Source organism: Myotis daubentonii, chromosome 11 (genome assembly GCF_963259705.1).
Source record: "Myotis daubentonii chromosome 11, mMyoDau2.1, whole genome shotgun sequence".
Classification (NCBI taxonomy): domain Eukaryota; kingdom Metazoa; phylum Chordata; class Mammalia; order Chiroptera; family Vespertilionidae; genus Myotis; species Myotis daubentonii.
The window spans coordinates 22,543,049-22,831,406 of record NC_081850.1 but is presented as its reverse complement, the minus strand read 5'-3'; the positions used below and the strand labels follow the sequence as shown (position 1 = coordinate 22,831,406).

Genomic DNA, 288,358 nt, shown 5'->3' with positions numbered 1-288,358 from the left:
ACTATCTAAAAAATAATCCTAACATGTCAAAGCTTAAAACAACAGCAATTTATTATTTCTTATAATATGCCCACATTCTTTCTAAATAAGGATTTACCAGGCTTGGGAGTTCCTCACTTATGGGCCTGACAATTGGTCAGTTGATTATAAGCTGGGGTAACTCAGTACTCCTTCAAATGGCCTTTCCTATTATGATTTCACTCATCCTATCTAATAAAGAGGTAATATGCAAATTGACCATCACTCCAAAACACAATATGGCTGCCCCCATGTGGTCAAAGATGGCCACCACAAGATGGCCAGCAGGGGAGGGCAGTTGGGGGTGACCAGGCTGGCAGGGGAGGGCAGTTGGGGGCGACCAGGGCTGCAAGGGAGGGCAGTTTGGGGCAACCAGGCCAGCAGGGGAGGGGAGTTGGGGGCGACCAGGGCTGCAGGGGAGGACAGTTAGGGGTGACCAGGCCAGAAGGGAAGGGCAGTTAGGAGTGACCAGGCTGGCAGGGGAGGGCAGTTAGGGGTGACCAGGCTGGCAAGGGAGTGGTTAGGGGGTAATCAGGCTGGTAGGCCGCAGCGGTTAGGGGCAAACAGGCAGGCAGGCAGACGAGCAATTGGGAGCCAGTAGTCCTGGATTCTGAGAGGGATCCCAGATTGGAGAGGGTGCAGGCTGGGCTGAGGGACACACACCCCTGCCCCCCATGCACGAATTTCATGCACGAATTTCATGCACTGGGCCTCTAGTGTGGAATATAAAACTGAAACTTGTGAACATAAAACAGCAGTGTAGTGGTTGCCAGAGAGAAGAGGGTAGGGGAAGAAATGGGTTCTAATATATGGTGACAGAAGATTTAACTTTGGTTGGTGGGCACACGGTACAATATATAGATCTTGTAACATAGGAACCCACACCTGAAACATATATGTTCATGTTGACCAATGTCACCTCAATAAATTTAATTTTAAAAATAATAATAAAATTTAATCAAATTTTTTAAATGGCCTTTCCTCCCTATTTTTTGGAAGGTGATTCCAGGGCAGCATTCCAAGAGGGCATAGGTACATGCTACAAGGATTTAGGCCCAGGACTGATATTTCTACAGTTTTATTTCTGCCACATTCTTTTGGTCAAAGCAAATCATAGGCCAGCCGAGATGCAAAGGGTTGGAGATAGATTCGACCTCTCAATGGGAAGAGCAGCGAAGCATTTGTGACCATATTGAGGCTGTTACAAGTTACTAGTAAAATCCAGCATTAGTTTTAAGTAATCTCATTAAACCATTACAATACTTAATCACACATTTACATTTTACAAAGATAATCCATATCGCCCATAAATGTATTTTGGGAGTGTACTCTTTGCAGTTGTTTCATGATGTGTACCTCTATGGTTTGGACGTATCGCCTAAAAACTTTAGTATACTATAGTATTTTTATTATAAAATAAAGCATTTTAAATATTTAAATGTTCATTTTAATTTATAACTATAATCGAAAATTGCTCTTCATGAGAATGGCATTTTTTTATGTTGCTTTTGTTAGAACAAGATTGAAAGGAGTATTTAAATTTATTTGTATTTTAAATCTAGAATGCAACTAATGAACTCACTAAGCAATCATCAAGCATGAAGTCTCTGAAATTTGAACTCCTAGCAAAAGAAGAACACATAAAGGAAATGCATGAAAAGTATGTTTTTCATATTTGTATCTATTGTATTTGGTGCCACCTAGTGGCAGTTAACTCTATTAAATGCAATCCAAGAAACAGCGACATGTCAAAAATTGTTTTCCTTTCTTAGTTCATGTTTAAGCCTACTTAAAATGAAAATGTAAGGAGTATTACATATAGTGTGGCTGATGGCAATATGGTTACTATTTTTTAATTAGAGTAAGAATATCTAAAGTTAGGTTTTCCTTCTTAGAATAAACATTTAGTTTGGAATAAATATCAATTAAAAGCCTAAAGACTGAACAAAAAAGTTTAGAATGTGCTGATTATTCAACCAAAGATATAGGTGTAGATTGATCCTCATATTGGATATAATGCCTAAACTTACAAAACTAAGTTGGGAAAAAAGGTAAGCTTTGTTTGTATTTAAAATTACTGGAGGATTATGAAAGTTTGTACTTTCCGTGTTTATTAACAAAGGTTTAAAATGTTCTATCTCACGCCCTAGCCGGTTTGGCTCAGTGGATGGAGTGTCGGCCTGTGGACCAAAGGGTCCTGGGTTTGATTCCAGTCAGGGGCACATACCTTGGTTGCAGGCTCCTCCCTGACCCAGGCCCTGGTCAGGTCTCATGCATGAGGCAACCAATTGATGTGTCTCTCTCACATCAGTGTTTCTCTCTGTCTTTCCCTCTCTCTTCCACCCTCTCTAAAAATCAATGGAAAAATGCCCTAGCCGGTTTTGCTCAGTGGGTAGAGCGTCGGCCTGCGAACTGAAGAGTCTCAGGTTCGATTCCAGTCAAGGGCATGTACCTTAGTTGTGGGCACATCCCCGTGGGGGGGTGTGCAGGAGGCAGCTGATTGATGTTTCTCTCTCATCGATGTTTCTGGCTCTCTGTCCCTCTCCCTTCCTCTCTATAAAAAATCAATAAAATATTTAAAAATAAAATAAAATGTTCTATCTCACAATGATTTTATTTCTATATCTTTTATAGATATACTAGAGCTTAGAAGTGATAACCTGTTTAGGTAGAATTCCAATCTGTCATTAATAATTTAATACATATATTTTACATGCATTCATGTATAAATCTACATTATATGTGAGGATCGCTTAAAAGTGATATCAGTAGATAAAACTATTAGACACAAAAGGTTGGTTAATTTTTAAACAGACTCTTGAAATTTATCTATTAAGAAACAGTTTTGCTTATTTAACAGTTATAAAATTTAATATTTGTTTATTATAGTATAGAATTACTTCTTATCAGTGTTATGCTTTTGGATGATCTCTGAGTATCGCTTTGACTTTTTTACCAATGAAACAGTGTAATTTAAATATAACAATTTTGACTTTTCATAAATTTTATTTATCTTTCTCAGTCACTTTTTTAATGTATGTGCAATATTATCTTTAACAAGTGACAACTGGATTATAGATTTTACAAGTACTCATTAATAGAGCAATATTTATTACTTGCAATTATTTTATTAATTTGCAATTTCATTGATATCAAACAGTATTTAACAATAGTAGCTATAAAATTGGATAAGGTATTATCACTGTTAAAGTATTTTTTATCACTTTTGATAAAATGCCCTTTTTTTTCCTTTTAAGGTTGTCTCGAATGGAAAGGGATATAACCATGAAAAGACATTTGATAGAGGACTTGAAATTTCGACAGAAAGTAAATTTGGAAAGTAATGAGAGCATTAATGAAATGTTAGAAAATCTTGAAAAAAAGGTACGAACTTCTATATGTTCCCTGAAACTAAAAAAATCATTACCCATTTTATTTATCTGCTTAACTCAAATATTCACTCTTAATAAAATTTATAGGAAATATCCATAGAATATATGGGCACTATTACATAATTTCATTATTTGCTCTGTAAGTACACTATTAGTTTTAAAATTCATGACTCTAAAATCTCATATGTAATATAGCACGATATTTTTATATGAGAACATAATCAAGTTTAATTTATAAAGGTTTGAATATTTCTAGGATACATAATTACATTTTTCTCAGCATTTTGTTTTATTTAAACTATAATTTTTAATGATAAAACCAAGCATATATTTTTAAATGAAAAAAGTGGTAACCAAAAACTATCAAAGTTTTTTAAAGTATATTACCACAATTTTTAAAAATATACTTTTCTGCCCGGCTGGCCTGGCTCAGTGGTTGAGCTTTGACCTGTGAACCAGGAGATCATGGTTCGATTCCCAGTCAGGGCACATGCCCAGGTTGCAGGCTTGATCCCCAGTATGGGGTGTGCAGGAAGCAGCTGGTCAGTGATTCTCTCTCATTGATGTTTCTTTCTCTCTCTCTCTCACCCTTCCTCTGTGAAATCAATAAAAATATATATTTTAAATACACACACACACACACACACACACACACACACACACACACACTGAGTGGTCAAATTATTACGACCACCTGACGTTTGTAGGCAAATTAGCCATACACTGCATCATATGGGATATAGAAGCCGAAGGCCTGTTCGAACGAACACCTTTGCTGTCTGTAGTTACCAAGATAAAACGTCTCCAATTCGCACAGGAACACAAGGATTGGACAGTCGAGCATTGGAAAAAAGTCATGTGGCCCGATGAATCACGTTTCCAGTTGCATCATGCAGATGGCAGAGTGAGAATTTGGCGGAAACAGCATGAAAGCATGCACTCCACATGCATGAGTACAACCCTTCAATCTGGCGGGGGCAGTGTTATGGTTTGGGGCATGTTTTCCTGGCATGATTTGGGCCCTTTAATTCGTGTGGAACAATGTCTGAATAGCACAACATACCTAAGTATTGCTGCTCAAGTTCATCCTATCATGTTGTTGGTGTATCCGAATGGAGATGGCTTCTTCCAACAAGACAATGTGCCACACCACAGTGCTCATATTGTGCAGGAGTGGTTTCAAGAACATGAGAGAGATTTTACCTTGCTTAGGTAGCCCCACAATCACCAGATCTCAATCCAATTGAGCATTTGTGGGACGAAGTTAAAAGAGCCATCAGGCAGCTGGTTTCACAACCATCAAATCTCATAGAACTGGACAGTGCTATTCATCAGGCATGGTGTCAGATTCCTCGCATCACCTTTCAGCATCTCGTGGAGTCAATGCCAAGAAGAATCGCCACAGTATTGAAGGCAAAAGGTGGCCCAACAAAGTACTGGTGGGGTGGTCATAATAACCTGGCCACTCAATGTATATACACATATATACTTACCTCCTCTCTCTAAGCATGTCCTCGGGTGAGGATTATTTTTTAAAGTATACTTTTATTTGTATACACTTTAAGTGTACTTAGGAAGAGAGTTATATTTAAAATAGTTGTATAATATTTAACCCCAAAGTAGAAATCAGCAATTTTCTGACTAAGAGGTATATACTAGTATATGTATATATATATTAAAGGTGCTATTTGCATAACTCATAAATTAGCTTCTGCTTTGGCAATCACTCAGTGTTAGCAACTACAGAGAAAGTGTCTCCCTTATTTTACTTGGAGATAAAAATATAAGTATCTATTAGCTCAAATGGATTTAAGGGAGAAAATTTTATACCAACAAGACAAGTGAATATGGATTTCTTTCTTTTTCCTCCACACACCACATAAATTATAATTACTTCCTTATAGTTTTTCAATGTTATCCTTTAAATGTTATCCCTTAAATCTTCTTATTTTTTAACTTTAATAATTATTTTAAATATGGTAATGATATATCTTTAGTGGCATTCAATGGAAAAAGAAAAATTATTTCCTCTATTTCATATGTATAATAAATATCTTGCATCACTTATTTACTTTTATTCTTAAAAGTACATGTAATATTGGAGAATACAATAATTAATTATCCATAACCTTGCTTATTTAAGAATCAAAAACAACCATTCCTGCTTAAGGAGGTTTACATTAGTAATTAAAGGAAATGTAGTTTAAATTTGTACTGTATTTTTAGGTGAAAGACTACACATGCCAGCATTTATACTTTGGTGCAATATTTAGTTTTGCTATTGATTTAAGGACTATTAGTCTCATTTATAATATTAGTTCTACAAATCTTATACTTGAAATTGATATTATTTATGAGAAACCAGATGAAATTAGACTTACTCATGTGTTCATTTGGTTTCTGTTGAAACAAAAAGTATACTATTAGAATGCCTTTACCAATAATGATTACCTTTATGCTTTTACTTCTAGGTAAAGACATTGACTGAAGAGTGTTCCAACAAGAAGGTATCAATTGATTCACTAAAGCAAAGACTTAGTGTCGCCGTTAAAGAGAAGTCACAGTATGAAGAGCTGTATCAGAAAACTAAAGAGGAATTAGAAAAAAAGGTATGCTTTTAGGACACTTTAGCATAGAAATGGAATATAACAATGTCTTTTTTATTTTTTAAATTGTCATTTTTTTGTCCCCCAAACTATTATGAGCTACTTAAATGTTTCAGATAAATGCAAAGAACACTTTTATCTCTACGTGAAACACTGAGAATCTGTTTTCATTAAAGGTACTGCTACATTAGAGAAACAGATTTTGTGTCTTGATAATCTACATATATATATAAGAAACTAGAGAAATATGCTAATTAACCAGGATGCTGTAACGGGTCAACAGACAGGAGGAGGTTGCGCGTGCAGTGTCGGGGGCGGAGCAGCAGGGGCCTGGGGAGGGAGGCAGGGCCAGACTGGAGGGTGGGTGGTGCCGTACGATTTTGAATCGCACTCTGGGCTCCTAGTTTCTCATAAATGAAAACTATTATTAATAACTGGCACAAGTAGATATAAATTAAGTCCACCTTCACTTACAAACTCATTTAATATTTCCATTTGCTATATGAGATTTATTATTTTTAGAAAGCATAAGTTAATTTTTATGATGAATATATAAGGATATGTACTCACATCCTAGCTGGTTTGGCTCAGTGGATAGATCGTTGGCCTGTGGACCAAAGGGTCCTGGGTTCAATTATGGTCAAGGGTGCCTACCTTGGTTGCAGGCTCCTCCCCAGCCCAGGCCCTGGTTGGGGTGCATGCAGGAGGCAACCAGTCGATGTATTTCTCTCACATCAATGTTTCTCTTTGTCTTTTTCTCTCTCTTCCACTCTCCCTAAAAATATAATGGAAAAATAACCTCAGGTGAGGATTAACAATAAAAAAGAATGTGTGCTCAGGCTATTTTGTTGAAAATAAATAAATACAACCATCAATTTTACCCAAATAAAATAAATACACATATAGAGAGCCATGAAATCCTTTATCTGACATGGGTAACTACCTCTTCCAAATCTGCTTATGAAATATCTTTATTCCATGACTACTGTATTTTGCAGGATCTCAAGCTTTCTCTCCTAGTATCAAAAATAAATGAGACTGAATCTGCAATGGCAGAAATTGAAACAGCAGCTTCTAAGCAGCTTCAAGGATTAGCATTGCAAAGTGAGCAAGCCCTAGAAGGTGCACAGAAGAAACTGCAGATAGCCAGTGAGAAAGTGGAAGAGTTCACCTTATTTGTGAAGGTTTGGATTACTTGTGCATTACTAACTTGTTCTTTTCTTCTGACAGAGTGGGCAGTGGCCTGCTTCAGATGATTTGGGCAATACTTTGAAGTTTCTTTCTGCTTTCCTAAACCACAGAGCATCTTCTCCTACCTTACTTGCCACATTGTTGAAAAATTTCTCTATAAAATATTTATTTTTATAGCTTGAGTTTAAAATTTTCTCTTCTATTATCAGTACTCTTAACGTCAATTTAGCTGTGAAATTGCAGTAATCTCATAATCAAGGCAGGTAGTAAGATGAAAGAATTAAGTAATTTCCATTGTACTGCCTTTTTGAAAAATCACCCAAGCAAAAAGACACCTGAACCCCAATCCACATGGAATCCATAGAGGATTGGCAAATGACTTAGCAGAACAAAAGGAGGACAAGCCCAAGTGCCTGCAAAGGATGCCAGTCCAGAAGTTCTCTGACAGCTGAAGAACCCAGAATCGCTCAGGAATGGACTCCATAAGGAACCGCCAGAGCAGAGGGCGATGGGGGAAGGGCAGATACAGAGCTAAACAGGTGGTTTGTTTGAAAGTGTTTATAAGGAGCGTTCAGACCCCTGGTCTGTGCTTATAGCCCATATAGTCAGGCAGTCTTCTTCCCCTCACCCCTCTGGAAAAACCGAGCAGGAGCAGCTCTGTGTTCAGAGAAACAAGGCACTGAGAGCCAGGAATCTGTGATTGCTGTGCCCCTTTTAATCTCACTGTGAGTTGTTTACACCCCTGTTTAGTACCATTTATTCTGACTTAAATTATATTTAGCAAATGGATCTATTGCCACTAGATAGATTCAGAGTTTCTTAAAGTGAAGGACATATTTTACTAATCTCTGCTTCCACAAAGTGTAACATGGCACCTTTCAGAATCGCATGCAATAATAATCACTAGCTAATGAAATTAAATTTCCATTAGGAATGTGAAAATGTAATAATTGTCCTTTTGGCATTTAAAAAGAAGTTTGACTATAGTGGGAGAGTGACTCTTTCCATCTGAAATTACAATGTTCTTTTTTTTGAGCAATCTTGGATAAGATTAAGTTTCTCATACCACTTTTTTCTTCAAATGGCTTGAGTATTAAAAACTAGCATATCATATCAGTAGGAATTTACTTAAATATATAAAATATTTAATTTTTGTAATCTTTATAAAATGAAGTTAAACCGTGTCCTCCGATAGAATAAAATGACATCACCGCTGTCTCTTTCCCAGATAACCCTGTCATTACTGGATGTGCATAATTATACTTGTTGCATTTGTAACATATACTAAAGTATATTATTTTATATATATTGGTATTTTACTTTTCTCCTTTTTTGGTTTCTCTCTCTAGATAGGTCAGTAGTTTGGCATATCTTATGCTCCTAGTTGAAAAGGTCCTCTGGTCAACATATAGTACAATATTTATAATATTTCTCTTATCTGCTTAGGTATTGATTGTATTTATAGGAAATGATATTCCTGGACTCATAGATTGAATATAAGATTGCAAATAACTGGATTTTATATATAATGCTATATTCTACATTCCTCTAAAAATAGGAGTTTAAACATTTTATGTGAGTATTAATAGTGCTCCATTTAGAAAAAATCCTTTTGTTTCTTTGGAATAGATACTGTGGGAGTTTTCTCATTTTAAAAATAACTACAAAATGAATGAATGATCTCTTTTATTTCTATAATGAAAGTTTCAACTGCTGTAAAGTCAAACCAATAATGCTTGACTCAGAGGAACCTAAATGATTGCAGAGTATTAATTTGGTAAACCTAATTTCCCTTTTCCAGATTTAAAGTATCATTTCTTCCAAATGCTGTTGAATACTCTTGCTATTTAACTTATGACAAGTGCTCTCATTGAATATTGTCAGTAATTCATGATGTAAAACTATATTCATAATGACTTTTAGCTTCAGAAACCTTTGTTTTCTTGTTTTATATTCATCTGAGGGTCTTGTTTGTTGTATTTTTAGCCAAGATACAAAACATGAAGTACATAATTACAAGATTTATTCAAAATGTTAATCATTTTTTTTCTGAAATATTCTTTTAATTGGTCCTTTTTAAAAAGAATTGATAACCAGAAATTTTTTAAATAGAAAAATGAATTTTATGACTAGAAGTTTTTTGACCTTCATGATAATGTAATGGGTGTACCTCTTCACATAAAATAGTTTAGCAAAAATTATTTTCTAAAATCAAATTTTGTATTTATGTCCAAGGATATGAATGATATTTAATGATAAAATGCATATCTAATCTCTAGTTGCTCAAGAGTAACATTATTGGTCCTTTATATTTTTCAGCAACAAATAATATAGAGTGTATAGATGTCTTAGTAGGTAAATTCAAGATTGCTGTAGTTTCATGGCTTTTTGAGTAATGTATCCTATATAATAAAAGCCTAATATGCTAAGTATCCAGTCATCTGGTCGGCTGTTCAACCAATCAAAGCATAATATGCTAATGATATGCTAAGGCTGCTCAACTGCTCACTATGACATGCACTGACCACCAGGGTGCGGACACTCCGACCGGTAGGTTAGCTTGCTGCTGGGGTCCAGCCAATCTGAACTGAGCAAGATGGGCCGGACACACCCTGGAACCCTCCAGCAATGTTGGTCCCTCCCGGCTGGTCAACCTCCCATGTCCCTTCCGCCCCTGGGGGGAGGGGAGGGTCCCTTGGCCTGGCCTGCACCCTCTCACAATCCGTGACCCCTCGGGGGATGTCAGAGAGCTGGTTTCGGCCTGACAGTGGAATGACCGGTTGCTATGATGTGCACTGACCACCAGAGAGCAGACGCTCAATGCAGGAGTTGCCCCCTGGTGGTCAGTGTGCTCCCACAGGGGGAGCACCGCTCAGCCAGAACCGGGCTCACAGCTGGCGCGGCTGCAGCAGCGCTAAGGATGTCCCACTGACAGCTTAAGCCCGCTTCCCGCCTAAGCCGTCAGTGGGACATCCCCCCAAGGGCTCCCAGACTGTGAGAGGGCGCAGGCCGGGTTGAGGGCTCCCCCCCCCCCGAAGTGTATGAATTTTGTGCACCAGGCCTCTAGTTTTTGTCATAAAGAGCCACCAGCAAATTAATGCTGAAACCAGAAACATTGGCAAAGGCTGGATCATTGGTTCAGAGGAATGAGATGACATCATTCTTCTCTTCCTTGCACTTATGCCCCTAGGACCATAGACATGCTCAGGAGTTGTCATCTGAGGCAGCATACCATCAGTGGCTTTCTAAATCCTACTGCGTTACATCTAAGCTTAAACCTTTTTTTAATTTTAAGACTTTTCATAATTTGACTCTATCTTGCTCAGAATTGAATCTTCCTTCCCACTGCTCTCCATCTTCCATTCATATTGTTCTCATTACTGCCTTTGCTCAAGTTCTGCTTTTCTCTTGACATACCTTTTCCTCTTTGTTCTTTGCTAAATCCTGCACGTTTAGTTCAGTGCCTCCCTCTTTCATGAGTCCTTTCTTTAACTTTGTGGTTAAGAGGTAAGAGCCCTACTCTGCCAGTTATTGCAGGCAAGTGGCTTAATCCTCTGCACCTCAATCTCCCCATTTATGGAATGAGTGTAATAATGGAATATACCTGAAATGAGTGTTTAAATAAGTTAACACAGATAAAGCATTGCCCATTATACCAGAAGTGCTATCTAAGTGTCAGCTAGTAGTAGTGGTAGTAGTAGGACTCTCATTTATCTCCTGAATATTTATTGTACGTACCACATAAATTAACATGTAACTATGAACTCTTGTATTTTTCTTTTTGTGTCAAGTAGATTGTAGCCAACGTGAGAAGAGGGGTGTTATAATTCATTATCCCCAAGGAACTGACCCAAAGTAGGGCTCACTAAATTCTTGAGGAATTGATTTTTTATATCTGCTAGAATGGTACTAGACACTAAATCCCTGCTCAGATGGAAAACTCTGTGAAGGCCAGAGCTGCATTCTTTATGAGCATAAAGAATGTACATAGCTTCTACATGGAACACTATGATCACCAGGACCCATTCTGTGCAGAGCTAGTAGGGTATCATGTACACAAAAGTACTTAATAAATGTTATTAGTAGTATTAATGGTAATAATGTTTATTCTGGCCCTGTTGTGGAATCTCTGTTCCCCTTATTCCTTTCATTTATTCATAGGGCACAGCAAGATTATGGAGGTGAAGTGGCCATCTGTTCTAGATCTAGTCTTGAATATGGAATTTTGCCCTGGGGTAAAATCAAGTGCTTTGAGCATCTGGGCTGGATATATGTGGCAGAGTTGAGGCTTTGAATTCTCCTACTAACTGAATAAAACACACAAGGGAAATTTCTAGAAGTATTTGCTCAGTTTGATTGAGCCTTGATATAGGCTTGTTAATGGGCTTGTTTTTGAGAGTCATATGCCAGATTTCATCTTCTCAATGGTTTGTGTTAGCTGTGAAATAAATATCAGCTAAAGAACAACATTTAGCCTGAAGCTTAAGTCATTTAATTATCAATATGTACTTGCTTTAGTGAGATTTAGTAAGATGTTTTGGGCATATAAATTTCCTGCTTCTTTAGTGAGAACATTTGTGGAGCATTATAATTTTATTTTGCATGTATAATTGTTAATACTTTGGTGTATTGATCTAGTCTCTTACAATTTTTTTCTGTTCTTTTTTTCCAGCTTTATTGAGATATAATTGACATGTAACATTGTTTAAGTGTAAGGCGGTGATGGCGAGCCTATGACATGCGTGTCAGAGGTGACACGCAAACTCATTTTTTTGGTTGATTTTTTCTTTGTTAAATGGCATTTAAATATACAAAATAAATATCAAAAATATACATCTTTGTTTTACTATGGTTGCAAATGTCAAAAAAATTCTATATGTGACACGGCACCAGAGTTAAGTTAGGGTTTTTCAAAATGCTGACACGCTGAGCTCAAAAGGTTCGCCATCACTGGTGTAAGGTATACAATGTGATGATTTGATATAAGTATGTATTATGAAATATTTACCACAATGAGGTTAGTTAACACATCCTTCACCTGATGTAATTACCACTTTATTGTTGTAATTATGGTAAGGATATTTAAATATACCCTCATAGCAGTTTGCAAATATACAATATAGTATTTTTAGCTATAGTCACCGTACTATATATTGGACCCCTGGAACATACTCGCCTCATGACTGGAAGTTTATACCCTTTGACCACCATCTCATTTCCCCCACTCCACCCCAGCCCCTGGCAAATAACCATTCTACTCTCTACTAGTACTTCTATGAGTTCAGCTTTTAAAGATTTCACACATAAGGGAGATCATATGGTATTTGTCTTTCTGTCTGACTTATTTCAATTAGCATAATGCTTTCAAAGTCCATCTGTGTTGTTGCAAATGGCAGGATTTCTTTAGTTTTTATGAATGATTACTATTTCACTGTACTTATATATGTATGTACCACATTTTTGTTATCTATTCATCTATTGATGGACACTTAAGTTGTTTCCATGTCTAGGCTATCCTATATAATAAAAGGGTAATAAGCAAATCGATCAAACGGCGGAACAACTGGTCACTCTGACGCGCACTGATCACCAGGGGGCAGACGCTCAATGCAGGAGATGCCCCTGGTGGTCAGTGCACTCCCGCAGGGGGAGCACCACTCAGTCACAAGCCGGGCTGACGGCTGGCAAGCGCAGTGGCCCGCCTCCTTGGCAGCACTAAGGATAGCTGACTGGTGGCTTAGGCCCACTCCCCTAGGGCCTAATAAACCACCAGTCAGACATCACCCGAGGGCTCTGAGACTGTGAAAGGGCACAGGACTGGCTGAGGGACCCTCACCCCCACCCCCAGTGCACAAATGTCCTACACAGGGCCTCTAGTTGTGAATAATGCTGCAGTGAACATGGGAGTGCAGATACCTTTTTGGAGTCTTGATTTAATTTCCTTTGGATATAACCAGAAGTTGGATTGCTGGATCATGGTAGTTCTATTTTTAATTTTTGAGGATCCTCTGTACCAGTGGTTCTCAACCTTCCTAATGCTGCAACCCTTTAATACAGTTCCTCATGTTGTGGTGATCCCCCAACCACAAAATTATTTTCGTTGCTACTTCATAACTAATTTTGCTACTGTTATGAATCGTAATGCAAATATCTGATATACAGGATGTATTTTCATTGTTACAAATTCAACATAATTAAAGCATAGTGATTAATCACAAAAACAATATGTAATTATATAAGTGTTTCCCGATGGTCTTAGGCGACCCCTGTGAAAGGGTCATTCAACCCCCAAAGGGGTCGCGACCCACAGGTTGAGAACCGCTGCTCTATACTGTTCTCCATAGCGGTTGCATCTATTTGCATCCCCACCAAATAGGGTTCCCTTTTCTCTATATCCTCGCCACCATTTGTTATCTCTTGTCTATTTGGTAATAGCCATCCTGACAGGTATGAGGTGATATCTCATTGTGGTTTGGATTTGCATTTCCCTGATGATTAATGAGGTTGAGGACCTTTTTATGTACTTTTTGGCCATTTGTATGTTCTTTTTTTTAAAAAAATAATTATCGTTGAAAGTATTACATATGTCCCCTCTTTTCCCCCAGTGACCCGCTCCAGCCTGCTTCCCCCCACCCCCGCCCCAGGCCCTCACCACCCCATTGTCTGTGGCCATGACCCAAGCATATATGCATACAGGGTTCTAGGTTGATTACTTCCCACCCACACACCCTCCCCCACCTTCCCTCTGAGATTCCCCACTCTGTTCCATGTCTCTGGATTCACTCTGTTCATCAGTTTATTTTGTTACTTAGATTCCACAAATGAGGGAGATCATGTGATACTTGTCTTTCTCTGACTGACTTATTTCACTTAGCGTGATACTCTCCAGATCCCTCCATGATGTCTCAACAGGTAAGAGATTATTCTTTTTTACTGCTGCATAGTATTCCAGGGCATAAATGTACCACAGCTTTTTTTATCCACTCATCTACTAATGGGCACTTGGGCTGTTTCCAAATCTTAGCTACTGTAAATTGTGCTGCTATGAACATAGGGGTGCATATATTCTTTCTGATTGGTGTTTTGGGTTTCTTAGAATATATTCCTAGAAGTGGGATCACTGGGTCAAATGGCAGTTCCATATTTAATTTTTTGAGGAAACTCCATACTGTTTTCCATAATGGCTGCACCAGTCTGCATTCCCACCAGCAGTTGTATGTGTTCTTTGAAAAAAAATCTATTTAGATCCTTTGCCCACTTTTAAATTGGATTATTTGGGGTTTTGTTAGTGAGTTGTATGAGTTGTATGTAGTTTGAAATCAGAATGTGCAATGTCTCTAGCTTTGTTCTTTTTCAAGATTATATTGGCTATTCATGTTCTTTTGTGGCTCCATATAAATTTTAGGATTGTTTGTTCTGTTTCTGTGAAAAATGATATTGGATTTTTGATGGGGATTATATTGAATCTATAGGTGGCTTTGAGAAGTGTGGACATTTTAACAATGCTAATTCTTCTGCTCCACAAGCATGGGATATCTTTACATGCATTCGTGTTTTCTTCAGTTTCTTTCATCAATTTCTTATAGAACTTTTACTTCCTTGGTTAAATTTAGTCCTAATATTTTATTGTTTGGGGTACTATTATAAATGGAATTGTTTTCTCTTTCAGATGTTTTGTTGTTAGTGGTTAGAAACACAACTCAGTTTTGTATGTTGATTTTGTATTCTGCAACTTTACTGAATTTGTTAACTGTATCTAACAGGGTTTTTTATGAAGTCTTTAGGATTTTTCTATATATCATATCATGTCAGGGGCAAAGAAATATAATTTTACTTCTTCTTTTCTGATTTAGATGCCTTTTATTGTTTTCTTCCCTAATTGCTCTAAGATTTCCAATTTCATGTTGAATAAGAGTGGTGAGAGGGGCACCCTTATCTTATTCTTGATCATGGAGGGCAAGTTTTCAACTTTTCACCATTGAGTATAATGTCAGCATTAGGTTTGTCATATGTGGACTTTATTATATTGAGGTGTGTTCCTTCTATACCCATTTTGTTGAGAATTTTTTATCATGAAATGATGTTAGATTTTGTCCATTACTTTTTCTGTATCTATTGAGATGATCATAGGATTGTTATCATTTATTTTGTTAATGTAGTATGTCATATTTGTTTATTTGCATTTGTTGATTCATCCTTATACTTCAGGGATAAATACTTGTTCTACAGGTTTAGGAAATGCAAATAAACAAGAAAAATATATAGTTATAAGAATGGATACAGTCAAACTGATTGTCAATGGCATATTTGTGTACTTAGAAAATCTAAGAGAATAAAATCATAAACTGTTAAAACTAACCAGAGAATTCACCAACGAATTCAAAAAAGATCAACATACAAAATAAATTCATTTTTACAAATAATAATATTTTAAAATGCTATTTTAAATTTCTATTTACAATAATACAAAATAACTATTAAATACCTAGTAGTAAACCTTTTAAGAAATGAAGAAACCTGCAAAGCAGATGGTAAGACATAAAACAGAACTAAATAATTGGGGGAAGTGCTGTTTTTCCGAATGGGAATAATCAATATTGCAAATGCTAGAATTCATTCCAAAATTAATCTAAATGTCATTGTTATCCAAATATTGCCAAACGGATTGCAAAAAAAATAAGTAAAAGAATGAAAATGACCGAAGAACTAGAAGCATAGCAGAGAGAGAAGGATTTTCCTTAACAAGCATCATTGAATGCTATAATGCTGTAGTAAATACAATAGTGTAATTAGTGCACAAACAGGTGCATACAGTTTTGAGACAATACAGTTCCAACATTTTACAATCCTACCAATAGTGCAAAAGTGTTCCAATATCTCTATGTTCTTGCCAACACTTATTGTATTCAGTTTTTTAAATAGTAGCCATCCTAATGTGTGTAAGATGATATTGCATTGTTTTGAGTTACATTTCTCTGATAAGACATGCTTTTTTACATAGGAAATCCTAAAGATTTATGAGACAACTAGAAGCCCGGTGCACAAAAATTTGTGCACTCGGTGGAGGGGGGGGTTCCTCAGCCCGGCCTGTGCCCTCTCACAGTCTGGGACCCCTCGGGGGATGACCACCTGCTGGTTTAGGCCTGCTCCCCGGGGGTTTGGGCCTAAGATGGCAATCAGACATCCCTCTGGCAACCCGGCAGCCCTTGGGGGATGTCCACTTGCCAACGGGGAGCAGATCTAAGCTGCAGTTGGACATCTTTAGCTCTGCTGAGGAGGCAGGAGAGGCTCCCACCATCACCACTGTACTGGCAGCCATCAGCCTGGCTTGTGGCTGAGCAGAGCTCCCCCATGTGGGAGCTCACTGACCACCAGAGGGCAGCTCCTGCATTGAGCGTCTGCCCCCTGGTGGTCAGTGTGTGTCATAGTGACCAGTCATTCCCAGTCTTTCTGCTGTTAGGATCAGTTTGCATATTACCGTTTTACTATATAGGATAGAGGCCTGGTGCACTGGTGGGAGCCGGCTGGTTTGCCCTGAAGGGTGTCCTGGATCAGGGTGGGGGTTCCACTTGGGTACCTGGCCAGCCTGGGTGAGGGGCTGATGGCTGTTTTCAGCTGGTCACACCCCCTTCAGGGTAGGGGTCCCCACTGGGGTGCCTGGCCAGCCTGGGTGAGGGGCTGATGACTGTTTTCAGGCTGGCCACACCCCATTTAGGGTGAGGGTCCCCACTGGGGTGCCTGACCAGTCTGGGTGAGGGACTGAGGGCCGTTTTCAGGCTGGCCGGCGACTGAAGCTCCCAGCCTCTCCTTTTTTTCTTTTTTTTTTTTTTAATTCTGGGATTTATTTACCTTCTATAATTGAAACTTTGTTGCCGTCACTGGAGCTGAGAGCTGGCTCTTGCTCGCTCCAGCTCTGAGGCCACGGCCTGCTGAAAGCAGGTATCTGGGGTTTGTTTAGCTTCTATAATTGAAACTTCGTTGCTTTCGGAGCTCAGAGCTGGGCCGTGGCAGGCAGGGAACCTTGGATTCCTCCACCACTGCAGCAAGCAAGCCTTCTGCTCACTTCAGCTGCATGGCTGCTGGCCGCCATCTTTGTTGGCAGTTAATTTGCATATCGCCCTGATTAGCCAATGGGAAGCGTAGCGAAGGTATGGTCAATTACCCTTTTTGTCTTTTATTAGATAGGACTAGTATTAACAAGAGAGTTTAGCCCTTTCGTGGGATACAAAGTCAAAGTACAAAAATCAAATGTATTTTTATATCATAGCAGTAAACTATTGGAAAATGAAAAAAATCTTCAATTTACAATAGCATAAAAAATTCTTAGAACTAAATTCAAGAAAACATATGCAAAACACCAATGTTGGAAAGAATTTGGAGAATGGGGATTTTCATCCATTGTTGGTGATGCAAGATTTTGGGGAAAACTGTAGAAATTTCTGAAAAATGAAACATTCACTTACCATATGACTCAGCAATTTTACTTCTAGGTACTTACCCAAAGGGATATGAAAACGTATGTACACACAGACACACAAAATGTGTATTCAGGAATATTTAGTGCCATTTTATTCATAAGCATCAAGAACTGGAAACAGCCCAGGTGTCCATCTATAAGAAAATGGAGTAGCAGTGTTATCATTACATAATGAAATACAACTTGGCAATAAAAAGAAATGAACTACTTATGCATATAATAATATGGATGAATTTCAAAAGTATTGAAAATGAAAGAATTAAACACAAAATAATACATACTGTGTGATTATGCTTATATGAGTTTATAGAACAGGCCTAACTAAACTATATGGAGAAAAAAATACCCCAGAGTGGTTGCCTCTAGGGCCTAGGTTTGGGGATTGACTAGGAAGGGACATGGTGAACTTTCTGGAGTAATGGAAATGTACTTTGATCTGGGTATGGGAACCCAGTGTTTTCATTTGTCAAAAGCTCAAAAAACTATACAATAAGACTTATGCATGTCACTGCATATAATTATTGTATCAAAAAGTAGTAAAGAGAATTATATATAAATATTGATCTTTAATTAATAATGTGTTTGGGGGAACTATGCATTTCTTTAAACTTTTCTGCACATTTGAAATTTTTCACAATAATTCAAGAAAAATGCACTTTGGAGAATTTTGACTTGATTACAAAGGGGTAAAATAATCTCTCCCATTCTCTCCCTTGGAATCATACAAAAGATAAGGAGAATTAGAAACAAAAATTCAACTTCTTTTTACAGAAAACCTAGGTCAACTAAAACTCTGTATTTTGAAATACATGGAAGAGTAGCCAAAACCAAGTAAGATTGACGATAGGCAAAAGGAAGTAGAAATAAGACACCAGGGGAAGAATACTTAGGTGCTGCAGGCCTTTGAAAGACCAAGCAAAAATAGTTTTCTAAGATGCTCACATGAGGTACAGACCTTAAATCCTGTGCTTGCAACAGTAGAATGATCTGCTATGGTTTGTGCTAGGATGTTCCTAGAAGCGGTTTGTTTTCAAGGAGACGAAAGGCAGGGCTTAAGGAAGAATTACACAGACAAGGCAAATCTGTAGGAGGCTTCTTTTTTCATAGCAGCCAAGAAAAAAGAGTCCTAATATTATAAAATAAACCATAACAAAAATGACCTCGCTAATAGAATTTATCAGAGAACAATTAAATTCAGGTGTAAAATTTCATCAGCCTGGAACATAGCACAGACCCCTATGCCACATAACTTTGCTCAAATAGTTGATCTAGGAAAAACTTTTCTCCTTCAAAACTGAATCCTGGAAAATGTAGCTACATAGTTTCTATAAAAATATATTAGAGCAGGGGTGGGCAACCCCTGGCACGCGTGCCAAACATGGCACACCAGTAACTTTTACTGGCACGCGAAACCCTCTCTTAGAATCTTCCATTTACAATTTTTTTCTTAATATCGACTTTTTTATTTTTCAGATAAATTCAGTGTAGGTGCATCTTAGCTAAATAAATAATTTTACATAACAAGTTATCTTAAAGACCATAGACATGGATTGACAAAAGAGGAGAAGAGCAATTTCTATGCCTCTGCCTTAACTCTCCCTGCCTTCCTAGATCCGACCAGTGTTTTGGTTTCATCCACGTACGCTTGTGAATCTTTGTTCTCAGTGATGAATTTTGTTAAGTCTCGTAATAGGAGTAGCCTGACGGATGAAAGTAGTAGCTCGTGCATATCTCTGAAGGTCACGAAATATAAGCCTGATGTAAAATCTCTGTCATCAGTGATGCAGCAGCAAAAGTCCCACTGATAATATCAAACGGAATCCTAAAGTTTTCTGTCGGACTATCAGTGTACATGTATACATTAAAAAAATTAATGTATTTTTCATCATCTTATACTCTGTTTTTGTTGCTCGAATGAATTTTATTATTTCTTCAAGGTTCTTCACATACGTACACCTTAAGAGATATCAAGTAGGCGTAACATGTCCTCAAAAAATTAGGGTTGGCACCCAGAAGAATTTTGAGTCAGAGATTTTGCTGGTTTTGGCACACACTCACAAAAAGGTTGCCCACCCCTGTATTAGAGTATGAATGGAGAAAATAAACAGGAAAAATGAATGGCAGGAAAAGAAGTTTCACCACTGATAAGGTGCCATAAAGCATATTCATACTTAGTATAAGTTACAAATATTAATGAAATAATTTCCTCTTAAAAGTACATGTTGCCCTACCCGTAGTCGGCAAACCATGGCTCACGAGCCACATGCGGCTCTTTGGCCCCTTGAGCGTGGCTTTTCCACAAAATACCACATGCAGGCGCTCACGTACAGTGCGATTGAAACTTTATGGCCCATGCGCAGAAGTCGGTATTTTGTGGAAGAGCCAGTATTTTGTGGAAGAGCCACACTCAAGGGGCCAAAGAGCCACATGTGGCTCGTGAGCCATGGTTTGCCAAGCCGCAGTTTGCCAACCACTGCAACTGGTTTGGCTCAGTGGATAGAGTGTTGGCCTGCGGACTGAAGGGTCCCAGATTCAATTCCGGTCAAGGGCATGTAACTTGGTTGCAGGCACATCCCCTGTAGGGGGTGTGCAGGAGGCAGCTGATTGATGTTTCTCTCTCATTGATGTTTCTAACTCTCTATCTCTTTCCCTTCCTCTCTGTAAAAAATCAATAAAATATATATTTTTTAAATGTACATGTTTAAGGTGGAAATAAATTCAGAATTTAGGTTAAAGATGGTGAGACACAGGAACAGATGAAAGCAATTTAGCAGACAAAGAACTAAGAGAAAATAAAATTATCTCAGAAAAAAATATATATTACTGGCTTCATATACCTTCTATATATATAAAAGCATAATATGCAAATTGACCAGATGGCAGAATGACCGGTTGACCATGACGTGCACTGACCACCAGGGAGCAGACGCTCAATGCAGGAGCTGCCCCCAGCCTGCAGGCTCCAATCACCCAATGGGGAATAGGGAACCGGGGATGGGTGGTGGTAGACGCAGGCTGCACCAGGGCCTGATCACCCAGGTGGATAGGCAGCAGCATGGCAGGGGCCAGGCTGGCTGCTGGCAGCTGGGGAAGATTGGCTCTGATTGCAGGCCAGGCCTAGGGACCCTCCCCATGCATGAATTTCCTGTGCCAGGCCTCTAGTATGTATATAAATATGTTGAAATTATTGTATTTAATTAAAAGAAAAACAAATTACAGATCCACAAAACAATATGAATGAATCTCTAAAACACCAGAAAAAAAGAAGTCAGACATAAAAGAGTATGTAGTATATCATTCCATTTATATGTTATCTAGAACAAGCACAATTAATATAAGATGATGTAAATCAGAACAGTTGCTGTCTGTGGGGAAGGAATTGCCTGGGAAAGGGTACCAGGGAAATTTCTGGAGTGTGAAGATGTTCTGTATCTTGCCTAGGGTGGTGGCTACGTAGATGCAGACAATTGTCAAAGCTTGTAAAACTAAATACTTAAATGTACTATAGATACTGAGCCAAATTCAGATAATTGCACCCCATCAATAAAGAGCAGATAAATTTAGTCTCATGAAAAGTACTACAGAGGATGGAAAGAGAAAGATCCTTCCAAATTTTTTGAAGATTACACAAAATTAAAACCAATAAATCTCATGTTAGTGTAGAAATACTAGATAAAATATTATCAAATAAAATTCAGCAGCAAAATAAAAGATAACATATTACATCAAGTGGAGTTTATTCCAGAAATGCAAGGATAATTCAGTACTAAGATAATTATTAATAATCATGTTAATAGATTTATGATGAAAAACACTTGTTTATATGGATTTAAGACAATTTGATATTCAATTTTTATAAGAAATAAAAGTAAAATGAGTAGGTAACTACATTAAGCTATATAGTATATATTAATATATTAAAATACATTTCTTCATTTATTACAATAAGGCTCTCATCTCAAAAACATTTCCTAGAAAATAGACAGACTCAATTAAAATCAGAAACAAGTCAAGTATGGCCAATAATATTACTATTTAATATTATTCAGGAAGAACTTAATAAGGGATACAATAAGAAAAGTAAGGAATACAAGGTATAAACTTTGGAATTGAGATAATATTATCAATGTTTGCTGATATTACTCAGCTTCTAGAAATTTCAGTTCAGTAAGCTAAATATATTTTAACAGTCTTTATATGTACAACAATAATCATGATTAGAAGCACCTCCCCAAAAAGTAAAACGCCTAGAAATAAATTAGAACTAGAAAGAGAAAAACTAAAAATGATCCTCAGAAACAAAAACAAACAACTAGAAGAGAATACCATGGTCTTTCATTAGGAAGAATGAACATCCTAAAATGTTAACAGGATCCAAATAAAATTTAACATGATTCAAATAAAATTACAATAATTTTTAGGAGGATATAATTTAGACAAGCTGAACCAAATTTTGTGTGGAAAACCAAACATGCAAAAATTACCAAGAAAATAATCTTTAAAAGGAGGGTAATATGAGGGTGACAGCCCCACCAGATGTTAACATTTATTATAAAGCCTCACTAGTTGAAATATATTATAAAGCTTCACTAATAAAAAGAGAGATGGAATGGAATAGAAAGTCCAGAAACTGGCCTAGCCATACATGAGATCATTTAGGGAAGGATGGACCTTTTACCAGCTGATGGTGGGACTACTGAGTTTAAGTTTATGTAATAATTTCCTAAATGATTATTAATAGATAAAAGTATTAAAACTGAAAAATAAAATCTTAAAGGTAGCAGAAAAAAGCATGGCTAGAAAATGTGTTTATATCTTGTTATGGATAATGCTTTTTAAAGTATAACACTAATTTCAAAGATAAGAAAGGGATAAGGTTCATTGAGTCCATAAAAAATTAAAAATATTCTTTATTTGCCTAGCCAGCATGTCTCAGTGATTGAGTTTCGATCTGTGAACCAGAAGGTCATGGTTGGATTCCCAGTCAGGGCACATGCCCAGGTTGCAAGCTCAATCCCCAGTGTGGGGAGTGCAGGAGACAGCCTATCAAGGATTCTCTCTCATCATTGATGTTTCTATCTCTCCCTCTCCCTTCCTTTCTGAAATCAATAAAATAAAAATATTTCCTTTGGCACAAAACATTATAATTACTGTCAAAAGAAAAATACAAAATATAAAAAATGTAGATAGATACAACAGATATATGTATAATATGTATAATTTTCCTAATATATAAATAATTCTTATAAATCACTAAAAAATAGAAAAAGTGATGAAGAAAGATAATTATCTGTTAAGGCTGATGCTCAACTTTGTTTTTAATAAGAGAAATGAAACAAAAATACAGTGAAAAAAACAAACTACACTGAAATACCAGATTGGTGTTTTGCTACTGGTATAGAGAAAGAAATACTTTCATATAGTCTTTTTGGAGGTATTAACATAGAGAATTAAATAATGGCTTTCAAAATTACAGTTATACACACCCTTTGATCGAATAATTTAATTTCTAGGGAAATATACTAGGATTGCAAAATGTATATATGAGCACCATTATTTATTGCAATATTGCTTGAACTTGCAAAAAAATTGAAAACATCCCAAACTTCTAGCTAGTCTGCTCTCAACTCACAAAGCTAGGCGGGTCTCTGTTCACTCAGGTTAAGGGCTGTCATTTTCTTATGCACACATAGGCATGGCATGAGCTAGCATTTATTTCTTAAAGGGGGAACTTAAAGACTCTTGTGAAATAATCCCACAATTTTTATGATTTTTTAAATCCTGTATTGTTTTGCCCATACGTAACTTAATTGCACTTTTACCCAACTTGTCTTTATCAAGTTCTTCCAAAGCATTTTTAATCCAGTTTTAATAAAATAGAAACAACTCTTTCTGCAGGCATAATTCATCAGTTTGTATAATAATTAAATGAATTATGTAGCTAAAGTGTTACAGCTAATATACCCATGTTCAGAAATAAATAGAACTGACTCTTGGCATCGGCTCATTTGGGAGCAGTGGTGCTCTGGCATCATGGAGAGTAGCCTGTCTGCTGCCAGTGCTCACCAGCCGGGAGAGCAGTTGGTGAATCTGAAAGAGGGGTTGGGGAGCTTGAGTTAACCCAGCAAGTTGGTTAAATGGTCATTAAAGAGAGCTTTTACTGCATACTGACAATAAATAAAGAACAATCCATTATGTTCCAAAATAAATAAAATCAGAGTGATCCTAATAAAAAAAAGATTTGCTAGTATCTTCACATTTTTATGTTATGAGAGCTCTATCTTCATTTATTACTTCCATATGAGCCTGCATTCTTTCCAATATGTTACAGGCTTTGGTCAAAGAGTTACAAGTTGATGTCCATACAATAAGGCGACAAATCAGAGAGCTTAAAAGAATGCAGAGAAAGAAGGATGCTCATAAAACCTCAACTCATAAAGCCCAGACCTTGGCAGCTTCTATCCTCAACATTTCACGATCAGATCTAGAGGAAATATTGGACACAGAAGATGAAGTGGTAAGATCACTTAAACATTTATTAATAAAGGGCCTTTGCACATTGAATTTAAGTACATATCTTTATTTTCAAATTCTTAGAATTTATCTTTAAGATAATATTTATGAAGGTAAGATTATTAATGCACCAATGAAAGATACATCAAGAGTATTAACCAACTCAAAGACCTTTAGAGAAATTTAACTGTAATATGGGAAAAAGCAAGTACATATAACCTCTAGAACTGCTTGTTTGTTATTCAATCAGTTATCCTTTCCTATCTGTTTTCTTTAACGTAATTAATCATATATCCTGTAAGCTAATATTTTTAGTTAAGCCAATTTGAATGGATTTAGTGTAGCAGGGTCACCATAGATTTGGGGATTCCTTCCTCCTGTGTGAGATTGGAAAAAGTAATAAATCTAGTGGCTTTCTTAGCTAAATTTAGTTTTTGTTGACAAAGTTAAAAATATGTTTATTCCTTTAAATCAGGTAAAATATTCCTGTCCAAGTGAATTTATGTGCATGTAATAGGTCTTCAGTGGCATCTCTGTACCTCCTGGGAAAGGCACTGCACTTTTGACATAGTTGTTATCTCATAAAGAGCAGAATCCCATCCTGTACACAAAGGGTGGGGAGCGTCCAGCCCTGTGGGCCCCATAAGGCCTGAGAAATCCTTTGGCCTGGTGCTGCCAAAGCATTAGGGGTGAGTTCATTAAATGTTTGACCAAATATAGCAGGCTAATTTTTAAGTTGATAATTTTGTATGGCCCACGAATGATCCTATAAATACCCACAAGGCCCTTGCAGGAAAAAGGTTCCCACCCCTGCCGTATACGATCTGTGAAACCTGTGGAGGATACTCAACCCCATTCCACTGTTAAGTCTCTGAAATTTAATACCTTACTATTCAATTTTTCATTGTTTGGAAAGATTAAAGAGATGACAGCACCAGCAGCTTCCCAATAAATATTTGCTCAGTGAATAAAGAAAATATTAGATTGACATGTTTGTGTAATAACATCCTCCAGTCCTCCATCAGCTTCTCAAAGGGCTTCTAGAGTAGAGAAGAGCTACAACTTGCAAAGGATATTTTGTTTGTTTGGTGTTTTGTTTTGTTTTGCTTACTAAATATTCAAAAATGTTTATTTTAAATTTTGAGATAATTTAAATAAAACATGAACACATTTCTGTGGCATTCCACCCATTATAATAGAGGGAATGGCTCCTCAGTTTAGTTCAGCTAATATTTAGTGAATAGCCATCTGTGCCAAGTATTCTGCTAATTTTTTTTTTTTTTGCTGGCCAGTTATTTATTTATTTGCTTTACATATTATCTTTTTAAAAATTTATCTTTATTGTTAAAGGTAATAGAGATGTCCTCCTTTTTCCCCCCATTGATCCCCTCCACCCAGCTCCCGCCCCCTCCTGAATCATTATCTTTCCATAGTTATGCATATATGCATATAAGTTCTTTGTTTACTCTCCTCTTGTCCCTGCCCCTGCCCCCTTCCCTCTGAAATTTATCTGCCAAGAATTCTTAGAAAAGTGGTCAGAGGAATCCTGCAGAGATTATTTTCATCCTGTGGGTAAGTAGGAAAGTGAATTATCAGTTTCCTCTTTTCATCACTTATCCACACTGTCCATAGCTTTCTACTGAATATTGAACTTTGAAGTATAGAGCATTATAAGAGACTAGTAGCCCTGCTTACGAATCCGTGCACCAGTAGCTTGCGAGTAGCTCACTGTCACCCTTTAGTAGCTCTCCGCCTGCTACCCCGCCCTCCTGTAGCTCCCCCACCCCTCCCCCCCAACCCCCTCATAGCCTGTTGCCCTGCCCCCTCCTGTAGCTCTCTGCTGCCTGCTTGTAGCTCTCTGCCCCACCCTCCTGCTGATCCGTGATCTGGTCATTATGCGGTCAGTCGTTACACTTCACAGTGTAATGACCATTTGCATATTACATCTTTATTATATAGGATAGTATCAAATATAAGACATGCAGGAAATAATGCTATCTGTAGCAAGGATATGAAATATATCTTATTATAGACTTAATTAAAAATTTGTTGATTCATAATGAGAAAGCTAACAAAAATTAAGTTTAAGGCCTCCACTCTTGCCTAAGGGTTTTAAAACAAGCAGATTTAGCAAAATCCCTAGTGTGTGTATGTGTGTTTGTGTGTGCATGTGTGAACACAGATACATAATTTTGAAGACGGGACCCCCCTGCCCCTGCCTTTGTGTGGTCTCAAAAGATGCCCTCTCTGAGCTTACAAGATAGAAAAAAGCATCCCTTCTGATTGGACAAATGAAAAAGGATCACTTTATGGTCCCAAAGAATAAATGACACCCTCCTGTGAAGAGGTGGCTCCCCTGCCTCTGGGCAGATGCAGTCTGGAGCCAGAGGGCACAGCACTGCAGTGTGCATCTCACACAAGCTTGGGTGGAAGTCCTGCAGAAAGCAAAAGGACTAGTAAAAACACACTGTTCTGAGAAGGATCGGTACATCTCAATGTATTTACTAGACATAACTATAGATCAGAGCCTGTTTAGACTGGTCCCTGAATCTTTCAGAGGTCTGAAGGGTTGACTGACTTACCCAACCAAGCAGAGTTCAAACCACCTAACATTCCTTAAGCTATACATCAAACCCTAGTAAATTCATGTAAAAAATTGAGATAACCTATGTGAAGTATCTAGCCTGATACCTGGCATACAGTAAATTTTAACAAATGCTAGCTTCCAAATCCCTTCCCTTTTTGAAAAGTCCATTTTTTGGGGGAAAAAAAAGGAATTACGAGTTTAGTAAATAATCAACTGCACATGTGAATATATTATACTTTTAGGAATATTTAACTTGATAATTGATGAGTTAAAAATACTTAGTGACTTGCAGTACAAAGTTGGAGTGTCTGTTCCTGGCCTATCAGTGAGTTATTGGATATTTTAAATAAACAAGCCTACACCAGAGCCATGCCATATTATATTTTGATTGTAATTGTAACAATTACTCTTTAGTTATCTATTGACAAGTCAGATTATTTAATGTTATCTTATGAGGGTCACTTGTAAATAAATGATTCTTTTATACAGCTGCATCTTATTTTTCATTTTATTTTAATTGCTTTCACTTCCACCTCTGTTCCTACCTTGAGCTCCACTGTGAAAACAGAAAAAAAAATCCCTGACTTATATTGTCAATATAGAATTACAGCTTTATCTCCCATATGTATGTAAATATTTAAAAATTAAATATTAAAGAGCACGGATTTGAATATTCTCTACTTTTGAAAGACCAGGCTACTCTTTGTTGAATCCAGTTTTACTGATATCTCTCTAGATTTATTCAATATTTAATAGTATGAGCAACTTCATTTATATACAGTTAACACCAGTGTTTTTATTTTCCTCCTTTAGGAACTCAAAAGGACAAAGATAGATGCTGAAAATGACAGGGAGTGGCTGTTGTATATTCAGAAACTTCTTGAAGGACAGGTATTTCATTTTCTACTTCATAGATGAAAACTAGATAAGAATTCCAAGCCATATATTTTTACCAGGTGCCTAAATTTTGCTTATGCATTATTTGCTTCTGTTAGGTATAGAAGTATTCCAATAGGTAGACCAGAAGTTAACTCTATTTGTACTCCTGGACTTAACAAATGAAGTAGATGCCTTGGGAAACAGCCAACATGTATCTTAGCAAATGCATTAATTAAATTATTGAGTCAACCTCTATGCTTCCTAGACTGAAAAGGATCCATTCTCTCAGCCCTCTTAGGAAAAGAGATTTTTTATTATGTGTCTTTAAAGTTAGTGGTTATATGGACACCTGAGGAGTTCATGGGTTTCGGTGACCTTTTACTATGGACCTGTTTCCAGTCAATTCATGTTTTCCTCACAGCCAGACAGCTGTTTATTACTGTGTCTTCCTGCATTCCCTACAATATTTTCTACTGAGACCTCGAGCAGCTTGTTAGTGGGAAGTAAATATTGATTTGGCATCCTGTCAATGCAGAAAGAATGAAAAAATTTCCACCAGAGGCCCCTCAAACATTTTCCTATCGACATTTTCTGGGCCGCGTGGAAAGCTGCATAGAGGATGACAAGGCCAAGGCGAGTGGAAGTCCCGGAGGGGTCTATTGAGACTGCTGCTGTGACCTGTGTGATACTTTTTCCTCCCTTTCAAGTATTTTTTAATACACATATAGTCTGCTGGGAGGCGCCCCTCTTGTAAGTGATCAAGGGCAGTTTATTGGCAGGTGAGAGCCTTGCTTTTCTAGTCAGAGCCAGCTTTTGTTTCCACATCACTGACAGCATGTAATGTATTCTAAAACTTTTTCATTATAGTTTTTTTGTTGTTGCTCAACCTAATTGTTTATTTTAAAAATAAACTGGAATAAAAAGCAGCTAAAACATATTTCTCAAAATAGAAAAAAAAATATTGTCCTGTGACTTTTGGAAAGTCGTAAATGTTTCTGTATGAAGATTAAAAATAAAGGCTGATATTAAATGAAACTTATTTTACATTTATATTAACAAATGGAGTTGTCTATGCTTTAGAACAGCCGTGGGCAAACTACGGCCCGCGGGCCGGATTCGGCCCGTTTGAAATGAATAAAACTAAAAAAAAAAAAAAAAGACCATACCCTTTTATGTAACGATTTTACTTTGAATTTATATTAGTTCACACAAACACTCCATCCATGCTTTTGTTCCGGCTCTCCGGTCCAGTTTAAGAACCCATTGTGGCCCTCGAGTCAAAAAGTTTGCCCACCCCTGCTTTAGAAAAAGCCAAGAAAAGTAAAGAATATCTGAACTATTCATATTTTTAGTATCAGTTTTATATATTTTGAAACTGTATTCAATAGTAAAAGAAGGTGATTGGCAATCTTTTTCTTAAAGTTATTTAAGTGCAGGCGTGCAAGTACTAAACATAGCTTTGTACTGTGACACTTGATTTTGAGAAGAAATACCATTTGTTAATCATATCACATGCCCAGCACCAGCACCCAGCCCAGTGCCTGGCAGATCAAAGGAGTTCAGTAATGATTCTTATGGCCTGATGTGGGGTTTTTTTTCAGTGAAAATAATAAAAATAAACTTTTTAATGATTTTTAATGCTCAACTTGTAAAAATGACCCTTCAGTATGGAAATTTTTATCATCATTTTTGAACATAAAAATAAAAAATCCATATGTATAAATCTTTATTACATTTTACAAAAGCTATATTGACACCAGGCCTGGGTTTTTTTGACTCACACATGGAGATGTACACACACACACATTCTATGTATCTGGATGTACGCTTAGTCTGGCCAGTTAGTGTAAAAAAATCCCTTTTAAAATGGCATTGGACTGCTTAATACTGTAGTTTGATATAGTGCCTTTTTGTGCCACTGAGCCTGGACTCTGGAATGTAATTGCCTGGCAGTATTGATTTAATTGCCCAGGTTTATTTGTGGACTCCTAATTATTGACTGAGGTAAATTTAATTGAGCAGCCTTTATGAACACTGGGAAACCGCTGCTGTTGCTACTACACGTAATGAACTGCAGCGTGTGCCTTTAGATCATTTTTCAAGCTAATTTTATTCCACTGTGACAGCATGATAACATTTAAAAAGTCAAAGACTTTTTATTTTTATTACTGACATAGGTGGTTTTGCTGATGTCTTTGAATTTTGTAAGAAAAAAATAGAAACTTCATTGGTTGCACTTGAATGTCACTTTATTCTAATTATGCCCAAGAGAAAAATCTATAAAATCAAAAACATCTTTTTTTTCTAGCCTACTTTTCTTCTCTCTCAATTCCAGCAATTACATTTGTCCTGAATTTTAGAAAAGGTTTTCTTTATTCACGAGTTTTTTAGAGTCTCAGTGATACTCACGGGATTGTGTGAGCAAAACGTAGATATGTTCATTCATACAATTTATTTTATGATATACAGCTTCGTGTATCTGAGGTTACATGATCTTTAAGCTATAGGACAATTGTGTACATTCCCTAAAATAAATACTAAATAATTCAGTGTTGGTATTTGATTATTAAAATATTTTGAAAATAAAATTATAGAAAAACTTTTCTTTTATGACCTTCCTCTGGGTTGGCCGCTTTATGTCAGCGATTTTCAACAGGTTTGCCACAAGATTTTATAAAACATGCATTACTTTACTATTTATTGAGGGGCACTAAGCTCTTTTCCCTTAGATTATCAAATGGAAAAATGACCACAGCCAACACAATAGCCCTTTGGTATAAATGCCCTGCTTTGAACCATAAATATATAGGTCATATAATAGAGTTGCATCTTATTGGTCATGTTGCATAATAAGGTTGCATCTGATTGGTTAATTTTTCGTACCAGAAATCCTTATATAAAAGTATAGGCACATGATTTTTTTTAAAAGTCACTTTGGAGCAAAAAAGATAATTACTTTCTTTTTTTTTGGTAAATCAATGAAAATTATACCTATTTTGGTGCAATTGGCAAAAAATATATTTTTTTGGTGTGCCCCAGAATTTTAGTAATTAGTTCATGTGTCCCATGAGATGAAAAAGGTTGAAAATTGCTGGATTATGTAATAGAATTCTGAGATCATAGGAGTTGATCTGGTCTGTGGTTTTCTCTTTTGTGTAAGGGTTAAGCCACAGAATTATTTCCTGTTAAATAAGCTTCTCTGCATTCATTTGTTGAACATTTATATTGATAAAATATTAACCACAAAATAAAAAGCTGTTCTGCCATGTGGCAGTATGGGACTACACAATAATAATACCTACTGCTACTGTTAGCCAAAAGTACATGAGAACTAAAAGGTCTAAAACCTTAACATGCCTATATTTAATACAGAATGCAAATATATGTCCTCATTACTTCAAGTGCTTCTGATGCAGTTGGTACTTTTAGATATTTGATCTTTATCAGCACCTACCCTTTATTCCCACAGATTTCTAATAAGAATCACACTGAAAAAATATTTGTAATACCTACTTGTACTTTTTTATGGCATAACTGCCTTATAATTTCTTTTTTTTCTTTGTAACTCTTTTGGGTTCTTTTTTAAAAAATAAATCTTTATTGTTCAGATTATTACAGATGTTCCTCTTTTCCCCCCCATTGCTCCCCTCCACCTGGTTCCCACCCAACCCCATGCCCATACTCCCCCCCACCCCCCCACTGTCCTCGTCCATAGGTGTAAGATTTTTGTCCAGTCTCTTCCTACACTCCTCATACCCTTCCCCCTGAGAATTGTCAGTCTACTCCCTTCCTATGCCCCTGATTCTATTATATTCACCAGTTTATTTGGTTCATCAGATTTTTTATTCACTTGATTTTTAGATTCACTTGTTGATAGATACGTATTTGTTGTCACTTTGTTGTTCATATTTCTTATCTTTACCTTTTTCTTCTTCTTCCTCTTCTTAAAGAACACCTTTTAACATTTCATATAATACTGGTTTGGTGGTGAAGAACTCCTTTAGCTTTTTCTTGCCTGTGAAGCTCTTTATCTGACCTTCAATTCTAAATGATAGCTTTGCTGGATAAAGTAATCTTGATTGTAGGTTCTTGCTATTCATCACTTTGAATATTTCTTGCCACTCCCTTCTGGCCTGCATCGTTTCTGTTAAGAAATCAGCTGACAGTCGTATGGGTACTCCCTTGTAGGTAACTAACTATTTTTCTCTTCCTGCTTTTAAGATTCTCTCTTTGTCTTTTGCCCTTGGTATTTTACTTATGATGTGTCTTGGTGTGGTCCTCTTTGGATTCCTTTTGCTTGGGGTTCTCTTTGCTTCCTGGACTTGTAAGTCAATTTCTTTCACCAGGTAGGGAAGGTTTCTGTCATTATTTCTTCAAATAGGTTTTTAATATCTTGCTCTCTCTCTTCTTCTGGCACCCCCATAATTCAGATGTTGGTCCGCTTGAAGTTGTCCCAGAGGCTCCTTACACTATCTTCATATTTTTGGATTCTTTTTTCTTTTCCAGTTGGCTGTTTTTTCTTCTTTGTATTTCAAATCTTTGCCTTGATTCTTGGGATCCTCTAGTCTGCTGTTGGATCTCTGTATATTATTCTTTATTTCAGTCAGTGTATGCTTAATTTCTGATTGGTCCTTTTTCATATCCTTGAGGGTCTCACTAAATTTCTCGGAGGTTTCTAGAAGATTCTTGAGTAACCTTATAACCGTGTTTTTGAACTCTATATCCAATATTTTGCTTTCATCTATTTTTTTTTCATTTGTGACATGTTTCTTTGTCTCTGCATTTTGGCTGCTTCCCTGTGTTGATAGAGTGGCCTTATGTGGTAGGTGTCCTATAGGGCCCAGTGGCTCAGCCTCCCCAATCACCTGAGGTGGACACTCTTGGTGCACCCCTTTGTGGGCTGCGTGCACAGTCCTGTTGTAGTTAAGCCTTGATTGCTGTTGGTATCACTGGGAGGAATTGACCTCCAGGCCAGTTGGCTATGAGGACCAGCTGTGTCTACAATGGGAGAACTTCTGTTCTGAAGTCACCCTTATGGGGAAAGACTTGTTTCAGTGGGGCTTTGGTGCTCACTGAGCCTGCCCCTTGAGTGTGTCTCTTATGAAAAGTTGTAATCTGGTATGGTCTCACATTGATCACTGGGTACACTGGCTCTTGGATCTCCAAGGAGGTGCTAAGTTAGCCACTGCCCGAGGCCACCCAGCAGGAGCTACAGAGAGATCTGCAGATTCCTCCTCTTTATTTGGGGTTTGGAAGTGCCCAGATGAGGCCCAGGTGTGAAGCAAGGCCAGTTGCTGTTGCTGAGCCTTGGGCCTTCTTTTGGAAGCTTTGGCGCTCTCTGACCCAGCTGCAGTTTGGTAGGATTTATGCTGCAAAAGGACAGGCCATTCATATGCAAAAGCCACTGCACACAGCTTGGGTGGGGTTGTAAACTGGGTGGGGTGGGGTGTCTGGGAATCACCAGGGTAGAACAAACAGCAATGGCTACCAGTCAGCCCTGCATTGGAGAGTTCCCTGCATCTCTGTGATCCGCGCCTCCACTCAGGAACAATGATCGCTGTGAGCACCTCTGAGAGAAAGCCGCCCTTGTGTTCTGGCCCGATGCCAGACAGTCCAGTTTCTCCCTGTATGACTTTGGGTCCCCAGAGTCTCACCCAGAACTGGGTTTCAGAGCAATCGGGAGCCTCTATCTCCCTCCCGATTGAAAGAAACAGCAACAGCACACCCATTTGCCAGCCCAATTCACACGTGCCTCTGCACCTCCACAACTCCACACCTCATACCAGTCTCAATGCACTTTTTTCTTTCCTTCTAGTTGTGGAACTTCCCCTCAGCCAGCTTTCCCATGGTTTTGGATGATCAATGTTTTGTCTTTTAGTTGTAGTTTTGATGTGGTTGTGAGAGGCAGCAAGTACATGTTTTTACCTATGCTGCCATCTTGGTTCTCCAGCCTTATAATTTCTTTAAACATGTTTTCTTGTATTAATTTCTTTTTTACATTAATATGCCTTTTAAAACTTACAATTTATGGCCAGGCTCCGTGGTTGTGCATCGATCTATGAACCAGGAGGTCACGGTTCAATTCCAGGTCAGGGCACATGCCCGGGTTGTGGGCTTGATCCCCGTGTGGGGAATGCAGGAGGCAGCCGATCAATGAGTCTCTCTCATCATTGATGTTTCTATCTCTCTCTTCCTCTCCCTTCCTCTCTGGAATCAATAAAAATATATATTTCTTTTAAAAACACCAAAAAACGTCCCAAAAACTTACAATTTATGGCAGAGGACAAAAAGCAAATTAATGACTATTATAGGATGGGCTACCAACCAAATTAGTTTTTTGTTTTGTTTTTGTAATTTAGTGAATTGGAAAAGAAACAAAGAGAGAAAAACATTGGTCAGGGCAAAACTAGAAAAGCTTTTGGGTAAGAAAAGATGTAATCAAAGTTGTGCTTTAGAAAAATACATGAAATCAGTGTGTAGGATTATTTTGAGGGAGAGGAGACTTGTTTTGTCATTTCCTTGTCTCTGTTATTAGCTAATCCTCTTCTGGATTTCATTCAGCCCATTTTATTTTATTTTTTATTTTTTTTTATTGATTAAGTTATTACATATGTGTCCTTATCCCCACATTACCCCCCATCCCCCCCACTCATGCCCTCACCCTCCTGTCATTCAGTCCATTTTAGTTCATCTTGTCCAGCTACATTTTCTTGTGCTGGGATGATATCAAAAATTCTGTCTTTCTGCCTTAAATCAAGAATGTAGAATATAGACTTTTGATTTTTCATTACACATCCTTGTTCCTTTTCAGAGCTTATAAAAGCTGAAGTTTAAAATGGCTGCTTCCCCAGTGCCTTCTCTGAAGAATATGCTTACCTTCTATAGAATGCCTTGCAATGTTGCAGTGAGAGGGCTTATAAATCTCCTTGGCTTTTGTAAAAAAAAAAAAAAAAAAAAAAAAGTAACTTCTAGCCTAAAGGTTTACTGAAAGTTTCTTATTTCAACTCTGAACACATTTACTCTGTTGCTTTCTGTGTTACACTTATAACACATGCACACTCACATTGTACCACTCTGTCTTACACACATAAGCCTACATGCTCAGTCAGCCACACAAATTTCTCATATTGATCTGAAATAGCAAAAATTTAAAATTCTCCATTCAGAGTGTTGCTGGGATTTTTAAATTTAACGATTTCACGCCTATTTTTCATGTTTCCTGAAAATAGACAGATGTGGTGGTGTAAAGTTCAAAGGTAAGTTTTGTAATATGTGTATTTTACCACTATAAAAAAGTTGGGGACAAAAATCAAAGTGAAAACAAATTATAGACTTTACCAAAGTTTGAGAATAGCACATGCTGACTTCTCTATGAGTCTATTTTAGGATACTTAGCTCAAAATTCCATGCCAGATTTAAACTATAAGTTAATTGTTCCTTCTGATAGAATTATTGGTTATTTTCACAAGTTAAAATTTTTAATTATAAGATAATAGAGTATACCCTAGCCATTTAAATGTGTTTAAAATATCTATAATAATAAAAGTGTAATATGCTAATTAGACCAGATGACCTTCTGGATGGAGCCGGGGCTGCAAGGGAAGCCCGGATCCCAGGTGTCAGAGGGAAGCCGGTGCCAGCAGCTGGGGGAAGAAAGGCATACTGTTGCATGAATTTCGTGCATCGGGCCTCTAGTACATATATAAATACATAATGTATATGTGTGTTTATATATACACTGTGTGTATAGCTCTATATATTTATTTATACTAAATTTTTGCACCATTCATTTTACAATACTCAAACTGCATTGGCCTTTCTTAAGTCTCAGAGTCTCACTGAATCATATCTTTTGTAAAAGCAGGTATAATACATAAAATTTAATATATTCACTTTCAATATGACTCTAACTTGATTAAAGTCAATTTGTATTTTTTAAGCAATATCTTTACAATAATAGTTTTCAAACCAAAAACAAGAATGAAAATGGTGAAAATGTTAATCTTGTCCCTTAGATTTATGTTACCTTTACTTTAATTCTTTTCTTTCAGCACAAAAAAATTTAATTTTACATTATTAAGGACTACATTCCAATTAGTGCTGATGCTCTAAGTTATATGACTGTGTTCCAGTCATGGTCTTTAGGCTTTGTTATATTTTCCAGGTGGCTCTCAACATATGCAACCATCATTCGTATCTTACCTTTATCCAGAAATACCTCTAAATGAAGCCACTATTTGTAAGTGTAAGTGATAAATTTGAGATTGTCAGTGGCTTAGCAGTTGCTAAAGGCAAACATCTGTAGGTGTTTCCATGTAAGAGAAACTGAAAATCTGTGTGAAGTCAGGAGAAATCCCTCCAGTAATAGAAATCACCTTTTACAACAGGGACAGGCAGACCAACTAGGAAGACCCACAGTGTAGACAAGACTACAGTGTAGACAAGTAAAATTATCACATGTCCTTAGCTGAATTTTCAAACTAAGAAATCTCACATAGTATCAACTCTTTACCTTTTCATTTTTCTTCTGATGCTGAGGAGTTTAAGCTTGTGTAACTCTGCATTGTCATTGCCGGGAGTATTGCTTCTCCTTTTTGATTCAAAAGAAAGAAATCAGGCAGGCTTTCTGGGCTTTGTGCTCCCTGGCATGTGTCATTGGAAATGGAACTTGAGGCAGCATAATTGTTGGGAATGGAATGTTAGAGGGAAGGAGGGGTGCAGAGATTAACCAAGAACCAATGGGGGGAGGCATCTGTAATACTTTCAACAATAAAGATATTTTATATATATATATGATAGGGCACGTGAGAAAAAAACCTATGCTGTTGTCCCATCATGTTGCCACTTCAATCCAACTCCAAAATCTCACCAGTACAAGAACGGTTGTGCTTTCTGTATTTGAGGGGGTTCTGAAAAGCCTTAGCCCCTCCAGAGTCATAGGGAGAAAATTCAATGGACTCTGACTGTATGAACTAAACTCCAAAGTAATAGAAAGTTCAGATCTTTTGTTTCCAAAACATTTTTCACTTTAAAAAAATATGGCAAACAAACAGACCATGTGAGTTTTTAAAGACTATACAAGGCATGTCATATTTTAAGTATAGTTTCAGTTGTTAATGTACCCAATCTATATTATTTTCATTGATTCTAAGATGACATTTCCCCACATTTTTACATTTCTGAAATTGGAATGCATATGCAGTGTGGGTATATTCAAGTGGTAGAGTTTTTCACAGGAAAGGCTGTTTCTTAAAATCAATGTGTGCCTTTTATATTCAACAGTATCTTAGAACTGAATATACATGATATTTTGGTATCTTATGCTTTCTGTAATGGTAAGTGTCCAGTAAGACCAATGTGTAAAGCTCTGATATAAACTATAGATATAGTCTGTCCTGTAGAGACACAGACTTTCTTACGGATAAGGCAGATTATTATAAAGCTAAGAAGGAAGTTAAACTAGAAAGTTATTTAGGATCTGACACAATTCTGTGGCGCAGCTTCAGTCTCTATTTCTCCTTCAGGACCTATGTAAGGTGGTTTTTGTGCATGCATGTGTGTGTGTGTGTGTGTGTGTGTGTTCACACGTGCAAGCATGCGCATGCGGGCACCTGTGTGTGTCCCTGTCTGGACTATTTTCACTGCTACTGGCCAATCTGTTCTTTTTACCCAGTTCAAATTTGGACAAGAACCATTCTGGTTGGTTGAGCAGTGGTCGGCAAACTGTGGCTCGCGAGCCACATGCGGCTCTTTGGCCCCTTGAGTGTGGCCACGAAGTTTCAATCGCACTGTACGTGTGCGCCTGCATGTGGTATTTTGTGGAAAAGCCACACTCAAGGGGCCGCAGTTTGCCGACCACTGGTTTAGCTAATTGTGATCACCTTAGCTGGGCATAGCTGAGCTGAGCACAGCTAAGCAGCTCACACAGAGGGCGTCTTTGCTCACTGTTGACCAGTGATACTGTCGGTGATCGTCCTAGCACAAAGAAGGGCCTGTTACAACTCTGTAAGGAAGGGATCCAGCATGACAAGCATTCTCATCAGTATATTCAGGAAAAAAACACGTACCTTTCACTGGTTAATCAAGAGGACAACTCCCAGAAATGACTGAATGAACTTATTATTATAAATCTTTTATATGAGACTAGATAGGGAAGAAGGATAAAGGGAAGTGGGTAGGGCTATCAGGGAGGCACTTGGGGAGCATTTTAAATTGTCTGAGTTGGAGTTGTACAGGCAACCCAGTGAAGCAGGGGGGACAATAAAACTTTACTAGGAAAGTTCTATAAATTATGAAATTTAAAAATATACTCTACATTTCATAAACTCAGCAGTTTGCAACATGTGTATTACACTTTGATATGCCAAACTTTTCTATAACAACTTAATCAATGGGTATACTTTTGCCATTTTTATTCCCTCTGAAATTTTATCCTACAACTTAAGATGTTCAGCTCTAACACAGACGAGTGTATTGATAATTCTCTCTCATTCTTTTATGAGTGATGGACATACAGTACCATTTCTGTGGGCTCTGGGCCCTAGAGATGACTGTAACCTGCTATTGATCAGCTGATTGAAGATAAATGGCTTAGCTGCTTGTATTGCAGATTACATCATTAACATGGTCAGTAAACCATGAATTGTTCAATAAGGCGTTTATCTTTTTTCATTTTACTTCAGCTCTTTTATCATTTTTATTGTAAAAGACAGAATTACCCACACTAACCAGCAAGATCAGTTGAAAAGAGACCCAGTAGGGTACCATCTGGATGCAAAGTTGCAGACAGCCAAGTTCTAATGGTTTAATGATATTTAGTATATTTTTTGAACTGAAGAAAATATAGAGTTTTGATAATCCTTTTTTTTTCCTGTGTTTCTCTTACAGCTTCCCTTTGCCTCATATTTACTAGAAGCAATACTGGAGAAAATAAATGAAAAAAAGAAACTGGTTGAAGTGTATTTCACAATTATGAAAGATATTAGATGATATTACAATGAAGAACTTTTTTTTCAAATGTGAAAACTTTTTATGTGCTGTGATTGGAAAACATGCATTGCAATCCTGATACAGTATCTACTCTGACTGTCAATATTCAGGTTCAATACCAAAATAGAAGTCTCCAAAACTAATTAATTGCTGAACACACGAGTGAAACTAATTAAGTGCATAGCCATTTAAAAGGAAATGGTGTAGCATTTGATTGTTGAATACAAATATTGCCACAAATCAATGCAGACTTAAAAATGATTTTCCCTTCGGTGTATTAGAAGAAATCAGAACCAGCTTGGCACACTCACATTGGGCTGAACATAAAAACAAAAAGATGTAAACAGAGGATTTAATATGTTAAGGTTTACAAAGAAACTAGACTTTTTACATAAAACTGCTATAAATGGCCTTAAATCATCCAGTGAGCAAAACATTTGTATTGTAAGCAAATATAAAATGAAGCAGCGTAACTTAAGGATGAGCATTTAGTGAAATAACTTGTGTGGTCCAACTATATTTGTTCTCAATATTCTGGATCATATAGGAAATACTGTATTTCTTAGAACTATTTGGCAAAAATAAAAGTATTTTCTCCTTTTCTCTCTCTCTTTTTAAATATCATATTCTTGGTGTGGTCATATAAATTAGCAAGGGGCCACAAACCCAGTGTATAAAATTAGGCTAGATCCTACTGTAGTCAACTAGAGTTAAATTCTTAACAATGGTGCCATCCATGTTTGATTCCTTTAATCCACCAAACTTGTACCTGCCTTCAGTTTCTACCCTTGCTATTCTCTTTCTAGAAGACTCTGTACTCAACTTTTCTCATGACTGCCTCCTTCTCATCCTTCAGGTGCAGGTTCATCTTATGTATTCCTTCAGAGACACATTCCCTGACCATCTTACACTTTAATTTCATTTATAACACAAAACTGTCTACTTTATGTGCTCACTTATTTCGTTATGGTTTCCCCCCACCTTTAGAATATGGCCCATGAGGTTAGGCTGAGGTTGGCAAATCTGGCTTGCCACCTGTTTTTGTGTGGCCTCCCAGCTAAAATGATTTTTACATTATCAAATGTTTTTTTAAAGGAGAATAATGTTTTGTAGCATGTGAAAGTTATATGAAATTCAGATTTTGGTGTCCATCAATAAAGTTTTTTTGGAATACAGCGATGCTCATTTGTTTACGCATTGTTTATGGCTGCTTTCACACTGCAGTAGTGAGGGTGAATCGTGGCAGAGACTGTGTACGGTGCACTCATCACCTTGCCCTGCTGCTTGGCACACTGAAGATCACAGTGAGACAGTTAGAACTTGACAACACTTCAAGGGCCACAAATACCACAATTCTGTGACTTTTTAAAATACCAGTGTATATCCATCATGTCAAAACAAGAAAGAGAAAAATGTCAGATGTCACACTTTTTAAAAAACATGTTTTTATTAATTTCAGAGAGGAAGGGAGAGGGAGAGAGGAATAGAAACATCAAAGATGAGAGAATCATCAATTGGCTGCCTCCTGCAAGCCCCATACTGGGGATTGAGCCTATGACCTAGGCCTGTGGTCGGCAAACTGCGGCTCGCGAGCCACATGCAGCTATTTGGCCCCTTGAGTGTGGCTCTTCCTAAGCCTTAGGAGTACCCTAATTAAGTTAATAACAATGTACCTACCTATGTAGTTTAAGTTTTAAAAATGTGGCTCTCAAAAGAAATTTCAATCGTACTGTTGATATTTGGCTCTGTTGACTAATGAATTTGCCGACCACTGTCCTAGGCATGTGCCCTATGAACCATGACCTCCTGGTCCATACGTTGATGCTCAATCACTGAGCCACACAGGCCAGACCAGATGTCACACTTTTAAGGCATAGTGGAGTGTGGATTATTTTGCTTTTGAGTTAGATGGCAAAGCATTGTATTTATTATACAGTGCCACTATACCTATTTTAAAAAGAACTCAATGCATGTCAACCTTACATAACCATAGTACATTGTTAAAATCAGGAAACTGACATAGACCATATATGATTTCCACAAGTTTTTACATTCACTTTTTTGGAGGGATGGTTTTAGGAAATTTTATCACATGTATAGCTAATATAACCATCACAGAGTTTTTCCATCAACACAACGACTAACACACACACACACACACACACACACACACACACATCCTATTGGTTATTTCTCTGAAGAACCCTGGCTAATACACCAGGTTTTGGCTATCACTTATAAAATTACTCTGAATATTTGTGTATAGATTTTTGTATGAACAAAAGTTTTCCTTTTTCTAGAATAAATACCCATGAGTGTGACTGCTGGACATGTAGTAAGTGTGTTTTTAATTTGGTAAGAAACTGCAAAACTGTTTTTCTAAAATGGCTATCCATTTTACAACCCCACTAACAAAGTCTGAGAGGCCAAGTTGGTCTTCATCTTCCAGACTTGGTATTGGTGCTTTTTATTTTAGCCATTCTAATGGGCATATAATGATAATGTTTTTATTTTTAAGTTTTGTTCTCTCCTTGATCAGATTTGTAATTTTTTGCTTTTCTATCTTCAAAACCTGCATTTGTATGGGCCAATGGGAACAGGTGATTGGAGTTGGGTGACGCACATAATTCTTCCCCAGACCAATTATCTGGAAAAAAACAAGCTCCCATAATCACAGGTTTTACAAAGAACTTCTAAAACACAGGCCTATTCATTATCTATTACTCCATAACAAATTACCCTAAAACTTAGCAGATTAAAACATTTATTCAGAACAGTTTCTTTGGGACAGAAATATGAGCAAAGCTTAAAGGGATTCTCTGACACTGGGTCTCTCAGAAGGCTGCAGTCATAGCCAGGCTTAACTCAAAGGGACCCACATTCTAGCTCCCTCTGGTAATTGGTGGGACTCAGGCCTTGCAGGCTGTTTAACTATGGGCTGCAGTTTCTTGCAAGCTATTGGCTAGAGCAGTGGTTCTCAACTTTGGCTGCACATTAGAATCACCTGGGAATCTTTCTAAAATCCTGATTTCTGGGCCTCATCCTCCGGAAATTCTGTTTCTTTGTTATGGGGTGGGCCCACAACATTAGTAACAAAGAAATAAAATTTCTGGAGGATGAGGCCCAGGAATCAGGATTTTAAAAAGATTCCCAGGTGATTCTAATGTGCAGCCGAGGTTGAGAACCACTGGGCTAGAGGCTGCCCTCAGCTTCAGTATGGCAATCTGCTTCATCTCACACACACGGAGGAGATTTCACAAGAATGTGAAAAACAGAGTGGAGACCATTAGGAATCATTTCAGGAGTGGCAAGTGTCTAGATATGACAATGGAGACGAGGCGGAGCTGCTGGAGAATCCTTGAACCCATCTTTACAAGGTAAGCATTGATTTTACTTAGAATGGTTATTTATTTGTGTTGTTTGGGGAAGAAAGACAGCGTTCATGGGTCGCAAAATTGCAAACACCTCTTGGCACCATCATCATAGGATTTAAACAAAAGGAACCCTCCCTGCCAAAAGTGGGATCCATCCCTTAAAGATGCTCCACAGATTAAGGAGATCATGCCTGGCCAGTGTGGCTCAGTGGATGAGCATTAACCCATGACCAGGAGATCAGAGTTTGATTCCTGGTTGGGGCACATGCCCAGGTTGCGGGCTCGATCCCCAGTATGAGGCATGCAGGAGGCAAGCGATCAATGATTCTCTCTCATCATTGATGTTTCTCTCTCCCCCTCTACCTTCCCCCCCTTACCCTTTCTGAAATCAATAAAAACATATTTAAAAAAAATAAGGTCATAAATTCTCATCTCTGGACTTCCACAGCAAACAAAATAAAACCAGTATCAGAAATCTACAAATTTAGACCATCAGAGTTCATTCTGTGACCCTTTCCCAAATTTGAACTGTAGAAGGGTTAGAGACTCAAGACCAGAGTAGAACAAGTCTTTGGCTCCTCAAACCCACCATACCATACCAATGACCTTGGGCAGCCTTCTAACAAAATAAAATAGAAGTTAAGGAATGCCTTTCACGACATAGTTGTACAGTGTATTCATATTACTGGAGAAACACCAGAATCTCATCAAGATTAGTTTTCTCTGGAGAGAGGACTGGGAGGTCTCTGTTGGAGACTATCTTGCTTGTTACAGTACATCTTTTCATACTGTTCCAGTATGTTCCCATGGACATGTATTTCTCTTACAATGTAAAGACAGTTTTTATAAACTCTTAAATCATCTCTGAAGTGAAGATAAAGAACATGCAAATGGAAAATTATCTAAAAAGTAATGAACATGAAATCTTTTTTTTTAATAAAAAAATCTGTGGGACACAGCTAAAGCTGTATTTAAAAGAAAACTCAAATAATGTTTATTTTTAAAAATGGACTTGAAATAAGCTAAACATGCAACTTAACAAATAGGGGAAAAAATAAACCTAAAAACAGGAGGAAGGAATTCATGAAAGTTAATTTTAAAAGAAAAACAACTTAGAAGACATAAAAACAAACCTGATACTTATAATTCACTTAACCCTGGAAAACCTAAGGATACAAAAGAGGAAGATGAAAACATGCAATGTTAGGAACTGTGAAAGCTATGAAGACATTTTTAAAATTAAAATTATAAAAGTATATGTACTCTATCAATATTGGGGAAATGTATGATTTTCCGGCAAAAAATAAGCCAGGTTCACTTAGGAAGTGATGGAAACTCCAAAAGACCATTGCTTGTAACAAATTAGGAACACGGCTAGAGCCTGCCTTTTTAAAGGGTCCAGGACCTGATGATTTTATCATCGAAACCTGTCCATCCTCAAAGAACAGATGATTCCTGTTATTTAACTAGTCACAGAAAAAAGAGATCCCATAAGTCATATTTATGAAGCAAACAGTCTAAATGACAAAACCAGATAAATATAACTAAAAAGAGAACGATAGATCAATATTACTAGTAGAAATAGTCTAAGTAAAAATAGAAATTCTAGTTATTCAAATAACAGCCTATCTGGCCAAATAGATTTCAATCCAAATACAATGAATAAGTAATATATCAAAATAATTCGTTATGCCAACAGAATAAAGGGGAAACATGCTTGTTGTGGCATATGATAAAATTTAACAGCTTTTATAAAGTAAATTGTATAGGCAAATGACAATAAAAGGAGAAACTGAAAAAGGCCAATAGACATAAAAAGATACTAAATCTCAAATGGAGATAAAAATAATTTTTACCTCTGAGTGAAAAAAATATCAGTGCCGGTGAGAGCATATGTAAGTCAGCTATCTCATTTATTGCTGGTGAGTTGTGAGTTGTTAAATTTTTGCAAGATAATTTAATGTATCTGCTAAAAATTGACCAGGAATGGCCCGTTTGGGTATCTGCTCTATGGAGTAAAAGCATAAACAAATAGGAATAAATATAAACAAATAGTTTGTAGAGACAAAAGGCAATAAACAATTTCACTGCCCATCAGTAAATGGTTGAATAAGTTGTGGAACAATCATATCTACGGCTAATTATTAAATACAATGCATAAAATGGTCCATCTGGTGGAGTGACAATTTGCATATCCTATATAATAAAAGCTTAATATGCAAATTGTCCCCTCGACCAGAAGTTGATCAGGGGACGGGGTCAGCCAGCCAACACCCCATAGCCCCTTCTCCCAGCCATCCCAGCCTTGATCAGCCCCGGTCCGGGCAGTCCAGCTGTGCACGACTTCATGTGCCTGGCCTCTAGTATTATATGAAATCCAGTTCACCTATAAGAAAACTAACCCTTTTAAAGTATAAAATTCAGTGGGTTTTGGTATATTCACAAGTACAATCACCACCATCATCCACTTGCAGAATATTTCATCACTTCCCAAAGAAACCCTGCAATCGTTAGCAGTCAAAAATCTCGGAAACACCCTCAGGAACAACCCTCAACTAACCCTGGCAGAAGTTGGTATATAAATACTCCTTTCCTTTGCCCCTTCTGTGACAAAGTCTAAGGCACACCTTTACACAATTCCCCCTTTAGGATTAAACTCGAGTTTTTCACAGTGCTGCTTTTTGTGGGAAGGCACACTTTATTGCTTGTCTTTGACTTTTTCTACCTTTTCCCTACTGCTGTTTCCTGAAGTCATTTCTCCAATAACCTCCTTGCATGCAAATCTTTGTCTTGAGGTCTGCTTCTGCAAGAACCCAACCAAGAAGACGTATCAGAAATGGTCCTAGGAAGCAGATTTTCAGGACTGAGTTCTGGAATTGTATCATTCACTGTCCAGATGACAGCAAAGACCTCATTTTTGGTGGTAATTTGCCGGCGTCCAACCCCAGCAGGTCCAGGGGTTCCCAAAGGCGTAGACAGAGTCGGCGAAGAAGGAATGATACGGAGACAGTGTTCAGTTGATCAGCAACCTAGCCAGGATCTCCAGCCAGGATCTCCAGCTAAGTTCTGGTCTGGATCTCCAGCAAAGTTCTGTTTCAGATCTCCAGCCAGGTTCTGTATCCATGTTCTCTTGCTAGGTTCTCCAGGTTCTCCAGCCAGGTTCTGTAGCCATGTTCCCTCGCTAGGTTCTCCAGCCAGGTTCTGTCCAGGTTCTCCAGCCAGGTTCAGTCACCAGGTTCTAGTCAGGTTCTCTTGCCAATTTCTGTAGTCAGGTTCAGTCCAGGATCTTTTGCCATGTTCTCTTGCTAGGTTCTGTCTCTAGGTTCTAAGGCCAGTTTCTGTCCAGGATCTTTTGCCATGTTCTGTCTCTAGGTTCTGTGTAGGTTCTGGTCTAGGTTCTGTGCCTCTTGGTTCTGTCTTCTAAGTTCTGTCTCTTGCTGTCTTGTTACATCTGTATTTATACCAGTTGATTCAATCCTATCAATCTCTATTACAAAGGTTAGGGCATTTCTTATCTCCATTCCAGGGAGTAAAGATTATGTAGCTTAAGCATGATTGTTCGTAGTTAAAGGGATTAATTACCCGCCTGGCACTTAGTTGAGGGGTTTTATTCCCTCCCTAACTTCAGGGGAAAATCCCTACCTGGGGAAACAACCTTTCTCAGAGAGGAGACCTTGGTTAAAACACATAGTGCCAAGAAGGTGAGCAAACATTTTAAGAACAGTATGCCATATATGCCAGGTCCCTTGAAACAGCAAGGATGGACCGGCTCCTGGCAAATTCCCCCTTTTTTTATTTTTTAAAAGCAGGCATTAAAAAGAAAAACCCCAAATGCTCTCTTGTATCCATTTTAAGAGTAGGATTGGCGCTTTCCGCTATTACCTGAGTCCTGATCTATCACCCCAGGGAGAGCTTGCCAATCCTGCACTTTCCCGGGGTGGAAAGGCTGCAGTGGGGTTAAGGATAAGGCTCCTTGGGCCTACCTCCTCCCATGCCTTTACATTTACCTTTCCTTCCTCAGAAAAGCATGGACATACTTCTTGTATAAAACGTTCTGTCTGACTGGGAGTAACCTTAATTCCTCTGCTAGCAAGCATATGTGTTAAAAGATCAATACAGAGTCTTATTTCTTTAGACTCAGTATGGCACATCTTCTTAATCTAAAGATCAATACAGAGTCTTCTTTCTTTGGACTCAGTATGGCACATCTTCTCAATCTAAGAATCAATACAGAGTCTTCTTTCTTTGGACTCAGTATGGCACATCTTCTCAATCTAAGAATCAATACAGAGTCTTCTTTCTTTGGACTCAGTAAGGCACATCTTCTCAATCTAAGTTCTGTACTATCCACCTTCTTACCCTACTTATCCTCTATAGGGGGGTCTGTAGCACCCTGGTGGAGTCCTAACCGTCCCGAGTGTGGGGGTTCTCAATGGGGGGGGGGCTTACCTAGGGGACTCCTTTTCCAGGTGTTCCCAAAGGTGTGGACGGAGTCGGCGAAGACTATCCACCCTCTTCCTATGGTGGAGTCCTATCCGTCCCGAGTGCAGGGCGCTTACCTAGGGGTCCCTGTTCGGGTGCCAGATGCCGGGGTCCAACCCCAGCAGGTCCAGGGGTTCCCAAAGGCGTAGACGGAGTCGGCGAAGAAGGAATGATACGGAGACAGTGTTCAGTTGATCAGCAGCCTAGCCAGGATCTCCAGCCAGGATCTCCAGCCAAGTTCTGGTCTTGATCTCCAGAGAGGTTCTGCTTAGGATCTCCAGAGAGGTTCTGCTTAGGATCTCCAGCTGGGTTCTGTGTCCATGTTCTCTTGCTCGGTTCTCCAGCCAGGTTCTCCAGGTTCTCCAGCCAGGTCTGTAGCCATGTTCCCTCGCTAGGTTCTCCAGCCAGGTTCTGTCCAGGTTCTCCAGCCAGGTTCAGTCACCAGGTTCTAGTCAGGTTCTCTTGCCAATTTCTGTAGTCAGGTTCAGTCCAGGATCTTTTGCCATGTTCTGTCTCTAGGTTCTGTGTAGGTTCTGGTCTAGGTTCTGTGCCTCTTGGTTCTGTCTTCTAAGTTCTGTCTTTTTACATCTGTATTTATACCAGTTGATTCCAATCCTATCAATCTCTATTACAAAGGTTAGGGCGTTTCTTATCTCCATTCCAGGGAGTAAAGATTATGTAGCTTAAGCATGATTGTTCGTAATTAAAGTGATTAATTACCTGCCTGGCACTTAGTTGAGGGGTTTTATTCCCTCCCTAAGTTCAGGGGAAAATCCCTACCTGGGGAAAAAACCTTTCTCAGGGACCTTGGTTAAAACACATAGTGCCAAGAAGGTGAGCAAACATATTAAGAACAGTATGCCATATATGCCAGGTCCCTTGAAACAGCAAGCATGGACCGGCTCCCGGCAGTAATTTTGGAGGATAACCCCACATGCTATACTATAGCAGCTACAGTATCCCAATTACTAAAACTGCTCTGAGTTCGAGGGGATGTGCCTGGTAAAGGATGCATTTCTGTAATATGTCTAATATTTGAAAGATATGGGGGAACAATAACTAAAAAGAAACCAAAATTGGGTGGCCACTATTAAGTACTACTGATGCGTTGAAGGAAGGAAATGCCAGTCTTAGGTCAGTCAACTAACAACAAGCCAAAAAAAACGTATTTGACAGCATTTAAAGAGACTTCATCTTCTGCAACAACAGGACAGAGTGGGACTGAATTTAGGTAAAGGATCTGTTTGTAATAAGAGTAAGTGTCAAAGAAGAGGTCTGTGTGTGTGCGCGTATGTGTGTGTGCATGCGTGTGCGTGTGTGTGTGCGCATGTGTGTGTGTGCGTGCATGTGCGTGTGTGTGTGTGTGTGTGTGTGTGTAAATTAATAGCCCAAGCAACTCTCATTGCATTTAGTCTGATGTTCCCAGCAAGGCTCCTACACATAGTCCTCAGCACATGGTGAAAGGGAAGGGTGGGGTGCTGAGAACCAGGCAGGAGAGATCAGAGAAAATGCAGGTGTGAATTTTGAGCCCTTCGATTCCTCTGAACCCTCTAGCCTGACACAAGAGGCCCACTCCTCCTCTGCTAGAGGAGAGCAGCCCTCCTTTGCCTAGAGACCAGGCAAAGACTTCACTTGAGACAAATGCCTCTCAAACTGATGCTCACCTTCTTCAAGGTCATCCCCCATCTCCCATTGCTTTGAGATCAATAATTACTGTCCAGTTGTGGCATGGCTCAACTGTGGAAGTGATGCCCAAACTTGAAAAGTAAAGATATATTTCACAGAAGAGCTACGGAGTCTAGCTAAAATAATAGCAGCAAGAACCGGGAGAACATATCTGAAATCTTGAGGGTACTGAACAGAATATAAATCTGGACATGGAAGAGTTTGTTGATACGGGACACTCTCCTGTGAGTCATAATTTAACATCTGGCCAAGAACACCTGAGACTGGTCTTCATATGCTGCTAACATGACTCCTTGAAACTTTGAAAAAAGTGATAGCCTATGGCAAACTGAGTAGAGGTTCCATAATTATACCAGCAATGTTTTGATGAAGAGGTCAAATGGTCTAAAGAGTGGTCTTGCTAGATTAGATTTATTATAGAAACTATACAGCTCACCAGCTGACTTTGCTGCCCAGGAGAGCCCAGAGGCCGCTCCCTTCATTAGAACAGTAAGGATTCTCTGGTGAGGAGGGTGCTAGCAGCATAGAAGCTCCGTGGTGACTGTGAGGGTTTTCTGAGGAACCCCAATAGGAGAGTCACAGAGCAGCATCTGTTTCTGGAGAAAGATGTACAAAATGCAGCTCCAGACTGGCTCCTGAGTGCCTGACCATATGACAGTGTGAGGCTATGTGAGCAGGCACAGCTGTCCATCATGAGCCGGGGACTGCCGACCCACCGAGTCACATGTTAGGGTTGCATCATGTCTTACAACAGAATCACCTGTCTATGAAGGCAAATTCATTAGTTTACCTGGGCAAGTTGATTGTTTTCCAGGTGTCATAAAATAGCAAAGTAACTCCCAATGGAGTTTTACAAACTGTGGTCCTATCACAAAGTGTTCATTAAATTAATTCCTTAAAAATAATTTGTCTACTTTCTGTTAATTTTTTGCCTTTCTCCAAAATCTCTTCCCTACCTTAAAATTATATATATTTTAAAACCCTCCTATATTCCATCGAGGACCAGCTGTATAGCTTTGTTCTTTATACATTAATTTTAATCCATCTTGAATTTATTTTGTTTGTAGTATGACATAAGGACCTATTTTCTCCAAATTAATAATAAACTTTTCTATTACTTAACCTTTCCTTTCCCCAATGACATAAAGTATTGTCTTCATAACATACATCCTCAAATATACATGGTTCTGTTTGTGGATTCTCTATCATGTGCGATTGACCCCCTGTACTAATAACACTCTGTTTAATTATTGTGGCTTTATATTATTTCTTGATATCTAGTTAGATATATCTCCTTCAATGGTGTTTTGTTTGTGTGTCTTTTATTTTTGGAAGCCTCTTACTGTGCAGTTCCTTTTCCAGATAAAATTTTAATTAAGATTTTTATTGAGATAATTGTAGATTCACACACAGTTGTAAGAAACAACATAGAGAAGAACTCATGTGCACTTTCCCCAGTTTCTCCCAAATAACATTGTAACAGTATAATGTGTATGATACTGAAGCCAGGACATTGGGAGTGAGTCAATTACACCAATCTTATTCAGTTTCCCCGGTTTTATTCTGTGTGTCTATGTGTTTAGCACTCTATCATTTTAGCACATGCCTAGATTCATGTATCCGCAACCACACTCAAGCTAGTGGATCCCTCCATCATGACAGGGATCCCTCATGCTGCCCTTTTACAGCCACACTACCTTCCCTTCGACCCTCCTCCCAAACCCTGGCAACTGTTAACTGTCCTCTGTTCTAAAATTTATCATTTCAAAAGTGTTTGATAAGAGGAATCACAGTATGTAACCTTTGGAGTTGGAATTTATAACTTTTTTCATTCAGCATAATCCCCATAAGTGCATCCAACTTGTATATGTCAATAATTTGTTGTTTTTATTGTCAAGTAATATTCCATGATATGGATGTGCCACAATTTGTTCAACTGTTCACCTGTATTTTGTTTGTTTTATTGTACGCCTGCAACCCTAGTGCCTAGGACAATGCCTGGCACACAGTAGGGACTAAAGAAATATGCTTTGAGTAAAGGACTCTTTTCTATCTCAAACACAGAGCCTGGATGTAGTGGGCACTGAAAGGAAATTACACAAAGAAACTCATATACATAAAACTATGGAGTCAGAGTATTGATAGTCTAATTGTGTCCCCAAAAATGATATGTTCAAGTCCTAACCCCCAGTACCTGTGAATGTGGCCTTATTTGGAAATAGGGTCTTTGCAGATGTCATCAAGTTCTGGGAAGATCATACTGGATGAGGGCTGGCTACAATCCAGTGAACAGTGAGTGTCCTTATCAGCAGAGCGAGTTGGAAATGCAGACACCCCGAGAGAAGCAGACCCTGTGGTGTCAGAGGCAGAGACTGCAGGTTTGCCGCCAGTGCCCGAGGAGTGACAAGGACAGCCGCGTGGGATGGCTGCTCCCCAGGGCCTTCAGAGCATGATTCAGGGATGCCTTGATTTTGGACCTCGAGCCCTTGGAGCTGAGAGAATGAATTTCTGTCCTTTTACAACGCCTCCTTTGTATAATTTGTTACCACAATCCTAGGAAACTAATACAAAGGATGAGAAGAGCTAAGCTTTTCAAGTTAATCGAGTGACCAATTAATTAATCTATTTAAATGCCAGAATTAGAACTCATGCTTCCTGATTCTCCAGTTTAGTGAGCTTTTTCCTACACCAGTGCTTCTCAGCGTTATTTTCAATATTACCTCATAAGGAGCCTTTTTAGACATTTTTCCCAATCACTCCCCCAATAAACTTTTAATAAAAAGTGTATCTGTTTATATAATTGGTCCTTTGATCAGCCACAGACCATTGTAAATCTCGGTTATGCCCCTCCTCCCAAGGAGAATGTTCCCCATTGATAAGGCAGACATTCACTGGATTGTGATGTAATCTCATAATGCCATTAATGAAATACTTATGTGTCTGGAATCTGAAAAAGAACTTTAGTTTTGGCTCATGAGTACATATTCCAGTCCTCCCTCTGGCCTATACTAGGATTATAATTATGATTATAATTATCCACCCACTCTGAAGTTAATCAAGGCCGTATGACTTTCTTCGGGTGCTGACGGAAGTTCCATGTTTCACCTCCAAGTAGAAGCTTTGAGAGCAAGCACATGAGCCGGGCAGGTGTTTCTCAGTGGTTGAGCATTGCCCTACGAACCAGGAGGTCATGGTTCGACTCCTGGTCAGGGCATGTGCCTGGGTTGTGGGCTCAATCACCAGAAGGGGCATGCATCAATGATGCTTCTCTCTCTCTCTCTCCCCCTCTCCCCTCCTCTCTGAAATCAATAATACACACACACACACACACACAAGTACATGAGTATCCACCTCTTTCCTCCTGCTACTGCACTTCTGGAAATAGAAGGTATGGTTGAGTGTCCAGTCATCAGGATGCCTGCATGAGTGTGATAGGCAGAGCATCCCTCCTGGCTCACAGGGCACCATGTTGTGAGTGAGCAACAAACTTTTGCAATGAAAAGCCACTGAGATTTGGGGGTTGTTTGTTACTATGGAAAAACTTATCCCATCCTGACTAATACAGTATTGCATGAAGGAAAAGTCAGATGCATAAAATTAACTCTCCTCATTTTGATTTTAATGTAACCTAGTCCTCACAAGGAAAAACTTCAATTAGGATCTAAAACATAATTATAACTTTCTGAGCTTGTTGTTTAATAATTAACTTCTTCCTGGTGCTATTACACATCAAAATTGGAAACATACATACAACAAAGATTCACTGCTCCAGAGCTCTAAGTTGGAAATTTAATGCAAACATAGCTTGATAGGAGGGGAATGTATGGGATTTACGGAGAGCTGTCAGCACTCTCTGAGGGCCGAATGCTTTTCTACACTTTCTTTGCACGGCGTATGGTGCTGGATCATGGACTTCCTCACCAGTGAAAAATAAAAGTACGTGTTTATTGGATTTCTGTGACCTTTTCCTCCAACAATTTCAGGGCACCGAAGTTTTAGCACATCCATTCCTTAAGCAGTTTTAACATGCAGAGAGGATGAGAAGGTCAGACAATTACAAGTCTGCTAGCCAATGTCAGTGGAATGCATTCAGTGTCAGTAGAGTTTCTATTTCAGGTATTAACAAACAGGAAATCAAGCTACGCTATAGCTGAGGTGAGGCAGGAGGCATGCCGGGAACCTGCTAAACAAGCCTTGGGAATCGGGCGGTGCAGCCATCCTTCTGAGAGGGCAGGAGAGCAAGCAGTGAAAAGCAATGTTTTCCAAAGTAAAAATCTGTGATTTTTTTTTTATCAGTAAAGGCACCTAACACAGGATCCTCACTTGCATTCAAATATTTCTTTTTTTCTTGTGTGAATTCAGCCATCTGTAAAAATAGAAAACTATTTCCCCCATTTGCTCCATTAATTAGTATTGTTTGCCTTTTTCACTAGACAAACTTTTGCAGGATGTTGTGAAATTTTTTCTTCGATCTCCTGTAATAACCACTAGTATAATTTTTAATGATGAAAATGGGTTCAATCCAGAAAATAGAGCCACAGCATGTATTACAGGAGTGAAGGGGTGCAGTATAGGACCTCGGGCTTACACATGATTAAGCTGTAGGATGATGGAGGGAGGCTCAGAACATAGGGAAACCACCAGAGAAACAGTCCCTGGAGGTTTCAGCTGGAATAGCTGGACCCTGGAGGGAATCTGGAGTTAGCAAAAAGCTAAGAAGTCATCGCCCTAGCCACAGTGGCCTGCCCAGAAGATTGGCCTAGCTATGCGTGTTCCTCTTAATGCAAAAAACAAACCTCGAACCACATAGAAGGGAGTTCCTGGGAAACACGGTGTTTGCTTTGGAAGTGAGAGGTGGTCCTGGCTATATGTCCAGACAGCCCCACATGGTGAAAAGAGGACTGTCTTTATTGACAACAGGGTTGGTGTATTTTTGTTGTTGTTAATCATCACCGGAGGATATTTTTTAATTGATTTCCAGAGAAAGTGGAAGGGGGGGAGAGAGGGGTGAGATAAGATAGAGAGAAAGATCTATGCGAGAGAGACACATGGATTGGCTGCCTTCCACACTTGCCCCGACCATGACTAGAGATCGAACCTGCAACCCAGGTACTTGCCCTTGACCGGAAATGCCAGCCAACACTCTAACCACTGAGCAACACCCGCCAGAGCATTGTATTTTAACTGATAACTGGGGTGCAGGCTAGTAGGAGGATAAAATCAGGAATTTAATTTAGTACATTTCGCTTTTGTTAAGAGCAAAATATCAGCTGTTTCATTTTAAATTTTTTCTGTAGTTATTTCCAATAGAGGTTCAGCATGTGTTGGCAACAAAGAAAAGCCCTAATTTCAATGGTCAGGGCAGCCCCCTGGCCTTAAGCTTTGGTGATGGAGTTCAGACAGTGTTAATCTTTCAAGTGATCTATTGTGTAATAAAGAAATTAAAGTGGCCCTCTTCTTATTATTCTAAAACATAACTCAAGACTGAAGCATGGAACATTCCATGGACTTTGTTATTTACACTAGAACTGAATACTGACTTGCAATGAAAATTTGTAAAATGAATACATGAGCTTTCAAACTGTTTATCTGCAAATAATCTAGCTAGAGAGAGCATGAGACAATTGTCAAAATAAGTTTTTTAAAAAGAATAAAAACTGCAAGCTTTGATGAAAGATTCTGCAATTATTTGGGATTTGAGAGTTTCCAGAAGACAGAAAAGAGGACCCTTTTAGAAAAGCCACGGGGGTGGGGGGGGTGGATAAAGGGAGGGAAATGGATGTGAGGAACAGTAGGCGAGGTGGGGGGAGGCTGCAAGAGCGCTGCTGGGACCAGCTAAGCCGTAAGGGAGCCAGGAGAGCAACCCTCCGACCAGGGTCTGTAATAGAGCAGAACAGGAATATGATTAGCTGGCTCTAGCGATGAGGACTAGCAGGAGACTTGCTCAACTGCATAATTTCCCCCCAAATTCACTCGAGTATGTCTGGGTGGATAAGACTGGTTTAATTAATAACCTAACTTTTAGCTATTTTCTAAAAAATAGAGAAAGCTATTCCTCAAACAAAAACCAATCAGCACGTTTGTGGCTGATTTCATAGCAAGAACGCCCTTTCCTCTCGGATGCGTGGAGCTCTGCTATCACCAGGTGGCAGCTCGCCAGGCTGCAGGTGCGAGGAAGGGAGAAGGCACTTCGCTCCTCTCCAGCCCCCAATAGCCCTGTCAATTTGACTGTCTTTGACATTATCAGCCACAACCTCCAGGACAGTAGATTTGGGGCTGCTTAGACAAGTTGTGAAACAAGAATTACTGACAGTTTCTTCCAAGTATTGCTCTAAAATACTGCAAATGTTGATTCATTGTCACTATAGCTCCTCCAAGGTATTATTTTTCCCCTTTAAAATTCCTGTCAGCACTGTGAAACCTGACTATAACTCCATACACAGTAGCTTCATCATGTGGGGCCTTGGGCTCATGACCCGTGAACTGAAGGAGGAATTGGCGCCCCTCTGCTAGGACACCCTCCCCGCTCAGTGCACTTTCCGCTGCACTTTGCTGTGTTGCAGTCTCTGCTTCCGTCTCCGAGGACACAGAAGCGTACCTCCCGGGACGCTGTGAAGATTAGAGGAGGTCATGCATGAAAATGACTGGTACCCTGCCTGCCTCATCCTAGATGCCATTTAAATGTCAACCGGTTTCCCTCCGTACATTCCATTCAGGTGATGGCGATAGGCATGGACTGGCCGTTGTTGAGCTATGGACTGGGCACGGTGCTAACTGGTCTCATCCCTGAAACAGTCCTGTGAGGAAAATGAGGCTCAGGAAACTAACTGTCCCAAGATCTCACAGCCATTACGTGGGGGAGCTGGATCTTCAGCCTCTGCACTTGCAAACCTTTGACCAGTATGTCATCCTGATTTTGATACTTCGATCCAAATAGGAAATCCTGTCATCACTCGCGCAGACTTTGAGTGACTTTGGGGGTTGGAGTCCCATGGGAGAAGAATTCTTGTGGTTTTGCCACACTTAGTTTGTAAACTACAATACAGCACGGCCAAGCCCTGCAGATTCAGACGGATTCAGAAAGGCAGCCGTGGCTGGCACACGCTCAAGCGAGCCTGACCTTCTCCTGAGGCACAGGGACTGAGGCCATCTAGCCTTTTGTACAACACACATGAGGGTAAACAAATACAAAGAGTTATATTGGTAAATGCTTATTCTAAGACGTGGTGCACAAACCACAGGTAACTGGCTCTTTTCCACCTTGTTTTCCTTTCATCTGCATGGCCTGCTGACAGATCCTCTTGATTCCTGTCCATTCCTCTAAGTCCAAGTAAATTCTGGCCCCATCTTCCAGGTCTTATCTCTTTCCAACAGGTCTTACCTCTGTCTAAATTGCTGTGTGTGTTTTGGTAGCTCAGTTTCCAAAATCATTGCGTGAAAGGCACTAACACACAACTGGTTGTGTAGATGAGTTGGAAGTCTTAGGATGCAGATGTCTAGAATCTCTTAAGAGGCTCCAACGTGGTCACCCCAAGAATACCCTTGTGCCCAATCTGGAAACTCCAGTATGTATAGCCTGCTGCATCTAATAAGCTTTACAACCATGCGATTATTCCTAAAACTTGAAGAGGGGTTTTAGGTGACTTCTGAGGGACTTATACACACGTACATGCATTTCTTTAAAGAATCTTAGTACGTAAAAACAAACTTGAGTGTAATTCTGCCATGATTTTTAACAATGGAAAAATGAATTTGAAGACTATGTTATGGATTGTTTACTTTGTTTTCTGTATTCAACATAGAGTTGCTGTCTGAATCTTTGGCCTCTTACAATCTCTTTTACTTATCTTTTGGCATTTGCTCAGTGCCTATGAGACTTCCAGAACTTTTATGTCTCAGGAATTGGAATATCTGATGTCACTTTTATCCCTTAAGAGGGATCCCATACAGAATCCTGGGTCTGTGACAGGCAGAAAAATCAGTTAAAATGTGAATTAAAGGAGCGCTCGTCAACTGAACACATTCCTCCATTACAGTGACCCCTGTGGGTCTGTAGAAACTTCTTTGGTCGAAGAACAGTAAGAACAGTTTTCACTAACAATCCTTTGCTTTTCCCATTTACTCTTATTTAAAGTATGTGAAATGTTTCTTACCATGGAGAAGGTTCAAGAAGTGGTTATTTGTAAAAAGACTGTCTGTATATGACTCATACCAGTTATTATCAACTTGATATTTGTATTAGTCAATATTCTCCAGAGAAACAGAACCAGTAGGCTTTGTGTGTGTATATGGCTATATATACACACATATGTATATATACACACACACATATGTATGATTTACACATAATCATAAATAATATTTCTATGATGTACTGTAAGTAACTGGCTCACCTGATTATGGAGGATGAGAAGTCCCAAGGTCTGCAGCCAGCAAGCTGGAGACCCAGGAAAGCTGACGAGTCTGAAGGCAGGAGCAGACTGTTGTTCCAGGTCTGAGCAACCAGGTGAGAGCAGTTTCCTCTGACTCAGGATTTGTTCTATGCAGGTCTTCCACTGGTTGGGTGAGGCCCACCCACATGAGGGAAAGTAATCTGCTTGACTCAGTTGACTGGTTCAGATGTTAATCTTACCCAGAAACATCCTCACAGACTCACCCAGAGTAACGTGGGACCAGATATCTGGGCACCTGTGGCCCATCAGGTTGACAAAATTAACCATCCCAACATTCCATCACTGATTTTAATCAGATTAAACCTCCACCCTCAGTTTCCAGTGAGCTTCTTAAGAACATAGCTATTGTTATACATTTTCAAACCTTGCTCTTTGTTGATTATGACTCAGTAGCTCTATCAAAACATTCTTGGCTTTGTGCTTTTAAGAATAATACCCTGGTGTGTACACATGTGTGTGCACATGTCCGTGTGTGTGTGTGTGTGTGTGTGTGTGTGTGTGTGTGTGTGTTTTCAAAGTTTCAGTCCTAGACATTTAAGAGAGAGAGAAATGCAGCTCCGGACATCTGAGAGCTAGCTTGATCCTGTTCTCTGGGCCTTGTTGCTAGGATCTGAGCTGGCCTCGATATTTTCCTGTTGAATGTAAGAAAATCAAAATGTTAGAATCAAATAAAACCACTCTTTGGTTATGTTCGGACATAGATAAAACCATGAATATAGTCTAAACCATAAACATGACCAAAATGTCTCCCATCTTGGTTAATATGAGTGACTGCCATTTTCCTTACCAATATAGATTAAGCCTCATTCTAGTCTTCCCATCCTATATATAATAAAAGGGTAATATGCAGATTGACCCTAATGGTGGAACTACTGGGAACAACTGTTTGCTATGACCCGCACTGACCACCAGGGGGAAGATGCTCAATGCAGGAGCTGCCCCCTGGTGGTCAGTGCACTCCCACAGGGGAGCTCCGCTCAGCTACAAGCCGGGCTGACGGCTACGAGCGCAGCAGTGGTGGCGGGAGCCTCTCTCACCTCCTTGGCAGCACTAAGGATGTCCTTGGGGAGGGGGCCTAAATCGGCAGGTGGATATCCCCCAAGGGGCCCTGGACTGCAAGAGGCTCCCACAGGGACACCCCTCCCCCCGCCAAGTGCACGAATGTTCATGCACCAGGCCTCTAGTTTTCTATATAAGACTTGTTAAGATACTCAGCCATGGAATTACTCCCAATTCCTGACAGCATTCAATCCAAAGCAAGTCCTACTTCCTTAAACCTTCCCCAAACTCTCAAGTTCTTTCTGATGCTTCTTACTCAGTTGCCCTGTGGTTCCCAGGCTGTGCATTCTCCCTCCTTGCAATGAGTAGTAATACAACAAGTTATTTAACTGCAGATGTACGCCTGCCGGTCCTCGACTGAAAGGCATTAACAAACAACTGCTGAGATTCACCGGAAGCCAGCCCTGCTTTGCACCAGGACCCTGAACTCAGTCCTAGTGAGCACACTGTGACCCCTCTTCTCTACCTGCCCTTTCCTGAGAGAGAAATCCACACTGGATGCAGCTCTGATACTTCAGAAAGCCTTTCAGCATTGGGCTGCTTTTTATATTCCTAGGAATGAAGTTCTTGGGGATATTTTTTGTGGTTGTGATTGAATTTTTATTGTTCCTTGATGAAATTATTTTCCAACTTTGTAACATACGGCCCTATGACCTGTCGGCATGTCTTGAGTGACCATCTAGAGCAGCCGTGGGCAAACTACGGCCCGCGGGCTGGATCCGGCCCGTTTGAAATGAATAAAACTAAAAAAAAAAAAGAGACCGTACCCTTTTATGTAATGATGTTTACTTTGAATTTATATTAGTTCACACAAACACTCCATCCATGCTTTTGTTCCGGCCCTCCGGTCCAGTTTAAGAACCCATTGTGGCCCTCGAGCCAAAAAGTTTGCCCACCCCTGGTCTAGAGTGTTGTCTACAAGAGGAAGTCTAAGTACAGGATGGACAGAGGTCTCTGATGTCTCAACTCTCTCCTCGAGCCAACCCTGGTTGCTGGGGAGTTCAGAAGGGACCCCGAGTCCTATATTTTATGGACAAACTTTGGCTTGAGTTACCAAATCAAAGCCTAGTAAGGGCTTCTTTGTAGGTCTTGCGTTCTTGAGAAGGGCTTTGTTTAGTTCATCTGCCTGTTATCAGGACTCTTGGTTAAGTCCTGAGTAGTAAAGGCTGGCCTTTGGCTGGGTTCCAGGGACACAGGTACACAAGCATCATCTTTACAGACCAACCCACTCAGTTCTCATGAAATCTTCTCAGTCTAAAGTGGCACTTCTTCCCGAGCCTACACATTCCCTTGGAGAACCTGGATTGAATTGTTTGTTGACGATTCATACTTAAAAAGAAAAGCTAACATTTTTCAAGCAGGCTATGCTATCCAGGACTTAAATTTATCCTTAAAATAGAAGCTCTATTGTACTCTACTTGATAAAGTTGTTTCCTGTAGGGGTACAGGTTAACAATTCTGTGTATGTATACTGGTGGAACTGAAGAATTAAGTACATGGATAGCAGATGGTGGAAGCCTGTTGGAGTGGAAATGTACAGGTAACCAGTGGGAGGAGGTTAGAATGATCCATGTGGAAATAAATCAGAGTTGGAGACATCAGTATGAAGTATGTTCAGCTTGATATAGACACAGATGACTACATATAGAAATACTTACAGATACATATATATGTGGTTAGTATGCACACGTATATTTCCTTGCTGTTAGCTGAGAGAGCCTAGAAACCATGTCATCTTGGTAGCAATAAGCACACGCAGCACTCAGATCTCAGTTTCTAAGGGGAAAAAAAAAGGTGTGGGCTCCAAGGAGAAATGCTGATCCTAGACCTGGGGCAGGAAATTCACAAGGAGAGTGTAGAGCATCTTCTAGTGCCAGCAAGGAGAAAGTGCTCAGAGAAAAAAAATCCCTACATAGATGGGTTTGTAAAAGAGACTCAGGAGCCAAATGGAAGAATCTCCAAAGACCAAGCTAGAGCAATCTGATCAACAAAATAAATAGAGCAGTATTGGACTATAACCCAAAGTATAAACTAAATATCTGTGAGTCAAGACTGACACAAATAAGTAATCAAATAAGTAAATGGGGGGGGGGAGGATGGACAAATCTCATGTGCAGAGAAGTCTAAATACTTTATGTAGATGATCTGCCAGGGAATGGGGGAGGGGGGGAGGGGGAGGGGGAGGGGGCCAATCCCTGACCCTGTGCATGGGTCACGCATAGTAACTTCTTTCCAAGAGGACCATATGAAAGTGGGGCGGGAAGAGTAATTGCACCTGACAAATACCACACAGGGATCAAGGTCAATAGCCACCATGATGAACCCTTGATATGATGTGATGAAAGTGGCACTTTCTCTCCGTGGCTTTCCTTCCCCAAACTCATCCTAGTTTAGTCATGAGTTAAACATTAGACAAATGCCAATGGCACCCTATAAAACACTTGGCCAGTACTCAAAACTGTCAAGGTCATAAAAAACCAGGGCAGTCTGAGAAACTGTCCAACCCAGAGTAGCCTGAGGAGACATGACTTCCAAGTGTAATGGAATCCTGGATGGGGTCTTGGAAACAGGTAAAAACTAAGGAAATGTGAACACGTGGACCTAATAAAAATTCGCCAATGCTGCTTTATTTACAAATGCATTTACACATGAAAACATCCAACCTAGAGCAAAGCCCGTTTTCTTAAACCTGAAATTCTACCCTAAGTCCTTTCTGACGCCCCAAGTGTCCTGTCACCTGTGCTCTCCCCTGATGCCAAAGTGAGGACCACCTTGTCCAACTCCACCTGTTTCAGGGTGGCCCCTGCCTGAGGGCACTGGCAAAACCATGATCCAAACAAGCAATATTGACTGTTAACATGCCCTAGTGGCAAGCTTGGGGTTCGTGTTTTCTGAGAGTAATTCATGTTTTGTTTTGTTTTTTTACTTATTCTTACAGTTAAAAAAAAAAAATCTCATTCCAAACAACTATGCTTTTTTATATGGTATGGATTCCCTCAAAGCCAAAGTATTTCTCTAATTGACCTCAAGATGGCAGGCTTGCATAAAAGATATTTCCATCTTTAAATTCTGAGCTGCTCAAAAGTTTACACTTTTTCCACTCTGTACTGTGTTGTTGTTGTTTTTTTAATTGTACCTATGTTTCTTCTATCTTTATTTTCTTCAATGTCTCTTTGAGCTTTTACTCTAGTGACTGTTCGGTTATTAAGTCAGTCATGAGAATCTGGAAGCTCTAACATGAGATCCAGGGAAAAGAGGTCCGTGTAGTCAATCATACAGGATGGGATCTAAGGCACATATCCCCCACTGCCCTGTAAGAATGCTAAACTATTGCTGGTAATATTTTCATTGCAAGAAGCCTTCGGATATTAGTTCTAGGTTACTGCCATGCATCTGCAATAACGTTACACTTGCAGTTTGCAGATGAATTTATCCATTGTGCTAAGCCATGGAAAATGCAAAGCCTAGCATAGGAACTCCGACCAGTGGCTTTACAAAATAATGCCTAAAATTCTTCCAAGAGAAAAAACAAAAACACCCACGAATGTTTTGATTCAATTTAGTCTTTTAAAAATATATGATTTCATCCCTTCTCCTAATTTTACTAGAAAAGACAGCATAGCATGGCAGGTAAGTACATAGGTTTGAGGTCCAGACAAACTCAGGATCTAATTTAAGTCTAATCTAGATTAGATCTCGTTCTGCCTCTTACTGGCTGTGTGACTCTGGGCATGTTACTTAATCTCTCTGAACCTCATCTATAAAACAGGACAATAATATCACTCACAGTATTGATGTAAGGGTCACATCAAATCATAAATGGAAGGCATTTAGCACAGCTCAATAAGTGACAGGCATTATTATCATCATTATCATTATCATTATTACTATTCCTATTATTATTTTGAGGTAAGGAGGTAAGGGTGAAGTGAGTAATGTCACACAGCATAGTATGAATTGTGAGTTACAACTCCAAAGAGATGAATAAAAATATAGTGATTTTCTAAACAGTATGCGCGTTTCCATGCGTGCTCAGGAGACTCGGCGTATAGCCATGATTCTCCTAAAGAGTTGCTGTGAAATTGGAAGCAAATGATCTAATGACTTTATGACTCGGTTTCCTCACCAATTCCCACAACTTATGTGTGACCACAGATGCGGATCAAAGATCAGCAGGCATTTCTGGAACGTTCTGTTCTGCATCAGACTCCTCAGACCCTCAAAGGATTCTGGGGCGAGGAAGGGGGTGGGGTTATAGGAAAACCAGGTAATAAGCTTGACTGAAATCCACACCAGCCTAACAGAATAGGGGCTCTGAAAAATTAAATTTAATGCAGGACAAATGTAATTTCTATCCATCTAATATTCACAAATTCTCATCACCCATACACACAGGTAGATTTATTTTGTCTTCATTGTGGGCTCCTTTTTAAGGAGTTAAGAAGGACGTTGGCTTGTTTGGAATATTTGGTGAATCAGCAGAGCTGATGGGGATGTGTGTACCTTCGAAACCTAACCTTGACCTTTGAGCAGCAACTGGTGACAAAAGTTGACATAAAATTCACAGGAGTCTAAGAAAACAATACCCAGATCTCATTTAGATCCATCTTTTAATTTTTTAAAAATCTTCACCTAAAGATATTTTTCCCATTGATTTTTAGACAGAATAGAAAGGAAGGAGGAGAGTGAGAGAGAAATAAAGAGACACATTGATTGGTTGCCTCCTGCAACCCAGGTACGTGCCCTTAACCTGGAATCAAACCCTAGACCAGGGGTGGGCAAACTTTTTGACTCGAGGGCCACAATGGGTTCTTAAACTGGACCGGAGGGCCGGAACAAAAGCATGGATGGAGTGTTTGTGTGAACTAATATAAATTCAAAGTAAACATCATTACATAAAAGGGTACGGTCTTTTTTTTATTATTTCAATAGTTTTATTCATTTCAAATATTTTAACAAGAAGAATGTAAACACTAATTATTATAATTTGAAACTTCAAAAAATGGAGGAATCATAGCACAATAACATACCTTATATTGAAGATGGCAAAGGCAAAATAAAATTGCCTAACAAAGGAAAGGTACAAAAGCCTTTCAAATTAAACTTAAATATAATAAAATAGCCGAAACCAGTTTGGCTCAGTGGATAGAGTGTCGGCCTGCGGACTGAAAGGTCCCGGGTTTGATTCCGGTCAAGGGCATGTACCTGGGTTGCGGGCACTTCCCCAGTGGGGGATGTGCAGGAGGCAGCTGGTTGATGTTTCTCTCTCATCGATGTTTCTGACTCTCTATCTCCCTCCCTTCCTCTCTGTAAAAAATCAATAAAATATATTTAAAATATATATATAATAAAATAATTTAAAACTAAAACAAATAGAAAAGAACAAAATGTGTAAACAGTAAATTAAACATTTTCTTTAGTGCAACTTCCAAATTATGCCTGGGAGCCGAAAGAATGAGATGTAGATGGCAGTGGAGACTGGGTTGAAAGGTTTTTGGTCTTTAAAACATCAGCTTCAGTGGGAACAGTGTTGTTGGTCTCCTTTTTTAGCTAATGCATCAAAGTCTGGAGTTAGTTTTGTTGTGGCTATTCTCAGGATAGATCTGAGGTGTTCGTCAGTTAAGCTGGATCTGTGAGGGGCTTTGTTGATGTTCATGACGCTAAATGTCTGCTCACAAACAGGTTGACCCAAACAGCACCAGTACCTTCTGTGCCATCCTCTGGATGTTTGGAAAAGTGGCTTCATTAAGTGAAGCATAAAAGTCTCTTAGTTCAAGAGAGCTGAAGAGAGCAAGAGAACCCTCGCTCTTTCGGCTCTGCGGGCCGGATAGAACAGCGGAACGGGCCGGATCCGGCCCGCGGGCCGTAGTTTGCCCACGGCTGCCCTAGACCCTTCAGTCCATGGGCCAATGCTCCATCTACTGAGAAAACAAGTCAGGGCTGTTATTTTTATTTGAAGTAGGTGCAGCTGGTGAATGCAACCTACCCTACCTTCTGCCCCTACCAGGCAGCTCACCAGAGATGCTAACTGGTGAAAGTCTGTCGAGTTTCAGGGCAAAAATGCTAAGAAATAGCCAAGAGCCATAGAGCCAGGGGAGGAGGACAAGTAGTCCTTTGTTATAGAAGTTGCCTGAGTAGTTTTCACTGGGAAGTAGGGGCAGTTCCTCTTTTTCAAATATGATTAATTTGGGGGTTACCCAATCCTCACTACCAGGTTTGTTTTGTTCTGTTGTTTTTTGTTTTTTTGTGTGTCTTAATTTGTAGGATCACTATTATGATTGCTAAATTCACCCTAAGAAGACGGTGAGAATTCATTGAATATCGAACAAACCAAACCATCTTTATCAAAATTAAAAGAAAAGTCAGCATCATAATGTTCTTTCCAAGTCAAATACACGTGTCAATAGCGTCTGTGGACACCAGGGGGCAGTACCTCACAGAATATGCAACTTTCTTCTTCAGCCTCCTGTTAATCAAATCAAATTAATTAAACGTTGGTTATTCTAAGTCTCCACCTTGAAAATGAATTTCCCAATGGTTCCTGTTGTTCAAGAGCTATTATACGGTGACATGCGGCCCAAAACGTCGTTCATTTTGACCTGGAGTCAATCAGATGATCTGATTCCGTTTGTGAAATCAGTTATCTTGACAATTGATCCGGCTTCGCAAATTAAATTGTTTGCCTTCCCAGGCTCAAAATTAGCACAAACTTTTTTAAAAAAATGGTTTTCACTATTTTGTCCCATTTCATGGCAGGATCACCCCAAACTGCCTCTGCTTATGTCTGTGTTCATGAGCCAGACTATCCTGGTGTGGGAGGAGGAGTCAGACAGACTGGGCCTGAGGGGTGTGTTCAAACCGCTTCCCCCGCAGGTGTGGTGGCAGGCGGGACAGAGGAGGGCCGAGAGGGGCTTCTGTTCGACACCTGTCTTACAGCTGTGGTCAGTCACCTTGAGTCAGGGAGGACAAAGGCGCGGTGGGAGGAGCGGTGGGGAGGCCCGCCGCCGCCTGTGGTTTGTGGACAGATGGAGAGCTTACCTTCCTGGGGCTTGGGCAGGTGGAGGGCCACTGAGCTCCTGAGAGTGGCCTTGGCAGGACAGACAGCAGCGTCCGTGCTCTGGCTTTCCTGTCACTGTCTAGTGCCTGGGTTGTTTTTGGGTTTTCTCGGTGCCACGGCCGCCTTCATTGCTCAGCCAACTGCTCCTGGCTCAGTGCTTTAGATTTTAGGGACGGGGCAGGGAAGATCACTAAAATCAACCAGAAATAGGAGAATGGAAAGCTACTGGCCATACTTTAACGGAGTGCAGAAGACAAAGAAGTCTTCAAGTTGCTAAAATGCTATTTGGAAATCAGTACAAACTCCAGTTTTATTCTGGAAAACAGTTATTGTTTAGTTGACTGTGTCTAGTGGTTACAGGGGCCAGGCACTGTTCAAAACTCCTTTCATCTTTATAATGACCCTATGGGGTAAAGCACCATAATTACCCCCAATTTGTAGATGGAGACCTGGGGTACAGAAATGTTATATAACTCAGCCAAATACATGTTAGCTATCAGATACCAGAGCTGGAATTTGAACACAGGTAGGCTGGGGCCAGAGGCTATACTCTTAGCCATTATGTTATGTAATACTCTTAAAATGAAAAATGCAGTTTTCCTCTTGAATGAAAGAAAACTCTTATTTTCAATTTTGATAAAAATCATTTGAATGCATATATTGTAACTTACAGAAACAAAAATGTTGTTTACCGTGAACTACTTGATTCTCATTTGAAAATTCATAATGGGATTTTAATTGTTTTCAATCCAATCCCTGCTTACAGAAGCTAAAAAAAAAAAAAGCAAAAAAAAAAAAAAAAGCTTGTATATACCTCTAATAGAAATTGAACATCTCCAGAGAAGAATCACATCTCTTTTACTATCTTTTTAGCCCTTGGAATATTTAGCAAGGGGCCTACACCAAGAAAAGGTGTCCAAGAAACGCTCATTAGCTGCTTTGATATTATTCAATACTACCTTGCTTCAATGAATATTCATAATGGGTGAAAGGTAACTCCCTCAGAAATACTTGTACTATATGTCATAACAGGAAGACACATTTTATAAACTTCCTGAAATATAGAACAATTTATAAGCTAAAAATATATCCTAATTATTAATGTATTTTTAAAAACCATTGACAGTTTCTTGGCAGGTGAGATTAGAGTACCTAAAAGAAAAGGAAGCAGTGATGCAAATATCAACCTAACAAATTCAGGATCCGAAAGGGAAGGGAGCTAATGCTATGTGCCAGGCAATAGTCTAGGCACCTTCATAATCACCTTATTTTAGCCTTCTAGAAACCCTAAGAAGCTATTTTATTATTCCCATTTTACAGATGAGAAAATTGAGGGTGAAGGAAATCAGGTAAAATTTACTTTCTAACTAGTCAGGAATTGAATGTGTCTGGTTCTAAACACCACACATTATGTTAATCAAGAATGCATTCTTACAGCATCAGAGTTTGCCTTGGGTGGTTTAAAACAAGACTAGACAGGCCATGTGAAGGCACGTGGCTGCCAGCATTGGTCCAGTGGCTCAGTGATATCAGGGACAGCAATGCTGCAATTGTTCTGGCCTTTTCCTCACAGTTGCAAGATTCAAGACGGGAGGGGAAAAGGGAAAGTAGGTGAGCCCTTGTATCCCCAAATCCCAGAGCTCTTTTGGAAACCCTACAGCCAGAGGATGGTAAGGGTTGGACAAGCCAGTGAACGGTGTTGTGTTATTTGATAGTAGCTTCCTGTCCAGCTGTCTCTGGAATTCGTGGGAGTCAAATAACCAAGGAGCTGCTCCCAGCTCATCTCCAGGGGAATGTGCTGAGTCAGAACAACTGAGCTGTCAGGTGCATCTGGGCTACCTGCTTGTCCTTGCTCCTGCCAGGACAGCCTTGCTCAGGGGTCACAAGGAGGACACGCTAGTGGGTGCTGCCACCACCTTTCCTGTGCTTCTGCACCCGTTCCCCGTCTGTACACAATGCTGGAGGGCGGTGGGCCTGGGTTCTCCGCTCTCTGATGATTGGTGTTCACGTGGCTGGTTTATGTGTGTCACTCTCCACATCCTCTCCTTTGAAAGTCCTGCACTCTACTTCTGTGGTACTCGGGCATGAGGTCAACCTCAGCCTCCAGCAGTTGTGCAAAGAGCTGCTCTGATTCTGAGAATGTGATTTTCTTTCAGAAAGTATGGTGGTGGGGTCGGGTAGAGGGCTGAGTCGCCTCGTTTCTGTCCCCAGGAGGGGTTTAGTCAGGACCTTGCTCTGAGGCAGAGATGGGCTGGGTGCCCTCAGGCAGTTCCACCCCACTGTGTGGATTTGATGTTTCTGACCAAGCACAACTTGAGAGTTTATATTTTCTCAACTAAAGAGTTAGTGGACGCCCAAACCGGTTTGGCTCAGTGGATAGAGCGTCGGCCTGCGGACTGAAGGGTCCCAGGTTCGATTCCGGTCAAGGGCATGTACCTCGGTTGCGGGCACATCCCCAGTAGGAGATGTGCAGAAGGCAGTTGATCGATGTTTCTCTCTCATCGATGTTTCTAACTATCTCTCTCCTTTCCTCTCTGTAAAAAATCAATAAAATATATTTAAAAAATAATAAAAAAAAAGTTAGTGGACTTTAGTGGTTAAGGTAGGAGAAGAAAAATTCATTTTTATAATTTTGAGATTTTAAATGTCATGTTCCATAACTAACTCTATACATCACTACATAAAACATAACATAATGCATAAGCTATAAATGCCATACTCTGAGTTTGATTATGTAGGCTTACTTTCACAAGTCTTTATAAAATGGGAAGAAAAGAAAGAGACATCACTGGCACTGTCAGTTTGAACTTAACCTTTGTTTAGAGTCTGTGTCTCATGTCAGGAGGTGCTGAAATAAGATTAATTTCTCACTTTAGCAGAAGAGATGAAGTGTTTCTCTAGCACAGTGGTTCTCAACCTTGGTTGCACATTAGAATCACCTGGGAATCTTTTTAAAATCCTGATTTCCGGCGCCTCATCCTCCGGAAATTCTGTTTCTTTGTTACTAATGTTGTGGGCCTCACCCCATAACAAAGAAACAGAATTTCCGGAGGATGAGGCCCAGAAATCAGGATTTTAAAAAGATTCCCAGGTGATTCTAATGTGCAGCCAGGGTTGAGAACCACTGCTCTAGCGTATCTGAATGTCTCCTGAAAGTACTGTTGGCAGTCACTCCCTAACTCTTTCTTCCCATGGAGTTGGGATTCAACGGGCACAGTTTTAGGAAGCCAATGATAATAATAAGTTAAAGCCTGTAGAATGTTAGAAGGAGGGCAGCTAGGGAAACTGAACCCCAGAAGCATGCCATAGCCTTTGACTCAGGCCAGTGCTCCCCACCTGAGTCACACTGCCTCAGGCTGCTCCAGCCCTTGCGCCCTGCCTGAGGATGGGGGGCAGCGAGGGAGAGCCTGCTGGCCAGAGGGTGCATGAGCCCAACCTCCAGTGCTGAGCACCACACCGGCCCCTGCTGGGGCTCAATGACAGACGACACAGTGCAGGGAGGAAGGGAGGAATTTCAGGCTCTCTTACCCAACCCCTCAAGTTCGGAGGTTTGCTACTGGCACAGACAATGTCTTGTGTGAATTTAAAACACAACATTTTCAGGGTGGGTTAGGCCAGGTGCCAGGGCTTGAAAGCAGTGCATAGGCTCTATCTCAGCCCTCTGTGCCTTTGCCTGGAAGCTCTTGGGTAGGGCCCGATCCACTCAATCATAGAGAATGATCCCATTCACTGTCAACGAGGTTTACTTTCCTCATCTGTGAAATGGGTACAACATCAGTAAGACTCTAGTAAGTATCCATGATCACTGTGTGACACCATAAACTGGATAATTAGTTATAAATACAGGCATACCTTGTGTTTTCCTTTCATTTTATTGTGCTTCACAGATGCTGCATTTTTCTACAAAAAGGCAAGGCCTCCATCAGCAAAAAAAATTACCACTCACTTTATTGTGATATTCATTTTATTGTGATATTCATTTTATTGTGGTGATCTGGAATGAACCTGTAATATTTGCAAGCTTTGTCTGTGTGTGTGCATGTGGCCACACACATACAGACACACACATGCATGCATGTGCACAGACACACACCTGCACACATATACCCACTTGGTTTTTGCCATTTTTAAATGTCTAGAATGGTATGTTCTTCAAGTCCTACGGCCTAGTGCAGTGGTCGCAAACTGCGACTCAGCAAACATGCGGCTCTTTGGTCCCTTGCGTGTGGCTCTTCCATAAAATATCGACTTCTGCGCATGAGCCATGAAATTTCGATCACACTGTACGTGCGCGCCCCCACGTGGTATTTTGTGGAAGAGCCACACGCAAGGGGCCAAAGAGCCACATGCGGCTTGCGAGCCGCGGTTTGCCGACCACAGGCCTAGTAAATGGGCCTTTGTAACCAGCAAAATGCCCCTGGTTCTCAGTGTCAGAGAGATTCTCAGGAAAAGATAATGACATTTATCCCCTAACTCTGTGCTTCTTCGATCAAGAGAATTAAAAAAATATATACAGACACCCGGGTCTCATCCTCAGAGATTCTGATTCCATTTATTTGGTAGGTGTGGGGGTGAGTAAAGTCATCCTGGGCAGTTTTTAAACTGGTCCAGTTGATTCTAATGTGCAGCTAAGCCTGAGAAAAACTCTACCTAACTCTAGCAACTATTCACTAGTCATCTTAATTCCTGACTCCCTCCCAGGGCCTGGGAGGCCAGGCAGTACTGCAGCCAACAGCAGTCTCAGGCTTCCCCTGATGCTGCTTCAAGCCCAGCTGCCTCCTCTGTCAGCCTGTGATTGAGATGCTATTAGATCACAAACTGAGAGCCACAGTTAAATAAGTTGCCGGAGCCACTGGGATTGTAGCCCACCATATTTGAAGAGCTCATGAACAGGACTGTACTAGTTTGCTAGGGCTGCCATAGCAGGCTGGGGGGCCTAAACAGAAACTGAATTTCTCGTAGTTCTGGAGGCTAGAAGCCCAAAATCATGGTGTCAGCAGGGTTGCTTTCCTCTGAGGCCTTGCTCCTTGGCTGGCAGATGGCTGCCCTCTTGCTGCCTCTTCATCTGGTTGTCACTCTGTGTCTAAATATCCTCTTCTTATAAGGACATAAGTCATGTTGGATTAGGGCCACCCTAATGGTCCCATTTTACCTTAATCACTTCTTTAAAGGTTTTTTCTCCAAGTACAGTCACATTCAGGGTAGTGGGACTAAGGATTCAACATGTGAATTTGCGGGGGGCATAGTTCAGCCCATAGCAGTGACCCAAATAAAGAAACTGGATGGTATCTCAGGGACAGGAGTCCCCACATTGGTCCCCTGCAGAATGACAACCTCTGGTTGCATCAAGGATGGTACAAAACAGGGTGCGCTATGTAGATTACCTTTGTATATGGGCTCTGTCTTGTCTCAGGCTCAGATTATTTAAAGAGCCCCAATGAGACGGACAGTCCCCTCCCAGTGTCTGCCTTTGTCAGGATGTAACTTGGCTTTTCAGTTCCCCAGAATCTCACATGATCTTCTGTTCTTCTAAGTCCTTAATCATAGCTTACATTCCCCCCCAATTATTGATATTGACTTTTTATTAAATAATATGTGGTCTCTACTCTTAAAGAGTTACAATTCTGATGGGAAAATAAAGTACATGACAAATGTCAAACTATTCATGCAAATGAGGGAAGTACAGACCAGACACTCTAAGTTCAGGCCACACAGGGTAGGGTAGTGGAGATACTGTGGAGAATAGGGTTTCATTGGGGGGGGGTGCCTCTTGGACATACCCTTTTCCTGTGGCACAAAACACCTGAGATTTTAATTTTTTATTTTATCTTATTTTTTTCAGAGGATTTGGAAACAAAGTTAGTCTAATGAAAAAAAAAATCTGTCCTATTTAATAATAGAGAAACATGGTAATTAACCATAACTTCGCTACCCTTCCCATTGGCTAATCAAGGCGATATGCAAATTAACTGCCAACCAAGATGGCGGCCAGCAGCCAGGCAGCTGAAGCGAACAGGAGGCTTGCTTGCTCCAGTGATGGAGGAAGCCAAGGTTCCCCGCCTGCCGCTGCCGGCCTCTGAGCTGCAGTCTAAGAAATAATGTTGCAATTATAGAAGCTAAACAATCCCCAGAAACCTGCTTTCAGCCAGCTGGGCCTCAGAGCTGGAGTTGCAACAGTGTTTCAATTATAGAACCCAAACAAACCCAGATACCTGCTTTCAGCAGCCGAGGTCTCAGAGCTGGAGCTGAGCCTCAGAGCTAAAGCTGGCTCTCAGCTCCAGTGATAGCCATAGAAGGTAAATAAATCCCAGAATAAAAAAAAAAAGAAAAAAAGGAGAGGTTGGGAGCTTCAGTCACCACCCAGCCTGAAAACGGCCCTAAGCCCCTCATCCAGACTGGCCAGGCACCCCAGTGGAGACCCCCATCCTGAAGGGGATGTGACCAGCTACAAACAGCCATCATCCCCTCATCCAGGCTGGCCAGGCACCCAAGCGGGACCCCCACCCTGATCCGGGACACCCTTCAGGGCAAACTAGCCAGCCTCCACCCGTGCACCAGGCCTCTATCCTATATAGTAAAAGGGTAATATGCAAACTGACCCTAACAGCAGAAAGACTAGGAATGACTGGTCACTATGACACTGACCACCAGGGGGCAGACTCTCAATGCAGGAGCTGCCCTCTGGTGGTCAGGGTGCTCTCACATGGGAGGAGCTCTACTCAGCCACAAGCCAGGCTGATGGCTGCCAGTACAGCGGGGGTGGTGGGAGCCTCTCCTGCCTCCTCAGCAGCACTAAGGATGTCCGACTGCAGTTTAGGCCTGCTCCCCGCTGGCAAGTGGACATCCCCCGAGGGCTGCCGGGCTGCCAGAGGGATGTCTGATTGCCATCTTAGGCCCAATCCCCCCGGGGAGCGGGCCTAAGCCAGCAGGTGGTCATCCCCTGAGGGTTCCCAGACTGCGAGAGGGCACAGGCTGGGCTGAGGAGTGCACAAATTTTTGTGCACCAGGCCTCTAGTATATATATAAAAGCCTAAGTGACTGAATGACTGAATGGCCTAACGACCAGTCAACCAGTCGCTATGATGCGTGCTGACCAACAGGGGGCAGACGCTCAATGCAGGAGCTGCCCCTGGTAGTCAGTGCACTCCCACAGCCAACCTCCCATGCTGGCCAACCTCCCGTAGCCCCACCCCTGCCAACCAACCTCCCATGTCCCTCCCTGGCCCTGATCATGCACTGGTGGGCTCCTTTGGCCTGGTCTGTGCCCTCTTGCAATCCACGACCTCTCAGGGAATGTTGGAGAGCTGGTTTTAGCCTTATCCAGCAGGCCAGGCCGAGGGACCCCACTGGTGCACAAATTTGTGCACCAGGCCTCTAATGTGTTAATAAGAAGGCTCCGGTATTGACATTGTCCTTGGTAAGCATTTTGGGATTCCCTTAAAACACACCTTGGGTTTTCAGGACACTTCATCTGCTAAGTATCAACAAAATACAGCTGAGCTTGTGTTGTGTCAGCATGAATGTTGAGGAGGAAGTCAGAGGGTCAAGGCTTCGGGGACGCAGCTTGTTTCATTTACACGCTGTTCTTAAAGTGTCAGTGGCTCATTCTGTTGGCAGCTTGGAGGCCCTTTAGGTTTAGAACTAAAAGTGTGTATACCGTGGCTCTAACCAGTTTGGCTCAGTGGATAGAGCGTCAGCCTGTCGACTGAAAGGTCCCAGGTTCAATTCTGGTCAAGGGCATGTACCTTGGTTGTGGGCACATCCCCAGTAGCGGGTGTGCAGGAGGCAGCTGATCAATGTTTCTAACTCTCTATCCCTCTCCATTTCTCTCTGTAAAAAGTCAATAAAATATATTTTAAAAATAAATAAATAAAAGTGTGTATACCGTGAAGAAGGCAGTAAATGGTTGAAGACCAACTTACCAATACCTTCCAGAAGTACCAATTCTGGTAACTGGAAGTCTGGAAGCTTCCATGTGTATCCATTCTCATAGACAGCTGTTGGCTGGATTAAAAAAAATTCTCTACAGTGTTTCTCGAATACCATTTTGTCTAAGAATCACCTGGTGTGTGTTACGTGAACATTGCTGAGGCCCATTCACAGAGACTTACACAGGACTCTGGGGTCAGGCCCAGCTATCTGCATTCTTGCAAGCACACCATGTATTCCAGGATTGAGCCGTCTGTGGACCACATTTTCAGAAACGCTGCCTTCAATCTTCCATGCACCCCAGCTGTCAAATCACTGTGCGGGGGGCCATAATTCAATCTATTTCCAAAGAAAGGGGTCTGGAAGTAGTTTTTCTTTCTCCTCCCACATCCAATCTGTCATCTCCTGCTGCCACCCTGTTCTAACATTTTCTTTATGTTTTTTATCATCTTCTCAAGTGCCTCACCCCAAACCATTATCTAAGCTCAAGGGGTCACTGCTTCAGCTAAGTCAGCCCCATTAGGGTGGACAGCTGAGAGGCACATTGAGGGATTTGGACGACAATCTTCCTTTGACCTCAATTACCGAATAACTTAATTTGCCATTGTCTTACAAAGTGTTGTTTTTAAAATTTAAAATTCTTGTCAACATTTAAAAGTGGGTGAAATTCCCTAAAAACATCCAAACTTGGGGCTATTCTTAAAATATCAGAAGATCTGCCCACCCTCTTAGTTTCCCTAAGGGTATCGGTTAGCTAGAGCTGAGGTCCTATGTTGTAAAGACAGGAAGCTCAGCGTGAGCGCTCTGCTGCTCCGAGGCCCTGGACCTAATGTTGTATTTGTAAGTCTGTATTTTTTCATAAAGAGGCCTCCACAGCCCGGCTGGCATGGGTGAGTGGTCGAGTGTCGACCTATGAACCAGGAGGTCACAGTTCAATTCCTGGTCAGGGCTTGATCCCTAGTGTACGGCGTGCAGGAGGCAGCCAGTCAATGATTCTCTCTCATCACTGATGTTTCTATCTCTCTCTCTCCATCTCCCTTCCATTCTGAAATCTGTACAAATATTTTTTTTTCTTTTTAAAAGAGGCCTCCACAATTGTATAATTCTTACACTCTATGAAACCTGGATCACCCATGCCATGTGCTCTATGTACTCCCTACTCCAAGGACAAAGATTGGCTATCATTTATCATCAGACTTGCCAGTAGATTTTCTTAAGGTAAAGAAACATTTCGCTGAGCTTCTAGGTCTATAGAAACAAAAGACAAACTGAGAGAACCTCGTACTTCAGGCAGAAAGAGAGGGGCCTACGTTTTCATGCATGTTCTGGCCTGCATCCTGGCACTTGATTTCATAATCCCTGGTGGCACCTAGTCCTCATTCAACAATTCAGAATTCCCGAAATTCCCTACAATTAGAACAAAAATGTATACAGTCATCAAGCTTGCTTTCCTCTTCATTTCTTCAAAGACACATTTCTTCAAATTCCCTCAATTTAATCTTCATTTGGAGGGTAGATGCTAAGAATCCCACATGGTAGAAAGAAAAATGAAAATGACATCTGCCCACAGAAAGAGAATGAGCTGTTCGTCTCCCTCGTTTTGAATGAAGTTTCTTAAGGGAAAAGGACTGGTTCCTCTCTGGGTTTTTTACTGCAAGTGTTTGCAGGCCTGGCTAACTGCTCTGAGAGCTCAATCAGTATTCGCCAACACCGGTGGTAAGACAGGTATAGAATAGATTGAGGCCTATGTCCTCCAATTACCTTCGAAGACAATTTTTCTATATTGGTCACTGCTTAGAACAGATCCTTGGATTCTATAGTGTTAGAGCTCTGTGGAAAGCCAAATATTTTTGCGGTGGCAACATGCTGGTGTCTTGGGAATTCGGTCATTGCATTTCCCCCTTCCAAGATCCTATTTGCTCTACTTCAATATTTCTTGCGTTGTTCTTAAGGTTGTTTTAAAGCCTCATTTTTCACTCTCGAGGTTGTGAAGGGTTTGGTCATGTTATCTCTGAATAGATTTATTACTCAGCAAGAGCCTGTCTGCTCCTCCGCGGGGTGGAGAGACTGTGTGCCTGATAGCTCATCGATGGGAGGTCTTCGAGAGCCGCTTGTTTGAAGCTTATTTTAACACTCCCCATTTGCACCGACTCTGAGGCCTCTTTTTTTCTTTAAAGATAACATCTTCTTAAAAGGAAACTCCTGTTTAAAGATGTGAAAATAAGACAATGTAACCAAAAGGGCATTTGGTTGATGGAGTCATTTGCCCTATCTACTCTCTAATTTTTCCTGGCTGAGGGTGAGGTGGGTAGGAGAAGTATTACTCTGAATCTGAGCGGTTCACTATTTTTTTCTACAAATAACGGGTGGAGAGCCAATAACCACCAGGCCAATGCGGACATTTGTGGGTCATAACTGTGGAATTCGTTAAGGAGTTGATTATTTTCATGATGTTAGTAATAGTACTAGCATAATTATTCAATACTTTCCCATCTTAATTGTATTTTGCCTACGTTAATGTCAATGTATTATTTTTTCCTATTTAAAAAATTTCTAAATCTCCACTTCTGTTGTTAAGCACTATAACAAGCTTGCTGATTCCTCTTCAGCAATGAAGAAACTGATTTCTCTGTTAAAGTCTTGTTTCATCCCAAATAAAATTATCCAATTGACTTTAATTCTTATTCATCCATATAATCAATGGCATCTTGTATTTTTTCAAATGTTGCTTTGAGTCTACGACCCCTTGCATCACGCTGGGGAGAGGCAGCTCTTTGTGAAGTGAAGGCTTTGGTGACTCTCAGGACCTTATTTTATGCAATCACTGAATTACATAATTCAGCCCAGAACATCTGATGCCAGTGATGGCGAACAAAGAAATTGGGTCAACCTCTTGCTAAGGCCAACTAGACCATGATCCTGGGAAAAGATGGGAATCTGGAGGAGTGAACACGGTTTTTGGGAGTCGCTTTTCCTTGGGGAGATTTGCAAATTCTAGAAAAGACAGCTGACAGGCTGAGAACTAACACTTTTTTAAAGTTTCCAGAGTTGAGGAAGACAAAAATTGAAGTCTAAGGCCTGTGAAAACAATGGTGATGTGTAAATGCATGTGTGGGGTTGGCATGCAGAAGGTGTCCACACAGGGAAAGGGGCAGATGGGGAGCAGTCTGGCGCCCTCAGGAACCACAGTCAGCTTAGAACCTTCTCTAGGCCTGAAGTTGTGTTGAGATGATTTTAGGATGTTTGCACCTTCAGCTGTCTGAAAGAATCAAACAAATATCCTGAGAAGGATATTACAGGAAAGGAAAGTGATAGGCCAATTACTCTTATGACCAGAGATGCAAAAAATCTCCCCAAATATTGGCAAATTAATTTCCACCAATATACAAAAGTACATATGAAATGAACAAGTTGTTTGTTTTCCAGGAATGCAGGGTTATTCAGATATTTAAAAATAAATGTAATTCACCACAAAATAAAGGAAAAAGTGATTATTTCATAGATGCAGTGAAAATATTTAATATAATTTAATCATGTTCACAATAAACTTATCAAATTAGTAATAGATAGGAATTTTTAAAATGGAATAGAAGGTGCCTACAAAGAGGAATGAACAAATACAGTAATTAATGAAGAAATATTAAAATCTTTCCCCTGAGATGAGGAAAAAGAAAGGACGCTTGCTATTACCACTGCTATTCATCAATTCACTCTAGGTGATTGTCAATGCAGCTAAGTCAAGGGAAATAATTAAACATTGGAAAGAGAGAAGTAATGCCAGCCACACACCACATATTTGCATTCATAGAAAAATCCAAATGAATGTTTAAATAAACTATTATAATTAATAAATGAATTTCTCAAGGTCATTATAAAAGCTCATTATATAAAAAAAATCAATCATACATTTACATAGTAACTCAAACAACTAAAGAATTAAAATGTGAACATATTTAGGAAGATAGCTAACAAAAGATAAATAAGAATGAAGCATGGGAAGACAAAAGGACAAAAATATAAAGAAGAAGGTTGTTGAAGATATAATGGCTAAGATATAATGGTGAAACACATCAATGTACAAATTAACAAGTCCTACAAACTAGGATAAATTAAAAGAAATCCACACCTATGCACATCACAGTTAAACTGCTGAAAACAAATGACAAACAGAAAATCTTAAAAGCAGCCAGGGGTGGCGAGGCATGAAGACACATTACCTTCCCATTCCAAAAATTGGAGGGCTGACTTTGCCTGAGAAATAAGGGAACCAGATGAAAATGAAAACATATGTACATGAAGTACTGGAAGAAAATAACTGCCAATCTAAAATTTTATTTTCACCCTTAAAGAACGCAACTGAAATGAAAACATTTTCAGATGAACTAAAGCTTAAAGGATTCACCACCGGCACACCTATTCTTAAGAAAATACAGTGGGCTATTTTTCAGGCAGAATAAAAATCCTCTCAGATGGAAAGTGGGAGAAGCAGGAAGAAAGAAGAGAAAGGAATGTTATTAATAAACTGGAATGAATATGGGCTGTATAGGAATTGTCTTATAGACTTAAGTCAGTAGGCAGGCAAGTGGAGTTAAAGTGTTCTAGAATCCTTACATTGTCCAAGAGAAGGGCCAGAGTACTGATCAACATTATGTTCTAATAAGTTAAGACTGCATGTAGTACGCCAGTCAGAGAAGGATAAGTATCACATGAGCTCACTCATTTGTGAAATATACTGAACTATGTAAACTAATGAACAAAAATAGATCCAGAGACACAGAAACATCGAACAGACCATCAACCTTCAGAGGGAAGGCAGGAGAGGGTAGAAACGGGGGGGGGAGGGGGGGCAGGGGGGTTAAGACATCAACCAAAGGACTTGTATGCATGCATATAAGCATAACCAATGGACACAGACAGTAGGGGGGTGAGGGCATGTGCTGGGGGGTGGGAGTGGCCAGGGAGAGGACAATGGGGGGAAAAGGAGACTTATGTAATACTTTCAACAATAAAGAATGTAAATTTTTAAAAAAGACTGTATGTAGTAATCTCACATATAACCATTAAAAAGTGTTTATAACTCTGAAGCTAATAGTACCAAAAAATGAAATAACAAACACTGAACCAATCCAAAAAATTAAGAAAATCAGGAATGAGGAAGATAAAGCAGCTAGATCAAGTAAAGAATATGGAATAAGATCATAGTTTTAAACCAAATACATCATAAATTATATTAAATGTAAATAAAAAGAAGTCAGCAAATTAAAAGAAAAACATTTCAGATTAAAAATATTTATAGGGTTTATAAAAGATACACTTAAAACAATATACAGATGATATATTATAAATTGTATACCTGAAAACTATATAATTTCTAAACAATGTCACCCCAATATATTCAATAAATAAATAAATAAATAAAATAAAATGAATTGATTTTTAAAAGATACACCTAAAACATGAGGATACAGAAATATTGAAATACAAAGAATAACCAAAAGAATGCTAATGTATAATAGCCATCTTTTATTAATATTAATGTCAGATAAAACATTTTTCAATAAAAGCAATTGAAGTAAAGGACATGTTTAATAGAATGAAGGGTTTTACTCACCAGAAATATGTAATGAATCTAAATTGTATATAACTAATAATATAGCTTTAAAGTAAAAAAAAAAGCAACACTTACCAGAAATACAAGAAGAAATAGAATCATCCCCATTCATAGTGGGTAATTTTAACATGACATTCTCAGTTATTGACAAAATATATAGACAAAAATCAATAATAGCATAGAAGATTTCACAACATAATTATCAAAGAACTGTCAACAAACATAGAGTACTGTTCTCAGCAATGGCAGGATGTGCATTATTTTCAGAAACATGCAGCATGTTTACAAAAACTGACCATTTGCTGGGACCTGTGGCAAATCTCAACACATTTCAAAATACGTATTCAAATCAAATAGATAATGTTCTATGTACACCGTGGAATTAAGTTAAAAATCAATGATAAAGAGCTATTTATACAATTTTCATATATTTGAAAATTAAGCAATATACTACTAAATAGCTCATAGGTCAGGGCAAAGAAATAATAGAAATTAGAAAATATGTTGAATACTAAATTATTGCATGTTAAAATCTGTGGGCTACAACTAAAACTATGCTTGAAAGGAAACTTATAACTGTATATGCAATGAAGGAAAATCAGTGAGCTCACCATTCATCTCAGGAAGTTAGAAAATGAATCAAATTAAAGGAAGAAAAGGAAAATTAATGAAATAGGAAGCAAATATAAAACTTAGAAAATAAATAACCCCCAAATTGCTTCTTTGGAGGAACTAATAAAACTGACAAATCCCTCTGAGACATGATTAAGAAACAGAAAAAGAAGGCAAAAATAACCATTGTCAGGAAGGAAGTAAGCAACAGTATTACTTAACTTATAGGCATTAAATGTATAAGGGGGTAAATGAAGAACTTAATGCTAATGTATTTAAAATTTTTATATGAAATCTACAAATTCTTTGAAAAACAGAATAAATCTGATACAAAAAGAAACAGAAAGTTTGGCAAATATTAAGTCTATAATTGAAAACCTCCCAAAGGTTTGGGTCTGATGGCCTCCACAGTGAACTTTACCAATCACTTAAGGAAGAAATAAAATCTTACATAAACTCTTTCAGAGAATAAGAGAAAAGGGAATATACCCAACATGATTTATTAAAGCAGCATCACCTTAATACCTCAACCTGAAAAGGACAGGATGAAAAAGGGAACGAGCAGGCCAGTCTCATTCTTGAACAAAGACAAATAGACTAATGGAATAGAGAAAAATGACTTGGGCCAGATGTAACGGGCACAGGGATTGATTGTAGAATATATTGAGATTGTCTACAAATCAATAAGAAAAAGACAATCCCTCATGAGCAATAGATTTAAATGAGTATCTCATGAAAGATAGTGTTCAAATGGCCAATGAAAATATGAATAGATGCTTGCTACTTCATTAATGATTAGGGAAATGCAAGTGAAATTCTTAGTTATCCTCACAGAACGGCTCGTCAAAAAGGCTGGCAGTACCCACTTCTAGTGGGGATGTGGAACAAAGGGGACCTGTCAGGCATTGCTGGTGAAAGTGCACATCGGTGCAGCCATTTGTAAACCTATTTGACAATATAGGATACAATTGAACATACTCTCTGTGACTGACGAATTCTACTCCTGGGTAAAAACTCAACAGGTATGCTTGTATGTGTGTGCCCTGAGGGATGAGTTCAAGAATGGTCTCAGCAGCATTATTCGTAACAGCCCATGAATAAAAGCAGCCCAAATGTTCATCAATAGGAGAAAAGAAAAACAGATTCCTATAGGAGAATCCTCTATCATAACAGGGTCCAGGGAACTTGGGCTGGTAGAACAGGTCTGAAAGTGGTTCATCCTCCCATGGAAACAAGCTTGGGTGAGGAGAAAGACACAAAGAAGCCTGTCTTGAAGAATTGTCATCTAGTGAAAGTCCCCACAGGACGTAGGATTGTTGCCAAGTTGACCTACCTCAAATTCTAATCTTTGTCATGCAGGACCACCAGAAAGTTCCATTCTTTTTTTAAATTTTAATCCTCACCCAAGGATATTTTTTCCTTGACTAGAATCCCTCCGGTCCTCAGGCTGACTCTCTATCCCTGGAGCCAAACCGGCTAGGGCAGGGAGTTCCATTCTTGGATTTCACGAGTTTAGCTCCTCAATGAATTTCCTTTTCCAAGTTGCATTTCGTGCTCTCTCTTCAGCCTTTGTCCTGGCACATTGTGGAGAAGCAGAGCTGGTGGGAAAGGCATCTGTAGAGACCCACAGAGCTGGGCTTGAACTCATGCTCCCCTTTTTACCAAACTGTATCTATGGGCAAAAGTACTTGGTTTATGCAAATTGCAGTGTTCTCATCATATATGGGAATAAGAATCCACACAGCATAAGACAATTAAATGAGGTAACGTCTACAAAATGTGACACACAGAATGATGCTCAAAAAAAAAAAAAGATATTGGTATTTCACATTGATGGATTCTTAACTAGCTTCTGTTTCAGAATGCGTGTTTTGACCTTGACTCAGACCTTGTCTTCTCTCCCCACTGACTACACTAAGAACCCAAGAATTACTTAAAAGTGTTTTAGACCAAGACTTACTGGACTAGTGAAGTTGGCCTATCTCCCACTGAGCTGATGAGGGAAAGCATTTGTAGCTCCCCAATGCAGACTGATTTCACCCAAATGCAGGCTGGAAAAGAAGGGAGGAAAGATGAGGGCAGGGAGGAGATGCAGGAAGGAGAAGGAGATGAGTCTCTGGATTATTTTGAACACTGGACTATGATGGTGGCACAGAAACTACTGTGGTGTGAGTGTCTATAGCCTTCCTGTCGTGACAAGCCAGAGGGGATTTTTCCATCCTCAAAGGTGACTTCTGCCTGTGCTGGCTCAGTTCCTAGGTGTCTGCTCTGCAGAATCAGATAATGTGCGTAGGAATACAAACCGGATTCTGGGGAAGACAGCAGAAGAGAGGCAGAAGGAAGAGAACAGTGGAGGGAGACAGCAGGCTGGGGGTCAGTAAGGTTTTACTTGGTGTTGTGAATGGAAGGAGAGGACTTTGGGAAATCAACTGGTGACAGTCTGTCTCAGAGAACATTTTCCTACGTGCAGAGGTAACCATAGAACCACAGAATGGCAAATCCAGGGGTTAGAGCCAGCTGTGCATCCCTCACCACAGTCCATTTACAACTGTTCCAGTATTCCCCCCTGAAACTCCACTCTCCTCAGTCATCCGTCCCAATCCCTCTATCCTACCCCCAGCCCCCAGCCCAAGGAACCACTAATCTACTTTCTGTCTCTGTAGATTGGCCTATTTTAGACATTTTATGTAAATGGAGTTAAACAATAGGTAGTCCTTTGTGACAAGCTTATTTCATTTAGCATAATATTTTCAAGGTTCATCCATATTGTAGCATGTATCCATATTTCATGCCTTTTATTGCCAAACTAGTGGCCTGGTGCACAAAAATTTGTGCACTGGGGGGGGGGGGAGGGGTGTCCCTCAGCCCGGCCTGCACCCTCTCCAATCTGGGACCCCTGGAAGGATGTCCTACTGCCGGTTTACAGGGATTGGGCCTAAACTGGCAGTCAGACATCCCTCTCACAATCTGAGACTGCTGGCTCCTAACCACTCATCTGCCTGCCTGCCTGATTGCCCCTAGCCACTCTGCCTGCCAGCCTGCTTGCCCCCAACTTCCCCCCACCACCAGCCTACTTGCCCCCAAATGCCCCCCGCCAGCCTGTTCACCCCCAACTGCCCCCCATACCAGTGTGCTCATCCCAACTACCCACCCTGCTGGCCTGCTCGCCCCTAACTGCCCCGCCCCCGCTGGCCTGCTTGCCCCCAACTGCCCCCCTGCTGGCCTGCTCACTCCAAATGGCTCCATCTTCTATTTCATTTGTGTCCTTTCCACATCTAAGTTAATGTCATGTCCTTAATATGTGGTTATGAGATGTCTCTGTGACTGAGCTGGGAAACCTTTCACATTTCTCTTTCTTTTCCTTTCATCTCAGGATGACTGAGCTCTGCGGTTTGTGTGGGACCAAAGGCCCTGGGAATACAATGCTGAGCCCCCTGAACTCATTTTATTCTTTATTGTATTATTTGATTCCTGGGGCTGAATTAAACATGAAAACAGAAGAAAATATACCCTTAGATATAGAATCTGAGTCATTACCCGGAGATTTCTGCAAGAGTTGACACTGAGGCATGAGACACATGTGTTTATTGGTCAGTTTCCTCAACTATGGAACGAAGGTTGATCCTGCCCCTCAGATCCTTTGGAGGTTGGATATGATGCATCCAGAGGGATTAACTGGCAGCTTGGAGAGTAAGATCAGAAGTCAACAGACACTTGTTTCCTTTATCCAGACAGAGTTAGAAAAACACAACTCCTTTTATCATAACAGCAGCAAGGGTCATGCCTGTGGGAGGAGGAGCAGGGAACCAGGGCTTCCCCCTTGCTCCTTCCCCGCCCTCCCGCCCTCCATCCCTGCACTGGTCCAGCTGCTATCGCTATCGTGGAACCCCTCAACTCAGGCTCTGGCCCCGCCCATCTCACAGGGAGGAGCATGTGCAGTTTCTTGCAGACACAGAAGCAGCTGTGGAGTAGGGAGGTGGCAGTTTTCCCCCTGAGCAGGTGCTGAAGTCCTTGTTGAAGTCTCTACTCCGGAGCCTGAGAGTCGGAGTTCTGGGAGGCTGCGCAGTGGAGGCGCCACATTCCTTTCAGTAGAAACTGAAGATTGGTAGGAGCCTGCCAGCTGCGGGGAAGGACCAAGAGGTCTGCCTTGCGCCCATTCGCCAATCCCCAATCCCACTTCGCTGATCAAGGGGGCCTGGATGGCAGCTCCTGCTGTCCCACCCTGCCTGCAGTATGCAAATTAACCACCACCTTTGTTGGCAGTTAATTTGCATATCACTCTGATAGGCTGGTGGGCGTAGGGAAGGTACAGTCAATTTGCATCTTTGTCTTTTATTAGATTGGATAATATTACACTACATGGCTGTACCATAATTTATCTATATCCATTTATCAGTTGATGGACATTGGATTGTTTCCACTATTAGATATTTTGAATAATACTGGTATGACATTCATGTATGTTAGCGTGCACATATGTTTTCATTTCTCTCGGGTATATAAACAGGAGTGGGAATGCTGGGTCATATGGTAACTATGTTTAACCGTTTTAGGAACTGCCAGACTGTTTTCCAAAGCGACTGCCCCAGTTCATATTCCCACCAGCAATGAGAGGGTTTTCAAGTTCTCCACATCCTTATCAAAACTTATTATCTAGTTTCTTTAATTATAGCCATCCTAATGGGTCTGAAGTGTTACCTCATTATCACTTTGGTTTGCATTTCCCTGAAGGCTAATTGCCTGAATTTCTATTTAATTATGGTACTTTTTGGATATAAAATTACTGAACTTCTATTTAATTATGGTACTTTTTGGGTATAAAATTACTCCATTTTTAAAGTTCATGTGTAGTGCCCAACTGCTTTTCATTAGTTATACCAATTTTACTCAGTCTGGAAGTAAAGAGAATTTCTGTTTCATAACACTGTCATCAAAATAAATATTACATTAAAAATCTTTGCCAATTTAGTGAAATTGGAATTATTTATTTTAACCCCATTTCTAGTGATACTAACTTTTTTCAATATTACATAATTATTTATATAACTGCAGTGAGGTTGTATTCTTTGTACATTTTCCTATTGTGTAAGGTTTTGCTTTGGAAATTATTAAAATAGTTAATGTTCATCTTGAATAGATTGCGATAGAAAAGGAAAGTTTTCCAGTAATTTATCACTATCAAATACTTTGAGAAAAATCAACATTTCAAGGCCCTTGCAGAACTACCAAGCAGAATAACGATTTCCAAAGCACTAAGAGAGATTTAGAAAAATTAAAAGCGTATATTTGGTTGTTTACATAATGCACAGTGTTACACAAATGGAAACTAAATGGGAGAAGACACTTTGATTACATGAGACCTCAATGCTTCAACAAATCTAATTGAAAATTTGATGCTAGTTTATGTTCAGTGAAATGGAAGAAATTAGAGTGGTAATTATTTGGGGGTTGGTCCTTTCATTTAACTTCTTAAGCACTTAAATAACTTGAGCTTTCATTTTAAAAAAATACATTGCCCAGTGTAGATCTCTCGGTGTTTACTTGTATTTAAAAGTATTTCATGATAAAATCTAGGTCTGAGTGCTCTTATCACTATTTGGATAGCACAGTGGTCGGCAAACTGCGGCTCGTGAGCCACATGCGGCTCTTTGGCCCCTTGAGTGTGGCTCTTCCACAAAATACCACGTGCAGGCGCACACATACAGTGCGATTGAAACTTTGTGGCCCATGCACAGAAGTTGGTTTTCGGCCTGGGCGAGTCTATTTTGAAGAAGTGGCGTTAGAAGAAGTGGGGGGTGTCGGTCGGTGGGGCAACGGGAGACGTTGTGGAGTGAAAGAAGATGTAGTGTTGAGGATTGAGAAAGGTATGCTGAGATGGTTTGGACATATAGAGAGGATGAACGAAAGGAGATAGACGAAACAAGTATACAAGACGAATGTGGATGGGAGAGTTGGAAGGGGTCGACCTCAGCGAACGTACCTCAATCAGACTGAGGACCTTTTTTAGCAAAGGCCAGCTTAGGAGTACCCTAATTAAGTTAATAACAATGTACCTACCTATATAGTTTATGTTTAAAAAATTTGGCTCTCAAAAGAAATTTCAATCGTTGTACTGTTGATATTTGGCTCTGTTGACTAATGAGTTTACCGACCACTGGGCTAGCAAAGTCCTTAAATGAAAGTCACTGACATGTAAGGGGCACCCCCAGGCTAAGGGTTCCTGAAGGCGGGGTGTGAGCAGTGAGCTGGTGGATACTTAGTCACATAAGTGGATTACAAACTTCTCCAATTTTTCTTTAGGAAGATCTGTGAGCCAAAAGGGCTTAGCCACCACTATAGAGTAGGTCTGAATCTATAGTCATCTGAACTTCAGTTCTCTTTTTCTAGGCCTAATGAGTACCTCTCTACCCTGAGTTGGTTGTTCTATATGGCCGTAGCCAGAGGGACCACAGAGTCATGTGGGGTGGATGATGGACGTTATGTTCTCTTATTTAAACTCTGTCTTTAAATAGCTACCTATAGATCCAAGAAATAGGAGGAAACTACTTACTATGTTTCAATATGCCAGATAAGGAATGGGGAAGAAGGGTCCCAGAAAAGATCCCAAGTTCATGTGTACAGACATCATTGATTTGGGGGCATATACTGTGTGAAGGGAGTAAGTATCGTATCCCTCTGTGGAGCTTTTTCTCTGCGAGTGGCAGTCAGTGGGAAATCTGCAGGTATTCCCGTGTCCCTGGTGTCGGCCAGAATGCTGAGGCCGAAGAAATGTTTTCAGCAGGAGTCCTGAGTCAGGGCCCTCTTATGGGTTGAGTTTTGCTCCCACCAAAAGATGTTTGGAAGTCCTAACCTCCCAGTACCTCAGAACGTGACTTTATTTGGAAATAAGTTCATTGTAGGTATAATTAGCTAAATTTAGATGACTTAGGTCGTGCTGGGCCAGAATGGGCCCTTAATCCAATCTGACTGGTGTCCTTATAAAGGAAAATTCAGACACAGATGCACACACTGAGGAACACCATGGGCTGACAGAGGCAGGGATTGGACCGCAGCAGCTAGAAGCCAAGGCACACTGCGGGCTGCCACGGAAGCCAGGCGGGGGCACAGACAGCGTCTCCCTCACAGCCCTCAGAGGAACCGACCCTGCCGACACCCGGAATTTGGACTTCTGGTTTGCAGACCTGTGAGGGAATGAATTTCTGTTGTCTCTAGACACCCAGATTGTAGTCATTTGTTATAGCAGCCCTAGCTAACGGATATAGATCCCAAATTGCTAGCCAAGCTGCTTAATAATTTTGTCTCAATTTCTTCTCTTGTAGAGTAAGAAAAAAAGTAATCCCTGCCCATGGTAATGATCCAATGGGAATAAAAAAATAATCCCCGCCCATTGTCATGATCCCATGGGAATAAAAAAATAATCCCTGCCCATTGTAATGATCCAATGGGAATAAAAAAGTAATCCCCGCCCATTGTAATGATCCAATGGGCTTCTTTAAAGGAAAGTCTCATGACTGGCTGCCTGAGCCTCTGGCCTGAGGGGAAGTCCCAGGGCTTCCACCCCCTCTGGCCCCAGCACTACCACTGCAACTTGGAGACCAGTGGCTCTTGAGCTTGAACCTGCACCAGAATCACCTGGAGGGCTTAAGTCACAGATGGCATCCCGTAGGTCAGGGGTGGGGCCTCTGCAGTTTGCTAATTTAACGAGTTCCCAGATGGTGCTGGTGCCACTGGTCTGGGGACCACAGTTTGAGCGGGACTGGGCTGATAGTCGCTTGGGGAGGGTTTATGGGGAAAGTGAAAAAGTCAGCGTGGAGGGAGCCCTGACAGGGTGGACTTCCCTGCATGGCAACCCTCCTGGGACTGGGCCTTGAGAGAGAATTTGTAGTCTTGAGAAGGTGGTGTTTTAATGTTAATTTAAATGTTTGAAATGCTGTTTGAAAATAATGCTTTAAACTTAACTCATCATTGAAGTCAGCTTTATATAGGTGGGTCAGGGAAAATACAAGTTGTGCACATTTAGTAAAACCAACTGATAAGTTCTTAAAAAGCAAAGAATAAAAGGCGCCAAACAATCAAAGAGAAGTGATATATATATATATATATATATATATATATATATATATATATATATGCCTGATGCACGAAATTTGTGCAAGAGTAGGCCTTCCTTCCCCACGCCCCCCACCCCCGCCCCCACCCCCGGCTGCCGGCACTGGCTTCCCTCTGGCGCCCGGGACCCAGGCAGGCAACTGGGACCCAGGCCTCCCTCCGGCCCCAGCTTCGTCTGGAATGATGTCCAGAAGGACATCCAGTCTAATTAGCATATTACCCTTTTATTATTATAGATTCCCTTATCCCTTTTAAAGTGTACTTTGTCTTATTAAAAACTAGCAAAGTAAAATACATTTCTTTCTATATAAAGCTAATACTGACAAAATATTGGAAGATTGTATTCTGCAATATAAGGTTGTGCTTTTAGTGTTGTTGATAGGTGTGTTTTTTTAATTTTCTGAACTAAATTATTCCTTTCTTACCTAGACTTTCCTGTAGTTAAGAGAACGCACCCTTGGCAGGGCACAGTAGAACGTGTACTTTAATAGGGAATAGCTTTCCTCTGTATGGCTAGTGACTAAAATAGAACTTGGCCTCTTTAACACACGCGTTAACAGGCTGGCTAGCCGGGTCCCATGTTCAGGGTTAACAACATGCCTTCAGAATCTCTAATGATAACACCCACCAGGAACAGAAGCAGCAAACCGATGGCGAGGGTGCCCTCACAGTTACACTTAATTAGGTTGCTCTCATTCCAGGAGTGGGCACTGCTTTCTCAGAGTCCAGCTGCTGCACCTTTATTTGTTCAGCTGCTGCCAATTAGGAGGTTGGGGCCTGGCAGCCTGACGTATAGTCACCAAACAGACGAAAGGTTTGATTTGTAAATCAGGATGTCAATGTCTTACAGGGAAAATGGACATTTGCTAAAGGACTATATTCCTTGTCACTCAGTCTGTCCACTCTTGTCTGAGAAGGGGGCCTAGTGCAGTGCTTAGCAGGAATTGTAGTTGCCTAACTTGCATTTTTTAAAATTTTTATTGATTTCAGAGCGGAAGGGAGAAAGACAGAGAGAAAGAGAGAGAGAGAGAGAGAGAGAGAGATATCAGTGATGAGAGAGAATCATTGATCGGCTGCCTCCTGTATGCCCCCTACTGAGGATTGAGCCCACAACCTGGGCACATGCCCTAACCCTAACCGGGAATTGAACCATGACCTCTTGGTTCATAGGACAACTCTCAAACACTGAGCACACTGGCCAGGCTCAAATTGCTGTATTTGAGTTGCTAGATCCAAACAAGAAATATTATGGCAGGGGTTGGGAGTGGAGAGGATAGAGCATTTAGAGTTTGTTGATTACAAGGAACAGAAAGCATTTCTAACTGAATGAACAGAGGGGAGTTTATGGGATGGTCGTTGGGAACTCTCAGAATTGACAGGAGCCTGAAGACCTGGGCTTGGACACGGCGAGGGAGCAGCAACAAGGACCCCTGAACAGTCTGCTCTGCTCAGCAGGAGGAAGGGTCAGCGGGTTCCAGGCTTTCTGACCCCCCACTGGATCTAGCTTTTAAAATTTCCATTCGACTACATCTAGTGGTGTTTATATTGTCTACTACTAAGGGTTGTGAAAGTAAATGCAAGGCCCTACACACCAAGAGGGAAGAACCTAATTCTATATATCAACCAACATCTACAGTACATGTGGGTTAGCTTCAGGGCAGGGGCACAATCGGGGCTCTGGGATTCCACCGAGGAAGAGAGGACGCGAGGTTAGGAGGTTGGAGAAAGACTTCAAAGGAAAGACCCTGGAGATGAGCATCAGCGACAGCAGCTCTTGCTAGGGAAGTTGTCCGCATTTCAGCATTTCAAACCGGAATGTGAATAATGAAAGGGGCCCAGATGTCAGAGTCACCCACTAATGTGAGTCGCCCACTTGAGTGCGTCCCTCCTCCTCCTCCTCCTCCTCCTCCTCCTCCTCCTCCTGTGATTGGGTTAAGAGGGCTTAGCTAAATGAAGGGCAGTTTCTGCAGGAAGAGACTCCTTTCCTTTGGAGGCAGGAGTGCTGTGTGGGAGAGAAGGAAAGGTATGGGGGTAGGGGGGGTGGGGGGCGGGGGGTGGGAAAGGGAGACAGAGAGAAAGACCCACACGCTCTACCTCTAAGACAAAGAAGTGTTTCTCTGTGTATCTGTTGTAGGGTGACAAACCTGGACACAAGGAAGTGAGGATGGTTTTTCCCTTGATCCCCATCTCTGTTTAGGAAAGGGTTGGTGAGCCCTGTCTGTTCTGGGCAGGGTCCCAAGGCTCCTGGCAGCCCCCAGGGGCACAAAATCTCATGTGAAGGCCCAGTCACACCAGCAACAGAGTCCAGTCCTGCCCAGTCCGTGGCTATCGGGTGAAGGCTGTGGAATGTGAGGCCCAATGCGGCAAGAACACGGCCTCAGGGACAGTGATAATTGCTCAGTCTTCCGCTCCTCCTTCCCATCTGTATTTATTAGCACTGGCTGGGGGCTCGCCCGGATTTGGGGCTACAGGAGGAGTAGAAAAAGGAACAATGAGTAAGTCCCCTCTTCCCATTGCTTCTGTCTTGTCGTCTGTAAAACGAGAAGTTGGGGTTTTATGCCGTTGCTGTGCTGTGTGTCCTGTGCTTCCTGACTTACGCATAGGCAGGAGCAGCCCCGTGTGGGCCAGGGGAGAGGTGTTGGGGCAGCAGCTCAGGAAGAGGAGAGCTGGGCTTGTCTGCTGCTCCCTTGGAACAAGGCCCCTGAAAGGCGCCGGGGATGCACCCTGCAAACTAGAGGTTTTGCCAGAAGCTTTGGCAAAATGCAGGGAGAAACTGCGTGAACAGTGGGATGGGATGATCGCTGACCGGACTTTCCCGCCCAGTTAGTGAGGCGGTGCAGGGTGGGGGTTTCACTGCATCGGAGCTTTTTAAAGCAGATCTAGGTTTGCTTACCATTTTACATTGATTTGGTCTCAGGAGAGGAGAGGGCAGCATGTTGAATCGCAGCCCCCTCTTGTTCGACAAGATTCTCCCTCATTAACAGGTTCCCTACACTGTGCTTCCGGGTCTCTCCACAGAGCCTCCATCACAGCTTCTGTGCAACCAAGGAGGGCACTCAGGTGTGAGGGTGATTTTCCCGTGTCTGGGGCATCCGTCCTCTGCATTTAAGTCACAGTTGCTGTCTTTAAGAAGTTATCTTCCAAACGACTGGCCTAGAAACTGCCTGGGGTTCAAGGTCCTCTCCACCTTGTCTTGATGTCTCACCTTACCTCCTACCATGATGCCTGCTAGTAAAAGTGACCAGGAAAGTTAGAACAGGGGACAGAGGCCTGAGGCCTACCCCCTTCTCCGTCTTGGCTGGAACATGGAAGCTGTGCCCTTCACTGGCCACTGGTTCCCCCTCCTTCTCCCCAATTTCCTGTAGTTGAGACCAAAAAAACCAGTATCAGCCAGATTCGACAGCCATATCATAATATCGTTTATTTTTTAATCCTCACCCAAGGAGTGAGGATTATTTTTCCATTGATTTGTAGAGAAAGTGGGTGGGGGGAAGGAATGGAAGAGAGAGAGAGAGAAAGAGAGAGAGAGAGAGAGAGAGAGAGAGAGAGAGAGAGAGAGAGAGAGAAACATTGATATGAGAAAAACATATCAATTGGTTTCCTCCCACAGGCATCCCAACAGGGGGAAGGGATTGAACCCACAACCCAGATACATGCCCTTGACCAGGAATCAAACCTGAGACCCTTCAGTGTGCAGACCTATACTCTAACCACTGAGCCATGCTGGCCTGGGCCATACTAAAATATCTTTATAATAAATTTGCCTTATGGTTTTGGGATCACTTTGCTGGCCCCCAAAATCACCATGACAGTTACGGGAGGGCAAAAAGAAATTGCTGTCTGGCGAGGAGAGACCAGGACAAGCCTGTCAGCAGTCCCCACCAGCCTCAGAAGCCCAGGACTCCCCTGCCCTCCCCACATTTAATAAAAACCTTCCACACAGACCCCATCGGGGGCATCTAGTTCTTCAGGGTCACCCGCTCTCACTTCTCAAGTGGGTTGCGTCCTGTCACTGTAATAAATTTACTGTGCTTTGCTAAATCTTTCTGTCATGCTCTCAAATTCCTTCTTGTTCCGTGACAAGAACCTGTATCCCAGTATCAGATTGAGGTCTCCCTTATCGCCAGGATCAAAAGGAGCTCAACAAGTCTCTTTCAAAGGTAACATCTCAGAGGTCTTTACAGGTATAAACTGTGCTTCCATAGAAGTACTGGATTTACATGAGATCCAGAGAATCTCATGGAGAATTAGCCATGGTTCCAAAAGGATTTGAAGTCCCTAAGTAGTTTTTTCTCTTTGAAGGATAGCAGCATAAGCCTTCTAAGTTGGTGAATGAAGAAGAACCAGGGGTAGATAGAGACTTGTTTGTGTTTAATTCAGGGTTCAGCTAAGTGTTCACAGATCTGAGGCGACTCCTCAGGTCCCCATTTCACACTGATCAGCGAGAGGCCAGAGCTCATGAATTCCAGGCTAGTTGCTCTGTCTCCTAGCTGTTTAAAAAAAAACAACCATTCTTCTATGAAAATGTTCCATTGTTCTGGTCAGGAATCAGGTAGAAAAATTGTATTATAATGTTCTATTACACAAGACATGGGAAAACATTTAAAAAATTTGGAGAATCAGGCAAAACGTTTCCTCCTAATAGTTCTGCACTAGCCCAGTGGTTTTCAAAGTGTGGACCTGGACAGAGTGTCAGCATTGCCGGGGGGCTTGTCTGAGATGCACATTCTCAGTCCCCACCCAGACCTGGTCCATCAGAAACAGGGATGTGGCCCAGCAGTTTGTGCTTTAACACGTGCTCCAGGGAGCCGGATGCACTGGAGTTTAAGAACTGCTCCAGCTGCACACCATTATTAGCATTTTACAGCAGTCTTGTGTGTGTGTGTGTGTGTGTGTGTGTACACAGGCATCACCAAGCTGTCAGAGTACAAAGGCAGTCATCCTGACACCCCCGAATCTCTCTAGCCTAGAGCCCCACCCATTCATGCAGTAAGCCCAGAGGCTTGCAGAGTTCCCTCATGTCAGGGATCTGGGACCCACCATGGTGGGCCTTACAGTGAGTAAGTGTGCTCTGGGCGCACCGCCTCATGGGGCCTCGGACAGGTGACTCTAATGGCTTGTCCTAGGATCTAGGACCTAGATTCTGACGGCTCAGTAGCCCCACCTACCTCTCCGCAGGACTTGCATCTTTCCCTGGCTGGTGTTTCTCTGAGACACATTCCTTTAGAATGGATCACCAGAGCTAACTCTTCACCCTCTCCAGCTGGTAAGGCAGATGCAGGGTCAAAGCTCAGGGTACGGTCTGTGCACGGAGCCACCATTCCCTTTGGCCCTCGGGCCTGGGGCGGAGTCTCCCCCAACATCAGTGAGGCTTTTGTAAGAATGAAACAGGCAGCTTCATCTGATGACAAAAACAAAATGCATGTGGGCACTGGAGAATGTCCCTGCCTCGTCTGGGAAATGGGCATGCATGTCAGGGTAGACGAGTGTTGCCACAGTAACAACTCCAGACTCAGTAGATTAAAATTCCCCAAGGTTTATTTCTCACTTATGCTAAACGTCTGTTGAACATCAGCTGGTGACTTTGCCCTGCTTGGTCCTCACTCTGGATTCTGGGTGATGGAGCACAGCTATTTAGAAGACCCTGTTGCAGAGGGAAGCAGAAGCGTTGTTGCATCTCATACCAACAGTTACATTCCCTTCAAGAAGTGATCATCACTTTCCTTCCTAACCCACTAGTAATAACGCGTCACTGTGTCTCCACTTAGCCACAAGGTGTTTGGAAAGTGCAATTCTGTGTATGCATCTGGCAGGGACATTTGATTTCGTCTGAGTCTCTCCGTGGAATTGGCTCACAAGTCCACGTGCTCTTCTTACTGGTTCCTTATCCACCACGATCAGCTGGCCTCTGCTTTGACGTGTTTTAGTTTACATTACCAGGACATGATTGGTACCCCAGCTTGCAGACAGGATCCCCTTCTATCAGATGTTCACCCTGTGCCCACGCAGCCTGCGGAGGGGTGGAGGTGAGGCCTGCGGTTCTGTTCAAGCAGCAGGGGTGGTGGAGGGATGAAAGGGATTCCTGGTACCCATGCTGCTCCTGTTCTTCCTTGGCCATGTCTCTCACCTCGCCCTCTGTCACTCTGTCCTCTCCTTGTAACTTTCATCCCTACGTGGGGACAGCATTCAAGTCCGTTCCTATGTGCTCCTGGGTCCTAGAAAAGCCAGAGGAAGTGGCTAATTCCCAGAAATTAGAACACATCTATTGCCGTCCCACCACCAATTCATCGGATTCCATCAGAGTTCCGCTTGAGCCCAGCCGTCTGCACTTTGTGACACGCGCAGTATTTGTATAAGTCAGCATCTCGCTCGCTTACATTAGAGAGTGCTTGTTTTGGATTGGCAATCCGCAACCCACTATCGTAAGTGAAATCCAAGTTCACATTCGGGCCTTTTAATAGCTGTAAACAGAGCTTTAAGTGCGATTGCTGTAGTAATAGCCCACTCCAATTTTATTTACCCAACTGTAAGGAGTTTAAGAATTTTGTTCTTTTTAAGTCTTTACATTATATTAGACCAAAATAAACACTAAAGAAGGGTTGTGGTTTTTCTAACGTACGCAGGTTTAAGGGGCACCGAAACCAGGGCAGAGAAGTGTTTGCTGCGGGCAGCCAAGCAGGGCCGGGCAGAGTAGCAGCGATGACTTATTCATATCCCCATGGGGCGCCGCTCCTCCTTCCCAGGCCGCGGAGACCAGGCTCAAAGGGCGGGCAGCGCGATGCGGCCACCAGGGAGCCAGCAAGACACCTGAGTCCCGCTGCTGCCTGGGCCATCGAAGCGCAGAGACGGCCCACAGTCCGCGGGGCCACGAACCGCGCGCCCAGGCCCTCTGACCAGGCAGCGGGCCCGCGAGTTCCGCGGAGCCGGGTCCGCGTGTGGGGCGCCCGCGCGCAGGTAGCTCGGACCGCAGCACCTGTCCGCCAGCCCCGCGCCCGGGGCGGGGCTTCCCGCGTCCCCTTTAAGAGGCCGCATCACCCGCGCCTGACGTCAGTGTGTCTCTCCGCACGAGCCCGCGTCCCGCGCCGCTCCGCGCCCCAGCGCCCACAGCCCCGCGGCTGCACGACGAGCGGCGGCCGGGAGCGCGCCGCCCCGCTCGGCCCTGCTGCTCCGCTCCGCCGCCACCTCCTTCCCGCACCCGCACCCGCACCCGCAGCCGCCCGCGCGCCCTCCAGCACCATGTCGGTGGCCGGGCTGAAGAAGCAATTCCATAAAGCCACGCAGGTAAGGCGCGGGGCAGGTGCGCGGCGGGGCGGTCCCGGGCGGAGCCGCGAGGGGCGCGCTGGGCGCTGGCAGGGGCCGGGGGCGCGGGACCCCGCTCTCCCCGGCTGCGCCCGCATCGCCCGCCCCGCGCCCGCCGCCGCATCTGGGACTGGGAGCCCGCCCTCCATTCCCCACCCCGGCTCAGTGCGGCGCTCGGGGCGCCCGTGAGTGCCCGGCGTCCCGCCTCCGCACCGCCCAGTGCGGGGACGAGCGGGAGGGGACCCGCTGCACCATCCCCGGGCGCGCAGGTGCCTCGCGGTGGGAGATTATGTAAAGTCGCCCGTTTTCCCCGGTGACCTTGCGGTGTCTGTCGGTGCCCCCGATTGTCCTGGGATGTGCTGGCACGAACGGCAGCCCGGCGCCCAGGGTGGCTGCGGGGAAGTCCACGGTCGGTGCTCCTCCCCGGTCTCTGAATCACTCCTCCCAGGGCTCAGAGGAAGGCGAGGACGGGGCTGCCTTCTGGAAGCTCATGCATCAACTTTTCCTTGGGGAACTTGGTGGTCAAACTCCGTTCAAGCCAAGGCTTGACCAGCAGTCTGCATGTCTTTAAAAAAATTCCCAAGGGTGTCGCTGCCTTAACCAACTCATCATATATTTAACAGTATTTTTTAGTGAGCCTTTTACATCCCGGATGTGGCTATCTTTCTCTGTGGGTTTGATAAGCTGTGATTATTGTGAAACATTAATTCAGATGCTAATGATTGACATCTCAGTGGGCTTGGTGGGAGGATGTTATGTAGGGAAACATGCGTGAATGCTTATAGTGTGACCTATATCTTACATAATGAGGATGAGTACTATTTTTTACAGTCCAGAAACAGTTGTTGTTTGAGGGATCTTTAGCTAAGGGCTTTGTTGATTTATTTAAATATCCCTCATAATTTAGCCTTACATCTTGTTTTCATAGGTTAGCTTTAATTAATGCTGAGCTTTCTGGTAATTCCTCAGGAGTAGTGAGGTTTTCCCCAGGCAACTACAGTAGCAGTCCTGCTAGAAACCACATCCAGACAAGGTGAGGGTTGTGTTTGATCGAATCTTGGTTCCCTTAGGGTGACAGATGCAGCACGAAATTCCTCTTGTGTGCACCCACGTGCCATCTCTGTCACCACGGACTTGCCTTGCCTTTATAGAACCGGTTATTTTGGTCCATTTGGGAAATCAAAGAAACAGACCGTTTTAGTAAAAGTGCCCGTGTCACCATTTTTGCTTTTCAAATTGGATCTCTCTGCGACCTCTCTGCCAGAACTGTGTCTGAATATAAGTGTATTGTTGGTGTCACTTGGAAGGCATCTCATAACTTTCTGCTTCAGATCCCCTCAGATTTACAGACCCAGCATAGGTGCCACCCGTAAGGTCTGCCACCACTCAGGTCGCAGGCAGGATGTCTTTGATGTCACTGACCTGTTTTATTTCAGGTACTTGTCCCTTCTCTAGGGCAGACCTCAGCACCAAATTTACCAATCCTACATTTTTTTTTTCACGTGGATTCTGAGGACTTCCTTTTGCAAATCTTGGTGCCCTAAAGGCAATTAGGAACCTTGGCTTTAGGGTGGGAAAGGCTGTCTTGACCCCTCCTCTGCTGCCTATGACCTTGAGCAAGTTCTTTAACTTCTGAACCTGTCCTTGCTAAAAGGAGGATAATATCAATTTCTTAGAATTGATGTGAACATGAGCGAGTTTGGAGAACACACACACACAAAGTGATCACTAAATGCTGTTAATATTAAGGATAATTTTATTAGGTTAACATACTGTCCCTTCTATTGGCAAGAATGAGCATGAGGAGATTATAGAAGCTAGACTTTTTTTTTTTTTAGTTTTGCTCCCTTAACAGAAATAATCAGAAGGCTCCATTTCAGCCAAATCCTGAAGTTATATGTAGGTTTGAATGTCCTGAATACAAAATTGAAATTGTGATGTGAAAGAACTTAGATTCTTGGAGGATGTCTGCCTGTGGTAAGATTAGTGTTTATCACACCGAGTCCAGATGCAGAATCTCCACATCATTTGCTGCTTTTTACTGAAAAGCCTTTCATTTTAAAGCTGGAGCAACTCACAGTCTCTTATCCATTGCTTAATGTAGCACAGTCTTAGAGAGCCCACGGCAAAGGTTATTCTCCCTGTGCATGTATGTGTATTTTGAAGGGTGTGTAAAGCCAGCACTAATGTTTGCATGTGACAAAGATGTTAGGGGAAATAGCCATAGTCCCCATTTTCCCTGCACTGCTCATGAACCTGATCTTATCTACAAAGGAAGCTTTAGACATACAATTATTTCCATTTTAGAACAGATTTGCTGGATTAGATAGTCTGTGTTTCTAAGTGGAAGGTCCCTCTTGAGGCAAATGTTTCTGCTGAGTGTGTGTTTGCTTATGTGAGGGAGGGGTGATATTTGTATGAAAAAAGCATTGTATGTTTAATGTTTGCCCACTGATTGGAAATATCTGATTAGATGTGTCATACCTATTCTCTTGGTTTAGAACTGACTATTTCTACCTTGTTGCTGACAATTCTTTTCAATATCTCAGCTATTTGGAGATGAAAAGCTGCTTTTGCCAGATCAATTTTACTAGAGTGGGAAAACATGTTAAAATAGCAAAAATTGATCATCTTTTTACTTCAATAAACTTTATTACTTTACTGCTTATAAAGTTTTAATTTACCATGCAGTTAGAATAAATAAGGTACTCTCTATTTATTCCTGTAAAATAAGGAAAATAAGCATGTACTGGTGGTATTCTACTTTTTTAGTGTTTTATTCATATTGAGATTTCATTTTAGCAAGAGTAATGGCAATATTGTTTTTTCACTTGTTTTACACTGGTAGTAGATTAGTGAGATACTGTTCTTACAAAATCTATATAACTTTTTTTTTTTTTTACTTTATCAGGCATTGATGTGGATGTAACTTGCTTTATAGTAACGCGTGAAAGTCTGTTACAGAGTACAATTTATCAGGTCATTATATTAGTTTGCTAGAGCTACAAAACAAAGTATCACAAACTTAGTACCTTAACAACAGAAATGTATTGTCTTGTACTTCTGCAGACTGGAAGGCCGAGGTCAAGGGGTGGGTAGGGCCAAGCTCCCTCTGAAGGCACTGGGCAAGCGTATGTTCCAGGCCTCTCTTCTGGCTTCTGATGTTTTGTTGGCAATCTTTGGCGTTTCTTGGCTTGTATGGGCATTCCTCGTTTCACTGTGCTTCACTTTAGTGAGCTTCACAGATGCTGTGTTTCTTATAAATTGAAGGAAAGACTCTCCATGCAGAAATGTTACTGCGCACTTTATTGTGATACTTGCTTTATTGTGGTGGTCTGGAACTGAACCCACAGTAGCTCCAAGGTGTGCCTGTAGACCCCTCACCCAGATCTCTGCCTTCGTGTTCACATAGCATTCCCCTCTGTCTCTCTGTGTCCTAATTCCCCCTTTTTCTATGGACACCAATCATATTGGATTGGGGCCCTACTTCAGTATGACTTCATCTTAAGTAATGAGATCTGCAATGACTCTATTTCCAAATAAGGTTACATTCTGAGGTACTAGGGGATAAAACTCAACATGTGAATTTTTTTTGTGTGTGTGGGGGGCAATAATTCAAACTATAACACTCATTATTTGCATAAAAGGATTCACAAGTGTTCTAACTGTTGTATTTGATTCAACATTTAAAAGGATAATTCAGTTTGTGAATAATATGATTTCTTCTTTCACTCAGTCTGGATAGGATATGTACCGACTGTAGACTTTGTCTCCTGATTTTGGTTTTAGTGATGAAGCTCATTTGGTTAGGCTGTGTATTATGTAGTCTGGTATGTGATTGTTGTCACACTCATATTCTTTAACTGGAAACATTTAATTACCCTGGTATTCTGTGCCTTTCTGTTTTAACTGATTTCTTCATCCGTTATCATATTTAAAATTTTGTATTTTCAAAATGCAGCCTCCTCTGGGGGGCGATCAAATATTTAAAAATCCTCCCAGAGGTGTCAGGACCGCCTTGGATCATGTTTGGAGAGTGCCATCCTCGCAGAGGAAGGGTAACCGGAACCGTGTTTTTAAAAAAGTTGTGAATGGGCTCGCGCTTTCGCATACACATGGATGATGGACATGTACCTTGTTTGGAATGAAAGTTGCAACAGGAAATAATTTCCTCTGACACTGAGATTCTTTTTGATCAAAGTTTTTGTTGTTGATATAGTTATATATTTGCAAGCTCACCCTTCCCCCCCCCCCCCCCCGTGATTCTTCACAGTTTTAAATTGAGGTTATATACATTTTAGTTTCAATTTACTTGTAAAATTATAAAGTATCCCCCAAATTAATTAGAGGTATTATTGAAAATGGCAAGACCTGGCTGGTAATATTTTCTACTTGAGGAGAAATGTAATCGGGGGGTGGGGGTGCGGGTGGGGAGCTCATGTTTGCAGAGCAGATTCCCTTCTGCCAAGCCTCCTGTGCTACATAGATTCCCAGGGCAGCAGGCAGCCCCAGGGCTTTCTTTAGAGTAGGAGGAGCTTGGGAAATGGCAGAGAAGGGCAAGACCCTAGTACCCTGCTGGTGGGAATGCAGACTGATGCAGCCACTGTGGAAAACAGTATGGAGTTTCCTCAAACAGTTAAAAATGGAACTGCCATTTGACCCAGTGATCTCACTTCTAGGAACATATCCTAAGAAATCTGAAAGAATATATGCACCTCTCTGAAGATCTGGAAGTAGCCCAAGTGCCCATCAATAGATGTGTGGATAAAAAAGTGGCGGTGCATTTATATTCTATGCAGCTAAAAAAGAAGAATTTCTTACCCTTTGCGACGGCATGGAGGGACCTGGAGAATAGTATGCTGAGTGAAATAAGCCAGTCAAGGAAAGACAAATATCACATGATCTCACTTACACGTGGAATCTAATGAACATAATAAAACTGATTAACAAGACAGGTTCAGAGGCATGGAACAGACCGACACATCTCAGAGGTAGGAGTGAGAGGGAGATAGGAAAAGATTAACCAAATAACTCATGGACACAGACAATAGTGTGGTGAAGGCCTGGGCTGGGGCGGGGGCTGGGAGGAGGGGAGCTTGGGGGTGGGGGATTGGGGGACATCTATAATACTGTGAATAGTATTTTAAAAAAGACCCATTGATGGGTGAATACAGGTTTCCCCACTGTATTTCCTGGAAGTAGAGTGTTCCCATGAAGACTTTCATAAGCAGAAATGGCGTAAAGCAAAGAAGCAATTGCCATTAATTTATACGGAATCATGTTTGCGGGCTTCCACCCCCACATTTCAAGGCATGCACATGTTTCATTTCATTCGCCACAACCCAAAGGCTTAATTGAGTCATTTTACGCTAAGCTTAACACCCTAGAGCTCTCTTGGGTTCTTCTGATACCCTGGGACGCATCGTGCTAATGGAGGCACAGAATAAATCGAGATAAAGTGCAGGTGCTCACAGACACAGGGCAAGCTCTGGTGGTTCGATGCTGAGGTGCTGAGGGGGCTTCTCAGGGAAGGTGCTTGGTGGGCCACTGTCGCTGCTGGGGCACGGCTGCCTCTATCAGGGCTCACTAAATGCTGAATTCACTTTTTGCCTTTTTTCATAAAAGTGAAAATCCTCTTTGGATTTCTTGTGGTTGTGAAAACAGGTGCTAGAGTGGGTCTTTCATAAAAGGGAGGGGCCTAACATGCACTTTCGGAAGGAGGGGGCACCATAATGAGAAGCAGGTGAGGGGGAGTTTGAGGACAGCTGCAAGGTTCCTTAGAATGAGCAGGCCTTCAGAAGTTAAGGCCAGATGGGCAAGATACTGGGGGGTCAGAAACCAAAGGATTTCCTTGACTTCCTCTCCCTTTCCCTCTTTCTTTTCTTTTGCTCCTTTGTGCCCTTGCTCTGTGATCTTAGGTGTGATAATCAGTCAGGTGTGTCCACAAGAGGGGACCCAGAAAGGTACAGGAAAACAGATTATTGCCAGTGGGGAGAGGGCCCGGGGAGCAGGCTCAACCAAGCAGGTGAGGAGCCAATTGAGAGCATGGGGTCTCCAGGCAAGTGCCTCTATTGGAGTTCAGGTTGGAGTGCACAGAGAAGGCTAGAGGGGGATTTCCTTGGTGCATTTGAATGTTATTAGGTCATGGTCATGGTCAGGGGCAGCAAGAAAGGGGATGGGTCACCTATCACACTGGTGTACTTGTTCACCTGGGTAGGTGCTTACAGCTTGTGTGGGGCATGTTAAGGCAGCAGTCAGCAAAATATAAAATTTTACAGTGGCCCGGCCAGCATGACTCAGTGGTTGAGCATTGACCTATGAACCAGGAGGTCACGGTTTGATTCCAGGTCAGGGCACATGTCCTGGTTGCAGGCTCAGTCCCCAGTAGGGGAGATGCAGGAGGCAGCCAGTTAATGATTCTCATCATTGATGTTTCTCTATCTCTCTCTCTCCCTATTCCTTCCTTTCTGAAATCAATAAAAATATATTTTTTAAAAATTTACAGTACAACCTTTCTCAGTTTGGGGGTTTAGATTTTCTTTACTTCCCTAATCATTTTGAAGCCCAAATGCTTGAGGCTTTATATGGACTGTAATCTATAAAATAAAAGCCTAAGCAACCCTAACGGCAGAATGACCAGAACCACTGGTCACTATGATGCACACTGACCACCAGGGGGCAGACACTCAATGCAGGAGGTCAGTGCGCCCCCCCTGTGGAAGCTGGGCTCATGGCTGGCGAGTGCAGAGGCGGTGGCAGAAGCCTTTCCCGCCTTAGCGGCAGCGTTAAGGAGCAGCGAATCGAGCAGTAAGGAGTAGCGAGCAGGCAGGCGGTAAGGAGCGAGGGGTCCCAGACTGCAAGGGGGATGTCCGACTGCCGGCTTAGGCCCACTCCCCACAGGACAACCCCCGAGGAGTCCCAGACTGCGAGAGGGCGCAGGCCGGGCTGAGGGACTCCCTTCCACCACCACCACCCCCCCAGTGCATGAATTTCGTGCACTGGGCCTCTAGTGGGTAATAAAGACTCAGAGGAGTGCTATAAGTCTACCTATTGAAACATCATGGCTGTGACACCTGTCATGTGGTTTTGCAGACTACCAACAAATACATTCAAACACTACTAACATCATCTAAGCCTGATGCTTCAGGAATAACTTTACTATTTATGAAGATTATACATTTAGTACAACTTTAAATTCAGAATATATTGTTCCAGAATATGGATGACATTGGCAATAAAATTATTTCAAAACCTTAGAACACTTATGAACTGTTTTTTTCTGGTCAGTTCCATTTGCCAGTTACCACAATGGAAGTTCTTTCGATCTAATTTTCAACCAGTTGGTTTGGTTGTGTTAACATCAACTTTGCAAGAGGGCCTAATGCTTTAGTTTAACCAAGAAATTTTAATGGATCTTTGTTGCTTAATGCTTGTTTCATTCACATTTCCTATCTGCTTCATGGATCCAGGATGCTTAGGGTTCCATATCTTTAACACATGAATTTTAAGGTTGCCAAAGGGAATGAGTATACTGGAACAAGAATGGGAGATTTTCATGGGCCAGGCCTGGAAGGGAGTGTGCTGGGCAGAAAGCTTAGGCCCTCAATGACCCTCCCTCCTGTGTAGTCCCCTCCCCTCTGAGTGTGGGTCAGCCTCTCCCTATGAAAAGATGTCACTCCCAAGATTGTTACCTTTTATGGCAAAAGGGAGAATTTTATGGTTGGGCTTGCTCTAATCACATGAGTGCTTAAACAGCAGAGCATTTTCTCTGGCTGGTACCAGAAGGGCAAGTCAAAGAGATTGTAAGTATGAGAAAGACTGGACTTGCCGCTGCTGTTTAAAGGTGGAGGGGGCCATGTGGGAAGGAATGCACTCAGCCTCCAGGAGCAGGGAATAGCTCTTGGATGACAGCCAGCTGGGAATCAGAGATCCTAGACCCGCAGCCTTAAAGAAATGGATTCTGCCAACAACCCGATGGAAAGGAATTCTTCCCTAGAGCCTGCAGATAGAAGCCCCGTCTAGCTCATAACCTTGATTTTTGCCTTGTGAGATGCTAAGCAGATAACCCAGTCAAGCTGGCCCAGACTTCTGACCTGTGGAACTGTGAGCTAATAGATGGCTATTGTTTTAAACTGCTAAATTGGTGGTAATTTGTTATGCAGCAACGGAAAACTAATAACTGGAACAATCACTTTTGTTTGTGCTCAGTTGGCTGGAACTCGTAATATGACCCAACTGTAATAGATGTAAGTGCAACAGAAAAAGGGAAGAGGCTGGGAATTGTAGTCCAGCAGTGTACCAACAATGTAGAAGTAGGTATTGGTAAGAAGTGAGAAGTCTTTGCTTTCCTTGTGACTATAACACATTAATTTATATGTGATTACTAGAGGCCTGGTGCACGAAATTTGTGCGCAGGTAGGGTCCCTAGGCCTGGCCAGTGATCAGGGCCGATTGGGGCCTTCCAGCTGCTGGCCAGGGCCTTCCGTCGTTCTGCGCCACCCCCTGGTGGTCAGTGCATGTCATAGCAAATGGTCGAACTCCCAGTTGGTCAAACTCTCCAGGGGATAATTTGCATATTAGCCTTTTATTATATAGGATGAGTTTATGTATATGCACATAATCCAACATAAATACACACTCATATCCATTGTAAGTCTACTTTGCTGAGTCAGTCTTTTCTAAATACGTGTCCTGTTCCATATATTTTTTAAAAATACACTTTATATTTTACAGGTTTTTTCCTACAATGTTTAGATTTTTTTGGTATTTAGGTATTTTTCTCTGGTGAACCATGTTTTTTGCTGTTGTTTTGTTCCTGATCAGTTTTAAACAGTGAAGCTGTTTACTTTCTGAGCAGCTTCTTAACTTGGTAGTACAGTGATGGCTTCATTAACCTTGGAATGTAGAGACTGTAGAACTATGAAGAGGTTTTGAATTATGAATCTCGGTGATTTTTACCAATGAGAGTAGAGTGGTTACCCTTCACCCTGCATCTGTTTCTGTGCCTGTGGAAGGTCAGTGCCAACACAGACACAATGGCATGCCCTCATCTAGCACATCAGCCAGCTCCGTGGGAATCTGAAGTTGTTGATGAAGTTGTTTTTGAGGATTGCAGATGCGTGCAGCGCACGTTGTGGGGTTTGTCTGTGCTGTGTTAGCTCTGTGCTCTCTGACCTGATTTATGGATCCAAAGCCCTGAATGGTGTTCCAAGTGCAGCTGGTGGACAGTGTCAGACACTCTGGAAGGGATGAGTTATGGCACCTGGGATGTCCTGTGAGGACTTGGTGCCAGCCGGGCAGCGTGGCGGGGGAGAGCACAGTCAGACCTGGTTGTGCATTGAGTAATGAAATAACCCAAAGGGGAGGTGTCACGTAGGAATTGAGTTCAGGGTGGGCCCAGCTTTCACCCTTCTCATTCTTTGCGTTTACTGCTCACAGAAGTGATCCCAATGTGCTTCTTCGTGTTGAATAAATGCTGTGTACAGTGGCTATCTGGCCACATTTATATTACTCATTAGACTACTTCTAAGCAGGAGGGACCTACAGACCTAAACCCTTTGCTGTCGCTCTCCTCCATATGCTTGTAGGCTGACTGAAGGGCGTGCTTTCCGGAGATGTTCCTCATCAATCACCTCATCAAGATTTTACTCACGAGAGTTAATGTCCTGTTATCCAGAGATTCTATCCTGTTTCTTGTATTCAACCTTGCACTTGAGTTCTGTCTTCTGTTATACTTTTTAGTTAAGTTTAAGAAACATAAACTTGTTTTCCATTAAGCTCTTTCGTGTGCAACTCTTCCACTACTGTCTGTGTATCTGTGTCCCTTCGAAGCTCACAAATCCAGAATCTTTAGATTTTCCACATTTTTGGTCATTACCTTCACCTTGAACCCAGTACCAATTATTCATAGAGATCCTTATAGTGCTCATCATCCATCTCTTCTCTAAATTTATTATTATTATTTTAATCCTCACCTGAGGATATTTTTTTCCACTGATTTTTAGAGAGAATGGAAGGAAAGGAGGGAGAGGGAGGAGAGAGACACATTGATTAGTTGCCTCCTGCTCTTGCTCCGACCAGGAATTGACCCAGTGACTCTTTGGTGTGCGGGCAATGCTCTCACCACTGAGAAAACTGGCCAGGGAAGATGGGAAAGATTGTGGTTTCAAAATTGAAATTGGCCAACAAGTATTTTGTAATCAAATTGGAACAATAAAGTATTTAAATTTAAAAAAAAGGTGTTTTGTAATAATTGAAATACATTTAATTCATGATATAAAAGCTCTTTCCACTACCTTTAATGTTACAGGATGCACATATTATATTTAAAACATTTCGATCCATTTTCACTATAAATAATTTTATATGAAAGAATGTGCCCTAGCCAGAAAGATTATCATAAAATTTCTTTATCAATGCACTTGTCTAAATTTACTTACTTTACTTTTACGAGGTAATGAATTATGCTGATATCATGTGGTATGTATTGGCTTGCCCTTTATAAGATCTACATTCTTGGTGTCTGATGTCACTGTCTGCTAGTTGATTCAGGTGCATTTAGGCAGTCAACTTCTTTAGACTCTTTCTATATGGTTATGGTGGAATAATTTGACTGTTCCCCAGATTTGTCATTCAGTTTTATCTTCATGACTTTTGACATCTGTATTCATGTTTAAACTATTGGTTTGAGTTTAATTGAAAACGAATCATCACTTTCACAAATGGAAGAACCACTATCACTTGTCATAGAGATGTAGGAAATTTCCACACACAGATATGTTAAGTCCTAGATACTCTTGCTTGAGTAAATCTGTGAGCTTGAAGTTTATCCTGCTTTTGTTAAAACAGGAGACTATCAAATGTTAAGACAAACAGTAGATACCCTACAATACAATGAGACTTTTTCCTTCATGAAATCAGATGACTGAAAGAAGAATATAGTGAATGTTATCCTTGTCCAGGATACAATTCTTCACCAATTGATCAAAACTTGCCCACTTCCATGATTTATTAGCAACTACATAAGTGGTTGACCAGTTTCTGACCATCAAGGAATTTTCTGCCCAAGACAAGGGGTTTTGATTATATACCATAAAAGGGGCCATTTGTGGAGTCATCTATTCTGTAACTAATGTTCAGAAAAGAGGCAGAGGCGTATGCAATGTGCAATGAAAACTGCCCAGAGTACTTCTAAATGTAGAGGTTGGCCCACTGCATTGCAAGCATCAGTTTCCTTATTGGCATCACCCAGGGCGATTATAAAGGAAGGAGCTCTGTTCTGTTCTTCCTTGTGTCCCCAGTGCCTGTCCCACGGTGGGCATCCCGTAGACATATGTTGGATTAATGCATCCTTTATGTTTCAAGAGAAGCTCTTGAAATCACTTAGAAAATGGTGAAATGCCGTTAGTCTATATAGAACATGATCCATAGGATCCCAGGAGAGGAAGCTCAGAGAATTCAGATGTCCTGGCCAGTTTTCCAATTCTGAGGACCTGTGAGACCCCAGCCAAGTCACTGGTCACTTGACTTTACCACTCCTCCCCTCCCCCAACACAAATACCAAGTTCCAGAGCTGAGGAATATGGTCTTGTGCATGAGTTTCAGTTCCGATGTTTTGTGCACCTTGCCTTATTCCCCTTTGATTCATATCTAAGTGTACCTACAGTCATTCTGAAGAGCACACCTAATGTTGCTCCTCTGCCTTAACCTCTTCAGTGGCGCCTAATGGCTCCCGGCACAAGGTCCTTATCAGTCCCATAGAGGAGTTTGGACCATGATCTGACCCCTGTTTGCAGATCTAGTCTCATCTCTCACAGCTCTTTATTTGTGTGATTATCTTTTACATCTTCACTCAAGTATACCTGCCTCTAAGCCTTTGCACCATGCTGTCCCTCTGTGGACTTTCCCTTTCCCCTCTTGTACTTATACTTGAGTAATCACTACATCTCAGCTTGATAATGTCTTAAGGAAATGTAACCTTCCCTCATTTGGTGGGGGTCAGATGCCCTTCCATGTGCAATGAAAACTGCCCAGAGTACTTCTAAATGTAGAGGTTGGCCCACTGCATTGCAAGCATCAGTTTCCTTATTGGCATCACCCAGGGCGATTATAAAGGAAGGAGCTCTGTTCTGTTCTTCCTTGTGTCCCCAGTGCCTGTCCCACGGTGGGCATCCCGTAGACATATGTTGGATTAATGCATCCTTTATGTTTCTTTTCTATTATCTCTCTGTCTGTCTATCTGTGGAATTAGCCAGTGTATATATTTTAATTTGTTTGTTTATGCTAAAAAATGCATCAGATTTAAAAAAAATGATCAGGTGTTTTCTTTTTTTGTTGTTTTTTAACCCTCAGCCAGGGATGCATTTTTTATCGATTTTAGAGAGGGTGGAAGGAAGAAGGAAAGAGAGAAATATTAATGTGAGAGAGAAACATCCATCAGTTGCCTCCCAAATGTGCCCTGACCGGGAATCAAACCTGTAACCTTTTGGTGCACAGGATAGCGCTCCACCCAATTGAGCCACAACAGCCAGGATCACATCAGATATTTTTAAGCGTCAATTTAGATGTTAAATTAAAGCATGCCCTCATAAAATTGTAAATTTATAAATTTAAAATAGACTTTCTTAATTGTAAAAAGGGCTAGCATGGCTAGGCATTATTTTAAATCATTAATTACCCATGACAACCATATAAGGGCATTCTTGCTCTAATTTTACCGAGGAGCGCTGAACACAGAGAGGTTAAGTAAACTGCCCAAGGTTACACAGCCTCAGAGGCAGACCAGCTAGTTTCAGAGTTGGTAACTGGCAGTAATTCTCAACTGTGAGTTCTATTCCAACCTTAAATGTCAAACTAAGAAATATCTTAAAGCATATAGTAATAAGTACGATAAAGATGAACCCTTTAATAGACAAATTAGAAAAACACATGGAAAGGCAATATATGGAAGAACAGCAAGTGGCCGGATACAAATATACAAATCATAGGAATCAAGCATCAGTTTATGACATTTTTCATTCTTTAGAACTATGTAGATGAAAAGATGAGAACTTAGTGAGCAAGGGTGTAGGAATGTGGGTTCTCATTGGGTGGGGGGAGTGTAAACTGTTGAGACACTTCTGAAAATGTATGGAAGAACTCAGCAGTTCTCTTCCTCGTAATTGTGTTTTCTGGAATCCAATCACGGAAAATAAATATGTAAGCATGTGAAACTTGTGCCCACAGTTGTTCACTTTAGTAGGTATTGTAGTGAAAAATTGAAACAACCTAAATGTCAGGATGTTAGGGGATAGGGAAATAAATTATTGTGTGTCTATACTATGGAGCAGCGGTCGCCATCCAGAGGTCCGCGGAACACTGGTGGTCCGTGGGGTCTGAAAAGTTGGTGACTGCTGCTTTGGAGTATATATAAGCCATTTTACCTGTAGGGCAGTGTTTATTTATGTGGGGAAATATTCATGATTATTGGTAAGTGAAAAAAGCAGACCAAAAACCAGTTATGCAACAGGCCTAACGTTCGGAAAAAGGATCTATCATAGTAGCTAAAATACACTGAGAATTTATATGCCAGACACTGCTATGTTGCTATAAGATCTTTTTAATCCATTTATTTTTTTAAAAATTGACTTGAGATAGAAAGAGAGAGAAACATTGACTTGTTGTTCCACTTATTGATGCATTCATTGGTTGTTTCTTCTTTGTGCCCTGACCGGGGATTGAACCTTGGCATATCAGGGATGATGCTCTCACTAACTGAGCTACCTGGCCAGGGCTATAAGATTATTTTTAAACTTAACATTTAAACAGTGATTTTTCCTGATCAGTAAGCCTATGGATGAGGAGTTTGTGTTTCTACATTTCCTTCCTTGTGATTTATACTTAGATGTGTGTCACTAAATTTTCTTTCCACTCCATAGTCTTCACTTCTTCTTCTTTTTTTTTTATTGCTTAAAGTATTACAAAGGGTATTACATATGTGTCCATTTTTCCCCCCGCCCTAGACAGTCCCCTAGCCTCCCCTATACCCCAGTGTCTTATGTCCATTGGTTATGCTTATATGCACGCATACAAGTCCTTTAGTTGATCTCTTACCCCCCTACCTCCTGCCCTTCACTTCCACCTTCCTCAGGTTAAATTGAAAATAAGGAATAGAAGAATCTCTCAAGCAGTCACTGTGATTGAGGGCAAACCAGTTTACTGTTTAGGCATTTAGCTTCAGACTATTTGAGCACCTGCCTCACCCTCCATGGAGCCTGGAATTAAACTGTTGCTTGGGTTTCTTCTGAATGCATTTCCTGTTTCTCTAAGAAGTGTAGAAGCATCATAAAAAAGAACGCTGCTAATGACCTTTGCATTTCTTTCCTTTTTTAAAAAATTAAAGGATACTTTTCCTTCTTTTTTTTTTTTTTGAGAGAGAGGCAAAGACAGACAGAAATATTGATGTGAGAGAAACACATAGATTGGTTGCCTCCAGCACGTGCCCTGACCAGGGCCCTGGCCAGAGAAGAACCTGCAACCGAAATACATGCCCTTGACCAGAATCAAACCCGGGATCCTTCGGTCTGCAGGCCGACGTTCTATCCGCTGAGCCAAACCAGCTAGGGTGACTTTTGCATTTGTTTAAATGGAGGTTTTTCCCCAGGTCTCTAGTCTTCCTTAGGAACAGTGTCCTTGCTTTGATTCTGGGAAGGAGGGTGGCTGGGACACGTGGAGTGCAGAAGAGCACCTCTGCGAGGTGTTCTTGGTAATTTGGTGCTAAGTGCTCAGTATCATTCTTCAGCCCTTATACCAGAAGTCTGCTGGGTGCCTATCACTTCTTAGCTTCTCCAGAAAAGGCTTGGAGGCAATGCCATCTCAGCCAAGAAGAATGAGTGAGGTGGAGACCTTCCCAGTGGTCCTCTTTGAACATGAATGCAAAATACCTCTGGTCAGTTTCTCTTTTGAGGACAGAAAATGTAAAATGTAGGAAGTCATGAATGGAAAGATAATACCCCCTGCTCTCCACTCCAAACAAAATAGAACACAATGGAGGAACCATTACCATGAAACACAGCCTCCCCACCCCATCTAGTCCAACTGTGACCCTCTCTCAGGCGACTACCTCCATAGCCTCCGACTGGTCTCCCAGCCTTGAGACGGGCAGGCCATGTCCAGCTTCCTCCCAGAGAGGACATGTCTGACAAGAACTCGCTGAGCGCTGCGGTGGCTGCTGATTGGGCACGAGTGTGCCCTCATGGGTGGTTTGGCCTGCCTTCTCTGGGGCCTGGCAGTCTTTGGTGGCTGCAGTGAAAAGTGCCTTGAGCTCTGAGACAAATAGGCTGTGAAGTCATTTCTGGAGGAAAGCTTGTTTTTTTCAGCTTCTACAAAATGTCTTCAAATTTATGGAGCCAGTATTAACTTTTAATTTGAAAAACAGAGTCAAAGATTCCACCTCGTGAGATAAAGAGTAATAAAACTGTGGTGCTGTTGAGTTACAAATAGGACAGTGCGAAGGCCTTTACCCACTAGGCTTTGTGGTCTTGGTTTAATATTGTTTGTACACTCACTATATGTGATACACAGGAGATGTCTTTTCATAGTTGATAATTAATATCCCTTGGATGGCCTGGCTGTGTGGCTCAGTGGTTGAGCATCGACCCTATGAACCGGGAGGTCACAGCTCGATTCCCGGTCAGGGCACATGCCCGGATTGCTGGCTCTATCCCCAATTGGGGGTGTGCAGGAGGCAACCGATCAGTGATTCTCTCTGATCATTGATGTTTCTATTTCTCTCCCTTTCCCTTCCCCTTTGATCAATAAAAATTTATTTTAAAAAATATACTAGTATATCCTTTGGATGAGTGAAATTGCTCACAACTGGGACTTCTCTGTGGGGAATAGACTTTATTTCAGTTTACCTTCCCATTTTGACTTTTTAGGTTCTCTGATTATATTGACTCCTTTCTACATTGTAGTCTCACATTTTGTATCAAGGTTACTAGTCATGTAGAATTTTCTTTTCTGATGCCAAATCTGTCCCCGTGAAATATTGGCACTTGTCACAGTGTCAGTTTTCGAAATGCCATGGAAGTTCCTGAGACAGTCCACTGCTCAACACTCCCCCCCCCCCCAGCCCCCAACTGTTACCATATCTCAGGCACACCACCACCGTAGCCTCTGACTAGCCTCCTAGCCTTCCCTCCCGTCTCCAGTCAGGCCACATGTTGGCCTGGGTGATCTTTTCAAAACCCAAGTATGTCCCTCCTGCTTCTGGTTGCAAAGACCCAAATCCTAAGTAGCGAGCTGCAAGGGCCTGCATGATCTGACCCTTGCCTCTGCCCCCTGATTTAGTGCCGGTTTCCCCTCACATTGGGCTCTGGTCATCCATCTGCCTTACAAGCAGTAGACATGAAATCGATTACCTCCCAGGCTCTGTGCTGAGTTCTGGGTACAGAGAGGTGAATAAAATACTCATTCCCTGCCCGCACGGAACTGGCATGTAGGGCAGAAGACAGAGCAATAATCATGCAAATATATAATTAGACACTGTCACAGTACAACAAAGGAATACGAGGGTGCTGTGGTAGAGAGGCCATGGCTGACACTGTTTCTTCAGCATGTAGAAAAGTTGAGGGCTGTTTATCAGGTGTAGCCAGGGAAACTCTGACCAGCAGAAATTACTCCAGATCTGAGAAAGGTACTGTTATTTGCATGTAAAAAACAAACAAACAGATGTTGGTTTCACAGACACTTGCGTACTTTAATTCAGAAAGGATAGTCGTGAAGTTAAAGAACTGCTTCTTGTGTTTTGCTGAAGCTCAGATAGTTGCTGTTGAATGAACAAGATTGTATGATATGATTTACATCATTATCTTTCTTCTGGAAGACCATATCTTTGGCTTTTCGGAAGAGGTGGTCATGGAGTCTCACTCTGAGGACACGATGAAGCACACCGGAGTGTCCCCAGAATGGGCAGGTGTGGGCGGGGCTCTGCAGCCAGGCCCATGTGCCTGAGTGACTGCCCACCCTCCCATCACCCTGGGGATACTCCACTCCTGCTCATTGATTCAAGGGTTACTTCTCGGAAGCACCTTCTCTGATCTGCCATATTGTATGAGTTTCTCCTTAATTCGTTTATTGTGGTTTGTCATTGTGCATTAATTCTGTGGCCATGTGACTAAATGTCTATCTCCCTCGTTGTCTAAATTCCTAAAGGCAGGGATCAGGTCTCTTTGCTGACTTTTAGTGTTGATGATAAGGCACGTGTATATACTCTTACCATTTAGTGTAACGCCATAAAAACCCTATAAGGTAGGTACCATTATACCCATCTTACTGATAAGGCAATTAAGACACAGAGAGGTCCAGGGCCTTATCCAAAGTAGCACAGCCATTCGTTAACTGTAGAGATAGAATTTGACACTGTCAATCCATCCTTTGGTTGCTGGAATAGACCTGAAATTGATCACTTAATAATGCATTCAGTCCATGGAACAGAAAAGAAAGTCCAGAAATAAGTAGTATCAGTATATTGTGGTAATTTTGGTAGATGATAAAGGTAGCATTTCAAACCAGTGAAGAAAAAATGGATTATTCAGTAAATCATGTTTGGATAGTTACCTATCAGTTTGGAAAACAAAATAGAAATGGATCCTTTTTTCACACCTTATACTACAATAAATTTCAGGTGGCGAGAAAATATGAAGGTTCAAGAGTGTAAAGCAGTAGAAGAAAAATATGGGTGCTCTTGAGCTGCAGAAATACTTTCCGGACATGATTGATAAGGTTTAGAGACTGCAGAATAAAGGTGGGTGATTTTTGCTACAGAAAGATGAAGTACTTCTGAGCAGCACAAGCATCCCAAATGTCTAAATGACAAGTGAGAGCAAGATGAGCAGCATATAACTAAAACACAAAATGGACACACCCAGTTTTGGCAAGAGTGTGGAGCCAAAATTCATATTAATTCTTTCCGGGAGCCAATTCGGCATTGTGTCAATGTGTAGGCTTCCCTGTGATGAAGGCACTTCTTAACATTTATCAAGTAGGGTAGGAAAATTGGAGATGTGTGCAGAGACATATGCTCAAAATTCATCACTGTGTTAATGGTGGTGAAACATGGTACAATCACGCAATGGAGGTCTATGCAGCCATTACAAATGAGGTAATCTTGCCCTGGCCAGTGTGGCTCAGTTGGTTGGGCATTGCCCTTGCACTGAAAGGTTCTGGTTTGATTCCTGGTCAGGACACAATGCCCAGGTTGTAGGTTCAATCCCCAGTAGGGGGCATGCATGAGGCAACCGATCGATGCTTTGCTCATGCATAGATGTTTCTCTCTCTTCCTCTCTCTAAAAATATATAACAATATATAAAAATACATTTTTAAAATGAGGTGATCTCTATTAGCATGGACACTTTCTTTGATATACTTGAAGCAGAGGGCAGATTTTAGCAAGGCAAGGATAGCATGAAAGTACATGTAAAATTGTGGGCATGGCCTGTGTCCAAATGAGTCGCTGCATAGGGGTTTGAAACGAGGGTCACAGTGTTAATGGTAATCTCTAGATGTGGGCTTTTGAACATTTTCTTTTTCTTAAAAATTTTTGGGTTTTTTAAAAAATAGAACAATGAGCATATATCTTTTGAATAAAGAAAACTATCCAGGAAATGACAGTAAATAGGTAAGATTGGGTATCATTATTTATTCCTTTTTAATCGGAACAGTTTTTTAGTTCATGAAATAAAAAATTGAGATATTTACTATCCTTTTGTAGGTACTATTCAAATTCTTATAACACTTATTTCTGACTCCTACAAATGCTACTCCCACTTCTGACCTTCTGAGCGAGCCACAGGATTAGAGGTGTTTGAAATATTCAGGGGACGGAACAGGAGGCCAAACACAAAAAGGAAGTGGGGTTCCGAAGCACTTTCATTAAAATTGCATGAATCCTGGAGATTATTCTCCAGCACAAAGCCTTCCTGCATGAACCAGATCAATGTTTCATAGAAACACAGCTTTTTAAGCATCACTGTTCTTAGACTCTTCTGTTGCTAATTAAACGTTTTATGTTCTTTGCCTTAGAAGACAGAGTAAGACAAAGGAGGAAAAACACCACCACCACCAAGGTGTCAAAGATGTTGAAGTATAATGTTGAAGGGAGAATTTCAAATGAACCACCTACGCACACACCTCTGCCAGAGAGAATATTAAACAGCGCAGCTGGCTCAGATTCTTTTCTCAGTCAGATCTTCCGAGCAGAGTTTAATAAAGCATTAATTATGTTTCCTCCCCACCCCCCACACACTGTAAACAGGGATAATCTACTGCATAATTTTGTTAATGATATATGCATAAAACCCTATTTCTATCCTACTGTAAGGTATCTGCTTGTTTTAGTTACTAGGGTTATGCTGATTTCAGAACTGTAAGTAGCATTTGCTATTCAGCACTCTGGGTGGTTCAATAAATCTGTACCACTATTTTGGATTTTGTGGGGAATGGACTTTAAAAATTGGGGTTATGATAATCCACAATGTGGGGACACATTTGGGATTTTAAGAAAAAAAATCTTTACCTTTTGTCTTATGCGAGGGATCGTGGGAAGGCAGAGCTGAGGGAAGAAAGGGATGGAGTGTCTGTGTTGATGAAAAATGCCATGTGGATCTAGAGTGTAGGTTTTAGGGGATGGAGACGGTAATATGTTGTTGGAGCTGCAATAGATAATGGATCACTGTCATTTTCTTTCTGCAATTTCTCCTTTGTCATTAGCTCTGTGATAACCATTGTGATTTCTTTTTCTTAGTCACTGTGTCCCTCAGTGTTTTGAACCATTGCATGCAGACACCCCCTGAGCTTTCCCTTGGATGCCTCATGCGTGTTGTTATTTCTCCTGTTTCATTGCCCCGCGCGGCCTCTTCAGCCCATAGTGCGGGTCCTGTTGGGGGTGGGTGTGTCTGACGGGCACAGGTGGGTCTCTTCTTGGTTATCGAAGCTCATGTTGTCTTAAGTGTTAGTGTATTCTTTAGTCTGAACCAATATGTTACCAAAGGATATTTCGGAAAACAAGTGAAAGGTGAAAAAAATAAACACAGGGCTTAATAATCAGAGGGTATTTTTAGATTTAAAAGCAGCACACCACTCACCGTGAAATAGTTGGGTATAATTATTGGTTCATGTTCCCATTTTTGGTGGTTTTTCTTTAAAGAATGAAATGCTGGTTTTAACGAGAGAGAGAGCGGTGGGGGAGGAAGGAGAGGATTTATTGGAGTGTGATTATTTTGTCTAATGGCTATATGGATAGTATTTCCTTTTATCTCTTGTAAAATATCATTTTTAGTCCTTACAAAAATAAAATCTTTCCATAGAAGCTTCAGAAAAGGTGAAGTTATAGATTAAAATAAATCATGACATTAATTAAATTTAAAATTTTTTTAGAATTACAGGAGGAAACCAGTGACTGGAAAATGATGTCGTTATTTTTCTAGGTCCGCTGGAATGTTTAAGAAGAGCTAGAAGTAATTTTTTAAATCAGTTTGCATGACCCAGTTTATTTGGTGACTTGTTGAATCCTCTCACACCCCTTGGCATATGGTTATTGGGGGAGAGAGTCTCCTAGTGGGAAAGTCTTCATCTGTCTGTAGTGGATTTCATTCTGTCAAATCGTTATAAGTAGTTCTAGTTCTGGTCGTTATAAAAGGGAAATGTTGCCCTAGCCGGTTTTGCTCAGTGGATAGTGTCGGCCTGCTCACTGAAGGGTCCCAGGTTCGATTCCAGTCAAGGGCACATGCTTGGGTTGTGGGCTCGGTCCAGCGTGCAGGAGGCAGCCAATCAATGATTCCCTCTCCTCATTGATGTTTCTATCTCTCCCTCTCTGAAATAAATAAAAATATTTTAAAAATAAATAAAAATAAAAGGGAAATGTCAAGCTTGGGAGTCATGAGCTGTATCTTTGGGCTGGGGATCTTACAGATCATCTCATGTAAGGGGAGCTGAGACCTCATCATTTTAAGGGCACTGCAGGCAGAACTTCTTGTTTAACTTGATGAAACCTCACCTTTCCTTCCCAGGATATCTCTTCTCCCTTTTGAAAAGCAAATTGGCATTATTTATATTGAGTGCCAAAAATGAAGAGCTCTGCTTATTGGATGGTATGACTTAGAAGAGGAAAAGACTGAAGAATGGCAGTCAGACATCCTTGATATTCTCTGGACTCGAGGCAGGATGCGTTTGGCGCCCAGCATCCTTCCTCAGGACCAGGATAGCTAGCGACAGCAGTGATCCTAACTCATGGGCTGCTGGGCTCCCATTTTCTTTAAGTTGTTTGCAGTGACCTTTGAGTTTGTTCTCAGGTCTGTGCTGTCTCTCCTGCTCTGAGGCCGGGCTTTTTCACAGACTACTTCAGCCCCCTCCGACCCTTAGAAGCATTCCTGTCGCTGTCTGGCCCTCGCACCCACAAGATGCTCTGTCACGTGCAGGGACATTTATTTTCTTTAGCTTATTCGCCTCTCGCAAACCCAGTCCATGGAGTGTCAGTTTGATTGCTCTTATCTGAATGTCTTGTTTCACTTAGGGAGTCAATGGTAGGTCAGTGTTGAAATCAATTTTATAGCTAGGTTATAATGAAGCATAAAAAACTATCTCTGATTTGGTACATTTTGGCGAAAACATATCTTTTTGCAACTTCAGCTTCTCTCTTTCCAAGTTCCTTCAGTTCATTCTGTTATCGAGGCGTCCAGCCTCCTTATCCCTTTCGCCCTGGCCTTCAGGAGGTTGGCAGGTCTGAGGACTGTCAAGGTGTTGGATTCTGCCTTTCTGGTGGGACTCCACTCTCATTCAGACCAAACAGAGTAATAATACCTGAAACATTATTGATTTGCAAAGGAGGGATTATAAGCAATGCTAACAAGATAGTTGACTGTCATAGTTTCTTTATTCTTCCAATTTTTTTTTTTTTTGGAAAGTGGAGTAGGGACATGTAGGAGACACCTTAGCAAGAATGAAAAATTTTTGTGGGAATAACAAAGGACTTTTATTATTGAATTTTTTTTTACTGCTTGCACTAACTGCAGGGTGGTTAAAAGAAATCCTAGTTATCCTTGAAATTGATGTGCTGTCAAGAAAACTCCACCTTCAGTCCCCTGCAAAGTGCACTCAATTTTTCCTCCTTATGGTACTTTGTTGGCGGATTATTTTCCTTAGGCAGATGCGTTCATTATTCTTCAGTTATAGGCAAAGAGCCAGATTAGCGACGGGACTCTGGACTGGTGATTGGGCAGTGCTATGTGTGACTCTGTTTCCCATGCATGATACAGACGGTCTGGGCTGTGATTACAGTGCTTGGTCCATTTAGGAAGGGCAATGAATTCTGGTTTGTTTGAGTAAATTGAATCCATTTTGCCTCATTAAAAACCCAAAGAATACCCATGTCATAGCAGCATTTAGCCACTATAGTCAAAAGGTGGAAGCAAACTTGAGTGTTCATTGACAAATGAATGGATAAACAAAATGCAGTATGTCTATACAGTGGATTATTATTCAGCCTTAAAAAGGAAGGCGTTCCTGTCACATGCTATCACAATGAACCTTGAGGAAGTTATGCTAAGTGAAATAAGCCAGGCACACAAAGGCAGATGCTGTGTGAGCCCACTTACAGGAGGTACATTCATTGAGACAGAAAGTAGAATGGTGGCTGCAGGGACTGGGGCATGGGATGGGGAGTTAGTGTTTAATGGTTAGAGACTTTCAGTTGGGAAAGATGAAACGTGTTCTGGAGATGGATGGGAGTCATGGTTGTACAACAATGAGAGTATACTTTAATGCCACTGAACTGTACACTGAAAAGCGGGTAGTGTGGTAAATTTTATGTTACGCATATTTTATCACAATTAAAAAACAAACACACAGCCCCGAGTGAGACACGGATTTTCCTCTCATCACAGTGCAGAGTGGCTCTCTTGGTCCTGTGGTGGGTGCTGGGGATGATACAGTGAGCAAAGCGATTGGTAGGAAGGGGCCTTCCTCATTGTCTGCTCCCACACTCACGTTACAGGTGAGAAAGCTGGGCCTCCCGGGAGGTCATTCACCGGCTTCATTGGAGGGCGTGGCCCTCCAGCCTCTGGCTCAACCAGTTTTCCCTGGAGGCAGCCGGATCGAGACTGTGAAGAGGTGGGCTGTGGAGTCACGGTGCCTGGGCTTCTCTCTGGCTCTGCTTCTCTACCCAGATGGCTACATTCTCCAAACCTGTTTCCAGATATATAAAATGGGAATCCCATCAGCCGTGAGGTGGTTGTGGGGATTAACTGAGCTGCTCCATATTAGGGACTGAGCGTGGTGTTTCGGCACACAGTAACAAACGAACGCTAGCTGTTTATTACCGTTATTGTCTTTGTTATTGTTGCTAGCTTCTGCTGCAAGGATTTGGAGGCAACTTGGGGGATTGAGGCCCAGTGGTAACCACCTGTTAGCTCTCGGATCTTAGCCAGACTGCTTAGTCTCTCCTGTGTACCAGTGTGTGAGTTCGGGGGATGAGTTGCTGGTCTTGGTGTGGTGGTTGTGAAGGAAGGAAACCCCAGACGGAGCACTTGGTTAACGGTAACAAGCTCAGTCTATTGTGGTGGCGAAGGGAACGTCTCTGCAGGCAGGAGGCCTCAGGTCTGCAAGGTCCTGTCTTTAGGAGCAGTGCTGAGAGCAACACGCTAAACTCTGATTTGGGGCTGCGGCTGGAGGTGTGTTCTCTCTTTTTTTTTAAAAAAATTCTTGCCGAAACCGGTTTGGCTCAGTGGATAGAGCGTCGGCCTGCGGACTGAAAGGTCCCAGGTTTGATTCCGGTCAAGGGCATGTACCTGGGTTGCGGGCATATCCCCAGTAGGAGATGTGCAGGAGGCAGCTGATCGATGTTTCTCTATCATCAATGTTTCTAACTCTCTATCTCTCTCCCTTCCTCTCTGTAAAAAATCAATAAAATATATTTTTAAAAAATTCTTTATTGTTGAAAGTATTACATATATCCCCTTTCCCCCCTACTGACCCCTTCTAAGCCCCCACCCCTGCCCTAGGCCTTCACCACCCTATTGTCTGTGGGAGGTGTGTTCTCTTGAGCCTGGTTCTCACAATCTTCTGAGGAAGGGGTCACTGACTCTTCTGTGTCCCCAGAAGTTGGTCAGCCTGCACGGGGAGCTTGGCATAGTGCGAGGCAGGGACAATGATGATAAACACCCTCCCACTACTGACTCATTGCCCTAAAACCGTGGTCTTAGGAGTACCCTAATTAAGTTAATAACAATGTACCTACCTATACAGTTTCAGTTTAAAAAATTTGGCTCTCAAAAGAAATTTCAATCGTTGTCCTGTTGATATTTGGCTCTGTTGACTAATGAGTTTGCCGACCACTGCCCTAAAATTTCTACACTTGACCTCAATTCACTAATGCTCCCCCCCCACCACCACCACCTACTCTAATCCAGTAATTCTCAACCCTCACTGCTGGGTGAGCATCACTTGGTGAGCTTAAAAAAAAAGTGCTCAGACCCACTCCTCCTCAGACCAATGAAACCAGAAGCTTCCTAGGGATACCAACACTCAGCCAGGGCTGAGAAGCATGATCCTCTCCTTTGCTTGAATGCCATTCACTTTTCCTCTTAATTGGTGTGAACTATGCTGGTCTGCTTGCCTCACACCCATGGCTGTACCAGTTGGGTTTCTTCTTGTTAGCCATCCTGAGAGCTAACAAGCAAAAAAAAAGCAAAAATTACCTTTAAAAGTTTATATTAGATTTAATCGATGTTCTCTGGTGAAGTGAAAGCTTGACATTCTCCAGAAGTCTGAGCTGCCTAACATTTTCTGTTTGACATTTCCTTTGTCTCCATTAGGCGAGTAAAGGAGGAATGAAGCATCAGGAGTTCTCTGTCCCACGATGCTCATAGCTACCACAACAGATAAACAGTGTTGTGAACTTTAAGATGTTTTGCATGGCTTCCGTTCTTGTTTAGGCAGCTCTTTCCCAGCAGTGGAATGGCGATTTAGAAGTGGAGCGTCAACAGTTGAAAACAAGGCCTCACTGTGCTTTCCCAAGAATGCTCTTGAAAGATGGAAGAACCTCCACAAGCACGAGGCTTCAGGAGAGCATGCTCACCAGCTGATGCCCTTTCTTTCTCATCTTCTTACAGGGGCTGGTAGAGAGGAGGCGAGTTCTTTAAAATCGTGACACTTTGCCCTGGCCAGTGTGGCTCTGTTGGTTGGAGTGTCAGCCCATATACTGATCCATGTTTCTCTTTCCTCATATCAGTGTCTGTCTGTCTGTCTGTCTGTCTCTCTCTCTTTCTCTCTCTCTCTCTCATTCCCTCTCTCTAAATTAAAAAAAAACATGACTGTTCCAAGGAAACTTTATTTATATAAAAGAAAAAACAATGATAACACATTTAGCTTAAATAATGATTAAGTCAAATAAATTATATGAAGGCCTTGTCCCAAGTATCTTTTTTATAGGCTCACTGTTCATCGTCTGTATATATTTACATCGTATTATAGGGCGTGCAGTTGTATTTTTGACTTGTTTCTTCAAAAGTTGAATGACTCACACTTCCAGCAGGCTCCTAGAGCTTGTCTGTTGTGATTAGATTTGTTTTCGTTCATAGCAGAATCGCCTCTGTTGAAGTTACATGAAAATAATCTTGTGAAACTTGGTACTGTCACACACTGATCCTTCAGACTCATGGATTAAATACAGTTCAGTCATGATTTATGGAATACCTTCTGTCCCCAATCCTTGTGCTCAGCGCTGGACCTATGATGATATGAAATGTTCTTATCCTGAAGAAATTCAGGATTTTTCTTTCCCTTTTGTTCATCTGTTGAAATTAAAATGGAACCCTTGTGTTTGCGAGGCCAATGCTTGCACTTGTATATAAACAACTGAGGAAGTTAGATATTTAGAAATAAATCTTGTTTGAACTTGGAATTTGTAAGCCTCTCTCATTAGGGTCATACCATATTGTAGAAACCTATTAAAGGAAACTTGGGTGAATAGGTTTGGTCTTACTCACTCAGATAGGTTGGAAGCAATGATTATTTCCATCTTGACTCATACTGTCTCAAGTGAAGTGACAGGTTGTTGATGGATGAAATGCGGGTGATATTTTAAGCTGCTTTGACATTTCAGAGGCAAAGTATTGTCAGGAACAGAGCCCTGAAGTTTGAAAGAGTTGCACATGCTTTCATGATTCTTCTCTGTCTCTCTTTACATAGACATTTCAGGAAAGCAAATAAAATCATTCAAGTCTTGAAGCAAAGGAGTTGTCAGCTGGATTTGAGGTTGTAATTAGGGTTGGGGAAAAGCATGACTTATTTTCGGTAACGTTTAAGTGGAAATACAATTTAACTAAATCTTTTTTATTCTAGTGAATGTAAGGCACTTACATTTTCATGGAGGTGGCTACAATGCTCTTAATTAATAATAATTAAAAAATAAAATTTTTTGTAAAGCAGCTCTGTTTTGATGGATGGAGATCCAAGAGAAACCAACTGACACATAAAGTGGATCTGTTCTCACTGCCGTTATCTGTAATGGTAAACTGATCCCAGTGTCTCTTACCAGTAAACAGACTTTGGGGAGCTGTGGGGGTGCAGGGCTGATGAAGGCATGGTCCTTGCCCTTAATGGGCCTCAGTCCAGCAGGTGACATGGTTAGAAACCAACATTACTGAGCACTTAATGGACAAGAATTCTCACAGCCCAGTGACGTAGTTACTAGCGGCATCCCTGTTTATAGATGTGGCAGGGGAGGTGCAGAGATGCAGCAGCTTGCTCAAGGCCCCAGTTTATAAGAAGGGGAATTGGAGTTGGAACCCAATTACCGTACAGCCCAAGTACCAAGTAAGTAGTTTAAGTAGGAATTTTTCTGGGAGTTAGCAAAGGAGGGTTAGGACTGAAAAGAAAAAGCAAAGATGGGTAACCTAGTGTTGAAGCAGATCCATTGAGCACTTTTTTGGTCACAGTTTCTACCTATGAAACCGACAAGCTCAAGGTTGCAAATCAGATGCCTACAGAAGCCAGGCAGGAGAGTGGAGGAGTGAGCCTGCCAGGTGGGGCAGTGGTGAGCGGGAAAGCCTGCTGCAGCTGTGGCTGTGGGAAGGTGACCCCTGCCCCCTCAACAAAGGTTTAAAAAACATCCATGAGTCATAAAAACAGATCTTCGGACCATAATGAGTTTGTGAGTCTCTGATGTGCTGTCCTGGACATGTACTGGAGAGAAGTTTGGGGAGGCGTATTGAGAATGTGGGGAGAACACTTTGTTCTCTGAAATAAGTTACAGATCACATTGCAGAGCTTCAGCTGAGCTCTGTGAGGTTGCTCCTGGAGAAAGGTCTGGCGTCCTAGCTGCTTACTGCTGGGCTGTCATTGGTGGGTGGGAGACTGAGAAGCTACGGAGTTATTTTGCTGCCCAAAAGCTCCAGGCCACTAACAGAGGTACTTTCTTGATGCAAGTGCACTGCCCAGGTATTTATTTCTTAAGTTAAGGCAGAGCCCTTGTACCACTAAAGCACATTTTTCCTACTTTGATCAGGGTGTTAATGTGTCACCTGTATGCAATTTTAGCTCTATGGGTCCGGATTTGACTTAAGGTCCCACCTTCTCCTAGCTGTGCAGCCTTGGGCAAGTTCCACCTTTTCAAAATTCAGCATCATTGGGATTGGACGGAAAAGATACTAAAGTGCACCTAAGGGTCTGGCAGACAGCAAATGATAGTTCCCTTTTCTTGCTATCCCTTCCAGTGATCACTTGATTTATGGGAGTGATAACTCAGGAGCTTTCTGAAGATCAAGGCTATGTGTGAGCACAGGTCTCTGATTCTAGTTACACTGTGTTCTGGCCGACAGGCTCCTGCAAGGGCGTTTGAGATGGGAGTTAAGGCCTGCTTCTATTCTCAAGGAGTTTATAATTTAGGATGAAGGGCACATAAAAATTGATGTTTGTTGGGTTGGTTTAAGGGGTCAATTCACTTGGGATGGCTACAGTGACTGTTCCATTGGGGTGAATGTTCACTGCAACGGGAAGTGAGGACTTGGGGAAACCCAAAACCAGGGCGTAGCATTGTGGTGGTTGAATAATGTCTAGATATATTTTTGTGGGTTTTTTGGGGTGTGGGGTGGGGCTGGGGAGGATTGGAAGGAGCAAAAGTGTCACACAGATTTTTTAAACAAAGCCATAGTAAAATTTTCTAATTTTTTAAAATTGCTTTCTGTAAACTAGTTTGCTGACTGACAGGGTAGAATTGTAATAAAAATAGGGTAATGCCTGTTCAAAATGAGGCCTTCTCTTATGCTAATAGGAACACCTTTTTAAGTGAATACATTATAATTTCGGGCTCCTTACCCTCAAGTTAATACACTTAAAATTTACTGTCTTAATAAAGAGAAGATGTTAATAGTACCAGGTTTTAAATAAGACTAATTTCTTTTCAGCAAAGGTTTTATTGTGTTTTTTTTAAATTGGCAATGAACTCTTTTTATCTTTTTTCTCTAACACTATACTTAATCATTATGACATTTTATTTCATGACAGATGTAAATAAGTTTTTAAATTAGGTTTTGGTGTTGATAGTGTAGACATTATTTTAATAGCCTTGCAAATAGAAAGAAATGCTTTATCAGTCTTCTATTTTATAAAGTTTAACAATGATATTTGCTATAAGGAAATGCACAGGTAGAGTAACTTCCTCTGGTTTTAATAGTGTCTCGTAAAAGTTAACTGGATGAATAGTGTTTTACAAGTCTTCTAAATTTGGTTTTGAAGCAGTTTTTAGGGAAATACATGATAAGCTCTATATTTCTTTAATAGTTTTATAATTATGAAAGTAACTTCTGATACTTTTTTAAATTAAAAAGATTAATTTATTGGGGTGACATTGGTTAATGAAATTATATAGGTTTCAAGTGTACAGTTCTATAATGTATCATCTGAATATTGTGTGTTCACCATCCAAAGTCAAGCAAGTCTCCTTCCATCACCATTTATTCCTCCTTTACCCTCTTTTACCTCCTCCCACTCCCCTTTTCCTCTGGTAATCACCATACTATTGTCTATGAGGTTCTTTTTCTGCTTAATCCCTTCACCTTTTTCACCCCGTCCCTCTAACCCTCTCCTCTGACAGCTGTCAGCCTGTTGTCTGCATCTATGAATCTGTTTCTCTTTCGTTAGTTTATTTTGTTCATTAGATTCCACATATAAGTGAAATTGTATGGCACTTGTCTTTCTCTGACTGGCTTCTTTCATGTAGCAGGATGCTCTCCAGGTCCATTCATGCTGTCGCAAAAGGTAGGATTTCCTTTTTTTCCATGACTGAGTAGTATTCCATTGTGTAAATGTACCAGACCATTTGTATCCACTCATCTACTGATGGAAGCTTGGGTTCCTTCAAAATCTTGGCTGTTGTTAATAACACTGCAATGAAAATGGGTCTGCATATATACTTTTGAGTTAGTGTTTTGGGTTTCTTTGGCTCTTCACAGAAGTGGAATTGCTGGGTCATAAGGCAGTTCCATTTTTTGATGAAACTCCATGCTCTTTTCCACACTGGCTGCACAGTCTGCATTCCTACCAATAGCGCATGAGGGTTTCCCTTTCTCCACATCTTCGATGACAGTGCCTGCTATTTGTTGATTTATTGCTGATAGCCATCCTGACAAGTGTGAGGTGATACCTCATTGTAGTTTTAATTTGCATCTCTCTGATAATTAGTGACACTGAGAATCTTTTCATATATCTATTGGCCATCTGTAGGTCCTCTTTGGAGAAGTGCCCATTTTTAAAAATATAATCCTCATCCCAGGATATTTTTTCCAGTGATTTTTCGAGAGAGTAGAAGGGAGGGAGGGAGGGTGAGAGGACGGAAAGGAGGGAGGAAGGGTGAGAGAGAGAAACATCGATGTGAGGGAGGCACATCAGTCGGTGTCTCCAGCACATGTCTCGACTGGGGCTGGGAATCAAACCTGCAACCCAGGCACCTGGGGTTGCTCCTCATGGGGTACCTTGCAGATGCAATACCCTTGTGTATTGTTAGCTACTGCCCACAGGGGTGGGGCCAGCCTTTTCATGTCTCCGTCCTTCCTACCACTCTGCATGTGGCTTCTTCCGTAAATCCTGGTTATAGGACTTCTGTTCAGCTGGTCTTCATCTGGTTATTCAGGGTGATTGTTCCACATTTTAATTTTAATTGCTGTTTGGTCCTGAGAGGAGGTGAATGTGACATTCACCTACTCTGCTATCATCTTGGATCCTCCCTGGTATTCATTTTCATGGGGTAAATATAGGTTCACGATAGACATCTACTACATTTCGGTTTCTTTTGTTCATTTTTGCATTTGGTTGAAATGGTTCATGAAAACTAAAATACATTCTGCAGCGAAATAAGTTATCTCTTCTCAGGGCACTACAGTTTAATAGAAAGGAACGCTCATTTGGAACTTTATTGGCTTCAATCCCTCCAGGCCACAGTATAATCAGAGACCTTGAATATTTATGTCATTGCAGTGGTGTTCCTGTGATGTACGTGTGAATTGAGTACGGGACCTCAGATTCCAGACTCCACGACTGATAACCGAGCTCCCCATTATGAAGTTGTTAAGTTCATGATCTCACACTGATATTCTAAAGCTTTTGCCACCTCGCAGAACATGGCTGGCTAACTTTGCCTGCTGACGTCTTCCTTCTCTGAACTGGTCTTCCTTCACTAAAGCCTCTTACTTAGAAGGGGATAGCAGGACGGTTTGCGTTGGCCTCTCTCATCAGGGCTCACAGGAGCAGGCAGCAGGAATGGCTGCTGTCCTTCAACTTCTGTTGTCTTTCATGTCCATCAGGGAAATCAGAACAACAACTTGCCTACCTCAGCACTTTATGGTTTTTTAAACTGTTTGCATGCATTTTCTTATCTCAGCCTGGACATGATGCTGTGAAGTCAGCCTCTAGTAGTTTTGGCTCCAGTGTATATACAAGGAAACTAGCTCAGAGGAGGGGGTGGCTGGTGGGAGGTCTTGAAGCACCGGGGCTGGCATAGAAGCCAAGCCTGTGAGTCGGAGGTGCTCAGTGGTGGCATTTCCTCTCGTCCTCTCTCTGTAGGACTGTGCATGGAGAGACAGGAAGGAGAAGATCTTCCTGGGATACTCCTGGCTGTGGCTTGTGGCTGGACTTGTGGCCATGGCTCTTGTCAGTGTTTATTGCTTTAGGACAGCGGTTCTCAACCTGTGGGTCGCGACCCCTTTGGCGGTCGAACGACCCTTTCACAGGGGTCGCCTAAGACCATCCTGCATATCAGATATTTACATTATGATTCATAACAGTAGCAACAGTACAGTTATGAAGTAGCAACAAAAATAATTTTATGGTTGGGTCACAACATGAGGAACTGTATTTAAAGGGCCGGAAGGTTGAGAACCACTGCTTTAGGATGTATTGAGTCCATGTATGTAGTACAACATCTATGGTGTGGGAAAGACACAGGCCTCTTAACCTTGCCACACCTGAGCGTGCTAGAAAATGCAGACCCTCAGCCTCCCCCCAGGCCTAAGGAACCATAACCTGCTCGCTCCCCAGGTCTGCAGGTGATTCTTATGTTCATTAAGTTTGTGGAGCACCAGCTCTAGAATTCAGGGGACAAGAAGCCGTACAGTGGAAAGCGAGGTGAGGGGTGTGTGCACGAGAGACTGGGAGGATGCATTTCATCTGGTGTGTGTCTGTAAATGTGAGAGCGTATTTGTTTCATTTTACTTTTCTGTAAATAACATTTAATGAGCTAGAATATAAAGGCAATATATTTTACCCACTTAAAGCGTACAGTTAAAGGGATTTTAGTATATTCACTTGAGCAACCATCAACATAATCCATTTTAAACATTTTCATCATCCTGAAAGGAAACTTCACCCTCAGCTCACAGTGGCCGTGTCCCGCCTACGCCCACCCCCTTCTTGGAAGCCCCTGACAGTCGCTCATGTACTGCTGCCTTCATGGCCTGGATTCGCCTATTCTGTACGTTTCCCATATGAAAGAAGTACAGTATGTGGTTCTTTGTGTCTGAATTTTCTCACTTTTCTTAATGTTTTCAGGCTCCCTCCATGTTGTAACATGCGTCAATAATTACTTTTTTTTTTTACTGTTATTTTACTTAAACTTATTTTGAGAAGGAGGAAGGAGATGGAGCCTTTTTTCTTAGCCTTGCTGGAGCTGAGACCGTCTTTTTCTTGTGCGTTAGAAGTCCACAAGAGTGATTTCTTCTTGCCTGTGTTGCTTTTCTAAGCCACCAGAGCTGGGATCTGAGAACTGCTAGGAGCATCGTTACATGCTTTCAACCGAAGAAATAAAATGTCAGTATTTTCCACTCTCTTTCCAAATGGGTCTTCATTTCTTAGTTTTTGACCACTTTTTCCATGAAAGCGGTGGCATGTCCTCCGCGCTCTGCTGGACACGGTGCCCGTCTGCACAAAATATCCAGCTGATGTTGGTGAAAATGAAAATGACAAAATATTGTCTTCGGAGCAATAACAACAATGGCTTTATTTTTGGCAAGAAACCACACGATTGCCCCTCCCCCAAGCAGTCTGTTCCCTGCAGTTGTGAATGTTCGGTCATTTTAAGCTCCTCAGAGGGAGGGAGACAGCATTCTTTCCTCTGTTATCCATGCTGAGATCTGAAATTTTTGTCAGATAAAGGCCAAATGTGTTTTCCTCTGGATATTTAAAAACCTTTTAATGAACCTTCCCCATTGGGGAATATCTTTGCTCGGTTCTTGGGCTTTCTGGTGAGCATTTCATGATGTGTTGTGTCATGTGTTGTGCCTGGGAGAATGGCAGGAAGATTTTTAAAAATGTATTTGTATTGATTTCAGAGAGGAAGGGAGAGGGAGAGAGATAGAAACATCAGTGATGAGAGAGAACCACTGATCAGCTGCCTCCTGCACGCCCCACACTGGGGATCAATCCTGCAACCCGGGCATGGGCCCTGACAGGGAATCGAACCGTGATCTCCTGGTTCATAGATCAGCGCTCAACCACTGAGCCACACCGGCTGGGCTGCAGTAAGATTTTTTTTTTTATGCCAGTACTGAAGTCATGTTAGCATTTCACTGTTCTTAGCGTGTTACCCAGTCCCTTTGAATTCTGATTTTGGCTTCGGCAATATGAAAAGCTATCTCTCTCTCCTCTCCTCCCTGAGCTCCTCTTAACCGCCACTGAGTTGCCAGTGCCTTGCTTGGCTGGCTGCCTGGTCTATCGAATGACTGAAGACAATACTGGAGATCTTGTGTGGTCACTTTCTAAAGGGTTTTGTGCTGCCTTTATCCTCTTGTCTCTCTTTCCCTTTTTGGTGGGTAGACACAATTATTTGGCTCTATTTGAGAAGGCTCTGGGCAAAATACCGTTTGTCTTTTCAACTTTTGGGGACATGCTTTCTTAACAGATCTCTTTGGGATGTCAGGTACTTTCTTTAACCTGACTACTGTTTTTCTAAGTGCTGTGAAGCTCTGATCCTTTTAAGCAAACCACAAGCATTCTGTTCTCCTCAGTGTTCCAACAAAGCTGCCAGCTGTGTGTATGAGAATTTGTAATGCTGAAAACGCATGATTTCTGAGAAGGGAACAGAAAAAAATCCTTGCCCCTTTCTGACTTGGAAATTAATGTGACTGGGTTAGCCAGATCCCTCTATTGGAGGAAAGAGGAAAGATTGGATTGAGGCCTTCTGTCAAGGAAATTGACTTGGCTGGACTTCAGGGAGCAGGGTAGGCTGGCCTATTAAGATCTGTGTCAGTATCTTTGGTGGCCCTGGAATTGGGACAAGATAGCTATTTTTTTGTAACAGGTCAAGCTTTGGGGAAAAAGAGCAGGCCACCAACATTCATTGAGAACCCCGTATGTGTCAGGGAGTGTTCTCTAAACACTATGTACATCTAACAACCTTGTGAGCTATGTATTACTGGTCCTATGACCACAACTATTTTATGAATGGAGAAACTGAGGCCCAGAAAGGTTAAGATCCCAATTTTCCTGTGCCCATATGGCTATACAGCATCATTACCAGGTTCTGGGGCAAGCGCGCCTGGCCTCCTGGGACCCACAGAGATACCCCAATGCCAATGAAGCCCATTCCTTAGGATGAGCACCCCATCTGCCCATCTGAGCATGCCCCACCCTTCCTGCTCGGAGGGTCCCCTGTCCTTGGGGCCCCAATCAACTACTCTGCACACTTTGTGCGCTGTCTGCTCACAGGTTCTGAGTGACCGGTAGCAACCCCTTGTGTTTGTTGACTTTCTGGTGAGCACCAACAGGTTGAGGCTGTGGACCTGCCCAAAGTCTATTTTGCTGGAAGTGTTTTCTGGGACCTTTTAGCCATTTTCAAATAAAACCATATAATCGACCATCTGTGTTTTCTATGAATAAATTTGGCCTTAAAATGCATTATCTTTCCGTCTTCAATTTTTTCTTTTATAACTCCACATTTTTTTTTTTAGTCCCTGTAGCAATATATGCTCATTGTGAAACAGAAAATAATTCTGTTTCTTTTCTATAGAAAATTTTGAACACTGCCCTTGTAGAACTCAGGCAAATTGTGTAATCATTGTAATCCGTGGATACTTTGCTCTGGCAGTTTAAAAATTAGTTTTGCACCGTTTTACTTTCTCCACTGTGAGGCAGGTGGTAGCTCTGCGGATGAGAAAGTTAAAATTGTGCCCAGTGGGAGGACCCAGAGAGGTGTGTATGGGAATGGAGATTCTGAGGCAGTCAGCATTCTGCCTCCTCCAGGCCTCCCTAATTAACGAGGTCTTTGTTCTCTAGCAGAGAGCTACTGACCCATCATTTTATTTCTCCTGCATCAGCCTTAGTTTATCAAGGAAAACGTATTTACTGAGTTTTTTTGTATTGCCCTGCATCACTCAGTGGATGAAGCACGTAGGTCCCGAGGAAAAGATAAACTAGGAAGCTCTGCAGGTTTTAGAAGAAGAGACACTACGCTGCAGAGGTGTGATGGCTTTTACGATGTACACAGTGAACCATCAGTGACCCATTTTTCAGGAAGGTGGCAGCTGCATTTTTGTTCCATTGGGGGAAACGTAGTATATAAGTACAACTTCAATTGTGGCTAATGGGTTGTAGTGATACTTTTTAAAAATTGCAATCAACAAGGAAAAATCTGCCAAAACGAATTCCATATGCACTGAACTAATAAAAGAAGCTGTTGTAATTTTTGTGGAGGTGATGTTTTTGTCATTTTTGTTTTGTTTTGGGGTTTTTTGTTTGTTTTTTTTTTGAAGTGGTGGAGGAGGGAGGGAGGAGATTGAGGGCCTGGGAATTGGAAGAGGCCTCAAATGAAAGAACAACATGAATTCCTAGACTATGGAACTTTATCAAATGATGAAGAGGAATAAAATATTGTTACTGCTTTATCCGAAAGTATGTTCTCCCGTATCTATCATTAAAAAACAGAAGGTATCAGCCTTCTGCATCACATCCTTGATTTAATAAGTTCCTTGTTGTGCCTCTCTACTAATACAGCTTGCACTTTTAGTAGATTATTGCATCTTAACTTTAATTTCTATTCTAAAGAGACTGGTACAATTAGCTTATATGCTGATTTTTAACTTTAATTTGCTTTCTGAATATATAATACAGTCAGCATAGTACAAAATTGGGCGTCTCTCTTTTACTCCTCCCCTGACTAGTCCCCTTCCCTGAGGCAAACAGTGTTATCGTTATCATGTGTTTCTCTACAGTGTGCATATGTTGACACATTGTATATGTTCTTTTAGTTTCCCTCCCTTCCTTTCTTGTATAAATGGAGGCATGCAGAATATACCATTCTGTCTAGTTGTTTTCACATTCTTTACTTTGTAAATTACTCTGCACTGGTACATGGAGAGCATTGTTATTGTTTCATGTAGGGTAGTATTCTGGTGTACCATCATGCTGTAACTTATTTAACTGCTGTGCTGCTGGTGGACATGTGAAATGTTTCAATTTGCTCATTTGAACAATGCTGCAATTTATAAAATTGCACGCATAGTTAGATTTCTTTAGAAAGAAGTGGAAACAAATAGCTGAAACATGGTTTTAGGATTGTCCCTGGAAGGTAGGGCTCTGTCATTGTTGCCCAGACTGGTGTTCCTTGGAACCCTCACTAGGAAAGTAGATGTTACTGGAGAAGGAAACAGGATTTAATGGCCACATAAGCTTGGAAAATGCACTGTTCTCTATTTTCTTTCTTTAAAAATATATTTTATTGATTTTTTATAGAGAGGAAGAGAGAGGGATAGAGAGTTAGATCCCTGCCTCCTGCATCGATCAGCTGCCTCCTGCACACCCCCAATTGGGGATGTGCCCACAACCAAGGTACATGCCCGTGACTGGAATTGAACCTGGGACCTATCAGTCCGCAGGCCGACGCTCTATCCCCTGAGCCAAACCAGTTAGGGCTATTTTCTCTTGGAGCTTTGTAAAATAATCAGCATGTTAAAGGCTTAAAATACTCATGTGGTTTTTAATGACAACAAACTGTCAAAGAATTTTTCAGACTTATTAGAGCATCATATGTTTCAAGATGTCTATTAACATCTGTCAAGACAGTTTGTGGGAAAAACAGTTTGGAAAATGATGGCCTGTGTGATTCCTGTCTCCCGGGTTCTAGTTCCATAGATAGAGAAAATAGCTGAAGGTTTGACTTTTCAGCTGACGGATCGCTTGCCTTTGCAGTCCTGTTTCTGGACACCTGTAGTTTGCTCGCTTTTCTGGTCCCAGTAGTTAATGTGGGGCACACCTTATTTGGAAAGCTGTGTGGCAGGACCATCTTCTGCCGATGGGCATGAAGGCAGGCGAGAGCAGATATTCTGGGTGGAGCCCCGTGTGAATGAAAGCCTGGAGCTGCGGAATCCTGTTGTACTTGGAGAGGAAAGCCAGCAGTTCATTTGGCTCGGACCTGGAGTGTAGTAGGGGGTGAAGGAGAGATGAGACTTTCTAAATGAAGCAGCTTTCCAGGAGAAGTTTCCGTTTGCAGTCTGTTGTGGCACATGGAGAGGAAAGTGGTAGATTTTTCTCTCTCTAGTGCACTGATTTCAGTGGGGGCGGGGCGGGGGGGGGCATGGGGAGAAGAGATGATTTTTGCCTCCTCTCCTCCTTCTCCTGGGAATATTTGACCATGTGTGGAGACATTTTTTGTTTTTCACAACTGGGAAGGTGCTGTTGGCACCAGTCTAAAATGTCAGACGTATCTCATGGAGAAACCTGCTCTAGTGGGACCCTTATGGGGCTGGGGACTTAGTATATTGTCATTATTTCTTTGTCATAGTACCTCAAGTGACATAAGTCAGCTATGTGCCATTTTCGACTGCTGGTGTTGCCATTATACTAGCATTTGATTATCTAGATTCAGGACCTGTATTCACATTTCTACAATTTACAAAGCTCTGAAAATGTAAAGTTTCTTCATAATTTATTGAACAGTAATACCGCACCTGCACCGGCTTATGGTTCATGTGTTTGATTGCAGACCTGTCTTCTGGTTTTATATAGAACACTCAATGCACTGCATCGCCTTTCTGAAAAATCTGAAAAATGTTGTGTTTGAAACACTTTAAGCCCCAAAGGTTTCTGATAAGTAATTGTGGAAAACTTTTTTTAGTCCTCACCCAAGGATATGTTTGGTTTTTTTAGAGAGAGGGGAAGTGAGAAAGAGAGAGAAACATCAGTTGCCTCCTGTACACATTCACAACTTAGGTGTGTGCCCTAACCGGGAATCGAACCCACAACTTTTCCGTGTATGGGATGATACTCCAACCCAATGAGCACACCAGCCAGGGAAGGGATTGTGAATTTATATATTGATGTAAATTTTTGCCCAGTTTGGCTTCTTTTAAGAAATTAGGAATGGTTAGGAATGTTTATTGATTTTTTTTTTTAATTCCAAAAATGACTTAAGATCATTGAGAAGAATCTCATCTGTGTAGTGCTTACTGTTTGCTAGGGGCTGTTCTCAACACATTACGTGTTTCAACTAATCATCAGAATTCTGTTATTGGCAAGTAAGGAAACTGGCACAGTAACACCCCATACCCAGTAAATGGCAGAGCTGGGCTTTGAACTCAGGCACACAGAAGGAAATCCTCCATAAACTCAGCCGCTAGAGAGGGCTGCTGTTTGTATCTGGCTGTATCTCCTACAGCCTGCCTCCCCCACTCCTCTGCCCCACCCCCTGTGGTTTTACATAAATGTCTGTTAAATACTTTTCGAAAGTCTGATTGTTAAATGGCTGCTTAAGCAGTTAAAAGAATAGTTGAGTGAACCATAATTTATTTAAACAGTCTTCTGTTGTTGGGATTTAGGCTATTTTCAGTTTTCACAATAGAACAGTGGCATGAGCATGTTTATGAATAAATATTTGTCTACATCGCTGATTACTTCTTTTTTTATTGATTACAGAGAGGGAGAAGGAGAGGGAGAGGGAGAGAGAGAAGAGAGAGAGAGAAACATCAAAGATGAGAGAGAATCATTGATTAGCTGCCTCCTGCATGCACCACGCTGGGGACTGAGCCCACAACCCCAGCGTGTGCCCTGACGGGGAATCAAACCATGACCTCCTAGTTCATAGGTCGAGGCTCAACCACTGATGATGTCTTTATGGAATATTGTTTAAAGGGAACCACTTGGTGTGGGTAACTTTTTACAGCCCCTTCATGTATGCTGCCAGACACACCAGTTTATCCTCTCACTAGCACTTCACCCTCAGCAGCATTCATTGTTCAAATATTGTTTTCTCTGTTTTTGATTCTGAGATGAAGTAGCTGGTGTTTTCTGAGAAGATGGACAGATGGCTGGACACTTTTTAATTTGTCAGGAAATTAGAGGTAAAAGTAAAAGAGAAATTTCCCGGGGAAAAAAGCACCCAAATTAAGTCATTGGAACAACTGATTTTTAAAACCTTAAATTAAAAAAAAAAAATTGCCATTTTCTTTTTAGGTTGATTCATGTTGTTAAATTGTGGCTCCATTTCATATTATTATGAAGAGTTGGAGGAAATAGTATATCCAGCATTAGGGAAATTTTGGTCAGAATAGTATTGGTATGTGATCAGTGTATGTGGAAAATAGCCACTTCGTACACATTTATGGAGCATCTGCTATGTACCACACCCTGCACTTTGTGTTGGGGATGCAGTGAGGAGCAAGCTTATCCTATCTAATAAAGACACAATATGCAAATTGGCTGTCACACCATCACAAAGATGGTGGTGCCCAGTCCCCTCAGCCCCACTGGAGTCCCCCAGTCCTTTCAGCCCTGCCGGGGGTGACAGGCACGTGGTGTGGCCAGACCCACCCTTAGCCCCCCAGTCTCCCCGGGCCAGCCCGAGGCGCAGGCAAGCCTCAGATGGCAGTTGCCCAGCCACCCAGGGCTGCTCGAGGCTCAGGTAACTAGGGCCAGCCGAGGCTTGCACTGCCGGCAGTGGCAGCAGCAGAGGCGTGATGGGGGCGTCACCTTCCCCTGATGGCTGGGTCACCTCCCACCCCTGAGGGTTCCCAGACTGTGAGAGGGGACAGGCCGGGCTGAGGGACCCCCTGCCTCCAGCACATGAATTTCATGCACCGGGCCTCTAGTAATTACAATAATAGCAAACCCTTGTAGTGCTTCTTAGGTGGCAGGCACTGTTCCAAGTGCTTATGTATACTAACTCATTTAGCCCTCACAGCAGCCCTGTAGGTAGCTACTATTATCGTTTCCAGTTAAATGATGAGAAGCACAGAGGGGGGTAAGTACCATGATGATCATAGACTTCAGCTACGGAGCGGTTGAATCAGAATCTGAACCCAGGCAAAGCCTGAGGCTGCCAGGTGGAGGGGCATCAGTTAGGGGGTTGGTGCTATACTCTGGGCATGACTGACAGTTCAGCAATGGGGTTGGAGAGAAATGGAAAGCTCGTAAAGGTTTATCAGGGGGAAATTCATCAGAGTTGGTGACTGAATGTGAAGGAAGAGGGTCAAGCCCAGGTTTTCTGGTGAGTGACGTGCTAACATAAATCGAATAGGAAAGACCAGGGGAGGAGGAGGGGCAAGTTTTTGGGGAGGTGGAGATGATTTTAGTTTGGGGTTGGTTATAGATGGGAGGGATCTGAAAGATAAAGATGCTCAGAAGGCCATTGTCTCCAAATTATTGAGCCATTATTAGCTTTGAAGCTCACCAAATTTGTTGTGGTAGTTTATTTACCAAAAAGTAATTTTCTTTAAATATTTCCAGTGTCTACTTTATGAGAAGGTTTTGTAGATTTCAGAGCTGTTGACAAACATTTTATTGATTGCTGGGTTTTCATGTAACAAACATAAAAATTTGTGTTATTTTAATATCTTCTTAAAAACTCATTTTAATGCCTGTAGACAACTTTATAATGTGATTTTATGATTAGTTGCATAATCAGTAATCTTCGAATGGATAAGTTATTGACATTTTTCTTTATTATGGATAATTTTACAGTTGATGTCTTTGTGCAGAAAACACTTTAAGCATTTAGCAACAATTATTTCCTTGAAGGTAGATCAGAATTAAAATGACTAGATCTTAGTACATATTATGAAATTACATTTTGTGTGAGTTGATGTCCCCCAAGTATGTGCAAGATCCACCTCTTAATCAGGCTGTGTTGAGGGTTATCCTGATGATCTCTGTGACTCAATCATTTACTTCCTACTTTGTGTAACAGATCCTATAATCACAGCCATATGATGACTTCATATACTGTGTGTTTATTTCAGTATGGCCCATACCCAATTCCCACAGAATATTGCCACGTTTTACAAGTCTAATCAGGCAAGAAAGCAGAGAAGATGATCATTGTTCTTTAACTCCCTCAAAGCATTGGTGCCAGGGTGATATTTAAAGTTACTTGAGAGTCAATCGGCTAACGTGTGGCTGATGGGGGGAGAGACACCTGGAATCCACTATCAGATGCCTGTTCTTCAGTGTGCATTTTGCCTGCCTCTGTGTGATAAGTGGTGGAGAATTAAAGCCATTACATGGATCATTCAGGACAAAAACAAAGCTTACTTTAAATTATCTGGTTATTTTTTGGACAAAAATAAAATGACTTTTTGCCTGGAATTATGCCCATAATTATCTTAGTTTTCTAGCTTTTTTACACTTTGCCCAGTGAAAAAAATTTTACTTTCTGGGTTGGCCGGTGTTCAGTTGGTTGGGCATTGTCAGGTGCACTAAAAGGTTGCCAGTTCGATTCCTGGTCAGGGCACATGCCTGGATTGCAGGCTCGAGAAAGCAGGAAGCAGCCAATCTTTGTTTCGCTCTCACATCGGTGTTTCTCTCTCTCCATTCCTTTGTTTCAAATCAATTTTTAAAAAACTTTCAAAGAAATTTTACTTTCCAACTTTTAATTTCTATAATTTTTCCACCTCAATTTTCCACAGCCACCATCCCTATTTTGTGTAATTTTATTGAAGTTACTAATTCCTGCCTCAAGAGCCAGGGGGTCTGGCTTTTTCTGGATTATTCCCAAATGTAAATTTTAAGAAATCTAGAATCAGGCTATTTCTCTGTCACTTTGAAATTTTCTGCATTCATAAACTGACCTTTTCCTCCTAACCTTTTAATGAATTTGCAATGTGAGTTGTTGTGAAAGTTCATTATTTAGGGGTTGCTTATCAGCCTGGTTACTCACCAGAGTGACACATTAAAAAGAAAGTTTGTCCATCCATCTGCTTTTTCCCATATCCCCTCCCCACCCCCCACCCCCAATAATTATCAACTAGGAGAATGGTAATATGCAAATAAGCCATCTGCAATGTCCAAATGGGAGAATAGCTTCCAGTTCTTACTCAGAGACCTGCCAGGGGCTGGGTAGTAATTTCAATAGCTTTAAGAGGGAGGGGATTTCTAAAGGTAGCTTGATGAAACATGTTTCCATGGTGATAGGGACATTGGAATTGGGTGCTCAGGATGCTTGTGAGTGAAAAGTCTTGTTTCCAGATTCAGCCTTTACCTGTAGGACTCTTGCGTTCCATCATAGATGTCCTCAACTTATTTTTTGTATCCCGCTACAAAGATCTTTAAAAAATATAATTTTATTGATTTTTTACAGAGAGAAAGGGAGAGGGATAGAAAATTAGAAACATCAATGAGAGAGAAACATTGATCAGCTGCCTCCTGCACATCCCCCACTGGGGATGTGCCTGCAACCAAGGTACATTCCCTTGACTGGAATCAAACCTGGGACCCTTCAGTTCGCAGGCTGATGCTCTATCCCAGTGATGGCGAACCTATGACACACGTGTCAGAGGTGACACACGAACTCATTTTTTTGGTTGACTTTTCTTTGTTAAATGGCATTTAAATATATAAAATAAATATCAAAAATATAAGTCTTTGTTTTACTATGGTTGCAAATATCAAAAAATTTCTATATGTGACACGGCACCAGAGTTAAGTTAGGGTTTTTCAAAATGCTGACACGCCGAGCTCAAAAGGTTTGCCCTCACTGCCTATCCATTGAGCCAAACCGGTTAAGGCTACAGAGATTTTTTAAAAAAGCAATACGAACTAAAAATGTAAGACTTATCTGAGATTAAACAATACCTGCGGTTTCCTGATGCAGCCTTAGGCCTGTCTTACTCCTTGAGAAAGGGTGCCCTTGATTTCCTAATTTTCAAAATGAGGAAGGTCAGAGACAGCTGTGGTGGGTACAGAATGGTGGATCTGGAACCTGGCCTGCTGGTCCCTCATTGGCAGAGTGTGGGCTGGGACATGGGAACAAAGACGGGAAATTGTGACATCTCCTACCACGGTTTGAGGGTGAAGACTGCTGACTGTTGTATTGTAGAATGCAGTTACACCTGCTCTTTCCTCAATCTTCCACTTCTCCTGAGGTTTCTGGTGATCATTCTCCTTGAGCTTGCTGTTGATTGGAAGCGTAAAATAAAGCATTGGTTCTGTTTTTTCTCCGTTTCTTTCCATCTGCAGGGGCCCTTTAGTGGTCAGTGACAAATAAGGGGTTGGTGTCTTGTGGTGTTACTTTTCTCAGGTCCCAAGCTGTGTCTGAATGTTTCCTGGACCTAGAAGCTGTGTCCTGCAGTGCCCAGTTGTGTTCAAGGAGATTGTAGGAATCTAGGTGGAGAAGTCCAGTAAGTATAGTAGTTGGAAATAAGGACTTAAGTGGCATCCTGTTCATGTACTGTTCAAACCTCAGATGTGAGTGACAGACTTTATACACTAGAGTGTAGACCAGGGGTGGGCAAACTTTTTGACTCGAGGGCCACAATGGGTTCTTAAACTGGACCGGAGGGCCGGAACAAAAGCATGGATGGAGTGTTTGTGTGAACTAATATAAATTCAAAGTAAACATCATTACATAAAAGGGTACGGTCTTTTTTTTTTAGTTTTATTCATTTCAAACGGGCCGGATGCGGCCCCGCGGGCCGTAGTTTGCCCACAGTTGGTGTAGATGGAGAACAAGAGACCCACAGAGTTTGGGGAACAATCTAAAGAACCATTGCCTGTGAAGAAGTCAGAGGAGAAGTAGGAAATCCAGAAGAGAATGATGTTCTGGAAGATAGAACATTACAGTGTTTCAAGAACAATATAATCAGAAAATGAGTTTTGTTTGTTTTTTCTTTTTCTTTGGAAGTGATTTTAAACTTACGGGGAAAAAGTACAAAGAATACTTGTGCCCCATTTATCCAGAATTACCTACTGTTAAAATTTAACCCAACTTTCAGCTTTATCATTTCCTACATTCGCGCATGACACGCACATGCCTACAGACCTGCATACACACACAATGTGCTTTTCTGAACCATTTTGAGGATATGTTATATACATATATCATGGCCTTCACCTCCACATATCTAAATGTTTATTTTTTAAGAATTGGGATAGTCTCTTATTTAACCACAGTACATTTCTCAACTTCAGTCAATTTAGCTTTGGTACTTGTTGTTTTCTTTAAAAAATCAAATCTAATACTTATATTCTAACTTGGCCAGTTAACACAATGACATATTGTATATTTTGTTCTCCAATACAGGATCTAGCCTAGTGTGAGAGATTCCCTCTAATTGCATTCATTAGTTTTCTTAAGCTGAAACACTTGGATAGTCTTATTTTATTTTTCATGACATTGACAGTTTTCAAGATAGATATCTCTTCCCCTACAAAAAAGCAGAATGGTCCTAAGTTTGGGATTGTTTGGCATTTTCTTATGATTAGATTCTGGTAATACAATCTCGATTGGAATATTTAATAGGTGACGCTGTGTCCCTCTCAGGACATCACCTCTGGAGGCAAATTATGCGCATTGTTGGTCAGAACTTCCTTCTCTCTGCCAAGGTCTTGCCTAGTTTCTTGAGTGGGCACTGTTTTCTTTTTCTTCTAAGTCTATGAGGAGACACTTTAAGATCATGCAAATATCCTTTTTCTCACCAAAATCAATGCAATATTTAGAGTCCTTTGGTGATTTTCACTGGACCGAGGCTTTACTCTGATAGGGGCACAGTCACAGTTTTCATTCAGTATTCCTTCCATGTTCACTGGCTCAGCCTTCAGCATTCCACTGTGAGCAGGAATCCTGCCTTCATTCCTGTCTGTCTGTCTATCTTGCTGTCCACCTCTCAGCTGTTATTCCTATGGACTCACGAATTCCTGTTTTCCAGTGGTTTTAAGTCACTACTGAACTCAATTATTTTGCTGCCCTGATTGCCCCAGCATTGGCCAATGGAAGCCCCTTCAAACTGGCTCTTGTAATATTTCCTTATCTTTTTTTTTTTTTTAAGAACTCATTTTTGCTTTCTATCATAATGAGATGTTCCAGGTTCCTATTGTACCTACTGTGCCCCAGCCCTGAAATTAACCATTTCTTTGAGAAGCCCAGGTTCCTTTTAGTGGAGCAAAGGTGCAGCATTTTAAGGCATGTTTTCATTGGTCCTCTAGGCCAGCGTTTTTCAACTGGTGTGCCACAAGGATTTTTAAAACATGCAATTCCTGGCTATTTAATCAGTGGCACTGACCTCTTTTCCCTTAGATTGCAAAACAAAAAAAATGACAACAGCCAACACGACAATAGCCATCTGGTGTGAATGCCTTGTTTTGAACCATAAATATATAGGTCATCTTCTTGGTCACATGACATAATAAGGTTATATCTGATTGATTAATTCTTGATACTAGAAATCTTTATATACAAGTTTAGGCACCTGATTTTTTTAAAAGTCACATTACAGCAAAGGAAGGATAGATAATGACTATTATTTTTTTAATAAATCAATCAAAATATCAATTTTTGTCAGATAGGCAAAAAATAAATATTTTGTGGTGTGCCATAGAATTTAAGCATTTTGTTTAAGTATTTTGAGATAAAAAAAGGTTGGAAAAGGCTGCTGTAGGCTCTAAGACATGTTGGGTCAAGGTTTTGGAAACTGCCAGTTGCTTGGTTGATGAATTTTGGATCAAGTAGACATGTTGGGGCAATGAGAAAGGAACGTTGTGATTTGTAATGGTTAAATGAAGAATATATATTCAGAGTACGTCTGAGAGGAAGATTGTTCTTATGTTTAATTTATTCATAAGCCTTGGCTAGAGTTAGCTGGACAGATGGTGTTTCTTTCCCTCTGGCCATACCTTTCTGGGAGGGTCAGGCCTGCATGTTAATGAGTATGCCTGGTCCTCTCGCCTGCCTGCACGCACTCTCAGCTGCTGTCTCACGAGCTCAGCAGGCTCTCCTTCAACATGGGATCCTCCTGTGTGAATAAACACGGAGGAGGAGATGAGGAGGCCCCGGCTCCCAGGGTGGGAGCAGCCTGTGGTGCCATTGCCTTCATGTCTGCTGTGGACTGGGTGCTGGTCCAGGAGCCACACCTGGTGCTTCGGAGTCAGAGGAGCAGAATTCTAATTGCAGGGCTTTGGAGACACAGTTTCTTTTGAACAGTCCACCTTCCCTCATTGTCTCCCCCACGTCACCTGACGTTTTCCGACATTTTCTTACTGTCAGGAGCTATTTAAAAAGTATTCCTGTGTGTCTCATCTTGGGACCCGCTCAACAGTAGCCTGTGTGGTACTCGGGGAGAGGTTAATTCCATTCTATGGGCGAGGAAACGAGGTGAAGAGAGTAACTTTCCAAAGGGGAAGCAGCTGGTAAGTGGCAGAAGCAGGACTTCAATTCTGCATTCATTCACCTTGGTCTTGGAAATTCAGAGACTGAAGATGGCAAGCGAGCCCCTTAGAAGTGGTCTGGGAATGGGAATTGCTGGGGCCAGGAACTGGGGCAGATCCTTACTTCTTTGTGTATTTTTTTAAATATTAATTCGAGAGAGAGGGAGAGGGGAGAGGGGAGATACATCAATCGGTTGCCTCCTGCACATGCCCCGACTGGGCATCGAACCCACAACCTGGGTATGTGCCCTGACCTGGACTTGAATGTGCAGCCTTTTGGTGTACAGAATGATGCTCCACCCAAGTGAGCCACCCAGCCAGGGCAATTTCTTCCTTCCTAATTAGCACCCTACATGGGGCTTCACATAGCCAGGTTTACTGTTTCAGTGTGAAAGGGACTGAGGTCACTGCATCCTCATGGAGAACCAGGCCCAGGAAGTAGGTGCTAACCCCCAGGGTGACCCCGAGGCCATGAGGGAGAACTGTTCCAATCAGTCTGGCTGTCAGTGGTTGAGGAAGCAGAGCAGAAAGGATGCTTTTTTCTCCTTGTCTTTGTTTTGGGCTTCCTCACCCGATCCCCTTATTTGAGCTGATGGGCTCTCCTGTGGGGTGGGAGGGGGTGGTTATCCTCCTGTTTCTCTGGTTACGGCCCACAGAGCGAGGCTCTGGCCCGAGGACACAGCAGATGGAGCCTGTGGGAGTCCCGCAGGTGCAGGTCTGGGGTGGGTTCTGAACCCTACCTGGCACCTGTTCCTTTTGTTGCTTCCATATGTCGGGATCTCGCCTCCTATGAGTTTCTCCAGATTTCCTCTGGCCCAGGGCTGGTTTGGCAACACCAGCAGTGTTGTTGAGGGGGCCTTTGTGATGGGCAGTTGAGGAGATGGCCTGAAGTTAGAGCACACACAGCTGCCCCTTCTAGAAGCTTCGCTGGTCCTGACGTGTGGCTTCAGAAAGGCTATAGTTCTCTTCTCTCATGTTTCCTACTTCACATTTGTTTTTGTTATTTTGTTAAAGGCTTGGATTTGCATATATTTTTTAAAGTAAAACAATGACATCTAGTACGTCTATGTCAACGTACATACCAGCTAAGCACCACCAATAGATCTAAGCCCGTTAAGTCGGGAATTCTTAGGGAATCTGTGGACCCCTGACGTTAAAGGAAAGTGTTACCTGCGTGTGCAAGCATATTTTTCTGAGGAGCAGCTTCCATGGTGTTCTGCAGATTCTCATGGGTACCTGACAGCCCTTCTCCAACGCACGGCCTCCAGTATGCCTTCTCCACCTCTGTGGGAGGACTGGCGTTGCCTGTCCCTGGTTTCTGAGCCCTTTAACCTGTGGAGGAGTCCAAGGAGAGCCGGCCTCGAACATGGCCTCTCCATGCTGTACACTCTGGGTCCTGTCTTCTCGCCTCACCTGCCCCCCTCTTGTTTTCCTGAGTGGAGTTTTGGGCCAGAACAACCTTCTTTCTCCTGGCGTGGTGTCAGGCTCCGGAGTCTGTGCTGTGTGCACTTGCCCTCACTGGCTGCCTGTGCGTGCCCTGTAAGGTAGGTGGTAAACATTCAGCAACGTTCCAGGTAATAAGGAGAGGCCCTGGGACTCCAAGTAAAATCTGCCAGATTCCCCAGCCAGTGTTCCTTCAATACTCTCCAGGGACAAAAACACCAGCTGTCGTTTTTTTAGCACCCACCAGCAAGACAGCCGCCAGTTCCGCTCCCTCTTGTTCGTCTTGCCGTGCCAAAGTCACCCCAAAGCTTAGAGAGCGCCCAGGGGCCACCGTCCACTCAGCTTCCACGAGAGGCAGAGAAGGAGCTTGCTCCTTGGGGAATCATGGCAGAGCTCTCAGGACCTGCTCGATCTCCAGCCACTTTGCTGGGTTCTTCATTCCCAGCCCAGCCGAGAGCCTTCTAAAGCGAGGGGGAAGAACCGTCACCTCTTTGCCTACAGTGATTCTGCTGGAGAAAGAAAAGTAGCAGAAGTGTCGTGATAGCAAGCAGACCCCATTTGTTATCTTGTTATCTGACTTTTAAAATTAGAAATAATGCCCAGCTGAGCATCTGCCTATGAACCAGGAGGTCATGGTTCAATTCCTAGTCGGTAGGGACTCAGTCCCCTATGTGGGGCATGCAGGAGGCAGCCAATCAATGCTTCTTTCTCATCATTGATGTTTCTGTCTCTCCCTCTCCCTTCCTTTCTGATATTTATAAAAATATACATATTTTTAAAAAGAAATAAGTAATTATAATTATCAGGTCTTTTTAATGTAGCCACATTGGCATGAAACATATAATCCTAAAGCTCAGGGATTTTAATTCTGGGAGTGTAATTTGTATGTAATGCTCGATTGTCAATTAAAAATATAGATTGCTGTGGCTGTGCTCGGATGGCATTCTGAGATGTAAGGAATTTATTATCCCGCCATGACCCTTCATCCTCCTCTGACTGCGGGTAAGCAAAGGACAGCGCCCGGCCAACCTCCGGGGAAGGAGGTTCCAGATGGCCATAGTGGAAAAGACACCTGCCGTCCAGGGAGGCCGTGCGGCTCTTTGTACACGAACCGTTTCCTTTTGCTGCTCTAGCAACTCAGTGATACCACAGTGGCCTGGGAGGGTGTGGTTTTAGCCTCCTCTCTGCTCTGTTTTCACCTCTTCATTTCTCACATTTCTTACTTTTCTCAGGCTGGTTGTGAAGTCAAGTGTGTGTGCAGGCGATGCAGGAGCTCCAAGTACATGCCCTTGGCCGGAATCGAACCTGGGACCATTCAGTCCGCAGGCCGACACTCTATCCATTGAGCCAAACCGGTCAGGGCTGATTTGACAATCTTAAGGTGAAAAAAGATAGAATAACAAGGTATATTGGAGGTAGAAACCTTAGCACAGTGATGGCGAACCTTTTGAGCTCGGTGTGTCAGCATTTTGAAAAACCCTAACTTAACCCTGGTGCCGTGTCACATATAGAAGTTTTTTGATATTTGCAACCATAGTAAAACAAAGATTTATATTTTTGATATTTATTTTATATATTTAAATGCCATTTAACAAAGAAAAATCAACCCAAAAAATGAGTTCGCGTGTCACCTCTGATACGCGTGTCATAGGTTCACCATCACTGCCTTAGCAGCTTGTTTTGGGGGATTTTTCTTAACGGGTAGCTTTACTTTCCAGCAAAAAGTTCTGGGTAGGTTTTGTCCAGCTAAAAGGAGAATTACATATCGGGCACCAACTATTAATGGGTGAAATCCAGCCAGCTACGCTTGCTTTTATAGATCTTCCATGTGAAACGAGGCTTTGTATAGGTTGCCAGCTACGAATCGATCTCGGATCCAATTCCATCAGAGAAGCTTTAATATTTTTAGAAGTAATGCGCGCTCTAGCACAGCATATGGTGATATATGCGGTACCAGCTGTTTATAAAAATCCATGTTTTAATTAATTTCTAGAAAATTAAATTGTTCCCCGCCCCTGATGCCTTTTGCCCAAACTGCATGAAACTGTACTCAGGTGTAGGATGTGACTTTTGCAGAGGACATAGAGACAAATCCGGATGTTGACCTTCAGAATGTGAGCATTGCATAGTATTGGGATGGATGGGAGCCAGGAGACCTAGGTTCTAGCCCTCGTTCTGCCTTTCATGAAATGTGCGATTTGGACCTCATCACAAGGCCATCCTGGTTCTCAGATTGTGCAGTTATTAAATAAGGGGGTTGTATGGTCTCTAAAATTTCATCATGTTTTAATTTTAATAAGTTTTTATCATAGCTACAAGATAGACATGAAATACAGTGCTTGTAAGTCTTTCTCCTAAAATTGTGGTATTATACTCCTTAGAGACATGCAGTTTGGGTGGTTCTGAAGAATTGTTTGGGGAAAATGAGACTTAAAGAACCAAGATACTGATCTCTGGCTGCCTGGTACAACATCCTTGCCATGTTAACTGGATTCCCTGGTTATATATTCAAAGAGCATGTGTAGCTTGCCTTAAACCTATCTTCCCCCATTTATCCAGTGTTTACTTTTTGTGATCATCTGCTGTAAGGCCCTTCTTCTGTGTACACCTGTCACCAGGTGTTTCATTCAGTGAAGGTCTGTAGTCTGGTCATTGACACTGATTTGGACTTCCAGGTGCTTCCGTGGCTGTTTCTTTCTCTATGTATCCTGACTTCTCTTAGGCCACTGTTTAAAGGCTACTTGCAATAGAATCACCTGGAGGTGCTTGATAAAAGTGTGGGTTCCTGGTTCATATCCCCTTCTCCTGGAGCCAAGCCTCTTAGGGTCAGATATCAAAATCTGGATTTTTAGCCAGCTTTACAAGTGACTCAAATTTTAATCAGCCTCAGAATCGCTATCTTTGGTTATTGGGGTTATACCTTTGTTCATATTCTCAGGATCTAACATATAACTGGAGTGCAATGAATATTTTTTGAGCAAATGAACAGGTACATGAATGGGTAAATATGTAGCAGTTAATTGGAGAGCACCTTTACCAGCCCATTTATAATGGAAGGCTCTGACATGTTTACTGAATGAATGGATGAGGCTGATAACAAGGTAATGGAAGTAATTTTTCATTCGTAAGTGTCTGACATACTACCTTTCATTTCATAACAGTGTTCCAAAAACAGACTGTTATTGAGCACATATTGAATATTACCGGACGCTGCTCTGGTTGTGCCCAGTGTCTTTAACCTTGTATGGAGAAACACACCAGTTCCCTGTGGAGAAGCTTGTAGGAAAGCACGTGCACTGGGTTTGGTGTGAGGAGGACCCCCATTGGCTGGCTGGGAGGGCAGAAGGTGGAGGGAGGGGAAGAAGCAGAAGGCACAGGTGCTCTGGCTCCTTGCTTTTTCTTGTTTTAAGAAGTTTGTGGTAGCCCTAACTGGTTTGGCTCAGTAGACAGAGTGTCTGCCTACCGACTGAAGGGTCCCAGGTTCGATTCCGGTCAAGGGCATGTGCCTTGGTTGCGGGCACATCCCCAGTAGGGGGTGTGCAGGAGGCAGCTGATCGATGTTTCTCACTTTTCGATGTTTCTAACTCTCTATCCCTCTCCTTCTCTGTAAAACATCAATAAAATATATTTAAAAAATATTTAAAAACCTTATGAATTGTTTATCACATGTTAGTGCTAACATTGGGTCATTTAAATAAAAAAAAAGAAGTTTGTGGTACTTGTGGAACTCCGCTAGAACCTAGAGACTAGGCAAGACCAAAGATGCACCGATTGAAGAAATTACTGCTCATTAGCAGTTAAGCTGGAAATCATGTTTCTTTAGTTTCTTGGCTAATGATGATGGAGCTCCAGGAGCTTCCAGATGCCATCAGGCAGGTGAGGGATGAGAGGTGGAGGTTGGGTCTTAGGCCCAGTCTCTGCCTGCTGTCTATGGTCAAGGCAGGGCTGGCCTGTGACCATTTCTTCCGTCGTGGCCCATTTCTCCTGTAATGACTGTAGACTATTAGGATGCTCACGTTGTTCAGGAACTTGAGCATTCAGGATATAGATCCAATCAGAATGATGGGAAGGGAAGGGAGGCAGTGGTTGATGTGGTATGTGATCTTTGGTAGCATTAAAAAGTGTCCAGAGCCTATGCATACTGCGATTGTGTGGTAGTCTATTTTCATCTCATGGCACAGTGGTTGTGGATGAAAGGAAGAACTGAACTGATCTCAACCTTATGAATTCTTGGAAATGGTTCTGTTACTAAAACAAGCCTAAAGAGGGGAAATGTACTAATTTAATAGTTAATAATGTCCACATAGCAGATTCATCACTGTGTTACATTTCTTCTAAGTAATTTTTTTTGGTAGTATATTTTGTTTTTAAAAAAACTAACTAAAAATGCAGTAATTTGTTTTTCAGAATGCGAGATAGATGCTATCCAGCTCTATCCCCCCCTGGAGTTCACAATAATTCCCTTCAAACAATCAATGCTCTGATGTTCCTAATATGACTTATTTTTCTAGTCATCTGGTCTCCGTTTTTCATATCTAATATGAACGTTTTGTACCAGAAATTGGTCTTAGAGGTCTCTTTTAGCTCTAACAGCCAGATTCTGGCTAAGAGATTATGTTTTCTAAATGGGTAGCCAGTTTAATTAAGATCACACTTGAAGATTTCTTCACATCTGGAATTGATTCCCCATATTTCTTCTCTAAAAAAAAAAAATCTGCTTTTATCCACTGTACTGAGATTTATTGAAAATGTATGGTGGTTACCAGAGGGAAGGAGGTGGGAGGATAGTCAGGGGTAAATGGGGCCAAATATATGGTGACAGAAGATGATTAGACTTGGGGTGGTGGACACACAATGCAATATACAGATCGTGTATCATAGAAACATACACTTAAAACCTATATGACCATATTAACCCGTGTCATCCCAATAAATTTAGTAAAATAATAAAAAATAAAACGTATTATCTAGTTTGCTTGAATTGATAAAAAAAAAAAAAGCCTCTGGACATCAGGTTGAATTTAGATTTTTGATGAACTGTTTGTATTTGAAGGTGGGGCCACCTGCTGTTTCATCAGTTCCATAAAACTTGACGGGGTGGAGTTCTGTGCTGTGTGCTATCCCCTGCACTCTGTTGACCAGCCCCCCACCTCCCAGTGCCCCCACCAGGCTTCAGTGCACTGACAGTGATTGTGTATGAGGCTCTTCTGGTGTGGAATCATGAAGAGAAATGGAGTCTGTTCATCCAAGGCCTTTGGGAACCTCACAGCTTGTTCCTAGTCTTGCCATGGATGAGTTGTGTGTCACTGGGGAGGCCATTGGTTGGTTATGTTTTGGTCTTGGTTTACTCATCGGTAGAATGAGAGGGTTATAGTAGGTAAGCGTTAGAGCAGATGACCTCATGCTGACCTGGAGTGTCTCAGGTTACTAATGTGTCTTCTAAGTCACCAAAGAAATTATACTAGCTATCGTTGAGTATAACGTGAATCTGTATTCTAAATCACTAAAAATTGGTACTCCAAAGATGTCATAGGATGGACCCCACACTGGGTCTGTAAGAAAATATGTAGCGATGTAGGAAAAATATTAGAACTTAATATTTCTATATTTTTATCAAACTTAAAAACTTTTTTTATATTTTAAATTATACAGTAGCGTGCATATCATCATACAATATCAGGGACTTGTGTGCTGAAAATTTTTTACTGATTGCGGTTTGTATTCAGAGTTAGGAGATCACTGGAATATATTTATATGTTATTTTTGCCCAAAAGAATGTTTTTTTAAGTTATTCAGTGTCAGATTATTATGCATCAGAATCTTACGCCTTTCCTTGGGAAAGATTATTATACAACATAATTGGGTGTGTTCAGTTTTGCAAATCTTCCTTGACTACTGTGTATCTTGGGGTGTATTGAGAGGGAAGTGGGTTTAAGGATACAGTTCTGTCTTCATAGCATATAGTTAAAATAAAGACAGTAGCTGACATGTTCTGACACCGTCTCCTGTTCAGGTCTTCATGTTCACCTTGGCGTGGGTGTGTCTGGTGAACGTTGGCTGTTAGCATTGTTCTTGCTGTCATCTCTCTTGCTATCTTTTTCTGGGGTTTATTGTTGTGTAAACCCACCAAAAAAGACTTAGGAAAGATCTGTAGATGGAAAATAATTGAATTTGATAACCTGGAGGAAATGAAGCTCAGTTACACTGATGTTCCTGTCAGCTGGGCTGGCGGACAGTGCTGGCTACTCAGTGCTTTGGAGGCACTAGGGTTAAAGGTTTTGAATATCACTTGCCCAGGTACCCCTCTGGCGCTGGGAGTTACAGAAATAACCAGTGCAGACGTGTGTTCTTCCTTGTGGAGCCTGCAGCAGGGTCCTGGGTGGAGCAGGCTAAGATGCTCTGACATCACAGAGCGCTGAAAGCTGCTGTGGGGAAGCACAGAGTCCAAAGTGAGCATTCCTTTGAGCATCTCTAATCACGATGAAGTGGAAAGAGAAAGGGATGGTGAGATGAGCACCTGACTGTGGTTCATGAGACCTGATTAACTGCTTCACCTTTAAGAGCTCAGTTACTTCGGAACCATGAGGAGGCCTACACTGTGCCTAGCACCTCCCTCTGAGGGCTGGGATGCACAGTGCCTGCATTCACCAAGCTCCCAGTGAAACTGAGAAGGCAGGTGCTGGCTGGGCCAGTGCAGGGGGCTGTGAGTGTACACAGCAGGGGATTTGGATGGTCTGTGTTATCTGCTTGGGAGGCCTCTTGGACTCAGATGTACTGCCCACGAGGGTTAAGGAACAAGGGAGAAAAGCAAGTGGTCCACTTAGGCTTCGTAAGAATTTCTTGGTTGTTCTGGACTCCAGGGGAGTATTACTGGAAGCTTTGGGAGGGTGAAGGTTGCTCTTTCTTTCTAGGGCATAGCTGCCATTTATCAGTCAGTTGATGGCAGCAAGTAACCAAGAGGTCCTGAAGGCAGGAGCTCAGTTATATGTGGTCGCATGACTGGCGAGGCATTCAAGCACAGTGACACTCAGGCGTCGCTTCCCCAGCACCAAGTGTGGTTGTCTATTTCTTGTCTCCTTGCTGTGCTGTCCGCAGAATATTAATTAGGGTTGTACTAGTAACTTGGGGGGTGGATAAGCATGCATGTGCAGGTGGCTGTGTGTGGAGTACTAACGATGGGGTTTTACAACAATAATAACTCTTTAAAAGGAGGTAGGTAGCATAAAACAACCTTGGATTGAGAATCCTAAACTATACTTTGTCACTGTATTTCTAGATTCTAGCACTGAAATGACCACTGTGGGCACCATGGAAAAATGAATGGGTGATCTATGTATGTCATGAATAGCTGTCTAATTTTTTTTTGGAATTCTCAACATTTTACCTCACACCAAAACTGCTTCCATCTTCCCAAACAATGTTTTGTTTTCCTTTCAGCTGAACTATTTCTGTAAGGAAGCCTGTGATGCACCAGGCATGCACAGCACAGATCATCATTCCGTTCTCCATGTTGGTCCGGACCTGGCAGAGTGACCTCCTTTGCTGTTGGGATCATGCCACAGTGCAGCTTCCAGCCACATAGCTGTTTTCATTGTGTTAAAAGGAAATTAGATATTTTCTTTTGGTCCAGGAAGATTGGGTTTTTTAAAGTATATTTTATTTCAGAGAGGAAGGGCGAGGGAGAGATAGAAACATCAGTGATGAGAGGGAAACATTGATCTGCTGCCTCCTGCACACCCCGCACTGGAGATTGATCCCCCAACCCAGGCATGTGTCCTGACTGGGAATCGAACCGTGACCTCCTGGTTTACAGGTCGAAGCTCAACCACTGAGCCACACCGGCTGGGTAGAAGTTTCGTGTTTGTGTGTGTGTGTGTGTGTGTGTGTGTGTGTGTGCAAGTTTACTGGCCATAGAGTTAATAACTCTTTCATTAAGTCAAATATTTAACCCATACTGGAAAAACAGTTAAAGTAGACATCTAATTCAAATATTGCTTCTGTTATATCCACTGAAGTGGCACTAGTTAAACTATCCTTGTCATAGTCTTCAAGGTGAAAAGCAAAATTAAGGCCAGTGGTCTTTACTTATAGTTGAAACAATTGCTTGCACTGGTTTTCCTGAGGGACTTCTTTTTCACTGATTTAAATTCATAATAGCTGCTGCAGCCTGTTAGACACCAGAGCAGCTATTCTCAACCTGTGGGTCACGACCCCTTTGGGGGTCGAACGACCCTTTCACAGGGGTCGCCTAAGACCATCGGAAAACACATATTTTTGATGGTCTTAGGAACCAAGACACCGCTCCTCTATCCGTCTCCAGCCGGGTCCGCCCACATGCAGATACGCCCACATATGAGTACCCGGCGTATTAAAGGGTCGCAGCATTAGGAAGGTTGAGAACCACTGCACTAGAGCAAAAAGGTCTTAAGTCACTTCGTACATGGAATGGTTGTTACTGCTAAATTTATTTATTTTGCTTAAAGTAGACTACCTGCTCTAAGTTGCCGATTGTGTATTCTCCCTAAAATGGTCTCTTCTATAGTTGGTGTGTCTTCTGAGAACTGAAGCTGCTGGGTGGAGCATGCAGCAATTGTGGCATTTTGGTTTGATAGCTTTAGGACATGAGAACAAACACTTGGTGACTAATTCAGCTTATGTTCTATTTTAGCCCAACAGGCGAGACCATATCTCAGCTTTACCATTACTACTTGAGTAAGCATTGCTCATAAATGGAGCATGATTAAGTCTGGCCATCAGATTCAGGCCCAAACAGATCATTCTTAAATTCCCAGACTTATATAAGAGTTGTTGGGGAGCTCTGGAAACCTCTTCTGAATCCCATAGACCTCTGCTCATGGCTTCCATGTAGTACCTGCTGCTATTGGCTATCTGTTTATATATCTGTGTTCTTCACTCAGTTGTGAACTCCTAAAGCCAGGAACTGCATTGTAACATTTTTGAAAGAATGAATTTCTGTAAAGACAGAATTCCACATAGGCCTTCATAAGGACAAATAAATAGTGGAAATAAGTTGCTTTGAAGACACAGAAGTGTGGTTTGAGTTCAGTCTCATTCTTTCACTAGCAATGCATTTTTTGGCAAGTGTTTTCTCTTTTCTGAGCCTCAGCTTCCTTATCAGTGGGATAACCTCAGAAATTACTGTAAATGTATTCGAAACAACGTCAGTGGTTGTTTGGAGGGAGTCAGAGAATGTAAGGAAATACCTAATATAGTGCCTGTGGCATCAGCAGGTGCCCAGATGGTAATTGTTACTCATGTCATTATTACCAATAATCTTGATCAAATACTCAATTTCCATTCCTCCATGAAGTTTACCTTTTGATGTTAAAACACGGATTTCATAGGGCTGATATTTTGCAAGATATACCAGAGAAACCCTTACTATTTTTGAATTTCTCAGCACATTTTTTTTTCAAGTTGATATCAAAGAAGTCATTGTGCTATTAGGTATCCATTTGTTTATTCATCCATAATACAAATATTTTATTGAGTGTTTACTGCATTTATGCCTGAAGCAGAGAACTAGAGATATGAAAATAAGAAAAACAGATCATATTCCTGTCCTAATGGAGATTCTTAGTAATAGTAGGGACTAAAAAAAAATCAACAAGTAAATGAAAGCATAGTCAGTTGTAAAAATACCATGCAGAAAACCAAATGATGAGCTGGAGAAGAGTGGAGGTGATGGAAAACTATCTGGGACAAGATGATAAGAGAATGTCCCTTGGAGAAGGTGACATGTAGCTGAGACTTGAAATGGAACGATGCCACTGTATGCTCTGTGGGCCTGGGAGACCACACAACAGCCTCTGTGTCTTGTGGGCTCAGCGTGAACCACCAGCCTCCACTGTGGTCCCCTTGGCCCTTTGAGCCAGTTTCAACGTGTAGATGGGCCTCCCTTCAGCTAAGCTACCACCCTCTCCCTGCAGGGTAGTCCAGCCAGTCATGCCTCCCCACCAGCCTATAGATTTCTCTCTCCAGACTGCGGGGCCCGACTTCTCTCACTTCCTGGCTCTCAAACGGTAATGGATGTTGTAATCTCTGGGTTTGCCAGAGCTGGGCTCTACCTCTAGAGTATCTGATTCAAGTAGGTTTGAGAATTTTCTTTTCTAGAAAGTTCCCAGGTAAAATTGCTGCTGCTGATCTAAGGATCACACTTCGAGTGCCACTAGTTGTTTTTTTTTGTTGTTGTTGTTGTTTGTTTGCCCTTAAATAGTTTGTATCTTATCCATAAAGTAAACATGGGAGAACTCACACTTACACAGTGTTTACTATATGGTAGGCACTGTGCTGGTCTTCGTACGTGTTATGTCGTCAGTAGTTAAGACGATCTTTTGATGTGGGCATTATTATTTTCCTCTGTGCCACAGTGAGGGGATGAAAGCAGAGGAGGTTAGCTGGCTTCAATGTCTCTTAGCCAGGAAATGGTGGAGTGGGATTTGAACACAAGCAGTCTTCCTCCCACGTCCATGTTCTTACCCACTAGGTGAAAGCGGGTAGTGATAATATGTACCTCCTAGCGTTTTCTGTGATGATTATATGAGGTAACCTATGCCGTGGGCTGACTTATGTCTATTTTCAAAGTCTCCTTCCCTGACTCTTATTCCATATGTAAAAATGAAGGCTAATTTTCCAGTTATTAAGCCCTGAGGTGTGTTAAAACAGAGAAGAGAAAGTGAGTTTGGCAGGAGAGCCTGCTGGCCAAGTGTGTTTCATGTATCAGCTGCTCTATAAAGGCATGTTGAATGAATGTGCACATTCTGGTTTGTGTGAATTCAGTTGAAACCATTGCCATTGTCTCTTGTGACATTAGATTGGATTTCTAACCTAAACCTTCTTAAACAGCACACAGAAAGCTTGAACTATAAAAGAAAAGAGTGGTAAAATGGATCTTATCAAAATTCGGAACTTTACATCTTTCAAAGAATACCTAAGGGGAAAAGGCAAGCCCTGGACTAGGAGAAAATATTTGTAAAACATAAATCTGATGAAGGGCTTGGTGTTCAGAACATATGAAGAACTCCTTCAACACAATAATAAGACAGGGCAATCCAATTAAAATGTGGCCAAAAGATTTAAATAAGCATATCCTAAAAGATATACAAATAACCAATAAACACATGAAAATATGCTCACCATCACTGTTTGTCAGAGAAATGCACATTCAAACCCAGTGAGGTACCACTACATACTGACTAAATTGACATAAGTTAAAAAAACTAACAGTCCTAAATGTTGATGAGGATATGGAGCAACTGGAACTCTTATATGTTGCTGGTGAGAATGCAAATTGTAAAACAGTATGCTGTCTTATAAAGTTAAGTGTAAATTTACCATATAACTCAACAACCCAGTTTCTTGGTATTTGTCAAAGAGAAATGAACACATTTTATACTTAGACTTTTCTGTGAGTGTTCATAGCATTGCTATTCATAATACTGCTCCAGACTGGACACAACCTAAATGTGGCATATCTGTACTATGGAATACTACTCAAAAGTAAAACGGAACAAAATATTAATATATGCAAACACATGTCGAATTTTAATGAATTTTTTAAATTATGCTAAGTGAATGATGTCAAATTCAAAGGAATAAGTACTGTCTGGTTCTGTTTATATTAAAATCTACCATGCCAGACCAGGCATAGGAAGCAGACCAGGGACTGCCTGGGCTGAAATTTGGGAGACCAGAGAGGACGACCAGGAGACATCCTGGGGTAATGGGCTTGTTATCATTTGAATGTAGTAGACGTTATAGTGTTGTGTACAACTGTAAAGTTTCATCACACTGCACAGTTAAAATGAGTGCATTTATTATTTTAATTGTAATTGGTAAAATTATAAAATGCACTTTAATAGAGCAGAAACATTTTTAAACGTTTGCCTTACTTATTCCAACCAGTGAAGCATTCTGCGGTGTTTCTTAATTAAATGTGACAATAAAGGATTATTTTTCTAAGCATGTTGTACTGAGCATTTTTTTTACTAGTTATTATGTGACTAGAGAATTTGGAAAGAGGTCATTTTTTTCTTCCTTTTTAAAAAAAATAATCAAATTTTCTTGTTCTTTATTTTTTTTCAAGAGCATTATTTTCACTTATTAATAAAAGACTGAAGAGGTTTATGGGACACATTTTTAATTTTGAGCTAGAGAGCTTGCATTTCGTGATAATAAAGGAAACCAACATTTCTATTTCTTTAAAAGGACCTCTCTCATCAGGTGTTCTCCTCTGGGGAGTAGGGCCAGGTGCTGCCCACCTTGCAGTGCTGCTGTGAACGTGACCTGAGACCATCTGTCAGAGGCAGCAGGACCAGGCTCAGGACAAGGACTCACAGGGCGGGTGGCTTTACTCTATTCCTGTGATGCTTTTTACATCTTCTCAGAGCTGAAGCCTGGGAGTGCTTTGAACGGTTTACTTGAAATCTTTGTTTACTGTGACTATTTTATATGTTTGTTTTCTTACATTACTGTGTCCTTGAAATGAAGGCTATATTATATACATATTCAGATCAGTTTTAACATATTATTTAATCCTAATAGAATATTTTTTCAACATGTTGCCTAATGTAGCACAGTAGTTAATAGCAGAGAATCTTAATGTTTTAAATTAAATTCCAGGGAAGAATGTAAATACAGGAAAGTTTGAGGAAACCACACTGCTTCCCACAGTGGCTGCACCAATTTGCAGTCTCCTCATCAGTACACAAGGGTTCCCTCTTCTCCACATCCTCACCAACACTTGTGTGTTGATTTATTGATGACTAGAGGCCCGGTGCACGGAAATTTGCGCACTCGGGGGGGGGGGTGTCCCTCAGCCTGGCCTGTGCCCTCTCACAGACCAGGAGCCCTGGGGGGATGTCCGACAGACGGCCTTTGAGGGAGGCGACCCACGGGCTGATCGGAGGATGGCACCGGCTGGTGAGCAGCCGGTCCCGACTCCCAATTGCCCCTCCGCCACTGCCGGTCGCTGCCCAGCCCCTCGCTCACCATCCCCTCCCTCTGCCCACTGGCACCCGCCTTGGCTGGCTTGTCACCACCCGCTCACCAGCCCTGCCCCCCGCCGACCGGTTGTTCCACTGTTCAGTTGATTTGCATATTAGGCTTTTATTATATAGGATAGACATTCTGACTGGTGTGAGGTGATATCTCATTGTGGCTTTGATTTGCATTTCCCTGATGATTCATGATGTTGAGCATCTTTTCATATGTCTGTTGGCCAGTTATACGTCCTCTTTGGGGAAGTGTCTATTTCCTCTGCCCATTGTTTAACCTGATTGTTAATTTTTTGTATGATTTCCTTATATATTTTGAATATCAATCCCTTATAGGATATTTCGTTTACTAATATCTTCTCCCATTCAGTAGGTTGTCTTTTTGTTTTGTTGATGCTTTCCTTTGCTGTGCAGAGCATTTTAGTCTGATGTAGTCCCATTTGTTTATTTTTGCTTTTGTTTCCCTTGTTTTAGGGGATATACCCAAAACAACATTGCCAAGATTGATGTTAAATAGTTTACTACCTATGTTTTCTCCTAGGAGTTTTATGGTTTCAGGTTGCACATTTAACTTTTTAATCCATTTGAGTTTATTTTTGTATATGGTGTAAGAGGGTGGTCCAGTTTTATATTTTTGCCTGTATCCAGTTTTCCCAGCACCACTTGTTGAAGAGACTGTCATTTCTCCATTATATATTCTTGCCTCCTTAATTTACCATATATACGACAGTTTATTTCTGGACTCTCTACAGAGGGGAGAAGGGTAGAGGAAAGGGTGAAAAGATGAAAGGGAATGTAATCAATAATAGTATGATAATTTTGTGTGGTAACAGTTATTAGATTTAGTGTGGTGGTCCCATCATAAGATACAGAAATGTCAAAAAAGAAAAGCAACTCTAAATGTATCCACATCATCAAAGTGCTCTTCAAAATTTTCTTGTAGTTTTTGCAGTCCATTTAAAATGAAAATCTTTTTCATGTTGATTCATGTTCAAGGATATAGGAATGCTTGCCTTTATAAATTGCTAAAATTTATGCATAGATTTTAAGTAAAATAATGGAATTGAATTTAGACGTAGAACTATATATGGTCCTTTTGATTATAACAAAGTTGAAAACTTGTGTTTGGTTTTTACCTGGACGTGTTCATTTTTTAAAAATTATTATTAAGCTTTTTAAAGGAGCCTTTTTGGGGGTAGATGCTGATAATTTTATCAGTTTTCTAATATTATAGATCTGTGTTTAGTAGAATATTACATTTTAGCCTTCTAACACCCAGGAGAGTTTCCAAGCAAATAGCTTTTCCAATCCCTCTAAAGTTAAGCTCAAGCACCATCTCCATTCTGCTTGGAGTGCATGCTGCTTACAGCAGCAGATGAGAGGAAAGATGCATCAGTGAGCTCAACCCATAAACATTTTTAATTTACGTTCTTGTTTTCTAATGATCTGAAGTTAACAGGGCACAAACCGCTTTTCTAAATTGCCGTGTAAAAGAAATTCATTTTAAGAAAAGACGGAGTATTCTCTAATTGCTAATGTATTTTTTGTTTCTCCAATATGCCTAACGCTGTGTTAGATATTGTGGGGAAAGACTGAAATGGATAATAGCTAACGCCCAGCGAGGTCCTGTTGGGCGCCAGATGCTATGCCGAGTGCTGTATGTGGGCGATTTCATTGGTGCTCACCACAGTTCTATGAAAGAGCTCTTGTTAGACACACACACATTCTGTAACATTTGAGGAAACTGCTGCTTTAGGAAGATGCAATTGCCAGAGTCAGGATTCAGATTCAGACCGCAGAGCTAGGGTTCCTAACTCCCGCAGTTAACATCCAATACCTCACCTTCCTGGTCCCCTAGAATGGGGATAACAAACTAGCTTGTCGTGAGGGTTAAATGTAATCGGGCTATAAAACACTTGGTGTCATGTAGTAAGTACTTAATGCAGTCACTAGTAAAGCTGCCACTGGGAAGGGATTGTGAAAATTAAGGTACTGTATGCATCAGGCCCTCGGCACACAGTGTGGCAGGTAAGCGCCCAGACTCAGAGGCATCCTTTAAATTGGACCCTGAAATTCAACAGGATTTATGGAGAGCAGAGCTTGGGAGAGAGTATGATCACGATTAGGGGAATGCTTGCACAGTGGCACTGAGATCGGATTCGGGGCTGTCGAATAGTCAGGTTAGCTTCATTAGAGTGCCCAAGAAGGGTAAGAAGCTAATAGCAAAGGTAATGGGGCCAAGTCATGACAGATGAGTGCCACGCACAGAAGTTACGTTTTTATCCTTCCTTAGGGAAGCCAGGATGCCAATTGAATTTGCTAAAAAATGTGCAGTACTTCTTACATTGGTTAATTAATTATTTAGACACTTGAGAAGGAGAATTCCCTTGAAATATGTTCTCGTTGCCATTGTTAAATACATTAATTATCCAAAATGTACTGAGATAGTATCTTGATAGAAGCAAAGCCGCTCAGAAAAGTGGTTTGTGCCCTCCCTCAGGCCTCCACCACCCTATTGTCTCTGTTCTCTGTCCTTGTGGAGTCCATAGGTAATGCATATCTACATATATAAAAGGCTAATATGCTAAGTGTCCCCCCTGCTGTCTGACTGGTCACTATGATGCGCACTGACCATCAGGGGGCAGACGCTCTAACACAGGAGCTGCCGAGCTGCAGTGACTTGGCAGCATCGTTTTCGGGTGACGCACCCTGAAACCAGAGAGGAGGGAGCCCGATTCCTCGTGGGGCCACATGATTCTAACTTCAGCCGTGGGCTATGTTGTTGCTGGGGCACTGTCGGCCTGAATCTGGTTTACTGCACACTTGCGTTTGTGTTCCACACCCTGTACAACAGCACCTTTTCAGAGTGCCCTCTCGCACTCCGGGGCCCCTCAGGGGATGTCGAAGAGCCTACTTTGGCCCGATCCCCGCAGGCCAAGCTGAGGGACCCCACCTGCCAGAGGGACCCTGTTCGCTCTGCAGACTTCTTTCTAGCCAGGTGCCACCCAGGTGCAGCTGGCTGGGGAGGGATGGAGAGGTTGGCTCCAGGGCATGTCTGGCCCATCTCCCCCAGTCCCGCCCTGCTGGCCACCTTCTAATTAATTTCCTTTCAATGTGCACGAATCTGTGCACCATGTCACTAGTATGTATATAAGAGCTTTGGTTAATCTCTTCCCACCCTCTCTCCTCCCCGATTCCCTCTGAAATTCATCAGTCTGTCCATGTTTCCATGCCTGTGATTCTAGTATACATTTTTTTAAGGCAGAATTACAATCTTAGTTGGAATTTAACAGCTCAGTTTAATAATGCCTTCGTTTTGGTCCAAAGGTCTCTGTTTTCAGTATGATTTAAGTGAGAAAATAATTAATAGTGGCATGACGAAGGTAAGTCTATGTTATCAAATGCTTGATATTTAAAAGGGCAGTGGGCAATGCCATAAAACTTACTTTTTCTGCTTCAAATGAAAAATTACGTAAGTGCCTATTTTACTAACACAGTGAGTTTGCTTCATTAGACTTAGCTCAAAGGAGGGAAAAGTTTTCTTTAAATAAAAACATATCTGAGGTTCGTGTCAGGCATGAGGAAAATAATGAATGTTTTCAGGTGTTTTGAATAAAAAATGAATAATACTCTTCCACAGAGAAGTTTAGATGTTTTTTTCTACTAAGCCTGATTTTGAACAGTAAATATTTCAAACTGATTTGTTAAATATCTGAGAGAAATGAGGAATAAAAATCACAGATGTCAATTTTGACAGGTTTGTACCAAAATGGTATTTAATAAATCTTGATGTTCTACCTGGAAAAAAAAGTAAAGTGACTCATACTTTAAGTTAATCTAATAGAAAAGTCTTCCTCACCACCCGTTTTAATTTAACGTCCCACACATTTCTCATACTGACAGTGGCATCTTCCCGGGAGAGAGTAAACTTGACTTCATACCAGCTCTGACTAGACTTTTAGCTAATACAACAGTTGAGATGATATACTTTCATTTAGATTCTCAACTCAGTTATGTGATAAAACATTGTACAAGTGTATCGATATAAAATAAGTAAAATGTGATTACTGCCAGCATTTTAATTAAACCAGAAATAAGTGGCATCCTTGTAACAATTTGAGGTACACAAAGAACATGAAATCTGGCCTGTGGGTTTCTCAAACTTTAATAATCATGTTACTCTTATAGATTGGTTAAAGGTATTTGGGGTAATATCCACGTGATTTTTTCATGACCAACTAACAAGTGTATTTTTGTAAACTCATGGGCAAATGTTAATCTAGAGCAGCGGTTCTCAACCTGTGGGTCGCGACCCCTTTGGGGGTCGAACAACCCTTTCATAGGGGTCGCCTAAGACCATCGGAAAACACATATATAATTACATATTGTTTTTGTGATTAATCACTATGCTTTAATTATTTTCAATTTGTAACAATGAAATTGGGGGTCACCACAACATGAGGAACAGTATTAAAGGGTCGCGGCATTAGGAAGGTTGAGAACCACTGATCTAGAGGCTAAAGCAGACATCATTGCATTATAAAATCTGGTCCTATTTATAATGTATCAGGTCCTCAGATAATGTCCTTTTGTTATCATGTTGATGAGGAGACAAAAAATCAACTTCTGCCTGGGACCACTGTCTGTCTAGAGTTGGCACATTCCCCCATGGGTTTTCTTCAGGGACTCTGATTTCCTCCCACACCCCAGCGATGTGCCCAGGAGGTAAACTGGCATGTCTGATTGTCCCAGTCTGAGTGAGTGTGGGTGTGTGTGATTTCCCCTGTGAAGGAAGGACCCTGAGCGGCAAAGACAGGCTCCAGCCACCCACAACCCTGAATCTGGAGTAAGTGGGTTGGAAATAATTATCTCACTTGTTTTTATGAATCTTTATTCAGTATGTGTACAGCTCACATTTATTTCCGTGTTTAAGATTAGAGGGGTGTGGGGTCTTTATTTAGAAGTTTTGTGATTTTTTTCTTTTTGGACCAGAAATGTGCTGTGGGACTTTCCCTCGTTTATATCAATTAGCCTAAGGCAGTGGTCGGCAAACTCATTTGTCAACAGAGCCAAATATCAACAGTACAACGATTGAAATTTCTTTTGAGAGCCAAATTTTTTAAACTTAAACTATATAGGTAGGTACATTGTTATTAACTTAATTAGGGTACTCCTAAGGCTTAGGAAGAGCCACACTCAAGGGGCCAAAGAGCCGCATGTGGCTCGTGAGCCGCAGTTTGCCGACCACGGGCCTGGGGTAAACTGGTTTCATTATGCTTAAAGTTGCAGTTTCCAAGAACCTATCAATGACGTTAAGGGAAGACTTACTTATATAAATAATCACCATGGCTCATGATAATTCTTTGTTCCAGAACAGTGGTTCCCAATGTGGAGCACATACCCCACAGAGGGAGCAATTTGATTTTTAAGGGGGGCAATTCGAGAATGAGTTATTAACAGTGAATTTTTTGCATTTCTTATGGTTCTAGGGGCCTCATATACAGTATATTGTGACATATTTATGCGTTTCAATTCTCTATTAAGTTTTGAAACTTTATTTGCTATTTTTCATATCACTTCATATTATTATTTTTTTTAACAATTTCTTAGTGATTTCTTCCCCAGTACTTCAACTGTCCTTTCATTCTTTTACAGTATTTTTCTCTTTCATGGATGCCATGTTCTTTGGAAGCTTCTTTAGACTAAGTTAATGGTATTGTGGGCTTCCTCCACATGATTAGGAGTTCACTTTTTGAATAATAAGAATTATTTTTCATGGGGTGGGGGGGCATCAGGATTTTAGAGATGCTTAGGTGGGGCATGGCCAAGAAAAGGTTGGGAACCACTGTTCTAGAGCATTTTGAATCTTTCCTCTACCTCTTAGTTGTGTTTCTTGTTCTGAGGAATACATAACATGGTTTCTTCCTTTTCATCTGTGACCTGATGTCCTAATTATAGACCCACGAGAATATCCCCAAACGTGAATTCTGACACCCACCCACCTTCTGATTCTCCTCTTTCCCTGTTTTGTGAGTGTGTTGGGGGATTGGGGGAGGAAGGGAGGGGAGGAGGGAGGGAGGAAGGCAGGAAGGAAGGAAGAATGGTTTTTTATATATGGGTTAATGATAGTGTAATAACTATGTATCATCCCAGATGGGTACTGGAAATATTGTGGGGACCATTTTGTAAAATATTTGATTATTTTACCAATGTGCTATACCCCTGAAACTAAATCTAGCTAATATTGAGAGTAAACTATAATTTTTAAAAAATACAGGATATTTTGCTGGGTAAAGATAGTTGGTGGTGTTTTCTTTTAGTACTTTCAAGATGTCATTTTTCTATATCCAATATTTTTATCTTTAATGTTGGTATTACTAGTCTTAAATTCTTATTCTCTCTGTTCCTTTACTCACTATTTCAGTAATTTTACCTCTATTTTTATCTGTCTGTAAACACCTTGGATTTTGTTTTTTCTTGTAGTGTGAGGGAGGGATCTTTGCCATTTCTTTGCTTCTCTTTCATCAGTCTTGCCTGAGGCTATTCTAAATTAGTAGCCTTTAATAAAAACACCACTTGGGTCCTGGCCAGCGTAGTTCATTTGGTTCAGCAGCATCCTGACCAGGGGTTGGGGAGGTGGGGGCGGGGTGGGGGGTGCTCATTCAATTCCCAGTCAGGGCACATGCGGACTTGATCCCGGGTAGTGGGCATGCAGGTGGCAGTCAGTTGTTTTGTTCTCATATTGATGTTTCTCTCTCTCTCTCTCTCTCTCTCTCTCTCTCTCTCTCTCTCTCTCTCTCTCTCTCTCTCTCTCCCTTTCCCTTCCTCTCTTTCTAAAAATCAATTTAAAAAAATATTTTAAAAACATACAAACAAACAGAACAAAAATTAAAAAAACAAACAAAAAAAAACACCACCACTTCGTGGTTTGTTAATCAGGTCTATTGTTTTTGTCTTTTTCCAGTTCATTGTTTTCTGCCCATATTTTTAAAAATATATTTTACTGATTTTCTACAGGGAGGAAGGGAGAGAGATAGAGAGTTAGAAACGTCAATGAGAGAGAAACATTGAAAGGTTGCCTCCTGCACACTCCCCACTGGGGATGTGCCCACAACCAAGGTACATGCCCTTGACCAGAATTGAACCTGGGACCTTTCAGCCCGCAGGCCGACGCTCTATCCACTGAGCCAAACCGGTTAGGGCTTCTGCCCATATTTTTATTCTCTGTCTTATAATCTGGCTTTTTCTCTTGGTTTTGTCCTTGATGAATTAAGTTATTGGCTTCTTTTTAAATCTTTATTATTTTTTATTAAAGGTATTTAAAACTCATTTAATTTCCCACTATTACTTTCAGATACATCCCATTAATTTTGGCATGAGTTATTTTCTTGTCATTATGCATTAAGGATTTTTAGTTCTCATTATTTCTTCTTGAAATCACGCATTACTTTTTGTTATTTACATATATTATATATCAGATATAACATATTTTCTAGTTATTCTTTTATTATTTGTTTCTGCCTTTATTCCATTGAGTTAAGAATATCATTTGATAAACTTTTTGGTAATTTTTTGAGGATTTCATTGAGGCTACGAAATGATCAAGATCTGTGAATATTCCTGAGTACTTAAGACGAACCAGATAGTCTGTTTCTAAAGTTCTATGTGTTACTATTAATTAGTATGTTTGCATTTCTCCATTTCTGAGAGGGTTGTCTTAATATTATATGTAATATAACATTATTAATCATTTACTTAAAACTTTTGTCAGCTCCTATGGGGAGCATATTAAATTAGCAATGAAAATAGTTGATTTATTCATCCCAGTAGATCTGTCACTTGTTTACTTTTACATTTTGTGAATACATTGTTAGGTTCATAAAACTCCCATGATTGTTGTGTTTTTCTTCTGCATCACTTCTTTTATAAGTAGGCAGATTCTCTCTTTGTCCTTAATGATGCTTTGGCTTCAAATTCTGTTCTATCTGACAGTAAAATTGCTACATGGGCTTTCTTCCATTTTATGCTTCTCTGACATATATTTTCCATTCCTTGATGTTGACTGTTTGAGTTGTGATTTTTTTAAAAAACCCAGTCTGAGAGTCTGTCTTTTACTTGAAGTTTCATTCCTTTATTATAATTACTGTCTTATCAGGCTTATATTTGCCATCTTATTTTGTGTTTTCTCTTTATCATGCCTGTTTTCTTGCATTTTTATTTATTTTTTATTTTTTACTTTCCAATGGCAAGCTTTTTAACTGAATGTCTTATATTCTATCCCAACCTTCAGTTCTTGGAAATTCTTGACTGGTATTTTTTCAACCATTTTCTCCCATCTGTTTCCTTTACTGCATTCTTCTGAGACTCCCAATGCTTCTACCTATAACCTCCAAATCTTGTATCTCATTCTGGAGAGTTTTCCTTGAGTTGGTTTTCTCAGGGATGATATAGATTTTGGGGCGTTATCATTCATAGTGCTTGTGTTCCTCATCTGTCTTAAATTTTTCTCTGGACTCATTTTTAATTCTCCTAGAATTATCACCTGCTTTGAGAGTAGAAAACTTTGATGGACCGAAGGAGTGGGGGAAGGAAAATAGAAGAAAATATAATTACAGGCCAATTAAAACACAGCTAATATTCTGTTAGATATTAGCTAACAGAATCCAATTGTTTTAAAATTAGTAAAAAATAAGACTATATCCTGAGCATATAGAGTCTCAGGGTATGCTGCTACATGGTGTTGGCTTACTAAATTTTTTCACTGATAAATCAAGACCCTCTTTGAAGCAAGAGTTTTGAGGCTCTATGGGAAAACTTGTTTGGAGCTAGGTTTGTTCAGTAGGGAGAGAGAGGACAGGTACTCCTTGGTCCACGTTCCTGGGGACCTTCAACAAGAGGCTGATGTGGATGGTATGTGGTCACCTAGCTTCAAGTAGGTAGAAAGCATCAACTTTATCACAAAATAAATGACTAGAAAGATTTTTTTTTTTAACACTGAGAAAAGTAGTTGTGCAATTTGCATAGCCAGGCTTCTGTCATTATTTGTTCCGCACTTTAAGATTTGACTTTTCCTTATCTCTAATTGGCAACTATTCGCTGCTGGAGGTGTCAAGCAGGGAGAGAGCTGGCTGGCTGTGGGAGGCAAGAAATGGAGAGTCAAAGGAGACGCCTCCTCCCAGTCAGAGGAAGAAAACCAGGCTCAAATATAATCCTTCTCCGGCTGCTTCCTTCTGCCGCCCTCTGACCCAGGCTGCCCTGCTAAAGAATTAATGGTCCCTTCTCTGTGCCTTTGCTCATATATCATTCATAATCTCTCTTTACCATGGTGATTATTTCTCCTGTGGGTTTCTGTGTGTTTCTCTGGAATAATGGCACTATAAGAGAGAAGGGGACCTTTGTGCTTCTTCCTCTGTGTTTAGTGAGGCTTGTTATCAGATGAATGGATAAGCAGTTATTGATAATGGCTTTGGGCTTGGCAGCGGAGGGCTTTGATTGACTTATGGGAGAGCTGAATCCCTGAGCCAGTATTCCTGTCGGCTAGTCCAAAAGTGTAGCTTAGAGTTCAGGATGAATAGAATTTAATGATGAAAATGAGGTATGTCCTGTCCAGCAGTTTCATAAGAGAAAACAAGAAAACATTTAGAAAGAAAAATGTATGAAAATAAAGCATAGGTGAGAATGCGTTTCATTGCCACTGACTGTACTAACTGGAAGCCAGTGCGAACAAAACAGTCTGCTAATACTCTGCCGAGTATGAGAACACATAGTGTGTGACAAAGGCATAACACCCGATTGTACCTGTGCGCTAAGAGTATAATAAGCATAGAGAATGATGAGTAAAAACAAATAAATGTGTGTGGTAACATGTGGCCATTTCCTATCTAAATTATTACCTTTAATGACAAAGACTTGCTGCTCAGGGAGGAAGGGAAGGCCCTCTCTCCTGTGAGATTAAACAGGCCCCGACCAAGCCGTGGTTCAGAGTCTGCAGACGCTCCCAGATCAAACAGCTTTCTGTCCTTCTGTGAAAATCCCTCAGCGGAGGGAGGTGATGAAGAGAGGCCCGGATCGGCATGCATTTTCCTTTTCTCTGGAAAAGCTTTGGACTCTTAAGAGGTGTTAAGCCAGGTTTGTGAGTGGAAAGCAGCAAAGGGGAAAAGAAAAATCACAATCCAACAGGGTCAGGAGACTGTAAATTAATAGCTGGATGATGTCTCATTGTCTCCTCTTCCCGAATTTGCGTGGGGCTTCCTTTCTCAAACACTGTGGCAGGGTGAGGACGGGGAGCACTCACAGACTTTTCCCCTCCTGTGCCCTAAATTCAATTCCGGAATAGGGAAATTGTATGTTTTACTACATTTCCTGTCTCTGCCTTTCTGATCCCACAGCTTCGGAAGTGGTGATATGAACTGAGTCCATTGTGATAACACACACGACAACATGACTTCATATTTCACAATATGTTTCAGGCAGTGTATTGATTATGCACCTTTGTAAGTTGAGATTGAATAGCCAATTTTCAAAAGCGACTTAAGGAGTAATTTGTTTTACATTGCATCTTAATAACCTAAAGCCATTTTAAAAAACCCAAAATAGCCCTAACTGGTTTGGCTCAGTGGATAGGGCGTCGGCCTTCGGACTAAAGGGTCCCAGGTTCGATTCCGGTCAAGGGCATGTGCCTAGGTTGCGGGCACATCCCCAGTTGGGGGTGTGCAGGAGGCAGCTGATCCATGTTTCTCTCTCATCGATGTTTCTAACTCTCTATCCCTCTCCCTTCCTCTCTGTAAAAAGTCAATAAAATATATTTTTAAAAAAACTAAAAAAAACCCCAAAATAGTACTTACTTAAACATACCACTTAAAAATGAAATGTTTTGAGCCCAGCTGGTGTGGGTCAGTGGTTGAACACCAACCCAGGAACCAAGAGGTCACTGGTTTGATTCCTGGTCAGGGTACATGCCCAGGTTGTGGGCCTGATCCCCAGTAGAGGTCGTGCAGGAGGCAGCCAATCTGTGATGTTTCTCTCTCATCAGTGTTTCTATCTCTTTACCCCTCTCCCTTCCTCCCTCTCTAAAAAATCAATATGTTTTTTAAAACACATTTTTTAAAAATTAAATGTTTTGAAATGGTGGTTGAAATACTTTTCCTTCGTTTTTCATCTGTTGACTTAGGTGATAGCTCCTATTCTGAATCTGCCTTCTGGCTCATGCACAGTTTTGGAACACATTGAACATACCTGATGCCAATGGTCAGAACCCAGTGATCTCTGAAGGTCACTGTGCCTTTCCTGATCACTTACCTTCAGCCAGAGAGACCCTCCTCCCCATGTCATTCCCAGTCTGCTGTGTCCCAGGAAGAGTGTGTGTGTGTGGCGGGGGGGAGGCGGGGGTAAGGGGGGGGGTCAGGTTGCCCATGCACAGACAACTGCTTTTCTTGAATGAAGAAAAGTACTGTTAAAGCTTAATCTGGCACATTTTAAGTCAGAATTGATTTGAGGTTGGCGTCTCTTAAGTTCTCTGTTTTGGTGCCTTGACATCTTCAGTGGAATGAAGTATGGGCATGTATAAGTGATCCCTTTCCTCTACCATCTCTACGTGCTGGTTTCTAGTAATACACTGTTATTCTGAAACAGTCTTGGTTTAGATGCCACATAAAAAATATATGCATGCTTTGACCAGGGCTAAAAGCATCACTATTCAACATACAAAACTGTAAATAGGTTTGGAGTATCTGTATATATACTTGTAAGACAGATACAACCTCAGCTTCATTTCAGAAGCAGTAAACATATTACAACTATAAACTTCAGCAGTGGCTTTGAGGTGACATTAGCCTTAATTTCGAGGGCAATGAACTGCTCAGCACAAAGGAAACTAATTCTAATGCTCATTTTATGGAGATTTGTTCCCTATATGAAGTATGCTTATATCATATCTTACTGGGAGAAAATAGATTAGAGTTACGTCTAATGGTGTCTCATCAATGTTAAAATAAAATGACATTGAATGAAATAACGTTATTTGAAGAACTACGATACAGACTTTTTTTTTTTAACTAATGAAGGATGGTGCGACAAAAAGTTTAGAAACTGCATTGGAAGCTCTGTTTGTTGAAAAGCAGCACAGTATAGTGGAAACAATAGAATATGGAGTCAGTTTTTCCTGAATAAAATTTTTCATTTTGACATTTAACTACTTATGACCTTGTTGCATAGGTGACATGGCTTCTTTGTGTTTCATTTTCTTCACTAAGTATAAAATACATATTACAATACTTCTCATAAGTGTGTTGGGATGATTACAGCATGATCTCCCTATGTCTGTCGACTATTGATTTCTACTTTGATACCATTATGGGCAGAGAATATACTCTGTATAATTTCAGTTTTTCTATATGTGTTGAGGTTTGTTTTATGACCCTGGATATGATGTATCTTGATGAGTATGTGATGGGTGCTTGATAAGAGTGTACATTGTACTGTTGTTGGGTGGTGTGTTCTATAAACACCAGTCATATCCTGTGGATGATGTGTTGTTCACATCATCTGTATCATCTGTATCTCTGCTAATTTTCTATCTAGTAGGTCTTATCATTTGCTGAGGGGGGAATGTTGTAGTTCCCCTGATGAGGTGATTTTTTTTTTTTTACCATATGCCTGGCCTGGTGTGCCTAGAGTAGTGAGTATGGATAGCTTAGAGAAGAGAAGAATTAACGTATATGTAATACTAGGTTTTTACACTTTACGGGGCTGCTTAGTGGAAAACAGTTGGTTGCTTCTCTTCATATCAGAATATTGGACACAATCTGAAGCTCCTACATGGGAGAATGTTTGGCTCCCTGCAAGGGAAGTGCTCTCACCTATGGCTTCAGTGTGTGAGTCTGTTGCCATTAGCTCTCGGGTTTATAGAAATACAGTTATCCCTTTTACCCGCTCATTGTTATTGAGATAGCCTAAATAGCAGAACCTCCAATCCTTCGGTATAAAATGAGTTGGATTGGTTAGTCTTCTCTTTTTAAGTGACTCATTCAAATACAGAATCAAATATTTTGGCCTCTCTTTTGGCATGTTCGCACATAGAACTAACATGCTCTCACGTTCCACAGTAGCACATACTAAGTTATGCTTTCTGTTCTTTGTCCAAATCCTTTCTTAATAAACCTCCTGGGGAGATTGTATTGTAAGCAAAAGAAAGAAGTTGCATGGTAAGTGACAAGAATAGCCTCAGGCTTTGTGCTTTAACAAAGCAGTCATTCTTGAAAGTTGCATTTTATTTCTCCACGCCTCATTTTCTGAAGAAAATTGTCAAATTATTGGGGCTCTTTTTTTTCTGGGATTAGGAGAAACTATGACAGCTAAGCGTCTATTGTTGTCAGAAAAGATTCATAAATATGTTCTCTGAAACATTAGTATTTATTAATAATGGCAGGGCAGCACCACTGTATTTCAGACGTCTCTTTTAACTAGCATATTGCTGGAATTGTAAACATCCGATTGAGAAATGATCTTTTAGCTGGTGATTTCAGTATAGAACAGTAATGTCAACTGTGATTACTGTTACATAGAAATGTGTTTCCTCCATAGATCCCCCCATTTTTATTTTACTTTTATACAATCTGCTAATGCTTTTTTTTCCCTGTCCCCCCCCCTGTTTATTTTATGGATTAAATTTTCTTTTTCATTATTAACCTTCCCCTGGCTTGGACATTATGCATTTTTTTTGCTTTAGAACTAAATTTTAACTTATATTCCCTGATTTATTTTACAAAAGATGAATCTGGAATTTAACAAAGCTTGTCAGTCAAAGAAGTAAGAATTTATTGTTGTATCAAAAAACATGATCACTCAAGGCTCTGAAATAATGGATTTGTTATTGTTGTTCTGTGTCTGTAGTCTGACATTTCATAGTCACTTGTTAATTATATTCTTACTAACAATTCTGGGGAGTGATCCATCACAGAGATGTGAAACTGGTAAAACTCTACTGTGGGACGCTTTAATCCATGCCTCAGCACTGCAGACTAATTGTTAATGGATCCATAATTAAAGTAAGCTTGCTGCCAGTGACTGCGCTTGAGTTAAAAAATGAAATAACAACAACAAAATCAAAACGAAAAATCAAAACTAAAAAAATATCTATTGGAATATTAAAGACTCGCTAGAGAAATGAACTTCTTTCCAGTATGGAGAAAGAGACTCCTCTAATCACCATCTCTCGGTTGCTGTCATCTGCAGTGGCAGTTTTAAATGAAAGAATGCTAAAGGAGAAAAATAATTACATGCTAAAGGAGAAATGTTGTTGTCATTAAAAAAAAAAAAAATTTGGCCCAGCCAGTGTGGCTCAGTGGTTGAATGTTGATCTGTGAACCAGGAGGTTATGGCCGGGGCACATGCGGGCTTGTTCCCAGTAGTGAGTGTGCAGGAGGCAGCCAATCAATGATTCTCATCACTGATGTTTCTATCTCTTTCTCCCTCTCCCTTCCTCTCTGAAATTAATATATATATAAAAAAACTATTTGTACTTTGGAAATGGTCTTTAGCCTTACTGTATTCATACTCAAAAGTTTTCATTCAATTTGACTAAATGAAGTTGCTAACAGCTAAAGGAACAGCTGTTGGGAATGCTATTAGACTTAAATTTCTGATTAAAACATAGAAATTGTTTTTCCAATCTCATTTGGGTAAAAATGAATTCCCATGAATATGTTAGCAAAGTGAATTTCCTGTTACTATTTCTCTTACCACATGTATCCAGGAATGTGTTGGCACAAAACAAAATCAAGTCCATTGTGATGTGGAAATGGGATCAGGCTTCTGGAATTTTCACTTCTTGGCTTGCTTTGTGTTATTTACTCTGAGATGCATGCACAACTCTTTATGTCTAACTTTAGTCTGTTGCTTTTTAAAAATGAAAATTATAATGAGCTTGAATTTCATGTGATTGTGAAACAGTCAAAAGTTTTTAAAAAGGCAAAGTTTTGCATTTGAATTTATTGTATGAACCCTGGCCAGTGTGACTCACTTGTTTAGAGCTCATCCAGTACACCAAAAGGTGGCGGGTTCAATCCCCTTTTGGGCATGTGCAGGAGGCAAGCGTTTAATATTTCTCCTCTCTCTCTCTCTCTCTCTCTCTCTCTCTCTCTCTCTCTCTCTCCCTCTCTCCCTCTCTCCCCCCCCCTTCTCTCTCTGAAATCAATAAAAAAAGCCTTAAAAATAAATACATTGTATGTAATAATACATTATCAATTTATGAGAAAAACAAACTTGCTTGACAAAGAAAGGGAAAGTGGCATTGATTCTGTGATTGCATACAAATTCAGAAGGGCTTTTTGGAGTCAGGAGATACTTTCCAACTACCTCCATGCACATAATCTTTCTTTGCTCATCTTTCTTTTCCCTTTAACTCCCTCAACTGTCAGTGACATTTCAGGGGGGAAATTCATTCAAAACACAGAAGAAGTTTAACATTTTCTTTGCTTGGAAAAAAAAAGTTCATTTTGCTTTGCTTATATTTTAAAGAAACTAATGTTTTTTGAGGAACTTTAAGTTTTGGGTTTTTTTTTCTGTTTTTTTTTTTTTAATTAAATCTTTATTGTTCAGATTATTACATTTGTTCCTTTTTTTCCCCCCCCATAACTCCCCTCCTCCCAGTTCCCGCCCCACCCTCCGCCCTCACTCCCCACCCACTGTCCTCATCCATAGGTGCACGATTTTTGTCCAGTCTCTTCCCACATCTCCCACACCCCTTTCCCCCCCAAGAATAGTCAGTCCATTCCCTTTCTATGTCCCTGATTCTATTATAATCAACAGTTCATTCTGTTCATCAGATTATTTATTCACTTGATTCTTAGATTCACTTGTTGATAGATGCATATTTGTTGTTCATAATTTGTATCTTTACCTTTTTCTTCCTCTTCCTCTTCTTAAAGGATACCTTTCAGCATTTCATATAATCCTGTTTTGGTGGTGATGAACTCCTTTAGCTTTTCCTTATCTGTGAAGCTCTTTATCTGACCTTCAATTCTGAATGATAGCTTTGCTGGATAAAGTAATCTTGGTTGTAGGTTCTTGGTATTCATCACTTTGAATATTTCTTGCCACTCCCTTCTGGCCTGCAAAGTTTCTGTTGAGAAATCAGCTGACAGTCGTATGGGTATTCCCTTGTAGGTAACTGAGTTTCTTTCTCTTGCTGTTTTTAAGATTCTCTCTTTATCTTTTGCTCTTGGCATTTTAATTATGATGTGTCTTGGTGTGGTCCTCTTTGGATTCCTTTTGTTTGGGGTTCTCCGTGCTTCTTGGACCTGTAAGTCCATTTCTTTCACCAGGTGGGGGAAGTTTTCTGTCATTATTTCTTCAAATAGGTTTTCAATATCTTGCTCTCTCTCATCTTCTGGCACCCCTATAATTCTGATGTTGGTACGCTTGAAGCTGTCCCAGAGGCTCCTTACACTATCCTCGCATTTTTGGATTCTTTTTTCATTTTGCTTTTCCGGTTGGATGTTTTTTGCTTCCTCGCATTTCAAATCATTGACTTGATTCTTGCACTCCTCTGGTCTGCTGTCGGGCGTCTGTATAATATTCGTTATTTCAGTCTGTGTGTGCTTAATTTCTAGTTGGTTCCCCAATATAAGATCGAGGGTCTTATTAGTTTTCGTGTAGATCTCATTAAGTTTATCGGCAGCTTCTAAACAGTTCTTGAGAGACCTTAAAAGTGTGGTTCTGAACTCTATTTCTTCCATTGACAATTTTGTCCTGTTTCTTTGTCTCCGCATTTTGTTATGCTTCCTTGGTGCACCCCCTAGTGGTCTTTGTTCGCAGTCTTATAGATAAATCTTGATTGTTGTAGCTAATTCCAGGGAGGGTTTGACCTCCAGGCCAAGTGGCTATGAGAATCAGCTGTGTCAGCAGTGAGAGAACTTCTGTCCTCTAGGGAGGTGCTAATCTAGCCTTTGCCTGAGGCTATCCGGCAAATGCCTTTGTGCAGGGCTTGGGCGGGGCGGGTCGCACAGGATCAACAGGGTGGGCAGGAGAGAGCAGTTATGGCGGCTCTCAGTCCTGTCCCCAGGGGCTCTGCCTCTCTGAGTCCCAGCACCCGCTGCAAAGCTGGGAGAGAAAGCTGCACTCGCTCTGACCAAAGCCAGACAGTCCCGCTTCTCCCATTTGAGTCTGGGTCCCTAAAGACTCGCCCGGATCTGGTGCTCAGAGTCTGCGACTCCCTCCCGATTGAAAACAACAACCGCGCCCTCCGCCGCCAGCCTGCTCTGCGCACTCTGCACCTCAGAATTTGACTTCAGCACTGCGCCTCCTCTGAGTGTCCGTATGCATTTCTCTTTCCTCCTAGTTGTAGGACTTCCACTCAGCCAGCGCCCCTGTGGTTCTGGGTGATGTCCCTTCCGTTTTTTGGTTTCACTTTTGAAGTAGTTGTTCAAAGCAGCAAACTCCGGCATTAACCTATGCCGCCATCTTGGTTCTCTCTCCTTCCAACTTCTAACTGGCTGTCGGAACTTTAAGTTTTGAAATGATGTCAAACTTACAGAAATTCATGGTTAGCATGAAAACTTCATACACTTGACCCAGATTCGCCAACGTTGAACTATTTGCTCCATTAATTTTATCATTAACTTTTTCCCTCTTGTATATATACAGGGTGGTTGTTTTTTCTGAACTATTTGAGAGTTAGTTGTAGGCTAACCCTTAAATATATCAATGCATATCTCCTAAAATAATGACATTTTCTTCATTAACCTTAGTACAGTGATAAAAATAAATACATTTTACTAGTTCACAGTCTGATTTTAATTCAGTCAGTTGTCCCAATAATGATATTGATAGCATTTTCCTCTACACTAGGTCCAGAATCGTTTGTATGGATTGTATTTGTCCTGTCTCTTTAGTTTCTTTTCATTTGGAACCATTTATCAACCTTACTGGTTCTTTCCTGACCTTGATGTTTTTGAAGAATTCAGGAAGTAATTTTGTAGCATGTACCTTAACCTAGATTTGACTGATGTTTCTTCATGTTGTATTCAATTGTATTTGTTTTTTTTGTTGTTGTTTGTTCATTTACATCTGTTATGGACTCAGGTTTCTTATTCAGTGGATTATAAATTCTTACTACCAGTATATTTATTTTGATGCTCAAATTGTCTCAGATTTAGCCAGTGGGAGCTCCTTCAAGCAGGCTCCGTAGCCTTTTGACATGTCCCCATCATAATTTGAGTATTTGCTTATTTCCAGGCACAACATGATGTTCCAAACTCATTTTTCATTTTCTTTGCTTAGCCCCCAAGTCAGCCAGTTCACCAAGGGGCCCTAATTCCCATTAGCGGAGAATGGTATTTAGACCTTGGTGCTAGGTGTGCTCATTGTTACTAGGATGTCATAACATTTAGGCTCTCTTGGAGGTCAAAACTAAAAGAAGAAAAAATTATATATATATACATATATATATAATATATGTGTATACATGTATACATAACATATGTGTACACATGTGTGTCTGTCCATTTATCCATTTAAAAACCATTAATTTATATTCCTGGATACCCAAAATGTCAGTCCAGTACCACCGAGTTCATTCTAGTATTCCTCCTTTCCATATTTGCAACTCACCGCCATCTGTGAAAGACTTGGCTTCCATTATCACATTGTACCTACTTATTTGCTCAATCAAAAAAACAAACAAACACAAAAAACATGAACGAACGTATTTTTAGAATTTCTAACCTGCACCACTGTGAAAAAGAAACCTGATCATTAGCTTTCAATATTTATTTATGGCTCTTTTTGTCTTAGATTGATGGTATGTAGTCAAAAGTACTGAATTTAGAAGTTACTTGGGTTAGTTCTTTTTTTCCTTTCTTCAGTATGATTGTTATTTAGTTGAAATACAGTTGGTTTATTTTCTGTTGTTTTCTATTTGAGGATCCCTCTATCCATGTTGGTTCATTTTATTTATTTGAATATGTAAAATGTTAATATGGTTTCAAAAATTCAAGATGGCCCTAGCTGGTTTGGCTCAGTGGGTAGAGCATCTGCTTGTGGACTGAAGAGTCCCAGGTTAGATTCCGATCAAGGGCATGCATCTTCGTTGCAGACTCAATCCCCGACCGTGATTGGGGAGCCTGTGGGAGGCAACCAATCAATGTGTCTCTCTCACATTGATGTTTCTCTCTGTGTGTGTCTCCCCTCCCTTTGATTATCTCGAAAAAACATCCCCGGGTGAGGATTAACCAAAAAAAATTAAAAGATGTACCCAGAAATGTCATGACTCCATTTCACCCTGTTCACATCCTAGTTTCTAGTACCTATAGGTAAGTAGTGTCATTCACTTTAGTTTCTGTTTTATCCTTTTTTAATTTCTTTTGCAAAAATATGCAGATACATGCATATTTTATTTTCCCATTCTTTCATACACAAAAGGTAAGCTGCTGTATACTTTTGAACTTTGTCTTTTCATTTAATAGTACAGCATATTCTGGATGTCATTGCATACCAGTTCATAGGGATTATTCTCATTCTGCGTAGTATCCTTTGTTTGGATATCACATAGTTTATTCAGCCAGGTTTCTAAATATCAGCATTTAGGTTGTTTCCAGTATTTTGCAACCAGAAACAATGTTGCAGTGGATAAACATGTTCATATATGTATAGTTTCACATAGTTGGAGGTGAATATTTAGGGTAGATTCCTGGAAGTAAGATTGCTGGGTCAGAAGGTATACACATAAGTAAGTTTGTTAGATATTGTCAAGTTTCCCTTCATAAGGGCCATACCAGTTTTCATTCCTACCTGCAAGATGTGAATGAGCCTTTTTTTTCACAGCCTTGGTGAGCACCCTCGGTAACTTTTCTTTTTCAGTGTTTTTCTAATTTGGATGGGGAGAAACAATTATGTCAGTGACATGATTTTGTCTAATTTATCCTGCTTATTGAATAGCATTTTCTCAACTTTATCTTTGGTTTAATTTAGCTTGGAAAATAAAGCTACAGAATTAGGTTTTATTTCTCACTTATCCACTCAAAATAATGAACTTCTATAAACATCAGGTGTTCTCTAACTTTAGTGGGCATCAGATCACCTGGAGGGCTTATTAAAACACAAATTGGGCCCTGGCTGGTTTGGCTCAGTGGATAGAGCGTCAGCCTGCAGACTGAAGGGTCCCAGGTTCAATTCCAGTCGGGGGCACATGCCAGAGTTCTGATTCTCTTTCATCATTGATGTTTCTATCTCTTCCTCTCTGAAATCAATAAAAATTTATATAAAAAAAACCCCACAAATTGATGGGTCCCACCCTGAGAGATTTTGATTCAGGAGGTCTGGCGAGAGACTAGATTATTTGCATTTCTATAATCCTAGGTGCCGCTGATGCTGCCGGTTTGGCAACCACTGCTTATATTAATGGCATGGCTTATGGAGTATCTCAGGGAAGTTGTTAGATCTTATGATTGACATTATATTTGAGTGACTGTTTGGGACATATGTCACCATGTCTGTACTGATGAAGAGACAAGATATCTAACAGAACTTTAAATCTTAGTACTGGAGGAGATAGAATAGTCCATCTTTGTCATTCATTTTATTAAATCATTCATCTATTCATCAGGTTTCTTGGCTTCCAACTACATTTCTAGCAATGCAAGGGTTTTTATTTTACACTAGAGGCCCGGTACATGGATTCGTGCACCGGTGGGGTCCCTCGGCCTGGCCTGTGGGAATCTGGCCGAAATCGGTTCTCCAACATCCCCCAAGGGCTCTCGGATTACGAGAAGGCAGTTCTCGGGTGATGCACCCCGTAATCAGGCTCCCTCCTCTCTGGTTCTGGGTGTGTCACCCGAGAACCACAGCTGCCAACTCACCGCAGCTCAGCAACTCCTGCACCATGTGTCTGCCCCCGGTGGTCATTGCACATCATAGCTACCGGTCGGACAGTCGAATGGTTGGATGGTTGCTTAGGCTTTTATATATAGAGTGAGGAATTTTACTTAAGAAAAGTTAAATATATTTTCTAAGATCCAACATTGAAAAAACAAAAGCCCTTGACTTCAGGGTCTTTTGAATAACCATGGCAGTTCTGTGCTTCCTTTTGCACGTAATTGACTTACTGTGCTCCAGCCAAATGAACGAAAGATGAAATATAATTTTAAAAACTTAATAATGGCCATTATAATTGATAATGACATTGTGGTTGACCTGAAATAATGAGGGCTTTGCTTATTTTGTTGTTAAGGTTATACATGCAAATTTCTGGTTTGGCAGTAGTTAAAATTGGGAGCAGAAAAAGGAAAACTTGAGAAATATTGGTTTCCTGGCAACTGAATGCACAGTATCAGATTCGTGTACCACTTGCTTAATGTTAAGATGCCTAAATTGTAAATAATTAATTGAACAGAAACTGAAACAGCCATGATAGTTAGCTAAATTCTAAGCTCCTTGACCTGAGCTCATTATGGTCAGGTTAGCGAATAGGATGGCGGATTCTCCAAGAAAAGGAGCCCAGATACAGACCCTCTCATGTACATGGATCTTGAAAATTAATTGGGCATAAATGAGCATTTAGTTGTAGATTTTGATTTAGTGAATGTGCGAATCCTAAGCTACAGCCCATCGGGAGATAAATGAGCTGCAACCGAGCCTTGGACTCGCTCTCTTCAGCTCCCCTCATACAGAGGACCTATGGAGGGATTGTTTATTTTAATAAAAGATGCAAAGAGTAATAAGCCTTACAGCCATCAAATCCTGTAATGACTTTCACTTCTCACTCTCCCTGTGATATCGCTCCTGTCATTCTAGAAGCTTTCCTTGGTTGATTTCATCCTAGTTTTAATTCTTGTACTTACACAGAAGACTTCTAATTGTATGCCTCTAGCTTATTCTCTTTCTTGAGAATTCAGACTTGTATATTCTGATGCATACTGAGCATCTTAACTGTTCCATTTGTAAGTGAAATCTTAATGCTTAAAACAAAATTTTTTTGGGGGTTGGAAAGTCATGGACTCATAATTGGGCTGAATTCAACTGGATATTTCTTGTGGGTCTTGTATGGGGCCCTCGTGTATGGGGCTGGGTGGTCTCAAATGTCCCAACTCACATGTTTGGCAGTTTGTTGTTGACTGTTTGCGCTCTTTCTCTCTCTCTCTCTCTCTCTCTCTCTCTCTCTCTCTCTTTCTCTCTCTCTCTCAGACTTCTTTACATGCCCATCTCAGGGTTGCAAGAAAGTGAGGGCAGACAATGTAGGCCCAGAGGTCACATGCTGGCAATTCTGTTACTTTTTTAGGTCAAAGCACGTCCACAGGCCAACCCAGATTCAAGGAATAGGGAAAGGGTGTCTATTCTTGATGGGAGGAGCAGTCATATTCGTAAGCTATATAAATGTGCAACCACTATGCTTGAATGGCAACTGTAATAGAAAATACACACACACACACATACATACACATTTAATAAAAGAAAGGAATGTGCATACTGGGATGGGAGGAATTTGTGACTTTTCTTAACCATCAGCCTAGTATTTCTCAATAAAAGTGATTGACTTCTCCTTTTTTGAGTTCTTTTTGCACATTGCTTGTATTACTTTTGTGGTAGTCATCTTACATCCTTTATTTTGTATGTCTGACTTAGTATCAGGTTTCTTCTTTAATAGGTCATCTTTTTTCTGCATTTACAAAGAGCTTAATAAACAATTGTTTTCCCCGTAGTGCACAGCAGATTTTTTAATTTACCAGGTTTTCAGTAAATACTTAGGTGATTTATCCTCTTTTGATTAAGAAATATTTCAAGTGTACAGAAAAATAAGATAATATAATAAATCGGTTTCTATCAACCACTCTGAGCATCATTTCTGAGATAGAAACAGTGCTGTGAACTGATAGCTAAAATAGCAATGCCTGTTCAGTTACGTTGTGAGTTACAATAAACTGTCCTTGGCTGCCTTAAGCTTTTAAAAACCATTTAGGACCTTATTTCAAAGGGAGAATAAATTCTAAATTTCAAATATCCTGCCTTGAAAATTCGGTTAATTCATAATTTGGGGACTATTTTTGAAACATGTGACTATTACAAGCATCTAAGTAATGTTGAAGCAGAACTCCAGGCTTGGCTGCCTGCGGCCACAAAAGCCAAGCTCATAAGAAAGGTTCTGGTGAGAAGAAAACTGGTTTATTCAAGTGCCAGAATTTGTGAAAATGGGGATGACACCTGTCTTCAAAAACCCATCTTAACATCACACTGCAGGCAGAGGTTTTTATAAGGAGGAAGAGGGAAAGCAGAACAAAGAAATCAGAGGAGGGCTGTGGACATGCAGGCAGTGTCCTTGATGGTCCTGATAGGGATTTCCATGGCCAGTGTCCTTGAGCTGGCCATCTGGATTCCTGTGTCGGGGAAGTCAGCATTGACCCAGGCCTTGAACATCAGGCTGCTGTTTAGGTTCACACAGGAACTGAAACTGCTGATTCTAGTAAAGTATACTTAGAAAATAAACTTTTAACATGTAAGCTCTAGTTTTGAGAGAGCAGTATCAGTTTAGAGCAGTGATGGCGAACCTTTTGAGCTCGGCGTGTCAGCATTTTGAAAAACCCTAACTTAACTCTGGCGCCGTGTCACATATAGAAATTTTTTGATATTTGCAACCATAGTAAAACAAAGACTTATATTTTTGATATTTATTTTATATATTTAAATGCCATTTAACAAAGAAAAATCAACCAAAAAAATGAGTTCGTGTGTCACCTCTGACACGCGTGTCATAGGTTCGCCATCACTGGTTTAGAGTAACAAGCTAGGTTTAATATTCATCAAGATTAATATGGGTTGCTTTGTTAGTAAATTCTTATTATAGTTCTGTTCTATAGTCAGTTAGACTAATATAAATAGTATAGGGTATTCATTCTTAATTGCAATGTCAGTAACTATCTGGGAAAAAGAAAGCTAATTACAGAGTTCTTTAAGTTGGACAGAGGGTTTGTTTTTTTTCCTAGAACTTCAAAATTCTTTCCTATACAGGAGTGAAGTGTAGATAAAGATGCTTTAAGGGTGTATACATGCTCTGTCAAGTACTATTATTTGTTGTCAATAATACCCCACTAAAAACGCTAAGGCTTTTACTTGCCTATTAGATTTGCTTCATGGAGGACCAGTAAAGCCGAGTAAAAATTCTAAAGCTTTTATTGCATATTGGATTTGTTTCATGGATGGCTTTTTCCAGAGCGCTTAGAAGCTGTGTGTATAACAAAGGCAGTTAGAGAGAGTGAGAAGGAAGAGAAATGCCTCTGGTTTAGAGGCTGTGCACACTGTTCAGTTCATTTTGCCCTGTGTTATAATGGAAGAACATAAATCCCTGCTGTTAATTTTATTTCCTGATTTTAGTTCTGATATCTTGCTTCTTTCTCTTTTCTCTCACCCATAACTTTACTATAAAAGTTCTTATCTATAATAATCTATAGTAATAAAAGCATAATATGATAATTAGACCAGACGTTCTTCCAGGCGTCATTCCAGACATCCTTCCTGACGAAACTGGGGCCGAAAGGAAGCCAGCCTGGGTCGTGGGTGCCAGACGGAAGCCAGTGCTGGCAGCCAGGGAGAGGAAGGCCTACTCTTGCACAATTTTCGTGCATTGGGCCCCTAGTGCATCTATAAAGGGGGGATTATTTTTGCCAAAAACTTGAAAAGTATATTACAGACCACATTGCATTTTTTCCCTAATGCATAAATATCCCTCTCTAAAAATGGCATTTACCTACATAGTCTCAATATAGTTTTCACAACTCAGTTTTTCCTCCTAAAATGAGAACAATGAGCCCTGAACAGGTGGCTCAATTGGTTGGAGCATGATCCCATACACCAAAAGGTTCGATTCCCAGTCTGGGCACATACCTAGGTTGCAGGTTTGATCCCCGGTTGGGGTATATACAGGAAGCAACCAATCAATATTCCTCACATCTATATTTCTCTCCCCCTTCCCCTCCCCTTTCCTCCCCCTTCTCCCCTCCCTCTCAATCAATAAAAACATATTCTCAGGCAAGGATTTTAAGAAAGGAGACTGAGTAAAAGACTTTGTGGCTAAGAAGGTCTGACACATAACAGATGCTTCTCCAACTTGCTTTCCATCTTTCTCTAATCTCCTCTTTGTCCTCCCCCCACCCCCGGTTCTTTTTGTCTTTCCAATATTTCTTCCTCCTCACTATCTGGGCTCTCTCATTGACATTTCTACCCTATGTGTAAAATTTCTTAACTCCTCTGTCTGGGTTCCTTCCCAAGAGACTAATGGAAGCCCTGCAGCACCAGGGCTGCCCAGAGGGCTCACAGGCCAGTCCCCAAGAGGAAGCATTCAGCAAGGCCCTCCTCCTTCCTCCTTCCTGATCCGCTGCCTTCAGCCATTCCTGTGGGCTAAGGGATTTCTGCAGGGTGAGCACGCTCAATCTTTTGTCCTTAAAGAACCTATGTTTATATTCTGACTTATTCTCTGTGAAAATTTTAAACAGCCTTTTTTTTTTTTTCTGAAAACATACAGCATTTGTGCAAACATTGGGATCTGTTCATTGCTTTTTCCTTTTTGTTCAATCCCATTGGGATTATTCACTGAATAATCTCGTTTGGGGCTTATCTTTGACCTTTATACACACTACACGAGTTGGATAATTTTCCAGTGATGCAGAGCTCTGAAATTGCGAAGATGATATTTCAATATTGATTGTTTTTCTGGTGAATGCTTTGAAATAGTGTCAATTAGAAACTTTTAGCAGCTTATAACATTCCATCAAGCCCTTCTTTTGGAGGCTACCATGGTTTACTTCATGTGTTAAATATGTTGTTATTTCACAGAACTTACACCCAATCTTGTAGCCACCCGTGCTACTGTGAGCTTCTGAGGAATCTAAAAGGGACTTTACCAAATTGGGGGGGGGGGCGTGGAGAGGTGAATAGGAAGAAGCCTTTGATGGAAAGTACCACATATAACTTTTAGGAAATGTTGTGTTATTTATCAAGCATACTACTAAAGAGGAAGGGATAACTAGTAAAAATGGCTTAGTGTAATCAGTACGGGATTGGAAGCCTGTAGTATAGAAAAGGTGAATGACAGACACCTTGTAATAGTAGCAGTTAGTGCTTGTCACTTGTTATTTTGTTTTTATTGTTCCCATTGTGTTGTCCTTCCAATTTATCTGAAAAAATACAAGCACATTTCTTTTTTTTTTTAAAAAAATATTTTTATTTATTTCAGAGAGAAAGGGAGAGGGATAGGAAGATAGAAACATCAATGATGAGAGAAAATCATTGGTCAGCTGCCTCTTGCATGCCCCGTACTGGGGACCAAGCCAGCAACCCAGGCATGTGCCCTGACTGGGAATCGAACCATGACCTCCTGGTTCATAGGTCATTGCTCAACCACTGATACACACCACCTGGGCAATACAAGTACATTTATAAAACTGCTTAAGGCTTACCTGTGACATATGCATGTGTCACTAGGAAGTCAACTGACTCTGAATTAAGGAAATGTGGTGTCCCAGGGGGAAAAAGTTTCTCCTTTGCAAAATCCACTTGGTTTGGATAAATTCTAAGAGAGAGCATTTTAACTTGAATCTATAACTCTATTATATTTAAAAGATAGGAACAGATTGCATTGACCAGTTCAGTATGGTTTCTCTCTCTCTAAACTCAATAAAAACATATTTTTAGAAAATCCATATGACACCTTTAATGTGCAGAGGATAACCATAGCAACAATAAAACCCAAACCCAGTCTCAGTGCCTGGCTAGACTGAATCAACTCCCCACACTTAATTATAGCAAAGGAAAAGACATGTTCATTTCTAGGCATAAATTTACTTTTGTCTCTTCTGTTCTACACAAGATGTCTAGCTTTCAGCCAGAAATTACCAAGAAACACAAAGAATCCAGGAAAAACACACACACACATACAAGAAACAAATCAGTTAAACAGTAGCCGAGTCACATATGACCTAGATGTTTGAACTATTAGGGGATTTGAAATACCTATCATCAATGTATTAAAGATTCTAGTAGAAAAATGGACAATATGCATGAATAGATGAGGAATTTCAACAGAGGCATAAATTATAAAAAAGAACAAGATGAAAACACTCAAAGGTAAATAGTAACAGAGATAAAAATGCATTGGATGGCACACTGTTAGAATTGATAGAGCCAAAGAAATAGTGCACCTGAAGATAGGTTAAAAGAAACATAAAGAAAAGAAGGTTAGGTAAAACAAAAAACTTAGAGCCTCCAAGAGCTTTGGAACATTATCAAAGGTTCCAACATATGTGTAATTACAGTATGAAAAGAGTGAACAAGACAGAAAAAATATTTGAAAATATAATGGCAAAGAATTTTCTCAAATTAATGATTGATACCAAATAACAGGTCTAAGAAGCTCAATAAATAGCAAGCCGGATGACTACAACACACAGAGACACCAAAAACATTGTATTTAAACTGCCCAAACCAAAGAGAAAACCTCAAGGGCAACCAGAGGAACAACGGCATATTATATACAGAGGAACAAAAGTAAGAATCAAAGCAGAGTTTGATCAAAATTATGTGAGACAGAAGTACTCAAAGAATGAACTGCCAATGCACAATTTTATATCCAGCAGAAAATATTTTTCAAGTTGAAGGAAAAGGAAAGAAAGAAAATCTATCAGTGATCTTATTACTCCTCATTTCACTGCCAACTTTTAAATGTCTATGGAGATGAAGATAAGGATCTGGTATCAGCTAAACCTAAGTGAACTAACAACTGTGGTAAATCAACTGTGTCTCCATTCCTGAGTTTGCCTATGACTTTTGAATTGTGTTTGATCCTAGTACATGGTTGAAGTTTTGATGGCTTATAAGGGTAATGTACATTGTATTAGTTAGAGTTCTCTACAGAAAAACATAAATATATTACAAAGTGCGTATATGACCCAGAAACCATCACCATGCTGTATATTTCTTATATTTACATTTTTTAAACTAGAGAGAAATAATGACATGAATCGTAAGGATTTATGAAGAAGGGCTTTTAAAGACTGCTTATTGTCTGGGCCTATAATTTAGAAAGGAATTTTCATATTAAAGAGTGTGGCAATTAAATGGGAATACAGTAAGATTCCTGCCTAAAGCCAATTCTGTTATGTAGCAAGATTCATTTAAGAGATGGCTGATGATATCTCCCTATAACTCTACGGTGTTTAAAAGATGGGAACAGAGATTCCATTGGCCAGTTCAGTGTGGTAGTAACGTATCTTTCTAGTGTATGAGAATTAGCTTTCTGCTACTTGTACTCACCTAGATTCATCTGTTCTAGTCTCAATCTACTGGGAAAATTCAGATACCTCTGAACTTCTCTGGAGTTTGTAGTGGTAATGAGTTGCCCATCTGCCTAATGTAAAGTGGCACTAAGGTTATTCCGTTCTGCCCACTGGGCTCGGTTTTATGAGGAGACTCAGCAGCACAACATGGCAGCATTTACACCCAGTAGAATTGTCTTGGGGAATTGTTTTTCTCTGGTATGTAGTATTTGATATAGCTTGTTTGGTCAGCAGTTGAAAAACTGAAGTTTGGGGTAGAAATTGGATGAAAGGAGAATATCGGATTTAAGAGAAGAAGCATATTCCTCAACAGGTGAGAGATAAATTATTTATAAGCAGAAGAAAATGGAAAATAAGATCCAGTGTTAAAATATAGCAAGATCCTGAGTACTTCCAGTGCCAAGGAGTGGTTTCTAATGCCATTCTTCAGTAAGAGCAACCAGGGGGCCTTGGAGAAATGGCTGATTCTAGGACTGGGGCAGGACACATATAAGATGAATGTGTAGAATTTTGTGGTGTTAGAAAGTTTAAGAGTTATTTTGATCCCTTCACACCAATAAACAAACACACATATTGATAGGAATATGCCAGAGAGACTCAGGAGTCAACTCAAATGCTCCTAGTTGCCAAAGATGGAATAATTTGAGAAAAAATAATAGTATTGGATCAGAACCTGGATTAAACCTTCATTAATCCATACTACTATAAGTAAATGATTGAATAAATGGGGGAGCAGAGACAAATATCTCATGCAGAAGATTTTCAAATAATTTATTTCTTCTCTAAAGTAGAGAGAGAGAGAGAGTAAATCCACACTCCTCAAGTGTAGCTGCTCAGAGACTTCCTTCCAAAGATTACAGTGTGGAAGGGGATGTGGGCAAAAGGGTAACTTTACATGGAGAAACCTGACAAACACTACCCGATCCAGGTGATCAAGGTCCATGTCAGCAGTAATGAGTCATAATGATAGAATGGATCCTTGATATGATATGAGGACAATGACACTTTACTTCTGTAGAAGTACTCATTCAAAGCATGAGAAAACATCAGACAGATTTCAGTAGAGGGCCATCCTACAGCATAGCCAACCAGTAGTCCTCAAAACTGTCAAGGTCATCGAAACCAAAGGGAAGTCTGAGAAGCTGCCACAGCCAAGAGGAGCCTGGGGAGGCCTGGAAACCAAAGTGGTGATGTGGTATCCTGGATGGCATTGCAGAGCAGAGAAAAAGGCCACTAGGCTAAAAACAAAGAACATCTGAATACACTCTGTCCTGTAGGTTAATAACAATGTACAAATATTGGTTCATTAATTGTAACCAATGCAGCACACTAGAGCAAGGTGTTAATAACAGGAGAAGCAAATACTGTAAAGCCCAGTGCTCACTGCCCTCCTTTAGAATAGCCTCACCAAGACCTACAAGGCCCCATATGACCTGTCCCTTCTCTCTTCAATTCTGTGTCTAATTATCATTTCTCTCCTTACACTGTTTCAGCTACAATGAGCTTGTTGCTTTTCCTTGAACATGTCAAGATTGTTGTAATTGACCCTTACTTTGGCCATTTTCTCTTCCTGAAACTTTTTCCCCTGGATCTTCACATGTGCTGTGTGTTTTATTCTGGTCTTTCCCCCCAAGTTAGAATGACTTTTCCTGACCATCCTAAATAATATTGTATTTCCTACAATCTATAACCACAAAACCTGCATTCTTTCTCTGCATGGTCCTCAGTCTTTTCTGAAATTATTTATTTATTAAACTTTTTATACCCACGCCAGTAGAATTTAGGTCACATAATGTCAGGAATGCTGTTGTTAATGTTTACCGTCCACCTGTAGCAACTAGACCGGCCCTTGGTCCTTAGGTCAGCACTGAGGACAGGCCAAGTGAATGAAAGAAGAATTCTCAAATTCTGCCGCCTATTTAATTTAGTGCATACTCTACATTCTCTGTGCCCCTCATAAAAATTATTCTGTGCTGTGCATTCATGCTTTGTGTGTCTGAGACAGGGTTTCCCTTCCAGGTGGCTACGCTGCAGCTGTCATGTGTCTGTGATTTATCTCTGAACCCCACACAGTATCAAGCTCCTGTGCCTGACAGGAGAGTGCTGCTCTATAGCCATTTATGGGGTAAATATTTGTGGCTGCTTTGCTTCGGTTATGTAACTGCTTTCAACTTAGCCTAGTGGGATGCCTCAGGCACTGCATAAAAAGTTGGATACATCTGCTTTGCTTAGGGACTTCCCCAGCATTACCTCCCTATCACCAATCTGAACTTCTCTTTGCTTCTGCTGTCTTGAATTTGACCCATTTGACATTGGTCTTGGTTTCCATTCCCTCATATGTCCTCTTTAGAATTGGAGATATTACTCTCTTTTTTTTAACTAAGGCCCTAGCATAGAGACCCAATAGGATGCTATCTCATCTTGCCCAATAACTGTGGTTATGAGGCACCCAGCTCCCGTGGCCAGCTGAAGCCCAAAGCAGATGTTAGAACACCTGTCAAGGGAGGAATTTCAACATTGCAAACGTATAATGTAGTTTGTATGAGGCAACCTTCATAATGGGAGATTGACTCTTTGCTTTTATTAAGAATGACAGGCAAAGTACCAGGTAGGTGAGTAAAATACAAACATTTGCAGAATGGATCATGCAAAAAAAAAAAAAAAAGGTCTGCATACAATGTGAATCATTACACCTACACCATGCCAGGGCATTTGTTCATGAAGTGTCACCCAGGGTCCTGTGTCCACCTGGTAGAGCTTTGCCTGCATGAACTGTAGGCAGAGTGATTAGATAGAAGTAAACAGACTTCTGTATTGTAACCTCCCAAAATATGCTCCAGGGCAGTGAGTGGCACATATTACACTTTTATTTTTATTTTTTTAAAATATATTTTATTGATTTTTTACAGAGAGGAAGGGAGAGAGATAGAAAGTTAGAAACATTGATGAGAGAGAAACATCAATCAGCTGCCTCTTGCACACCCCCTACTGGGGATGTGCCCGCAACCAAGGTACATGCCCTTGACTAGAATCGAACCGGGGACCCTTCAGTCCGCAGACGGACGCTCCATCCACTGAGCCAAACGGGTCAGGGCCATATTACACTTTTAAATCAGCTCCTCCTCAGAAGGAAAGGACATGTTTTGCAGAGTGGAGACTTTGCGGTAGTTCATAACCAGAGCCTTAGCAGACGAGTTACAGTTAAGGACGCATCTCTCCCTGCAGGTACCACATGCCAGATCTTTGCCATGTATATGTGTAACGTTTGTGTTTCTGTTTTCACTTTACTCTGCCAAGAAGTGACTAGTTCTTCTTTAGGTTTTCTGAGGAAATGTGACCACATGACTAAGATTTCAGTGCATTTATCTTCTCTACTATGGGAGGAATTTCCCCGCGGAGCCTCATTCCAGAGTTCACAGTAACCTTAAACACTGGTTTTTGTCATCTTAGGACCCAGCAGTTTGGGAGAACGGTTCCTAGTGTGATTGTCTGAACTAATACAGACCCTTTATTTAAAGTCACTTCTGTTTTAAGACTCTTTTATGACTGTTCGGTGTGAAGATGGCGAAAGGCTTGTTCAGTTGAACAGAATGGCCTTAAGCTTGAGGCCAGCCCTGGATGCTGCTCAGCTAATTCCTCTCCTAGATGATTTCTTGTTGGAATAATTGCCGCCCCCCGCCCCCCGCCCCAGTTTACAGTCTTAGTTCTTAATTTCTCATGGTTTCAGGTTCTTCATACAAAGTATGGAGGAGGAAAATTTGACCTTTAAAAGACAGAAAAGTTTTCCTCTCATAGTTTTAGCAAAGAATCAGAACTCCGTTTTCCTCTGTCACCTTTCTCATGTATGCTCATTTAATTAATTACAAAACTGTTTCCTTCTGGCAGCTTCTGCTGAAATAGACCTAGAGCTTAAAGAGTCTATGTATAGTCCACTTTCTTTAAGACAACAGTGAAAGCTATTAGGGTAGGCAAGTTAAAATAAGTATTTCCTGTTTCCTGCCAGGCACCTGAAATATCAACTTTTGAATTTTATTTTCTAGGATTTATGAATATCCACAACTCTAAAGTGCTGGTAGTCATTTGTATTTTAGCATGAATTGTTCAGATTTATTGTGTGCTCTGACTGAGCACTGCCACGGTGATGATCTGATGGGAAGGACTACAAAAGAATCCATTGGGGCTGTGGAGTAATGCGTATGGATAAAGGTCTGCTAGGCTGCGTTCGTGGGCATCCTGAAGGTCCTACGAAGGTTCAGTTATTCATTGAGCAGTTATGTCTTGAACACCTACTGTGTGTCAGATACTGTTCAGAATGTGAAGCATATGCAATGAAGAAAATAAGGTCCCTAGGCCTCATGGAATATATGCACTAGAGGAGGCAATTTTGAGAAGAAGCTAGTTCCAGGAAAATGCCTTAAAATTCTATGTGATGTGGCCTGAGATTCATGCTGTTCCCCTTTCTCTCCACTCATCTTCTACCGTGATATTAATTGTTCGTACACACTCCATTGAAGAGAGCTGTGAACCATAGGCTCTTTGCCAGTGGAATTATGTACAGGGATTCCTTCAGTTCTTTATTCCCTGTTCTAATTGTTCCTGTATAGCTTTTTGCCACAGTTTTGACCCTTCCCTTTGAGACCTAAGTTGCCCTTTTAATCCCTTCCTGAATAAGTCCACTTGAATCTTGTCAATCAGAAAATAGTACAACCTTTATCGGTAAAAACATTAGAAAGATGTGTTTTATTTACCTCTTAAAAATATTTTGGACAGCCCTATCTGGTTTGGCTCAGTGGATAGAGCATTGGCCTGCGGACTGAAGGGTCCCAGGTTTGATTCTGGTCAAGGGCATGTACCTTGGTTACAGGCACATCCCCAGTAGGGGGTGTGCAGGAGGCAGATGATCGATGCTTCCCTCTCACTGATGTTTCTAACTCTCTATCCCTCTCCCTTCCTCTCTGTAAAAAGTCAATAAAAATATATTAAAATATTTTGGACAAATAATATAAAATCAGTTATTAATGCACTGCTTAGAAAAATGTGAGGATTTAGTACATGTTTTGCCAACTTTGGGGGGGGGGGCGGTTAGTCTAACCATCGGTAGTCCCTGTACAAGTGGTTTTTGTTAATTTACAACATTTAAGCCTGTTTTTTCCTTTAATTTGTTTACATATGATTGCTACATGTAACACCAAAAGCACTTAGTTTATCGACTATATGAAACATGACTGGATTGTTAAAAATTTACAAGTAAACAGCTTCTTTCTCCATAATTTTCTCTTCTTGCTTTCAGACAAACATCTATGGGATTTGCAGTTACAGAAGATTTTACACCAATATAGTTGGTGTTTTATTAAAAATAAATGTGTGGCCCTAACTGGTTTGGCTCAGTGGATAGAGCATCGGCCTGCGGACTCAAGGGTCCCGGGTTCGATCCCGGTCAAGGGCATGTACCTTAGTTGTGGGCACATTCCCAGTAGGAGGTGTGCAGGAGGTGGCTGATGGATGTTTCTCTCTCATCGATGTTTCGGACTCTCTATCCCTCTCTTCCTCTCTGTAAAAAATCAATAAAATATGTTAAAAATAAATAAATAAATAAATGTGTGCTCATTTAGTAACAATAACAGTCAAGATTTCTAAATAATAGTCAGGATTTTCTCATTCTTTAGACTGTTAGACTTTTTTTCTGTACTATTTCTCTTGTCAGCATTTGATTTTCACTTTAAAAATTAATGATTTTACATGTCTTTGACAGTTATTATAAAGTATTAACTATTCCATATAAGCTGCTGTATATTCTTGGAGAGTATTACTGAAGAGCTGTTTATTTTAGCCATCAGAAAAAATAGCCCTTTGAAGTATCTATCAAAGTTACAAATGCAGTCAACTTCTGAGAATTTATTTGTGAGGCGTACTTATATGTGAAATAAGTTGTGCAAAGTTACTTTTTTAAAATGGCAAAGCATTTGAAAGAGACCTTAGAAAGATTAATGGTGGTGCATCCATAATGGAATACTGTGCAGGTGGTAAAAACAAACAAACAAAAAGCATAGGGGAATTGCTGTGTTTTGATGTGGAGGACGGCAAAGTGCAGAACACTCGTATTATGATAGCTCTTATGTAAGAAGAGGGGATGGTGTACACTAACATTCTTAATTGCTTATTTTGCCTAAAGACACCCTGGGAGGATATCCAAGAAACTGATAAATGCCGTTGCTTATAAATATGAGGAGGGGGAAAGATGACAGTTGAGACAGATGGATAGGAAACATTTTTCACTTTGTATTTTGTACATTTTTCCCTTTTACATGGACTTTTTTTTTAAGAGTAGTTTTAGGTGCACAAAAACATTTAGCAGAAAGTATTGATAGTTCTCATATGTCCCACATCCCCACACACTTACAGCCTCTCCTCTACCGACACCTCCCACCAAAGTGGGACTTCTGTTACAGTTGATGAACCTACTACATGGACACATAATAATCACCCAAAGACCATAGTTTACGTTCACTCCTGGTGCTGTACATTCTGTGGGTTTGACAAATGTGCAATGACCTATATCCATAATTGCGGTATCATACAGAGTATTTCCACTGCCCTAAAAATCCTCTGTGCGCTGTGTATTCATCCCTCACAGCCACTGATCCTCTTATTGTCTCCATAGTTTCGCCTTTTCTCGAATGTCATGTAGTTGGAATCACACAGTATGTAGCCTTTTCCAATTGGCTTCTGTCACTTAGTAATATGCATTTAAGTTTCTTCCATGTCTTCAGATGGGTTGATAAATCTATTCTTTTTGGCACTGAATAATAATATCCCATGGTCTGGATGTACCTACTGAAGGGCATCTTGGTTGCTTCCAAGTTTGAGAAATTATGAATAAAGCTGCTGTAAGCATTCGAGTGCAGGTCTTTGGGTGGACATGTTATCCTCTCCTTTGGGTAAATACCAAGAAGTACAAATGCCAGAGAGTATGGCAAGAGTATGGTTAGTATTGTGAGAAGTGGCTAAAGTGGCCGTGCCATTGCATTTTCTGATGAATGACATTCCTGTTGCTCTACACCCTTTCCAGCGTTTGGTGGTGTCAGTGTCCTGGATTTTGGCTGTTCTAATAGGTGTGTAGTGGTGTCTCGTTGTTGTTTGAATTTGCATTTCCTTGATGACATGCACCAGGAACATCTTTCCATATGCTCATTGGGCATCTGTCCATCTTCTTTCGTGAGGTCTTTGACCCATTTTTTATGGGGTTGTTTTCTTATTGTCGAGTTTTAAGAGTTCCTTGTGTACTTTGAATAGCAGTCATTTATCAATGTGTCTTTTGCAAATATTTTCTCCCAGTCTGTGGCTTGTCTTCTCATTTTCTTGACAGTGTCTTTCACAAAGAAGAAAGTTTTGATTGTAATGTGTGCCATGCCAGCACGACCAAGGGTGATCCTGAGTGGGGGCGGGGGGGGGGGGGGAGTGAAAGGATTAAGGAAAGACAGACAAGAGAATAATAGCTGGGTCTTGGTGGGACACTGCCTCCCTGATGAGGAGACAATGACAGTGCCCACAAGCCATGCCTTTATTTTATAGCAGATGCCATGAGGCAAAGTCGGGGCGTGATCACGTTGTTTACAGCATTCTCTTGAGTTTCAACCTCACTCAACTACATGCACCCGAACGCTATCACAAGGCACGAGGCGCTACATGTTTGGACCATAGGTTCAAGCTTACAACCACAATCGTTGGCTATGATTGTGCTGGGAGGGCCCTGCCCTCCAGCTGGGACTTGCAAGTGGCAATGAGAGGACCCCGTCCTTTCATTAGTCCGAGGCTTGAACCTGGCCAAAACACCGTAACTGCGCCCCACAGTAATGAAGTCCAACATATTCATTATTTCATCAGTCTTGCCTTTGGTGTAATATCTCAAGTCACCACCATACTAAAGGTCATCTAGATTTTCTCCTATGTTATCTTCCTGGAGTTTTATAGTTTTGCGTTTTACATTCAAGGCTCTTATTCTTTTTGAGTTAATTTTTGTGAAGGGTGCCAAGTCTGTATCTAGATTTCTTTTTTGTGTGGATGTCCAGTTGCCTCATCATCCTTTGTTCAAAGGACGATTTCTTCCTCCATTTTATTGTATTTGCTCCTTGGTCAAAGATAGTTACTCTATTTATGTGGCTCTATTTCTACTTTCTAGGAGTTGTCATTGCTTCTGTGTGAAATGGGGATAGAGGTAATTGTGTTTATTCTGTTTCGGACAATGTGAGTGGTATAAAGGCTCTTCGAAGAAACAAACACAAATAATAAGAAAGATTGTTTTTATTGCACAGTGTTATACGAGAGTCTTCCCACGCACGTAGAAACGGACAGCAGAATTGCCACCTGAAAACTTGTAATTTAATCACTGGATACTGTTATTTTGCCAGAATTGAATTGGAGTTGATAAGAACTTGATAAAACCAGTAAGCAATGAGTGGACTGCCTCTGAAAATCGTTGATGGGAGAGGGGGTTCTTATTTTGCTCTCACGATAGAAATTGAACATCAGTATATTTTGAATAATATTAACTACCTATATCTTGATAGGAATTTTCATGGTAATTATTTAATTTCTGTTGATAGAAGAGTTTATTATTGCAGGTATAATGGAAATTTAGGAAGCTTATTATTGATCTGGATTTATATGAAGTATATGCTAGATTTTATTTTACCACTTTCCTCTATACCTACTATTTCACAAAATTTTCACTGGTAATTGCTTTTTTTTTTTTTTGCTAGTTGGAAACTTGCATGTTATTCAGAAAGGAAAATTCCTGGTGAGGAAATTGGAGACAGAAGCAGATCTTAGAATGTGCTAAGAGTCTGTTGTTGACTGCCCTTTTTTTTATGCTAATGAGAAAACATTAGTTCTTTTTCTCTGGGGGATTTCTCTGTTTTATTATAAGAGCAACTTTTGATTTTTTTGTACCATAATCCTGTTTTTGCTATATACTAGGCATGGTAAGTCTCTACCAGCCTAACAGTACTGGCTATCATTTAGCCTACAGAATTGAATTTACATGATAAAATATCACTATTTTTTTCTTTCTGTCAACAGAGGTAGTAGAGCTAACGCCCAGAGAGGATAAAGCAAATATTTGAGTGGGTAAATATTGTAAGTGTGTGAATGGTAGAAATGAAAATACCTACCTCTTGACAAAATGAGAGTATTCTTTCTAGGTTTCTGTGTGCAATGAAATGGGGTGATGATTTCCCTAAGGTTTTGCTCTGAGGGATTAAAGTAATTGGGTTAAACACCAAGATTCATACTTACAGAGCCTACTAAATTTTTTGCAAATAGTGGGTATGGACCAGACTAGTCTAGATTAGGGGAGGCAGCACTTCAGTGATATCTTTCACAGCAATCACGATGTTGAATTTTAAGAAAATACAATAAGAAATGATAACATGCTGTAAAATGAATAAATAATTAGGAAAAAAATAGAAAAATAGCTAGAGATTCCCAAAGGGGAAAGAGACACTGCAAAGACTACTGCAGGGGATACAGAGAAAGAAAATAATTAGAAAACGGAGAGTTAACAAGACCTGTCATGGAAGTGTCTCCCCGGGCTGTTTCTCATGGCAGTATTCAGTGGGTGAAAATTCCGCAGTGTTCAGTGGTATCTCTTAGCTCAACATCTACCAAGATTTTTTTTTTTATTTTCTCAAAATGTAATGCAATCCTTCTGCCTTCTTAGGATGAAGGTATGTGATGAAGGATGGGAGAGTAACTCAGGGGCCCCGTGAACTTGGTTCTGCTTGCTACAGGGTAGATTAGATGCCTGAGGTGTCAGCAAATATTGGAGGTTTTTCTGTCTAAAAGGTTAGAAACTTCACCTAGCTCCTCTCCTCTGCACACATAAGGGGTAGCTGGATTATTTTCACTGAGTCAATAAGGTTTTGGTGTCACATAACCTCAGTGAAACAAATGCGGTGACTTGGGTCTCAGTGTACGCCTGCAGATGGAAACTTTCTGTAGCCAGGAGGGGGCTGAACTCCCCAGGTGCTCGCCTGGCACCCTCTGCCCTTCTCCCTGAAAAGCCCTTTCTGTATTGGTGCCCCAGGGGTGGTGGTGGGTCCAATGGCAGTTACATAAGCACGGTCTCTTTTTCAGTCCCGTAGGCCTTTATGCGGAGAGCTGGGAGTGGATTTCTTCTTGGCAGAAACAAGCAAAGAGAAAGCAATTCAGATTTTTTTTGTTTTGTTAAAAAAGGAGACATGAAAAAGCAAACCTCGATGGCTCTGAAACAGGAGAATGGTGTTTTATCGGAAGGAATTGGTGGAGAGTAATCGGGGTCATGGCTCACATCGGACCTCGGTACGTAACAGAGGCCTCTCTGTGTTGATGTTCCGTTTTTTGAAGGCATCTGGACATTAGAAGGACAACACTAGAGCAGAGGAGCAGGCAGGCAGTTCAACATTCTGATACAGGTCCCAGGACTTCCCCCGCCTTTCCTCTCTAACGCCTGCAGGGAAGGCCCGCTGCAGTCCCCGTCCCTCTGTTTCTCCTTGTTCGAATTAAGGGCAGCGTGTGGGTTTGGGGAGGCCCACGTTGCTGAAATTACGGAGACACTGTTGTTTTTTTTTAAACAGAGGACACCTTTTAAAGCTGGCTTCATAACTCAAAGAAGGGCACTTTAACTACAAATTACTCTCATATTTGCATATTATGGTGATGATTTCACATTTGTGTTTGTGCCCCGAAACTAGCTGACTAAGAAGAAAACAGTTTTGTAAGCAAAACCAAAGAACGTATGCTTACATGTATGTGGCAGAAAAGGGGTCACTTTACGCTGGGGGGGGTGGGTCCTCCTCTGCTTTTTCTTTCTTTTGGTTCTTATCTCCCCCCAAACCCCCTGCTCCAACACCCTCATCTTTTATGTATATGCTAAAGCAAAATGACCTTCACACGTCCTTGCACAGTGTCTCTATGACCCTCTTACCTTCCTTTACGTTCTTGTGCTCATTTTAGGGTGATTTTGAGACACTGGACCACTGGATACATAGAAGCCTCCATGTCTCTTACAGACAAAACAGTTGATTTCTAATATATATATACACACACACACACACACACATGCACTCTGAGGGGAATGGACTAAGTTCAGTGTTGGGGTGATGCCGTCACAGGCTGACAGTTCCTCTTTTTCAGGGGTCAGCTACCACGAACAGGTACGAGAGGCCACCTGGGATGTGGAAACTGAGATGTGCACACTCAGGGTGGGCCGGTTACTGCTGACAGCTGTACAGACATGCTCCCCTCCATCTTCATAGCTGACTTTACACTCTCAGCCTGAACTTACCCTTCAATAATTTCCATGTTGGAGGTTGCACCCAGAGTGATAGCCAGTCCCAGCTCCTGTGTTCATCACGTGCGTAGAGGAATTTAAAGCTACACTCAGTCATCTGGCATGAACAAGTCCCCTATTGGCAACTTCATAAGAAATCCCTTAGTGCATTATTTCTGTTAGTGACTTCATCAAGTGACTTCATCCTTGCCTCCCAAATAGCCTTTTGTACAACTGAGCTGGAGTGGACCAAGGAGCTTTTAAATATCCCGTAAGTTTGTAGCTGCAGAAACTGCTGGGAGTGTAACTCAGGTCTCCTGACTACGTGGCCTGGTCGTTCTCCAACATTCTTCTTGACTTTTCACTGGCTCTGTTGCCAGGATGTCGCTTGAAGGGAAGACGGAACGCTGGGCTGGCCTTGGTTCTCCAGCATTTGGAAATGGACTGTTAGGAGTTATCAGGCTTATCCACTCTCTGTGTCCTGTCTATGTGCTTATTATGCTTCCTCACCCCTCATCTTGTCCAATAGGTGGTCTTGTAGGAATGCAGCTGGTGACATTTTAGAACTTTGTTTGATCCAACCTCTGTACTGGTCCACACAGAAATGGAATGGGTTGGAAAGGCAGCGTCACCCCTGTGCTCTATGCTCCCTTTTACCTTTCATGCTGGACAGAGAAGCAAAGGCCCTGTGGTCATTAACCCTTAAACGAGAACAATTGATAACATTTATAGGGGATCATGGGGAAATTTATATGGGAAAAGTAGTGTAGTTGTTGAAGAACCTTTATGGCTTATAGTTCTAGGAAAATAATAAAAAGAAGGCTCTCTCATGCTCACAGATGTGTGTGGGGGGGGGGGGGAGGAGGGGAAGAGAAAGGGGGAGGGGGAGGAGGAGGAAAAAGAAAATAAAATATTAAACCAGATGGCTGAAATGATATTGGGTAGGTCATTTTGGAAACTCTCTGGCTTTGTTTCCACATATGTGGAGGAGTTGGACTAAATTTTACTTTAAGCTCCTGTTCTGTGTCGGTCACACACTGTGAAAGGTATTTTTGACCTTGAAGGGAAGTTAGATCTTTTCTCATTTTTTCTTTTAGTTTTTATTTTTCCCTAAAGGTATGGTATATGCAAGTTGTAATATATATATTTTCAGTACCGAATGCCATGGGGAGAAAAAGCCAAAATTTCCCGAGGTATTTCTATGATTGATTCGCTGTCAATCATTTGGTGAAGATATTAACTTCTGTGCAACCAGCATGGACTGTTTTATAACATTCAAGGTGAAGGAAACAACTGGTCACATCTGATTTTTCTCCAGACTAAATTAAAACCAAGTGCAATACGTACTTGCCAGATGGACAGGAATTTCAAAGGTGTCCTCTCCTATCACCCACCCCCACTTTTCACAGTCCAAAGAGGAGATGCACTGAGATCAGCTTTCAAGCAGAAAGAGCCTCAGTATTTATCTGTCTCCTGCCGCTGCCCCTGCCCCTCAGCCTTCCCACCGTGCTGAACAAGGGTCCCAGGAGGCTGTCCAGCAGCGCTTTGCTGTGTTATTGTGTTGCCTCCTGAGCGTAAGCTCCCAGCAAAGTCTATGTGGCTCTCTGAAGGAGGGCAGCTCTGCCAGTTCAGTGTCTCATCCACATTTTTGTGTTCCATGCAGTTTCACTGATGACATGTGCCATTGTTTATTTAGCCAGTAATCTAATTATGAACATTTAGGTTGTTTTCATGATGAACCCCCTTTTCAACCATTTCTTTAGACTTAATACCCAAGAGTCATGTTGCTGCATCAAGAGATAGACCTATTAAATTTGACCCATATAGCAGTTTTGCCTTCTAGAATAGATGCACCAATTTAAATTCCCTGCAAGAGTGCATGAGAGTGCCCTGCACCGTCACACGCGCTGGTGACCTCGGTGAAAGGAGACTGGCAATTCCGGGCTCTGAAGGGGAATGTATGGCCACACACAGGGAAAATTATCTTCAGGGATTCCAGTTCCTCTGTGTGTTCAGGATCCATCTGCTGTGATTTGTTGTGTGTGTGTTTTTTTATTGTTGTTTTTTAAGATAAGTTCATTTTGACATGGTTGTATCAACCCACTTGGATTTAGAGGATGGGTTATTTAGCTCATGTTCTCTCACTATATTTGAAGAAGTGGTCAGATTTCTCTCAGTCTGCTCAGTATTTATGGCCTTTTATTGTTGTTGTTTTTATATACATACTAGAGGCCTGGTGCACGAAATTCGTGCACAGATGGGGTCCCTAGGCCTGACCAGAGATCAGGGCTGATTGGGGCCATTTCAATTAGGGCCAGGCCTATCGGGGCCCAAATGCCCTGGTGGGGTTGGGAGAGGAGGCGACGGTCACTGGGCCAAGCACAGAAGGAACGAACGCCAGATGCTGACACTGCCCTCAGTGCCCCGCCACTGATCACTTCCCTGCTTCCCCCCCTTCCTTCCCTCGCCGCTGTGCCGCCACCAGAGCCTGCTGGCTGGGGGGAGGGACGGGGCCTGCCAGCTGGGGGAGAAGTGGGGGAGGGACTGCAGGAGGTTTGCTGGTTGCGGGGAGAGGCCACAGGAGGTTGGCTGCCAGCCCCAAGGAGGGAGCTGGCCCTCAGCGCCCCTGGGAAAGGTGCCGTGTCCACCACCACCCAACCCCGGTTCCCCAACCCCGCCCAGGGCCATTAGGCCCTGGGCGGGGTTTGGAGAGGAGGTGCCAGGGCCAGGCCAGGCACAGAAGGAACAGACGCCGACACCCTCATTGGCACCCCACCACTGCATGGTTCCCCGCCTCCCCTCCTCCTACTGCCCTCACTGCCACTTGCTGCACCGCCACTGCAGCAGGTGGGTGGTGACCTGATCAGGGCCTGCAGGCAGGGGCAAGGGACAGGAAGCGGGAGGTTGGCCGCCAGCCCCAAGGTCCCCCTGGGAAAGGGGCTGCATCCCCTGCCACCCACCCACGGGAGGTTAGCCAACAGGGGGAGGTTGGCTGTGGGAGCACACTGACCACCAGGGGGCAGCTCCTGCATTGAGTGTCTGCCCTCTGGTGGTCAGTACACTTCATAGCAACCAGTCGTTCTGGTCATTCAGTCGTAACGGTCACTCAGGCTTTTATATATATATAGACTATAAGCCTGATGCACAAAAATTCGTGCAAGAGTAGGCCTTCTTTCCCCCCGGCTGCCGGCACCAGCTTCCCTCTGTCACCCAGGACCCGGGATTCCCTCCTCCAGCTGCCGGCAGGCACCCAGGACCTGGGCCGGCTTCCCTCCGGCCCCAGCTTCGTCAGGAAGGACGTCCAGAATGATGTCCAGAAGATACCCAGCCTAATTAGCATATTATCCTTTTATTATTATAGATGACTTACCCACTAGAATACATTTAAATTCAGGAACTCTGTATGAAAATTTCTTAAAGCAATATTCCCAAATCTTACTTGTGTATCAAAAACTTAACAGAACTCTGAAGTTGTTGGAGTCCTCTGCCCTGGCTCCATGTTTCTGTAGTTTCCTGGTGGCTAGGTTAGGTTAGGTTGGCCAGTACTCATTTCTAAGTCTGTCTGTGTTGTTTTTCTGAAGATAACGAGTTACTGGCTACCTTTCGTTCTTTAGCCAAATTCACTTGCTGTTCTAAATTTTTCATGTTTCCCCTTAACCCTTTCTTTTTGGAAAATTTTCTATATTCTATGCTTTTGATTAATTCAGGGGGTCTCCTTAATATTACAGTGGCCCATGTTGAAATCTTGTCAGCAATAAGACCATATGGTTTCCTACATGCTCTGCAAGCTAAAGTAAACACTTATTCTGATATTTTAAATCAAACTCTGAGGACTTAAACATATGATCTAAAGATGCCAGGAAAATAGTTGTTAATGTTAGATCCATATCCAGCAGAGTGGCAGGTGAATGGCTCCTTCCAAAGGCCTACCATCAGAGAGATGGAGGTTTTGGCTGTGTCTCATCATGCTCATAGGGAGGGTGCCAGCCCTTGGCCAGTCATTCATCTCGGGCCTGGATCCCTCATGAGTAAAATGAGCTGTAACCTTCCATCATTCCATAACCCCTCCCCCTGACATGGAGGCAATGAAAGTGCAGTCATCAATCCAGCAAAGAAGACTCCGTTGGGCATCTGAATGAATACAGTCTATACCCAGGAGAATCTCACACAGAATCTTCCCAGAGGGAAAACTCGAAAACACAAAATCTTGCTGCAAAACATGTAGAAATGCTGGATAAAATATAACAATTACATTTTTCCATGAATAACAGAGCTAATCAAAAAGTCCAGGGAATATCAGGGACCAATAATGGAGAGAAACTGAAGAGCTGCACTCTCTTAGAAGGAATGGTGGGGTGGGAGAGTGGGTGATAAGAGCAGGGTTGAGTTTTATCTCTTCTTTGAGGAGAAAAGTTGAAAGAGAGTCACCCTTTTTCTAAACTCAGCAAATTCAAATAATAACCCTATAAATTGCACATGGACAAGTCCTGAGAGTGCCAAGTACAGTAGCCAAATAGTGAAAAAAATGTAAGGCTTAAAAACAAAATATTACCTAAAATATGACAGACTTAAGAACAAGCCCACCTGTATCCTAGGGCCGCTATAACAACTAATCACAAACTAGGTGGCTTAAAACAACAGGAGTTTATTCTCTTGGCATCTGGACACTAGAACCCAACATGAAGGGGTCAGCAGTGCCATGCTGTCTGAAGGCCCTAGGGCCCAAGGAGCAGCTGTCCCACGTTCCTCCGCGCTCTGGTGCTGCTGGCAAACCTTGGTGCCCCTTGCTGTGTAGGCACATCGCTCCAATCCGTGCCTGTCATCACATGGCACTTACGGCGTTTCCCCTATGTGTCTGTTTACGTCTCTGTTCTCTGCTTTAAAGAGCACCAGCCATATTGGACTAAGGGCTCACTCCAATCCAGTGTGACTGTATCTTATCTTGATGATATCTCATCTGCAATGGTATACCAAGTAAAGGCAGATGGAAAAAAGAAAGAAAGAGATCAGTAGACTAGAAAAATGAGTCCATAGACCCAATGCATATGGAAAGTTAATATAAGATACAAATGACAGTTACAATCAGAGAAGATGAGATAGTTCGGCCAGTAAATATTATTGGGACAAATAAGTAGTCCTCTTTGAAAATGGTTGGACCCATTCCTCATATCTTATACCAGGACAAATTGTAAATGGAATAAATATCTAAGTACTTACAAATAAAATAAAGACACTAGAGGAAGCCGTGGAAGAACTTTAAAAAAATAATCTTAGTTTGGTGAAAGCCTTTCTAGTTATGACTTCAAATCCAGAAGCTCTAAAAAAAGAACCTACATATGCACCTACATAAGAAGAAATCATGGTGCATGGCAAAAAACACACCATAAGCAAGGTCATTGAAAAATTTAAACAAATGGAAAAGTAAGGAAAAAGCCAGTGAATCCTCAGTTACCTATAATTTCAACCAGTAGCCACTTATGGCTAATTTGTTTATTTTGAAGTTTATTTTTGCTGTCATAACATGTCATCCAGAAATTATCTTTGTGTGCCTGGCCAGGTGGCTCGGTTGGTTGTGCTGTCCTGTACACTAAAAGGTTGTGGATTTGATTTGGTCAGGGCACAAACTCAGATTGCAGGTTTGATTCCCTGTTGGTGTGCTTTCAGGAGGCATTGGATCAGTGTTTCTCTCTCACATCTATGTTTCTCTCTCCCTCTCCCTTTCCCTTGCCCTGGCCCTGTCCCTCTCTTCTCTCTCCCTCTCTCTCTCCCTTCATCTCTCTTTAAAAATCAATAAAAGCATATCCTCAGGTGAGGGTTAAATATATATATATTATATATATATATATATATGTTATATATATAATATATATATAATATATATATATAAACGCCTTTCTTTAAAACACATTAAAATCCTATTATCATAACTAAACTATTAATGATTCCTTAATATCATGATCATTTTTAAGTCATAGGAAAATTAATCTTCTGGTAAGTAATATCCACATAAATATATTTTAAAAGCACCTTATACGACTTCAGAAATGTTTGTTCCAAATGCTCTGAATCAGCCTTGCTGTCAGCTGGGTGTGCCCCTCGATTATCCTTTTGTTAATCCTGGATCTTGCTCTGACCTGATTGAAGCTCCTGGCTTTATCCCGCCCTTAGAAATCTCTTAGGACTGTCACAGATGACAACCCAGCAGTCTCTCAGATATTTCTCCAGGTGTATATGTCAGCTATAGGCAGGAGCCTCAAGCTCTTGCAAGAAGACTCAGTGCAGATGAAATGTGTAGGCACCTCCAGAATTTGCAGCCCTTCGCCAAATGAAAATCAGCTACAGTCTATGGCAGTGGTTCTCAACCTTGGCTACACATTAGAATCACCTGGAAGCCAGAAATCAGGATTTTAAAAAGATTCCCATGTGATTCTAATGTGCAGCCAAGGTTGAGAACCACTTGTCTATGGGAAAGGAAATATTTTACGGATTTTGTAGTTTAAGGGAAAAAAAACACAATGAAAATACTTTTTAACAGGTAGACTTGGTGAACCTCTTTTCATGAAGGTATTTAAAATGCTTGTGAGACCAAATAATTGTGAGATTGATTAAGGTCAGATTTCGACATCATAATCATAAATTTGACTTTTCAAAACAAATGTGACTGTTTAGAATACCTCCACTTTTAAAAAAATTATGAATAATTTAATGAAAAAGTTTTTCTGAGATTTAGAGCTAAAGACTGGTCAAAGCAATAGATTTCAGATTTTAAGTAAAATTTAGAATTATACTATTTGAGAGTTTATCTCTTTTTTTCTGGGGACTCGCTCAGTAGGGCCTGGATCTCAGGTCTCCTCGTCCCCATCCTGTGCCCTTTTCTGGGATCACACTTCTTTTCATATCTTTAAACCAGTTACCTTCGTTCTCTCAGGATGGTGTGGAGTTTTCACGAGGGTGTGATAGACAATGCATTTTGATGTTCTCCTTTAAACCTCTCCTCACTGCTTGTGATCCCAGCACCTTTTCATGAACCCGTATCCTCTGAGCTGCACCAGCCATTGGTTCTGCCAGATGCAGCAGGAGCTGAAATCCCCAGTTCACTTGATTGTCCTTTTATGGTTTCTCACCCAGGCAAACGTGTATGGTCATTTACCCATCATAAAAACGAGTGAATGCAGTGCATTTCATCTTTCCTGTGTTAGATGATAGGGTTCACACTGCTTATGTCTTCATTCTAGTCTCTTTTGTGTGAATGGGAAATTTTATTTGTGAAGGAAGATTTGCATCCTATTTCCCCCCTCCCAGCATCAGCTATCTCATAGGTGGCCAGCTCTGGTCCTTGAATCTTTCTTGTTTGTCCATCCCTTCCTGATGTATAAGGCTAATTTCACACCATTAAAATGAATAATGGCATAAATAGAATCCTGCTTTCCACATAGGAGAGCCTCAATGAAGAGCCAGAGAAGGCGGAGAAAGATGTTGTAGGTAGAGTTTTGCCTCAACAAAACAGAAGGTGTTGAAAAGGAAATGCAAACAGTGTGCTTTGGTAAAAGAATTGTAGCATCTCGGGGGAAAAAAGGGATTTTAGGCAGCATCTGTGTATAACCACTCGATAGATACAGCGCCTGCACTGCTAACCAGCGGTCAGCCCACCCCTGCTGGACCTGCCCTAAAGACCAGACATTTATGAGCTGCTGCAGCGGTTCTCAACCTGTGGGTCGCGACCCCTTTGGGGGTCGAACGACCCTTTCACAGGGGTCACCTAAATACATCTTGCATATCAGATATTTACATTACGATTCATAACAGTAGCACAATTACAGTTGTGAAGTAGCAACGAAAATAATTTTATGGTTGGGGGTCACCACAACATGAGGAACTGTATTAAAGGGTTGCGGCATTAAGAAGGTTGAGAACCACTGTGCTAGAGGGATAGAAAGCACCTCAGCTTTTGAACTTGGTGATCCCTGCATTCTGACTACACCACCTGTGCTTTGTTACCTGGGGCAAGACTCTTAACTCTTTCCTTTTTGTAATATTAGCAGGCTGTTGCGAGAATTAAATGAGATAAGAGTAACTATTATTCGCATTACTCAGGACTCTGACGCTGGTGCTGAATATACCTCTTAGGGCTACATAGAACGGGTTGGTAATGTCTGTAGAGCTCCCCCAGGGACATTTAATTTCAGATCTCAGCTCTTTTTCTAGGGCTTTTTGTTGTCCTTTGTGAATTTGAGGTCTGTGTAATCTAAGGACAAATGCAGACAAAACAGGGGTAAGTAAGCTGGAGGCACCTGATGGCATTTTCTGTGATCTGCCTGTATTTTACTGCGTTATACTGAGTGTATGTCATGCTGTCTCATTTGTTAATTTGGTGTGTTTATGAACAGGCTCAAATTAAATACAAATGTTTTATTTCAATCATCACCTGATATGAAAAATTCTTTACTTTCTGGATGAATCTATACATGCATTTCAGGAGAGGAGAGTTTTCATTGACATTAAATATTTACTTTACAGCTTTTAGATCTTCCTCCTAAATCCTGCCTCAGATACAAAGCAAATCCTGTCCCAACACAAGCAGGCAATGAATAACCCCTTGGCATATACTGTCTCTCTCACACTCATCACATGTATTGACCGTTCACATTTGGTTCCCCCTACCCCCACCAATACAAGGTGAGGCCTTGTCTTGTCCAGATATTGCCTACAAATCCCTTTTTACCGTGATGTCCCTATTACAGTTGGCCCTTGGACGACGCCATTTTGAACCAGGCAGGTCCACTAATTTATTCGTGGCCTTTTTCCAATAAATCCCTGTACTGCTTTCTATCATGGTTGGAATTCCACAGATGCAGAGGGCCAACTGTATGCCTTTATCCCATTTTATGCTGGAGACTTGAGGATCCATGGATTGGTACCACTGGGGATCATGGATTCTTTAATCCCCCATGGATACTGAGGGACAACTTAAGTCTGGGGGAGTCAAAGCTACACTTGGATTTTCAATTGCATGGGAAGTTGGTGCCCCTAACCCCCATGTTGTTCCAGGGTCAGCTGTATACTAAATAGAGTGTACGGAGATAATTCAGCAAATCTTTATCTCGGGGCATCTCCATTATGAATGTTGTGTGGCTTTGTGCTGCCCTCAGGGCCTCTGAGATGGGTAGGGAATGGCCTAGATTTTGGACTATTCGTATATTGTCCTCTTTCTTCTCCTCATGGTCACCTTTGCTCTTCCCAGTTGCTGTATCTACTTCTTGACATCCTTATCACCCACTCTATTTCTTCTCTTTTTTCTGCTTCTTCTATGATTTCACTTGTTCTTAAGTTTGATTTTCATACTCCGTGATGCTGGATTTTGCTTTATGCATTTTATTTTTTTGAATTTGACTATTCTTGACCCTGTTTAATGTCAGATATTTGTAGAGAAAATCTATCTTGAGTAATTCAGAAATTCTAGAGTAGAACAATTCCAGTTTGGAAATATTCTAACTTGGGTTTTTAAACATGTAAAATTGGAGTATAGAACCATTTGATTTCGACTTTATTAGAACATTTTCCACAAGTATGTAGTTAGCAAGTGTATTACATTCTACTTATAAATTCAGTGTTCTTTACCGATGAGCTCATGGCGATGTCTCTCTGGTAGCTTTAGCAGACCCCCTTAGCTCAAACCCTTTATTGTGCTTCAGATCTGCGAGGGAGATCCACTTCTGAGATCAGTTTTAAAAGTGCTATTTAAAGGCCGTCTGCATGGCCGCATTTAAGAAATTAGGCCATGCAAAGCCAACCTGATTACATGATTCAGGTTTAAGGAAATTTGAAGTGCATTTGAAGTTCTTGGTTACCACAGATCTTAGATTTTTCCAGAACTGAGACACTGAAATTTGGCCTTTTAAAGGTTTATGTAAGAATAATTCCACTTCCAGCACCAGGATATTTTCTTCAATTCTGAGTCTTCAGTGACCCGGCTATAATTTTCTCCATGTCTAGAAATGGATTCCATAGCCTTGACACACTTTCTGTTTATCAGTTTATTTCCCGCTGTTGTGATTTTTCCTGCTATCAAAGCATTGTATTTGTTTCCAGTGTGGGTGAAGCGTTTCGCCTGGAGGTTCGGCTGGCCTCTAATGCTCCTGGCGGTGCAGGTTGCAGTGATTCCTGCAGCTTGCTCATTCGGGGCAAGAATGCTTTTGGCCTGGGAGAAGCGTGTTTCGTTTACTTGCCTCTTTCCTGCAGGAGGAGGTCATTCCCTACCGTTTCTGGGTCTGGACTGAGGGCATCGCTCCCCTTCAGTGGCAGCCCATGGACAGAAAGCCCGGGAGTGTGCTCTGCGACAATTTTTCTTTTTCCTGCAGCAGCGCGATCTGGAGAGTGAGAATCTTTTTGGAAAATACATTTTCCGTTACCAGGAAAGATTGACAAAGTTAACAAAAACCTAGCAGTCATCTGGTGTGCACAGTTAGAAACTGCCACTTATTTTAGTTTAAATTGTTGCTTCAAGAAAGCCATTATACATAATCTTTCATCAGGTTTAGCTGCATGCTGAAGTACTCTTTTAATATCTTATTATTAGACAGCAATTATGATTAATATTTAATTATTCTGATATGAATATAAAGCAGAAGCTTATTAAACCTTTAGTCAGTAAGTCATAGCACATTTCTTGTCCCAGATGCAAGAACATAGTTCTTGTGTGTGGTGTGTTCATAAAGTCAAAGGCCCAGTCCATGCACAGATGGGTGACACTCCTCAGCAGGGAGAGGTGGCCCAGACTTTATCCTCTTCCTGCCGCTGAGTCTGACATGCAAGTAGGCTGTGAATAATTGGCCCCTCTCCCTCTGCTGTGCTAGGCATGGCCTTGGGACTGCATGGTCAGGAGCTTAAGACTGAAAATGGACACTAACATTTGAATGACTACACGTTACATGTAAGGAAAGGAGGTTTTCTCATTACGTACATACATACATAATCTGTGCATTATACACTCATATGTTTAACCTATAGTCTGTCTCCTCTGTTACTTTGCTTATTTCATAGTAGGGCAATGTTTTTTATTCTTTGGACACCTGAGCTGATGTTCATTCATTTAACAAATATATATCAAGTTTTTACTCTGTATTAGGCATTGTGGAAGGGTATTGGAGATATAAAGAGAAATAAAAATAAGAATCTTATTATCAAGTAGCTGATAGTACCATGAGGGAGACAAAAAAGAAGCCATTAAGAGAGTGAGGGAAGTGCTATTAGAGGCACTATATGTAGGAGGTGCTTTGGGACCTTAGAGGAGGGTGTGAAGCCCTGGGACGGGGGCACTTGAGGTGGGATGGAATTGTCTGGGAAGGACCTGCTATATTGAGAGGGAGACAGAGGGAGGAAGGGAAAGAGCCGGAGCGGGGAGGGGTATTGTTCCATTTATCTATGCGTTCATTGGTTGGTTCTTGTTTGTGCCCTGACCAAGGATCAAACCTACAACATTGGAGTATCAGGACGACACTCTAACCAACATAGCTACCTGGCCGGGACTAGTGTCCTTATGTTTAAAGTGTGTTTCTTACAAGCAGATATTGTTGTGCTTTAGAACACTTACATTTAATGTGTTCATTGATATCTTTGGGTTTAAATCTATTGTCTTGCTATTTACTTTCTATTTGTTCCATCTGTTCTTCTCTTTTCCTCTGTAATTCAACCCTCCCCCCCCCACCCCGCTTTTCTTGGGTTATTTTTATCATTCGAATTTATCTCTTTTGTTTTACTGGCCATAGCTCTTTTGTTTTGTAATTTTGGTGGTTGCTTTAGATGGAGTACAGTGTTCATCTGTATGTATCACAGTCTACGGTCAGCTGATATTTACCACTTCACATACAGCATAGGTACCTGGTAGCAGTATACTTTCATTTCTACCCCTCTTGGCCTTTATGTTATTATTGTTATACTAGTGGCCCACTGCATGGATTCATGCACCTTGAAAGGAACTGTGGGCTGAGAAGCTGCTGTAGGCACAGGGGCGGGTCTCAGCCCATCCTCCTGGCTCTGCTCGGCTCCTCCCGCTGCATCCCCCGGTCCCCTGTCTGCCAGCAGCCCTGCTCCCACTGCCACTGAGCAATTGGGGCCACCGCCTGTCAGCAGGTGTAAGCAGCGGCTGCTGTCCCCATCGCCCCTTAGGATTAGGGAGAGGTGGAGAAGCCCTCGGGGGCAATCAGGGCTGGCAGCCGCTGCTCGCACCCACTGATGGCACAGGCGCCAGGCACTGGCTGTGGGTGCGAGCAGGGCCAGTACCGGCAGCAGGTGCGGGACTGCGGCGCATGGGAGCAAAGAATTTTCAGTAACCACCAGAGGCTCGCCCCAATGACAGTGACTGGAGCCTTGGTCTGGCACCCTTACTCACCTGCTCCACCATCCCGCCCTGGCCGACACCTGCCATGTTCCGTGCACGCCCCCTGGTGGTCAGCACACGTCACAGTGACTGGTTGCTCGGTTGTTCCGGTTGTTCTGCCGTTTGGTCTATTTGCATATTAGCCTTTTATTATGTAGGATGCCTTTCTTTTATCTGTGTTACTGACCCCACAGTACATATTTATTATTTTTGTTTAAACAATTACCTTTTAAATTATACTACATTTTATTTTTTAGATATGTTTTTTATCTATTTTAGAGAGAGGAAGGGAGAGGGAGAGAGAGAGAGAGAAAGAGAGAGAGAGATGTGAATGAGAAACATCCATCAGCTGCCTCCTGCAGACCCCCTACTGGGAATCAAGACTGCAACCTGGGCATGCACCCTGACCAGGAATCAAACCCATGACCTTCTGGCGCATGGGAAGATGCTCAAGCAACTGAGCTACACTGCTCAGGGCAAAATAAAATTTAGTAACAGGAAAAAAAAAATCTCACATATTTAACCATGTAGTATTTTCTGTGCTCTTTATTTTTGTGTAGATCCAGATTTCCCTTTGTTATTTTTTTCTTCCCCTGAAGAAATTCTTGTAGTGTGGTTGAATTATTTAAGTTTTATATGTCTGAAATTACCTTTATGTTGCCTTTGCTTTTGAAAGTTATATACTGTATATAGAATTTGGGGTTTACAGTGTTTTTCTTTTAGTATTTTAAAGTATCGATTCACAATCTTTTTGTTTTGTATTGTTTATGCTGTCAAATTTTTATTCCTTTAACCCTCTTTATGTAGCATGTCTTCTTTCCTCAAGAATGCTTTTAAGATTTTTTTTTCCCTTTGTCATTGTTTTTGAGCAATTTGGTTGTGATTTGCTGTGGTGCAATTTTTTTCATATTTTTGTGTTTAGGGTTTATCGAACTTCTTGTATTTGTGGTTTTACAGTTTTCCTCATGTTTAGAAAAATTTGAACAATTCTTCAAATCTTTTTTCTGCTTCGTTCACCAACTCTCCTCCCCTTGTGTACTCTAATTATCCTTACAGCAGCTCACTTGAAGTTGTCACCTCACTGATGCTCATTTATCTTATTTTTTAGATACATAGTTCTCTGTTTGATTTTCAGAGAGATTCCTGTTTCTGTACTTTCAGTTTTAATCTTTTTTTCTGCAATATTTTGTTGCTGATGTCATACAGTGCATTTTTTCATCTCAGACATTGTAGTTTTCATCTCTAGGAGTTTGATTTGCATCTTTTCTATATACAGTTGACCTTTGAACAATGTGGGGGTTAGGGACACCGACCCTCCACACAGTTGCAAATTCACATATAACTTTTGAGCACCCGAATCTTAACGACAGTCATCCCTCAGTATCTACAGGAAATTTGTCCCAGGACCCCCATCCCATCTCCCAAGGATGACAATATCCACGGATGCTCTTATATAAAATAAGGTAGAACAATGAATAAAGTCAGTCTTCTGCATCTGTAGTTGGTTAAATCTTTAGACGTGAAACCCAATGTTTTGTTTATTTGTTGGAAAAAACCTACATATAAGTGGACCCACACAGTTCAAACCCATGTTGTTCAAGAGTGAGCTGTATATATATTTATATAAATATATATATATATATGTGTGTGTGTGTGTGTGTATGTGTGTATACACACACACACACACACAAACACACACTAGAGGCCCGGTGCATGAACTCCTGCACGGGTGGTGTTCAGCCGGCCTGCCCCAATGAGAACCGATTGGGGCTGGGCTGGCTGGGGGGAGGGGCTGTGGGCAGTTGGGGGAGGCCCATTGGGGCCCCGATCCATCCAGCCACCAGCAAGAACCTGGGACCTGGGCTTCCCTCACAGCCCCGGCTTTGTCCAGAAGGATGTCCAGTCTAATTAGCATATTACGCTTTTATTATAGATATAAATTTTTTTTCTGTGTCTATTTTACTTCTTGAACACATGGAATATAATTACAGACAGTCCTCAACTTATGATGGTTTGACTTAGGGTTTTTTGACTTTCCATAAAAACTACACTTTGGATTTTGACTTTTTCCTGGGCTAGTGATGTCGAGTGCCACAGTCTGTCATGATGCTGGGCAGTGGCTACAGTGGACTGTGTTACCAGCAATTTTTGTAGATACTGTGTTCTCAATGTGTTTAAGAGAGGTTAGATTAAGCTGTGTTCAGTAGTATAAGTGTATTAAATACAATTTCAATGTGTCATATTTTCAACTTATTTTTTTAAAAATATATGTTATTGATTTTTTACAGAGAGGAAGTGAGAGGGATAGAGAGTTAGAAACATCGATCAGCTGCCTCCTGCACACTCCCTACTGGGGATGTGCCCGCAACCAAGGTACATGCCCTTGACTGGAATCAAACCTGGGACCCTTGAGTCCACAGGCTGATGCTCTATCCACTGAGCCAAACCGGTCAGGACATATTTTCAACTTCTAATTATTTTATTGGGACATTTTCATTGTAAATTAAAAAGCATCCTGTATAATTCTTTTTATGTCCTTATAAACTAACTAGAGGCCCGGTGCACAAAAACTTGTGCACTTGGTGGGGAGGGGGGTCCCTCAGCCCGGCCTGTGCCCTCTCGCAGTCTGGGACACCTCGGGAGATAACGACCTGCTGGCTTAGGCCTGCTCCCGGGTGGCAGAGGGCAGGGCCAATCCTTAGGTGCAGCCCCTGGTTGGGCTCAGAGCAGGGCCGATTGGGGAGTTGGGGTGCCACCCCCTGTCATTCACAGAGCAGGGCGGATTGGGAGGTTGCGATGCCACCCTCAGTCACGCTCAGGGTAGGGCCGATTGGGGGATTGGGGCACCGCCCCCTGCCACACTCAAGGCAGGGCCGATCTGGAAATTGCGGCGCCACACCCTGTCACGCACAGAGCAGGGCCAATCAGGGGGTTGGGGCGCTGTCCCCTGTCACACACAGAGCAGGGCCCATCAGGGGGGTTGGGGCTCCTTACTCTGTCACGCACAGAGCAGGGTCAATCAAGGGTTGGGAGCTCCCCCCTGTCACACACAGAGCAGGGCCCATCAGGGGATTGGGGAGCCCCCCCCCCCCCCGTCACTCACAGAGCAGGGCGGATCAGGGGGTTGGGGCGCCGCCATTCTCACACTCAGGGCAGGGCTGATGGGGAGGTTATGGCTCTACCCCGTCTCACACACAGAGCAGGGCCCGTGGGGGGGTGGGGGTTGGGGCACCGCACCCTGTCACACACAGAGCCGCAGGGCGATCATGGGGTTGGGGAGTTCCCCCCTATCAGGCACAGAGCAGGGCTGATCAGGGGGTTGAGGTGCCTTCCCCTGTCATGAACAGAGCAGGGCGGATAGGGAGGTTGTGGCCCTGCCCCCTGTCACACACAGAGCCGCAGGGCGACCAGGGGGTTTGGGCGCTGCCCCCTGTCATGCTGATCCCGGTGCCGGGAGGCCTCGCGGCTCCACTGATCCCAGTGCTGGGAGGCATATTACCCTTTTACTATATAGAATAGAGGCCTGGTGCATGGGTGGGGGGCAAGCTGGTTTGCCCTGAAGGGTTTCCTGGATCAGGGTGGGGGTACCCACTGGGGTGCCTGGCCAGCCTGGGTGAGGGGATGATGGCTGTTTGCAGCTGTTCACACCCCCTTCAGGGTGGGGGTCCCCACTGGGGTGCCTGGCCAGTCTGGGTGAGTGGCTGAGGGCTGTTTTCAGGCTGGCGGGTGTCTGAAGCTCCCAACTGCTCCTTTTTATCTTTTTTTTTTTTTATTCTGGGCCAGCTTTAGCTCTGGCTCCAGCTCTGAGGCCTCTGCTGCTGAAAGCAGGTATCTGGTTTGTTTGGGTTCTATAAGTGAAACACTGTATCAACTCCAGCTCTGAGATCCTGGCTGGCTGAAAGCAGGTTTCTGGGGTTTTGTTTAGCTTCTATATTTGTAACAATGTTTCAAACTGCAAGCTCAGAGGCCGGCAAGGCAGGTGGGGAACGTTGGAGTCCTCCGTCACTGAAGCAAGCAAGCCTCATGTTCGCTTCAAGCTGCCTGGTTGCTGGCCGCCATCTTGGCTGGCAGTTAATTTGCATATTGCCCTGATTAGCCAATGGGAAGGGTAGCGGATGTACAGCTAATTACCATGTTTCTTTTTTATTAGATAGGATTCTATCATCTGTGTCAGTTTTGGGTTGTATTTATTTGGTTGTTTTCCTCATTATGATTTTTTTTTCTTTTTACTTCTATACATGTTTGGTAATCTTTGGTTGTGTGATATGAATTTTACCTTATTGCGTATTTTTATATTCCTATGAAAATTCTTGAACTTTGTTCTTAGATACAGCTAAATTACTTGGAAACAGCTTTATTCTTTTGGGTCTGGTTTATGAGATTTTCTGGGGAGGACCAGGGCAATGTTTACTCTGTAGCTAAAGCAACTGACTTGGCACCACTGAGGCACAAGCTCTCTTGAGTTCTCTACTCAATGCTTGGTCAGTTACGGCTTCCTAGTATGTCTGGTGGGAATATAGGCACTGTTCCTAGCCTATGTGAGTGCTGGGCACTGGTCCCTCGAATCTTGGGTGGTTCTTTCTGCAGTTTTGATTGGTTTCTTCACATGCCTCTGCTGATCAGTTCTCCACTCAATAGTCAAGGGGACTGTCTACGGACCTGCCCAGTTCCCTCTGTGACCATGTGTAGCTCGCTCCACTCTCAAACTTGGCCTTACAAGTGCCAGCTGCCTTGCTGTCCTCAGATTCTGATCTCTGAGGCTTCACCCTGGTTTGCATTGTGGGCTGGAGAACCTCTCAAAATTGGGACAGTTGTGGGTCTCATCGCATTTGTTTTCTGCCAGTCAGGGATCACTGCCCTTCATTTCCTGATGCCCAGTCTTGAAAATTGTTGTTTCTTGCACACACACAAACACACGCATGCTCACACACACACACACACACACTCATGTATACATATGCGTCATATGGTTGGCTGGTTTCAGGCAGGAGGAGAAGTCAGTCCTTCTTACTCCATCTTGCCCTGGAACTGAAGCCTGATGGCATGCTTTTTGAATTGTCAGAACCTGTTAGTTCAATGTCTTTCAAAGGCATCCATGTTGTCTGGTGGGAATGGTGATATAAGGCTGAGTCGCATCCTCTCTCTACCAGTTACCAGCCGTGTAAGCCATCTCAAGGGACAGACTCGTGGAGTCTTCTGCTGGGTGAAACTATATAGGTTATGTGGTCCGTTCTCCAACGGATGGCCAAAACTCTCTCTGCATCGCTTTTCCCAGACTTTCACACATTGGGCAAATTTCCTTTTTAAAGAACACATTTCCCATTCTAGATGTTTCTCATGGTTTGAAGCTTTTTTCTTACATGAGCTAAAATCTGTCTTTCTCTGACTTCCATCTAAATTTGTCTAGTGAGGTCACGTGAAGGCAGTCTAATCCCTTTTCCATATTTGAGAGCTGCTTGCTTCCATCCTTCCCAGGATAAGCATCTCCTCATCTCTCTGCGCCTCAGTTGTCTCGTTCGTAGGATGTGGCCTTTCTGGAAAAGCTCCCTGTGCCTGTGCGTGCCTTCTTGAATGCCAGATGCAGAAGAGAAAATGCTGTCTCTGCTGCCCAGAAACTCACTGGGGAAGAGATTCAACTGATGCAGTGGGAAAGTAAAAATGCCACATTATAAAAGTGTGCCAAGTGAGCTGGCCCTTCAAAGGCCTTTAGAGAAGATCAAATTAATCAAGGCCTCCAAAGTGACTCTTATGCACTGAAAAGGACTGTTAATAAGTGTGTTTGGTAGGATGATGAGCAGTAGTCAAAGATGTATCAACAGCTGACCTGTCCTCATTCATTTTCCTGAGGCCCGTTTTGCCTCAGACCTTTTCCGTTTCAGGTTCTGAGTGACAGACACCTTTGGGTTCCACACAGCGAATGAGTTTTGATAAGTGATGGTGCTTGCAGGAGGCTGGAAGCATACCAATAAGTAACTTTTTTCTCCTGCAGATTATTTGGACTCGGCTCTTATAAAGACACCTTGAGCTTTTATGTGAACACCTTGTAAGCGAGGTGTACTGTAAAGCCCTACTGATGCCTTTTTGTTTAACACTTTAAAACTCCAGATCGCAATGACAGTACTTCAGCATTTACCGTACAGGGAGCCAGGAAACACCTTTCAGAAGAAAGCGGTGCAGAACCCAGGTATCGTGATTCCGTAGCCCTAGGTCACGCTGTATCCCCAACACACACAGGTGTTAGGGCTTCTTATCGTAATTTTTCAAGCATCTCGTTACCTTGCCGAGATTGTAATACGTGACATTAAGAGAGAGAACTATATAGAGACATGGCATGCTGCTGTAGTCATCATTTGGGAGAGCATAAAATATGGCAGCATTTCTTAGACTAGAGGAGTGTGTTACAAATGCAGATTTTTCAGGTCCTACCCCCAAAGATTGTGATTTAGCCATTCCGTGGGTACTGGGGGCAGGAGAGCTGCTGTGTACTTGAAATTCATTTCTGGATAATCCTAGCACAGGTGGGTCCATCCTACTTTGAGAAACATTGGTGGGGAGATTAACCAACGTATTTCTATGCATAAGCCACCGACACAGACAATAGTGTGGTGAAGACCTGGGGTGGAGGCAGAGGGCAGGCCAGAAGGGGTCAATAGGGGGAAAAGGAGTACATCTGTATAACTTTCAACAATAAAGATACATTTTTTTTAAAAGAAAAATTTTGGGGGAGTGATACTGTGATGCTGAGGGTAGAAAATCTTGCCCTGCCTCTGACCCTGTTTTTGTTCTTGCCTCCACCAACTTCTGAGTCTACTTTATTAAAAAAAAAAAAAATCAGGAATTCATATCGTGAGGTATCAAAAAAGTGAGTTAGACAAGACTCTTCAGTCTAGCCTTAAGATACCCGTATGTCCTGGTTTAGTCAGAGTTGTGTATCTGGATCATACAATCTACCTGTTCTTCAGGGGTGTTGGGAAAATGAATGGAAAATCAAGTGCCCGCCCAGTCTCAGAACAAGTGTGACTCCCCCCTGCCTTATCATTAAATGTGCTGAATGTGGTTTACTTTCCAAAGTGGCCAGGCTAACTAAGATTCTAAACTAGAACTTCAAGCATTGTACATGTGAGTTAACTATTTCTAGACTGTAAGAACTGTTTCCAGGCCTATTTCCAATCGCTGTTTTCATGATCTACCAAATTGAGGGCAAATTATTAATATGAAAAAAGAACAAGATCTTACCTAAAATATGAAGTTAAGCTTTTGGAGTCACACACACGTGTTTCTGAGTGCATTTGAAAGTTTTAGTGCCTTGTACTTACCAATATTTAAAGTATAGTACTCTGAGAAGAATCTTTTCTATATTTTTTGTTCCACCTGTATATAATAAACTGTAAATCTTAAATATTTTTATAGGCAGAATTTTTTTTATTTCTCTTAGTTATTTATAAAAACTTCCATATATTTTAATATGTAGAGTATACTATTTGTAAAGTTGTAGTTGTCCAAAACAAACCAAATTATCATTGACAAGTAGATATGTAGTTTATCAATAGAAGGAAAAGTGTTTTAATTTATTCTGCTTGGATCTAAAATTATAATTTTAGTAGCATCTATTCTTACAAAGAAATTTAGCTTGTTACCAAGACATGATGCAGCAAGGAGATTAACCTGATAATGAATTAACTACACAATCTTCTGCCTTTTTGTACCGGAGAGAGGACAAAAGAAACAAGCAGTTGACTTTCTAGCATTCTTTTGACACTTTACATGAAATGACAGAAAAGGAAATGTGAGAAGTAAAAACAAAGGACTTAATACTCAATTTTCTAAATTTAACTTTATGAAAGCCCAATAGTCTTGGGGATTTACAATGTATGGCTATCTAAACTGGTCGTTCTTGCCCTAGCCGGCTTGGCTCAGTGGATAGAGCGTCAGCCTGCAGACTGAAGGGTCCCAGGTTCGATTCCGGCGGAGGGCACATGCCTGGGTTGCGGGCTCGTTCCGCAGTAGTGGGTGTGCAGGAGGCAGCCAGTCAATGATTCTCTCTCATCATTGATGTTTCTATCTGTCTCTCCTTCTCCCTTCCTCTCTGAAATCAATAAAGAAATATATATATTTTTAAACTGGTCATTCTTAATTTATGAGCCATGGTGTCCATTTGTACCATGACCCCTTCATAGGTGAAGCCGCCAAAATGTGATCACTGTACACAATGTTTGCTACGATAATCGCTCCATTGTCTTCTAGAAGAAACATTTGATGAGACTGAGTGGCTATGTGTTGTTGAGCAGGGTCCAACTGTGGCAAATGAGAGGTGGGAAGCTTTTTTGGAAGATCAGACTGGTAACGAACCGAGATCTGTAGAGGTTTGTCTCTCAGGCTCCATGAGTTCTCCAGCTCTTCTCTTGCGCGCTAACTTGCTTGGGTTCGGCACCTCCGCCCAGCGGCCTGAGATGGGTGGTTTGGATCCACTGACTCCAGGACTTCAGGTTTTGGCTTTTGCTCCTAGATCCAGACTCACCCCACCCTTTATCAGACTTAGAAAATTAGCATTAAAACGGCCACCTCCCGTGGTTTCCCTGGAACGTCACTATTTCAGGGTTCCTTTTAGGGTTACAAAAGTAATATACATTCATTATGAAAAGCATCAACAAACAAAAGAAGAAAAACTTAAACAATCTATAATTCTCTCACCAAAAATAGTTTTGATATTTTGAGGACGTAATCTCCTCTAGTCCTTTTCTACATGTTTCTTTTTAAGAGATAGGAGTAGGCTGTTTTAAGTCTGACTCATTTTCTTTTAAGTCTGACTCATATTCTCATGAATGTCTTTTCCATCACTTTTAATGGTTGCTGTGCGCTCCACTAAGTGAAAGTATCATATTTCACTTAACTAGTCTGTTGATTGTTTCTTAGTTCCTTAGGAAAGTTTCTCTTAAATTTCTGAGTATCATTCTAGCTGAAGTACAGAAAAAAAGGTATATTTTCATGTGTGGTCACACATGTGTTTACTTATACACTGTGTCTCGGTGTGTCATTGTGGCTTTGACTATTAATTGGAAAAGTAGGGCAGGGAAATAGGGGCAGCTGTACAGAGAACCCCGTAGTGGTGTCAGTGGCAATGCTCCTGCCTCCTGCCTGTGATCCCAGATAATTTCTTGCCAGGGAGATAATGAACTGAATTAGAGCCAGACGCTCTTCCCTCTGCCTGTCTGCATTGCTAATAGAATAATATGACGATTACAGTACTAATGTAAAATATGTTATAATCAAATAATATCACTGCAATTATAGACAGCATTTAAAGCACTCACGGAGGGCCAGGTACAATTTGAAGCAGCTTCACACACAGTAGCTTCATCTTTATTTGTTAATCTTTATAACCACTTAATGGAAAGCATGTACCCTGGAGCACAGCAACATAAAGGATATTCCAAATGTCTGAACCATTATTCAAACTTATCCTGGGAATAGACAAAGCAAATGTTCATCTACTTTAAAAGTGTGCAATGTGAAAACTGAGGGTCTCTTGAGTAGGGGTGGTGAACAGCACTCCAGAAGTTAGCAGGCCTTTCGGCATTGGTGCATCTCTGATGCACTAATTGCTGCTGCACGGTGCCCATCCAGGGAGAAAAGCAGTAGAGGCAGCAAGCAGAAAAAGTACTGGAAAACATAAACACTTCCTTAGTGGTTATTTTTAAATGCTCTGCTTAAGATGAACCAGATGTTCTGACCCTTTCAAAAGGGAAAAAACAAAACAAAACAAAACAAAACAAAACAAAACAAAGGTCTTATGAACTGATGGTCTGTGTGGGGTCCTTAGTCACACTCCTACCCCTGGTCAAATAGAATGTAGCCTGAGGTGCATGTAGAATGTGCCTCCTCATAGCTAAGGGCTCACACTTCCATGTGCCCTTGGAAGTGCAATCTGTGGGCTACTTTCGGATGAGGAATCTGAGGGTGCCGCGAAGTGCAACACCTGCCCAACATGGCATAGCTGGCAAGTGGGAGACTTGGAACCCAGGAAGGTGGCTTTTCAGGCGTCCTTTCTTTAAGGTAACCTCTGACCTGACCTGTGCCTGCCAAGAGAAGGCAAAGGTGATTATGAAAATCTGTTATTTAGTGAGCTTTCTTCGTCTCCACTTTTGAACAAATGACAGTTGCCCCTCCATATTGTAGCAACTGATAGGCCTCACAGGTCTGTGGCTGTTAGCCTCTCTACGCTGAACACGAGCTTGTTGAATATATTTAATATCCATTATTTCTCTATGCCATCATCACCATTCATTTCCTTTTGGAAATATTCTTTTTGTCTTGTTTTATATTTGTAATTTAACTATTTTGCTTTTGAGTGGGCAGTAAAATGTTAGTTTGCAAAAATTCCTTCTATTACCGAATGGCTCATCAGGATTACACACCTCTGGGTCACTTCCCTTCACTGTCTGATAGGGCCGCTACCATCACCACTTACTTTCTTTGTAAATTAGCCATTTTCTTCTGTAGTAATTTGTGTCCATATCTGACTATAGTCTCCCAGTAGGAAGTGGTAGATGTAGGTGAGAGATGCGCATCTAGGGCACTGAATGTAATTAGCAGGTCCTCTGAGTTAGCTCATCATCTCAGCTCCCTGGTGCCCCATCCATCCCCCTTTCTCTCTCAGATGTCTTTTATCTAAATCACTGGTACCTGGTTAGTAAATTTGCTTCTGTTGTACAAGATCAACAGTACTGTACAGTAAAAGCATATTTAAAATACACAGGGGAAAAAATTCCAACCTTTTCTGAGAGCCAGAGAAAGCTTTTTGTATAAATAAATGGTCTCTGTGGATTTCATTTGCATTATTTCTATGCCGAAGTTTTCATAATTTACCTTCAAATTCTCACCTCATATACTTATCTCTTTTGTAGCACTAATCATCAGGGTTCAGGAAGCCTTCTATCATTTCAGCCAAATGTGCTCACTATTTTTACGGGCTTTGAAATCTTACATCTTCAATTAAAAATATGAATGGGTAAATTCTCTGGTTGCCTTATGGAATTAATCTCACATTACTTTGCCTTCCATGCCACCCACATGCTACACACTTACAAGCTCTGAATAATGATGTAGTAACTCCTTTCTGAGAACTAGCCAATGATTCTAAACATTTTTCATACATCACCTTAAATGCAGGGTGGCTTCCTGGCAGGTCTGGTTGAGAAATGTATCTGTTAACTTCTCATGAACTTCCACGCCACATGCATGAGAGATTGTCTCTGTTTAACTTTAATGAAAAGGCAGGTTTTAGGTGGAATTTTTTAACAACGGAAACTTGTATTTTCCTTCATATTTTCTCTCAGCATGACTTTGCTGAGGCAATTCTTCTCCATTCTTCCTCTGTTTGCCTTAGGATTCTTATTGCCTATAAGGACTTTTCTCAAACACTTTTTCTGGATTTTCTCCTCCCCAGTCGAAATTTACTTGTCTTTTCCTCATTTTTCTTTCAACAGTCTGGCCTCTGTTGTTTTTGATGAGAAGTTAGCTGTACCACAATGGACCAAGGTATTTTTCTATTACCGATCTTAACAATTTCTCTTTGGCTTGCAACCTTTTGATGATTCTCAGTGTGAATTTATCCTACTTGGAGTTTATCGAGCTTCTTAAAAGTGTAGATTAGTGAGTGCTCTTCATCAAATTTGGGAAGTTTTCAGCCATTATTTCTTTGAATATATTTCTGTTCCTTTCTCCTCTCCTTTTGGTACTTTCATGATGTGTGTGTTGGACATAATGCTATCCTACCTTTCTGGGGCTCTGTTATTATTTTCTTTCTGTTCTTTGCATTGCATAGTCTCTGTTCATCCATTATCAAGGTTGCTGATTCTTCCTTTTACCAGTTCAAATCTACTGCTGAGCCACTCTAGTGAAGTCTTCATTGTAGTTACTGTTGTTTCTAACCCCAGAATTTCCATGTGGTTGTAATTTGTCTTTTTATTGATAATTCTCTATTTGATGGGACATTGTCATCACACCTTCCTTTACTTCAGTTCTTTGAGCATATTTATAATGGCTGCTCTCAAGTCTTTGTCTTTGAAATCTAACTTCTGGGCACCTGTGAGTTTCTGTTGCCTGTTTTTTTGGGCGTGGGGGTGGGTGGGAGAGAGGTTATACTTTTTTGGTTTCTGGCTTTTCTTTTGTTTTCTGCCTGCCTCATGAATTTTTTTGAAAAATGCACATTTTGGGTAAAATATTGCAGCACCTCTGAATGCTGACCCCTCTGTCCTCTTTTTGGAGGAAGTTCCTTGAAGTTGTTGTGTGTTTGGTCACTTGTTTACCCCTTTGTGACTTGGCCGGACTAATCCTGTGAAGTCTGTTTTATCTACATTATGTACTTTATGACTTCCTTACTCAGGTTTTTATTTTTTTTCTCCTTGTTTGTATGTTGTAGACTGGCTTCCTAGGGTTTCCCCTGGGTCTGCATACACCATTTATTGATCGAAGTTTGTGCTTCAGCCACCTTTACCAGGTGGATGTGTGTGCTCTCACGCTCAGGGCGTTTGTGCCTCCCTCCCCTCCCCCTCCCATGTAGCTGGGTGCTCCTTTCTCCTGTCTCTCCAGAGAGGGTGCGGTACTGGCTATGCACACGGCCTTCCGGACCACGAGGCATGAACCTGATTTTGTTTGTAAGCCTGACTTCCTGACTTCCGCCTTGGTTAAAGCAGCTTATTGTTTAGCCAGTCTTTGATCAAAGGTGTGCTTAAGCCCTTGGAGTCAGTAAGGCTTCCTTGTTCTGCTGATGAATCGGGTCGGACTTGGGGAATATTTTCATGTCCGCCTGTGTCTGCTTATTCCTGAGTGGGTGCAGCCGAGGGTGTGTTCTCAACCTTCTGGACCCTTGGGGCTGAGTGTGCTCCTAGGAGGACTTTTCTTGGATGTCTCTCTGTTAAATGTATGGCTGGTCCATCATTTCTCTTTTTGCTACTGTCATGAAGCTACCAGCCCCCACGTAGCTAATTGCTTGCTGCCACCAAAATCCCCATTGTTTTGGACAATGCCCTTAGGCATGAACTTCTCCCCACTCCAGCGCTTCTCAACCTGTGGGTCGCCACCCCTTTGGGGGTCGAACGACCCTTTCACAGGGGTCGCCTAAGACCATCGGAAAACACATATATAATTACATATTGTTTTTGTGATTAATCACTATGCTTTAATTGTGTTCAATTTGTAACAATGAAAATACATCCTGCATATCAGATATTTACATGACGATTCATAACAGTAGCAAAATTACAGTTATGAAGTAGCAACGAAAATAATTTTATGGTTGGGGGTCGCCACAACATGAGGGACTGTATTAAAGGGTCGCGGCATTAGGAAGGTTGAGAACCACTGCCCTACTCTATCCCAAACACAGTCAGTCTCCTGGTAGAGCTCTGGCATTAGGACCTGCCTCTTCTTGTGGGCAAATCCTCTCAGCCATTGCACTGAAACTGTGCCCCTGCGGTCTGCTTTGGGGAACTCCAAACTAAGACAGGCACATGGACGTCAAAGAACAAAACGGCCGTTGGCAGGAAGAGTGGGGCGTGGGGGAGGGCAAGGAGCATAAAAGGAACCTGGATTATATTTTTACATTTTATGTATTTAAAAGTTGCCATACCAAGTATTGCAGAACGTCAGCTTTTTAGAAGCTGAGAGGTGCTTAGGTGGGTGCCCGCCTCTCGCAGTGTGAATTAATGTGCCGGATTTCTGTGGGACGCTAGTCTTGCTCTTTGACTTCTCATGTTTCTCCTGGAACCTGTTTCCTGTGGTGCTTAAACCCAGGTTCTTCTTGGCATGTTCATCATCTCAGTGTGAGTAAACTAATTCTTCATAAGCATAAAGAAAGGTGCCTGTATCCAGCCGGTCCAGGAGAAGATGCACCACAGTCATTAAATTGCAAGAGACTTTCCCTCCATTTTTTTTCTTTTTTTTTTTTTGTACTTCACAGTATAACTTTCTCTTCCAACAGTAGCGTGGTACCTAAAATCATCTGCTTTACTACAGATATTCTCCCGAGCTTTAAATGACAGGTTCTTGCCCTAACCAGTTTGGCTCAGTGGATAGAGCGTCGGCCTGCGGACTGAAGGGTCCCAGGCTCAATTCCGGTCGAGGGCATGTACCTGGGTTGCGGGCACATCCCCAGTAGGAGGTGTGCAGGAGGCAGCTGATCGATGTTTCTCTCTCATCGATGTTTCTAACTCTCTATCCCTCTCCCTTCCTCTCTCTATAAAATCAATAAAATATATTTTTTAAAAAGAATTATTTAAATAAAAAATAAAAATAAATAAAATATAAATGTATTTTTAAATAAATAAATAATAAATAAATAAATAAATAAATAAATAAATGAAAGTTTCTTAGAGGGAAGGCAGGAATGGAGAAGGAGGGGAGTGTGGGGGGAGATTAACCAAAGAACTTATATGCATATATGCATAACCCATGGGCACAGACAAGAATGTTGTGAAGGCCTGGAGGTAAGGGGGCGGCTAGAAGGTGTCCATGGGGAAAACAGGTCACATCTATATCTTTCAGCAAGAAGGAGAAATTTGAAAAAATAAATGACAGGTTCAGCATACTCTTAAGGTAGGAAATGTTATGTAAGAGTAGATGGTAGTTCACTCAATAGAAACACAGTTTGCAGGAAACCATAAAATAATTTCATTGGGAAAATTTCTTTTAGGTTCCAGAAAATTAAGCCCCACTGTGAGTTTTCGTGTGCTGTGTAAGGAAGGGGGTCAAAACCAAAGCAAACGGACAGCAGCAATAATGACAATACTTTGTGTTCTCTAGGCCTACCTGGAGAGCAGGGTGCTTCTGTTAGCAGATTTGGGCCTTGGTGCGTGCGGGCTTCTTCCAGAGGAGCCGTATGTTCTCTGGCGCGTGCCAGGTTTGTGACGATCCTGGCTCCTTGGTCCTGCAAAGGAAAGCGAAACGTGTAGCCCTTACCGCAGGCATGAAACCCTTCCCGAGACAGCATCTCTTGGTGACGCCAAGCTCTCATTTGGCTGAGTGGCTTTGCACTAAGAATATCGAGCATGATATTTTAAAATTGTAAATCCTTGCATGTGTCACCTTCAAGGCTCTTAGTTAGACGGCCTTCATTTAATCCAAAAGGGCCTGCAGGGTCTGGCTCCTGCTGGCGTCTTCAGCTTCATCTTGGGTGCTTTCTCCTCTTTTCTAGTCTTGATTCACCTGGCCTCTTGGGGGAGCCATGCTTACCCCATATATTCAAGGGCTTTGCCTGTCCTTCTCCCGGTGTCTGCAGTGCCTGCCACATAGAAGGTATTTAATAAGTATTTTCCAAATGAATGAGTGACAGAGATCAGAAGGTGGCTAGGCTCTAACATGGTGGTGGTGATGGTGATAGAAAACAAGCATATGCAAAATGTACCACCTTTGTCTCATCACTGGTGTTTTAAATGGGTGTTGAATAGACCAACTCTTACTTTCACCCTATTCTTTCCAGCTTCTTTAAAATCACATTCTTATCAACAGTCATGACCTTAATTTTAAAAACCTGTTTAAGATACTGCTGCAGCCCTGGCTGGTAGCTCAGTACTTTGGAGTGTTGTCCCATATAACACCAAAAAGTTATGGGTTCGATTCCTGGTCAGGGCACATACCTAGGTTGTGGGTTTGATCCCCAGTCTGGGTGCATACTGGAGGCAACTGATCGATGTTTCTCTTCCACACCAGTGTCTGTCTGTTTGTCTCTCTCTCTCTCTCTCTCTCTCTCTCTCTCTCTCTCTCCCTCTCTCTCTAAAAAAAATAAAAACATATCCTCTGGTGAAGATTAAAACAAAACAAAACAAAACAAAGGTATCATTGCAGAAAGTGCCCAGAGATGCGGTTAATTTCCCTGTTTTCTATATCTGCCTTTTGTCTTCAAGTTTTGCCACTGGCAGAGGAGTATTTTCTGAGAAAAAAGAAAGAGCAAATGCTGTGATGGTTCAGGGTAATGAAATCAAGCAGAATTGAATAGAAAAGAGAAGTGAAAGGTAAAAGATGAACAAACCAAATTGGTGCAGAGGTTGTTGTGCAGCTCCTCGGCCTTCTCATCCGCTTACGCATTGAGCGAGGCACCGGGAGATAGAGAAGAACAAGATCAAAACCACTGCCTTGCAGGGAATTTAGGAAGTTGGAGAGACATTCAAATGGATGATGGTAGCACCAAATACAATCTAACAAGTGCTGAATAGAGTTAGGCCCAGGAGCTGTGGGAGCACGGAGGGGTTTGGCTATCTTCACAGAAGATGGTACAATTGACTGAGAGAAACTAGGATTCAGTCGACACACTGAATAGTAGACATAGCGGCAAAGGAAGGAAGTAATGGATTTGTTATTGAAGCCAGTAAAGCCTAATGGATTTTAATCAGCTCTTGGTATTTACCAAAAACATGTTTAGCAACAGTTCTTAGCAATGTAAACAGTTATACAAAGTAAGTTTAAAATTCTAAAGAATTTGTGTACATTGAAGTACCCCTAGTGCTGCTGGTTGATATCTGTTGATCACAGCCAGCCCAAGTAGACCCTTTCCTTGGGAAAAGGGAGATATATTGAGTATGAGAATTAGGGGTCCTGGGTTTCCATCCTGTCTCTGGTACCACCGGGCTGTATGACCATCACCTGTGTTCATCTTGCCCCACTTCCTCAGTGGTTCCCATCACTGCTCCTCTCCCCACTCCCCAGCATACACAGGTACCCATGGGATAGTGTGTTCTCATCAAGAATACAAATTTTACTCTTGTAGTAATTCTCTTCTGATGGGTGACCAGATTTCCTCTTTCTTACAATCTCCACCCAAAATCTGAGTTGGAAGCCCTCATTTTTCAGAAAAAAGAAATAAAAAGAAATCTACTCTGCATAGGCTCATGAATGTTTTTTCTCTCTTTTTTTTTCTTAATCCTCACCTGAAGATATTTTCTCAATTGATTTTTTTTTTTTTTTAGAGAGTGGAAGGGATGGAGAAATGGGGGAGAGAGAAAGATAAAGAGAGCGAGAGAAACACATCAATTAGTTGACTCCCACATGCACCCAACTGGGCCCAGGAATGAACCTACAACTCTGACCAGAAATCAAATCCAAGACCCTTCCATACGCAGGCAGACACTGTCACCACTGAAACACATTATCCAGGTCTGTTTTCCCTTTCTTCACACATTTTCTTGCTTACTGTTTGCTAACCCAGTGAACTAATACACCACAGAATTCTAACAACATGAGTTGATTTGATAGGAAAACTTAAGAGGTCACTTCAGAAAAATGCCTAGCATTGCTTTTTGAAATGTAAATTTTGAATTTATCTTTAAGGAGTAACAGTGCCCACAGGTACGTTATTTTGCTCTTAAATAGCCTCATCTGGAATGTTGTCTCATATGTTAATGGACCTCAAATCTTTAATCAGCCTGGACTTTAGAACGTGTGTTTCTTCCTTCTACTACAAGTAAGTCCTGGTTAGAAGCAATCTGGAAGCCTCCACCTTATAGTCACCATGTCCATGGATTTCCATGTCACTTTGTTACTCTCAAGTAACAGGGTCGTGTGGTAGTGCTTGTGGGGTAATGACTAACGTTGTGTTGGTGAAGTACTTTACAGGTGACAAAGCACCTACTCAGTTATCTAACATAATAACGTAATCTTCACAACTTCCCTGTGAGGTAGCTTTTAATTATCAACCTCTTAAGCCAGGAAACTTAAGAGGTAAATTTATGTGCCCCAGGTTACCCAACCTAGAAAATAGCACAAAAGGTCCATAAACTTATGAATGGATAAACAAGATATACTCTACCCATACAATGAAATGTCACTCATCTGAAAAAAGAAATGAAGTACCAATAAGTGCTGCAACATAAATGAACCTTGAAAATATTATGCTACGTGAAAGGGGCCAGACACAAAAGAGCACATGATTATAAGACTTATCTTATAGGTAAGGTCCCAAATAGATAAATCCAGAGATAGAGAAAGGAGACTAGTTGTTGTCAGGGGGTGGAGCATTGAATGGAGTTGGCGGAGGGCACTGGTAATGTGCACAGTGCCTTTGTGGTATGAGGAAACTGTTTAAAACTTACATTATGGTTATGATCACACAACTCTGTAAATGCATTAAAATTATTGAATTGTATACTTTAAATGAGTGAACTTTGTGGCATGATAATTATATCTCAATAAAGTTGTTAAAAGTATTAATTCATTCTTCTCTTCTCTATACCCCAGAGCTTGAGGGCAAGTGATTTCAAAACAGGTGTCACTAGGCTCCCTTCTTGGTACATACTTGGCTCCACTTTCCTGCTGTCATAAGATATCCCCCTCTTCTTTTTTTAAAAAATATATCTTTATTGATTTCAGAGAGGAAGGGAGAGGGAGCGAGAGAGAGAAACATCAATGATGAGAGAGAATCATTGATTGGCTGACTCCTGCACGTCCCCTACTAGGGATCAAGCCCAAAACCTGGGCATGTGCCCTTGACCAGAATCAAACCTGGGACCCTTCAGTCCGCAGGCTGACACTCTATCTGCTGAGGCAAACCAGCTAGGGCCCCCTCTTCTCTTTTTAAATATATTTTTATTGATTTCAGAGAGGAAGAGAGAGAGAGATGGAAACATCAATGATCAGAAAGAATCATTGGCCCTAACTGGTTTGGCCTAGCGGATAGAGCATTGGCCTGTGGACTGAGGGTCCCGGGTTTGATTCCGGTCAGGGGCATGTGCCTTGGTTGCGGGCACATCCCAGGTGGGGGGTGTGCAGGAGGCGGCTGATCGATGTTTCTCTCTCATCCATGTTTCTAACTCTCTATTCCTCTCCCTTCCTCTCTGTGAAAAATCAATAAAATATATGTTTTTAAAAAAGAAGGAAAGAATCATTGATCAGCTGCTTCCTACATGCCCCACCCTGGGGATGGAGCCCACAACCTGGGCATGTGCCCTGACCAGGAATTGAATTGTGACCTCCTGATTCATAGGTCTATGCTCAACCACTGAGCAATGCTGGCAGCCCCCACCTTCTTCTTAAAAGTCTCTCCTGTAAGCACTCCTCCATTCCTTCCTCTCTTGTCTAACTTAAACAAACAAGAGGACAGCCTCTTAGAGTCCCTGTATTCACCACCTCCTACTCATGAGCAGCACATTAGCAAGCCTGTGTAGAACTTAAAGGAGAATATTCTTTCCTGTGTCCTTTCCATATCTTATATTTTGGCAGAGTTCCATTAGAGTTTTGCAAGCAGTTAAGTCAGTCAAGAGCAAGTCTCCCACATGGTGGAGAAGCACTAGACAGAAACTTGAAGGCAAAGGAAGCCAGTTTGGCATGATGAATCATATTCAGAGCCTGTCCCCAATTAGTGCACAACTTTGAGCAATGCAAACCTGCAGAAAAGCCAAAACTGTACCTGTTGTTTGTCAAATGCTCCGTATATCTGCATAGGAGTGGGAAACAGAACTCTTGCTACAGAGTTGATTGAGGCAGTAGGAAATGGGATGGTACAGGCAGTGGCTTCCTTGCACACCCTGACAGCATTCTGGGAAGGAAGGAAGCAAGTCAGCTCTTCCTTGGTGTGGGCTGCAGTGACCTTCCTGGAATACACGCTCCAGCTATTGCAGCAGCCTTTCCTGTTACAAACATCCTGCGGGCAGAGAGGTCCTAACGGCTGAGGACCAGATTGTGAGTGAAAAAGCAAAGGAGGACTTTGTCGGATGGGTCAGGGCTGGGGTGGGGGGGTGCCTTCACCTTTTCTCCTTCTCTGACTTCAGCATGAGCCTGCAAGCTGTGCGGCTCCAGGGGGAATCGGCCACAGAGCAGGCAGCAGACCTCCCAGCTTAGGGTGGAAGCAGAACGGTGCACCTGTCTGTGCTCAGCCTTCTTTGCAGTGATGGGCTGCTTAGCATTCAGAAAATTCTGCCTAGGGTTATAAATGGAATATATATATATTTGCTGTCACTAAGGTTCTTTTAAAGTTTTGGGTTAGGGTGATGAAATTTCTTAGATATGCATTATCAAACTTGATATCTCAGACAGGGATTCATCTTTCTGAGCTTATTCTTTGTGCTTAATTCCTTTGTCAGTGGGTCGATGTTTTTTGCGTGTGTGTGTGTGTGTGTGTGTGTGTGTGTGGTGGTGGTGGTGGTGGTGGAGGATCTGGGCTTCTTCATTGAATGCCATCACCTAACACACACACACACACACACACACACACACACACACACACACACACCTCAGCTGAAAGCTGAAGGACCTGCCTTGAACGGAAGGAGGGGGCTGTCCAAGCATTAGTGATGGAAGTGGAGCGTATTGTGCTCTGCCTGCCTGCGGCTGGCGCCCAGCAGCTCTCATTTACTCTGCTTCTTATGGGTATTTCATACAGTCACAAATGGTCTTTCTGCAGCAGAAAGTGAACTGGAAGAAATACTATGTACAAAAAAATATGAGGATGAAGTGTCTGTTGCTGGATTCTTAGTATTCTTTAGCTCACTTGTACTTTGCCTTTGAGACCATCATACTAACCGACATCACAAATACACACAGCAGTTTGCTTGGTCCCAGAGCAGCCAGACACTTGGAATGATTGTTCTAATTACCACCCACTGCCACCTCCTTGTTCCTCCTCTGGGCTTGCTTACACTTGTTTGAGAAACTACTTCCTTGGTTTTTCCGATCCGTCTCTGTCTCTCTCTCTCCCTTTTTTAATATGTTTTATTTATTTTTTTATTTTTTTAGAGAGAAGAAGGGAGGGAGGTAGAGAGATAGAAACATCCATGAGAGAGAAATATCATCCATCGCCTGCCTCCTGCATGCCCCCACTGGAGATTGAGCTGGCCATCCAGGCATGTGCCCTGAATGGGATTCGAACCAGTGACCTCTTGGTTCATGGGTTGACACTCAGCCACTGAGCCACACTGGCTGGGTGATCCTTCTCTTTCTCAATTCTCCTTCTACTTTCTGTGTGTGTGTGTGTGTGTGTGTGTGTGTGTGTGTGTGTGTTTCTTGGTCTTTTTTTGTTGGCCTTTTACCTCTGCCTAGATTTTATTTATTAGTGATGTGTAAGGTTCCCTCCTTGACCCATAACTGCTCTCTGGATACATCTTCTCCCTGTGTAATCTCATCTGCTTTTTCAGTTTTATAAATCAGATACATAGTGCTGACTCCATAAATCTATCTCTTGCTGTGACCTCTCCCTAAAGGTTCAGATATATATATACACACATATATATGTGTATATATGTGTGCCCTTCCACACATACATATATGTATATATATTCAGTTACCTGTGACATATTTACTTGATCTTCAAACCTAGTGGCTCTGTACCTGAGTTATGTCCAATAGTATTCATCCATCTGTTAAAGCCTGAAACCTAGGAGTCATAGAATTCTCTGCTTCACTCCTATATATCAAATCAGTCACAAAGTCCTGTTTATTTTATGTTCTGAATATTTACTGAGTCCATCCTTCCTCTCAGAGTTCACCCTTGGGGCACTTCTACTGTCTGAACCGCAAGTTGTGAATGAAGCCCTCAAGCTTGCAGTGCCTTTCTGGAAGAAATTTCTTCTCTAGTCAACAAAGTAATAGTTCTAATCTCCTCCCTGCCCCCCCCCATATTGATGAGTAGAAAATTACCCACCCAATTTGAAGCATAGAAGAAAATAGATGTTCAGGTTCTTAAATAACCATATCTGTTTTCCCTTAAATACTCCTGTAATACTTAATGTGAATAGTTTGTTAATATTGCTGTAAAGAATATGTCATTTTATTATACTGTTAACCTATACTAGACCAATGCTTTATCTAAAATATTTTCAATTGTATAATATAGCTTGACAAATTATACTACCATAAGTTATGTAATAAATGTGTATTTTTGTACTTGCAAAAAAAATAAATAAAACATATGTACACATATGTATACAAATATTTATTCAAAATTCCCCCGAAACTGGAGGCAATCCAATGTCCATGGTGAATGAATAAATAAAATGTGGTATAACATGCAAAGGAATACTACTCAGCTATAAAAAGGAACTGAACTAATGGTACATGTAACAACATGGATGAAACTCGTTTTTTACGCTGAGTGAAGGAACCCAAATATTTAAAACTACCTATTGTATGATTCTACTTATATGCTATATCTAGAGAAGGTAAAACCATAGAGGTGGAAGGCAGGTCAAGGTTGCCTATGGGTAGGAGTCAGCATTGACTAAGAATGGGCTCAGGAGACTTCTTAGGGTGATGGAAGTGTTTAAGACTTAGTCTAGTAATAATTACACAGTTATGTAAATTAGTTAAAACTAAAATAAAACACAGCCCCCCAAAAAGCGGAGGTCTTTAGCATGGCATGGAAGGCTCATTACCATTTGATCTCTTTCTCCTGGATCCTCTGTTCTCATCATCCCCTACCTTATGTTCTGATCTATAACAGCACTGAAATAGGTGTAATTTCCAGCATATACTGGTTTTTGTTGCATTTGTTTTATGTCATGTAGTAGCTTTTACCTGAGAGAAAATTCCTTCTGACTGACTTATAGGTACTGATTTGAGAATCAGCCAGGCCCCAAGACTCTTTCCCCAGCCTTGTCTTCTTATCCAAATTGGGTGGAACTGTCCATCCTAGGATCAGATGGGTTGTTTACATATTTTTAGGTACTTACCCCATTATATTAAGTCTTCAATGTAGTCAATAGTTGGGGTTTTTTTTGTTTTTTTACTTTAAGCAAAATGATGTTTAAGAAATCAATTCTGCCATAGGTTATTTTGTTGTGCCCAGATTTCAAAGTTCCCAAGACCCCCAGGGAGCCAGTCAGTCCGATGCAAAAGCAAAGAGTCCTTTATTATGCAAGCCGGCCTGCGCTCCCCGTTCACCAGACCCACCGACACAGCGGAAAGTCCAGTGTGATGGGACAGGGGGTTTTAAAGGGGGGTGGAGTGGGGGCAGGAGAGGGCACTGTGGGCCCCGCCGATTGGCCAGGCACGAGTCGGGACAGGATGTGGTCATAGTGATGGCGTGCACTTCCCTTGATCATCATTGGTTAATCCAGAGAAATCCTGGGTGTGGCTAGCAGCGGCTTCTTCCCGTGAGGAAGCACATGGCACCATACCAAAATGGAAGACCCAAGGCAAGATGGAGGGCGCACATGGTTCTGTCCCAAGATGGAGGACCCAAGGCAAGATGGAGGGCGCAGTCCTTGTCCAGCTCCTGCTGCCGCCGCTCGAACTCGCCACAAGGCAGGATGGCCCCCCCGCACAGCACCCGCAGCCAGCCTGTGGGCAGACCGGGACTCCAGCGCATCTGGGCGGCACAGGCCCAGCAAACGGGGTGCGGCCGGTGGAGCGGCCCAGCTCTGGAGGAGCGGCATCCGCTCGGAGCAGGCCCGGCCCATGGGGCCGGTGCACTGCAGCATGGCGGCCTCCCCGAGCCTGGGCACGCGCCCCACTCTGCTGCCGCCGCTGCTGCACCGGGCCCGGTCCGGAGGGCAGCGGGCGGGTGGCAGCCCGCGCCGGGCTCCCGCTGTGGGCCGGGGAGCCAATGCCACCCCCCCATGGGGCCCGGCGGCCGGCCCACGCAGGCCCCGGCCCCCCGACCGGGCCCCGAGGGCCCCATGGACCCCCGGCCCCAGCGCGGGCAAGCGGAAGCCGACCACGGGGAAGGGAGGAAAGAGCCAGGTGGTGAGGCCTTCCGCTCCTATGACCTCCCCCGCGGTCGGTCGCCGCCCGGCCCCACCCCTCGGCCCACGGCCGGCCACCACGCAGCCGGTCCGGACACTCGGACCCGCTCAGGGGAGGCCAGGCCCTACGGTGGGCGGGTGGTCAGACTCCTCCCCCCGCACCGCAGGGAGAGGCGAGGCGGGCGGTGCGCCTTTCAATTTGATATAAACAAGAGTTAAGTTCCTACAGCATCTCATCAACATTACAATGAAATTACATTGAACAAAGTAATGTTATTTGAGGACTTGCTATATATTGAAATGATTTATATTTCCAAATATCCCACCAGACTCTTAAGTTCCCAGAGAGCATTCCAGTTGAGTTCTGTTGTATTTATTCTACTTGGTGAATTTAATCTGAAGATGATTTGTCTTTTTTTTTAGAATGACATTTGCATAAGTATAATCCTAACGTGGGGGAAAGTACCACAGCATTTTTCTTTCAAGAGCTTTGCATGCTATTTCCCCCCTTTCCTAATTTATGATCTACCTTTTATGTACTATAAATAGCACTCCATCAGGTAGAAATGGTATCAGTTACCATTGGGGGGAAACAGAACCAGCAGGTTCTGAAGGCAGAATTTCTTCCTCAAGGTAATCTCTGTTTTGTTCTCAATTGAATTCAGTTGATTGGATGAGGCCCACCCCCATCATCAAAGGTAAATCTCCTTTACTTACAGCCAACTGATTGTGATGTTGACTACAGTTGCAGAATATCTTCACAATACTACCTCGATTAGTGTTTGATTAAACAACTGGATATTCTAGCCTAGCCAAATTGATACGTCAAATTAACAATCACCAAAATAGATACCAAAATTTTAATTGCAAGTGATTTTAGCACTCTCCTGGTTATCTCAGCACACCTCACCCCTGCCCCATTTTATGGGTTAAGAAGCAGAGGCCCAAGGAAGTTTGTGGTTTCAATTCACAAACCAGAAAAGGACTTGCCAGCAGTTTATCTTAACAAATAAATGCCTATGGCTACTCCCTCTTTGCCTCATCAACTGAGTCATCAAGCCTTAGGTTCTAGGTCATTCATTAACCAGGACTGAAATCTCAAATGAATTACTGGTACCACTTTTTCTTTTTGCCAGTTCTGTTTTTTTTCTCAAGGGAATTTATGACTGAGCTTTAAATAGAATTTAAAAAATACTGCATGACATAGTTCTAGCCCTAAGTTATAGGGTCTATTTTTAGGAGACACTGTCTTTTTATATTTTGTTCATTTTCAGTGGCTTATTGCAGTGGAATATGAAAATGTATAAAATCCTTCCTATTTCCAGGGATGGGAAGCTTTATTAAAATATCCTCCCTTCTGCTCATAAATTACCCCTTATCTGATGAGGAACTGAAGTGTTTGGGGAGTCAACAAATAAAGAAATGCTATTTTTTTTATTCTGCGCATTTATATTTAGGTACTTACCCCATTATATTAAGTCCTTAATGTAAGACTCAATCAGTCCCACCATAAAGGAAGTGTGGCTGTGGTTTCAGTACGGCTAGAATCAGAGTTAGTATCCAGAATCTCTGTCCCATGTTAGGGCATAGTCCAGTCCAGCGTCAGTTTAGTTTGGGTGAAAGGGAGAAACACAAAGAGAGAAACATTGATGTGAGCGAGGCACATCAATCGGTTGCCTTCCACACGCACCCAGGCCAGGGCTGGGGATTGAGCCTGCCACCAAGTACATGCCCTTGACCGGAATTGAACCTGGAATTCTTTAGTTTAAGCATGTCAGACTCTCGGTCGACACGTGAGTTAAGGCCAGCAATGTATCCACTGAGCCAATGCAGCTAGGGCACAATGATGTCACCTTTGAGGGGGTGATGTAAGTAGCTGCATCGTGTTTGGGAAATTCTCACTTTAGGGACATGGAATTTAGCAAGTTTTGCTTTTAACCCCAATGAACCATACCAGAAACAATTAGAACATCATGTCAATAAATTTCTGCATTTTCTATATAGTTGACTGGAAGCAACATAGGCTGGAAGCTTGGAAAAGGGCCAAGTACTTAGCTCATCCAACCCCATTTTAAGATTTTTAGCTCCAGGTATTCAAAGGAAAGCAGTCTTAATCCTACTGAGTTCTTGTTTTTATATTGTAGAAGAGGAACCTTTCTCCTTTTCTTTGATGTACAAATTCTACTTGATAGTTAGAGATAAGAATTAGCTTGATTTAGATAGAGAAAAATGCATGTTTTTCTAAGAAAATCTGAAGTTTCTGGATGGGAAAAATAAATAATATATACTTTTGAAATTCACTTTCAAAACATCATGACATTTAAGCATTCCAATTTAATGACAGCTGAGAAAAACTAGTGTGAAACTTATATCTCATGAAGTGAATTCACCCTGCCTTTCACACATGGGAATACCACCATCTGGAAAAACAAGATATACTTGTATTTAGCCAAATACCAAGAAAATACTGCTGTAATTTTGATTCCTGTTTCCTTCTGAATATTTGATATGTCATCAAGTATTTTCATTATGAATTTCATATTTTAGTACCTTACTGATGAGTAATGATTAAAGCACCTTCATGAAGAGTCAGAGTATGGGCTTCTTTTATTTATTATCATAGGTGATGCCTATCTACAAATACTGAGAAAAGAGCATGATGTCCCACAGGGGTAGTTATTATAACTTTTAAAGAGCTTGTGCATTGCCGAAACCGGTTTGGCTCAGTGGATGGAGCGTTGGCTTGCGGACTGAGGGGTCCCGGGTTCGATTCCGGTCAAGGGCATGTGCCTGGGTTGCGGGCACATCCCCAGTGGGGAGTGTGCGGGAGGCAGCTGATCGATGTTTCTCTCTCATCGATGTTTCTGGCTCTCTATCTCTCTCCTTTCCTCTCTGTGAAAAATCAATAAAATGTATTTAAAAAAAAAAAAAGAGCTTGTGCATTAAATAATGTTCTTTAATTCAGTTAAATTACACTTAGATTTTTTTTTTTTGCCAAAGGTAAGAAACCAACTTAAAATTATACCTTTCATGTAAGACCACTTAAGATATAATATATCCCTTATTTTAATAATGATTTTTTATAGTTTAAAAAGTGCTCTTAAGTGCATATTCTAATTTAATTCTCAAAAATCCGGTGTTAGATGCTGTTGGTTTTCATTTCTTGGGTGAAGAAATTGAGACACTAACAGGTTATGCATTTTTCCCTTTCACACAACTATTGGTGTCATTGTCAGGGCTAGAATTTCAGGTCTCTTGGCTTTTAATCCACTTTAAAAGAAATAAAACTTACCTTGGTTTTTCTCATTGACTTGTCAGTACGGTTTCATTATATATGTATATAATTTTGGGGATTGTTCCATGGAGCATATTGGCAGGATAGTATATGAGTTCTACTTTCTGCTCTTCACAGACCAGCTATGCTTTACTTATGGAATGTTAAAGTAATTCTATTTTAATATGAGGAAATAATACAGTACTTGATAAAATAATTTTTGATTATTTTTAAAAAGCACTTTGGAGAAGTATTATATTTACTTTCTATCATATGTGTGTGGGTACATATGCACACACAAACATGTTTGCCCACATGTGTGTGTTTACATGCACATATATGTGCATTTATATATAAACTAAAATACATCTATACTTAGAACCATGATTAATGTGAAGAATGTGTATCATTACTCTTAATTGTAATTGTGCTAAAAGTAATTTGGTGAATGAATGTGGAATAGTTACAGTTGAGAGAGAATTTTCTTTAACTTTAGCTATACTTTAAATAAAATATCAGACATCATACTTACTGAATTTTTAATTTTGCCTGTTGCTGATGGAGAAAAAGATAATTACACTTTAGAGGGGAGAGTAAACTCTCAGGAGACACAGAACCTGTGCTAACTCATAGTTAAGGGTCTTCCTTTAATTTATGGGTAATTTTTGGTCTTAGAATAATTCACTGAGATTTTTCTTTCCCAACTGAATTGAGTGTCTGCCCTGCAAGCACTATGTTTGGTAATGTCCTCTCAGAAGTTTCCAGCAGAGAAGCCTGTAATATGATTGCCTCCATTAACATATTATAATTCAAATGAACAAAGGTCCTCAGCAATTTTACTCAGGTGGCAAGTTCCAGGTAGTCCAAGAGATGATGTGTCTCATTACGAGTGCAAAGGAAGTCTGATCACTTCCAGCTGCTAGAGAATGTGTTCAGGTCATGGAAAAGATGAAATCTGGGTCAGCATTTTAGATAATTGGTAGGATTTGAAAAAAAAAAAAAGGGGGGGGAAGTAGATCCAGGTCCAAGGCTGAGGGAATAAACACATTTGGTGGATGGTGAGGAAACCTGACTGGACGCAAACAAAGCTGGAAAAGGAAGTAAATAACTTTGCAGGTTTTAGGGTCTGAATTTGGTGTTGTCTGTTGAATTTTACTGATGATGTGATTTTCAAGGAGACCTTTATGAGAGGCAGTTGAAGAAACAGTAGTTGGCCCTTCAGTATTTAATACACGGAATGCCATTCGGAGAAGAATCAGAGCTGTACCTAGAGGATGCAGTGTCTTTTGCCTAGACTGATGGCTACTGCGGGGGAGGCTGAGTCATTGTGGGAAGCAGTGCAGTATCATTTGAGCTGAGAACAGTGGTCAATTATTTAAGCTGTTGCTTGCTGCTGGCTCCCTCTGACATCTTTCTTATTTGGTATATAGAGAAAAATAGCATGAGACCACACCACTGCGGACTCAGAATTAAGACTTTTCATTTAAAACATGAGTTGATTGTATTATTTATATTTTCTTTTTAAGTCGTGCCTTTTCAAAGACCATCCTAAAGTGAGGCGGTCAGCCTCACTTTATGCCTCCTCTCAGTCATCTTAACAATAATATTTACACAAGTGCATTGTGGTTCAGTCTGTAGATCTTCCTGAGTACCTATTGTGAGGAATACAATGAAGAGTAAGAGAGAGGAAGATGGGATTTGGAGTTTGGTTGGAATACAGAGTACATGGAGAGTGGAAGAGAAGATGGGATTAGAATAAGCATAAGCTCTCAGTGTTGTGCTAAGTGGATATTTGAATAGAGGAATTTTTTTTAGATGATACAGGGGGCATATTACAGTTCATTTGTACTTTTTAGCTTCAAATAACTTGATGATTTTAATTTAAACAGGGATAAATTTTTCAACACATTAGCCAAAGTGTTCTGAACAGCAGCAGAAAATATTCAATACTGTGAAATTTTGGGTTCAGGAATCACCTCACTGGAAAATAGGGGAAAACTATTGTTAAATAAATGGCACTGGGTAAGGAAAGCAAAACTCATTTTGGCCAGATGGTCTCAGGGAGCTTGTACTCCTTACCTTGATGCCTCTACATGGAAGTTTTAATAATGTTATTTAAAGAGCAGGAGGAGAAAACATTTGGCATACTCTTAAGGAATGTGACAGTTGTTCTTTAGCCCATTGTTTAATTCAATGCCTTGATATATTTAGATCCTTTGTGACTTGTAAAGGCAATAGCCTGTGTAGATGTCATGTTGAATACTCGTATTTCCCCAAGAATATAATTAGATAGGAATTTTTTTATATCAACCAACCAATCAAGTTAGTACCAGTATCTATTAACCTCTTTCACTGTTTGCTGAACTGTTTCTCTCAGAGCAGGTCAAATGTCAGCTTTTGTTAAAAAGAGAAAGATATTTATAGTCTCATTCTTCCCTCTCCTCCCCCGCCCCCCCCCCCCACACACACACACACAATACTTAAACCAAATAGTTAAAGCCAGTAGAATTGGCTTCAGTGTGAATTGCCAGGACTAGTTCTAAATTATTAATGGAAAAAATAATCCAATTTGGTATCCTGTTTGATACAGTGAGCCAGCAACTGTGCCTCTAACCTGTTGATGAATGAAAAAAGTGGGGAAATTAAAATCACTCTCAGTTGAGTGATATGGAATTGAAATTGTGATATAAGCCCTGGTAGTTTTGCGGAGGGCCATATTTTATTTTTTAGAGATGGGCAAAATGTGATTAACCCAATGTTAACAGATTATTTAATGTTACTACAAATAGAGACATTTCTCAGCTATGTGTTTTTGTGTGACATTTTTGAAAATTAAAATTAAATCTCATAAATCATAGAAGGGGTCTACATCTATAGTGATCCATAGAGGATCATTAAAATGGGTCCTTGGGATGTGGTGAGTTCCCTGACATTGGAGCCAGTCAGGTAGATCTGAGAGACAGTTAATTTGGGGTTTGGTAGCATATATTTCTTTATTGTGTAGGAGTTTGATTAGATTAGTTTCCCAGTCCAAATTTAACTAAAAAACCACATACTTCAAGAACAAAACATAAGAGGACTGGCAGTATGAGCTAAAACAGTCATCACTGAGCAAAGTGAAAGGAAGGGAACCAGTATAAAAAATCATAGTAAAAATGTATTTGGTGGTAGGGAAAATGTGATAGTTTCTAAGGCCCCTTTGATTTCTGACTTTCTGTAACTAAAACCTAAGTATGCAGGTCAAGTCACTGGCAACCAGACTCTCACTCAGAGGTTTTCAGCTGAATACTATGGCCTCCCCAGCCCCAATTCTGGTTTGGTAAACATCTTTAAGAAAGCAAGCAAATAAGTTGATTGCTGGGTCAGGTCACAGTTGGTGTTGGCTTTAGATTTGGTTGTAATAATGCCAGATGAAGTCTGGGTCTATGTGCATACTATTGAAATACTTAATAGTCAGCACCACCTGGGACACAGTATATGTGACAGAGTGATGTCAAGCACCAAGGGTTAACACGGCAGTGAGTCTACTTCTGGCCATCTGAATCTAATGGAACTTTGGTCAGAGAAGGCCAGTACCATGGACAGCTCTTCAAAGTGGTGGTGTGACTGCAGAGCTCAGGGTTTAGCTTGGGAAAATTGCATTCGGGTCCTGGATCCACCTCTTCCTAGATAAAGGTCAGTACTATGGATAGACAACGCAATTTATGCAATTCTCAGTTTAATCATCTGAAACACAGCAATAATACCTGTTTTTCATAGTTCTTGTGTTACACAGATGATAAATTACAAGTATATCAGCTATACAAATTAAAGATGTTAATATTGTTTCAACCTTCCACTTTTCATCATTGACCTTTAGTCACATGTCTTATGAAAATTGCTAGATTCTTCTCAATGTAGGAAATAAGAAGTAAATAAATGGCTAAGAGAGACCAGGGTACTGTAAGCAGATATACACTTGATTGGTGAGAGAAGGGAACTAGGATATACTGCATATCTCGTAGGTTCTGACACATATCCTTATATTTATTATGCCATTTAATTTTATAACAATTCTGTGTACTTATCAAAAAGTTGAGGAACCAGTCAATACTATGGCCTTCCCTCACATCATATTCTTTTTATTACTGCTGCCGGGATGACATGAATGGTATCTGCTATACAGGGCCAAAGTAGTGGTAGAATTCAGACTCTTGATTTCTCCAAGAGTGATCTCTTCTAAAGGAATTAAAGACAGAGAAAGAAAGGCTAAGGAATACATCTCAGCCCCAACAAGGTAATATCAGAACTTCTATAGCCAAGAGACAGGACCATGCATCCAGGAGCCCTTTTAGAAGGAAGTGAACCAAGCTCACTGAAATTCACAGATTGTTACTGAGGTTGCTGTAGGTCTGGTCATGGTGGGGATCCTTCTAAAAACCCTCAACCAGTGGCTATTAAAGGAAATGAGAAATCATACTTTGATATCTGTGCATGATAACTCTTGTATAGTAATCTCTTATTGAAAAGGGCCTAAATACCTTTACAGTTAGAGGAATGGAAATTTTGTGTCATTAGCACTTGATATCCATGCCTTTGATGAAACCAAAGCAATTTTCTTGTGGCTCCCTAATAAATTTTTATTAGACTTAACTTGAATCTATTTCACAATAGATAGGGCATCCAATTTTTTTATGAACATGAATTCTACACTTAGAAAATGACCATTTGCTTGGGTAAATGGATGAATATATAATGTATGATAATGGGAATTCATTGAGGGGTACAGAAATGCCCTTAATCATCTTTCCATATAGTTTATCTTATATATATAAGAATATAGACAGCTACAGGGAGCATTACAAGATTACTGTACAAGTCTTTTTACCTGAAGATCAGCTGATCTTTTTTCTCTCCAGTTTGATAGATGTTTGTGATTTCCTGTTCAATAGCCCTTGAGGAATAAGTTGAAGAAGTAGTAATTTTCTACCTAGGGTTGCATTTTAGATCCATTATCAGAGCGAGAGGATTATTATATGGTGCTGTTGTCCCTCAGAACTTTCAAAAGGAAAATGTTACTGACTAGATAGTTATATAATGATTTATATAATAGAAAGAGCAGTGGGGTTGAAATCAGAAGATACATGAGTATTTGAATTATTTTTTCAAATCTTATCAGGTAAATTATTTAAACCCACTGAGCCACAGTGAAAATGGGACTGCCTGCCTATGTCACAAAATGGTTGTGAGATTATACTAGATGATATTTGTGAAAGTGCATAAAGCTTGTAAGAGAGATTTTTTTAAGGAAAATTTGTAATAATTCTTTTTGGTTATTTTCCACAGAAAGTGAGTGAGAAGGTTGGAGGAGCTGAAGGAACCAAGCTAGATCATGACTTCAAGGAGATGGAGAGGGTAAGTCTTCACCACACAAAACTCCCCAGCATCCTAAGAGGAGAAGGGAGAAAGAAAGGGGAAAATGTCCTCCACTGGTACCTGGGAATACATTTTGTTATTCTTGAAAATTCTCTCTTTTTTTAGTGTCTTATTTTAAAACAGAAAATGTGAAGTATCCTGTCATCCCTTTGTACTATCCCAAGAACAGAATGTCAGTGAAGGTGAAATTCCATCATGTGCTTTTCCTTGTGGATTTTATCATCACTTTTCCAGATAGGGACCACGTGGAGCTGGCATTGAAATGTGGGGAGGTGGGAAGAAAGAGAAGGTGGGGAAATGGTACCTTGAATGTTTGGGGGAGAAATTCAGTCACTTTCTGGCTTCAGAAGACATTCCCTACAGGACCGTGCCAGCCATAGGAGCAGGACGATGTGGGGAGAAGGCCGTGGTGGGGCCCATCCCACCCTGACTCTCCCTCCTCTTCCGCTGCTGGTTGCACAAGCCAGGTTATTGCTTGGAGCCTCTATGTTTTTATAAATATAAGAAGAGAATATGAATCACTTTTTGAGGGACTTTTATTAAGGGTGAAAAATAGTGTAAATCCTTTAGCATTCTGCCTAAAAGTCCGTTCTCAATAAGTGAACCTGGAGGTGAACAGAATATCCCATTTCCTTTTCCTTGTGACATATTGCCATAGTTTCTCTTTTTCTTTTCTTTCACTTTGAGACTGTTTTTAGCAAGTGATACTTAGGCTTATGGTGAAGAGTGTGTATCGCTCTGTGCAAAGAATTATTTTAGGTGTTTAAATCGCATATGGGCAAAGGACCTGGGAATACAAACCCTGTCTTTGAACAGAGAGGATTCAAAAGCCTGTGATGCCTAGAAATCATATTTTTACTTAGTCCGTTTGAGTTCCAGTAAGCTGCCTCAATTTTGCTATTTTTGCTCTTTGTGGGAAGAGTCCAACAAAGACAATGTCTGGATATTCTCTGCCTCATGTTTTTTCAGTTTTTCTTCTGATGAGTTCATTGATGCATTTAACAAATTCTTGTTTTGTGCCTCCTGTGAGCCAGGCGTGGAAGGTATGGCTGTGAACAGGATAGACAAGGTTCCTGACTGCATGGAGTTCTTAGTCTAGTGGGAAAGGAAGACTATGGACAAATACCAACCAGCGTGGCAAGGGGAACGAGACATGGCACTATGGAAGCTTAAAAGAGAGGAAACTCACCCACACAGAGAAGACGTTCCTGTTTGAGTGAAGATGCGGGGGATGAGTGAGAGTTAGAAGAGCCTAGTGTGTTCTGGTGCAGGGAACAACAAATAAGAGAATAGGACATGTTTGAGTTCCTGAAAAAAAGAAGAGTTGCCAAGAGACAGTAGTCTCGTAAATGAGACTCTAGTATTTACCCAGCTGATCATTCTAAGTTCTTGAGATGGACGTCACTGATAGGATAGGGACCCACGAGAGAGGAGATTTGATATGAGTCCTCAGTCCCAACCAGGAGTCTGGGAAGCCAGCCTGTTACGCTAAATGCCTGACAGCCAGTCGCCCCCGCTGGATTGAAGCTGGCATTGGTCCCCATTTCTCATCTCTGGACAGTTCTGAATGCCACCTGGTCATCAACCAGAGCTGGTAGCCATGGTTGATCATAGTTCTGGAAACAGTATTCTACCTATTCTTCTCTTACAGCATCTGAATCTCCAGACACTGACACACCTGCTCAGAATGACTTGAGTCTGACTTCACCCGCTGTAATATTTGAGTTCTACGCTCATTATGAGCAGCCATGCAAGTCTGTTCATTTGCACCAACCTCTGTCTACATCTGATCTTCCTTAGTCCTCCCTTATCCTTTGATGTCTCCCTCCACCCTCACCCTGGAGGGAATTTACAGTATGTCACCTGGCCAGTGCCATGTCATTGATGACAGATTAGGCAGGTATTTAGGAATTTAGAGCTCAGGAGTCAGAATTTGAGTTCTGCCTTCATCTGCCAGGATGAAGGTTCGCTGCCTAAGCTAAGACAACTAATTTTTGTTTCTTAAATTATAGTAAACAGAATAAGAAATTTGTAGAACAGAGTAGAGTTTATAACTCAACAACCAATTGAGGTTTTGAATCCATTCTAATCTTGCAAACTAATTGAAATAAAAAAGGATTTTGCAAGTATTTTACATCAGGCAAAGACCCAGACATCCCTCGAGTCCAAAGGTAAGGTTTATTTCTCCTATTTCCTAGAAAAATAATGAGTTTCTGGAGGTTTATTTCAAAATCTAGATATTCCTACAATAAAGTAAACACTTAGTAATCATTTGAAGAACACGCCTGTGGTTTTGTATTTGGCTTTATATCTATGTAAATTGGGAGATTTAGATTTCATTGCAGTGTGGAAATTTGTTTTATTCCATTTTCTTTCACACATCCGTTGTCTATCAGTGGCTCTATTGAAAATTTTATACTTTTTGCCCAAGCTAAATTTGCAATAACAGTAAAGATTTCTGTGGTAATTAGAAAGCACATACTTTGGATTTAGAATATCAAATATTTTATCGCCTGTTAATATGTTTATTACTCACAAAAGTGTTTTAGCTCAATATTCCCAAGGCTACAGAAGAATCATCCTTTTACAGTCGGCTTTCTGATCGTAAGGATGTGGAGTAGAGAGAGCTTGTTCAGCTGTATTCTCAGAGGTGCAATTAGACAACAGAATGAAATAAATTAGAGGTTTGCATCAAGCAGCACTACCGGGAGAGAGAAGTGGGGATTCCTAGAAGTTGTTTCTCTAATCAGCCACCGCAGCCACTCTCCTGCTAAGATGCAGTGAAATTACCCTTTGTGTCAGTCAGCCCCTGCAGCGTCCCCTCCCACAGCTGATTGGGTGAATTCCTGCCGCTGTCTCTGCAGGAACCCTGCCCGGAACCCTTTTTCGCCTCCACTTAAGTGCCCTGCACCGAATTGTTTCTGTGTTCACTTTAAATGGCATCTGTTGCTTACCAGCTTCATTAAACACAAACAAAATTTCTTCTGTGGCGCAGACATTGCGTGTGAAGAGCTGCGGACTTTTTGTCAAGCGGAAGTTCTAGAATTTGAGGGACCTCTTGTTCCTTCTCAAATCTCCACCGGTTGCCGCAGTGATTCTGCGTTTGTGTGTGTATACTTATGTTCATTAGTTCACGAGGGATATCTGTACATGCCAGGCATTGTGCTGGACACCAGGAATACAAAGACGGTTAAGGCACAGTTCCTACCTTCTAGGAGTTTCCAGTTCTGATGGAAGAAGTCGGCACATGAATCAGGGGCACGCAGGGCATAGTGCTTGGTGTCCTGGGGTCATGCCCAGGGAAGAACGAACTCAGGCCACATAGGTCGGTGGGAGCTTCCTACAGGAGAGAGCACCTGAGCTAAATCCTGGCGTTTCCTCATGGCCCTGCACATATGGGTAGTGCAGCAGTGCAAGCCAAGGGGGATAGTGTCTCGCTTTGCAGTCTGAAAAGCATGCTGGGAAATCCCTTCTGTTGAAACCGGAGGGGCATTAGGGTTAGAAATGTGATTATAGACCATTTTAATAAGAAAGGAATGCTTATTAAGGGGCAGCCTCAAGTTGAAAGAAAAACAGGATGTTGAGAAAGAAAAGAAAGAATGCCATTCCAGAGGAGAGTGAGGAAGAGTGGGTTGTTTGCAGAGAGGGGTGTGGGGAAAGGCTGATAGAAGGTCCATGGTCATTATCTTCATACATTTTATTAGTCATTGGGTGGGGAAAGGTTAGATCCTATCCAACCTTAAGCAATAGAACTACCCATTGATGGTAGAAACTGTGGGGAGATAGAATCAAGCTCAACATAAGAAAGAACTTTCGACTGTCGGCGCTGTTTAAAAAGAGAGAGAGAGAGAGAGAGAGAGAGAGAGAGAGAGAGAGAGAGAGAGAGAGAGAGAGAGAGAGAGAGAGACTGAATTCCCCGTCACTGCCCATGTTTAAACAGAGGCTAAACCCATAGTTCTCAGCTGCAATGTGAAACACACTGAGTATCATCTCTTTCCAGTCTTGTGGCAAGTAACTTGTTACTAATGATGCCACTTTTTAATAGCATCATTCTAACTTGAATTTTAGTGATTTATCTCAAATGGGAGAGAAAAAGAGTAAAGTCCCAACCAGCACACGAAGATTGACACATATCCCTGCGTGCACCCATGGACGTCTGTCACGCCCATGACTTTGTCATAGGTGTGGTGATAAAAGAGATCATGTGGATTTCTGCACTAAGATACTCACTTTCTGGTGAAGAATTGTAAGATGGGAGAGAGCCCCCAATAAGGTAACTTTTTGCTTATCCTGAAATTTAGGGGAGATAAATTTCTTCTCAGTTATGTTTTCAAATATCTTTCCAAGCTAATATTCATTAAAGGTAATGCCCAAAAAGATTAGCAAGAGCCCTTTCTGATGTGGCTCAGTAGGTTGGGCGTCATTCCATGCAACAAAAGATTAGCAAGAAAATGCCTTGGGGCACTCTCAGTCAAATGACTCATTTATTTTTGTTTTTCAACACCCTGTTGGTTAATCAGACTTTCTGAATACATATGATGACTGCCAAATGGCAGAGGTACACGGACTCTTCAGACCAGTAGGGAACTATTAAGAACATTGTATTGGACCAGCCTGCATCTGGCTGCCAGAGAAACTTCTGCAGGAAGCTGCTTCATCATGTCTCTCTGATTGGTTTCCTTAGGTGTCCTCATTCAGGGTTCTCGTTGCTTTACTTGAGCGTGTGTGTGCATTCTTAATATGTCTATTCTCTTAACTTCGGTGATAGAAAATTAAGAATTTGAAAAGGTTTTAGTTTTCCATTTGACATTTAAACGTTTTCATTTTGGACAGACGTTGTGGGTGCTGATTCATCGATTTATTACTGCTCATTAAATCCACACACTGTGCTCCATTTTCAGGTGTGCATTTTTTTCTTCAGCTCTGTTCGTGTGTCCCTGTGACCGCATCTGGTGTAAGGCAGTATCTGATGGAATGAAGTTGTATGTTTCAGTCCTTTTGTAGCTCCACAAAGAGTGCTGTGTTCCTGTGGATGATACTCAGATGCCTCAAAACAATAACCCCATTCTAGTCAATTCAGTGCCGTTCAGTTCTCTTGTATCTTGTCTCTAAAGACTGAGGCAGCTGGTGAAATGACCAGCCTCATTCATAGATCAGCATGACATACCTTAGTGAAATGAGAACCTCAGCATAGGGACTGGCACACTTTTCCTATAAGTATATTAGGCTTTGCGGGCCACAGGGCCTCTGTGGTCTCTATTGTAACTCCTCACTTTTGCTGTTAAAGAATAAAAGCAACTATTGACGCTGTGTAAACAATGATGTAGCTATGTTCCAATACAATTAATCTAAGAACACTGAAATTTAAATTTCACATAATTATGTGCACTGAAAGAGGAGCCTTCTTTTGAATTTTCCCAACCATTTAAAAATGTACCAAAGAACTTATATATGCATATGCACAACCCATGGACACAGACAGTAGTGTGGTAGGCCTGGGAGGGCCAGATGCAGAGTGGAGGGGGTCAGTGGGGCGGGGGGAAAGGACATCTGTAATACTTCCAACAATACAGATGAATGTTAAAAAACAAAAATGTAAAAGTAGGTACTGTCCTGGTGTTTGCCTGCTGGCCAGTGTGCCAACCCTTGCCTTAGCTGAGGAAGAAAAATGTTACAGTGAGGAAAGAGGTTTAGAGAGCTATTTTTCTCGCTACCCAACATTGTAAAGTATAAGACTGCACAGTGGAGGAAGACATTTCTGACTCTAAAGTACAGTAGACCCTTGAACACACAGTTTTGAACTGCACAGGCCCACTTATATGCAGACTTCTTTCAATAAAACCCTGCACTGTCTCAATCCACGGTTTGGAGTTTGAGGATGCGGAGGGCTGACTGTATGCCTTGATTTATGTCATTTCATACAGGGGACTTGTGCGCGCAGGGATTTTGGTAAATGTGGGATGGGGGAGGGGGGGTTCCAGGAAAACCAATTCCTCATGGATACCGAGGAATAAGTTAAGTTTGGGGGGAGTCAAAAGTTATATGCGGATTTTGACTGCATGGGGGATTGGTACCCCTAACCCCTACGTTGATCAAGGGTCAACTGTATGGACATTTGCTAAAATGTTGGTATTGAGAAAGTTGAAGGAAAAGGCCAGAAGAATATATGCCTACACTCTTACCTTCAGGGGGAAAATTATTTTATGTAGAGTTTTTATTTCCTGTATTCAGGGTGTCCCCAAAAAATGTCTGCACATTTTAGCAGCTGATAGCTCAATTTTGACAATGAAATCTACTTCAATAAACACTGCCTTTATAATTATTTAAATGTGTATACATTTTTTGGGACCCCCTATATGTTTAGAGTGCACTTTCTCTAAACAGCCTTTCCTAATGGCTTCCTACCCCTATCCAGGCAAGATTAGTTACAGAAATGGAGGCTCAGGGGCTCATTAGATTAGAAGTTGTCATTGAGGACACATCCAAACTTACTTTCAAGTAATAGGAGACTTTGGGCCTTGAGGAAAGCATTAGCCATGCGTCATCAGTTCAAAGTTAAACTCTGCTGCTCTCAACTGGGAAAATCTCTTGCCAGTTATAATAAATTACTTAAGTGGAAATCTTAGTTCGTGTGAATTACACCAGGCCCGTTAACAAGAGGATATGTGCTGGACATTGCCAAATTAGTTTTATAAATAGCTCTCCTAGCAAGCGCCTAACAAGGCACGTTCACGGCTCTCCCAGGGTAATGGCCCTCAGCCTGTCCCCGGCTGTCACAGTGTGGCTTAGTTTAGCGAAAAGAGTCCTGACCTTGTTAGTGGGGACAGAGATGAAAAGAAGGTAGAAATTGGCCAGCCTCCCTCCTGCGGGTGGTCACTGGACAGTTCTGTTCCTCTAGAAACCCTCGGATCCGGGACCTTCAGGACTGCTTTCTCCCCATCAAGGCCACACCAGTCCTGTGACCTCAGGGAGTTCATTTCCCTTGTCTAGGTCCAGACTTGCATATTTAGGAAGTTAAGGCTTGGAGTAGATTCTGCACTCGTCTCTTCCTCCTGTGTTTATGAACGCTGTCTAGTGATTATCTGTCAGAGTAAAATCAAAAGGGAGAGCCTAGTGAATGATTTGCTAAGAGCTGTGTCCTGTTTGGGGTATGTCCTGTATACAAATGATTGTATTGGATAAAGTTGTTTTCAGAGTTGGATTTCAAGTGAAGGTTATTTTGCACTGTGATCAAAAAGGTTTAGCTACAGCCTGTACTATAATGATGTCTAGTTTAGGTAACTAGGAGTCTGCCTCATTGGGCACAAAGTCTGTAAAGGTCTGGGTTGGTGTGGGCTCCTGCCTGGGAGATTTCTGTTAAATCACAGGGGACGCTGAGGTTGATTCTATTCCTGCTCCCAGGTGCTGAATCCTGCTCTGGGGACCACACTTAATGAATGCTCTAATACGGGTCTCTCTAGTGTGGGTGTGTTTCCCCTGAGAACACTGGCTTTCGCCAAGCTAGTAGCTTCTCTTTATGGAGCAGGAGTAGTTGGCTCTCTATTTACAGCACCCAGTGGGAGAGGCAGTTCCATACCCAAAATGAGAACCACTTTTCATGCCTCCCTTGGCACCCTCCTTGCGGACCATTCAGGATTCACACTGCTGGCATCCGGCTTCTGTGGAGAAGCCTGTGTAACAGCGTGCGTGGGAGAGCCTCTTGCACAGAGGCCCAGGGTAGAATCGTGCTTGTGGGCGAAGTTTCCACAGACCTTGGGGATTTTCAAAGCACAAGCAGAGGATGGGGTGACAGGTGCTTTCCTCCTGGTCCTCTGGGGTGGCCACTGCCGGGTCCCAAGCCTCATTCGGAGGACAGCACAAAGCCTTCCAGCCCTGACGGGCTCTCTCTCTTCACGATGGGAGATGTTCCTGTTTCCTCTCTTTATGAGGAGCATATGCTCTCAGGAAGTAGTGGTTAACAGCATGCGCTCTAGAGCTGGAGCTGGGCAAGCTTCGTATCCTCTCTGTATCTAGTTCATAGGGTTTCTGAGGATTAAATGGGTAAAGATACTTAAAGCCTTTGGAACAATTTCTGACAAAGAGAACACTTTATGATGATGGTGTTTATCATTATTACTGAGTACAGTGAAAAGGGAAAGTTAGAAATTGGTTAGCCTCCTAACATTGGATAACTTGAGAATATCAAATGGGTCGTGGAGAATTCTGGCACCCTCTCTTAGAAACCTTGACTTTTGAAATGACTTTCTTCCCATCATAGCCACATAAGACCTTGGGATACATATGACCTCGAATTCTTTAATCTTTGTCATATAGTCAGCAGGATAGCTGCCCTTTCCTCCCATCACACATGTAACCTGGACTTTCAGCAAGTTTGTTCTGCATACAACCTTTGAATTCATTTTCATGACATTTTTTAAATTTTATTCTTTATTGATTAAGGTATTACATATGTGCCCTTATCCCTCCCATTGCCCCCCCCCCCACTCCCCCGCTCATGCCCTCACCCCCTTAGTGTCTGTGTCCATTGGTTATGCTTATATGATCAACCTTTGGTTGATCTCTCCCCCTTCCTCCCACCCTCCCCTGCCTTCCCTCTGAGGTTTGACAGTCTGATCGATGCTTCTCTGTCTCTGGAGTACATAGAGGTTGATTGGCATTTGCTGGTGCTGAACCTCCACGTGTGGCCATAGAAGTCCTCATTGCACAACTCCAGGGAACCATTCTCACTTCAGAACTAAATTCTCCTTAGCACATACTCAAATCCAAGACATGTTAAAACTCAATTAGACCAAAAGGACATGGCACAGGGTTCATATGTAGGCAGGCACCTTTTAAGTAGGAGTGTTTTAAATGCATTTTTATACCATGATGACTTCACAGGAGAAAGTGTTTTCCTCTATTAATCCCAGTTATAGCAAACTTCTTTACACACACAGTAGTATGACTGACAGAGTTTGGTAAGTATTAAAAAACCAAACGAAAAAATAAAATCTTCTGGTGGGTTATGGCTTGGTTTCAGATAATGAAAGAGAAGGAGGCTTACCACATCCATGAAAGGATGATTTTATAAGGAGGCACAGTGATGATTCAGAACTTTTATACAATTGAGGGAAGAGCCCTTGAACTCCAGTTAACAAAACAAAACCAAAAAAAAAACACCCCAAAACAAAACAAAAAAATCCCCATGCACTTAATTGATATCTGAAATTCTGTCATCAAAAATGAGTTCCTTTCACTCATACCTCTATCATGTTATATGCAAATATCATGGAGAAGAGGATACATTTATTCCCTAAGTGCAATGAATAACCTCTCCAACAGACAGAGGATATTGTGACCAGCTGGATACCAATACTGACCATTCAAAATTGTTCAGGGGTGGGCTCTAGCACCAGGACTTTTATTCAGAATTAACCAAATGTTCAAGGATTGATTAGAAGTGTTTGAGCAAGATTTTTATATACTCAGGATGTTATCAGCAGTTAAATAAAAAACTTTCTGTCTCTTACTTGAATAAACAGTTGATGCTGCATTTTTCTTTCTTTAGGGCAGTGAAACTTGTCACCATTCCCAACCCCCTACAGACGTTCAGTAAATGCCTTGGGGGTAGAATATGATTCCTTAATTCTGCTTGTTTAACTTTTATTTACGTTTATTTTGTGCTGAATTTATTCCGGGGCCATAAATGCTTGTTTCTTCTGGGATATCTTTTTCTCCTGTGCAACCTCTTCTGGTTTAGGAACAGTTTGCTCTTTTTCAATATGGATCATCTCAGCCTGGCAGGGTGAGCTCCTGTTAATCCTGCTATGAGCTCTGTAAATCCGGGGCTTACCTGGGGATTTTGTTTACCTGGATGTGCTCAATGACCAGAACATCTACATCAAAGAATTTAAGTTCAGCATTGCTCTGCATTTTTAAGCATGGGCAACCCAAATCCTGTACTCTTCCTGGGTCATGGGACCTGTGTCCAGCCCCACCATTTGGCCTGGGCACCCCTACCAACCCAGCCTTGTGATGACAGCATGGCAATGTATTGTAATCTCTTCGGTCAAGTGATGTTGTTCAGAGACTTAGTGGAATTTTGGAAATGCATACTTTCAATGGCCTGGGCAGTTTCACCAATGTTCTTAAAGTGAACACAAAGATTTGAAATTCTTTTTTTTTTTTTAGAATTATAATCATTCATTCATTCATTTTTATTGTTGAGGGTATTATAGATGTCCCCCCCCCCCCCCGTTCCCCCCTCTGCCAGGCTCCCACCCGACCCTAGGCCTTCCTTCTTTATTTTTTTCTGGGTCGGTTGAATATTGAACCTTTTTAGAGATCATCTCAAGCTTTTTATGGGGAGAGAGGCTATCCTCACCTTCTTTTGCCAGAAGACAATGAAGTATATTTTGAAATATATTTTAGGAAATAACCAGTGTCCTCTTCAGATGAAGCAGGCTTTCCAGTCTGCAGGCTTTCTCAGTAGATCACGTGGGATACAAAGCCATCCTCAGCCCCTCACCTTCCACTCAGGACTTGTCCTTACTTTGTTGTATTGCCAGTAGTTCTGTATCTTTGTCATTTAGAATATTAATTTTCTCATTTCAGAAAGTGGATGTCACCAGCAGGGCTGTGATGGAAATAATGACTAAAACAATTGAATACCTTCAACCCAATCCAGGTAAGGGGTCACTTTACAAGTTCAGGTATCCCTCCTGTAGGCTTCTCTTTGAGAGGCACTTTAGGTTTGTTGTACTTCTTCTTCCTCAGCCCACTTTTTTGGAGGGTCATTGACTTCAGGTATAGCACTTTCACCTGGGATGGGGGTACTTTTTAAGGCTCACATTGAAGTGACTGGGGGATTCTGTAGTATTTTATCTGACTGTGGTGTATTTAACAGACCACATTGTGTGGACGGCTTGGGTGGCACGTAATGTCAGGATAGCTGTAGGATGTTATTAATGCTACTTTAGTTTTCATGGGATGATAAGAAAGAAAATTAGGATAATATTAAGATAAGAAATAGTAATTCCCAGAAGGTGTGAAAAGATAGGAGGTTGAATAATTTCTGTGAAGAGAGTTTTTGGGGTTTTTTTGTTTTGTTTTGTTTTATTTTATTTTATTTTTTATTAGTTAAGGTATTACAAATGTGTCCTCATCCCTCCCAATTAAATCCCCATCCCCCGCCCCCCACTCATGCTCTCATCCCCCTGAGAGTTTTTGTTCATACTGCTTCACTACAGTCTTTAGGGCAGGGGTCCTCAAACTACAGCCCGCAGGCCACATGCAAATACAAATACTGTATTTGTTCCCGTTTTGTTTTTTTACTTCAAAATAAGATTTGTGCAGTGTGCATAGGAATTTGTTCATAGTTTTTTTTTTAAACTCTAGTCTGGCCCTCCAACGGTCTGAGGGACAGTGAACTGGCCCCCTGTTTAAAAAGTTTGAGGACCCCTGCTTTAGAGGGTTGTTTTGTTTGTTCGTTTTTTAAAAATATATTTTTATTAATTCCAGAGAGAAAGGTAGAGGGAAAGAGAGAGAGAAACATCAATGATTAGAGAGAACATTGATCAGCTGCCTCCTGCATGCCCTACGCTAGGGATCAAGCCCACAGCCCGACATATGCCCTGACCAGGAATCGAAATGTGATCTGCAGGTTCATAGGTCAGCGGTCAACCACTGAGCCATGCTGGCTGGGCTGGAGGGTCGTTTTTAATTCTGATTCCTCTCCAAGCACAGCACAGATCAGCATTTGCTCCTGCTAATGTGGTAGACCATGAGAAAAGGAAGTTACCATAGAGGTAATGGAGTTCTGCCTTGGAAAGAGAACCAGGCGAACTGGAGCCATCTCTGAAGGCATGAGGTGTAACAGAGCAAAGTAACCGGCATTATCACCCTCCCCCTCCCTCTTTCTGCACAGCAGTTTGTAACCTAGAGCAGCCGTGGGCAAACTACGGCCTGCGGGCCAGATCCGGCCCGTTTGAAATGAATAAAACTATTGGAAAAAAAAGACTGTACCCTTTTATGTAATGATGTTTACTTTGAATTTATATTAGTTCACACAAACACTCCATCCATGCTTTTGTTCCGGCCCTCCGGTCCAGTTTAAGAACCCATTGTGCCCCTCGAGCCCAAAAGTTTGCCCACCCCTGACCTAGAGTATAGAGACCTGAAGCAGGTCTGAATGAATTTAAGTGAAATGCAATTGCTATTTGGAAAACTGCTTACTCTTGAGACTAGTTTCTTTGAGAATTGCAACTTGGGATTTCAGTATCTTTGGTGGTCCTAAGGGAAGATGGCCCCGGGCATTGGACCAGCCTTCATGTGCTTGGATAGTGAGCATTAGTGGCAAGAGATAAGAAAAGGAAACATGTGGGATAAAAGGAAGCAGGCCAGTGCAGTAGGCAGTGCTGACTAGCTCTCTACTGCCTCCTGCTGCCAGATGCAGTTTCATCCAGCCTTTGTTTACCTAGGATAGTACAGCTATTTTGAAGATGAACAAACTCTGTGGAAATAACGTTTCTATTTTTGATTTTCTTCTTAAACTACCTCAGAGATGGGATTATGTGAGGAAGGGAAATCTATAAGTAATATGGTGGTAAGCTATAGGAGCCAGGCAATGGACCAAATGGTTAGAAAATTAGGAAAAGAATAGCAGAAATCAAGTTTCTAAGTTTTACCTAGAGCCTTCTTCATGACCTTTATATTCCACAGAAATGCAAGGATCTCTTAAATGTACCTGTAGTCCCTAGTACTTAAACAACTGTAATAAGTCAGGTTCTGAGAAGGGAACTACCCACCCTGCCTCGCCATAAGAAGTCATACAGGGGCAAGAAATGTCTGTCTTTATCTTTACGTAGAACTTGGAAGTGCCCTTTGATTTCTTGGGATATACAGATGAATTGTGCTAGTAACTCATTGCAAAGCCAAATTAAATATAGGGGAAGGGGAGAAAAACATTGTACTTATTGAGCACTAACGTATTTTCAGCACCATGCTCGTTATATACACAAAGCCATCTCTAAAAGTAACCTTTTTTTTTCTGATGGCAAAAGTAGAACACAGTTGAACAAATCATAGTATAGAAAAGGGATTTAATATCTACTGTGGTACTAAAACTCAGTGGGGACCCATCACGGTTCCTGTGTACAATGGGACGATGCTCTGCTGTAGGTAGGTACAGTCCCCCCAAATTCAGGGCCACCCAGAACCTCAGAATGTGACCTTATTTGGAAATAGATTTCTTTTCAAATGTAATTAGTTAATGATCTTGAGATTAACACTCATTCTGGAGTTCGGGTAAGCCCTAAATCCAAGGACTGGTATCTTGCTGAGACAAGAGGACACCGAGTTACCGGGAAGAAAGCTGTGTGAAGGTGGAGGCAGACATCGGAGTGATGCTGCCCCATGCCAACGAATGCCAGGAGCTCCCGAGAGCTGGGAGAGGCAAGGAAGGATTCTCCCAGAGAGGCGCTGGGAAGAACCAACCCTGCTGACACCTTGACTTCAGGGTTTTAGGCCCTTGAACTTTGAAAGGGTACATTTCTCTTGTTTTCATTTGTTTGTGCTAATTTGTTATGGCAGCACCAGAAAACAAATACAGGTGGCTAGCCTCATTTCATGCATGAAAAAACAAGGGCCAGAGAACTTAAGAAACTTTCCCAAAGTTATACATTTAGGAGGGGATGGAGCCAGGAGGGGACCCCGGTGTGACTGCTTCCTAAGCCCGTGTACTTTACGGTGACGGTCCTGCCTCTGAGCAAGCAGGATGGGCTCACCTTCACTTCGGTGGGAAGGGACATTCGCTGTCAGAGTGGTGCCGCGGGAATTCAGAAAGGAAACAAATGGTGGGGTTGAGACATTTTTATTTAATTTTTTAATTTATTTTATTTATTTCAGAGAGAAAGGGAGAGGGAGAGAGAGATAGAAACATCAATGATGAGAGAGAATCGCTGATTGGCTGCCTCCTGAATGCCCCCAACTGGGGATCTATCCTGCAACCCTTCGGTCCACAGGCCAACGCTCGATCACGGAGCCAAACCAGCTAGGGCGAGGCATTTTTATTTTAATAAAAAGGATTATAGGAAGAGGTAATTGGGGGACATTTACATTTTTAGAAGTGACACATTTTTAATAGAATGTTGAATGTGCTTTATAGCTGCCAATATATTAGTTTTATGACTATTTGCAATTGAATGGGTATCTGCCATCCAGGAGAACAGTGAGGGCCATCACCAGGCAATCCCAGGTTGGTTCCAGAAAAGCAGTTACATATGGGCAGGCCACATGCATATGCAAATAAGTGTCATCCAGAAGAGTTCAGAACAACCCAAAAGTTCATAGACTCATTCTATATAGAATGTAGATCATCTGTGCTTAATTTGTGTATGATAGATATGATTTCATTCCTCCATGGATTTCTTGCCTTGAGAGCAGACACTGGCTATGGTGTTCTTGAAAGATGCTGGCAGGTCACAGCCACTTGTTCAGAACCCAAATGTCCTTGAGAAGGGACACAAGAATGTAGCAAATCCCGAGGGGCACCCAGTTCTTGGGCACAAAAAAGCCTCTCTGTGACCGCAACCAATATGATTGGGTGCTGGTCCGGAATAAGCAGGATGGGCTGGGTGAGCACAGGGGCTGGCTTCAGGTAGCAGCTCCGTGGCCAGGCCAGAGGAATCAGTGGGAGTTAATGCTCTGAGGGCACTTGGAGAGTGACTTGTGTTAGATGAATACTCCAGGATGCTTTCTGCTTTTCAGATCTTGTGTTTGTAGATCAGACACATCTCTTTTATTTTTGAAACTTAGTGTCTATTGAAACGATGACCAAAGAGAGTTTGATTAATTTTTATGAATTTGTTGTTGGTGTGCTCTGCGCAGGTCCTACATCCACTCTTACCCACCTCCAGAGCAATATTTTTTTTATAATTTTTAACAAGTTCTATATATTGCACTGTGTGCCTACCACCTAAAGTCAAACCATCTTCCATCAACATATATTAGGCCCCCTCTAAATCCCCAACCCCACTCCCTCCCCTCTGGTTACTGCCACACTCTTGTCTGTCTGTCCAGAGCGATATTTTTAAAAGGCAAATCTGATCACATCATTATCTTGCATAAAACCCTTCAGTGGCTTTTCATTGCTTTTAGGATTAAGCTGAAAATGTTTAACATGGCTTAAAAGGCCCTCCCTTCATGGTCAGCCTGCCCTTTCTCCTCCATGTTGCCAGGCAAACAGTTCCCACAGGTCCAGTGTAAGCCTTCCTTGACCCCTGCCAACATTAGGTTCCCTGGTCAGCGTCCCTCTCATGATTCCAGCTGCTTTTCCCTGGTGGCACTTGCCAATTATTGTAATTGTGTGATGTGTGTGCTTTTGTTTGTCCTCTCCGGTAAGGACAGGACTGTGCCTGTCTGACTCATACTGCATGTCCGGCCCCCAGCTCAGGTCTGTCAGCCAGCAGCACTTGGATATTTGAGTAAATGAATTATGAAGCACAATGGACAGCCAGTGCCTAATGTGATAAAATTGCTCTAATACAAAGAACAGGAAGGGAAGCTCTTCCTTCTCCCTAAGTCATCAGCTTTACCCAGGTAACCAACACTTACCAAGTCAAATGCATTCACTTTTATTTTTTTTAAAACATATTTTATTGATTTTTTACAGAGAGGAAGGGAGAGGGATAGAGAGTTAGAAACATTGATGAGAGAGAAACATCAATCAGCTGCCTCTTGCACACCCACCCCCTACTGGGGATGTGCCCGCAACCAAGGTACATGCCCTTGACCGGAATCGAACCTGGGACCCTTCAGTCCGCAGACCGACACTCTATCTACTGAGCCAAACCGGTTAGGCCTGCATTCACTTTTATGTGAAGACCAATTTGAGATGCAGCGTAGGTAGAAACGGGACCGGAATTGAGCCCCTTGCTCTCCAGGACTTCACAGCCTAACTGCATAAGGTACATACACTCTGAGGAGAGTGGCCCAGAGGGCTTCCCAGCCACTTCCTTCTGGAAATGCCAGCTAACTGATGAGGTGCAGAGGGTGAATGGGGTCACAGGTCCACAGGTATGCCCTGTGAAGCAGGCTTTTGAGAACATAGAACAGAGAGCTGTAAAGTCTTTCACTTTGGATTGTGAAATTATTCTAACAGGAGCAGTATAAACCAGTACAAATTTCTAACCTGCTTAGATAAATAATTTGAACATGGCAAATAATGTGCACAAATACCATTTTCTTGATCGTGAACCCCAATTCTCTGTGAGTAAAATCATCACAGAAGACATAAATCCATTTCCTTTTTTAAAATAAATATATTTATTGATTTCAGAGAGGAAAGGAGAGGGAGAGATAGAAACATCAATGATGAGAGAATACTTGATCAGCTGCCTCCTGCACTCCCCCTATAAGGGATCCTACCAGAAATCGAACCGTGGCTTCCCGGTTAATAGGTTGATGCTCAACCACTGAGCCACATCCACTAGGCAGTTTTGTTATTTGAGTATCTGATACCTTCTGGAGAAAATGCTCTAAGTCAGCATTCTCCAATAGAAATAGGATGCAAGCCATGTGCATAATTTTGAATTTCCTAGAAGCCACATTAAGTGAAAAGAAAAGTAAAATTTATTTTAATAATATATTTTACTTAACTAAATATATCCAAAATGTTAACCAACATTAAAAAATATTAAGAAAAAAATGTTCTTGTACTAATTTTTGAAATTTCATGGTTTTACACTTACGGCCCATCTCGGTTTGGACTGGCCACATTTTAAATGCTTGATTGATTGCCCCGTGTGGCCAGTGGGTCCCATTATAGACAGCGGAGGATTAGTTTTCTCTTCAGTCTGTTTATTATAGTTTGATATGTGCTTGATGTTTAGCTGCTCGGATTTTGTCTATTAGTGGTTGTTTTTCAGTAGGGAAATGGACTCTTGATTTTGGATCAGGGTATTTTTAAGTGTTTTTGTCTTTTTTTTAATCCCCCTGCAAATCTATTGCATGGTACTGCACTGGGGACTTTCCCCTTAAGTAGAATACTAGACGTGGCTGGACCGGGCTGTTTCCCTCCCAGCCATAGCATGCTGGCTACGCCAGAGGCTTTCTCCGTTTGCACTGAAAGGTTTTACTGGCCCGTATATTTCAATCCAATGCAGATTTCCTAGAGGCGAAGAGCAAAAGCCATTTGACAATGAAAACTGCTGTGCATAGTTGGGGTTTGGTTCCATACAGAAATGCTTTCCCCTTGAATGGACGCCTACTTGATCAGCTGCCTCCTGCACGCCCCCTACTAGGGATCCAGCCCTAACCAGGAATCGAACCATGGCTTCCTGGTTAATAGGTTGATGCTCAACCACTGAGCCACATCCATTTGGCAGTTTTGTTATTTGAGTATCCGATACCTTCTGGGGAAAATGCACTAAGTCAGCATTCTCCAATAGAATTGGAGAATTTCTATTGGAGAATTACGTGGCCTAGCTTTCTCCAGCAGGCCTGCGATGGGAGCAGTAAACCGCCGTCCTCAGATACCTATTCAGAATCTTTCCATCGTAAATTCAGATCTCACTGGTGGAATGTTGCCTGTGGAACTAAAAGTTTGCTGCATTGATTTTAAAGTAAGATATTAATCCTTGAGATGATATTATATCAATATTATTAAGCTTCTTGCCCACAGGCTTCCCTCTTAGTTATTTCATTCCAAAGATGGGTAAAGATAGTGATTATGAGCTTCTTGGTGGTAGTAGAACTGGAAATCAATACATGTTACTTGGCATTCCTGTATTCAAATCCTGGGCTCCACAACCGAGTGGAGACGCTGGGTTTCCTGGAGGGCACTTTCACTGTGTCCATCGTCTCATCTTTCGGGGCGTATTTAGCTGCATGCACGGGACACTGTTTCCCTCAGTATGTCTGCGGGATAGGGGCATAAATGAGCATGTCCATCCTTCGCTTAAGGAATAGGAGGTGTGTCATAGCCAGAGCTTTTACAAATCCTGACACTGAAAAAATAATCCATAAAGGTCAGATTTACACCAGTGATTTTGAGGAAAATGTTGCTAACACAAAGGTATAAGAGACTTTCAGAGAAGAACATGTTAAAGGGAATTGTAAGTCAGGCGATACGTGGTATAATTCATAGACCATAAGTAATGAAAATGCTGGGGGGTTGTGATTTTTACTACATCTTTGGGGAAGATATTGAAAATTAATAAGTTTCTAATATATTTGAGGCACCTTGAGCAATCAATTTTAAGTAGGCTGGGATTGGTGAGTTAGTAATATTCATTCACTGTGCCTCTAAAGACAGTGAAAGCCAGACCTTACTTAAAATGTAATTAATCATAGCAGAGATATTGTGCATTTAAAGATATTGCACAGATATGGAAAAGTAGGCTGATGGAGTCTCGCTTTATCAGTCTGAGCTACTAATACACCAGCTGCATGGGGTGGTCCCTGCGTGCTCTGTGTCTCCACGTCTGTCTTCCTCTTCCTCCTACTGCAGCCTCACCAGCCTTTCCATCTCTCCCGTGCTTCAAGCTCTTCCCTGCATGAGGACTGTGCACTGGCTGACCCCTTCCTGGAATACCCCACCTGCCCTACGTGACACCTGTCTTCTTACTCAGCTTCCTCTCACCTCCTCTGAGAGGCATTCCATGAGCCCCTGTCTACACAGGCCTGCTCCACAGACCTCTCCAGTCATTTCCCACTTACAGTGCCATTGAAAGTTCTCATCATGAATTACAAGGTCCAATGGTCTGACTTCATTTCCTACATTCCTACCGATCTCCCTCTCGCTCCCTCTGCAGCAGTCAGCATGGACAGCCTTCCACTGTTCCTCATACCCACGGGCACCTCACTCATCTGACCACACTGGGCCTTCTGCCCAAATCTCCTCCTTTCCACACCTCCTCAACTCAGCCTCCACTCAGGCTCTGCTCAGATGTCATTGCATGTTGGTGCCTTTCCCAGCCCTTATTTCAAACCTTGCCTGTCAGCACTCTCTGAGCCCTTTCCTCATGTTACTTTCCTTTGTGGCTTTTATCACTACTTAAATGTTTATTACATTTTACTTTTTAAGGTGTGGCTTGTCTTTGCCACCGTAAAGCAAGAGGCCTTGAGTGCAGGGCTGTTGTTTGCACACTACAGTCAGAGAGCCCCGTTCTTATCTTTTATTGTCCTTATCGCAGTATTTGCTTTCATGTCATTTTTATTTGTTCACTGTACAGCCACCTCCATTCTCACTCCCATTTTACATTCTCCACAGAGCAGCCATTCCCCTGCTTATTACATAGACCTCTATTGTCCACACCCTTGTACAATCCCCCCTGCCCAGCCGTGAGTGTAGGTGGGATTTGTGACTTGCTTCTAACAGGTAGAATTACCAAAGGTGATGGGATTGAACACTCACCACCCCCTTGGTTAGATTATATTACATGGCAAAGTTGGTGGGATGTCCCTCCCATCATCATCTATAATAATAAAAGTGTAATATGCTAATTAGACCGGGTGACCTTGTGGACGAAGGCAGGGCTGCTAGGGAAGCCCGGGTCCTGGGTGCCAGAGGGAAGCCAGTGCCAGCAGCCGGGGGAAGGAAGGCCTACTCTTGCACGAATTTCGTGCATCGGGCCTCTAGTATTATATAAAGCCGCCTTAGTAGACTGGAGGGAGAGAGGTTCTCTTGCTGGCCTAGGAGAAGCAGACTACCTGAGGAGAGGGCCAGGGGTCAGGGCACTGAGTGTGGCTTCTAGGACCTAAGGGTGGCCACTGGCCCACAGCTAGTAAGGAGCTGGGGACCTCAGTCCCACCACCATAAGGGTGTGACATTGTCAGATACCTGAGTAAGCTCAGCAGCAGAAGCTTCCTTACGCTGGCTTCTGGATAATGGGGAAGCCTGGCCCAGCCCTTCACCGTAGACTTGAGAGACCCTGAATAGAAGACGCAGGTCACGCCTGGACTTCTGAGGACACTGTAAGACACATATGTGCTGTTTGAACCACTAGTGTGGGACTGTGATGCAGCTTAGCTCATGCACTGTGGCTGTCTGTTCCTCAGGCAGAGCTCCTATTTCAGCGATCACTGCTGGGCCACCGGGCCACTTGCTCTGATCCCTCTTAGTCCCTGGACCCCTTACATTGAAGGAGAGAGAAATTGGGAAAACCTGTCACATTGTTTCAGTTTAGGATGAAGTTTTCTGAACTCTCTAGGGCAGGGGCGGGGACCCTTTCTTCTGCCCCGGGCCATTTATAACATCATTCACTTAATATAAATTTGTGTTGCTGTGAAAAAGGCTCCTACGTTTATTGAATTTTGAGTCCTGCCTGTGGCTACCTTGGCAGGGCCAGCCCAAGTGATTGTGTGGGCCTTACATGGCCCGCGGGCTGGATATCCCCCACCCCTGCCCGAGGGAGTGGTTGGACAGGTCCAATCTATGCTAAGACTGAAGATATGTTTGACAGGTGAGAAGTAAAAGGCTCCTGGCACAGTGCCTGGCACTTTGTAGCGGCTCAAGAAATGTCCCTCAGCTTCTCTTCCCAGTGGCTTGCAGCCCCACCTGAGGGCATCTCAGGTGCTTCCCCAGGATTCTTCCACAGGGAAGGTCTCCAGGGGAAATTGCTGCAGGACCCTCTCCCAAACAATATCATTGTGCCAAGCACCTACCTTCCCTCTGCTCCGAAAGCCTGGAGAAGCAACGGCTCATTATGTATTCAAATTGTAGGGACCATGTTATGCTCCCGTGGTGCGATTGCCTGCTTTCCCAGAATGCACTGTGAGACTGTGTCAGCGCTTTGCAACACCCTCCTATGATGTTCACTATCCCACCTCACGGGTTCTCAGGGCTGCTGACATGTACCTTGTCTCGGTGTCTTAAAATACCTCCCGGCTGCTTCCTGCTGGTCAGGGGCATAAGAGGGCTCTGTTGCCTTGGAGGGAGGTGTTATAGAAATGCTACCATTCTTTGGGTTGAGGGTAGCATGATTTAGTGCAAAAGTGACGTATTTATATGTCAGTGGGCAAAGCTGTCTCCTTTCCCAAATCTCTTCTCGGATTTTTCAAAAGAAACCACAGAAGTTTGAGGAAATTTACTGACGTCCTCATTATCATATAAATCTTCTGTGTCCTTTCAGAATTGTTGGTGCCCAAGGCCAGTAAGACGTTGCTCCGAGTTCAGGGAGCAGCAGAGGGTTCGTGTTAGACTTGTAGACGCTCTGAGATTTCACCTGGGAAAACCAGGCCATTTTGTACCATCACAGGCTGCCAATGTGAAATAGATACTAAAGTGCTAATTCTTGAATGCATTTTGTTGCAAGTACTAAGTTAGTATGATTTGGTGATTTGTACTAATATTTCAATTGTAATCCCTGTAATAAACTTTGCCAATTTAGTTTAATTCAGAATTCATTTTTTTCCTCTAACTAATGACATCATTGAGCTTTGATAGATAAGTAAAGAAGTAGAACTTTAGCTGTTGGTGACCATGTCAATGAAATGGCTATCGATAACATTTTTCTCCTGCCAAAGGGGGCAAGAGGAGAAAAGAAAGAATATTTGTTTGGTGCCTGCTTTGATTACATTCATCATCTCATTTCACCAACACAGCAATTCTACCAGTAAGTATTATTGCCTCTTACTTATACCCAGGCACACTGAGGCTGACGGCCAAGCACCCTCTCTTCCCTGCAGAGCTGGGGAGCAGCAGAGCAGGAATTTGAACCCTGTCCTATTATGCCTTTGATAGCAGGTGTCCTTTTGTTAGTTAGTAGGAAATGATAATAGAGTCCATTACAGGAGAATACAGTTCTAATATTTTTATCTTCAAAAAGAGGCTGCATTTTCACATTTAAATGCCACTTTGGTCTTCTAAATTTTAACCTTGCTTGCTCACAATCTTTGTTGTATTTAGTAATTAGTTGTCCCTAATGAGATTTGAGAATTTTCCACAAGAAGGAGGCAAAACTCCCTTTTATTTTCCTTGAAATGTCTATTGGGGCTTCCATTTTTTAACTCTTCTTTTTGTAAAGACCCATCAACAAAAACAGAATCATTGGGAAATGGTCTAACTGTGGTATTCATTCTCATAGAAATAAAAGCAAAGACAAGGAGGGTTTAAAAAATGAAGAGTGGCCCATGTGTGCCTCCCAGCACAGTGAGCAGAATGCTCGCTGACTCTTCAGCTAGAGAATAAATAAGCTCATTGAGAACAGACTCTCTCAGAGTCTCCCTAGCACAGTTCCTTTCACAGAGTAGGTGCTTCGTAAATACTTGTTTTGTTCATTTTATCGCAGAAAAAACACACATGGTTAAAAGCAGATTTTTTGTAAATACCAATGCAATCAGGCAGTGCAAATTCAGATTTTTTTCTATTTGGGGGGGATACCTAATTATTTCCATTGTAATTTTTTTTATTGATTCTTACTAATTTGATTTTTCGTATCCCTTTAAGACTCATAATTTAGCTTAAGAACCCTCTTTTGTTGGGAGAAATGAGAGCCGATTTCCTGATTATGGGAGATTGTGTGATCAGTTTTTTATCATTTGTACATCACAGAGATGAATTGTTTCTCAAGAGTCAGAATTAATAAGAGTGAATGGGAAGTGGGATGCCACCTTTACTGCGCTTTAAGAAATGGGTTCAGGAGAAATGAAAAGGCCCAGCAGCCTTAGAAATCTTAAAAGCAAGTCTGTGCAAGGGCCACAAGCAGGCCAGATTGCCATCAGCATGAGCCGTCCGGAATCGCCCTGTCAGATCACAGGGTTAGTGTATAATTAGATCTTATCAGCAACCTTTAGCTCCACTTCAGGGAACAGTGGGTGGCCATTGTGCTTTTAAACAGGGAAGTCTTTTTCCAAGGACTTGAAAAAATGATGTATGCAGAAGAATTTTATTAAAAAATGCAAACTTTTAAATGAAATTGTTTAGCCCACAATTGATAAGTAAGTTCCCACTGTACACTCAGCCCTGTGTTAGAATTCAGTAGGGATGCAGTGTGTCACTAGTAGCAGGAAACAGACATGCAGAAAAGAGACATAAAGTATCATGTGAGATATGATCCATGCACAGGGCACAGTGCAGACATGAAATGAGGGGAGGGGTCACTCATACTGAAGGGCAGCAGAGGTAAAGGGTGATTGGAAGGACTTTGTGAAAGAGGCTGCCGGGTGTTGTGTGGGGCAGGTGGACAGAGAGAGGGAAGGCTGTTCCGAGTGGAGGGACATTTCTAGAAACTTCCGGAAATGGAGTGGTTCTTAGTGTGGACACTTTTATCCATAGTGCCGGACGTCCCGCAGATCCTTAACCAGCTGGAAACACACGTTCATTAGTTCTGGGAAATTTTCTTGAACTATTAAAAAAAAAAAAAAAAAAACTCCCCTTCTATTTCTGTGTTCTTCCTTTTCAGAACTTCCATTATTTAGCCTCTAGACCTGGGCTGACCCTGATTTTATGCTTTCCGATTCTTTTATCTCTTTCTTTTTTTCTAAATTCTATTTTTTTTTTGGGGGGGGGGGATTTGCTTTAACTGTATGATCTATGCGTTCATTGGTGGTAAATGTTACATTTTATTTAAATTCATATTTAAACTTAAATTATATTTTAATTTCTAAGTGTTCACTGTCTCTTTTTTATTTTATGAATGAGAGTATGTTAGACACCTGAGAATGTTAATAATAATTATTTTCCTCTTCCCGAATGGTTTATTTCCTATTAATTTCCTTGTTTGTTTTGACTCTCTCATGTTAGTTTTCTACAAAATCTGGTGATAGCAGCTGCCATTTTCCATTAGGTATAGAACAGCAAAGTGGTGGGGAGACGGGGTAAGAGGGGTGGATGATGGAGTTTATTAACTGGAATGGTTTCATTTTAGGGTGATCATCCTGGGATTGTTGTAGTTAGGTCTCTTCTCTTGGGTTGGTTGAATTCCCCAGAAAAGAGTCTTCTTGTCCCATGCCCAGAGGGCATAAACCTGGCTGCCAGTTCCCTGGGGGATACGTGGAGGAAGTAGGCTGATAATTCTCACAGTTCTCTATGTCGATTGGCCCTAATGCCCTGGTTCAGTGTGGAATCCCTCCCTCAGCAGAGACAGGTGTCTTCTATCTTAAAAAATATTTGATTGCTATACTTTTTATGCAACCAAAGAAACAAATTTTCTAGTCCCCATTCTCTGTGAGCTTCAAAAGGCTCCCCGTCACATGCGCCTAAGGATGTGACCTGAGTCTCTTGTGGGAACCACTGCCATGAGCGTGTACTAGTTTCCCGGATATCCATTCATTCATTTAGTATTTTCTTCAGCACATCTGTGTGTGTTAAACATCTGTGTGCACGGCTTTATGCCCATCCTCTTGGGGAGAGACATAGGGCAGCATACCAGGATCCTGCTCTCCCGGACCAGGGGAGGGATTGCTCTCAAGAGGTGCGGGGGGGGGGGGGGGGAGGCGGGGGGGGCACTTGAACTAGGCTAGTGAAGGTGGGAAAGACGAGACAGGGGCATAGTCAGAGAGCTTGTGACAATTTGTGAGAAAGTGTAAAGCTGTGGGGGAGGAGGGGGATAGAGCAGCGGTTCTTAACCTGTGGGTCGCGACCCCTTTGGCGGTGGAACGACCCTTTCACAGGGGTCGCCTAAGACCATCCTGCATATCAGATATTTACATTGCGATTCATAACAGTAGCAACATTACAGTTATGAAGTAGCAACGAAAACAATTTTATGGTTGGGTCTCAACATGAGGAACTGTATTTAAAGGGCCACAAGGTTGAGAACCGCTGGGATAGAGTGAAAGGCCCCTTTAGAAGAGAAGAGGAGGACCCCTGAAGGCACACCCAACTTGGTGAAGCAATCCAGGCTGAGACCATGGTATATGGATTCTAGGCTGTTCAATTTCTATTTTTCAGGCTTACTCTCTGCTTTTTTAAAGTACTGCTTTTATAAATCATTTTAAAATGATGGTGTTAACATTTAAAAATGGTTAATTCTGAAGCCTCTTCATTTTTATTTTCCAGAACACAGAAGTTTTGCTAACCCAGGGTTCGTAATACATATTTAATGAGTTTGTGAATGAATTTACAAGCAGTCTCTTCAAAAGTGTGGGTTATTAGGTTTTTTAGATGATTTGCAGAAATAAAGATAAAATAATAGAATATGATTTTCTTCCCCCTTCTCATTAGACTGTAGAATATATTCAAGATGTTCTTTAATTAAGAGAAGAATACTGCTCTCCGTAATTGAACAACATTCAAAATGATGAATATGAAAATCAGCCACAGTATATTAAAACCATTATAATTACTTTTGGTAATTACTTACCAGAAGACAACTCTTAACAGAACCAAGATATAAGCACAGATCAACAACCAGCTTTTGCTAAAGGAATGAATCTGTAGAGTAGAAAATGGCCAACACAGGATTTGAAGCGATTAGCCACATGTGTGGTTTCCTTACTCTTTCTTTGATCTCCACTGGTCTCCTTTCCTTCTCTCCATTTGTTACTTCTGTTGTCTGCTATTTGTTCCTCATAAGATTTTGAGAGAGTTTAGTGATTTAAAAAATATATGCCTATACCTGTGTCTGCCTCTACTTCCCCGCCCCATCCCCTCTCCTCCCTGTGGATCAGACTCCACACGTTATCGATGAAGAACGTGAAGCTAGGAAGGTGGAGGTGCAGTTTTTAGTAGCTGAGCTGGTTTATAGACTGGTTAAGGCTTGATTCTTCATCCAGCCCTGTTTCTGCTTTATTGTACGGCCTACTCTGAAAGGGTGGTAAAGGCCTGGGGTGGAGTGGGAACTGGGTGGAGGGGAGCAATGGGGGAAAGCAGGGGTACATCTGTAATATTCTCGACAATGAAGATAAAAAACTTAAAAAAAAGTCTGTTCTCTCTTTGCCTTCAGCTTCCAGAGCTAAACTCAGCATGATCAACACAATGTCCAAAATCCGTGGGCAGGAGAAAGGGCCCGGCTACCCGCAGGCAGAAGCACTGCTGGCAGAGGCCATGCTCAAGTTCGGGAGAGAGCTCGGAGAGGACTGCAACTTTGGTAATGAGTGCTCTCTCACGTTTTCACTCACGCGTTTGTCCATGGGGATTTTGATGCCAGTAAGAAACTTCCTAGGAAATTAGTCACGCCGTTTTATATTTCCATTCTCAGTTTTAGGTCCTGTACACATGGGACAAAAAAAATTTGTTTTCAGGGTTGTTTCATCATTTTCAGTGTGGTTTGTTGTAGGGGTTTTATTTATTTTCTTGTTCTCTGATGAGATGCCAATCTTTACAGTAGCTGACTGCCATCTCCAGATGCCTGGACACTTACTCTGGAGTTTTTCTGGTAGTGACTGGAAATTGAGGCAGAGCAAACAGTCCCAGTGAACATGAATTAACACAGTGCCCCCTGAGCTTTCTCTTAGATCTCTGCTCTTTTGTATGTGATGTCAACTTCTTTTTCTTTCTTTTTTTTTTTTACACATTTTTTCTCAATTTCCAAGAGGAAGGGAGAGGGTGAGAGAAAAACATCAATGATGAGAGAGAATCATTGATTGGCTGCCGCCTTCCTGTCCCCTACTGGGGATTGAGCCCACAACTCAGGCATGTGCCCTTGACTGGAATCAAACCCGGGACCCTCCAGTCCACAAGCCACTCTGTCCACTGAGCCAAACCAGCTAGGGCATATGTGGTGCCAACTTCTCCTACCTCAGATGAAATGGGTTTATTCCTTTATCCTCTGGCCCTCAGCTACCGTACTGAACGCCTTCCATTTTCATTCCCTTGTGATGTGAGATCTTAGCAAATGATGTACCTGCTTATTGCTCTTGAGAAATGTATTGGCCTTAACCAGGAAAGCTGGCAATTAAAAGAGAGGGCAGGGAGCTTCCCAAATTGTTTCCAAATTTTATAAGAGATAGCACCCTCTTAGGGGGCACGGAGTCTTGCCTGTATGAACTGCCGTAGGTAGAAAATACATTGTTCTCTGGAAGGTGTTCCATACTGTCTCTCATCTTGGTTGTCTTCAGGGCCCATGGGGTTTCTTCTGTGATGGGCACTGTCCATGCAAACGCATTCTACATCTGTTCTGTAAGCTTCGTTCTCCCCTTCCAGGCCCTGCGCTCGGTGAGGTGGGGGAGGCCATGCGAGAGCTCTCGGAGGTGAAAGACTCCTTGGACATGGAGGTGAAGCAGAACTTCATTGACCCCCTTCAGAACCTTCACGACAAAGACCTGAGAGAGATCCAGGTACCTGTCACCGGTCCTCTGGGAAGTGGGCAGTTTGGATTGTGTAGGTGAGGCACCCTTTTTCTTTAGAGAACATTTTTTTGAACGTACTGTGCACGTGGTCAGCACTGGGCACGTGAATTGCAAAGCAGCCCAGCAAAATAAATGAGAGAAACCAGAAATGCAAGACTTTTTGTCCCACTACCATGCCCGTGCGACCCATGGCCATGACATTTGACTCCTCCACATTTAATTTTCAAGATTTCTTAAGCTTTTCTCCTCCAGTAGGAGGATATCCTTTCCCTGATGACACACAATTGTATTAGTTCTCTGGTTTTCTGGGCTGATTTTATCCTCTAAATTGCTATCTGCACTAGTTGTTAACTTAAATAGTTATTCTCTCACTCTATAAATACATGTTTTCATATTTTCATAACAGTTGCTAGGATTGAGAAAGGGCACACACTGTTCTCTTGGTAAAACGTGTAGAAAGTTGAGCTATTCCAAATGAAGTTCAGTGAGCTTTACCTTTGACGAGGTGTGTAGTGTTTGCTCATTCGTTCCTTCAACAAATATTTGTTGAACTGTCTGAAATTTAATTTCCTTTACTGTGACATGAGCTGCCATACCTTGAAGTCTCCTCAGTCTCCTTCTTCTGGCCTAAATTTCCTTCAGCCCTACCACTGGCTCAAGGTTGCACCGTTAGTAAGGGGTAGACTCACTCTCAACCTAAAATACAACTGACTCCAGAACACTGCCCTACAGCTGACACAAGTTCAGATATTTTATAAGAATTTTCCTCCACCCTAACCGGTTTGGCTTCGTGGATAGAGCGTCGGCCTGCAGACTGAAAGGTCCCAGGTTCGATTCTGGCCAAGGGCATGTACCTTGGTTGCGGGCACATCCCCATTGAGGGGTGTGCAGGAGGCAGCTGATTGATGTTTCTCTCTCATCGATGTTTCTAACTCTCTATCCCTCTCCCTTCCTCACTTAAAAAAAAAATCAATAAAATATATTTTTTTTAAAAAAAATTTCCTCCCAAAGGAGCAGACATTTAGCTTTGGGTCAGAGCATGGATTGAGGCAAGGGTATGCAATGGGAGGGAAGGTCTAGGACAAGCATGTCAAACTTGCAGCCCACAGGCTGCATGCGGCCCACAATGAATATTTTTGCGGCCCAGCCAATATAACGGTATGTAAGAAACGTTTTAATAAAAATATCGTAACTTAATTTTTACAGTGACCTGTTATACATAATTATTAGTAACGAACTACAACGTTCGCTAATGACTGATGACTATAATCGTGTTGCATTCATTTCCCTTATGCGCCTTACATGCAAGCGCACCATTTCTTGCCACTAATACTAGCAGCGAATATTTTAGCAGCCAATTGCCACGTCATTAGTCTTGTTTGGTGTGCATAACAGGAAATATTTTGCTTTTGGAGAACAAGAAAAATAGGTTTATTTGCATTACAGTTATTAATTTGTGCAGTTATTCAGTGTCTGATAAATTAATGTTCAAGAAAAAATACTAATTTTTATTAAAATGTTCTATTATTTTATGTTAACGATGACTCATTTATTTGAGCCCTTTACATTCAGCACGTCTCTATCTAAATAAACCTACATTTCTATGAAAATTGAAGCTTTTGTTTTTTTGTGGACCACATAAATTTAAACCTTGTTTGTTTGGCCTATGTTAGCCTTTGAGTTTGACATGCTTGGTCTAGATCAGTGGTCGGCAAACTCATTAGTCATCAGAGCCAAATATCAATAGTACAACGATTGAAATTTCTTTTGAGAGCCAAATTTTTTAAACTTAAACTATATAGGTGGGTATATTGTTATTAACTTAATTAGGGTACTCCTAAGGCTTAGGAAGAGCCACACTCAAGGGGCCAAAGAGCCGCATGTGGCTCACGAGCCGCAGTTTGCCGACCACGGGTCTAGATCAAGGGAATTGCAGCCATTTCTCCTGCCCGTTAAGCATGGAACGCTGCAGCACTTATGAAAAGAATACTTTGCAGCTTTGGGAAGTGACTTTTTCACTTGGTCACTAAAGGTGTTGGGCAGAGGCTGGACAGGCATGTGGCGGGGATGCTTCGAGGAGGGGTCCAAGTGCAGGGTGGGGCCTTAGGTTTCTACGAAGGCCCCTTCCAAGTCAGGTTTTGTGATTGTAACGGGGGGGACTTAAACTAACCAGTGGTTTCCTGAAAGCTGCTTCAGTCAACGAGGCTAAGTGTTAAGATATAGATTCCTAGGCCCCCGCCCTGGCTATGCTACTTCAGATAATCAGTAATCCACATTTGAAATAAGCAATTAATAAGGCAATTCTAACAGATTAGATGACTTCATAGATAAGTCCTTTCTAGTGTTAATGCAATATGGTCAGAAAATCAAGAATTCCATTCTTACTTCATTTCAAGGGAAGTGGGGGTTTTCCTGCCTGCTCATGAGATACCATTTCTTCTGACGTTGGGGACTTGTGGGCCCTGTGCTTTCCACAGGCAGAGCATGTACACACAGTCCCCGCTTCTGTCGTGGAAGGGAAAGGCATCTTCCAGCTTGGCTTTGTCCCAGTGAGGGCAAAATAATAATAATAATAATAATAACAACAACAACAACAACAACAATAATAATAATAGGCACTGCTATTTCCCACAATTTCTTTCTTGCTCTTAATTATTTTAAAACATGTTTCCCCACATTTAGCCTGTGGAAGCATTTTCCCACTGACACGTGCTTTTTTACTTGTCTGGTGACACCTTTTAGAACGTAGCCTGCCTCATTTTGGAAGCTAACAGGCAGGTGGGGAGGTGAGCTCTCAATAGGCCTTTCCCTGAGTCCTTGCAAAGCACGTTCCTGCCCCGGACTTTTTCAGCATCACCTGAAGAAGTTGGAGGGTCGACGCCTGGACTTTGATTATAAGAAGAAACGACAAGGCAAGATCCCAGATGAAGAGATCCGTCAAGCCCTGGAGAAATTTGACGAGTCTAAAGAAGTTGCTGAGTCAAGCATGTTCAATCTGCTGGAGATGGACGTGAGTGACTCTCCTTCCGTCCAGGCACAAGATTAATGTGCTCACGGGTCCCATCGTTGAAAACGTTACTGTCTGATCACACTACGTGGTGAGAACTTCAGTAGATGATCGTTTCTTTTAAATAATTTGAAATTATAAGGTAGATTAGAAATGGTAAGTTTTTTTCCCTGTACCTGTATTTCTGTAGTTTGATTTAACTACATGTTTGTCTACTAATGATCTTACCAATAGTGGGGAGATAAGAATATTTCTGATGGACCCATGTAGCAGTCCAATCGCTAAAAAAAAAGGGGGGGGGTTTGTTGAAATGCAGGGCAGATTGACTTCAGGTTGTATAAGAATATCAACTAAAATGCATTCAGAAGAGAGTTAAAATGTTTTGTGTTTGGAAGTAACATTGACATTTTCTTTCAAGAGGCAATTTCCATTGATATCGATGATTGCAGCATAGATACTGCATTTGGGGCGTAGATGAGGTGGTTTGAAAGCTGCTTTCACATTTACAGAGCACTAAATCATCCTTCACCGCTCTAGAAGTTACATTCCATCCACTCATGTAGGAAACCTGTGACCTAGCTTTCCTGTCCTTGCTCCCCGCAGCCTCTGGCCCGATCACTTGCTGACTAACGTCTGCCAAGATGTTTGCAGAGTCTGAATGTACTTACCACTGACTGGTGACAGGGGAGACATGTTGACCATGTCCAGACTTTCCCATCACCCCAAGACAGTGTATGTTTGTGTTCACATGAAACAGCTTGTGTCCGCCTACCTACCGAAGAGGAGTGCTTCATGGGACGAGCGGTGACCTGAATCAGTGCCCCTGACCTGCACCCCGGGCTGTACCCCACCCCAAAACTCCTGGGCAGCATGGCCTCTGTTCATTCGGAGGCCATTGTTCAGCTAGATCACAACACAAGAGATGAAGTGAAGAGTCACCAAGTATGCTTAGAATAGTAGAGCTGGAATGAAGCCAGATGTCACCTGACCCAGCCCTTTTACATTACTGATGAGGCTTGGAGAAGACAAAAGATTCTCCATTGTAGCACACTGCCTCCCATGGTGCCTCATGTGAGAAATCAGTATTCACGTTTCTATATATTAACAGCACTAATATTTTTTTTATTATTAGTTAAGGTATTACAAATGTGTCCTCATCCCCCCATTAACCCCCAACCTCCCCCCCCCCGCCCCGCACACTCATGCTCCCATCACCCTGTTGTCCATGTCCATTGGTTTGGCTTATATGCATGTATACAAGTCCTTCAGTTGATCTCTTCCCCTTACCCCCGCCCTCCCCTACTTTCCTTCTGGGGATTGATAGCCTGATCGGACAGCACTAATATTGACTTAGCATGAAAAGTGTAAGGAACAATGAATCCTTCGGTTAATACTTTTTTTGTCTTATAGGTTATCAGTAAAATAAACCAAACCCTACTCAGAAGGTCCTAGCTAAGCATGTGCCTGTTTGATGAGAGTTAAGTGATCTTCAGGAGAATTCTGAATAATGTTGCTTTTCCTTGTAGCACTGGAGTCCCCAAACATAAGGATGATTTCTTATCCTTAATCGATTCGGAGCCTGTAAAGCTCTGTGTCTTCGCCTGGCTCCCCACGTGGTCCTGGGCATCACCAGGCACTGGGCTGAGTGTCAGGGGGGCTCTGTCATATGCACAGGACAATAGTAGCTGCTTATGGCCAGTAACCTGGGAACTAAGGCGTGATTCCCCCTTGATCTGCAGATCGAACAGGTGAGCCAGCTCTCTGCGCTCGTCCAAGCCCAGCTGGAGTACCACAAGCAGGCAGTGCAGATCCTGCAGCAAGTCACCGTCAGACTGGAAGAAAGGTATTTGACCGTTCCCTGCATCTTACACCTCCATTTTCTTGCTACAAAATGATGTGGAAAAGGATGGAAATAAGGGAGAGAATACATTTGAAGAAAAACTTCTGCCAAAATTCATGCTGATCCTACACGGGCACCCTGTGGATCATTTGTTCTGATTTTATTTTCTCTTATGCTTTGTTTTCCTTGGTGGCGTTGAATCTAATCTCATGTGAATGAGAGGTCAGTACTTGGATTATGTTTTGGCTGCCACCAATGGGATACCTGGATGTTCCGATGATAATAGATGTATCCTATTGATCAGCTATTCTGTGTGGGTACTAAAGGCATATAATCATCAATCGTATAACAGCCCTGTAGGCTGAGGGTCGTCCGCCGTTTCCCACAGATGAGCCAGCCTAGGCTCAGGGAGCTGCCATCATTAGCCCCGGGTCACACACTGGTCCCGATGGGGGCCATGATCCATCATAACCTGTTTGAGAGCTTGTATCTTGCACACCTTCTGTTTCTCTGGGTGGTGGCATAGTCCCTCCAAGAGGACTGCTTTCATGTTCCTGTTCCCCATCCTCTGATGCACCCACCGCAGGGCTGTGGTAGTTTTCCTTGTGAATGGGGCTCCCTGGAGTTGGGGACAGCCTGCTCAGCTGTTTGTAGTGGCCTGCACTATGATATGTGTTACTTTATTTAGCCAGATTAAGCAAGATGATTTTGCTAAATGTATGTGCATCAAAGTGTTGCCTCAGCAGCCTTTATTCTCAGCTCGTGGCCAGATGAGACACTCATCGCTGATGAGTCGGCTCAGTGCACAATGACGCCTCCAATCTTTGGGTTGCACCATGGAAACTCCTCACCTGCTCCCACTGGGTCCATCTGGCCACCTCTTCCTGCTCTGTATCTTCCCTGACTAGTGCTTAGAGTGTGCGTCTTCCCTCAGTGCACCCTGGTGGAGATGTGTGGAACCTCCTGAAGCCTCTAGAACGATAAAAACCAGGCACTCGGACACACTAAAGAAATGCGTGTCTTAGTGACATCTGTTGAGTGTAATGTTCTTTCCTTTCTTTCCTCTGGAATATGTACCAAGACAGTCTTAGCCTGCTGCCACCATCCTCTAAGCTCTACCCACCTCTGCAGATCTGTTCTACACTTTCTTTAGGGGATAAGTTTCATTCCCACTTCCTATTCTGCAAACTGCTCACTGTTCTCAGAGCACACAGTTCCTCCTTTCCATCCTTCATCTGTAAATGGCTCGTACTCATCTTTTACCTTCGTCCGTAGACTTTCTCCAACTTCCCCATGGACAGGTAGACTCCCCCACCCCACCCCATGTTCCTGCAGCATTTTGCACCCATCTCTACAGCACTTACTCTCACTTATGGTAACCAATTGTTTATGTTCTGTCTCCCCTACAGACCATAGGTGCTTGTGGGCAAACACTGTGTCTTACTCATCTCTATGGCTCTAGCACAGTGCAGAGTGAGCTCAACAAGGGAGGGAGGAAGGGAGGGAGGGAGGGAGAGAGGGAGGGATTGAGAGAGAGGATAGAGACAGGGAGGGTGTGACCATGGAGGGACATCACCAGTAGCAGAAACACATACACATGAGAAATCTGAGAGCTGAGAGCCCCTCTTGTTTTCCCCTATGCCACAGGGCAGATTGGTGGGTGACCTAAGCATATGCTAGATTTTACTGCCTTTTTTTTTTGCTTCTTAATTGGTTGCACACTCTCTATTCTCCCCTTCTCCTTTTCCACACAGGATAAGAGAAGCTTCGTCTCAGCCTAGAAGGGAATATCAGCCCAAACCGCGGATGAGCCTGGAGTTTCCCATTGGAGACAATACTCAGCCCAATGGAGGCATCTCCCACGCGGGCACTCCCAAGCCTTCAGGTAAGGGGCTGAGACCCACAACCTCCACTACATGGGCCTTGGATACATCCCGTTGACACTTTTCCAAAAATTCTAGGAGCAATCTAATCTGGCTGCATAAGAAATATGTCATAGTACATTTCTTACGGGATGGTTTTGTCAGGTAGAAGCTCTGAAAAGCGCGCCTCCTTTTCTCCTTGGCCATGGCTTTTCCTCTATTTCCCTCTTCTCTATAAAATTATTTTTTTTTCGCTTAACTCTCATCATAAGCTCTTAACCTCCTAATTATTTTGGCCTAATTTGATTTTGACCTTCCTTTGTGGTCATAAGGTCATCTTAACATGCCAGTTTGGTGCTGGGGTGGCATCTTTTTTTCTGTTTTTCCGTCTCTGTGGCTCCAGCATGCACAAGACTGAATGCCCGTGGGCAGTGTGTGCCCCATACACTCGCACGTAACCACAGGCAGCAGCTCCAACAATGTGTTCAGTTGGATTTCTTGAGGCACAGGAGCATGTGGATGAATCTGGTGCTGGAGAGAGGTTCAGCCTTAACATTTGCTGGATTGAAGAAGTGGAAACTATCATACTGGATATGAATTTTAAAGTTATGCAGCTTCCTTTTATTTTCCCTGTATCCCCAGTGCTTGCTGTGTTACAGTAGGACACCTCTTATGAGATGCTTTCAGGAGACTGTGGAGGGAAAGGGAGGTCTGTGATGACAGTGGGAGCTCTGTGCCTCTGTGTCCACATCTGCTGCTCAGAGCTCCGTGTGGTATAAGCAGCAGTGGCTCTTAGAAGTTAGCCTGCCCGAGGACTTGTCATGTATGTTACGTGTAACTTGCTTTTTCCTCCTCGAAACCAACTGCATATTTTACTCTTCTTTCAGAGACTTGTTAATTTTCTGCTTTCTTTCTTTTTTTTTTAATCCTCAACTGAGGATATGTTCTTACTGATGTCAGAGAGGAAGGAAGGGAGAGGGGGGCAGAGAGGAACATTGATATGAGAGAAACATAGACCAGTTGCCTTCCATATACACCCTGACCAGGGATCACACCTACAACCTGGGTATGTGCCCTGACCGGGAATTGAACCCATGACCTTTTGGTGTGTGGGACAACTCTCCAACCAACTGCGCTGCATTCCACATGCAACACATGCCAGTGCAACACTGGCCAGGTCAGAACTCCATTCTTTTTATTCTCTTAATCCAGGTCTAGTGCATTATTTTAATACTGGAGGCTCAATGCACAAAATTTGTGCAAGAGTAAGCCTTCCTTCCCCCAGCTACTGGCACCGGCTTCCCTCTGGCACCTAGGACCCGGGCTTCCCTATGGCTGCCAGCAGGCACCCGGGACCCGGACTTCCCTCGCAGCCCTGGCTTCGTCCAGAAGGTCGTCTGGAAGGACATCCGGTCTAATTAACATATTATGCTTTTATTATTATAGATGTCATAGCTCTGATGCACTCCTCACATTGATATACACAATAGTTTACAACGTGTAAACCATATAATTTTTACATCATCTCATTTAGTAGATATGATAGCACTGTGAAGTTGTTACACAAAAACACAGAGAGAAGTGCCTTGTGCAAGGCCACACAGAGTTAGAACTTGAACCCAGTGTTTTATATGGTGGTTAGAGTACTTATTTTTAATAAGTGAGAATTGTACTGCTACTCTGAGGTTGCAAAGCATCATCCATGTAATTAGCTGTACTGTTTCACACGTGCAGAGGTTTCAAAGTGCTACCATGGACAGAATTCTGGCCATGCTAGCTTATGAACCTAAATCTCATTAAAAACGCCTTGAGTCGTTGGGTCTACCATCACTGGGCATTGTCAAGAAGGCAAGCCTTGATAAATTCTGCTGTACACATCGCAAGAATGGATGTGGGCATTTTTCATTACTGGAAACAAAATAGGAACCCAGCACCTTCCAGACATCTGAGAAAGCCCCTGAAGACTGTAGAGGAAGCTGCCAGGCAGCGACACTTGGGGCTGGTAGCAAGAGGAGGCTTCGCAGCAAGAGGAGTGAGGGAGGACCTGAGGGGTCAGCAGGCGGGCGCCGCGGGCAGTGCATATGTGAGTTACATTCCCCTTGTCTTTCTGTGTTCTTCTCTCCTGCTCTGACTCCCAGGTGTCCCCATGGATCAGCCCTGCTGCCGAGCTCTGTACGACTTTGAACCTGAAAATGAAGGGGAATTGGGTTTTAAAGAGGGTGATATCATCACACTCACTAACCAGATTGATGAGAACTGGTACGAGGGGATGCTTCATGGCCAGTCAGGCTTCTTCCCCATCAACTATGTGGAAATTCTGGTTGCCCTGCCCCATTAGTATGTCATGCTGGCTGGCTCATCTCCTCTTGACCCGGATAGTTCAGTTTAACCACTGCTTTGGTAATGCTGCTTCCAACACATCCCAATGCAGGCCGCAGTGGTCCAGGTCACCCGGCCCCACAGAGTACCTTTGGTTGACTTGTGTGATCCCACAGGAGTCACGGTGATGGATGGTATCTTCTCCGCCTGGTGGGCATGGCATGTGCTTTTAAAATACCACCTGAGACCAGCCAGACAGTTCTCAGGAGACTGCGGCTTCTTAGACTAATGACCATGAGCCACAGCACAGAGAAACCATCCTACTGAAGGTATTATCTATCACCCAGGGCCTTCTCCAGGTCTCAGGTTTTCCATCTAAACAGGAGAAAGGGTTTGCTTTCATATCGTCCCTTCCCAAACGTGTGAGTCACAGAGTTTGTCGAAGAAAGCCTCCCTCACCAGCAAACTGCCTTCTGGTCTGAGTTAGTCCTTTGATGCCACCAGGAAAGTGTTGCGTGTGGATTCAAAGCCTTCTCTGAAAACATTCACCTCTGTTCCTCCCACTTATGCCTGTTTCTGAGGCACAGCCTGTTTCCCTTCCTCCCTGCTGTTCGAGCCAGAGGGACTCCCATTTTATTTCTAAGATAGTTATCAATCCACATATTGTGGGAGGGGCTGACAAGAGGAGACTCTATTATGAGGAAATGGGAAGAGATCTGTTTCCAAGCTTAAATGTCCTGCTGTAAAGAAACTGTGTGTGTGTGTGTGTGTGTGTGTGTGTGTGTGTGTTTAGGGCATTTCTGAAGGTACAGGGAAGGGAGAACAAATGCTTTCATTTCTGTTTTATTTACGAATTGTGTGTTTCGTGAATCCATTTGGCACAGAGACACAAGGAGAAAACCACTAGAAACCATTTTTCCACTAGTTCATAGACCAAGAAACAGTACATACCTTTTCTTTCCACGTTCACCTGTGTTCTTTGAACATCATTTGTGCATATTCTGCCCTCAGTGAGGACCAAGTAAAGATGATGTTTGTGCTTAGTAGTTTAAGAAGTGTGGCTGCATATGCAAACCTGTTTCCCCATTCAGTCATCACTTTTATCTGTCCCTTCTATCTCATCTTCCTTTCGTGTGCACAGTGCTGTGTGTCAGTTTTTGAATGGTGGTGTTTTGTTCTGTTCTGGGTATCAGTCATTCAAGTCCTGTTAAGTTCTATGCAGAGTTCTATTTATCTAGCTGTACAGATTCTTTCAGAGGTTTAATGTGCTGCTTCGGACGTGCCACCTGTGGTAGTGGATCATGTGGAGTGAAAGGCAAATCTTACTGCTTAATGTATAAACTCTCACCACGGGAAGCATCGCTGTTTCCAATAAATATTGCTGAAGACAAACCCAAAGGCTCCGGCCCTTTATTTTGTGTCATTTCTTTGGGTCCAACACTGCCTGGACTGAGGCTCATTTCACTCTCCATTGTTTTCTGCTACAAGCAAACCAGACCTGGTTCCAAGCTTAGATCTCCTTCTCTGGAAGCAGGGAGAGTCCCATCACTAGAAGTGAGCTGGCCTGGACACTGGTAACTTCTTGGTAATCCAGGAAGGAGGAGATTTTTACAGTGAGGATGGGAACGTGGGACCAGGAAGTCTTTTAGAAATTAAAGGAGTTATCATGAGTGGTGTTATCAGAAGAATATCATGTTCAAAGGGGCAAATAAATATATCATTTCAACTCATCTTTGCTTTCGTTCATGCTTAAAGAGAAAGGAATACACAAGGAAATGCAAATTGGTCAAAAGGCAGCATTCCTTTCTCTTAGTGTATATATAGGGGACGGTGGGGTGGAAGTGGATGTGGGTGAGTGGGGATAGGGAAACATTGTGCACAGAATACATATTTCCAAAGTTCCTGAGAAAATAAAGATGTTCTTTATGTGTTGGGTGTCCTTTGTATTCTTCCATGCTGAGGCCAACAGTCCAGAAGTCTAGTTTTTTTCTTCTTTGTTTTTATTGATTTCAGAGAGGAAGGGAGAGGGAGCGGGAGATAGAAACATCAATGATGAGAGAGAGAGAGTCATTGATCGGCTGGCTCCTACATGCCCTCAACTGGGGATCAAGCCCACAACTCAGGCATGTGCCCTGACTGGGAATTGAACCATGATCTCTTGGTTCCTAGGTTGATGCTCAACCACTGAGCCACACCGACTGGGCTAGTTTTAATCTAATGTACTAAATTCTAAATGTGAACTACTCTAACATGAAAACAATTTTTTCTAGCTACATGAGTTAGAGTATCACTGATCAGTTCTAAAACCAATTTTAAAAAGAAATTGCCAATGGCATTATTATGAATGGAGAAAACCCAGAAGTTTCACAGATAAACTATGAGAATCAGTAAGTGAAATTAATAGGATTATTGGATTTAAGAACAATATCAAAAAATATTTCTATATACCATAGCAATCAATTAGAAAAAGAGGAATTTAAACATATATATCATTTACAAAGGCATCAAAAATCAAACTCATAGATATAAATCTCATAATTATATATAATTTCTACATAGAAAATTATGAAACATGTTTGAGAAAAATGAAGACTTTAATAAGGGGAGACATATTCTGTGTTTATGGACTAGAAAACTCAGCATTTTAAAGATGTATTTCTTCACAAATTGACTTATAGATTTAGTACAATCTCAACCAAAGTCTGAAGGAATTTCTTGATGTATATATAAATTGACAAGTATATTATAAAATATATATGGAAATGCAAAAGGATGTTTCTTCTTGAAGAATAGCAGAGTTGGAGGACTTGCTATTTCTAGATATAAAACAAAGTTATAGTAATTAAGGTACGGTGGTGTTGATGCAATGGTAGGAAAAAACCACTGTCGGAAGTCATGCCCCAAAAGAGTCATATAAGTATCCAGCCGTATTTGAACTAATAAAGCACTCCATTGGCTTCACTGTTACCCTTTCAAATGTGACTGTACCTGTGCAATAGCAGTTCTATGACTCCACAGGGAAACTAATAGCAAGAGCCTGTATGAAATAGGGAATCTCATTATGAGTCAACATCAAATGAAATAAAAAGGCAACTTAATATTTAAATATTTACTTTAGGGAGTCCTAGAGACAGTAATACACATACCAGATTCAGAACTGTCTGAATTCCTTATTTTTATGGAAATACAATGAGTTGTTGTTTTTTTATAGAACTTTATAGGTAAGAATAGGGAACTGTGGACCACCGCTGGGAAAATTGAACCTACCCCCAAACACTTGTTCTTCTAAGACTGCTCACAGAATGAACTGTCTGCCGTGGAAACAGAAACAGAACTACACTGAACTGAACTGAACTAAAATGGAAAACAAGTTCAGTGAAACAGTTGTCTCATTTTAACTTTCTAATCGGTCTGTCAGGTCTTAAAGAGAATGCTTTCTGGGAAAATAATTATTTCCCCTTAGTTTCTCTTTGCTATGATAAGACAATAAGAATGGCATGACCAAGAATTGAAATTGCCTGGAGACTCTGTATGCATATAACCTATATCCTGGACTATGCCAAGTCCTGCTCTGCAGAGACTTAGCAATGGCTTAGTGAATCAGGTTTATGCCAAGGCTCTAGTGTTCTGGATGGAACCATGTGGGCAGATGTAAGGCTCATTACCAGATGAGGAACTGCCTGTCTTCCCTGGGAGATGGTGACATGGGAGCAGTTAATGCTGAAGAAAGAGGCAGCCTGAAGCCTCCATTTGGAACTCTGGGTAATGGTGGAGAAGACTTTACAGGCTGTCTGGAGGGGTAGCCACACCAGCAATTCCTGGGCCCATCGATTGGGGACATATTAAAGGATCTGTCAAGGGGCGGGGGGGCAAAGCTACTTTTTAAAGGGTCCAGTGAATGCTCACCAGGCCACTGAACGCCACTCAGCTACCACATGTCTGAGGGATGGCGGCCTTCCCCTTGGGGCAGGAAGAGCTGGGTTCTTGGAGGAGTGAAGCAGGTTGCCAGCTCTGGAGGCAAACAGTGGAGCACTGCATCACAATACCATTTCCTCCAAAAGAAACCCTGGGCCTTTTGCAAAGACCACCAGGTAATAATATGCAGATTTTCAGCCCTGCTGAAGCTCCAAGGTCCATCGGCCTTCTGAAGGACTTCTTGCGTCATTATGACCTGCTGGTCTTAGCCTCCAGCACTTCTGTGCCGCTCTCTGTGCTGATATTCACCCACATGGACCGAGGCTGACTTTTGGAAGTCCCCTTCGACAAGAAATAACAAACGTGTCCACAATACGGGGTGGAGAATAAAATTTGAATATCAGGAAAACTCACAGATACTTGGACCTGTCTCTGTAGTCTGCTTTCTTTATTTTGTTCCCCATGGCAAGTGTGGTTTCGGAAACTAAAGATTCACATATACTTGTTCATGTCATCTGAAAAATGCTTCCAGCATTCACTAAGTCAGGATTCTTTATATTCCATGCAGGCAAAATGTGGATTTCTTCACCTGGCAGCATCTGTCCTGATTTTTGGCTTTCGGTGGCCGTTAAGCAATAAAAATAGACGTGTATTATAGCTGCGTTCGAGTTTCCTATATTATTTTTTTCACACCTGAGGGTCGAACCCATCCAGCAGTTTTATAAGATGATGCTTATAATTGAAGGGAGAAGAAATGAGAGTCAGTGTTATTTCTCACCCTGCATCAAGCACTTTGTTAAGCTCAATATATGTGATTTTGATTGAAGACTAAGGTGTTAAACCTTGAACACTCAGCTCTTTGGGGTTGATGAACTGAAAGAAAAGAAAGCTTCGGAAATGTGTTGATTGCCCAGTGTAGCATCTCATACTGATGTAGAGCTTAAAAAAGGAAAAGGGAATTTACCAACATTATGAAATATCTTAGTAGCAAGGCCAAGAAATGGAGAAATAAAGAGACTGTAAGGTCTTACAAGACTGCCTTTGTAGAGTTTCAGATGTAGGAAATGAGGCAGAAGGGAAGGGAAGAGAAGTTTTAAAAGCAACATTTTTCACACTTTATTTCCCTCCTCATGTTTTGGTTTCCTTAAAATCTTTCCATGTGTGACTGGTAAAAGAAATGTTACATTTCTTTATTTTTTAAACCAAATTAAGTATGGCTGCTGTCCCTGCTCCCATTGCAACTGGCAGGCAGTTCTCTCTTGGTTCTGTCTGTGGGGAAGGGTCTGGTTCTGGGCTGCCTCTGCTGCCAGGTCTTCTGGCCCAAGCGCTTGCGGTCAACCAGCAAGTGCTGCTCCAGGCCTCTGTGCCCGAGCTCGGTGCTTGTTCTTTGCAGAGCATCTCAGGCCATAGCACCAGCACCCAGCATCCCTGGGCGCAGAGCCATCCCCACTGAAAAGCTACCCCTTCTTCATTTAAGTCACTTGCTGCCGGAGAAAAAGACACATTCTCTAGTGCTCTGTCAATGATCCCAAATACAGTGATTGGGGTTTGGGAAGAGGCCAGAGAATCTGTATTTTTTTTAAAAGGTCTTACTTCCATCTCTCACCAAAACACTGCCTCTGTGAGGACTCATGAAACCAGGGAGGTGTCTAGAGTCTCCTAAACTTACCCGACAGTAAGGGTCTCCTGTAGGCACTTGCACAAGTTGGATTTCCAGGTTCTCATTCCAGCTTCCCAGAATCAGAATTGCCAGATGAGAAGCCAAGAAAGGGGTATTTCCCATTGGAAACGTTTAGGAAACAATTGACTAAGTGCTTCTAGAATTCTAACATGTATCAAGATCACCCAGAGTCTGTTAGAACAGATGCCTGGGCCCCACTCCCAGAGATCCTGACTCAGCAGGGTCTGAGAGTTTGCATTTCTACGACGTTCCAGGGTCACCCTGACCGGTTTGGCTCAGTGGATAGAGTGTCGGCCTGCGGACTGAAGGGTCCCGGGTTCGATTCCGGTCAAGGGCATGTACCTTGGTTGCGGCCACATCCCCAGTAGGAGGTGTGCAGGAGGCAGCTGATCGATGTTTCTCTCTCATTGATGTTTCTAACTCTCTATCCCTCTCCCTTCCTCTCTGTAAAAAATCAATAAAATATATTTTTTAAAAAAAGTTCCAGGGTGGTGTACGTCCTGATCCCTGGATTACAGGTGCAGGAGTACTGCTCCATCAGAGAGATTTCTTAGGGAAGAGCCAGCTGCTTCCTGGAACTTAGGTCCCAGGTGCTTTGGTGTTGAGAACGATGACAAAACATAGATGCATTAAGCTGTTTATTAATCCAACTGAATTGTTCTTTGTGCTCAGACACTGAATAGGAATATAAGCTTGGTTTTGGGTGGTTTTTTTGGCATAGTGGAGAAGTCCCAGTTCCTGTGTGATGGAGGCTGCTTAAACATGCTCTGGAGAGTGTGTCGGTGTTTTTAGCGAGCTGCCTAGGGGATTCTCAGATACAGGCAAGTTTGGGAAGCTCTGGTCTACGTACAAATGTTTCAGATAAGCAGCCAGCTGTTGGGTGACTTTTTCTTATTTTCCATGTGACTTAAAAAAAAAAAAAAGCCATTTGTGTTTATTGATTAAGTAACATTGGATCCATGCATTTCCACCCTCACTCAAACCCACAGCACCCGAGAGTTCTCCCATGCATGCTGATGACAGGATCGGATATTGGTGATGCTGGGTCTGTGTCTGTGCTGACTCGGAAAGCCCACCTTCTTCCAGGCCTTTCCTCCGGGCGTGGCTGTCCACGCCTTGTGAGGGAATCAGGCGTGTCTCCAGTTAGACTCCGGTGCCTCAGGTGTGGCTTATGTCAGGTCTTTGCTTTTCTTGTTTAGATCAGTGGATCACACATTTCTGCTCCTATCAGAGTCACAAGGGTTGTAAGCTAAGATGCAGATTCCTGGGTCCTGACGCCAGAGATTCTGGTTCTGTTGTCTGGGGTGGGGCCCAGTATCCACAGGGGGAGCAGGCAGCCTGCCCCACCCCACAGTTCTGAGGCCCCACTGAGAAACCTGCTTCAGGCTGGGGAATTCTTAGATTTGTGCATCCACGGCAGACGATTAGTTAATAGACATGGTTGGCAACTAAGAAGGAGAAAGGAGCAACCAGCTTCCTCTTACCAGTGCTTCCCATGAAGAGAGGCAGCTAAAAGGATTGCAGAATGCACGGGGTCAATCCTCACAGTAGCAGTAACAGCCTTTCTCTTTCCTTGATGTTTCTTTTAGAAACATCAAAAGATCGGAATGTATTGTGTAGGAGGTAGACATGGGCGGAAGGGGCGGCACAGGGAAGGAGGAAATGGATCCTAAGTCTGAGGAAGCCTGGACTGACTGACACCCAATCACCGACAATTTGGTGCCATCTGATTATTATATATTGTCTTTTAAGTTCTTTTTTCCCTTTCTATTCTTTTCCTCCCAAAAGTAGTTTAATGGGACTTAGATTGCCCTCTGCTGGTCAAAAAAAAAACCCACAAAAAAAACACACAGACAAACAAAAAACAATAACCCAAAATTAAATAAACAAAACCCCATTGTAATCAGATACATATCTGACACATTTTCCTGGCTGTTTTGTTATCATCATGGACCATATGAGCAGATCTTAAGTTTTCCCTAATCTGTGAGTAGTGTTTTGAAGTGTAAAAGTGGAGGCATGTTAGTTAAGTGGAAAGAACAATGCTTTAAGTGATAAGTGGTACTGTCATAATGGGCTCCCTGTCTGGAAAAGTCTTCCATCTGACATGCTCACATCCATCAATCTGCTCACCTCTTCCTTAATGCTGTGCAAACACAGCAGCTCCAGCAGCTCCGCCTCATTCCCTGAAGGCCATTGCCTTACCCAAGCTCAGTGACATGGGAGGGGGCGCCGCGCCATTGAATGCTGAGTCACAGGACAGTCCTCCCATGACTATACTCGCTCCCTCGTTTGACCTCGAATCCCACACACCCATCCCCACTTCAGCACTCTGGAGATCCCCTCCCTAGCCTCTTCCCCTAGTTTCTGCTAGTACTATTAGCCTCCTCCTCCTCCTTTTTTTTTTTTTTAAATATTGTTGAAAGTATTACATGTTCCCCTTTCTTCCCTCATTGACCTCTCCCAGCCTGCCCTGCCCCCCACTCAAGGCCTTCACCCCCCCTATTGTCTGTGTCCATGGGTTATGCATCTATGCATACAAGTTCATTTGTTGACTCTTCCCACGCACCCTCCCCTGTCTTCCCTCTGAGTCTGTTCGATGCTTCTACTAGATCTATTTTTGTTCATCAGTTTATGTTATTCATTAGATTCCACATAGGAGTGAGATCCTGTGATGGACTTGCTCACAGAGGTGGAACTGCCTTTCTTTGCTCTGGGTGACACTAGCAGCCGAGAGCCAGTGAAAGGCAGCCAAGTGGAGCTTGCCAAGAGGCAGCCTCAGGTGAAGTCTTCGCAGGGTCTCCAAGAGGGGGAGGCTGCTGTCCTCTGGTGAGGGGAAAGGAGGGTGGGCCTCTCTCGGATGGATGGACAGGATGGCTTAGGGGACCTGGGAGTTCCGGATTCTGAGCCCTGTCCACCTGGACGGCTCCATCCCCATCCTCTGGGTCCCGCTCTTCCTGACTTTGATGTAAGGGAACTATTGAGACTGTCAGTTTAGTTTTCTCTGTCGCTTGGCCTCCTTGACAGGTTTTGAGGTTGGTTTTCATTAAGCCTGCCCTACAGCTGCAGGGGATAAATCTTCTAATCTAGAGACCCCTACTTTTCACAGTTCATGGTTCGGTAGCTGTCTTTTTTTCAAGATATTCAGAACAGTTCCCAAAGCCAGCGACCACCCCCGTGTCCTCACAATTACCACTTTCTTATGCTGTGCAAGTGCTGCTCTTCACCGTCCACCTGCACCTGTGCCCCCACAGGTAAGAGTTCATGTGATTCTTTGTCCCTCAGTAGCCACCATAAATGGATCTTTGCCATCTGACTGGTGGGGAATCACCTCCAAAATCCCATTTTTAGAGTTTGCTTGCTGAGGCAGTTTCTGCTACTAACATTCTTAGCTTGTACCCAACAGGCAGAGCCTGAGATAAAGGCTTGCAGCTGAGTAGATTTTGGGGGAACTGGAATGTTAGGAAGAGGGGAATTGAGACAGCAAAGGAGAAAAGTCCAACATAAAGGTGCATTTGTAAAGGTATCCTGTTGGCTGCTAGTGCTTGATCCCACAGGAATTCACAAAGGAGAAATATTCACCTGGGGAATGAACGGGGACGCATGTATGTATTGGCTCCTATCCCCCACGCTTCTGGGTTTCCATGGCTGGATGCAGGAGTTCCCAGGGTGTACAGGTAGGAACCTTTAACCCACAGCGCGGCTCTGTCCACCTGCATGTGTGCAAAGCCAGCGAAAGCTTCTCTGGAGGTGGGTGCTGCAGCTCTGGCTGGAGCAAGAAGTGGGCGAGGCCAAGACGACTTCGAAGTGGTGCACGCTAGGCCTCCCCCCTTCCCATGTAGCTTCTGCTCAGGCCATTTCTGCCCCTCTCACCAGATCTTGCAGCTCTTCTTATCCTCGGGATATTTGCCTGTCACATCCGTGGAGGCCCAGTACCTACAGGCAGTGGATTCTTCCTGGCATCTTGTGAGCCCCTGGGCCGCTCATGAAGCAATCCCCGCTGCACAGCTTCTTCCTAAATAGCTTTTGCACCTGATTGGGCTACTTTGCACATCTGTTAGATTTTTTTTTTTGTTTTGAGGCTAAGGATTATATATCTCTGCTAGCTTTGCTCAAAGTGTCATTATGCATACTGCTATTATTGCCAATATATTTTATTTGAATAACATCGTGGAGGAGAACTGGGACATTTTTGTCTCACACTGCCATGTTTATACTGAAAATCTAACCACAAGGCAATGGAAATGTCAGGTTCTTGGATGAGAAGTAAGTCAGAGGTTTCACTGTCCCTTGTGTGCCTGTCCACACAGGGCCAAGCACTGTGCAGATACGAACTGTGGATTTCAGCCCCTGCTGAAGGCAGGATGTTTCAGTTGTCTTCACAAGCCTGACTCCAGGGCCGGCCTGGCTCCCTTGGTGATGACTGGGGATAGAGAGGGACTTTGGCTACACACAGCCAGGCCTCTGTGGTGGCCACCCAGTGAGTGTTCCTGGGGGAGGGAGTGCATGCTCGGACACATAATTGGTTTTCCTCAGGGTAGAAATGGTAGCCTCATGGTGATATCTAATTGCAATTCTCTTACCTCATTTGTGACAGATAACTCCCTGTGCTTTTATAGAAACACTAGAGGCCTGGTGCACGAAAATTTGTGCACGGTGGTGGTGGGGGGAGGTCCCGTGGCCTGGCCTGCCCCCTCTCACAGTCCAGGAGCCCTTAGGGGATGTCCTACTAACGGCTTACAGTCTGGCCTCCCTCTGCTGGAGGCAACCAGGCCATCAGGGGAAGGCACTGCCCCATCACCCCACTGCTGCTGCCACTGCCGGCCGCTGGCCCTCCTTGGCCCTTACAGCTGCTGTGGCTTTTTCTGAAAGGACATCTGGAAGACATCCAGTCTATCTGGTCTAATTAGCATATTACCCTTTTATTAGTATAGATAAAAATCAAGCAAGCACAATTTCTAACCAAACAGGGACTTTTAAACATTTCTCCTTTCATTGCTGCATATGAGAGGCCTGTTTCCTAGGAAGGACTCAAATGTTTCAAGTGTCTCATTTAAAAATCTATAGGCAATGGTCTGTTAACGCCTGTGCTTCACGGATTTCCCAGTTTCCCATCGCTGCTGATATATATCCTCTCATTTAATCCACACAGCAAACTGAAGAAAGGGGTTGCTAGTTTTACATATGAAGAACCTGAGGCTCAGAATTCTGACTAAAATTTTTCTGACTGCAAAGCCCATTCTCTCCGTGCATCATATACACAGCGTTCCAAATATATTGTATTATATGGTCGAGGACACAAGTCCCCACATTCAAAACACAAGCCTCCCCCCCCCCCCACCCCATTTCACTAGCTTTGTTATGTTGGGTAGACTCCTTAAACTCTCTATGCCCCAGTTTCTTTGTAAAATAGGGGTATAATACTATCTACCTCATTTTCATGGTAGGTTGTTGAGGATTCAATGAGTTAATGAAGTGTTTAGAACGGTGTTTGACAGAGTGGTCATGCCGTATGGTTTAATCAAACCAAACCAAACCAAACCAAGGTTTGCAGATTTTGGGGCTAGACACAGTCTCACTCCTGTTCCAAAGCCTTCCTCTGTGAGACATTTCTAGGATGGTAAAGTCACTGGGAAAATGAGTTGTATTGTCCAAATGCTCTTCGCACTTCTTTTCAGCAAACGTTTAGATCGTTAAACAGTGACAGGTTATGAGTTTGGTTATTTGGACACTGCATCCAGGATAGAATAATTCAGATGCATTTACTAAGAGACCATTCGTTGTTTATGCCAGGAGAGAGCGGGAGCTTGAAAGGTTGGAGCCAATAGGTCTCTAAAGAATGAAGGTTGCAAACTCGGGAGACCCAGTAAATGGAGACTGAGTAGGCAGAACAAGCCATGCCCTGCTTGGCTCCGGGATGGTTATATGAGTGGGTCCCTTGAGAGTCCCAGCCTTGGTCATTGCCCTGCTTTTAGAGTAGGAGAGACAAGGCTTTGGGTTGGTGGAGAAAAGCTTTCCAGTTGGAAGGGAATTAAATGCTGGCCCACATAAAAGAGCTTTTGTTTTCCTTTAAATTTTTAAAAATTAAATCTATTGAGATAGCACTTGTTCATAAAATTATACAGGTTTCAGGTATACAGTGCTATAATAAACTATCTGATATTGCATTGTGTGTTTACCACCCAGAGTCAAATCTTCTGTCACCATACATTTGACCTCCTTTATTTGCCCTTTATTACCTTCCTCCACCCCCTTTCTCTCTGCAGCCACCGTACTGCTGCCTGTCTGTGGGTTTTTGTTTGTCTGAGTCCTTTTGATACAACTCTGAAGTCTCTCCTATATTCCCTGCTTCCTGGTACAGAGGCTCATCTGGTAGGTTCCTTGCCTTAGAACTGGAATTGGCCGTTTCTTCAAGGAACTCTGGTTCCTGTAGCAGGAGGTAGAATCTCAAGACCACAGCCTAGGTCCCAGGAAGCTATTTTATCTTCAGAATTAATAAGAATGCTAAGCTACTCAGTTACAACTTACATAAGTAATACATAGGCTCTGATAGTTGCTGACTCCATGAAAAGCTGTAGATTTTCAGAAATTCTGAAGGGTATATTAGTCAGGGTTCTCCGGAGAAACAGAAGCAATGGTCTGTATCTATCTATCTGTCTGTCTGTCTGTCTGTCTATCTCATCTATCTACCCATCCATCTATCTTTATATGTAAAGGATATTTTTTTTAAATATATATTTTATTGATTTTTTACAGAGTGGAAGGGAGAGGGATAGAGAGTTTGAAACATCGATGAGAGAGAAACATCGATCAGCTGCCTCCTGCACACCTCCTACTGGAGATGTGCCCGCAACCAAGGTACATGCCCTTGACCGGAATCGAACCTGGGACCTTTCAGTCTGCAGGCTGACGCTCTATCCACTGAGCCAAACCAGTCAGGGCGTAAAGGATATTTTTTATGAGGAATTGGCTCATGTAATTATGGAAGCTGAGAAGTCCCACAACCTGCAGTCCACACTGGGGACCCAGGAAAACCAGTGATGTAATTCCAGTCCAAGTCTAAAGCCCTGAGCTCCAGGGGTTCTGATGGTGTACATTTAGGTCTAAGGGCAGAAGACTCAAGTCCCAGTTTAAAGCAGAACTTAAATGAATCCTCCTGCCTCTGCTTTTTGTCCTATTCAGGTCTACCATGGATTGTATGACACCCACCGACCTTGGGGAGGGCCATCTAATGTAC

At 41.8% G+C, this 288,358-nt stretch overlaps 2 protein-coding genes across 8 annotated transcripts in view; both read left to right on the top strand.

Moving 5' to 3' along the window:
• CNTLN (centlein) overlaps positions 1-39,827 on the top strand; it is a 275,109-nt gene extending 235,282 nt beyond the window's left edge. For 4 of the 5 annotated variants that reach the window (XM_059656593.1, XM_059656592.1, XM_059656590.1 and 1 more), the window contains 7 exons: positions 1,581-1,678; positions 3,276-3,402; positions 5,882-6,019; positions 7,015-7,200; positions 24,016-24,201; positions 27,598-27,675; positions 38,551-39,827. In XM_059656593.1, the coding sequence (XP_059512576.1) occupies positions 1,581-1,678; positions 3,276-3,402; positions 5,882-6,019; positions 7,015-7,200; positions 24,016-24,201; positions 27,598-27,675; positions 38,551-38,652 (915 nt within the window). In that variant the 3' untranslated portion in view covers positions 38,653-39,827. The remainder of the gene's footprint in view (positions 1-1,580; positions 1,679-3,275; positions 3,403-5,881; positions 6,020-7,014; positions 7,201-24,015; positions 24,202-27,597; positions 27,676-38,550) is intronic. The other variant, XM_059656594.1, reaches the window with a different exon arrangement.
• A 54,234-nt stretch (positions 39,828-94,061) lies between these two features.
• On the top strand, positions 94,062-276,291 carry SH3GL2 (SH3 domain containing GRB2 like 2, endophilin A1). 3 transcript variants are annotated; one of them, XM_059656585.1, is made up of 9 exons: positions 94,062-94,305; positions 239,198-239,266; positions 249,881-249,953; positions 265,153-265,296; positions 266,352-266,485; positions 269,349-269,507; positions 271,244-271,347; positions 273,099-273,229; positions 275,345-276,291. In XM_059656585.1, exons 1-9 carry the CDS (start codon positions 94,261-94,263, stop codon positions 275,542-275,544), a joined length of 1,059 nt encoding a protein of 352 aa, XP_059512568.1. In that variant the 5' UTR covers positions 94,062-94,260; the 3' UTR covers positions 275,545-276,291. The 3 variants fall into 3 exon arrangements, with proteins under 3 accessions (XP_059512568.1, XP_059512569.1, XP_059512570.1); XM_059656586.1 differs by lacking the exon at positions 94,062-94,305 and adding an exon at positions 213,049-213,116; XM_059656587.1 differs by lacking the exons at positions 94,062-94,305; positions 239,198-239,266 and adding an exon at positions 260,792-260,880 and having other exon boundaries at positions 249,906-249,953.
• The last annotated feature ends 12,067 nt before the right edge of the window (positions 276,292-288,358 follow it).

Coding starts and splice junctions, on each gene's coding strand:
- SH3GL2 (XM_059656585.1), top strand. CDS start 94,261: ATGTCGGTGGCCGGGCTGAAGAAGCAATTCCATAAAGCCACGCAG. Junction 249,954..265,152: donor ATACCTTCAACCCAATCCAG/GTAAGGGGTCAC, acceptor CTTTGCCTTCAG/CTTCCAGAGCTAAACTCAGC. Junction 265,297..266,351: donor CGGAGAGGACTGCAACTTTG/GTAATGAGTGCT, acceptor CTCCCCTTCCAG/GCCCTGCGCTCGGTGAGGTG.